The 288,358-nt window shown below is 36.8% G+C and overlaps 1 long non-coding RNA gene across 3 annotated transcripts; it reads left to right on the forward strand.

Moving 5' to 3' along the window:
* The first annotated feature begins 33,677 nt into the window (after positions 1 to 33,677).
* LOC131512663 (uncharacterized) lies at positions 33,678 to 164,267 on the forward strand. Of its 3 annotated transcripts, XR_009262226.1 has the most exons (6): positions 33,678 to 34,040; positions 34,201 to 34,355; positions 99,349 to 99,426; positions 101,036 to 101,095; positions 136,511 to 136,593; positions 164,044 to 164,267. It is a non-coding gene; the product is annotated as an uncharacterized LOC131512663 (long non-coding RNA). The 3 variants fall into 3 exon arrangements; XR_009262228.1 differs by lacking the exons at positions 99,349 to 99,426; positions 101,036 to 101,095 and adding an exon at positions 39,022 to 39,115; XR_009262227.1 differs by lacking the exons at positions 99,349 to 99,426; positions 101,036 to 101,095.
* Positions 164,268 to 288,358: the final 124,091 nt, after the last annotated feature.

Below are 288,358 nucleotides of genomic sequence, written 5' to 3' on the forward strand. Positions count from 1 at the left end.
ATATATGAATTTTGAGAGGAAACCAACATTTAGTTCATAACCAGTAAGTTCTTGTATGGAGACATGAAAAGGAAAATTAAAATACAAAGAAACAATTACATCTACATTTAAAGAAAGCAAAGTATCATTTTTAGAATAGGTAAAATGCGTTAACTCCTTGATTGAAATAGAACAATTAGATGTCACTGTATAAGATACTTATTTAGAATCTATGGAAACCTATCATCTATGTCTCAGTAGATAATGTTTCCTATATTACTTCCCATGATAGAATGTCATGCACACTAAATACTGGAATACTTTAAGGAGGACACTGTTGTATGTCACCTGGATTTAAGAGAATGATTTGTTCAGCGTTGAATTTTTCTGACTAAAAAGATGAATAAACAGATAGATAAATAACAACCAAGCTTATGAAGACAGGTTCTTGTTTTAATTTGGCACAGTTCTACCCTTAGAAAATTAGTCAACCAAGACATACAGATCAAGTCCTATTTATTTTATTGCAGTTAAGTCATGAGTGGACATTTTCCACACCATCCCTTAAGAAATAAACAATAAGGTAAGTTACTTGTTACACTATTTATTTTTCCAACATGAAACTAATTAGTGAGCTCATTCTTTTAACAGCTGTCCCTGTTGTTCAGGATTTTCTTAGGAAGATCAGGGCCACTGGATGGAAAGTAGATCTTAAAAATCTAATAGTAATAATAAAAAAACCCACAGAGCATGTCTGAGGAGTTAAGTAAAAACAATAAATAAGTCATTTTACAAGAGTTCAGTGATCTTGAACTTCCTATTCCACTTATCCACATTAAGGTTGTATTGGTTAGTGTCAGGGGGAAATCTTACCCTAAAATGGAAAAATATTAGCAATGAGTCAACCTCAAAGGGTTCACAATGAGTTTGAATAAGTATTCTGAGTTCAAAGTCTATTGGGATCTTAACTGAATGTCTACAATCTATAGAATAGACCAAAAATTTAGAGAGAACTGGCATTTTTCCAGTATTGTCTCAGCATCTTCTTGTTCCTATCAGAATGGTAATTTCTAAATTCCCATAACCTTTAAATTTAATACATTTTCCATTTATCCTTGGTGGGTGTTCCTGTCACAGACTTAGTAAAGTTGAAGGTAAATTGATATATGCAGAAGATATACAGTGGTAGGAAAAACATGCAAATCTAATACCAAAGAGGTAAAACTCAGAGTTTTAAAACCTGTGATTCAAAGTGAATATGAGAAAAAAAATGGGAAGAAAAAACATTAAGAATTGCCAAAACCATACAAAAATACATGGCAATAGGTAAAAACAGTGTTCAGTTAGCGGGTACTATATACTAAATGTCATTTGACTAGGTCTTTATAAAAATAATTCAATCATTTGTCAATTATATCTCAATAAAGCTGGAAAAAAATTCCAAGCTAATAATTCCTTGGTTTGCACTATAAGACATAATTCATCCGTTATCTGTTCCTCATTCTATTATAAAATTTTATACAATATATCCCAAGTAATTTTTAAAAAAATGTTTATTTATTTATTTTAAGAGAGAGAAAGGGAGAGAGGGAGAGAGAAAGAGACAGGGAGTGCACATGAGCAGGGGAGGACCAGAGAGAGAGGAAGATAGACAATCCCAAGCAGGCTCCATGCTGTCAGCACAGAGCCCATTGTGGGGCTCAAACTCACAAACGCAAGATCATGAATTGAGCTGAAATTAAGAGTCAGATGCTTAACTGACTGAGCTACCTAGGCGCCCCTATCCCAAGTAATTTTTTAAAGTGATATCTGGGTTGGGACTTTTAAAGATCAATATTTCTATCACTAGTCTTTTAGACTTCCCTCATCTTACACAAATCATACCTTAAGGTAGGCTCTTTTCCATCCAGAGCAATTCTCTTTTACTTAATTTTACTGATTGCAACCATAACAACCCAAAATTCTAAGCTAGTGTGTTCAGAATTGAATAAATTAGGAGGAGATGGAAGACAGAACTGGCTTTCCTGTAATCCTACGATAAATTATCTTTGGATAGTCCACTAACATTTGTTTTTTTGCATCCTTTAATAAAATTTGATTCAGGTAAGGATCATTAATGGATGACAAAATCACTAGAGGAAAGATTGCTATAGATCTTCATAGGATGCCAAAATATCATCACAAAGATTATTTACAGTCACAAAAAGAAAAAGATGGAACTTTACAAAGGAGAGATCAGGCTGTCATCCTCTTGAACCAGAGTTTAATGTGAACATCACTAATAATAATGCAGACATTGTGTGCTTCTTATTGTGATACATTGGGATTTACATAACATTACCTATAAAGTATTATGTTTCATCACATCCCAACACAATGTTTGGTTCTTAATTGGCTTCTTGTTTGAACGAGACATTTTTTGGACCATTGGGAGAATTTCAAAATGGAGTAAGTATTAACTTATATAAAGAATTATTAAGTTTCAAACTTAGGAGGAGGGGCCAAGACGGCAGAGTAGCATGGGAGTTCTTTGCCTCTCTTATCCCTGAGATGCAGCTAGATCAGCGTCAAGAATTTTTAAGTTTCTTAAGTGTGATAATAGTATTCCCTTATGTGGGAAAATATTACTTTCAGAGATTATGACGATAATGTGCTGACCTATTTAGGGATGAAATGTCAAGATGTCTGAATTTAAATAATTACAAACAAAAATAGATTAAGTAAATATGGCAACTCCAATTGTTTAAAAATTTTTTTTTTAACATTTATTTATTTTTGAGAGCTAGAGACAGAGCACAAGTGGGGGAGGGGCAGAGAGAGAGGGAGACACAGAATCTGAAAAAGGCTCCAGGCTCAGGGCTGCTAGCACAGAGCCTGACGCGAGGCTTGAACTCACGGACCATGAGATCATGACCTGGACCGAAGTCGGATGCTTAAGCGACCGAGCCACCCAGGTGCCCCATGGCAACTCCAATTGTTAATCGTGATAATGGGTATAGTTTTCAAGGTTCTCCAGAGAAATAGAATCGATAGGGTGTGTGTGTGTAGTTATTTAAAAATTTTAAATTATATATATATTCTTTATATATATATATATATATATATATATATATATATATGTTTATACACACACACACACACACACACACACACATAATTGTTAATATATATAGTTGTTTGAAGGAATTGGCTGACATGGTTATGAAAGCTGGCAAGTCCAAAATCTGTAGGATGGGTCAGCAGGCTGAAAACCAGAGAAAAGCCACTATTGCAGTTGACGAGTGAAGACTGCTGGCAGAATTTTGTCCTGCTCAGAGTGAGACAGTCTTTTGTTTTATTTAGTCCTTCAGCAAATGAGATGAGGCTCATCCACATTATAAAGGGCAATCTACTTTATTCAAAATCCACCAATTTAAATGTCAATCTCATCCAAAACACCTTCACAGAAACATCCAGAATAACACTGGCTAAATATCTGGGTACTGTAGCCCAGCCACGTAGGCACATAAAATTAATCATCTAATGGGTATATGGAAATTATTATATAACTTTTTACTTTTTTGGAAGATTAAAAATCTTTAAAATAAAAGCTTTAAAAATATTTAAAAAATGGTCTTGTGGGTATTTATTTCCTATGGAATGGTAGAAAACTGAAAACATTTGCTTCACAAGGCCTTGTAGAGCATTATATGGAGAAGAGAAAAAGAAAAAAATGAAGACTTGTATATAAGTCTTCCCACTTACATATAAAGTTGGAAAAACAGATGTGAGAGGCATAGTGGTTTAGTTTTTCTGGTGCATTTTATGCTGCATCTGTGAAGGAAATGAAAAAAATAGTTTCTAATCCCATAGAAACTCTCAAGAGATTTTTTTTTAATTGCAAGTCCAAATTAATTACTTCATTCAATAATATTTTATATGGACACATTGAAACAGGGTTTGAAATAGGATCTCGTGGTCTCATGGCTTTCAGTGTTGAGACAAATTTTATTTTAATTATTTGAATATTCTCTTTCCAGTAATCACAAAAGGAGATTACCCAACCCATCTAGAATTCTTGGGGGAGAGATGAGAGATAGTATGATTGCTCTGGAGATTTCTGGCGGAGATCAGTTTGGAGGGAAAAAAAATAAAAACAAGCAAAAATCTGTCAGTGTTGTTTGTGATAATAACCAAGGCACTAAGGAAATGATTTTAAAAGAAACAATGCCTAAATCAGTGATTTAAAGCAAGACAGTGGGAATGTTGGAAAAACCGCAAATAGGAATTAACTGTGCTTACTGAACAAGTGTCACTGGCAGGGAGAAGGTATGTGGGAGGGTCCACTGGGACAAGAACAGGAAGCAGACACAAAGCAGCAAGCCTTTTTTCATCCTCTGGCTTTCGGATCTCCCTCTAGCACCCCCTACTGGCACAGGGATCCAGCTATGTAAAGCCGAAATGAGTTCACAGACCTCTAGCTCCAGCACCGCAAAGAGCACTATAGCAGATTGGGTTTAAAATCTATTCAGCACACATGCCACTGATACGAGAGCATTTCATATAATTAAGAATTTTAATTTTATCTCAAGTCAAATCGCGTCCTTTAGAATAAAGAAACCACTATGTATTTTAAGTGTTGGGTTTGTTTCCCTCTGGGTTCCCTCCTTAGATTGCCTTTGGCCATGCTATACTTAGTACTCCTTCATCCAAAATGGAGGAGAAGGAGAAATGGGAAAGAGTAGGTAATAAGAGTATATAGAAATTACAGTATAAGGAGAGGATTACAGAGCATACCAATCACTAGCCTATATTCTGAAAGTGTAGATTTCTGTGAGCACAATTGCTTTTGTGATCTTTGACATGGTATCTCATTGCTCATCAAACCTTCCTTTCAAAGTATCAAACCTGGCAGAAAACATGATCATGTAAACGAGGGACTGGGGTATGAGGTAAAACCAACTTATGGAAGCACATTTTTTGTTTTATATTAAAAAATGGAAAGTCTACCTCATTATATATAGCTTATATGTGGTTACTTGTTTTAATATAAAATATTGCCCTTCCCCCATCTTTAAGGTGCTCCAAGTTTAATCTTTAATTTTGAATAACAATAGCACCCCAACACATACCCCATGGATGCATAGTTTATGATGCCTAATAGTGACACACATAGAGCTTAAATATATAAGTGATTTTGGCTTTGTTAGATATAGATAAAAATGTATCTAAAGACTCCTCACATTGGGGTACCTGAATGGCTCAGTTGCTTGAGCGACTGACTGTGGCTCAGGTCATGATCTCACAGCTTGTGAGATCTAGCCCCGCATGGGGCTCTGTGCTGACAGCTCAGAGCCTGGAGCCTGCTTCAGGTTCTGTGACTTCCTCTTGCTCTGCCCCTCCCTGGCTCACAATCTGTCTGTCTCTCTCAAGAATAAGTAAAACATTAAAAAAAAATTAAAAAAAAGACTCTCGCATCTATTGATAGGATATGAAAAATTATTTGTATTTGAAGCCATACAATACAGCGGGAAAATCACAAGATGATAAATCTGAAAACTACTGCTATCTCTGTCTTCATTTGCTGATGTAACTTGACTTTTTCTAGATTTGTCATCATTTAGATGGTGGCCATGCTCAGTGTGCACAGGGGACTTAGGCTTGGGTGCCGACACTGTACTAAGCACTATGTTTTTAAGGGATTTATGACAACTCTATGTGATAAGTATCATTATTTTCATTTAACAGAAAATAAAACTAAACCTCAAAAGATGTTCAAAATAGAAAAATGAAAGGCCAAAGTCCCATAGCTGGAAAGTGGTGATACTAGAACCATCTATTTATTCTCTCTCCAGTCTAAGATAAAATAGTAATGTGAGTGATTATACTTGTAAACTATGAAGTGTTACATTAGTCTAATGAATTCAAGAACATTTCTCACTCAGTTTTCATCATTTTAAATCAAGAAAGAGATTTTTAAAAATCTGTCAAGCCCGTGGGCAACAAATCTTAACACAAAAATCCAATCCTTTAAGAGAAGGAATTGTGTTTTGTCTTTTTTTTCCCTCCTTCCAACTTGGTTTGCTGTAATTTGCTTTATTTTTTGACAGAGTTGAAATTATCTTAACAATCACTCAGATTTTCACTTCTTAAAAGTTTTCCCTTAAAAGTGAAGGGAACAACAATATTCGTTAAAGTCATTTCAAAGTGTGCTTCATCCACTAGAGAAATGAGAAATCTTCATTGTTTCAACAATATAATCCATTCTCATACCATCTGATAGCATTTTCTTTTTGATTGGCAATGTCCTCCTCCAAACCTATTTTTTAAATATACTTTTTTTTTTTTTTTCAAATTCTAGTTCACAGTTTGAAAACTGTATACTTCATTTAATTTCTTCCTTATCTGAACTCCAAGTATTTGGAGTCCATGCCATATTATCTAACAGTTAATTATGTTTTAAAAATGATTCACTATTGGGGCACCTGGGTGGCTCAGTCAGTTAAGCATCCGATTTCAGCTCAGGTCATGATCTCGCTGTCCATGAGTTTGGGGCCCACGTCGGGCTCTGTGCTGACAGCTCAGAGCCTGGAGCCTGTCTCGGATTCTGTGTCTCCCTCTCTTTCTGTCCCTCCCCCACTCACGCTCTGTCTCTCTTTCTCTCTCTCAAACATGAATAAACCTTAAAAAATTTTTTTTAAAAAATGATTCACTGTAGAAGTTATTTCAGCAAAATTTTATTGTTATAATGATTCTTCAAACTTTTTTTTACTATTATTCATATAAACCCAGCTCCAGTCTCTATTAATAACCTTCTTCTAAAATATATATCATGTTTAAAAAGTTGAAGAAAAGAATGCACAAGAAATGAAATAATGTCTTCCATCCTTTTATTGAGCTTCTATAGTTATTTCAATGAATATATTCAAATACTATGAACTAGTTACTTAGGGGAAAAAAATAAGTGAAAAACAAATTGTTTCAGACAAAAGGATTCTCATTTGAAACTAGATTGTACATTAGCAACCAGAAGTCATTATTACCTGGATGGTAATAACCAGCTGAACATAGCTGTTTCTCCACTTGTTCCACAAAAGTCCCTCAGAAACAAAGAAATATCCATCCCCCCCTCACCATTATCAGTGCCAAACGAAGAGCGGGGTAAGTTTTGGTTAAAGTACAAAGGTAGACTATGTAAGGTTAAATTTTCCCCAAGACTTCCTTTCAATCTGGAAAAATCCAGGTCAATAAATCTGAACCCCATCTGAGATTGGGCCCATGGAACAGTCATTGTTGGGGTCAGGTTCACACCAGCTCTATCCTTCAATCACTGTGCTGACCTGAATAAATTCAATCAGAAGGCTTTATTCAATTCCAACTGAAAAAAAAATCTCTTAAAAAGTAAAAAGCATCTCTTTTTATACATCTATCCTCACACTTACATCTACCTTTCTATCAAGAGAAAAGGATTATCAGAATAGATCATGATCCTAATACCACGTTTTTAGAATCAGCTTATCCAGGTAAGAGTTAATGCACTTCACCCGGTAAACTGTAAAAGAAATAGCAGTCATTGCCCTCCTAAACCTTAGAAGAAATGAAGAATTTCAGTCTTCAGTGCTGTCAAACTGACACCATTCATCATCCTTGAATTGGCTTTTGGCTTTAAGATAAATAAAACAAACCAGAGAACCTCTTCAGACCCCCATAATAAAGGCTACTCCCTACTGCAGCTCACCTTGGGTTTGGAGTTGATAGCAAAAAAAAAAAAAAAAAAAAAGATTTCAAGTCCTTAATACTCCCAAGACTTCAACTCACACTGGAGTCAAGCAATCTCAAGGAGTTACTGAACTCAGTATTGATTGCAAACACTAGGGTTGTTTGTTATTTGATTTTTCAATTTTCAAGGAATGAGGTGAAATTCACATCTCTCCGAAAGCAAGCATGCTCTGGTTCCTGGAAGCTAGAGTTTATGTGACTTGAGTTCACGTAAAGAGAATAATTTATATTGGCATGAATAAACAGTTGCAGGGAGTTCTAACTATCTAAACATGATATGTAATGCTCAGAAAAAAATTGGACCACGTTGTAATGTTACCTGTGTTTTATGTTATGGACAACTACACCATCGGTTCAACATCACCCACCCACTCAGGTTTTTAAAGCTGGATTTGTGGCATCCTGGCATCAGTTAGAGGCACAGGGGCAGGTCATGTAATCAGCTGTCTCCTTGCTAAACTTGCCTGGTAAACTTTACAAGGGGTATCAGCTTGACATTGTGCCCTTTTATCAAGCCTCTCTTCATGAGAAATAATAGATATGTAGAAAGTGAGTTTTTAGAAAACCACAAACCAAATTGCTTGGTTTGAGAGAGAATATTTCTGCATCTTTAAATTAATTTGTAGTCGGAAACCTCCCCAGCTGTTACAAATTAAGTCCTGCTCACTGCTTCTTGTAGATGTTTTTGGCCTGAGTGCATTTGCAGGTTTTATCTCCTTTTGTTTACATTAAATCTTAACTAAACCAATTCCAGTGAATTAACCTAATAGCAGTCGACTAATGAGCACTGTCCTTCTAAATTCCCTCTTTCACAAATCAGACTTTCTTTTTTTTTTAAAATTTTTTTTAACGTTTATTTTTTTGAGAGACAGAGTATGAGCAGTAGTGGGGCAGAGAGAGAGGGGGGTCACAGATTTGGAAGCAAGCTCCAGGCTCTGAGCTGTCAGCACAGAGCCCTACATGGGGCTCAAACTCAAGAACGGGAGATCATGACCTGAGCCGAGGTCAGATGCTTAACCAACTGAGCCACCTAGGCGCCCCTTCAAATCAGACTTTCATTGCTAGGGGGTCAGTAGGAATATTTATGTCATTAAATCTAGAAAAAAGACTTAAATTTTAATTAATGTGCTCTAATTTTAAGGATTGAAGGTACCTGAAAAGGTAAAAACTGGCTTTTTTTATTTCAGTAAATGACCAGAGAGGAGAGTTGCATAGCTCGAAGGGAAGAGCATGGACCAGGAGTGAAGAAATGTTAGTTCTGATCTCTGCCACTTAGGAATTCTGGGAACTAAGAGCAGGCATTTGGCTGAGTCTCACTTTTCTTATCTAAAAAGTAAGGATGATAGGCTGAGATCCTGTCTAGCGCTAAAATTCTGTGGTGAGCTAAGGCTTGCGCTGAGCTATTTTAGATTTTACTATCCTAAAGGGATAGCAATAAATTTATTTTTCTTATGTAGAACTCTTAGTGGAGGCATTTGTGAGTAATGGAATTTTACAATAATTTGGCCCCACGTTTACACAGACCATTTCACCAACACGTTTTCACTTCCAGAAATCTACTTTATTTTCACTGCTGAGACCTAAAAAATTGTACTTATAGCAATGATGTGAGAATCACATTAACGAAGATGTCATTGAAATCCAATGTGGTTTCTAAATTTTGAATGCCAGGTTGTTATCTAAAGTATGGGAGCCTAGGGGCCCCTGGCTGGCTCAGTCAGTTAAGCTTCCAACTCTTGAACTCTTGATTTCAGCTCAGGTCATGATCTTGTGGTTCACATGATGGAGCCCCGTGCTGGGCTCTGCACTGAGAGTGTGGAGCCTGCTTGGGATTCTCTCTCTCTCTCTCTCTCTCTGCCCTTCCCTTGCTTGCTCTCTCTCTCTCAAAATAAATAAATAAACTAAAAAAGAAAATAAAGTATGGGAATATATACCAAATCTTATTCTGCATGTTATATAACATATATTGTTGTTTATGTGTTGTCGTAGGCTCAAAAATAATGCCCCCCAATAAGCCACTGGAACCTGTGAATATTACTTTATGTTGGGAAAAAAAAAAGTCTTTGTACATGTACATGTGACGAAATTAAAGGTATTGAGATGGGGAGATTATTTTAGATTATCAAGATAGGCCCTAAATGCAATCACATGTATCTTTATGAGAGGGAGTCCGATAGAGATTTTTACACAAATACAAGAGAATAATGCAATGTAACAATGAAGGCAGGGTGATGTAGCCACAAACCAAGGAACTATTATTTTTAGCCAGCAAGGTTGTGGTCATTTATTACAGCAGCCATAGGAAACTCATACATATGCTAATATATTTTTTCCACTCATCATCTAAGAGCACGTGCAATGCAAGTTTTGATAACAGAGTTTTGGTAAACAGCTGGACTCTAGGCACCTTTGCTTCTATTTCACGTCTTTGGACATCTCTTCCTTATTACTTATAGATCCCACAGTAAAGGAGAATTTATTTTTTTTAGGGAGTAGTCTTAGGAAAACAGTGTTCATGATGGTACGTGTGACACTTTTGATAATGAAGATTATACAATGAGTTTTTCTTGGGTGTTTGGTCTCAAGGAAGCTGAATGTGAAATATAAATGGTTTGCCTCTTAACCATCTGAATATGGTGATGGGCTCCATGGATGTATATGGAGAGAGCAGCTCATCGGCCACATAGCATCCATCTCCTGATTCCGTCTGCAGGTAGCTGTTAGACACTGTCTCCGCCCCTAGATTGTCAGGGAGTTAAACCTACCCACTCTTGGGGCGCCTGGGTGGCGCAGTCGGTTAAGCGTCCGACTTCAGCCAGGTCACGATCTCGCGGTCCGTGAGTTCGAGCCCCGTGTCGGGCTCTGGGCTGATGGCTCGGAGCCTGGAGCCTGTTTCCGATTCTGTGTCTCCCTCTCTCTCTGCGCCTCCCCCGTTCATGCTCTGTCTCTCTCTGTCCCCAAAAAATAAATAAAAAACGTTTAAAAAAAAAAAAAAAAAACCTACCCACTCTCTGTTTAACTATCTCAGGCATGATTTGTCCCCTGTCCTCTGTGTTGCTCAATTCCAGAGAACACATTTCAAAGTCGTCAGAGTGGTCCTCTTGAAACATGTCACCCCTTTGAGATGAGGAGAAAGACATCCTTCCAATAGGGTGAGTGAAAATAGCTTTCCCCAGCAATATTTTCCTCATGACATCTTTACTCTTTCTCCACACTCTGACGTTTTTCATTGGTCCCTGATTTGTTGAGAAGATTCAAGAGCCATAAAATCAGTTCACAGTGGTGTGAATATCTATATATGTGTAACCCTCTCACACTTCCCGTGTGTTTGTTCTCTCCGGCACTGACATGTCAATTTCTGAAGTAGAAAGAGTTGCATTCAAAAATTCTAATAACCTGTGATCCTTCACACAAAATCACGTGGAAGGCATCCTAGAACACATAAGCCTAGAACGCCTTCTCAGACTATGAATCACAACCTGTGTGGTTCAGCAACTAAAAAATCCAAATTTTGAAGGCCCAAGAGATAAACCTGAAAGGCTGTTAGGGATTTTTTCATTGGTAGGTACTTTCAAGGAAGCATAATGATGTGACATTCATGAATATTTGGGCCTCTTTGGTAGAAAAGTCATGAATATTGTGAATGATGTTTTTAAAAACTCTACAGTTTGTACTCTAATATTTTATATTTTTATTTACAAAACTGTGGCAAATTCTTAACAATACCTTGATAGAGAAATTATTAATGCATAACATCTTCTCCCTTTAAGCAATTTGGATTTTCCTTTTAATTTCCTTTTACTCCCTAGTCATTTAGCAGATAATCAAATATATATTACATGTATCCATAGTTTGTTGGTGTGTGTCATTGCTAAAGAGGCTAGCATTGGTGGAAAGACCATGGTTTCACTCACTTTTTAAATTCAGAACCTTTTCTGAGGCTTCTATTCCCCTAAACACAGTCATAATATTGAAATATGTTTTGATCTACTTCCAGAGAAATAAAGATCTCCAGGAAACTCTGCCTCCAAATGTATAACATGAAAAAAATATATACTATATGATATTCCAACTAAGAATCATAATTAAACACGTGAGGCAGCCAAATAAAATTTATCAGAAAGAAAAGCATTTGCTCTCCTAAGTTCATTGGTGCCATCGTGCCTTTGGATAGAATGCAGAAGCCACTTGATATTACTATGAAGATTTGGGCAGTGTCAACATTGAGTTACTAAATCAATCTTGAAAGTAAAAGATACTTCACGCAAGTATTTTACTCAAGGCCTTGTTTTGATATGATTTAAACTCTGCTCACCCTTGAGAATCTTAAACCACAATATTAAATCTGGAATCAAGTAAGAATTACATTTACATATTTCCATGGGCAGATAAAAGTTCATATTTAAAGTCAGTAACAACAGGCAGTCACCCATGTGGAGTGACTTAAGGGGCTGTGTGGGCACAGTGAAGTTCATTAACATCAGTGCTGATATTTTGACATTAGAGTATTTCTCCTTGGTTTCTCTCTCAAAGTACAAATATTTTACATGCCCAATTAACATGTTATGATGAACGTAATTCCCAAAACTTTATTGGGAATAAATTTGCCAAATTGATTTTCTTTTTAACAAGGAGAGAGATGACAGATAAAAGAACTGAGAATCTGGAGACCCAGAAATGGCAACACAGAGAGGGCAGGAGCCCAAAGGTATTCTTGACTTCCATCAAAGATTTGCCTTGGATGACTCTTTTTATTTTAAATCTTATTTACTCCCATGATTCTAACTACCATTGTGTTAGTTATCTATTGCTATGAAACATATTACCTCAGAACTTAGTGGCTTAAAATAGCATACCACATGTATTATCTCACAGATTTTGTGGGTCAGAAACCTGGCTCCAGTTTAGTTGGGTGGTTGGCTTTAATGTCTTCTATAAGAATGTAACCAAGGTGTCAGCCAGGGTTGGAGGTCTCGCCTGAGGCTTACTGGGGAAGAATCCTCTTTGAAGCTCAGACACATGGTTGCTGGCAGGATTCAGTTCTTTAAGAGTTATTGGACAAAGGGCCTCGGTTCCTCACCAGCTGTTGGCTGGAGGCTGTCCTCAGTTTGTGCCATGTGGGCTTTTCCAACATGGCAGCCTGCTTCATCAAAGTCAACAAGAGAAGGAATCTGCTAGCCAAGTAGAAGTCAAAATTTTTCTAACCTAATTATGGAAGTGTCATCTATCACCTTTGCAATATGTTAGTGGTGGGGAGCAAATCCTTGGTCCATCTCATTGTCAAGGGGAAGGATTACACAGGATATGAATTCAAGAAGATAAGAATCATTGGGGGCCATCTTAGAAGTCTGCCTTCTAAAGCCATCAACATGCTAAGGATCTTCACATCTAAATCTTCAGCTGAGACAAGCAAACATAGGGATTCACTCAAGAACTATAGCCCAAATATATCCAAATCTGCTTCTCTTCTAGTCTTTTTAACCTTCAGTTAAAGCATCACTAGCCATTCAGCTTCTCATGCTAGAAATTTGATGTCATGCTCAATAGCTCTTCATTTTCTCTCACTACCTACATCCAGTTCATGCCTAAGTCAGGTAGGTGCTTTAACCAGAAATTTCTTGAATCTCTCTGAACTACCCAACTGTCACTGTTCTCTACAGATTATCTTTAACTGGGACCATTGTATGAGTCTTCCAAGATTTCCATGAGTCTTCACTCTAATTCACCACAACCATAATTTTGTACCTTGCTTGGGTTATTTCTGCTCCAGGGACTACTCCTTCCTATCATTCCTTGCCCAGAAAGTTACTATTTATTCATTAAAACCAAGTTGAAATGCGTCAAATTAGTGAAAAAAGGATTATACCACATTTAATACAGCAAAGGTTCTATCTCTGAAATGTTAGAGACAGGTGATATATAATAATAATAATAAAGGGGCGCCTGGGTGGCTCAGTTGGTTAAGCATCCAATTTTGGCTCAGGTCATGATCTTGACGTTTGTGGGTTTGAGCCTCGCATCAGACTCTGTGCTGACAACTCGGAGCCTGGAGGCTGCTTTGGATTCTGTGTCTCCCTCTGTCTCTCTCTGTTCCTCCCCTGCTCATGCTCTGTCTCTCTCTCTCCCTTAAAAATAAATAAACCTTAGGGAGGAGCCAAGATGGCAGAATGGCATAGGAGCTTTTTGTGTGTCTTGCGTCCATGAAATACAGCCAGACCAACACTAAACCATCCTACACACCTAGAAAACTGATTGGAGGATTAACACAACAATCTGCACAACCTGAACCACAGAATTCAGCAGGTACGCGGTGCAGAGAGCTGAACTTGGGGAGCAAGAAGCCATGAAAGGTAGGGAACCACTTTTGTGGGTGGAGAGAGGACGGAGACTGGGGAGGGAGGTAGAATACTGGAAAAGCACCCCACCCCAAAAGCAGCTGGAGAGAAAGCAGAAAATTGGAAACAGCTGCAGGGACTAAACTAAAAAGGGAGAAAGGAGAAAGGAGAGGGTTTAAATTCCATTAAGACTGTAAACAAGGGGAGTGCAAAGGCTGCAACTCCGCCACTCGATACCTGGTGGTGCTCTGGTGGGAAGGCCAAATCCCCAGGAACAGAGTGGGGTCTGGGAGGTCCTCGGGCCACACGGGGAAAAGCAGTTCCACTGCTGGAAGGACCTTTGGTAGAGACTGTTGGAGCCACCTGGTCCCAGGAGAACCCAGAAGGCGGCCACATTTGTTGGTGCTGGGGCAAGGTCATTAAGGGTGAAGCCTGGTGCCAGATTTTCCATAATCCCTGAAACACTGCTGCTACACTGTCTTGCGAACATTTTCTGGGACAGGCTGGCTGCAGTCTCGGGGCACTGGCAGCACCAGGGTCCAGCGGGTGTTCCTGGGTGCAGCCGATACTCGGCCATTGCTCATTCTGCCATTGCTCAGTGAGACATTCCCACAGAGGGGCGGAGTGGGTCAAGACCGAGTCCTTTGGAAGTAGGGGGCTGGGAAAAAATGGCTGCATCTGAGACAGAACTTGGGAGAGAGGTACTGCCTGGGGCCTGGTCATGGAGAGTGAAAAAGTGGGGAGTGGATGAGAGCTGAAGATGGAGGACAGGTGCGTGATTGCTGATCCAGGAGAACAGACTGGGTAGCTCGGTGGTGCCATTTTCACCACTCCCGTGCATGCGCATTTGCACCTATGAGCCCGGCAATGATCCACCCCAGTAGGCTAGCAGCGCCATCTAGTGGAGAGCGGAGCTGTGACACTGAGCCCCACCCAACTGGGCCAACTTTGCTCTTTAAGAATATAAGTCTTACTGCCGGCTTAATTTATGGACTATAAAGAGCTACGTAGACTGACTTCTAAGGGAAAATGAAGCAATTTCAGTCCTACTTCAGTCTGTTAGCAGGTTCACCTATTCAATTTTCTTTCTTTTCTTTTCTTTTTCCTTTTTCTCTTTTACAATTCTTTTTCTTGAATACAGAAAGAGGAAAAATTCATTTTTATTTTCAATTTTTATTAAAAATATCTTTCTTTAATTTTTATTACTATATTTTTTAATTTGTGTAAATTTTTTCAAATTCTACTTTACTTCCATCATTTTATTTTAGTCTATTTCAGTGTAGTCACCTTTTCAAATTTTCAAACAATTTGCTTTTTTTCTTTCTTTTTCCTTTTTTCTTTTTTTCGTTTCTTTTCTTTTTCTTGAATGCAGAAAGAGAAAAACTTCATTTTTACTTTCAATTTCTATTAAAAATATTTTCATTTAATTTTTATTACTATATTTATTTTATGTGAATTTTTTCAAATTCTATTTTACTTCCATCGTTTTATTTTAGTCTACTACAGTGTATTCACTTTTTCAAATTTTCAAACGATTTCTTTTTTTATCTTTTTTCTCTTTTTCATTTATTTTCTTTTTTCTTAAATACAGAAAACAAAAAAAATCATATCTATTTTTAATTTTTATTAAAAATATTTTTCTTTAATTTTTTCTACTATATTCTTCACTTTTGTGTATATTTTTTCAAATTATATTTAACCCCCACCATCTCATTTTAGTCTACTTCAGTGTATTCATTTTTTCAAATTCTCAAACGATTCTCCCCCCTTTTTCTTCTCTAATCTGTCAAATCACTTTCAACACCCAGACCAAAACACACCTAGGATCTAGCATCACCTATTCGATTTGTGTGCGTGTGTGTTTTTAATTTTTAATTTTAATAATTTTTAAAGTTTAATTTGTTTTAAATTTCAATTTTTCTACATAATTAATTCCTTTTCTCTCTTCAAAATGACAAAACGAAGGAATTTACCCCAAAAGAAAGAGCACAAAGACAGAGCCAGGGATTTAACCAACACAGATACAAGCAAGATGTCTGAACCAGAATTTAGTATCTCAATAATAAGAATACTAGCTGGAGTCAAAAAGAGATTAGAATCCCTTCCTGCAGAGATAAAAGAAGTAAAAAATAGCCAGAATGAAATTAAAAATGCTATAACTGAGCTGCAATCACGGGTGGATGCAGCAGCGGCAAGGATGCATGAGGCAGAACAGAGAATCAGCCATATAAAAGACAAACTTTAGAGAAAAATGAAGCAGAAAAAAAGAGGGAGATTAACGCAAAAGAGCAAGATTTAAGAATTAGAGAAATCAGTGACTCATTAAAAAGGAACAACATCAGAATCATAGTGGTCCAGAAGAAGAAGAGAGAGAAATAGGGGTAGAAGGGTTATGTGAGCAAGTCATATTGGAAAACTTTCCTAACCTGGGAAAAGACAGACACCAAAATCCAGGAAGCACAGACGACCCCCATTAGATTCAACAAAAACCAACCATCAACAAGGCATATCATAGTCAAATTCACAAAATACTCAGGCAAGGAGAGAATCATGAAAGCAGCAAGGGAAAAAAAAGTCCCTAACCTAGAAGGGAAGACAGATCAAGTTTGCAGCAGACCTATCCACAGAAACTTGGCAGGCCAAGAAAGGAGTGCAGGATATATTCAGTGTGCTGAATCTGAAAAATATGCAGCAAAATAGAAGGAGAGATCAAAAGTTTCCCAGACAAACAAAAATTAAAGGAGTTTGTGACCACTAAACCAGCCCTGCAAGACATTTTAAGGGGGACTGAGGGGAGAAAAGATGGAAAAAAAAAACTATATGTGTGTGTGTGTGTGTGTGTGTGTGTGTGTGTGTGTGTATAGAGAGAGAGAGAGAGGGAGAGAGAGAGAAATAAATAAATAAATAAATAAATAAATACCAAAAGCAACAAAGATTAGAAAGGACCAGAGACCACCACCAAAAACTCCAACTCTACAAGCATCATAATGGCAATATATTCATATCTTTCAGTATTCACTCTAAACGTCAATGGATTCAATGCTCCAATCAAAAGACATAGGGTAACAGAATGGGTAAGAAAACAAGATCCATCTATATGCTGTTTACAAAAGACTCACTTTAGACCTAAAGACACCTTCAGATTGAAAATAAGGGGATGGAGAACCATCTATCATGCTAATGGTCAACAAAAGAAAGCTGGAGTAGCCATACTTATATCAGACAATCTAGACTTCAAAATAAAGACTGTATCAAGAGATGCAGAAGAGCATTATATCATAATCAAGGGGTCTATCCACCCAGAAGACTTAACAATTGTAAACATTTATGCGCCAAATGCGCCAAATGTGAAAGCACCCAAGTATATAAATCCATTAATCCCAAACATAAAGAAACTCATCGATAGTAATACCATAATAGTAGGAGACTTCAACACCCCACTCACAGCAATGGAAAGATCATCTAATCAAAAAATCAACAAGGAAACAATGGCTTTGGATGACACACTGGACCAGATGGACTTCATAGATATGTTCAGAACATTTCATCCTAAAGCAGCAGAATATACATTCTTCTCCAGTGCTCATGGAACGTTCTCCAGAATAGACCATATACTGGGACACAAATCAGTCCTAAGTAGAAAAAGATCGATATGATACTGTGCATATTTTTAGACCACAGTGCTATGAAACTCGAAATCAACCACAAGAAAAAATTTGGAAAAGTAACAAATACTTGGAGACTGAACAATATCCTACTAAAGAATGAATGGGCTAACCAAGCAGTTAAAGAGGAAATTAAAAAGTATATGGAAGTCAATGAAAATGATAACACCACAATCCCTAACCTCTGGGACACAGCAAAGGTGGTCATAAGAGGAAAGTATATAGCAATCCAGGCCTCCCTAAAGAAGGAAGAAAGCTCTCACATACACAACCTAACCTTACACCTTAAGAAGCTGGAAAAAGAACAGCAAATAAAACCCACTATAAAAGTCTACGTGCAATTTAAAGTAAAGAATGCTATCTCCAGTTAATAAGCATTGTCTAGAAGAGTAACATTTTTCATTATGTGGCTTTTCTGCTTCTTTTGCTCCAGATCAGTTTAACACCCTGGTTAGCAAAACATACTAGCATTTAAAAGTTATTTAGCAACAGAAAGTTGAAATACCCAGTTTCACAAAATTCACTCAATTTTGTAAACACATTAAGAAAACTATTCTCTGAAGCATTATGGTGTAGCAGGTAAAATATGGGGACCAAGAGACCCAGCTTTTAGTGCTAATTCAGCCACTAAGTGGCTTTGCTGCCTGAAGAATTATTTTTCCATGATGGTTAAGGGTCTTTATAGAATAAAGGAATGGGTCTAGATCAGTGTTATTTAACGTCTATTCTTCAGAACGTTAGGCTGGAAGTGCTTTAAGGGTTCTGAAATAGGGTCTTGATCATAGAAAGCTCATTAAATACATGTTTACGCATTTACCATTCCTCTTCTCTCCACCGCTAAGTGTAGTTTTACCTCCACTAATGATGGCTGCTGCCTCTTAGTTTTTGCTGCCACCATCATGTGAAAATGAAGAAGGCTGGAGTTTGCCGTCCTTCCTCGCCTCACTGCTCCTCTCTCATTGTCTTTGGCCTCAGGACGCTCCGTCTCCACAAATATTTCCTTATAAACAAATTACTTTTCAGAGAACTTGGGTCTAAGAGCTGTCGTGAACTGAAGTACATTCACACGTGTTGACGGCTACAGAACTGCTAGCTCTGAACAAGTTAGAATTCTTTAAAAAAAAAATTTTTTTTTAACGTTTATTGATTTTTGAGACAGAGAGAGACAGAGCATGAACAGGGGAGGGGCAGAGAGAGAGGGAGACACAGAATCTGAAACAGGCTCCAGGCTCTGAGCCGTCAGCACAGAGCCCGACGCGGGGCTCGAACTCACGGACCGTGAGATCATGACCTGAGCCGAAGTCGGACGCTTTAACCGACCAAGCCACCCAGGCGCCCCACAAGTTAGAATTCTTTTTTTTTTTAACATTTTTTTTTCAACGTTTTTTATTTATTTTTGGGACAGAGAGAGACAGAGCATGAACGGGGGAGGGGCAGAGAGAGAGGGAGACACAGAATCGGGAACAGGCTCCAGGCTCTGGGCCATCAGCACAGAGCCCGACGCGGGGCTCGAACCCACGGACCGCGAGATCGTGACCTGGCTGAAGTCGGACGCTTAACCGACTGCGCCACCCAGGCGCCCCAGAATTCTTAAAACAATTATTATAAATGCGAGCTACCTCTTTATTTTTATTCAATACATTGATTTATCCTTTTTGTGGCTTTCTGTATCACAGTTCAATTTCCTGAAAATTTAATGTCGAAAAAATGAAATCATCTTACAGTAATTGCTTACTGTAATTGCTTTAATTAAAAGTCCAAGACTCAAACTTGGCCTACGATGCTGATTATTATATGACATATAGAATTAACATACACATGAATTTACATTAGGCTAACCTTAGACTCCGATCACTAGCAGATTGGGAGTGTTCCTTATCTTTCTACTTATTCATTAGAGTCAGAAAAATACTTTGTTGTGAGGGGTGTTATGATTTAGCATTAATATTTTTAGGGGCTTTTGTTTTTCTGTCCTTACCTGCTATATTTTTGGTAGTGATGGAGGGAGATGTAGTGTTGAGGTGCAGAAAAGGAAACATAACGATATTATTATTATTATTATTACTATTAGAGAGAGAGAGAGAGCATGCTCAACTGAAGTGGGGCTCGAGCTCACCCCATGTAGGACTCGAACTTATGAATTTTGAATCAAAGTCATATGCTCAACTGACTGAGCCAGCGAGGTGCCCAATATAAGGACATTATTGAAAAAAATATTGCTGCAGACCCACTTGTTTCTTCTAGCATGTTTTACTTGTTTTGTCTTGCAGTCAATGCAATTTCTTATTTAGTTATTAGGGTGATCTATTAAGAAGTTGACTGAGAGTCGACACTAATTCCTTATTGAGAAGTTTGAGTGAGCAACTAAACGGGACTCAAGACATGGAAGCTGAATAGCTCCTGTGTCAGAAATGATTTCCTTGAGGGGCACCTGAGTGGCTCAGTCAGCCGAGCATCTGACTTCAGCTTAGGTCATGATCTCACGGTTTGTGAGTTCAAGTCCTGCCTCCGGTCTGTGCTGACAGCTCAGAGCCTGGAGCCTGCTTCGGATTCTGTGTCTCCCTCTCTCTCTGCCCCTCCCCCACTCATGCTCTGTCTCTCAAAAACGAATAAACATTAAAAAAAATTTAAAAATGGTTTCCTAGATACATGATACATGGAAGCTACATAAGAGATTTTATTCTGCATGTAACAGATGAGACAGCGAACTCCCGGGAGAGCTGCTGCTGTAGCTCTGCCGATCAGGAAACACCAATATTTCACATTTGAAGATCACTTGTCGGCCTGATTCATCACAGATTTGGATATTTAATTGCTTTGTGCAATAATTGAAAACCTACTTCTCACATGAACCCTGATCCCTTGATGATAAATATAAATTTTATAAGAAAAATCAATATTAGTTTAATAAGAAGAATCAATAGCCTGGTGAAGTCATTGTAATACTAATTTGGAATTTTCAGGATTACTTTACACTCATTCAATATACATTTATTGAATGAATAGGCACTAGCTTCAAAGGTGGTCGCTACATAATTGTTATTACACGAGGGTATCTCGCCATGCAGGGGGAGAGATGCTGAGAAATGGCCAGATATTTCATTAGAATCTCTCCTACCACTTCAGATCCTGTAGACAGACTATGACCAGTGAACTATTGGGAGGACTCTGGCAAGGCCTATTTTTCCAGCTTGGACTAGACATCTTTTTATTATTATAGTATTAAAGTGCTTCCACTCACTGCCACAGGTGGCATCTCAGGACCTACGAGAGGTCATGAGCAAAAGCAGAAAATGCGACTTCATCTGTGTTAGACATATAAGAAAATCTATCAATGTATTGCAAAGGAAATAACTTTTGAATAAGAAAGACTAAGAAGCATTGGCTGAACACCTGTATTAATGCTGTAGACCAGGTCAGGGAAAAAAAACTTAGTAAAAGTTGACTGTTCAAAAAAATGCTATGAAGTGCCTTGAGGTCTACCTCGAATTTTGCTGTCGTGATCAGCGCTGTCTGTGAGTTATCTGTAGCCCAGGAATTACCAGACACTATCATATTTGCATTTACTCAACTGACTTAAATGCATTGTTAGTCAGGAATGCCAAAGTGAAAATATTAGGACTTTGGAGTCGGATTTAACTAGTGTTCAATCCTGGCTCTGATACGAGGCAAATTATTTCCCAACTCTGTCTCCATTTTTTTGCTTGTCAAATGGAATAGTACCTATCCCATAGAGTACTTGTGATGATTAAATAGAATAGCGCAATACTTTTGGTGGCCGAGTGCTTAATGAGTCAAATGAATACATGTAAAGCCCCACATCTAGTTCAAACATGTGGACAATAAATGTTGGTCTCCGTTCCCTTCACATCTCTCTGCATGTGCTACAATTTCTACTGACTCCGTGCTTTTTCAGAAAATGATCTAAGAATGAGCCGATGCATCTAATTGGGTAGCCCCGATCTCGGCTTAGAGGTTTTGCAAAGCTCAGCTCTGATATTGGGAAACTGAGTGACTATGAGCCTCAGTCTGTAAAATACAATCTCCCTTATGGAACTGATATGAGAATGACATGAATTAATGTATTTAGAGCATCTAGCATATAGTAAGCCCTTTTAAATGGTTTATATTGATAAAATGTTTTTATTGAGATATATTTGATGTACAACATTTTTTAAAGTTTAAGGTATACAACATACTGATTTGATGGATTTATATTGCAGGATGATTGCCATTGTAGCATTAGCTAACTTCTCTATCCCATCGCATAACTATCATCTCTCCTAATGTTGGAAACAATTAAGACCTAATCTTAGCAAGTTTAAGGTTTATGGTTCAGTTTTGTTGTCTGCAATCAATGTGCTATACATTAGGTCCTTAGGGTATAATTACCTACTATTTGCAAGTAGGTATCCTTCCATATCTCTCCTATTCTCCCACCCCTGGTAAGCACCATTTTACTCTCTGCTTTCATGATTATGTTTTGTCTTGTTTTGGATTACACATATAAGAGATATCACACAGTATTTGTCTTTGATTATCTTGTTGTATAATGTCACCAGGAATATTAGCTCAACATAAACAAAAGACAACTAGGTTATTGCAAAGAGCAACATTTTTTTTTTTTTAATGTTTACTCATCCTTGAGAGAGAGAGAGAGACAGAGTGCGAGCAGGGGAGGGGTAGAGAGAGCTGGAGAGACAGAATCCGAAGCTGACTCCAGGTTCCAAGCTGTCAGTATAGAGCCAGATGTGGGGCTTGAACTCACGAACTGTGAGACCATGACCTGAGCTGAAGTTGGATGCCGAACCAACTGAGCCCCCCAGGAGCCCCCAAAGAGCAACATTTTGAAGCCAGAAGTCAAAATCTTAGTTTCACTTTTACACCTGTTACATTTCTAAATCAAGGTGATTAATTTACTAAACCTTAGTTTCCTGTTTATAAAATTAGGTTAGTATTACCCACCTGTCCAGCCTATTTTATAGGGACAAACTAAATGAGATTGTGTGAGTCAGATGACAACCATGTTTTGAGCAATGTTATCATCCAAGGAAATGTTGTCTTTACAATCTACCCATGTTGTAAGAAAATAATTTATTAAATAATTATGCACTGTTTTTAAACTCTGAAGAGCTGAATTACATGTGCACTCAATCGCATAACCACCAGATCAGGAAGACAAACATGGAGGTCTTCAACTATGATTCAACTTATGCCTGATACCTTATTTTCCTCTTCCATTTGCAACTTTTCTTTGAATAATTACTAATTTATAAAGATTTCTTTTTAATTCTGAGGAATAAACTCAAGGCAGATTATTATTATTTTTTACTTTTTTTTCTAGCAAAATGTAATTATGTGAACCCAGTAAAGAAGCCATTTCCACAAGTAAAATATTTAAATTATTCTGTAAAAGCTTAAAATTTCAAGGGCTTTAACCTACTTAAAAGGAGTGAGTGGTGTGCTGGGATTAAGCCAAACCAATTAATTTGTGGAAAACATACTGAAGATGTTTTTCTATATGCAAGAATGAAAAGTGATAAGGCTGTGGACAGAACGTGGCTGATCTTCATGGTGAATTAATCTGAACCTTCCCGCCTTTTTCCCCTCAAATGCTCACTGCATGATTTCTTTCCAACCTCATTAACTTTAAAGTGAATGTCGTACAAAGAAGATAAACAGAGTTAGAAGAAAAAGGACTAAGGGAAGAGAGGCAGGTTTGCAAGGTGAAAAGACTTGTATTGATGCCTTCTATACAAAGAATTTAACTGGGTCCATTTTGGGAAATTCTTTGAATTTATTTATTATGTTTAGATCCCTTAATTTTCTATACACAAGATCTTTTCAATTGTGCTGTTGCCTGTGATATATTTTTTTTTAAATTTTTTTTTTTTTTCAACGTTTTTTTATTTATTTTTGGGACAGAGAGAGACAGAGCATGAACGGGGGAGGGGCAGAGAGAGAGGGAGACACAGAATCGGAAACAGGCTCCAGGCTCCGAGCCATCAGCCCAGAGCCTGACGCGGGGCTCGAACTCACGGACCGCGAGATCGTGACCTGGCTGAAGTCGGACGCTTAACCGACTGCGCCACCCAGGCGCCCCATCTGTGATATATTTTTAAAATGAGGTCTATTTCTATGATTGCCTATGAAGTTGCTATTTTTTTTTTAAGCAGTGTGTCTGGACACACCCTAATTGTCCTTGTTACTATGGTTCAATTAAGTCTAGTTATGCAATCCTGAAAATTTTTTCTTTAAAAAAATTTTTTTAATGTTTGCTTTTGAGAGAGAGAGGCAGAGTGTGACCAAGGGAGAGGCAGAGAGAGGGAGGCACAGAATCTGAAGCAGGTTCCAGGCTCTGAGCTGTCAGCACAGAGCCTGACGTGGGGCTCAAACCCATGAACATGAGATCATGACCTGAGCTGAAGTCGGACACTTAACCTACTGGGCCACCCAGACGCCCCCTGGCAATTTTTTCAAATATAGCTGGAGTCATTATTCGTGAGGATTTAAATAAAACCTTCCCCTTTTGTCATTAGGCCTCTGTTTTCTGTTTCCTTTCTCTTTTATCTATCTCTCTTGCTGTCTTTTTGTTAACCCTCTCATCATCTTCCAGACTAACTTACTTAAAAAAAAATTCTTCCTCTTCTAGGATTAGAGTTCAGAATTGAGTAAACCTCAGTGATACATATGTATTTGAATAGATTATATCTCCAAGTGATAAACTTCTGAGCATAATTTTGGGCATGTTTTAGAGTCTTGCACGTATGTGTGTTTGTCTCTGAAGTGAAAGAACTGGACAGACCGTCTCCATGTTTTCATATGCTCTTTTCAAAAGTGATTTTCTGAGAATTCAAACAATTTTGAAAGATACTGAGAGGGATGATTAATTTTATGTGTCAGCTGGGCTACCCTACGATGACCAGTTGTTTGGTGAAACACTAGCCTGGATGCTGCTATAAAGGTATTTTACAGGTCTGATTAACATTTATTGTCAGCTTACTTTAGGAGAGGAGATTGTCATTGGCAATGTGGATGAGCCTCTGTAATCAGGTCTTAAGAGCCCAAACGTAGGTTTCCCAGAGAAGAATGAATTCTGCCTCAAGATTATGACACAAGACTCTTGCCTGACTTTTCAGCCTACTTGCCTGCCTTCGATTTTGGGCTTAACAGTCCTCACAATCACATAAGTAAATTCCTTAAAATAAATCTCTCTCTCTCTGTATTTATCTGTCCCCTTTTCCCTATATCTCTGTCTCTCTCTCTTTCTTTATATATACATATATATATATATATATATATATAAATATTATATATTAAATACCATATATAATTGAAATGAGGTCTATTTCTATGATTGCCCATGAAGGCAAGAATAAATCTGTAATTGGTTCTATTTCTTAGGAGAGCCCTGAACTGACTGATGCACGGAGGCATACATCATAATATTCTATAGTTTTCATTAAAATCGGCTATTTCATCGGATTGATCTTTTCCAGGGTCTCTGGCTTTTTCAAGAAGGAAGCTCTAGCTAGACATGTAATTCACAAAACTCTCTGCATGGAAGGAAACATTCCTTTACAAGAAATTGGCAAGCAGCCTGGCTGCGTCCAGTACCCCCAGCTCCACCATGTAGTTTTGGGCTGGGTCTCAGTGTGTCTGCAGTTGAAAATGAGGTGGGTGCTGTTCAAGACGCTCTACTCAGGTACCTGAACAGACAATGCCTCCGCTCCTTGCAGCCTTCACACACTTCACTGTCCCCTGAAATTATGGACTTTCTCCCCACTTACGGTTTCAGTTTCTAATAGTAAGTTAGAGATTTCTTTTGTTATCCTTCTAATCTTGAAATATCATGAAGTAAGCAAACAACTACATTGTTGTGGTGAAACTATGGACAGTAAAACACGTCAGTTCGGTTATTCAACATTTCTTTGTTTGTTCAGCCTGTTATAACAAAGCACTATAGACTTGGTGGCTTATGTAAACAACAGAAATTGATTTCCCACAGTTCTAAAGCCTGGAAGAGTGAGTTGAGGATGCCAGGATGGTCAGCTTTGGGTTAGTATTCTCTTCCAGGTTTCAGACTGCTGACTTCTCACTGTATCCTCACGGGGTGAAAAGAGCAGCGAGAGAGGAATCAAGCTCTCTTGGGCCTTTTTATTAAGGGTGCTAATATTATTCACGAGGACTTCACCCTAATTACCTCTTACAGGCCCCATCTCCTAATAGCATCACATTATTAGGGGTTAGAATCTCAACAAATAAATTTTGGGGGACACAAACATTCAGTCCATAACAATGTTTACACTCAATTCATCGGGAAAATAGTACTATGACTATCATATGACTGTATATTGGTAAATTTGGTAGAAGTAGGAGATTATTGGAATTCAACTTACTTAGGTTAGCATAGCTGGTAAGAAGCAATGCCAGGAGTTAAGGCCTGGATCTGTCGGACTCCAAAACCAATAAACCTTTCTGAAATCAGTAAAAATTGATTTCTGGAAAATGTTAGGTTAGGCCAGTGGCTCTCAAAGTGAGGTCCCAGAATGAGTACCACCTGGTTAACTTATAATTCCAAAATGTTAGCTAACCTAATGTTCTCCACTTACATCCTTTTTTAAAAAAAAATTTTTTTTTAGCGTTTTATTTATTTTTGAGACAGGGAGAGACAGAGCATGAACAGGGGAGGGTCAGAGAGAGGGAGACACAGAATCTGAAACAGGCTCCAGGCTCTGAGCTGTCAGCACAGAGCCTGACGCGGGGCTCGAACTCACGGACCGCGAGATCATGACCTGAGCTGAAGTCGGCCGCTTAACCGACTGAGCCACCCAGGCACCCCTCCACTTACATCCTTTACTCTCCTGCCTTACACAAGTAGATCCTTGACTTTGTGTTTACTATAATGGATGAAAAATAATTCAGTGCTAAAAATAGAAGAGAAAATGTCTCTCCAAATTTGAATCCATTACAGACTTATACAATAGTAACTTTTGAGGAAAACTTAACATGTAGGATAAGGATAACAGGCTGACCCTTCTCTCTCCCCTCAGAAAAAAATTATTTTCCTGGAACCAGGGCTGGGTGAAGCAGGATGCCATGAGCAGAGATGTGTGGGAAGTGACAAGAGTACACCCTGAAGAGGAAAGGATTGAGTAGGGGCTAGTCTCACAGAGGTCATTTGCCACAGCTTTAAAATAGAAAAGGGATTCTTGTCCACTGGGGCCTAGTGAAGAGAGGGCAGGGCAACCACAGGAACTGAATAGCAAGTGTAGATAGGAAGGGAGGGGGGACCTCCAGAGGCAGTAACTGTGGAAGCAGATGAGAGAGTTAGGTGGGGTGAAGAATTCCTCAGTCCAGGCAAGCCTGGTAGGATGACTCAAACCTAGGAGGTCAGACTCCTTCATGCCCTGACACCAACTCTGTCTTCCCATCCATCCATCCTCACCAGGTTAGACACATCCCTGGAGAAGGGAAAACCTAGAATTTACTGTGATTCATTTTCTGTCATTTCAGTGAAATGTGACTCAACATAGAAATGAAATTGAGTAATAGTTTATAAAGTCATGTTTTTTTTAAACTTTATTTTGAAGTTATTTTATAAAGTCATGTTTTTTTTAAACTTTATTTTGAAGTTATTTCAAACCTATAGAAAACTTGCAAGAATAGTTCAAAGAACTCCCTCATCATATTTTCTCAGATTCAGTCTGTGTTTTATCAGCCTTTCTTGCTCTATGTATACATCCACTGTCATTTGTCGAACGATTTGAGAGCAAATTGCAATTGTGATGCCCCATTACCTCTAAATATTCCAATATCTACTTCTCCAACACAGGGACACTCTCTTACAGAACCTTCACACTGACCCCCATATTAGGAAATCAACAATGAAAAATACTATCTTCCAATCTACAGACAGCATTTAAATTTCACCAATGTCTCCAACAATGTTGCTTTTTCCTTTGTGATCTAGAAACCTGTGTTTCCCTTAGTTGTCATATCCTTTCAGTTTTGTTGAGTCTGGAAAAATTCCTCAATGTTTCCTGGCCTCTTAGGACTTTGATAATCTGATCCTCAACATGAGTCCAAATGATGCTTTCTCTTAACTGTAGTCAAGCCTTGCATTCTTGGAAGAAATAGCACAGTGCTCTTCTCAATTCTTGAGAATGTAGGCATATCAATGAAGGTGTCCTACCACTGGTGATATTAATCACTTGGTCAAGACAGAATATTCCAGGAATCTCTACTTTCCCCTTTGTAATTTATTAGTTTTCTGCAAGGAGAAATTCTGCTATTACATTACTGACTTGTTACTTACCAAAATGTCGACCAGGCCTTAGCTCCATTGATGACTTTCTCCTGAATTAGCCATCAATCTATAATGGTTGTCAAATGGGTGATATTCTAATTGTCTTCATTTATTAGTTATCATTCTATTGTAGTAGAGAGATTTTCCTTTTTATTAATTATTACTTGTTTATATTATATGGATTTTATTTTTATTTTATTATTTTCCACCTTATTATATATGGAATTACAAATTCCTATTTTGTTCAGTGAGTTAGAAATCCATTACTCTTGTTATTTATTCTGATGTAAATTGTAATAGATGTGGCCCCTTCAAAAGAACTCATTTGTTTTTGTATTTTTTTACTCTTTGGCATAATGAGATGTCTGAGGCTTATCTGGTTTTTGCCTCCCTCTACCCCTGGAATCAGTCAATCAGTCACTTTCCAAAAAGTTCTGATTTTTTTTTTAATGTTTACTTATTTATTTTGAGAGAGAGAGAGAGAGAGAGAGAGAGAGCATGTGTGTGAGTAGGGGAGGGGCAGAGAGACAGAGAGAGAGGGAGAGAGAGAATCCCAAGCAGGTTCCTTGCTATCAGTGCAGAGCCCCATGCAGGGCTTGAACCCATCAAACACTGAGATCATGACCTGAGCTGAAACCAAGAGTTGGTCCCTTAACCTATTGAGCCGCCCAGGTGCCACAAACTCTGATTCTTTTTAATGAAGGATGGTATTCAGAAACAAAGATCTTAGTACTTTATGTACTAAGTACTTAGTACTTCATAGCTTTTGGGATAACATTGCTTCAAGTACCTCTCAGAAAACAGAACTAGGAAATACATGTACATATATTCATACACCTGTATGTACATATCTCTGTATTCTCTTTATGTATCTGAATATTGTAAAAAAATGAGTTCATGCTAGTATCTCTTATTTAAACTCTTCTGAAGACTTCTCTTCTTCTCTGTCCATGTTTGTAAATCCCTTCTCTGACAGTGAGAAATCTGCTCCCTGTTTTCTCTGTCTCTGCTTCTCCCTCTCCATACACCCGTGTAGTCGTGCACACACACACACACACACACACACACACACAGTTATTTGCTCAATCAATTTACTACTTTGTTTATAACAATAAATCTCCCAACCATACGGGCTGCCTGTGCACCTGCCAGCTCTGTGTACCCTGCAACTCACACGACTTCCTTGGCTTCCAGCTACCTAGCTGATGTGTCTGCATTATTCTCACCCCTTCTCTGGCCTGCAGCAACCGATCCCCTGTGCTGAAAATATATTTCTGACACACCTGATTTTTATGGGCACTTACATGTTCTTCTCAAAATTATTACCTGTCTGAAACCTTAAATCATGTCTCAGTTAAAAAAAATGCCTTCCTCTTGAAGCCCTTTCAGATTATCCAAGTGGGAATGGCTCCTTCCTACTTTTTGTCTTCCCCATTCTCACCTGTGTCCTCAGGGCATTAGGTCTTTGGGAGACCATCTACCCATGGATACCAGTTGACCGGATGCTGGGTACTTCTTGCCTACATGTTTCTGGCAATTGTTTCCTGTGAAGGGTACTGGATTCAGAGGAATTCTTTTTCTTTTCTGCATGTAATCTTTGAACATATTTTGTTGATGTCCTAGATCACAATAAACACTACTATTGTGTCTGTCCATTTTACTATTGCCTACATTTGCCATCCATTATGTTCTCTGTGTACTTATATATAGTCTCTGAAAGCCAGGTTCATTCAAGGGATGCAGATTTTGCCTGTTTCCCCTCATCTGGGCTAATTTTATCCCAAGTCCTGTAACCACGCATCTCAAGATCTTCATACTGTATAAAGGGCCAGACTTTTTTGGGACTAGTAATAATTGCCTCTGTCACAGAGTGTATAGTTCTCCTAACAGTTATGAACACCCTTCACATTAAAATGTAAGGTCCTCAAGGTCAAAACTTTTGTTTTTGACTTATTTTTATTTTTTTAATGTTCTATTTTATTTTTGAGAGAAAGACAGAGCACAAGTGGGGGAGGGGCACAGATAGAGGGAGACAAAGAATCCAAAGCAGACTCCAGGCTCCGAACTGTCAGCACAGAGCCCAGCGGGGCTCAAACCTATGAACCGCGAGATCATGACCTGAGTTGAAGTCTGATGCTTAACCAATTGAACCACCCAGGCTCCCTACTGGCTTTGATTTTTATATAGTTTGTATATATATATACTGGCTTTGATTTTTATATAGTTTGTATATGTTGTATAACATAAATCAAAGACTTGCTAGGGATTGGTATTCAATAGATATTTAAAAAATTTTAGCATGGAATAGACTATGCTTCTCCGACATCTCACACTGAGACAATTCCACATCTGGCTATGCATTGTAGCTATGATTTGGTTTGATGATTATTTCCAATATTATAACTCCGCTCAACCAAATGTGCTCCAGAGTAGTATAGTGTGAGACAGTAAAATTCAAGAAAACTTCTTGGAAAAAATTAAAAATAATGTATTTTTGTTGCATTCAATGTATTTATTTGCCCTACGTTTGGAACTTTCAAAGGCCTTGGATTAATGTTAAAGTAATTTTCCAGAGAAAGCCATATTTAAGGAAGAAAACATTATTGATTTCCTCTGGGATTCATTTAACAAATTAGATCATCATACATAGAATTTTATTGATCATTCACATGTTTTCCAGGCTATGGCTTGTCTTTCCGAGTACAAACTCATATGTCAGAAATATTCATTTTCACTGTAAACACTTTAAAACATAATATGGAAAATGGCAATTATTTGTAGAAAAATCACCATATGGTGAATAACTGACTTACCATTGGACAATATAGCAATACTTCAAATAAGTGTCAAACTAAAATAGTATGCTATGTACTTCATCTCTGGAGCCTACAGGTTAGCTGACGTTCAATTTTGAACATGATTTGATGTTTCTTGTTCAATTTTGTTTCCTGTGGGCTTTTTTGGCTACCTTAGTAGGAGGCATAGAGATAAATTTATACAGTACTTATAATTTGAGCTCTGTGTTCACACTATTTTCACTCCTGTTTTTAAGGCATTTTTTCTTAAAAAAACGAATATCCGGTTATAGCTTGCACAGAGAGGCTCTTAGTTGCTATTTGGTTAGTCAATGTATTTCAACAAAAAGACTTTCTCATGCCCAAATGACTGATAAAGCAGCCTCTTCATTAACCCAGTGTTCTATCCACTTAAATACTCATATACAATGGGAATTTGGCCACCATCAAGTTCTCATTTCCATGAATTGTTCACTTAATAAGAACTTGACATGAGATGGGTGATTAGGCTTTCTTGGGTTTCACTTTTGTTCCTTTCTTCTTGTTCACTCTCTTTTCCATTTGTGAAATGCATTCTTGTTTCAAGATCCTTGAGCACACAAGAGAAACTGCTCATTAGCTCTTTATGTCTTTTCAATGGAAACAGCAAGATTTTTGCTGATGTTTTCATTGAGTTTGTTTTCAAAATGTAGAACATGGCAAAATCTTTAAGAAGAAAGAAGAACTTCAGTATTTTTTTTTTACAAGCACTGTTGCCATGAGTGAATGCCAAACATCCGAAAGAACACATGAAACCAAAAATCTGAAATAAAATCTTTTACTTTATGCCAACTGGTATAACATAATCCTACATGTTGACAGTGAACCAAATTTGCTCTGTAGGATCCTTTAAAAGTGGAAGGGTCTTCATTGTCCCTATTTTGGTGTGAGAAGTCAGATTTAGTTACTATGATTGCTCCCTTCTCTGCCTAGATCAGGCCTCTCCACCATTGGGCTATTTCAGAATTTGTTTATTAGAGCATATGAACAGAAACTGATAACAACCCAGAGTTGGATTTGACTCACTACGGAATAAGCTGTCAATAAATATTTGTTGGATTGAAATTGCCTTGTGAGGCACTGATGAGAAATCATCAGATATTGATGATGTCTGCTGACCTTTTATCATAGCCACTTTCAAGTCAGACATCAAGCCTACTTTTCCATTCGCAGTCTGGAGAACCTATTATCCTTAAAGGCTTTGTTTGTAAAAATACATTATCAGAAAAGCAAAATATACTGTTAGAAAGATACTGTGTTTACACAGAGCTTAGAAAACTATTTTACCCAGTAGTAAGAAATAAAACCAGTTATGTCTCCTCTTCCCTTATAATGTAAGACACTGCAAATTTCTAGGTCTCAAAAACTATAATAAATGTGCCCCAGGGAAACCATAATGTCTCTAAAATTCACATATGTATTCTCAACAGAAAAATTTGCATTTGATTCATTATGTTGGAACATCCATTCCATGTTTTCTTGAAAAATAAAATTTACATACTGTACCTAGAAGGCTCAAGTACTGAATGTGATTTTAAATTCAGTATATGTTTCAAGGCAAAACACTCACAGTTGGAGTTAGAAATCCTGTTTTACTTGAAGGTTTTAATACAGGTTGAACTGAAAACAGAAATTATGGGATATGTCTTATCAGAATTGGGTTCAATATTACAAAAAACTAATTGCCTTAAAGGCTTCCCACTATCCAATACAGAAATTAATACGGCAGGGCCCTTGTTTATAACACAATGTAGGTTTTGACAGCTAATAGCCCTTATTAAAACCCACTCATCTTCCTTTCCTAAATCACAGTTCATTTCCAACTTAGTACAAATTCTGAAGAATGAAATGAGACATTATTTTTAGGACATTGTTCCAGTGTGGTAGTCATTTAAGAAACTTGTTGTGGGGGCACCTGGGTAGCTCTGTCCATTAAGCATTCCACTGTTTGATTCTGGCTCAGGTCATGGCCTGATGGTTTGTAGGCTGGTTGAGCCTGGCGGGGGCTCTGTGCTGGCAGCGTGGAGCCTGCTTGGGATTCTCTCTCTCTCTCTCTCTCTCTCTCTCTCTCTCTCTGTTCTTCCCCTGCTCGCAAATAAGTATTAAAAAAAATAAATAAATAAATTAAATTAAATTAAAAACAGAGGTTTGTTGCACAGTTGAATTGGTGGCCGGAACAGGAGCGGAGGGCCGAGAGCTCTGGGCAGCCCCACTTCCCCCGCAGGCCTAGTTAGTTATCCGCACACCCGGGAGGAGCGGGGCCACGGCAGGCGCGGGTCACCATCACGATACACCCGGTCAGCGAGGCCGAGCCCGGCAGCCCCGCCTCGCGGCCTCAGCGCTGGGACACTAGGCCCCGCACTACCCGCTGCGGCGCTGGGAGCGGTGGCGGGAGCCTAGCTATGCGGGTTCCTGTGGCGGGAACTACGGGCTTACCTCGAGGGAGAGTTGGGGAACCCGAAAATGGCTCAAGGTAACAAACGGATATGGTCTCATCAACAGGAATGCCACCGAGGAAGATGGATTTGTAGAGCAGACGGCCCCAAAGAACAGCCCCAGGGAAGCACCTTCGCAGGGCAGGACTTGAAGTTGTGGGCGCAGCGGGGGCGGGGCAGCCCATGCTGCGGGTGCAGTTCCAGGGCAAGGCAGGAAACGTGCAGCCGACCGGAAGCGTCACAGACGCCGGCCACCTTGCGGGGGATACGGGCGCCATTACCTGCACCAGTTACCGGCAGAAAGATGAGAGGAGCGAGAGTGGGAAAGTGAGGGACTGGAGGCCTGACCCGACAGCGCCGCCCTACCCCCCGAGCGCCAGCCCAGCTCTCGGGCCCTCCAGTGCCGGGAGAAGTGATGCGCGGTGCGGACAGCAGGGCGCAGCCGAGCCAGGTGGAATCGGCCCCCGAGGCCCTAGACCACGGTTCTGCAGGGGCCCTGCTGACCGAAGAGCCTAGGGACAAAGGCAGTGAACGCGACAAGCAATGTCAAGGCGACGAGATCAAGGAGAGGAGATAGCACGGACTTGAACAGCCACCTCCTCATCAGTACCAACACCTCTTCACTTACCGCACCCGAGGCCCAGAACACCCCAAACCGCAAGAAGGCAAAAAGACAAAAGCAGCCTCCACAGGAGAAAATTTCTCGGCTCCAGATGCTAAGCAAGGTGGGGCTGAAGTTTTTACGTTGTTTCGAGTCTGGGCAAGTTGCGATTTTTTTCTTTTTCTTTTTTTCTTTCTCTCTCTCTTTTTTTCTTAAAGAACCACACTTTTAATTTGTAATAAAAATTTACAACTTGATTTTTTTTCCCCAAAATGTCAACCAAGTACAAGCACCTGTTAACAAAGATCTTCAATTAAAAAAGAAAGAGAGAGAGAGAAGAACCTCCTACTTTGGAAAGGGGAAACATTTGGACAAAGTCTCAAGTTTCTTACGTGACACAAAGGAGTTACAAGACATAAAATTAGGATAACCTCGAAAGGTTTGTTCCAAATAACACATTTCATGTCTGTGGAATGTTTTACTTGTCTAAATGTGAGAATCAGGAAGAATGATGTCTTATAATAAAGGGTAATAGATATTAACTGGTAATATTCCCTAGATACTGGAATGAATTTCTCCATTGTACCCAGAAAGTCAGAATTTGTTTATTGATATTTTCCTCTTTCTAAGTGTTTCACTTTTAATTATTTCTTGATCCTTCACTGCCTGATATCACAGTGGAGGAAATAATAAACTCAAAAAGGCGGGCTTTGTTTATGAGTGACCACATGGAATAGGAAAAAGGACATAAAACCAGTAGATCTAAGGTCTAGTCTTAATTCCTTTTCTTATTCTTAATATAGTGTGGAACAAGTCGTGTCAACCATTTGGGTCTCAGTTTTCTTTTTACGGATGGGAGGATTGGGAAAAGTAAGCTCCAGTAACCATTCTTGCTTTAAAATTGGATAAATTGTGTTTATCACCATTATTTTTGCACCCAAGGGTCACCAATACATTCCAAACGAAATTAAAACGTAGATTTATCCTATGCTTTAAGAAAGACATCATGCTGAGTATTAGTGAAGAGGAAATAAAGGTTGGAATTAAATTTATTGTTTGTCTTCACGACCCAAAGCTTCAAATACTACTGAGGTTATCTGCGTGACCCATCTGAGCGATGGGAACACAGCCTTCCTGTTAGCCAGTGGAAAAGGACTTCTGTCAACCCATGCTGCTTGCTCAAGTGTGCTGGCTCTTGCCTAGCTCACTTGTCTCCCCTACTTAATACATCACATTCACTTTCTCATTCCGTTCGTGTTATTGGATTCACTCTCGCCTCACTCTTCTTGGTTGCTACTTGATTTCTAAGTGCTGTTGCCTAAGCATCAACAGTATGAACTCTGCCTGTATCCTACCTAAGTCTTGAGTGTCAGAGGGTAGATAGAACATTGAGATCCTTGGAGACAAGGGTTTAAGTAACTCTAAGGTATTATTATTGATAGGTCATTCAGCTTGGGAAAAAAAAAAAAGATGACTACTTTAGATTTTTGTATGTGTTAGTGACATATTTAGAGTGATTGAAATGACATTTACGTTTGACTAATCCCGAGGATCTGGCCTTAGGGAGTGTTTGGAAAAGAGCATAGTTTGTTTAATTGAAATTTCTCTGCCTGTTATGCTTTCCCGTGTCGCAGCAACTAAGTTTACATTCAGTGGTGGTTGTTGAGCTTAGAAGAAACAAAATGTTTGAGGCTTCGCGGTATGCACGTGAACATCAGGCTGCCAAAGCAGCTACAGCATCGTATGCAGACCCTGACTTGTGTAGAAAGAACTGCCAGACAAAAAGAGAATTATTTAAAGTCTCAGGGTTTCTCTCTTTAGTTCTTCTTTGCCTCAAGGGAAAGAAGCGGATGTAAAGACATCTGGAAAGCTTTCATAAAGTGAGATTTTACTTATCTACCTCTGGGTAGATAGGTTTAATTTCCAAACTCTTTAACTGTAAGGGGAATACATTTGCTCATCACTCTATGGAGTATTGCAGGAGAGAGAGAGGGCAAGACCTATTACAAATAACAGCCCAGTGCGGCTGAATCTTCCACATGTTGAAATTGAAGATTTTTTCAACTGGAGAATGCAAGGGCACCTAAGAGACTTATTTATGTAGTAGTGGTGATTAAACCTAAGCCCTCTGGTCCATTCTGTAGTGTGAATTGGAGACCAATTTTGGTTTTTCCATCTGGATCTCTTTGTTGTGATAGATCGTTGACACGACTTTAATACAAGGAAAGAATATGTTTTTTTTAATGTTTATTTTTTATTTTTGAGAGATAGAGACAGATAGAGCATGAGTGGGGGAGGAGCAGAGAAAGAGGGAGGCACAGAATCAGAAGCGGGCTCTAGGCTCTGAGCTGTCAGCACAGAGCCTGACTCTGGGCTCGAAAGCACAAACCGTGAGATCGTGACCTGAGCCAAAGTTGGCCGCTTAACCAACAAAGCCACCCAGACGCCCCAAGAATATGTTTTTAAAAAAACGCAACAACAACAAAAAAGACTGAAATGGGATCAGCAATTGGGACATTGGAATAAGGGTCCCTCTTCTTTTTTAGCTTTTCACTCCTTTGTTGCATCTGAAGATTTTACTTTTGTGCTGACATGGGAATTTGTGCTTGGTTTTGTGTGTCTTTTCTTTGATTGATGGTCTCAAGCTTTAGTGTGTTTGCAACTGAATTACAGATTTATTTATAGAGATTTGTGTGCTGAGAATATTGGACTACATTAGATTCTCAAAACACTGATGTAAGAGAGAAAGAGCAGAAAGTGTGAGAAGAAATTTCTTTGATAAACAGACATGACTGTCACTAAGCAGTTTCAAAGAGAAGGAAGAGGCTTTAGTTGTTGAGTCCCACACCTTGCATGTTGGCTCCTACTGTTCAGAGGAGGAGTGGCTGACAATAACTGGAGAAAGCTTAGAAATGTATGCATGGGAGGGGTTGCCTGGGTGGCTCAGTCGGTTAAGTGTCCGACTTCGGCTCAGGTCGTGATCTCACAGTTTGTGAGTTCGAGGCCCACGTCAGACTCTGTGCTGACAGCTCAGAGCCTGGAGCCTGCTTCACTTTCTGTATCTCCCTCTCTCTCTGCCCCTCCCCCGCCCTCTCTCACTCTCAAAAATAAATAAACATAAAAAAGAGAAATGTGTGCATGGGATTTTAGATAGTTTTTAAAGCATGTTAAAAAGATAAGTTATTTAAGAAGAACACAGGTTGCAAAACAATCTGAATATGAATTTTAATGTAGTGCAAATGATCTGGAAATTGTAGTCTGTTATAAACTTTTCTGAAAATATATATTTATCTGAAACTAATTCCCCAACTTCCATTCTGATATAGGTTTTGGTCATTCTACTCAGAATTACTGTTATTGGTTCTCTAATTACATGTAAATAATAAAAGGAAGGTGCAAAACTGCAAAACCTTACAACTTGAGTGTCTAAAATGTTCTGGGTTGTTCTAATGGGAAGGATATGGAGTGCCATAAACAAGCATTTATTGGCTTGGTCTCTGTGCTTTTGATCGAATTCCTTATTTTCTTTAGGAAGACTTTGTGTCTTTCTGCTTGTTTGTTAGTTTTCTTTTGTTACTAGGGTTTTGGTTGTGGAGAAGGAGGAAAAATTTAAAAAGCTTAAATTAAATTTAAATTTAAAAGTTTACTCTGTAGGACATCAAGTTTTGAAGAAGCCATATCATTTAGGAGTTTCTTGATGGGTTGTCCTCAAGAATTCCTGAATTTAGAGATCCATTTCAGGTTAACTCCACTATTCTAAAAGTGGTTTGCATTCATTTGTTTCATTTCTTTTGATTTTAATTTTCTGTGGTATGTATACACTTCACATAGTTAACAATTCATGGTTCCTTTACTATTTACATGGACTGCAGTACATAGGAGTCTATGTTCTCATGGTGGAACTATTTCCAGATGGCCTATAAATTGTCATTTGCCATAATGGTATTTTTTTTTTCTAATATGAGGCTAGCAAGAGCCTAAAAGTAGATGGAAATACACAACACGTAAGTCTTTAGGCACTCGTACTTTGGGTAGCTATCTCATCCTGCTTCCTCAAAGATGATTCACAGACTTATCTAGGAGGGATGGTAGAAAAGCAAAAAATAGAAATAGTAATCTTTGAGAAGAAAAAAGATAAAGGTTGTGTAACATATAGAGGTTCTTGCAATTTCTCCATGGCATGCCAGTAGAAAAAAATGGAAGAGGGGCCATTGGGTGGTTCAGTTGGTTAAGTGTCTGACCTCAGATCAGGTCATGATCTCACGGTTCATGAGCTGTGCTGACAGCTCAGAGCCTGGAACCTGCTTCAGATTCTTTGTCTCCTTCTCTCTCTCTGCCTCTCCCTGATCACATTCTGTCTCTCTCTCAAAAATAAATCAACATTAAAAAATTTTTTAAAAATGGAAAAAAGAACATCTAGAAGAAAAAGAAAATACATGCAAGACCTCTTATTTGGCCTCTACAGGTGGCTTTTGTCTCCAAACTCCTTAATTATAACAAGAATTATCTAAGTTAATCTACGTTCAACATTGATGGTGGAGAAAAGGCCATTCACTTCTAGTTTTAGATGCATAAAACCATTTACTTACTTTTTTCTCGTCTTTCCTTAAACCTAAATATAATTTTGACTTTCATATGTAATTTTTTGTTTCATTATAAAAAAGAGCACATAATGTATATGAAATGAGTTGCTCTTTATTTTAACTGGTGCTGTCACATTATTTTACATTTTTTAGTTAACACATCGATGATATATGTTTTGGTTTTTTATTACGTAGAAATTACAAATTACTTTTTAAATGATGTGCTCATAATGTAGCCTAGGCTGTTCTGTGGCATGTCAAAATTCATCTAAGTAAAGTTTAAAAGTTGAAAAGAATACTTGTTTATAAGGCATTTGCAACCAGTTATGAAGACTTTGAGAATGTTGTCTCATAGAGACACGTGTGTGGTGACAATACTAGAGGTGACAGAGAATAACATATATCTAGTCATTTAAAGGAGGTAGTCCCATTGATTCTAGATAGGTCTTTTCTCTGTTAAATTGTTTTCCCCTTCATAATAAATTTTGTAGATTATATTGCTATTTTTATTTATTTTCATAGATGACAGTATGGCCACACATCTCACTTAGAATGTCCATGCTTATGAAAGTATATATCACTACATTTTGAAGAGGAGTGAGCTCTGTTTTTCAAGGTAATCTTTTGGACTGTTCTCCCTGCAACAATCAATTTATACCGCCAGGGGTCAGCCTTCATGAACAGATGTCCATATATATCACTCAGGTGTCCAGTTTCAGGACCTTGTTACGATTTGATTTCATGCAATGCTTTTTCACTTGGGGATAGAAGAATCTCCTTGGATACTTACATGGTAACATACAGCTTCTTGCAGTTTGAGTTTTCTAGCTGCACTCTTGACAGGACATTTCTCAAAGGATTTCAGTATATAGCTTAACTGTTCTTTTCCCTTAGCTGTCTCTTTTCTCTTCTGTCTGATGTGGATTCAGAGCCTTCATCTAAAATTTAATATGCAGGGGCAGGAGGATGGCGGACCACAGCAGAATCGTAGGTCAGGGTCTTCCCAAAACCTTTATGAATGGGACTGAAGATGACAGTTGCTCACAGAATGCCTGCGTTTGGGGTGTGACATGTGGGAGCCATACATGTGGGAGCCATATATAAGAGTGACATAACTATAATACCTTATCTAACTGCCAGTTTCTCTTTTTCTTCTTGTTTCCTCTGCTTCTGGGAGATAGCGAGGTCCTTTTTGCCCACTACACTGTAAGATCTTAGCCAGGGGCTGTATGTGTGTGTGTGTGTGTGTGTGTTTTTTTCCTAGTACTTATCATAATGTTTCACATGTAGTTGACACTGATGGTGCTTTTTGAGCTGTTCTGAACGGAACTCAGTAAATACTGATATACCAGAATGACCTACTGTATGGCTATTTTTATTGGTAAAGAAATATTAAACATCATTGGAAATACCCACATAGTGATACCCCAGAATATAATGATCTATTGTTCTTTTTCTTTATGCAAAAGGAGAAGGCACATGGTTTATAAGTAATTGGGACAAGTTGGAGCTTTTATCAAACTAATAATTGTTCTGAGTGGAGAAAAATTTTTAGACAGAACTCAAAGAAATATTGCATGTTCTTCCCTGAGGAGGGCATTTCCATTAGCTGGGAGACAACATTGTTTATTTCTCATAATAAATGTCTTTTCTATTTGTTCTGTATCATGTTAAGTTTAACACCATACCGGACCATATTAGAAAGTTAATTTAAAACAACTGAATCTGGCTTTCAGAATTGGGAAGGAATTTATTGTTCATCTAGCACGCATCATTGTGCTTCACAGAACACTTTTCACTTTTAAGCAGAATGAATACCAAAGTTTGTAAACAAGGGTGATGGCTTTAGTTACTATACTCAACTATGTAATGTGTGTGTGTGTGTGTGTGTGTGTATGTATGTATGTGTGATACTATACTAAATTACATGCTTGTTAGACTATGATCAAAGATTAGGTTCAACTTGTGACCACTGGGAGTCACTGTATAGCTATCACAGCTGAGGAGGACCCCCAGAAGCCACACCAGTTTGCTGGGCAACTGGGGAGATAACACACTCTTCTCTTTGCCCCAACCACTGGCATTTATCCATTTGCCAACTGATAGTCATTAAGTGCCCACAGAGAGGCGGGTGCTGTATTAAATTAGGCAATGCAGTGAGAACAAGTTGCCTGGGTGGCTAGCCATGTCTCTCCCCTGCTACTACCACCCCCAAGCAAAGCTCTTTAAATCTCCTTCATGATTTATCCATTTTATTTATTATTATTTATACTTATTTATGAGATGTTGTCTTTCCTACCAGAGATCCTTGAGAGAGAAGTCAACATTTTTATTCTGTAATTGTTTATCACATTAACTGGCAGGCAGTAGATCCTTACTACATGTTTGTTGGGTAACTGGATGCTATGCCAGTTATTTTTCTTGTCCTTTTGATATTGCTGTTATTCCCTCTTGACTGCACTACTACCTGCGTATTGCCATCTATTCTGCATCACACCTTGTTCATTATCTTCTAACGCTATTGAAGTAATGAAATGGCTATAGACGAACAATTGTTTTTCACGGTCAATTATTCTTCCTCCTTCATTCTGCTGTAACAGATTATAGATTTTTATTTTTTAAATGTTTATTTATTTTTGAGAGAGCGCAAGTGGGGGAGGGGCCAAGAGAGGGGGACAGAGGATCCGAGAGGATTCCCACCGACAGCCGCAAGCCCCATGTAGGGGGAACTCATGAAAGGCAAGATTATGATCTGTGCCTAAGTCCAATGCTCAACCGACTGAGCCACATAGGTGCCCCTGCTCTGACAGTTTAGAAGTCTTGTTTATATCACATCAAAAATAAATGACATCACTTATCAATGGCAGCGTTAATTATCTCATTTTGGAACTGGGAATTAGAATTGAAGCATGCATAGGAAAAGTTGTGTAGTGTTGGAAAACAACATTAGTTGCTAGAAAGAGCTCTAAATTCACAAGAGGGAAATCTGCATTTTAGTTTCAGAATTTTCACCAAGGAATAACTTCAATATTGAGGACCATACTAATTCTCACCACCTCCCTTTCTTCATTTATAAAATCCATTCAACCTCTATTAAATGCCACATGGGGACCTGGCAATGTACTAGGTGTTGGGGGAGGGGGTACAAAGATGAATTAAGCAGATGCTAGTGCTGTGAAAGGATGACACTACAGTTGTGAGTGGCAACTACAAGTGACACATAAAACAAATTGAACTTTAAAGGAAGCACTTAAGTGCCAAATAAGTGGAAGAGACCATGGGAGTTTAGATATGTGAGTAATTTCATGTAGATTACATCTGTCGTAATTGGCTTCAGAAAATTGGATTTTGCCTTTCGTTTTGAAATATCAAGACATTCCATCCCCTGAAATGAAAAGCAGAGGATGTGTTGGGAAGAGATGTTCAGCTATGTCTTGGCAACAACGAGGAAGATTTATGTCTGAAAAGGCAAAGATGTGTAGGGGAAAGTGGGAAGAACTATTTAAGATGTAGTGAGTCCATTTTGTGAATACTTTGAATGTATATGTAATCGTGGGTTTGTGGACCATAGTGGATCACGCTTAAAGTTGGGTCTTGAAAGGCACACCTCATTTTATATTCGACTCGTCTTGTTACAACAACCGGATGTTCTCTGTAGGTATGACACCTGGAGTTACCATCGCCAGTCGTTTTTTCCTGACACGGGTTCTTATTAATCACACAAGTCGAAATATTACCAGAGAGTCTTGACTCTTGCAGAAACGTTGGCATTTCATCCAACGTTGGCAGGTGGCTGCGGCCAGGACATATGAGGCCTGAAGTTGTTCCAGTGTTGGGGCAGCTGATTTGTTACACAGAGAGCACAGAGCTCCATGTTACATCAAGGATTTTCAGTCTTCCCCATGGCTTCGGTTTGTGAAAAATATTCTGTAGGAAAACTTTCTGCCAGACCAGAAGCCACAAATGCTGAGCTTGTGTGATAAAACACTGAGACCCTTGAGGATAAATTAGTGGGAGGAAAAGTCGCTTCCTGAATTAATTAAATTACATTTGCATCTTTAAATATTTTAATCATCGGGTAACTAGAAATGTGTGCTTAGAGTATTGCTAATAATGCAATTCTTTTCTTATTCAGTTCACTCTTTTCTTACCTTTTCTCCTTCTGCTGTGTTTCAGAACTGCCAGTTTAGGGGAACAATCCTTTATTCCCATAATTGAGAACCAACCTTTATTCCCATAACTGCATAAAGACTTCTGTTCCTGTTAATGCCAATAGATTTTTTTTAGTCCCATTAAGGAAAATGGATCTTTATTTTCATGAATGTTGTAGAATGAGATGACTGGAACCTCACAGGTAATAAAGACCAGACAAGCTGATTAAATGAAGAAAACCATAAAGAAACAATTGATTTATGGTAATGATTTTTTTGTTTGTCCAAAAAAATCTCCCTAATTAATTTTTCTCTCATGGGAGTAATAGTGAAGGCACTTATAGAAAATATATATATGTGTCTTACTTCAAGCTATGAATTTTTTTTATAGGATTCCCTCATATACACTGAACTCTCACCTATAACCCACATTAGCTACCAAAAAAAAAAAAAAAAAAGACCAACCACATTTTTAAACTCATAACTGAAGGAGGTAAATAGAGTATCTGGTACAAAAACATCTTACTTCACATTCTAAGGACCGGATGTAATTCTATGTCTATCCCAGGCTTGCACCATAACTGGGGAGAAAAGTCTCAACAGAAATGTACCATTTAACTCAGTAGATATTTCTATAGACTTTAGAAATGTAAAATTGATCCCTAAATAATTGCAAGAAAATTGGTTTTCAAAACTTAAAATGATCACGTAAGTGTACCCCAAAAGTTTCTTATCAAAAAAACTGCAGGGATCTTTTTTGGTAGTTAACCTCTTAAATATTGCAAGCAATCTTCTAGATCTCTTAAAATTGGTCAAATATGCAATTTCCTTCTAGTTGAGATTCATAAAGGAAAGAGACACCTAAAGCCTTTCTTCAAAATGATACCAGGGGCATTGTTATTGGTGAGCTTGACCTAAATATTGAGCTAGGATAAGAGAGTGGGTCGGCAAGCCATCAAAACAATTCAATTAAAATTAAATCATTTGTTTTGTCATAAAGATGGATATTTTTAACTACACACATTTGATTTTTATAGGAATTTCTACTTTAACTTTTACTTTATTTTGAATGGTAAGAGGCTGAGTCTCTGTAAATACAACTATAAAACTCAGTACCAAAAGAAAGCCAAATGTACAAATGAAATAAACCCATGAAATTACTGGACTAAATTTTTACAAATGATGTGAGAAATACCTGAGGTATTTTGATTTCTGTTCCTTCAAAGTCACTTTTTGAACATAGATTAGGATTTATATTTGTGTTATGAATTTGGCTGTTCCCAATCCCCATCTCTCACCCTGATTGAGTGGTAAATCTTATTACCTGAAAAGAAAAAAAAAACTGAACGAACAAAACAGTAGTGAATACAAACGGAGCTCCTATACTACCGCTTGGTCGTGCAGCAGAAGAAAACCTATTTTACAAATAAATGACCATTTATCCACAAATATTCCTTAGATACACAAACAATGGTAATTTCCAGGTCATATCTCTGTGAGGATAAAGGAATTTTTTAAACGACATTTTTCCATAGAGTAGTGAAAAACCAGAGTGAGAATACTTAGGAGAAGGAAAAAGAAACAGGGAAATTAGAAGGGACCTTAGAAATGATGTAATAACTGGTATATTTCTCTCAACAAATAGGTGGAAAAATCGAGCCACAGAAAGAGATCAACACAGGTTTTTTGACTTTTTTTAACTTCTTAATTATAGACAACATTTTTAACATACATGAAAGTAAACTGAATAGCCTAGGACTCTGTTGACCGATCAGGTCATCACATTATAGCACTCTAGGCTAGAGACACACCTTGAAATAATCATACTTGCATATAATGAGTTAAATCAAATATATTTAAATTTTTTTAATGTATATTTTATTTTTGAGAGAGACAGAGCACGAGTGGGGGAGGGGCAGAGAGAGAGGGAGACACAGGATTCGAAGCAGGCTCCAGGCTCTGAGCTGTCAGCATAGAGCCTGACGCGGGGCTCGAACTCATGAACCGCAAGATCATGACCTGGGCCTAAGTCAGAGCTTAACCGACTGAGCCACGCAGGCGCCCCAATCAAATATATTTTAAAATGAGTTCCACTTGTGTTGCCTGGGTGGCTCAGTCGGTTGAGCGTCTGACTTTGGCTGGGGACATGATCTCACCACAGTTCGTAAGTTCGCGTCTGGCATCTGGTTCTCTGCTGTCAGCACAGAGCCTGCTTCAGATCCTTTGTCTCCCTCTCTCTGCACCTCCCCCACTCGTGCTCTCTCTCAAAAATAAATAAATGTTAGAAAAATGAATCCCACTTACTTCTTTTTACTTTTTAAAATGTGGCTGTTAGAAAATTTGAAGTTGTGTATATGGCTCACATTATGCTTTTATTGGACAGTGTTGGCCTAGAACTCCCATTTAACTACACCACCTCAGCAGTCATCAACTCAAGACTCATCCTGTTTCATTTATATCCCAGGCACTTTGGAACTGTCTATGGTCATACAGGTAATTGGTCCCAGATTTGGCATGGAACACCTGCTTGTTGGCTATTGCTCTTTCCACCACTACACTTTTAAACTGAAGTCTTCCCTTATGTGCCAGTTTTACTATCTCCTAATTATTTAGGATTACTTTTGTGACATTTAGTGCTTGTGACAGGTTAATAATGCATTCATTTATTTCCTTTACAGACTATTATTTTAATTTAACTGATAAAGATTCTTGGATCAAATTCCACATTTACTCTACTAAGGAGAGTGAACACATTTGTAAATCAGTGCTCAGTCTTGCAAAATCCTGATCACCTAAAGAGTAGCAAAGGAGTTAGTACCTTCTTGGCTATGCTTCTTATTTATATTTTTCATGCAAAATTCCATTGTTCTATTAAAGTAGATGTTAAAAAAGCATAATTATCCAATAATTAATAAACAATTTCCGTTAAACATTTACCGTGTAAAAACCTCAGCGTGTGTATACACACACAGACATACACATACCTCATCATTTGGGGGAGTTAGTAGTCTTGTGGGGGAGAGAGGAGTTTGTTTCTACAGAAGCTCGACTTGAAGGGTCAAAGAGAAATGTCTAGAGATGAGCAGGAGCTGAGCTACTGGGAAAAATGTTTCTGTCTACACTTTCTCTTGAGTGATGACTTCTTGAATCAAGAAAGAAAATATTTTGTTAAAACCATTCTGACAATATGCTATTTCAGGAAATATTTATAATTTAATCTCTGCATATATTTTTCTGTATCTTTGTCATAGTGATTTCAATGAAGTATACTATAATTTTAACATAGTTGTGTATTTGAGGGGATATACGTCGTTACAAGAATCTACTTGATTTTTTTTTAACTAAATTACAAATTTGACTTAACTTTCACATTTGCATCTTAGAAAATGAAATGGCTTGATCACAAAGCATCTGGGAGTTTTAACCTGAGGTCAAAACTTCGAGAGGGTGGCTGATGTTTTTCTGGTACTCCTGCCAAGAGCCATCGGCCTTTAGGGGTGACTTAGGCGGGAAGTGATGTCGCGTACTTGTTGGCTATGTTCTGTGTGCCCTACAGATCCACATATACCTTTTTCTGTTCCTGGGAAGCTGACCCGTGGAGAGTCAGCCACCTGGATCCCTTTCCTTCTGTTCACTGGTTAAGGTAAAGCCAGTGGGGAAAATGAATAGGAGATAGGGAACAGGGGGGAGGGTGCGCCTGGGAATTTATTCCTCTTGTTCTCTTGTTGGGTTGCTGAGGGTGACTGCAGCCCACCCAGCCCATCTGTGTCTGGGTTTTGGTGACCACTCACTCTCCTACAGCCCTAGGGTTGCTAACTGTCTACCTCTTAAAAGGCCAGGGGTACTGTGTCATCCCTTCTGGGTTTTCCATCCCTTCTCATACATTTGTAACATCTTTTTATTCAACTGCCCTCAAACTCTCCGAATTTAAATGTGCCATCTGTTTCTGTGGGATCCTGAAGGTATATGAGGATTTCCAACCCCAGCTCTTTATGTTGACATTCTAGTTTGACTCTGGATACCTCAGCATTCTGTCCTCAGGGCTTGAGTTTCTACTTGAAAAAGAAATCGGCATATTACCGGAGGCCCTGGGACATTAAGCAAAGGCTATACAACAAGGATTTTCTCACATTCCTTTCTAGCTAAATAATGAAATGTACGCTTCACTGGAATGAAATACAGAACTGACATTCCGGAATGGACTTGAAAACTAAACAATTCTTCAAGGTATACTTGTAATTAGACTAAGGAATGAGGTGGCAGCTGCAGCCCCGAAGTCAATACCTTTGGACTTGACTTTACATTGACGCCACAGACACATTTGGCCTCCTGTTGCTGGCAACAGTATTAAGTCCTGGTGCACTTAAGAGCTTCAGGTTTCTAATAAGCATTTTCTTCAAAGCAGGGGCTTGATTTGCTCTGTGATTTTTGTCAAGTGCATATCATATCAAAGGATAAGTGTTTGCCAAAGCCTTTCTTCAGCCACAGAAAGGGGAGTTTTGTTTGAAGAAAGTCAAGTTACACTGACTGGCTCCCACTGGGAAGATGAAAGGAATGACTGGATTTCCTGTTACTCTGTTGTTGTTGTTTGTATCCCTCAAATATTTTAATCAACATGAAAGGACTCCTTGCACTGTGAGAGCAGTGCAATCTGAGAAAGCCATTTAGAAACCGCCAAATAGATTTGCAGCTAATAAAGTTGTATTTGTCTGTGGTGTCAAAGACCAGATTTATGGGAGGTGATTAATAAGGTCCAGAAATGCCAGGCTTGGCGAGATGGTCAGGAGATTATTTTTCAAATGGATTTCCCCACTGCAGATTCTTAATATGCACTATGTACATTTAAGGAAACAAGACAGATTGCAAAGCTGATTTTGGTCTAGTTACAATGCAGCATTGAGACAGGATTATGATATAAACTGTGCAAATTCTATATATGTACATGGTCTAACGAATCAAGAATAACAATTTCAAATCAAAAATTAAAAATATTTTAAATGTTTCTTTTAATGTTTCATTTATTTTTGAAAGAGAGAGAGAGAGAGAGCATGAGCAAGGGAGGGACAGAAAGGGAGGGAAACACAGAATCTGAAGCAGGCTCCAGGCTCTGAGCTGTCAGCATAGAGCCTGACGTGGGGCTCGAACCCACGAACTGTAAGATCATGACCTGAGCCAAAGTCAGACGCTTCACTGACTGAGCCACCTAGGCACCCCCAAAATTAAAAATATTTTATTAATGATCTGTATTTTATAATATGAAAGGGTTCATCTTTATTCATTGCTGAGTATTGTTTTCTTATTACATTTCTGTGCCATATGTATTACAGCATAGGCCCTCAATACAAGTGTGTTTAAGGAATGAATGACTAGATAGTTCAAGCACATCTATTCTCTCAGTTTTAAAGTCTTAAAAGTTCTATTATAGTCGTGTAATGATTCTTGTGCTCTGAAAAAAAAAAATAAGAAAAAGTATACCATCATCATTGAGTTTATTATAATTTATAATTGCCAGCAAGGAAATTAGTGACATAGGATATTTTTATTCAAATGAAACAAGTCTCAATTTCCTTATTGTCAGTGCTTGAGGCAGGAAGGAAGTGTGGCATTGTACTTGCTTTATCAAAAGCCTGAAATCTGCATCCCTTCATGAGGAACACATGGGAAAACATTACTCCTATCCCAGATTTCTTTGTGTTTGAGTCTCATCTTTTCATGTTCTTGTTTCTTATCTCTTTTTTGTCCTATTATTTCTTTTCTTCCTATTTAAAAAAGTTATACAAGAAGTTAAATTAACCATATTCCTGTTTATGGGACATGCTCAACAGGGCTCTGAACAAGGGCCTTCTATTTTATTCCTTGATGCATTTCCTTTATTCTCATTGTTCAACACCCTTCTCCACAAAAGACAATCATAATGTATATCTTTTTGCCCCTACACTCTTATAAAATATGTATTACTGTTTCACATGCATCTGTTTTTAATTTATGTCAATGGTACTAGAATAGATCTATTTTCTTGTTCTTATCATTTTCACTCAGAAGGATGGTTTAAGACTTCATTGTGGCTATATATATAGCCATATAGTCACTGTATAATTATATAATTATAATATATTGTATAGTCACTGTATAATAATACAATATATAGTATATATAATATATATATTCTTTATGATTATATAGTCACTGTATAATAATATGTTATAGTATATATAATATGTATAATATATATCACATATATTATATAGTCACTGTATAATAATGATATATTATATTATAATATATTATAATATTATATATAATAATATACCATATTATAGTGCATATAATATAGTATAATACGTGTTACATATATTATATAGTCACTGTATAATAATATAAGATATTATAGTATATATAATATTTATAACATATGTTATATATATTATATAGTCGCTGTATAATACTATATTATATATATAATACAGTATAATATATATTATATATAATATAGTCACTTTATAATATAGTCACATGGGTATCTGCCATGTGTTCCCTCTTGATTTCCTCAGTGGTGTCATCCATGTCCGCAGCCTCCGTCCTCCACACAAAGCTACATGTTTCTATGGACCTATGTGAGGAGCTCTTTGACATTTACATATGAACAAAGTTGCTGGGTTACAGGTGATACACATCATTAATGAAAATAAGTATTACCACATTGCTGTCTGCACCAGTCTCCGTTCCTACCTGCAGTTCCTGAGGATTCTCACATTCCCACAAGCCTGCAGACACTTGAAATTATCTAGTTTGCTACGTTTTGTCAGTCTGGAGGTATAATAACATCTCATTGTTTTAATGGGCACTCTAAAAAGTTACTAATGGGTTTGAAGATCTCCTCATACGTTAGCTGGCTTTTTAGACTACCTCCTCTATAAATTCCCAGAACATATATTTTGGCCAGTTTTCAGTTGGGATTTATGTTTTCCTTTTTGATTCTCTCAGCACAGTCTGTATGTTGGAACCTTGATAGTTTTAGACAATGAAAACTTCCAATCCTCCATTTTTCTCTGATCTTCATTTATGACATTCTTCCTTGAGCAAAATCTTCACATTCAATATAATTATTTATGTCTAATTTCATGTGTAGTTTGAGTTTGTTTAAGAAGTCATTTCTGACCAACATGTCCTCAAGTTATTCTTCCATGTTAATTATCATCAACTATGATTTTCACATTATATATTTGAGTCCTTAATATATTTGTAGTCTACATTTATATGTGATGTGGATGGGGATTGCTATAGACTTAATGTTTGTGTCCCTCATCACCCTCCCCAATTCATATGTTGAAATCCTACCCCTCAGTGTGATGGTATTAGGAGGTGTGGTCTTTGGGAGGTGATTAGGTCAGGAGGAGGGGCCCTCAGGAATGGGATTAGTGACTTTTAAAGGAGACACCAAAGAGCTCTCTTACCCCTTCCACAGTGAGAACATGACCATCTATGAACTGGAACATGGAACCTCACCAGTCCCTTGTTTAGGCTTCCTGGGTTCCAGAACTGTGAGAAATAAATTTCTGTTGTTTATAACTCCCCCTAGTCCATGGCTTGTTAGAGCAGCCTGAAAACACAAAGACAGAGCTGCAATTATATTTTTCTCCATATGCAGTAGTCCTCCTTTATCCGTGGCTTCGGTTTCCCTGGTTTCTGTTTCCCATGGTCAAGTGTGGTCTGGAAGCAGATGATTCTCCTAATATATTGCCAGAATGTCAATAGTAGTCTAATACTACATTATAGTGCCTACATCATTCACCTCACTTCATCTACTGTAGTGCCATTTTTTCCAACTCCATCTATTAATTCATCTGCCATTTGCCCATTGGTTGTGTTGCCACTTTTGTAATACATATCTGTTCACAGGTAAGTGTCTGAACTCTCTATTTTCTTTCTTTGGATCAGTGCTGTTCTTGTGGCAATAACACAGCGCCATTATAGTATGTAAGTGTGTGTACTTATATTTATATTTATATATAGATATTTTAATAAGGCTGTATACTATGAACAAATATCAGATATGCCACATTTTCCTTTTTTTCCTCTTCTTCTTTATAGCCTCTTCTTCTTTTTTTTTTTTCTTTTTTTTTTTTTAACGTTTATTTATTTTTTTGAGACAGAGAGAGACAGAGCATGAACGGGGGAGGGTCAGAGAGAGAGGGACACACAGAATCCAAAACAGGCTCCAGGCTCTGAGCTGTCAGCACAGAGCCCAACGCGGGGCTCGAACTCACGGACTGTGAGATCATGACCTGAGCCGAAGTCGGACGCTTAACCGACCAAGCCACCCAGGCGCCCCTAGCCTCTTCTTCTTAAATAGACTTTGCTATTTGTGGACCTTTTTTCTCCATATAAATTTTAGAGTAAATATTTCAAATTGCTCAAAAACCCCTACTGGATTAGGGTTGCACTGAATTTATAGTGGAGAACTCGTGCCTTTATACTTTTAAGTTGTCTTCCGTGTTTAACTTTAGGAATTTTATCTTCATTCTTTCTTCCTTTTCTAAAAATTTAGAAATTTTTATTTCCTTTATTTCAGGGATTCCCACTATCTGGATGTTGGCAACTGGACTCTGTACCCACCCTTTTTAAATTTTATGTCTTACGCCATTTTAGATTGTATTTTTTCTTGTTCTCTTCTGGAAGATTGCTTGAGTCTGATCTCCTGCTCAGTAATCTGTATTTAAACTGTGTTCATCATGCTGTTTATTCAATATCTCTGTTCTTCTTTCTTTCCACTCTTATTGTTCTTAGACCTAATGTGTTTCTTCTTCCTATTTGGCATTGATGGCATCTTCCTTCATATATTTAAGTGTTATAAAATATATTTTATATTTTACTTATACTTTAATATTTCTACCTTTCTGTTCAACTTTAATTCATGCATATTCAATTCACTGTTTTTCTTTTATAGTGGTTGTATTTGTTCTTTTGTCTTGTAAGCACATTATCCTATGGAATTATCAGCTACTCTGCCCGGTAATGTGTATTGGAAAACACTGAGGAATAACTTTTAATTGCTTCTCTCCTAGTAAATTTTGGGATGTGGAAAGACATGAAGCTCACAGTAAAGATTTTCAGGCACTATAGAACCACTGTTGTTTAGTCTTGCTTATCATCATCAGATGAGGACCACTGGTGATAGATCACCTGCTTACATCATCAGACCACTCCTATGGTCAAGGACTCATTTTTTAAATTCTTGATACGACAGAAGACTGCTTCCTTAGTTTGTAAATCATTCCTATCTGGGGATAGGAAGACATTAAAGAATGAATGTTGGAGAGCAGACAGTTACCCTAGATCTGTTTGAACCCACTTCTCACCCAAGAGGGCTTTTGCAGCACTCTGAGATGTGGATGTTGGTGGCTTCTGTGCCCAAGTGGCAACTGGTGATTTTCCTAAGTCAACCCAGGAGAAAGGAAAAGGGCAAAATATGAACATCTTCCTGACCACAATGACCAGGTTGGGACAATCTGTAGTTGTCTCCATGGTTTCTTGCAGGTTTCAATTGTGCTTGCTGGGTTTTGTTTTTGCCTCTGATGCATTCTCTCCTGTAATTTCTGTAGATTTTCAGGAGAAATCCAGTAGGAACTTTCTGACAGTTTTTCTGTCCACTACTTTTTCATTGTCTCTCGCTCTCTCTTTACCTCTCCCTTCCCCTACCATCCCCCCTCTATTTACTTATTCATTGACTCTTTCTTTAAAAATCCTTGTGAGCTTTTTCTATACTATAGTTATTCTGTTGTCATTTTCCTTACCATTTCCTGAGTTTAATTACTTCCATATTCTATGTAGCTTATATAATCCTAGAGTTTTCAGTTCCTAGAGTTCTCAGTTGCAATTGGTTAAAGTACAGTTGCTCTAAGAGACACCCAAGAATTGATCAGATATTCTCGGGAGAAGTTTAGTCCTGTCTGTTTTCTTTATAAAATCCAGAATCTCCAAGAACTTGTTGGCTTTTGAAGCAGAGGAGAATTTGCCACCCCTAAATGCACCTCTTGGTCTAAGGATTATTTTAAGGGGGTTATTTTTAAGAAAAAGCAGACATAGGAGAAGATCCTAAAATAGTAGAAGTTAGTTTTTTTGTAAGAGATATTTACATGTATAAGGAAAATCTCTATTTATAAGGATATCTCCCTTGCTGTACCAGGAAAAGGGGGTTGACCAAATTTCTAGAAACTCTTATCAGTGCAGAAGGCAACAACTTAAATCTACACAACAACATTAAACTTATTTAGTGTGTTTTTCCTGGTAACCTCCCACAGCTGAATCCCCATTCACAGTATCTTTGTCTTTAGCTGAAAATGATATTTAAGGTGATAACTTTAGCCATTTTGGGAAGTTACTCACTTTTCCTGGATATCTTCCATGTATAGAGGTGGTATACATTTTTTAAAATGTTTTGTTTATTTTCGAGAGAGACAGAAACAGAGAGAGAGAGAGGTGGGAGAGGGAGACACAGAATCTGAAGCAGGTTCCAGGCTCTGAGCTGTCAGCACAGAGCCCAATGTGGGGCTCAAACCCACAAACTGCGAGATCAGGACCTGAGCCAAAGTCAGGCGCTTGCCCAGCTGAGCCACCCAGGTGCCCAGGCGGTGTACATAGTTTTAAAAATTTTTTTTCTCCAATTAATCTGTCTTTTTATTGCAGGCATGTCTCAGTCACAAACATGGGAGATAGAAAATTATTTTTCCTCCCCCTACACCTTTATCATAATTTTGGTGACAACTTCCATCCTTCTTAGGAAAAAACCAAAAAACCGTTACATGAAATATGGCTGTACTTACTTACAGAGAATGTACCATTCTCTGAATGGGCTTAGAAATTAACTTTTTCCCAGTTATTATAGATTTTCTATATTTAAAATTTTTCCCCAGTGAACTAGCTTGGTAAAAAAAATATATAAGAGAAGGTGTTTAAAAGGGGTAAGGATTAAAAAGTAATAAATATTAAAAGAAATGCCTAAAGCTTTAGGACCTGTTAGTAAACTCAGTCATCATTCTGTGTTTTTTCAAATTCAGTAAGATGATCATTTAGATATCTGGAAGGGAATTTTCTTTTTAAGTCACTCCATAAATAAAATCTATATGAAATTTTTTCTAATATTTCACGCTTCACAGGAACTATATTAGGTAAAAGATGAAAAACAGATAAGTTATAATATCTGATTCCTGGAAAAGATTTAATCACAGTTAATGGTGGCAGAAGTTTTCACCTTCTACACTTGAATCAACATACGGCATCTGTATGACATTGTTCAACGTCAGCTAGTGTAAGCACGTGGCTCAGACATCAGGTTGTTTTTTTATTTTTTCTTGTAGCAACAATTGAAACCAATAAAAGAAAAATAAGACATCTATAAACCTTACGGAGAGAGGGAGAGATAAGATTTTCCTTTGGAACTTCACAGTGAAAATTGCCATGCAAAGTATAAGAGATCTAATGCATCAAGAATTGTTCTTTTTGGCTTTTAAAAGATTCTGTCTATTGAGCTTCCACACTAAACACAGTTGTAACTCTCCATAAAACTGAAATGGTTCTGTGATGAGGAGAAGAGGCAACTATTTAAAGCACATGTCTACTTTGGTATAGTTACACATAACATTTTCACTTGCATATACATTGCTAATGTTTTACTCTGAAACCTTGTATATCTTCGCACATTTGGTTAACCATATGCCTTTGATGACAGTCCAGTCTTAAAGCATGCTTGTTATAGGGTATGAAGAGTACAATTAAGCTAAAATTTTACACTAAGTCTGTAATGCATTTTGATTTCTCATGAGGTTCTAATCCAGTTTACAAAATGTTTCCAGATGTACAGTCTAGTTCCAGATCAATTTATATGTATATACAGAAATCCTAATGCTTAAATTATAAAAAAATATATAATATTTTTAGTCTTTGTTGTGGAAGTTCCATTTGGAACATCATCTTGAAATTATTAAGCTCATGCTAAGTTGTACAGAGTAGTTTTTAAAATTTTGCATTTGTGTTCAAAATTAGTAACCATAATCTTTCAAAATTTAGGCCCTATACATTAATCTTAGAGATTTAAGATATTTAAATTTATTCCATTTGATTTTCTATTGTATCTTCAGAGATGAATCACACTTTAAGGAACAGAACTAGGGGCAGAAGCTGGCACAAAAAACTTGTCATTTTGGGCCAAATATCTTTTCTTCCAGTTCTTTGATTCTCGATGTTTCCTAAATTCATTTGTTCATGTATATAAGTACATTTCAAATATAATGCTAGGGATTGGAGACATGAAGATGAATGAAAGAATGTTCTGAAGGAACTCACGGTCTGGTGGAGTCATCAGAAATATAAATACATCTTTTGGGATGAATAGGATGAAACAAAATTAACATTGAGGGGAAGAACTCCATAGGCAGAAGTTTCAGCATTAGCAAAGATGTGAGTGCGGTAACAGCACAATAGGTAATTTCAAGCAGTTCTATAACTCTAGCGAGTCAGGTTTAATGTCAGTACTGACAATAGATCAGGCTGGAAAAGAAGTGAGCAAAAAGTGCAGCAAGGGCCTTTCTTATATGCCTTTAAGGACTGTGAAGTTTTCCTGCAATGGGAAACATGTCAAATGCCTTTAAGAAGTTGTGGTTATTTGGGCCACGCAGAGAATTGTTTAGGTTATAATGGTATTCACCTCATGTATAGGTAAGCATATCCCTGTGATATGAGATGTGAGATCATCCCCAACAAAAACAAGTGCTTATGGTCATCAAAATACGTGCAAAACAATGTTTCTTACAGCTTTACTCCTAATAACCTCAAACTAAAACAACTTGATCTCTATCAACAGAAAAATGGATAAATTCATTGTGGATATTCACACAGTAGAGTAAATACATCAAAAGAAAAGAACACATTAGAGTAACTGCAAGGATACAATCACGCAGATGCAAGTATACAGATGCATCTCAGAGACACAGTGCAGAGCAAAATGAACCAGACTCAAAATGGAACACGCTGTATAATCCCATTTGTATAAAATTTATGAATAGTGAGAACGTACTTTTTTGATACAAGTTAGGTTAGTTTTGGGGAGGATATTGACTGCGAGGGGCGGGTGGGAGCCCCCTGGGATGCTGAAGATACTCAATATTGTAGGGATGTAGACCTGTGCAAAATTTCATCGATTCATTGAGCTAGGAGGACAGGTGAACTTCTCCCCATGTATTTTATACCTTAATACAAATTAAAAGCAAATAATAGTCTTTTCTCTTGTGTTTTGTTTGTGCTTGTGTGCACATGTGTCATAACAGAATGCACATTGGACTTTGACTCAAAAGAATTGAATTTGAACCATAGTTCAGTTTATTAGCTGTGAGATCTTGTGTGAATAATTTAGAGTCTTGAAGCTTCATTTTTGTCTCTGTAACATGGAGATAATAATAATTATTTTACAGGATTGGTATGAGAACCAAATAAGACACAGTGTTAGTCCATGTCCTCTAGAAAGTAGAGGAAGGAAAGTGAAACTTCTTCAAAAAGGACAATTATACTCATTTTCTTAAAAAAATTGTTCCTTTGTTTCTGGTCTTCCAGAGGTGAACAATTTTTAAAATGTTCTTTTCTTTTTCTTTCCTTTTCTTTTCTTCCTTCTCCTTTCTTTTTCTTTCATTTTATTCAATTTTATCAATCTTAAGGACTCAGAGGATGATAGAATTTGAATTATTCAGTTGTTTTTACCAAACACTTGTATAATTCATGTAGAATTGCAGTACTAATATTAACACCTACGAAAAACTGACTGAAAACAGGGTGCCTGGGTAGCTCAGTCAGTTAAACTTCCTACTTCAGCTCAGATCATGATCTCACACTCGGTGAGCCCGAGCCCTGTGTCGGGCTCTGTGCTGACAGCTCAGAGCCTGGAGCCTGCTTCCGATTCTGTGTCTCCCTCTCTCTCTGCCCCTCCCCATTCATGCTTTGTCTCTCTGTCTCAAAAATAAATAATAAAAACATTAAAAAAATAAAAAAAAAACGGGCTGAAAACAGTTAAAAATATCTTTTGCATGTTTCCCTCATTTTCCTATTGTTTGCAGTCATTGTATATCCACCCTGTTGGAACAGACAGACATTACATATTGTACTTTGTCTCTTAACTGGTCTTAGTTGTCCCTGTAACTGTACCCTTAATGTTCACCTCAGTCCTTAAGGCAGGGTCTCTCTAGTCATTTTGGTTGTTTGAAATTGTTCTGTAGTAGATTCTTCAGGAAGGGATCAAAGGAACATCTTAAAGTTTTGCACATTGGTATCAGATAAATTTATACAGGGAATTCAGTTTTGTTGCTTATACAGTCCTTGGTTCACATTTTCTTTCCTTCACTAACCAGCATGTTACTCCATTTCTTGTACTATAAAGCAGTGAATCAAACCATTTGATAATAACCCAGTTGTCCTTCTTTTGTTAGCTGGCTGTTCGTCACTTGACTTTTTTACCTAAATACTCAAAGATTTTTCCTTCTGTAAAAGCTCAGTAACTTTAGTAGAATATATCTTAGCGTTTGATAGTCTCAGGTATGAAGTATACTATTTGAATATGTAGTTACAAATATATTTTTATTTAAGTCTCTGGAGAGTTTTCTTAGGATATAGGGTTTTTTTTGGTGTGTTTGTCCTGTATCCTTGCTTTGTTTTCTTCAGGATCCTCTGGTATCTGTTAGACCTTATCTGTTTTCCACAATCATCACATTCTGTTAATCCTATTTATCTCTTCCTTTCCCTTGATCTTCTATTTATACTAAGACACCAGCTACTGTTTTCATTGTTGTTGTATTCTTCCTAGTTTAGTCTGCATTTCTGCATGATTGTTTTATTTTTAATTCTTTCCAAAGTACTACTTCATTTCTTGTTTTTTTTTCTAATTCAGATTTACGTGATTTATTTTGTGTCTTGTATCATTGTTTTCATATTTTTAGCTGTTTCCAAAACAGTGAGTTAAAGTTTACATTTGTTATTTTTAGTATTGTAGTTTACCTTATTTTCACGGTAGGGTTTTATTCTGCTCCTTACTTTGTCTTTTTTTTTTCTTACAATAACTTTGTATAGAAGTTACTATGACCCTTTTGTGCTGTCTCTTATTTTTTCTTACTAGATTATTGGTGTATTATACAAATATAAAAATTATTTTTTCTTACTAGATTATTGGTGTATTACAAAACAGGGTGCTGAGCCTCCATACCCTCTCTGGTCATGCCACACCCCCAGCCCTTGAACGTGTTCATCAACCCTGAGACTCCTGAACCTCTTTGGTTAGCTTTTCTTTAAAAAATGTTTTTTTATAGGAGCGCCTGGGTGACTTAGTCGGTTAAGAATCTGACTCTTGATCTCGATTCAGGTCATGATCTCAAGGTTTGTGACTTCGAGCCCCATGTTGGGCTCTGTGCTGACCGCGTGGAGCCTGCTTGGGATTCTGTTTCTCCCTCTTTCTGCCCCTCTTCTTCTTGCATTTTCTTTCTCTAAATAAATAAATACACTTTAAAAAATTTAAAAAAATTTGTATCTTTTTTTATTTGAGTATAGTTGACACACACTGTTACATTAGTTTCAGGTGTGTACGATAGGGATTCACAAGTTTATACGTTATGCTGTGTTCAGCACAAGTGTAGCTACCATCTGTTCCCATGTATCACTATGGCAGTATCATTGGCTATATTCCTTCGGCTGTGCTTTTATTCCTGTGACATACTCATTTCATAACTGGAAGCCTGAATCTCCTTTCCCTGTCACCCATTTTGCCCAACAGCCTCTAACCCCTCTTGTTGCTCTCTTTTTTTTTTTTTTTTTAAATTAGGCTTCTTAATCTTTCAGAAAGATTTACTTTACTGATTTACTGATTTACTTGGATGAACTTTAAAAATAAATTTCCCTGAACTTAAGCCTATGTTTTAAATCTAAGTGGTTTGAGTGAAGTCTTTTTAATTACTCCCAGTCCCTATATCTAAACTTCAAGGGCCATTCTCAGTCCAGTTGTCTTATACAGGATCCCATCTTTGTGCTCGTTTTTTGTTTTGAGCTGGTTCAAGGTTGGTCCTGGGATAAGCATTGGTGCATGCCATGCTTCATGTTAACTTGACCCTGTTACTTACCACTGAATCACAATATTAGCAGAAGCCCATCTTTACTAGAGTACTCAATACAATGAATGTATTTTTTCCATACTGTAGTAACTCATATCAAGATATGTTTTCTTTACCCTTCATTTTTGTTAAATAAGAATAAAACAATCATTTCATCATTTGAAAAAGGAGAAAAAGATGTGGTTTAACATAGTTCTAATTTCCAGAGCTCCGTCTCCTTTTTTTTAAATTTCAAAATGATTTTTATAGCGCTGAAACATGGTGAGTTGCTTTCTGAGATTTACTGACTTCACTCCCCTCCCCAATTTGAATTTCAGTGCTCCTGGTCTTTGTTTCCATTGCCTTCTCAAGCCATTGTTCTGCTTTTATTAGGAGATTGGAGATATGTCTGCCCCTGCCATTTTCCCCAAATCCTCTTACTGTCGGAATTCTAATTACAGAAACAAAATGAATAAAGAATGCAATGCTAAGCTGTCAAAGTAAAGTTACCCGGAGAGATTGGCATGAGACAGCAAAGTGAAAATAAGAGAGCGTGGTAGAACAGTAGCTGTATAACATCAGAGGTATTCTTTGAAGGGATAGAATGCAAGAGTAGGTAGCAGCATTTGATCAAGTAAAAGTGTCTAGAAAAGTAGAATTTGTTAATGAGTTGGCCTGTAGGGGAAAATATGTATCCCTTTTCCTAAAACCCATAAACCATGTGGTTTTACTTGTTTCAGATTATAACATAGGACGAAGTGTTAGCAAGAAGCTGTACTTCTACCGAAGACTATGTATTTCTTTAAAATGCTTTTCCTTAAAATGTGGAGATGCAAGTAGGCATGACTAAATAGAAATCATTATACAGATTGCCGTATCTGTTGGGACTCTTTATTGGCATGGACAGGAAAGAAATTTATTCTTAACATTTAAAAAAAAAAAGATTTTCGCTTTCAGTCAAGTGTTCAAATCTGCGACATTTGAAGGATTGTTGTGTATGCATACAGGAAATATAATGATATTATATTGATGGTGACATAGCCATTCCATCAAAACTACTCTTAGCTTCCCAAGCAATGAAAATTCTGCGTTCGTCAGTTGCAGTTAATGCTCAAAATGGCATTATCTGGAGAATGATTCATAGCAAAAAAACCAACAAGATTTTAGTAACAGATATAAGTAATTAAAGGAAAAATTAAAATTGCTTTTCTCTAGGGGTGCCTGGGTGGCTCAGTCAGTTGAACGTCTGACTCTTGATTCTGGCTCGTGTCATGATCTCATGGTTTGTGAGTTCAACACCCCCCCATTGGGCTCCAGTATGGAGCCCTTGGGATTCTCTCTCTCTGCCCCTCCCCTCCTCTCAAAATAAATAAGTAAACAACGACAACAAAAATGCTTTTCTCTATAATTGCCTATTAGAACTAAACTACCTTCAAATCTTATGTAAAGAGTCCCATTTTAGGGTAAGTTTTCAGGATTTATTGTTTTTGAACTTTGAGTAAATCACTCTTTACGTATACTTTCATTTATTTATTTTGAGAGAGACAGGGTGGGGGTAGAGGCAGAGAGGAGAGAGACAGAGAATCCCAAGCAGGCTCTGTGCTGTCAGTGCAGAGCCAGACTAGGGGCTCCATCCCATAAACTGTGAGATCATGACCTGAGCTGAAATCAAGAGTCCATGCTTAACTGACTAAACCTCCAGGTGCCTTTGTATACTTTCATTTTTAAAGGCACTACTAACTTTTTTTTTCAATGTTTATTTCTGAGACAGAGAGAGAGAGAGAGAGAGAGAGAGAGCGCGCGCGAGTGGGAGAGGGGCAGAGACAGAAACAGGGAGACACAGAATCTGAAGCAGGCTCTAGGCTCTGAGCTATCAGCACAGAGCCCTACGCGGGGCTCGAACTCACAAACCACAAGATCATGACCTGAGCTGAAGTCGGATACTTAACCGACTGAGCCACCCAGCCGCTCCTAACATGTTTGTTTGTTTGTTTGTTTGTTTTACTGTGAGAAATTTTAAATAATGAGAGAAATACACAGAGAGAAATACACATTTTCATGCATCAAATAGTTGCAAGCATCACATATGACAAAAATCCCTAATCTCCAGGAAATTCCATTACAGAATTATAACCAAGCTGTTTTCTGTCTGCTGCTGGGCCAGCAATTGTCTGCCCTGTCTAGAACAACGGGCTGCCCCCATTCCTAGTATACACAAATAAGGAAATAAATTAGCAATAAGAAATATCTTATTACCAGCTTATTAAATACCACAGCACTTTAAATGAACCTGGCATACATAGTGTTTACACATGAATAAAAATTACATATGTAGTAAACTATTTTCTAACTATCCAGCTTTTTCTCTTTTAATATATATTGTAAGCAAAATAAAATAAAACTTGAACTTCCATCCTAGCAAATTCTGGGCATTCCAGTACATTCACAGGATTTCCAAGGATTTCCACTGCAGAAAGAAGAAACACTCTGTTCTTGCTCCTGTCTTTTGCTTGATTAGGCTGAACTGTCTCTTCATTCTTTCTGTATGTCCCCATTCTTCAGTGCACAAATAACACAAGTTTTTCCTTTTTCTATGTGGGAGATTTTAAGTCAATACTTAGGAACGATGGTGGTTAATTACAAATGTAAAAAGGAACAACTTGAAATTTGGACATTAGCCATTGCTTAAATAACCACTCATTGACCATGCTCTGTGACTGGAAATTTCTTTCTTGAAGGTTCACATCTGAAGCTCTCTCCCATTGCGAGTTGATGTGGCTGTTTTATTTTCCCTCGAGAGAATCTTTACCCATCTGTTGTGTTATCAGGGGGATAAATGAGAAATTCCTGTTATTCTATATTTAGAGGGATTTAGATATCATCCTTCCTCTCCACTCCTATCATGGATAACCAGAGATTTCTATGCCATAATGTGAAGCTTAGTTACTGAGATAACTTTAGTCTTTACCAGTGTTTCCCTTTCTTATCAACTGTCATTTTAAGTGGAAAAGGGAGGATTTTGTAGTGCTGGAAGTACTATTCTGTCCCTTATCAGAGCAAACCCTACAAATGGTGGCACTTGTCCCTCCTGCTTTAGCTAGCAAGTCTGATTCAAGAAGAGTGAACATTCCATTTCTTAATGTCAGCTTTAAAAAGGTGGACACAACTGTATTAGCTTTATTTTAAGAAGCTTGAAGTATTTTCATATTCATTACTATTAACCAAAAGGTTACATAAAATGCATGTAATCAGTATCGTTTCTTTAACGGACACATTTTGATAATATAATGTGTTTTAAATAACAGTGTAAAGTAAGTGATGCTATACCAGGAAAATGAAATTTGTGATTTGTTAAAACAATATTTTTAGGCATGCTACATTTCTAAATTCAAATTTTTATTATTTTTGATTAATTTATTATCTTACTGTTTACTTCATTAAGTGTACCTAAAATATAAATGTGTTATTTTTCATTTGAAAAATGGCCAACGTTTTAGAAAATCAACAAAGAGGTTTTGGGTCCCCACTGATCCAGTCAGACATTGCCTGAGCTAGCAAACTAAAGATTAAAAAAAAAAAAAAAAAAAAGCACACACTGCATTATTCTTCCAGCTTTCTCCTCCCCTGGCCCTCAAACTTTATAATGCAGCACACATTTTCTAGGGTCTTATCTATGCAAATTGACCACCTGGTCTCTCATGCAAATTAGTTACATTTTTTTTGAAAGGATAAGAAATAAGGTAATGTAATGTTCTTTAGCTCCACTGACTCTCCTAGAACATTTAAAAATGACTAATTCAATTCCAATGGTTTATGCTTGAATATCGCCTTGATAAATTCCCAACTCATAAGATAATATTGTCAAACAGCAATAGAAATCCATAGGGTGTCAGACCTAAACTCCAGATAAATTTCTTTACCAAAAATTTTTGTGAAGATTGAATGAGACAGGATATTTGAAAGGGCTTTGTTAATATCAAAGAATTATACAAATTATGAGATATATATTATATATATATGTTATATATTATATAATATAAGATATATATAATATATCTTATAAATGTAACTCATTACATTTATGAGTTTTAATTTCCATTTAAAATCTATTACTTGTTCTACTTGGCATTTGCTTGGATGCATATGTGGTGGTTACTTTTGCTTCATAGAATCCCTTTCGTTAAAATGAGACTCATAATGGATTCTTATTAAAACAGTATAAATGTCAATGTAAGATTCAGATGGGCCAAATTAGTTCTAATAACTGCAGCACAGTTCAGCACTCAATCAATTTACATATCTTGAGTTAATTTCTCTGAAATATACTGTCATTACAAAGTTCCATGTAAGACTGGGTGAAGTATATTAGAATTCTATTAATGTAGTAGAGCTATTTATTTCTTGAGTACATCATAGATCAGTCTCTCACTTTCTTAAGACTGAAATTTTTTCTGGTTTTTCTGACAATGTGTGTCAAGAATGATAATCTGGTCAAGTTGCCAAGGGTGATATGCCTATCCTGGCCATCAGACAATGGATTTATTTTATTATTATTATTGGTGATATATTAATTATCAAAACACAAGATTAAAAATAAGTATCCATTATATTGCCATTGCCAAGAATGTATTTGTCAAGAGGATTTAGTTAATCAAATGCAGTGAATCACTGTCTTCTCAAGCTTGCTTCTGGGAGAAAAGTATATGGTCCAGTTCATGCTGGGAGAACAATGTTGAAAGCTGTGTTTAGACCTGAAACCAGCTCTGATTGACTTCACAGAGTGAGACATGTTACAGAATGTTGTATGACATCTTTTCTCATTAATCAAAAATAGTGGTTACTAATCAAGAAGTTATCTGGAGACCTAGAAGGAAAGGTTGTCAAGGGATATTTTGCAGCTGATATCTGACTGGTCAATTTTAGAAAGGTTGGGCAAAGAAGTTTTCTTGAGAGAAGTAACATCAAACCTTCCCTTTCCTGGGTCCTTTTAAGGCACATGAAATTGAGTCTTGAGGATCTAAAGTAAAACATGGTGGTTGTAGGTGACAATGCTGTATTGTATAATTGGATTTTGGGGAGAAAGGAGAATCCTTTCACAATGTCTATCAGATTTCCACAATGTACACTTTAAATATCTTACAATTTTGTCAATCACATCTCAATAAAGTTCAACTTAAAAAAAAAAAAAAAAGAAGTTGAGTCTTTCCTATATTCCGGGAAAGTTGATCTCCTTTTGTGAATAGAGAGAAATCCAATGGGTACTTCTCAAGTTTGTGCACATGAATGATCTGTGCTCAGTATTCCGATTCTATAATAATACTGATGATGATGATGATGGCTAAGGCCTGGCAATGCGTTCCATGTTTCAGGCAATGTTTTCAATGCCCTGTGTGGATTAACTCATTTAAATCTCATAACAATCCCATACCGAAGACTGGCTGAGACATGGAGAACTTTGGTAACTTGCAAAACATTACAGATAGGAATGAGGCAGGCAGCGTTCAGATCCAGGGCAGTCTGGCTTCGGTGCCCGTTCTCTTAGCTATTACCCTGAAGCTCCAAGTCAACTGTGGTGACTGATGGTGACATTCAGAATTATGCCCAGATGTAAGGGAAGCAAAATAAATTCTGGACTAGGCTCCCAGCGTCAACAATCCCAGCCCCATTCACAAAGGGTCACATGTATAAAGGAGCCATTCTTTTTTCTATTCATTCATGTCCCAAACTTTTCTGTGCAAAGCCAATGCTAGGCGGTATAATGATACAAACGTGAATCAGATACCTGAGGAATGTACAGAGAGGAGACATGGTGAAATAGCTATAAAGAAGGCAGGACATGATAAGAGTCACAAAAGGGGTACAGAATTCCTCTGACATAAAGGATGAGAGGAAGAGATGTTTTCTTTCAAGGAGTGGGCAGATTATTTTCTTTTTTGCATGTCTGAGTGTCCCAAACAGGATCACAGACACTACAACTTAGTTTTGAATATTAGCAGGGAATTTGAATCAAGCACTGGCGTTCCACGGACAATAGTTGACTGGAACGTATTCCAACCTCCTCCACTTTCTTGTTTGGGAAATCCTTTTCCCTTCATTATCTACACACCTGAACTTCCATGCCATTCAGGATTGTGGACGTGGGTAATCTAACATAAACAGTTCTGCTGAAGTAAAGTGTTTTCCGATAGAAGGCAGGTGATTTTCACCGTTAATCCTAGTTATCATTTAGTGAACTGAAAGAGTAAGAATTAAAAAATGTGCCCTATTTGGTGGATAACTGCTTATAGCATTTTTGCATTTCTCTAAACTTTCTTTCTTTGTCTTTCCTCTCTCTCCCTCTTTCCTCCCTCCCTTCCTTTCTTTCTTTTCTTTCTTCTTTTCCTTCTCCCTCCCACTCCCCTCCCTCCCAGCCTTCATCCTCTTTTTCTTCTTTTCTTTCAAAACCCAATAGACTTATACTTACCCATCATCTGGTTAAAAATGACGGAGCTGTTGAACTACTAACTTCACAAACATATATCCATTAATCAAGTGAAGCGGAGTTTTTACCTCAGAGAGTCTGCTGCAAAAAATAAGACTAGTGACAAAAAATTTATACTTTAAAATTCATAAATCATATTGAAAAAAGTTGATACTTAATAAGAACCCTCAATTATAACATTATGGCAAAATAATCTCTCAGAAATTTATGATTAAGATCAGACTTAAAAATTCTGATTTTAAATATTATAATTTTTGTGTATATAAATTTATCAGGTGTATAAGAAGTGAAATAATTTTTTAAATTTTTTTAATGTTTATTTTTGAAAGAGAAAGAGAGAGTGGGGGAGGGGGAGAGAGAAGGAGACACAGAATCCAAAGCAGGCTCCAGGCTCTGAGATGTCAGTACAGAGCCCAATGTGGGGCTTGAACTCACATAAGATCATGACCTGAGCCGAAGTCGGACACTTAACTGACTAAGCCACCCAGGCACCCCCGAAGTGAAATAATATTATAACACTGAAATATAATGAAAATAACATGAAGCATTTTCCTAAGAATGTATATAAAGATATCTTATTTCTGTGTTCTAAAATATCCTTTAAACATCATTTGTGGAATATTTCTGACTCTAGTGTGTAACAATAAGAATCGGTTATAAAACTCATTTGAGACAAAAATGGCAACCAACTGAATTATCTTACTTGGATCTTTGCCAACTACGAGACACTGGAAGTTTGAATCCAGTTTAGGTTATTCTGACTATAAACTTTAAATGAACCCAAATATATTAACTATATTGATATTTTTGAATGAGATGCCCCTACTAGTATTACATCCATATGTGCCGGCTGTAATTGGGAAAAATTAGATTTAATATTTACAAGAAGTCAGGCCCCAAAAACCAGCTGTTCCCAAGGCCTGTGTCCCTTTGGGCCTTTATACTCAAATGTCCCAGAGTATATATTCCTGCTATCCATTCCAGAAAGGATGAAGTACATTTTCCACAATTGTAGAAAAGATCCAGATTACAAAAGTTTTATAAATAATTTCACAACTGATCTTAAAGCACAACATCCTTTAATTACTCTTATTATATACTGGCATTTTCATACCCTGAAAGAAGGCATATACCTAGGTAGACCAGTTGAAACTATCACACATTTGTACATAATGCAAAAATATACAGCACTCAGGGGGTTCAGTATAACTGCCATGGGACTGGATGCTGCTTGCAGTATTTCCTTTTCCAGTAATTCTGGAATTGCATGAGTTGTTCATTATAGATACATCTTTTGTACGGCTCAGCTGGCAAAGCAATAGTCTAAGAGTTATAATCCCACTTTAATAACTCCTGAAAAGTATTTTCATAAACAATTGTTACTCTGTTATTTAGGATCTTTATATTTCAGTGGAAAAATATGAATTTCCCAAATTGTACCTATGAAATGAAGGCAAGCCTGTTTATGTGTATGTATGTGTATGTATATATATATATATATATATATATATACTCAAATGGATGACAAAAACATATATATATATATATGTATATATATATACATATATATATATATATGTTTTTTCAGTTTAAGGCTAGATAGTGAGAACTATGTTCTTGTATATGTCTCTGCTTAACTGAAAGAGAGAAATTTGTCCATTAGGAAAAAAATGCGCAAATTAACAACTATGGAAATTATATGCAGGTTTTTTTTTTGCTTATTCTGGACACCCTCCTGCCCCCATCTCCCATGCTAGATACATATTTGCTTTGAAAGTTCTGACCACTCTCAAGAATGGTAAAAGGTCTGAGATTTTACTCTACTAGAAAGCTGGTGCGATGGCCTGCTACCGTGTTTTGAATTCTGGTAGAAAACATGGGGCTCCTGTGTCAGAATCAAAGGGTGTGTTACTCCCAGCACAGCAAGTACTACGAGCTTCATGTGTATGTCAGTTGTCCTTGCCCCTCAAGACCCATAAGAGGGAGATGCAAAAGGGCTCAGGTGAATGCTGTGAATTTAGTAGATTTCCATCATAGCTGAGGAACCCCAAGTTTAAGAAACCCCAATATTTTATAACAAACTGCAAGCAGATGTGTTTGATCTTTGCCCTATAGGAGACATTATAATACTAGAGGGTTTGTTTACTCTCTTGGAGGGAAACACACTGTTTCTATCTTCCAAGGTATTTGCTATACAGACATCTTTAGAAAGAGTCCAGAAAAAAGCATAGTTAGTGGTAGTATCCTTGCTCACAAAATGTGCAGAAATATGAGATATCAGTGGGGAATTTTCTCCAAATAATTTTATCTTTTGTTTCTGCATCATCTTTGCTATGGCAGACATGTCCAAGATGACAACATTCTAGCTAATCTAACTGATAGGAGCTGGGACCAAATCTATTTAGTTTGTCTCAAACAGCATTTAATTGGGACTATTCCAGGCAAGGTTCCAAGCAGAAGGATAGGGCTAACATGCACTATTTACCTCAATCATGCCATGACTCCATGAACAATTAGGGTGTCCTGTAGAAAACCAGATGGTTTCTCCTTAAATTTCCAAATTGATCTTTCCACCTGGCTTGAGGAATTAAGCTGGATGCACAAAAATGTATTCAAGATTGCCCAACATCTACATTGTCTTGCAAGTAAGAAATATAGAGCAATTCTCTCTCAACCCTGGTCAGTGAGTTCTGACCGAGCTGGATGCCTTCCAGGGCAGTGGGGGTATTCCTTAAACATGGAAGGTCTGTTATGACCCCTGCTAAGGTGCAAGCCACTATGTTTTGGGGAGGAAGACATGTTAGTGCCTGGCTTCTACATGAAAAGGCAATTCTGAGGATGCTCTTGGAAAGAAAGTGTTGTTTATAATTGATGGGGACCAAATAGAACCTACATCAGTCATGGAAGCACAAGTTGAAAGTCATTCCAATGTAATCCACCTGGCTGGATTGTTGCCTTGAGGTTCAAAATTCAGTTTAAATAATTAAATCTACTTTTCTTTTTTCTTTCTTTCTTTCTTTCTTTCTTTCTTTCTTTCTTTCTTTCTTTCTTTCTTCCTTCCTTCCTTCCTTCCTTCCTTCCTTCCTTCCTTCCTTCCTTTCAGGACTACCAGTTTTCCACACTACCAGCTAGTTGACATTCTTCTGCCATATGAATGATTAAAAATTAGAGTGGAGAAGACATCTAGATGTATTTTGGGAGTAAGGGCCATACAGTTCTCAGGTAGACATAGTGAGAAAATTAAGAGGAATGGTCAGATTCATCTGGAAGGGAATAGATGGCTGACCTAGGATTCAATTGACTTTAAGTAACTAAAGTTAAGTTTTGAAGAGCCTTACTGAGACATTTTCTTTCATGTGAAATTTTCCATAGGAGGCTCTGAAAGGAAATTATCATTAATTTTCCTCCTTTCCTTATTTTTCTTGGTATGTAAGATGTTCCCTCTTCAGGTGCCAGGATCATTCTTCTTCTTCATCTTCATAAAATCAGTGTTTCCATTCCAGTAGCTATAACCTCACCCTTTTTCCAGTCATCCTGCACTCACACCAACCCTTTTATACAAAGGATCATTTGCAAGAGCAGCCAGGGCATTCCTATAAAACTTAAACATACGTACTATGTCCCATACTTCGTCCTGTATGGGCTACTGTAGGAGGACTCACTAAGTAGTGGAGAGCCAAATGGTCATTATCCTGATGATGTAAGACCATATCAAGTGAGAAGAGATCCAGGTGGCTGGACTTTAATTAAGTTTGAATCTCCTATGCCCCTTTTTGGGTTGGCAGTCAAGAAGGTGTGACAACCAACCTAGCCAAGAATTGTCCTTGGGAGAAAGAAAGTAGCAATATGCCCAAGAATGGTCAGAATAAAATCTCACATTTTCAAAAGATGTCTGTATGTCACCCCCACACTTTGCTCATCATTGTCACCCAGGCAGTGGCTGAGAGAGGATTATTTCTTTCTGAGATGACCATACTCAGTGACCAAACTACCTTACTAAGCTGTGGACAAGGAGAGGGTAAGGAAGCAAAAGACAGAAATGTTCTGTGTTGTTTTTGAGAAGATAATTCCAAAACTAAGTAATACCAGATGCTTGGGAGGTCAGGGAGTCTGGAAGGTCTGTCCATATGGACCATTGAATATTTTAACACTCAACCAATTTTTCAGTTGTTTTTGAAATAAAAAGCATACCATTGTCTGATTGAAGATGATCTGAAAAGAGAGGTATATAGTCTTTGTATTTGGTCCCTGAGAGGTAATCTCCAAGCTCTTGGCATATTGTGCCTGCTAAAAATATATTTGTTTACCTGCAGGTTTTGAGACACAGTATGATTTAAGGTGGAGGCTTTGAGTCAAGAAATCTCAGCTGTCTCTCTCTGTCTCAGAAATAAACATTTTTAAAAAATTGAAAAAAATAGGGGGTGCCTGGGTGGCTCAGTTGGTTGAATGACCAACTTCAGCTCAGGTCATGATCTCTTGGTTCATGGGTTCGTGTCCTGTGTTGGGCTCTGTGCTGACAACTCAGAGTCTGAAGCCTGCTTCGGATTCTGTGTCTCCCTCTCTCTCTGCCCCTCCCCCACTCATGCTCTGTTTCTCTCTGTCTCAGAAATAAATAAACGTTAAAAAAATTTTTTTAAATAAAAAAGAAGAAATCTCAGTCAGTCACTCAAGGCACTGGAGACTGTGGCCAGCCATGTAGGTGGCCAATAAGGTTTATGTGATTAAGTCTCAGTAAAGACTCTGGACACCAAGCATCAAGTAAGCTTCCCTGGTTTATAATATACCATGCATATTATCACAAAGCAATTCTGAGAAGGTAACATTAAGACTCTTTGGGAAGGGCATCTGGAAGCTCCACAATGGACATTTCCTGGGCTCTGCCCTATGTACTTCTTCCTGTGGCTGAGTTTACTTTGTATCCGTTCCCCAGAAGAATCCATAACTGTGAGCATAATAGCTTTCAGTGAGTGTGGTGAGTTCTTCTAGTGAACTGTTGAACCTAAGGAGAGTCTTGAAGGCTGCCGAACCTACAGTTGCTGTCGGAAGTGAGGGTGGCTTATGAACTGTGCTTCTTAACTTTGCAACAGGTGGCAGAACTGAAGGGAGCCTGTGGACATCACAGTGACTCATATTAATTCAAAGACCAGAATCTTGTTGCCAGAGTGGACCGAAAAAGGAAGTCTGTAACCTAAAAATGGGTCAACAGTTGGAAGGCACCAATAATAGTCCTGAGATGAAGTCAAATATAGAATGCTGTTGATCTGCCTTGAGTTTTGCCCACTGAGCAGCGTGAACACTTATGTTTTTTTTAATTGAGACATAATTGACAAATATAACATCATGTTAGTTTTAAGTGTGCAACATAATGATTGGATATTTGTATATACTGCAAAATGATCACCATAATAAGTCTAGTTAACATCATCACGCATAGTTACAACATTTTTTTCCTTGTGATGAGAACTTTGAAGATCTACTCTCAAATAAGTAATATAGTATTGTTAACTATAGTCACCATGCTGCACATTACATCCCCATAACTTATTTATCTTATAGCTAGAAGTCTGTACCTCTTAACCCCCTTCACCCATTTCACCCACCCCTCTCCCCTTACCTTTGGCAACTACCAATCTGTTCTCTGTATTTATGAGTTCAGTCTTTTTCTTTCTTTGTTTTTTCCTTTTAGATTCCACATATAAGTGAGATCACACAGTAATTTCCATTTTTGATGCTATATAGCTGGTACTGAGGTTGGATAGCTTTAACAGCCCAGTGGTCATCACTGGATTCAGTCTACTTGAATCAAGACCAGGCTTTTCCAGGAATCTCTGTGAGCTGGGGGCCTAATGAGCCAGTAGCTTTGACTCAGGAAGTAGAGTGGAGAGTTGCCACTTTTTCATATAAAGTTGAAATACCACTAGAGTCAGGCCTAGTATGTTTTTGAAAATGCCAAGAGTGGCTTGCTGGCCCCTTCCCATCTTTATAACTATTGAGTGCAAGTTGACCCACCCCAAAATGGGAAGTTTAGGCTACAGAGTCATAAGACCTGCCTGAGTTAGTCATTTGTTTCTGGCAAGAGCTCACTGGTGAGCTGATAGCTTCTGAAAGGAACACACCCAATAGCTATATCACGGAGGCCCAAGTACAGAATCACAAGGGGATCTTCCTGGTGGAGGCTACTTTCCATTGCGCAGTCTCTCTCACACAGATCAGATATTCATAGCTCAAAGGCGTCATTAAAGCTATGGGACGGCAAAGATCTAGGGTGTTCCATAGCTGGCTGGACAGGTTCCAGGGCAACTTTCTGGTCTGAGCTCTGCTCAGAGGATGCTGACTTGTGCATTGTTTGATATAAAGAATCAAGTAAAATTCCCAGGTGAGAGTATTATCTCCAAAGCCTAAAGTGTATTAACATGATGATTCTCCTTTTTTGTCATGGAGATCCAGAGAGATAGTAGTTTTTCTTTGATTTCTGGAAGCACTGAACATTGTTAGTCCACCTAAATAGTCCGAATAAATCACCTGGTGTGAAGGCCCTTACATATTTTTGCCAGGATTAATCATCCACTCTTGCTGAAGAGATGTGATGATGCTACCTTAAGCGCCATTGACACTAGAACTTCTGACTCACCAACCAACAGGACATTTCCTATCTAGTGACAGCTTTGGGCATTAGAAGGTAGAGGCATGCATGCTAAATTCTGACCTGCCCCTAGGTAGAAACTTTGTCCTACTAACAGTTCTTTCGCTGTGGTTCTTCCCTAACCGATAGCAGCCCTGTTGGCACTTACAAAATAGTGAAGTATAAACCTGTTACACATCAATCCTACTGTACATTCAGATGTAAAAGCATCAACAGCACATTGAATTGACCCCAAAGGATCCACCTACAAAGTCACGTTGAATTTTTAAAATGTTTATTTATTTTTGAGAGAGACAGAAACAGACCATAAGTGGGGGAGGGCAGAGAGAGAGGGGGACACAGAATCGGAAGCAGCATCCAGTCTCTGAGCTGTCAGCACAGAGCCGAGTGGGGGACTCAAGCTCACAGACCTTGAGATCATGACTCGAGCTGAAGTTGGACACTTAACCAACTGAGCCACCCAGGTACCCCATACACAGTCACATTAGATGCCCACCGTGACACCCCTGTGAACACTGTCCAAAGAGCAACAGTTGAATTTGGTCATCTTCTTGTGTATAGGACACGGTAGGATGGTGAGTTGGGGCCTATATTTAACAGAGTCATAAAAGTTAGTTCCTCTTGTCCCTAAAGTTTCCCAGTATACATTAATGGGTGCATATGGTTCTTAGTACCTCTTGATGACAGGGGAACTTCAGCCCACCACTAATTTTCTTTCTCCATAAAGCAATTGAGATTAGGAGAGTGTGGGGTGGGGAGGGAAGGGTAGAGGATACAGTGGGAGAGAACAGTCCACAGTAGTAAGCACATCACATTCATTTTTGGTTTCAGGTGGTACAGGAGCTGCACATAATTCAACTGAGAAAACAAAACAATGTTTTTGACCTGCTTAGTGACTATACTAGGTGGCAAGTTCATCATTACTGACACCATCTATTTTAGCCTGAGGGACTCCTGGACTCATAGCTGCAGCCACATTTTCTTTCAGCCAGGGTAGTGATGTTTGCTGCTCCATTGCCTTGATGATATCCCCACCTCCTCCTGCCTGGAGGACAGTGACCAATAATTATATCCCATTTGGGGCAACTTAATTCAATCCTAGTTTTCATCAGTCACTCAGCCCATAAACATTCATTAACAGGTAGGAGAGAAGGGGACACTTACTTCCTCCCTGAAACTCCCCTCCCTGCTGCCTCTGCTTACTCTAAACTAAAGCATTCCTTCCTGAATCCTAGGGAGTCCTTTCATCTCCTGAACACAGGCCTATGAGGCACTTGTTATTATTATTGTTATTATTATTATTTTTTTTAATTTTTGAGAGACAGAACACTCATATAATTGGGGAGAGACAGAGGGAGAGAGAGAGTCTTAAGCAGACTTCATGCCCACAGCAAAGACTGACCTAGGGCTCGATTTCACCACCATGACATCATGAACTGAGCCAAAATCCAGAGTCAGATGCTTAGCCGACTGAGCCACCCAGGCACCCCTTTATTTTTTTTTCTTCCAGAAAGCCATGGCTCTGTTAACATTCGATCTCCAGTGAGAGATGTTGCTACTTGCAAACTACTAAGTTAGCCTGGCATATGTTCATGGAAGCTGGAGGAAGACATGAGACTCCAAGTCAGAAACAAAGGATTCTTATCACTCATAACACATCAGAAAATATGAGCCTTATGGTTGCAATGGTATACCTTTCCCCCTACCCCACCAAGTCCCACGGTGGTGGGGGGGGGGGTGGCTTGGCACAGTTGAGGAACACCGAGCTTAAGGAACCTGAATCTTTTATAATCAGTTATAAGCAATTCTAAACAATTTTTACCCTAGAAGAAGGCATTATTTTTTTTATACTGGACAATTAAAAAAACCCTGCATTCTTCTTAGAAGGGAGACACTATTTTCCAAGGCTGCTTTCCATGTAAACATACTTGAAAGGTTGTTTGGAACCAAAGGGAAGTAAATGCGTTTGTTTGCAAGAAGTGTGGAATTGCTTAAGATATATGGAGAATTATCTTCCAACAACCAGTTCTTAAAAGTAGTGACTTTTTCTTTTTATATTCCTACCAAAATATTACTGTATTTGCTTTTATTCAATAAAAGTATGGGTTAAAATAGAATCTCTCATGGGGAGAAGAATGGCAAACCAAGCTTGCTAGAGGTGCGCATATTAGGACAAAAGTGAAGGGTCTCCAGTAATTCAGCTTACATGTGTTTGGGGCATGCTGATCTACTAATAGGGTAGAGTTCAAGAATTAATGCAGCATGTATTTATTGAGCACTTACAGTGTCCTAAATACAGTTTATTACTTTTGGACATACAAAAGCTACAGTGGAGACATGTAAAGTAACTATAATGTAATTATATCACGGATATGGTGGTACTTTAGATTCATTCATTCGGAGGGACTACCCCTCCGAAGAGTGGTAGGAATAAGGTAAAGAACAAGTGTCTTTACACGGGTCTTAGGAGGATACTGTGAGTTTTCCAAGGGTAATAATGTAATTCGTTGGGGAAAGGAATTCTATGAAGAAAGCAGTGTGAGATCTGGCAAGCATCTGCAGGGTATCTCAAGAAACATTTGGTAGTTTGACTGAAATGAAGATAACAGAATGGCATAGGATCTATAACTGGCTAGGTAAATGGGGCCAGCTAATGGCAAGCTGTAACTGCTATACTAAGAAGTCTGGGCTATATCTCTAGGGTAAGAAAACCTTTAAAGATTTAAAGATGGAGGTAAGGCGTGATCAATCTGCATATGCAGAGAACTTTTTGACTGTTGTGAAATAATTAGAAGAAAGGACAGGAGCTAGAGACAGCTAAAAGGCAGATGTGATCATACTTGTAAAAAGTACTAGGGGGGAGAGTCAGGGAAATAGAAGACAGTCGAAGACAGTCTTTTCAAACTAGAGGGGAAGGTGTATGTGTTAGAAGGGCAGAAAAAAATGACACCCCTGTTTTAAAACCTGTTTATGGGAAAAGTAGCCAACCAGTATCATTTTGATGATTTATATCACTTTGATAATGATAGAGGTTCATTCACAAAACTTTTAAGAATCAACTTGTTAAATATTGTAAGGTAAAGAATGTTCTGTGACTTTCAACTCTCCCATTTTATTTTATGCATTTGTAAAGTGGAATAGATTGTACAAAGCCTCCTCATTACCAAAGTTACATATATCCGAAGTAGTCTCCTGCAAAAACAGAATTAATATTTGGACACTTTTTCCTGTCTTTAACTATCATGAATTTAGTTTTTTTTTTATTTGAATCAATGGAAAGTAGAATAGAGCTATTTGTTAGAATTTCTAAGATTTAAAAAATAAAGGCCAAATGCTCAAAGAATCACCAAACACTCTAGCTTTATTAAATTTGAAATCAAATTTCTAACCTATCAAATAATCACAAAAAACCATAGCTTTGTTAAATTTTGAAATAAAAAAATCTTTATGTCTATACTCAGAGGCTATTAATATCGCTATTAAAGGGAAAACTTTTTATGTACAGTAATCAGTGGCTTTATGCAGAGATAAAAAATACAAAGAATCCTTGCAAATGATGAAACATCCTTATTCTGGATAGTCTTTGATTAATACAGTGGAAGGCAAAGCACCTCCAGTGTCTTGGAATGTGGCACTGTGATAATACTGCAGCTGATCTTCATTGTTCTAGCTGAAGATTAATTATCTCCCTTCCTCTTATAATATCCGTTTAGTGCCTTATAAATTGGATCCAGCTATTAGCACTATTCATTTATTTCCTGTGAAGATGGTCGAAGCTTTATCTACTCGAGTGTTAGATTTAGTATCACTTTTCATTTCCTTCTTAGCTAAATACATGTTCTTCTAAATAGCTTTATTCTAATGCCTTTCCCTCCCCTCAAAACTCCCGCATCCAGAGACACAAACACAATACACACACTCACACACTAATACAAAAGATCTTCTCCTCTTTTCCCTGGTAGCTTTGCAATCCTTTGTCGAGGTTGAAAAAAAGCATCACAAAAAGAGGGAAAGATCATGACTCTCAGTGAGGCTGTGCCTCTGGACTGTGATGTTCACAAGGTTTTTCTTTTTTTCTTCCCCCCTCTTGGTGGGACAGGATGGCCAGAGTGGGCTGGAGTTGGGTATTTCTCTGACTGCAGGTCAGTTAGGCTCTGATAAAACCCTAGCCTGTTAGGCTTTTAGCCTGTTAGCCTGTTCACCTGTTAGGTTAACTAGTTTCCCCTGAGGTTAACTAGTTTCCCCTGAGGGCAGGCCTTGTTAGGAAACAAGTGCTCCGGTGTATTTCAAAACAGTTCCATTTCACCCAACCATTGCCAGAAGCAAGAGGGAATTTTTCTCTGATACTTACTGTGAGAACCTGGTTGCTCTTCTAGAGGTAAAACTCACAGAAGCATGGGGACCCCCTATAACTGGGTCTCCTTGGAATTTTTAACTCTCTGGCTTGTTCACACTGAGCCTCCAGCAATTTGTCAGTTACAGTTCAAGTTTTCCTACCCCAGCGCTGGTTCCTGAGGCAGTTTCACATAGCTCCAGTAAGCCGCGACTCCCTGTGTATACTTCTTTGTGTCTCCTGTCTTGGGATGAGGGTTTTCTCTGTGTCCTCCTCTCCTTTGTGGATCCTAGGAGAGTTGTCGATTCTTCACTGTGTGCAGCTTCTTACTTGTTGGGACAGAGTGATTTCTTAGCAACACATGTTGACAGAAAGAGAGAAGCTGGGTTCCAGTAGCTGCCCGTCTTCTCAATTTAGGCAGTTATGGGGCATCCAGGTAGGTATACTGTTTCACAGAGTGCAGGTTTCTTATCCTGCTTCTATGTTGAGAGGTCAGAGAATTAGGCTGCTATGACAGGGCAATAGGCAATCAGCCGAGTGGCTAATACTTTTTAGACATCTTATCTAACTGATGTGCACCCTACAAAGATACCGGGAATGTGAAGGTGGGTACAGCTCTTAACCTCACAAAAAAGGAGCTAGGAGCCCAAGCCTATGGCCAAATGATTGCAGTCGTTTTCAGGGTAATTCTGCACTCGGAGTACACACGGGGAAAATGATCAGAACAAAGGGAAATGTTGGCTTATTTGCAAGTGTTATTTATGGCCTTGATTAAAATGAGTATTTGTCCAATCTTTGCAAGGTATAGCTGTTCTCTGAGCTTAAAGTATAGTGGAATAAAAAGTAATATGCGGGGCGCCTGGGTGGCGCAGTCGGTTAAGCGTCCGACTTCAGCCAGGTCACGATCTCGCGGTCCGTGAGTTCGAGCCCCGCGTCAGGCTCTGGGCTGATGGCTCGGAGCCTGGAGCCTGTTTCCGATTCTGTGTCTCCCTCTCTCTCTCTGCCCCTCCCCCGTTCATGCTCTGTCTCTCTCTGTCCCAAAAAGAAATAAAAAACGTTGAAAAAAAAAAAATTAAAAAAAAAAAAAAAAAAAAGTAATATGCAAGATCACTCACCAAAAAATGGACCTGACTATAAAAAGTTAAGCTTCTGTTGCTAATGTCCAAGTTCCTTTGACTTCATCAAGCCTTTTTTTAAAAATTTATTTTGAGAGAGAGAGCATACACACACACACACACACACACACACACACAGGGAAGGGGCATGGAAAGAGGGAGAGAGAGAATCCTAAGCAGGCCTGGAGCTGCCAGCACAGAGTCGGACGCTGGGCTCGAACTCACAGACCATGAGATCATGACCTGAGCAGAAAGCAAGAATCGGCCACTTAACTAACTGAGCCACCCAGGCACTCCTCATCAAGCTTTCCAAGACATAAGGAACTGTGTGTAAGTAGGTGGGCCTGGGAGTCAGACTAGGGGTTTAGATATTAGTTCTGATATTACTAGCTATGTGATTTGGGGTAAATCATTTAAATTCTGTGTGTTTTTAAAATTTCTTTCTTTCTCTTTCTTTCTTTCTTTCTTTCTTTCTTTCTTTCTTTCTTTCTTTCAAATATTTTACTTATTTTTGAGAGAGAGAGAGAGAGAGAGAGAGAGAGAGAGAGAGAGAGAAAGAGAACACAAGCAGGGGAGGGGCAGGGAGAGAGGGGGACAGAGAATCCAAAGCAGGTTCTGTGCTGAGAGCAGACAACCCACTGCGGGGCTCACACTTCAACCATGAGACTGTGACCTGAACCGAAGATTATGACCTTATCCGACTCACTTAACCAACTGAGTCACCCAGGTGCTCTTCTGTGCCTTTATTTATTATCCCATCTATAAAACTAGGTAAGATAATTTATTTTGTGAGGATTTACATAAGCTAAAAAAAAAAAGTACTTAGAACAGTACTCACTTAGTCTGTCATCAACTTTTAATAAATGTTAGCTATTGCTATTATTCTCTAAAGTTAACAGTGATACTGTAAGATGAGATTAAAAAACTTTTTAACGTTTATTTATTTTTGAGAGACAGAGCACAAGCGTAGGAGGGGCAGAGAGAGGGAGATGCAGAATCTGAAGCAGATTCCAGGCTCCAAGCTGCCAGCTCAGAGCCTGATGCGGAGCTTGACCTCGTGAACTGCAAGATCATGACCTGAGCTGAACTCGGAGGCTTAACCCTGTGAGTCACCTAGGCGTCCCTGTAAGATGAGATTTTATAATCATGAAGTTCAAGCATACAGACTTACTTTACCATATTGAAGTACCATTAAACCCAATGAAATGGAAAATATAACTTGGTGATTGTTATTTTCTGTTTTGCAGGCTATAAAACTTTTTTAAAAAATCGGGGCGCCTGGATGTTCAGTAGGTTAAGTGTCTGACTTCGGCCCAGGTCACTATCTTGCGGTCTGTGAGTTTGAGCCCTACATGGGACTCTGTGCTGACAGCTCAGAGCCTGGAGCTTGCTTCGGAATCTCTCTCTGCCTCTCCCCTGCTCATGTTCAGTCTCTCTCTCTCTCAAAAATAAATAAAAATTAAAAATAAAAAAATAATTAATTAACATTAAAATATCAGTGTCTACATCCTTAAATATTTGCTCATCTCCTTATGGTCCTAAATATCCCGAGTACTAGGTCTCCTTCTGTTTGAAAATGGTGGGCTTATTGTTCTAAAAATTGTTGCTTCTCAGATAGTTTGATAGTTCCTCATTGAAACAACTTGTTGAGTTGATTTACTTTCTCCCTCTTGTTCTTGCTACTTGTTTGTAGAGAAATACATACCCTGAAAGACTGTTTCCCACTCTGGTTATGGATTTTGAGTACCTTCTCTTATTGGGCAGCAAGACATATTGAGGTCGTATAGGGCAGGGGTGTTGTCTGTTTTTATAGTGTTATTCTTTTGTGAAACTGTTACTCAATTTAAAGAATAAATTGCCTTGTGTGTGAAATGCTTGGAGGCAAGTTTGGCCAGATGACCCAGGTAGACTTCTACTTTTTTAAGATACACTTTTGTTTCCTGTCCTTTTGGAATGGGGATATGTTCTGTGTTTCTAGTACAATGGACCATCTTACCATTTTCAAATCCAAAAGAAGTATGGAGATATAGAAAACACAGAACCTACAATATTTTTTCAAGTTACTAAAACCTCTTTTAAATTTTAGAGGCTAAACTGAAAGCTGATTTGGTTATGCTGACATGTTAACAATCTATTATATATACAGTTAATGCTACGTTTACTTTTTAGAATAATTTACTAAATGGAAAAAAGAGGGATTCCCTCCCCCCTTTTTAAGAAGTTAAATAATTTAGAAACCTGGTATTCAAATTTAGGAGGATTTTTACATTAAACATAGATCTTTGCATTGCTGAATCCAGGAGAAAATATGGTGGAGGAGGCGACCCTCAAGCTTTCAAAGTTGTAACAAAATTCTAGCAGTTATATTTATAATTCAGGAATGATCCAAATATGTTAGGCATATTTTTCTTTCTTGAGACATCACTGCAAAATAATACATTACTTTTACTTATATTGTGTGAAATATATTTAAACTAAAATATTTCCAGGAAGACCATGAACTTAATGAAAATCTCCAGTTAATGAGTTGCTTATCAAATCTTTTTCTTTACATTGTTTAAGTCTCCAATTGAGAATTGTATGTAGAAGGAAAGTATTTCAGGATACCATTTGCATTTAAATAAGGTTTGAAGTATCTGCAATAGAAGTTGAGTTTCTCAAATAAAAAATGCATACTACTGGGGGGGGGGGAGATAAATTTGCTAGTTTTTAAAATTTAGAAAGTAATTGTTATAAACTATTTCTTTATTCCCAAAGAGACAACTTAACATTCTTGTACAATAATAGGGATAAAGAATCCTACCATTTCAGTTGTTAACAAAATTATATTGAATGCATAGGCAGTGTTTTGTTTGGAAATGAGAACAATCTGATACCAGAGTTTGAAAGAGTCTTCATGTCTTCTTGCTATAACACAACATTTCAAGCTTTAACAAATCAGTTTAATGATAATGTAATTAACTTTCAATGTGAGAGAATTTGCAGATGGTGCTGAAATTCTAATTTTATTTTACAGAATAGAATTGTAGTGGTTGCTGAGTAGAAGAATATTTTTCTTAATTGGTGCAAAGCAAAGAATTGAACTGGTTGTCTAGATTCTATTTTTCTTTAACTATATAAACATCGACCTTTAAACGATTAGTTTATGGACTTTTTGTTGCCAATTTGTATAGGAAACCTAATAACTAATTTATTGCCAGTGAAGTGGGAATTAAATGGAGGGACATTAGTAGCTATAAATGTATAATATTTTCACCAGGGAAGATTCATTCAGCCTTCATCAGCTAGAAAAGCATCTCAATTAGCTATCGTATTGAAGTGGGGGAGGAATCGCAAGACCAAAAGAACAAAATGTCTGTCTGGGAAAGAAAATGATAAACTTTGCTACAAAATTATTAACTTCCTGGTTTTCCATTGCAGCAAGGAGGGAGTATCACATTACTTTGTGGTTAGAAGTCAGTGATATAAAACACTGACCCAGATTCTCATTCTATAAAACTCTGTGGGAGAATTATACTCCACTGGTAGATTTCAGTGTGTAGAAGCATAACCACAATTATTAGATGCTTTTCTCCTAGGAAAATTAACTCCCTGGTTGTTTAAATAGAAAAAAAAGAAGTTCTTTGAAACTATTCAGCAGCAAATAGACTAAAAAGATATTCACTTACAGTGATAACTTCTACTTCCTTCGCATTACTAGTTGAAACAATCTTTCCCTTTCTCAGTAGTAGCTTTTATTATGTTCATTTCAGTACTGAAGATGAAATTCCCACCGACTGGCAGAAGCCAATAGTTTAGTTCAATGAGATTGTAAATTTAGATTCAGGAAGACATCTCTCTTTTCTATTACCGTTTTATATTCAGACAAACTAAACCACAGTCATCTGTGCTCTTTTTGAGAAATGAATTTATCAGACTATTGGATTTCAATTTGGTGAAATTAGGAATTGTAAACTTAATTTCAAAGCCCTATATTTTTAAATACTCAATAATGCTGGAAATTTCTTCCTTTGCACTTTTGATTGTTATAAATTTCGTCTGAGCTGTGATTTTGTTAATATGAGCAAGTGGAAAGAATATGGTATTAGTAATTAGAAGATTTGGTTCTAATCCTAGTTTTGCACCACGTGACTTTTTAACATTCTTCAATACACTTAACATCTTTGGGCTTAATTGTCCTCGTTAATTAAATAAGGAGGTTGGATAAAATGATTTTTTTTTTGGCTTTCGCCTCCTGGGCTTGCACCTGCTGTGACTTGCTCCAAAACAGAGGCTACCTGTTTTGAAGTTTCTGAACAGAACATTCATATTTATTATGTATTTATTACTTATTATATATTTATTATTTATCATGTTGTATTCATTTTCCGATTGTTGTGCACTTTGTGATGTCCACAAAGCTCACATTTTTCACATTTAAGTTACAGAAGCAGAAATCTATCTAATTCATGTAACAAGTATTTTAAATTAAATTTAACAATTATCTTAAGTTACATCATTCAACAAAATAGGCAAAGATCAGAGCTTACATTTAACTGAAAAGAGAAATAGACAAGAAACAACACAAACCCGTAATTTATAAGAAACAAAAAAACCCCCATATGCAACATTATGTAAGAAATTCTTCCAGGTTATAGAAAAGGAAAAAGAACAAGTAAGGGGGTTGTGGTGGATTGTCTTATTAAATAGAGTGGGCAGGTAGGGCTCATGAAGGAAAGGTTAGAACAGAAACTTGAAATAAGTGAGTCAGCCAAGCCAATATCTAATGAAAAGCAGTTCTGGCAGAAGGAACAGCCAAGTTAAGATCCCAATGCAGGAAGCGGTCTGTTGTGTTCACAGAAGAGCAAGAAAGTCAGTACGGTTGGGCCTGTGTGATCGAAAGGAAGGGTAGCAAAAAGTGTAAAAAAGAAAAGTGTGAATGATTTTCACAATGGCCCCAATATTTTCTGCCTTCCTTCCTCCATACTCTTTGATCATGATTCTCAGTACTGACTCCTTCTCAATACTGGCTATGGACTTGGTCAGCTGTCTTGTTTTCAGCACTGGGATGGCAGCATACTTGATTTGAGGGAGCTGGTAAAAGCCTCTCCCTTTCCCTTGGAACCCTACCGCTGCTACGGAGGAAGCCCAGGGCAGCCCAGGGAGGATGAAAGACCGCACGGAGTGGAGCAGAGGCATCTGGCATCTGCCTGGGGTCCTCCTGGACCAGTCAGCTCTGGGGAACCCACCAGCTGACAGTGGACACTACACAGTTGACCATTAGGTTCATAAGAACTAATTGAGTTGTTTAAAGTCAATTTTAAGGTGGTTTGTTTCACAGCACTGATCCCAGAAGTGTTGTCAGGGAGATAATAGAGGTTGGGAGTGAATACTGAGGGGCCCTGTTTAGAATTGTATACATTTTGGGGGTGCGTGGGTGGCTCAGTTGGTTAAGCATCCGACTCTTGGTTTTGGCTCAGGTCACGATCTCATGGTTCATGAGTTCGAGCCCTGTGTGGGCTCCATGCTGACAGTGCAGAGCCTGCTTGGGATTCTGTCTCTCCCTCTCTCTGCCCCTCACACCCCTCTATCTCTCAAAATAAATAAATAAACTTCAAAAAAAAAAGAAGTTATTTCACTCTGAGTATAAGAAATCATGATAAGGGTTTGAGCAGACATATGGCATGATCTTTTATTTTAGAATGCTCACTCTAGCTGCTATACCTCAAGGGGTGTCTATACATCTTCATTCAAATTCTTGCTTCTCTGGCCCATCCTTATTCATAACTCCAGAGTGCAGAAGAGGGATTTCTACCTTATTTGGCACATTTGCTCAACTTATGAAGAGAAATGTTATTGTCAATTTAACTTGGATGTGGTATTACCTTCTTGTGGATACCAAAGTTTGTTCTGACTTTTCACCTTTCCTCCAAGGAATTATTTCAATTCCCTTTTGCTCAAAGATAAGTACTGTATGTCAAGTTCGACCTTCTTACCCAATTTCCATGTTTAAGAGAGCTAGTGGCATTACCTGGTAGTTAGAGTCTCATGGATATTTTGAGAAAAAGCCAGGGGAGGTAGAACCTATTACATTTTTCTAATATTGTAGAATCTCAGATTCCGGGATATAAAGCAACAAGGTGAAATGGCTTCTAACAGTCTAGAATTCTATGTTCTTCTTTTATTCTAAGATCCAATCTCTTCGTGACAATTTATTTACTACTCACACAAAGTGATACTTCTTGGACACCATTGGCAACAAATGTCACCCAGAGCATCTCAGATCTGTATTCCAAGTTATAAGAGTCATATTCTTTTGCTAAAACAGAAACTGCTATGGTTTCAAAGATGATTGTACTTCTTGCTTTGACAATAATTATTTAAGAAAAATGTGTAGCTTCGAGAGAATCTTTTCTATCTCTGAGAATAAATAAAATTTTGTTTGAGTAAATTATATATTAATTCTTCAATATCTTTGTCTTGCTCTCTCTCTCTCTCTCTGCTCCTCTCCTCTCCTCTCCTTCTCTCTCTTTTTCATATCCAGCTATCTGGTTATCATTTACCTAAGAAATATAAGATCCTGATGGACTATAATTCTTAGAAAATTAATGAGTATTAGAGTATCTGAGCCGTAGTCCTGGTTCAATTACATAGTGGGGAACATAGAACAAATATCGATTAATCTGTTTTCCTTACAGATATTTAAAATTGTTAGTAACTTTTTATTTTTTTGAAGTTTATTTATTATGAGAAAGAGATAGAGATGAGAGAGAGAGAGTGAGAGAAAGAGAGAGAGAGAGACAATGGGGGAGGGGCAGAGACCAAGGGAGAGAGAGAGTCCCAAGCAAGCTCTGCATCGTCAGCACTGAGCCCGATGCGTGGCTTGAACTCATGAACTGTGAGATCATGACCTGAGCCGAAATCAAGAGGTGGAGCATAACCGACTGAGCCACCTAGGCACCCCCCAAAATTGTTAGTAACTTTTTAAAAGATATTTCTTTTACAAAAGCAAATTTGCGTTATTATAACTAATCCTCATAACAGCCATTTGAGGAAAATATTAACATCATCTACATCTAAGCTACAATATATTTCTAGATATTAAAAGAAAACTCTGACTATTAGGGTAATTACACATTTTTTTCATAGAAAAGAGAAAAAAGTTATCTACCTAGTATTAAAAATTAAACTATTAAGGCTGTAAATGAAATAATTAAGTGTCTAGCATAGGTTGAGTACACATTAGGATATATTATTTCATTAGGAGACTGTGCACTGGTGAAAAAGAAATAAGCAGACTTCTCAGGAATTAGTAAACACTGGCTCTGAACTGACACTGTTTCCAGGAGACCCAAAACACCTCTGCGATCTACCAAAGCGAGAGCATTTGAAGGCCAGTTCTTGTTGTTGTTTGGGTGTTTGTTTGTTTTTATCTCAGTCAGATCCATTTCACAGTGGGGCCAGTGGGTCCCTTCACCCATCCTGTGGTTATTTGTCCAGTTCTGGAATGTGTGATTGGAATAGACACACTTAACAACTAGCAAAATCCCCACACTGGTCTCTTGATCCGTGGATTGAGGGCTCTTCAGGTGGGAAAGGCAAAGTGGAAGGCTCTATGTAGGACAACTGCCTCTACGAAAATAGGAAATCAAAAGCAGTATCTTATTTCTGCAGGGATGGCCGAGAGTAGAGCTACCACCCGCGACTTGAAAGATGCAGGGGTGGTAATCCCTCTACATTCCCATTCAGCTTGCCTATTTGGCTGCGCAGGAAACATGAATTTTAGAGAATGGCGATGGATCATCCTAAGCACAACCAGGTGGTGACTGCGGTTGCAGCTGCTGTGCCAGGTGTAGTTTCATTGCTTGAGTAAATTAACACATTCCCTGGTACCTGGTATGTTTTGGTCTGGCAAATAATTTTTCTTCATCCATGTTAGTGGAGACCAGCAGAGTAGTTCAATCCTCTGGCAGAGCCAACAACACACGTTCACTATCTTATGTTCGGGTTATGTCAAGTCTCCCGCTCTGTGTTATAACTTAGTTTGCAGGAATCTTGATCACTTTTCCCTTCCACAAGATAACCCACTGGTCGTTATATTGATGACATTCATCCATTGAGCAAAAAGTAGCAGCTACTCTAGACTTACTGGTAAGACATTGCAGATCAGAGGGTGAGAAATAAATCTGACAACAATTCAGGGGCCTCCTACGTCAGTGACATTTCTAGGACTCAAGTGCTGTGGGGCACGTCAAGATATCCACTTTAATATGAAGGATAGGTTGTTGCATCTGGTCCCTCCCACAACCAAAAACGGGATGTAAAATTGAGCGGGTCTCTTTAGACGTTGGAGGCAATATATTTTTCTCATTTTGGTGTGTTCTGCCAGCCCACTTACCAAGTGACCAAAAAACTGCTCTTTTTATTGGGATCCAGAACAACAGAAGGCTCTGTGACAGGTCCAGTCTGCCATGTTAGCTGCTCTTCCACTTGGGCCATCTGATTTAGTAGATCCAATGGGGCTTGATGTGTCAGTGGCAAATAAAGATTTTGCTTGGAGCGGATGAATATCAGCTTAAAACCTTCAGATTTTGGAAGAAAACCTTGTCATCTTCTGTGGATAATTATTCTCCTTTTCAGAAACAGCCTTTGGTTTGCTCTTGGGCCTTAGTAGAGACTGAATTTTAACCATGATCCACCATGATAACTTCAGGTTATCAGGCAACCTGAAGTACCATGAACTGGGTGTTTTCTGACTCCCAAGCCATGAAGTTGGGTATTCACAGTAGCACACCACCATCAAAAGCAAGTAGTTCGTGTGGAATTGGGTTCCAACAGGCTCTGGAGGCTCAAGTAGGTTCCATTAAGAAATTCCCAAATACCCGTGGTCCCCACTTCTGTTACCCTACCTTATTTCTCACAGCCTGCAGCTATGGCCTCATAAGGAAGTTCTTTATGATAAGTTGATAAGGAAAGAGGAAATTTGGGCCTAGTTTACAGATGAGTCTGTATGATAGGCAGACACCATCTGGAAGTGGGTAGCTACAACACTATAGCCCTTCTCTGGGACATTCCTGAAGAACAGTGGTAAAGGGAGATACTCTCAGTGGACAGAACTTCAACAGTGTATCTGGTTCCTTTTTTGTTCAAGGAGAAATGGCTAGATATGGGATTGTATACCAATTCATGGGTTGTGGCCAATGGTTTGAGTAGATGGTTAGGGACTTGGAAGATGATTGGAAAGTTAGTAAGAAGGAGATCTGGGAAGAGGTATGTGGATAGGGCTCTCAGAATGGATAAAAAATTTAAGTATTTGTGTCCCATGTGAATGTTCACCAAAGAGTGACATCAGTATAGGAGTATTTTAATAATCAAGTGGATGGGATGACCCATTCTGTGGATGGCAGTTAGCCTCTTTTTCTAGCCATCCTTGTCAGTGCCCAATAGGCTCATGAATAAAGTGTCCATGGTGGCAGGTTTTGTATGAGCTCAGTAACAGGGACTTCTACTCATGAGGGCCAACAGCCACTGCTACAGTCACTGCTGAGTGTCCAGTGTGCCAGAAGCAGAGAGTTTCTGATGTAGAGACATTCTCTGGAGTAGTCATCCAGCTACCCGGGGGCAGATTGATTACATAGGATCACTTCCATCATGGAAGGGTCAGCAATTTTGTTCTTACTGGAATAGACACTTACTCTGGATACAGATTTGCCTTCCCTGCATGTAATGCTTCTGCCAAAACTACTGTTTGTGGACTCACATAATGCCTTATCTCCTCTCATGGTATTCCACACGGCATTGATTCTGATCAAGGAACCCACTTCACAGCAAATGGGCCGATACTCATGGAATTCACTGGTCTTATTAAGATCTGGCTGTGTGAAGCAGCTGGCTTGATAGAGTGGGGGAATGGTCTTTTGAAAATTCAGTTGCAGTTCCAGCGAGGAGGCAAGGGCTGTACCTCACAGGGCTGAGGCAAAGTTCTCAGGAGTTGGTACATACTCAAAATCAGTGTTTAACATAAGGTGCTGTTTTTTCCACACTCACGATTCATGGATCCAGAAATTAAGGGGTAGAAATGAGAGTATCACCACTCATTATTACCTCTAAGGATCTGATGATTACACTTTTGCTCCCTGTCCACATAATCTTCAGACCTTGCTCGTCAAGAACTCTTGACCAAAGACAGAAATGCTTCCACTGAGAGATACAGAAATGTTTCTAGTTATATGAGCCAATTCCTTAAAATAAATCTGTCTATATACATCATATTGGTTCTCTTACTTTGGAGAATCCTAACTAATACAACTAGCAATGCCTGCCAGAGGAGACTTCAGAAGTGTTTGTTTACATTATAATTCTACATTTTACAGTATATGTTCTTTTCAACTATAGTGCACTTAAAAATAAAGACAATTTACATGGGAAATGTTATTATTTAATGGATGAAGGAATTAAAACTCTTTATTTTTTTAAACAAATTTTATTTATTTTTGAGAGAGAGAGAGAGAGCACGAGCAGGGGTGGTTCAGAGAGAGAGGGAGACACAGAATTTGAAACAGGCTCCAGACTGAACTGTCAGCACAGAGCTCGATGTGGGGCTCGAACTCATGAGCTGTGAGATCATGATTGAGCCAGGGTCGGATGCTTAACTGACTGAGTCACCCAGGCACCCCAGGAATTAAGACTTTTGAGTGGCTAAGTGAATTTCTAAAGATGATATAAACAATAAATATCAGGTGCAGGATTGACGCTCATATTCCAGAGCTACAAATAGCACAGTGGCTTTCCAAGGGGCAGTATTCACTTACACCTATTAGCTTGGACTTGGGCAACATGATTGCTTATTAATAAAATGAACATAATTGTATCTAAAATCAGAAGATTTTTTGAAAATTGATTGAGTTGTGTATTTCAGGCATCCTGGATAGTGCCTGATTATACCATATATTTAATATTTTATGTTGTTATTTCTTATTAAAATGAAAATGCTACTTTTTGTATTAAATCCATTACTTTTATGAAGAAACCGTCTATATTTTGCTAAAAGTTAAAGTGATATAAAAAAAAGTTATGGTTTGAAAAACTTTTGGGTTTTAAGTGATTAGCTTTAATTGAGAAATCTTTTAAAATAAAGCTTAGATGAACTATTGTCAAATCTAGTTATGTGATATTTACTGATAAGGCAAGAGATGGTCTGGGCACCCTGGATTTTGGATGCTTCAAGTTGAGAGAATTAGTGAAGCATGACACCAAGTATGAATTCATACTATAAAAAAAATCTAAGGATGCCTTTAGCTTCTTCTTTTAAAACTCCAGTATTAATGTTTAGAAAGCACTTAGGAAGGGTTTTATCTCTAATTTCCCCAAAAGACCCCTTTGGAAAATGATTGATTGGCATTTGGCAGACATCCTTTATTGTGTTATAGTTTTGTGTTATGGTCTTTTAAGCTTCAATATTAGGGAAAAAAATTTCAAAGTATGCACTTCTGTATTATTCCCAAAGGTAATAATATGAGGATTAAATGCAATCAGTTTTCTGAGTCAGGCACAGCCATAAATATGGTATTGAACATATGTTGAAACAGTCTATAAGGTTTCAGAAAATGAAGAATGAGCTAAAGATTTTTTTTTTTTGTAACCCAAATTCCTTCTATTCAAGAGCAAAAAGCAATTGGAGGATGCCAAAAATTGTGGATTTGGGTTCAGTAGCCACCACTATCATGGAAATTTTGGCTGCTGAAATCCAATTCAGATACATCCCATGTGAGGAATGATAGTATCTTTACTAAGATCAAGAGTTTTAACAGACAGCAGACAGATGCTAACAGAAACTCTGTAACTTTTGATAGACCTTTTTATTGAAGACTTATGCTGTTGGTTATTTGATTACTAGTTTCCAGAACAAAATGTAATTCTGTCTATATATCTGAATTCTAACACTATGATGGCTGTTTTTACTGGAAGTATTGAACCTGTCGGTAGCATTTGGTATAGTTGATCTCTCTCTCTTTCCTTCTACATTGCCTTTTAAAATTTTATTTCCAGATCACTGCACTTGATTGGTTTTCTTCTTAGCTTACTGGTTGTTCAGTTACCTCTGTCAATTCCTTATCTTTTAACCGACCCATTACTGTTGGCATGGCCTAGAGCTTGGTTTGTGGACTTCTCTTTTTTAGCTAAAGATTTATGGTGATCTCATCTAGTCTTATAACTTTAGAAACTATATGCTGATGACTTCCCAAATTTTTATGCCTCTTAATCAGACTGTACTCCAAACTACAGACTTATATATCCAACTGCCTACTCAACATCTCTGTGTCTGTGTCTGTCTAATAGACATCACAAATGTACCATGTATAAAACTTCTGACATTCCAAATAATCCTTCCTTTGGACATCTGCTCTACTTCCATTGTTCCTCCGGTATAAGCTGAGACCCTTGGAGCAATGCTTACCTCCATTCTTTCTCTTGCATTCTATATCAAATCTGTTAGGAAATGATGGTAATTCTGTCTTCAAAAAGTTACTTCCACTGTTACCTCCTTGGTCTGAATTGCCATAATCTCTTGCCTGGATACTGAGTTATCCTTGTAAAATATAAGTCAAACGATGCCATATCTCCATTTCACTCAGATTAGAAGCCTGAATCCAGAAAGTGGCCAATGTGGTCTGTCATGTTCTGCTACCCACCTCTGCTCTCTGACTCCTCCTACCATTTTCACACATGCTCAGTCAGCTTCAGCATACTGGCTTCCTTGATGTTATGTGAGCATACCAGATATATTCTTATTTTAAGGTTTTTGCTCTATCTGTTCTGGAAAATTCTTCTACCAGATAATGAATTTGGCTAACCTTACCACCTTGTCTAAATTTCACCATTTCAAGGAGGCTCACCCTGATCACCGTACTTAATACTAAATCCTGACCTCCCCCCACACCTTCTGTACTGTTCCTCACATCCCCAAACTGGACTCCCTTTACCATGCTTGATTATTTTAACTTTTTTTCCCCCATAGAATTACTTTTGATACCTTTTCCCAACTAGAATATAAACTCTTTAGGAAACTTTGGTGTTGGCCACTGGTGTGTCTAAGCATCTAGAACAGTGTTAGGTACTTAGTAAACATTTTAAACAAGTTTTGAATGAATAAATAAGTTACATATGAGAAGAGCTCTACATTCTGGCCCAAATTTCATCTGCAGGCAAGAAAAACTAAGTAGTGTGAGTTTGAAGAGGACAGTAGTTTGAAAGAAAAAAAACAAAAGTTTTCTCTTTGCAATCTACCAAGTTCAGTTTACTCTATTATCTTTTATACATTTAACATTTTTATGCAAAAAATATTTACCATTTTCATATAATCTATTACAGATAACAGAACTATGTATTTTTATATTAAAGGGAAGAAGACACAATGACTGCCCTAGGGAAATAATAGGACAGCATAGAACCAACGCAGGCATTGCTGTGATCTGAAGAGTGACCAAAACTCCAATACCAACAAGACATCAAAGATAACTTCAAAGCACCTGAGTTTTAAAGCGGGTATAATGTCTGGCGTGATCTGGCAGGTTTTGAAAGGATAACGTTCTGTCTGAGTTATGATAAAACTTCATAAAGATTTATGTGTTTCTTGAAGCTTATGATTTGTATATTTCCTTCATCTTTCCCCTCATTTGTTATTATAAATCCCAGCTGTTATTGTATGCATTTTTAAAGTACCGTGTGCTATATATTTTCCTGCTAGAGACTGTTTGGATGTTTTCAATCCATGAAATGTATTCAGATTTTGAAAACTTCACAACAGAAAGAGACTCCTTAGAAAATAGAAAAAAAAAATCAAGTAAAAGTGTATATTGTTAGTATCATGAAGCATTAGGAAAGCATAGCTCAATGTTAAAAATTCCTAGAACTAGAAATTAAAAAGAGATGAGGGAATTGAATGGAAAAATAGCAGAAATCTCCTGGGACCAGAGTGGGGAAAAACTCAAACAGAGGAACATTGACAGAAGTATTATTTTAAATTTTAAACTGTTTATTATTTCTTTGAGAATTGGATATAATGTGTAGGTCAACAGTAAAGTTTTCATAGACATCTTTTGGGCTAACCTAAGCGAATTGGTTAATTACATTTCTTTAATAATTAAACATTTTTGGCTCATGTTAAAATATCCATTTTTGACGGAAAAATAGGTTCCATTTATTCCTGTTTCTCAACATACTGAAAGACAATATAGCAGGCTGTTTTTGAGCAACGATGAAGCAATCTTAAGAATTCAGCATGGCTGTTAACTTTTGAAACTTTGCAGTTGGAGTGAGAACATTACTCCAAGAGTGATGCATGGAGTGAGAGAGGAAGCCAGCATCCCGTGTGCCATTTTTCTGACCTGGATTGTTTTATACTCACAGTGTTACTATGAAATGATAGGGATAAATAAAATTGTTTTGAGATTGTTTCTATGAAAAATAATTGGGGTCACTGAAAAGTGCCATTGTAAAACATGAAATTATTAGCATTTGCATGAAACTGTCCTTAATTATGAAAACAAAATTAATATGAATTTTTTTGTTTTAACTGTTCTAATTTCTTTGTTATTTTAATTATGCATCAATTAAATCAACTATAAAATGTGGATATGTATGACATCCACTTGAAATTATCATTCATAAGTGTTCATTCTTTAATTAAATATCTAAAATATGCCAAAGCAGAAAAAATCTTTAATTGCTTTACGAACAATATGGGATTATATACAATGTGTTGAATATTTGGGAAGAAAGTGAAATTTTCATCTTACTCTTTAAACTTGGTAATATTTTGTTTCCTAATGCATTATAATATCACAATTCTTTTGTATACTCTCGTGTATTGTGTGTCAGCAAGTACAATATTATTATATATTGGGAAGCAAAATAATACCAAGTTTTTTCATATTAACAAAACTAATAAAACGTTTTCCCATATTAAAAATACAAAGTATTACAAAATACTTATAGTGGGCAAAAACTAAGACTGTGGTGTGCTGTCTAAAGTGATTTATGATCTTCCAATGCTTATAGTACTGTCAAGTTTCAGTTTTGGATCACACTATTATAACGTGTCAAACAATTTTAAAAATACTCCAACAGTTGACTACACCTGTTTCCACTTTGCAAATCCTTTCAAGTTCATAGCACTTTGATCGAAAAGGAAATATTTAACTTCTGTCTTTCTTTTTCAATCTAAAAGTTGGAAATTTTTTCTTATTGTAATTTTTGTGTGATGTATTAACATTAGCAGGATCATAAATTGCTAAGATTAGTAAGTCATCTATTTGATCATTTGTAAAGAGATTTTTCACAGACTTTCATTTGGGTTATTTTCAAAGATGTGAACAGAACAAAATGTGGTAAAATTTTACTAAACTATATTATCATATCCTAATGAATAACTTTTAACACTTAATCCAAGTATTGGGGGTATGCTTCCTTAAATTTGACATATATATCTGCATATATACATGTTCTCCATTTAAATATTTAACAGCATCTTCTGGTTATGCCAAAAGTAGGACACATTCTTCATGTGGTTATTATTTAGCATTTTGTCCAACTTACTTATTTTGGGCAGCTTTAAGCGGAATGAAGTTCTTGTTATCTTAACTCTTTCATGTGACCTGATTGTCATTGGAAGCCACCATTTCTCTGTTCAGTCACCCCTCATAGGCAGAAATCATGGAGATGACATAAAGCCATTGTACTATTATTTCTCTCATTCTTAGCACAAGCATTTGATTATTTCTATATTGCGTTAGTGAGGATTCAGGGAGTCACATTTAAACTGTGAAAATAACAATAAGATAAATTTTTACAAGAAGACACTGAGAAGCAATTTGCAGATAAAGAAAAATCCATGGAGTGCTGCAGGTGAATTTGACAATCTTTACTAAGTAGAACATCATTTTTTTTTCATTATGCTTTGGATTTTATGGATATTAATTCTCTCAGTTTTCAGACATTCTCTAGTTTCATGAGGCACTTTGAGAAATTCTTTTTTTCAGTCCGTTGTGGAATTTTAATAGAAGGCTTAGCAGTGTCTTAATCCAAATAAGTTATCAAATAAATATAAAAGAATCAAGTGCAGCCAAGAAATCCCCCTTGGCAGAAATATTATAAAGGTAATAGTTGGATGAGAAATTTCAAAATATGTTATTAAAATGCTCAAGGAAGATTTCTAGGGATGTAATTTAGTGTGCTATTTAGGTAACTTCTTAAAGATACAAAGTACTTTTTTTAAAAAATGAAGACATTTATGCCTTCAATAAGCTCAGTTTTAAAAAAATCAAGCTTGAGAGTAAGAATCGTAATTCTTACTGAAAAGAGCCTAATTTTAAGAGAAACCTCAGTATACGCATGCTGGATCACTCAGATACTCAACAAGAATGACTTTTGTGCTAGACCTTGTTGAGCTGTGTTTATTGTTACTTAGAAGTTAGGCTCCGGGGTGCCTTGGTGGCTCAGTCAGTTAAGCGTCTGACTCTTGGTTTTGGCTCAGGTCCTGATCTCACGGTTCCTGGGTTCAAACCCTACTCTGAACCCCGTGTTGGGCTGTGCACTGACAGCTCAGAGCCTGTTTGGGATTCTGTCTCTCCTCTCTCTCTTCCCCTCTCCCACTCGCTCTCTAGTGTGTGTGCATGTACGTGCTCTCTTTCTCTTTCTCAAAATAAATAAGTAAACATCAAAAAAAAAAAAAAAAGAAGTTAGGCTCTGAATGAAATTTGCAGGCACAAGCTGTAGAGCTTATGCCTTATACAGTCCCATAGTGAACAAAACAGAGGGATATAAAATTATATCTTCTTATTTATAAAAAAAAAAAAATAGACAACGTTTCAAACTCTGAAGTTTTTTCCAAACAGACCTACAGCTCTCAGGTGGAGCTGGTAAATCAACAATGGTTTGCAGGAAGAAGAAAAGATGTACAATGCTTTCAGTATTAACAGTCGTTTTTCTATCAACTCATTGGTAGCAAAGAGAATACTGAAATCTACATTATGGTGTTGGTCTGAGGGTTGAAGATCATCTTCGGGAGACATCTAATATACTGCCAGGCGTATAATAAACTTCTGGACAATAATACCCTAATAAAAAGAGAACATATCAGCAATCTCAAGATGTTCATTCAAATTCATGACCATATTACAGCTAAATTATTTGCATCTCTATTTTCCTGGGGGACATCAGCATCATAATCACTTTCTGTTTGAGTTCTTGGCTCCATGATAGTACCTTCCTAAGACATGTTGATGATCTGGAATAATGCTTATTGGAAACATTCAGCACTAGTCCTGTCTCTTGTTTTTCTTTCTAATTGTCTCGGATTGGAGTGAGCTTATTGACTTTCACAAATGACATATTCCACAAAATATTCCATCTTAATCAACCTCTTAGTGATATAGAAAATATCCAGATTTACACTCTAAATGATTATATTTACAAAGGGAGTGTGTTAAGGATTAAAAGTAGAAAACAAAAAAAAAATTCAGTATTAAAACCATAGTCCAACTAGTGAGGATAAACACTTAAATACCTACTAGAAGGTGGTAATTGCCATCATAGATAAATGGGTTCTGAAATAGAGAGATGAGACCAATTTTTTTCTCTCTCAGGATTGTCTGACTACTTTTATATCTTTTGTGCTCAGTAATACTTAAGCAAGGTATTTATTAGAAAAGCTACTTTAGGGGCGCCTGGGTGGCTCAGTCGGTTGAGCGTCCGACTTCGGCTCAGGTCATGATCTCGCGGTCCGTGAGTTCGAGCCCCGTGTCGGGCTCTGTGCTGACGGCTCAGAGCCTGGAGCCTGTTTCAGATTCTGTGTCTCCCTCTCTCTCTGCCCCTCCCCTGTTCATGCTCTGTCTCTCTCTGTCTCAAAAATAAATAAACGTTAAAAAAAAATTAAAAAAAAAAAAGAAAAGCTACTTTAGCCATATTTCGTTACCTTTCAAACCCTGTTGCATTTTATTTTTTATTTTTTTTTATTTTTTTTTATTTTTTTTATTTTTTAATATATGAAATTTACTGTCAAATTGGTTTCCATACAACACCCAGTGCTCATCCCAAAAGGTGCCCTCCTCAATACCCATCACCCACCCTGCCCTCCCTCCCACCCCCCACCCTGTTGCATTTTAAATTAACCCCCAAACACTGTATTTACCCCCAGTAACCCCCATCCTCTTTATTTTTATCATGGCTTCCACACTGATTTTCACGTCTATTGTCACGTCTTACGGAATGGTTACTTAAATACTCATATAAGCTTAACTACCGTAACTTTTCAGTTCTTTCTTTAGTTATGATGAACACAAATAGTGCAGGTAATAGAAAAATGAGGAAAATAAATTTAGAATACAGTGTAATAAAGGATGCTATAGACTATGTTCCCTTTTATATTCAAATTCTCTTTTTTCAATAGCTCTTTTGTCAGCCTAGTTTTGTAAATTGTTAGAGGTAAGTACATAATGCAGTTGTATGTTTTAAAAACATGTTATAATTTGGGGCACCTGGGTGGCTCAGTTGGTTGAGCATCTGACTTTGGCTCAGGTCATGATCTCATGGTTCATGGGTTCAAGTCCCACACCATTCTTTGTACTCACAGTACAGAGCCTGCTTGGGATCCTCTGTCTCCTTCTCCCTCTGCCCCTCCCCTGCTCATGAGCTCTCTCTCTCTCAAAAATAAATAGACATTAGGGGCGCCTGGGTGGCGCAGTCGGTTAAGCGTCCGACTTCAGCCAGGTCACGATCTCGCGGTCCATGAGTTCGAGCCCCGCGTCAGGCTCTGGGCTGATGGCTCGGAGCCTGGAGCCTGTTTCTGATTCTGTGTCTCCCTCTCTCTCTGCCCCTCCCCCGTTCATGCTCTGTCTCTCTCTGTCCCAAAAATAAATAAAAAACGTTGAAAAAAAAATTAAAAAAAAAAAAAATAAATAGACATTAAAAATATATAAAAACATGTTATGACTCAATTCATGAATTGACTCCAAAGAGCTTTTCTACTAAAAACTCCAGTGTTTTTTTTTTAAGTTTACTTATAACAATATTTTTAAAAGTAAAATGTAATATTCTTTGTTATAATTTGGATACTTTGTCCAAGGGTCCATTATTCAGGGTATCAAAAGATCATACCTTATTTCATTTCATATTCTCCATGCCATTTGGCAACACCAGGTTAATATCACCACTATAGACTACATACTACTTGTTTCTTCACATGTTTTTCCCTTGTCTCGTTTTTCCTGGCTTAAGCCATCTCATTCATAATTTTTCTGACTTGGTCTTTTAGAGCCTTTCTTCCTATTTCGTCATTTATTTCTTTTTCTTGACCTCAAAGTCTACTGTGTCTTTTGAGCGTTACTTCTTTGACTTTGTTGAACTCCATTAAATTATGTTTGAAGTTTTTAAATTGTGTAACATGCTATTAGGCCTAAGGCTGGCTTCATTCTGGCCCACATGCTGAAAAAAAAAAAGGATATATTAGTTTGCCAGGGCTTCCAAAACGAAGGGGGGGGGGGTGTTGAATAGCAGACATATATTTTCTCATAGTTCTGGAGGCTAGAAACTGGAGATCAAGGTGTCTGCAGGGCTGTCTCGTCTGAAGCCTTTGTCCTGGGCTTGTAGATGGCTGTCTTCCTCTGGTGTCTTCACATGGTCTTCCCTTTTGTTGGTGTCCTAACCTTCTGTTTTCCTAAGGTCATCAGTCATTTAAATTGAGGCCCAGCTATAAGATCTCATTTTATCTTAATTACATCTTTAAAGCCCCTATCTGATTTTTTAAAGTTTATTTATTTATTATTTCTGAGAGAGAGAGAGAGAGAGAGAGAGAGAGAGAGAGAACGCAAAGAAGTGCGGAAAGGGCAGAGTGAGAGGGAGACACAGAATCCGAAGCAGGCTCCAGGCTCAGAGCTGTCAGTGCAGAGCCAGATGTGGGGCTTGAACTCATAACCGTGAGATCATGACCTGAGCCGAAGCCGGATACTTGGCTGACTGAGCCACCCAGGCATCCCTAAAGGTCCTATCTTTAAATCCACTCAACATATGAATTTGAGGGGATGTAATTGAGCTGAAAAATATGATGCAGAGTTTGTTGTGTAGTTGTTCCTTGTAGTTGTTCCTGAATAACCTCTAATAGAAATCCAGCGTCCTCAGGAGCTCATCCTCCTGGCTGTCCAAAGGACGTCCCTCTGCTGCCCCAGTTGTGTGTGTCACTTTACAATGTGCCCTGGGTTTAGGTCGTCACCAAGCTGCACACACTCTTTTCAAAAACTACTTAGTTTGTTATAGTTCCTAATCTCTGGTGGAAAGCTAAAAAAAAAATCTAATTTTACTACATGAGATCATGAGGGCCAAGATGATAAGCTGCTACACATGACGGATAATGTATTTCCTTTGCACGAGGACCTCTTGAAAATGCATACATTTAGTCCTAGAAACAAAAAATAATGGCAGGTATTTCTAGTGCAGGATGCACACTTTGTGGGATTACATGAGTTTTAGGAAACTTGAAGTTATGTGGCAAAGGTGGTCTCTTACTGAATATTTCTTTGTGAGTGTACATAGGATCATGTAAGAGGACCTTCATTATTTTGGGAAAAATGTCCTGTTTGCTGACTGGTTTGCAATTTTCTCCTGTGGAAAACATGGATCTTGCCGTAGTCCACTTGAGTGCGTCTGTATTCTTGAGGGATATAGAACAACAATGATTAGGTATCATTATCCATCTGACATTTATTATTGAGTTAAATAAAATAAAATTACTAATACTAAGCACCAGCTGTGTCCAAAATAATACGTTTATGTCTAAGTGATTGTGCTAATTTGATAAGAAGAGACTTTTCACAATATGCCCCAGAGTCACTGGCTTTCTACCAACCCTCTCAGGCCTGTATTTTCCAAACTAATGGAGACACAGAATAGAACATGCATGGCTTTCCAGGTGTCAGCAGCAGAATGGAATAGGCATTTTTGAGGCAAAAATGTTGAAATATCTGGAATATTTTAATGCTTGATGAAAGATACTTGAAATCTGGTACATATGGTAAACATCATACCTACCCAAGTATTTTTCCTTTCTACCCTTGCCCTTGGTAATTTTCAAAACGTGTGGGGTTAAGGTAGGAATTATATAAGCATCTGGGCCCTGTTCTCCCTTAAGACAGAGCAAAAGATACGTAATAGGGAACACTTCTGTATGCTGGTGTGTTTACAAATCACTTTGGGTATTCCCCATGATTCAGGCACACAGTGATTGAAGGGTGATGATGTTTACAAATTAGCATTTCCTTTTCTGTGAAGTTTCAGGCTTAAGGCATAAGCATCTTCAGGAAGACAGTCCAACAGCTGCTGCCTTCCTGATGAGCTAAAGGAATCGGAGACAGGCAGGTACCCAAGGAAATAAGGACAAGAGCATATGGCGCCAGTGGAAGAATGAATGCTGACTCACCCACTCTCAGGGCACAAACCCCCAGGCCCAGGCATTGGCAAGCTCTTTGAACTCTCCTTTGCACCAAAGACATTCATTCAGATTTTTTTTTTTTCAAGAGAAGTTTCCCTAAATAGGATGCTCTGACTTCATGTTCTTAGGACTGAAGGAGCATTTGCTGGAAGTTCTGATTAGAGTTTCAAAGCTGGAAAGTGATGTATTAAAACAAATAGCTTGATTTTCTTCAAAATGAGATTGCTAGGCAATCTGTTCAAATCCCACGGAGACAAATCAGTTATGTCACACCAAAACAACAAATAAGTAAGATTTAGAAAAATTTCATCTCCAGATATCACATACATTTCTATCAGTAGTTGATTTTTTACAAATTCCTAACTTACACTTTTCCTAATTTTGAAATGTCAAGCAATGTTATGCTATAGTATCTTATTTAGTGCCATCTTTCAAGAGCTATTGATCTCTTGGTTTTCTGTTTAAATACCTGATTTTGCTGGCTTTAATAATTTGATACAAACAATGATTACCTAAAATAAAATAATGCTGGTATTTTTATATTGTAGGACTACTTTAAAAATTTCATACAAAATTTGCCCACGCCAATGTCTACACTGCACAAAGGATTACAATAACTGACTATGGTAATGCAAATATCTTATTCATCATGCTCTCTTTAGGATATAATATTAATAGCTAGCACATCACATAGCCAGATTTATATTTTCCATTTAGACAGGCACACTGATTATAAATTCAGTGTTTTAATTTGTCCTTGGTGTGAAATGTACTTATATATTATTTCTAAAACCAAAAATAATGATCTTGTTGAGAAGCACTGGCATTATCTCTTCTCAAAACAGTCGACAAGAACCTGTCTTCTTCTTCTTCTTTTTTTTAATCCCGTCTCCTTTGGGAATGTAAAGCTATTACACAGTTGTCTCAGCTGCTACTTGGCATTCCAACCGGATCCTTGAGCTGCCAGACATTTCTAAATCCCACTCTCTCCGCTCTCCCCAAGTAGTTAACGGTTGGAGTACGGCACCCATAAGCTGCATCTCTCAAGGGGCCATCCGGCTGACGGCAGCAGGAACAGGCCAGCCCGCCGCTCAGGTCTCTCCATGAAGACCTGAGCACACTTGCAAGTTGACATGCATCCAGCCATCTAACTCACTGGACTTCTCAAAGGCCAATTTATATTCCAGAGTTGTTCCTCTAAGGCATTGCTCCAGGACAGAAATACTCCAAATCCTCAATCCAGAAATTTTAAAACCTCCTGAAGCTTGTAGCGGCACTATGTGTGGCAATAAATAATTTTTTTTTTCCAACAGAAATGATGAAATGTCCCTCTCAGTACTTTAAATGCTTTGCAAAGGTTTCAAATGGCCAGTGTTAGCTTTTTGGAGGCGATGGCTTCCAATGTATAAAAAGGGATAGGGTGCTCTTTTCTTCATTTAATCAAATGTGTGTGTGTGTGTGTGTGTGTGTGTGTGTGTGTGTAAGCTTGCGCAAACACAAAAGTCTGAGGCAGGAAACCAAATTAAAAAACCTGTTATGTTGTGTTGAATGTTAAAGTGACCAGGAACTTGTCTTTGAGATCTATATTAACAGACATTTTATAAGAAGGAAAAGTTAATATGCCCCTGGAGCTACTATTTAAATGACTTTAGCTTTATGGTCTTTTAATGTGGGACCTTTCAGCCTGGAAATGAGGTGGATTTTCCATCCTCTGACTTAAATCTCACAGCAGGGTAGCTTCCCCACTATCCTCGGAGCAGCTGTTAGTAGCAGGAGGAAAAGTGTCCTGCAATAAAATTGATTGCTTCAACCCACACTGCTCTCCAGCCCTCCACAGCTCTACTTTTTGTTGGGTCTCTTCACACCTGCTCCCCGAAGCACCAGATCTTATCTCCAATTGGTCTAAATGCAAATTCCAAAAAGAGAATGGATGCCCAGAAAAACCATAAGGTGGTTTCGTGAGAATTGTGAGGAATTGAGTGCCTGTTATTGCTGAGGTCTTTATGAAGATAACAGGAAAGGTCTGCCAAGGCAGGGGTTTTATTGTGATTAAGATCTTAGTTCTAAATCAAGACATGGCAGCCGGTATTCCTAAATCATTCCTGTGTAGACACTAGGGAGAAGGACAGAATGCATTAAGTGAATTTCCAGCAATATTGAGCCTAACAAATTTCCCTGGTCTTCCTGGAAGCCTCACATGCGGATAAGTAACACCTACTTGATATTTCCTTTCAGATTCCTGAGGATCAGTTGTCAACCTTTTGAAATGTCCCTTTCAGTAGAAGACAGGAGCTGGTATTGTCATAATTTGGTAACATAAGAGACGCAGTTCAGCCTTAAGTGTCAGGAGTGATTGGTGTGATGGCAAATTGTTAATCTTAATTTTAAAATGCCACAAGTCTTCATTTTAGCAATTAATAACTGTCACTGAGTCTTTATACATGGGACTCTGGTTGTACTTTACACCAATTTGATGTTAAAATAATATTCAAATCAACTTGCAGACAACTTTTCCTGATGAAATACCCTGAATTATTAATTCTTATCATAATGCAGTCTATGTATTGCTGTATCGTTCTTAAAGATATATAATGCGATTTGTACATACATTTATTTCGTTGTTTTTTGTTGTTGTTGTTTGGATCACTCTTAGGATATTATGAAATTGGGAAAGCTAATTAAATGTAGCCATCATATGTAACTTTTAAAATTTTCTACCAAGAACTTGGATATTTGGAACAACTTATCCCTTCCCATGCCATGTTAGTGAAATGTAGTTTTCAATTTTTTTTTTTTTAAGAAAAATATCTTCCAAGTTTGGAGTTAAAACCATTTATTCTAGAAAAAGCCATCATGAACTACACAGTAGTTGGCCAAGCCAAATACAGTGATGAAATAATTAGTGGGAGAAATATGTATCCAGTTTAGAAGAGAGACAGAGTTTATTTCCACTTCAAGGAGAACTATCTGTCTAAAACAGTACAATTTTGCCACTTTGTAAGAACCAAAGGACACACGAAATGTTAGATGGAAAAATATAGATACTGACTTGACCAGGGTTGTTAATATTACTCCTAAGGCACTCTGTTTGGGAGTTCCTTGCACAAAACAGTGGGATTTCAGCAAAGATAATTTGACCATTGACAGAATTATGTCACTCCTAAGACTGTCCAATTTAGGAAGTCATTATTTGCCACAGTTCTTGCTTAACAGACAACTCAGCAGGTTGCTTTGCTCCAGATAATTTCACATTCATTTTCACTGAAGTGTTTGTATTAAAGGATGAATGTGCTGATATATTCAAACATAGAATGCGAAAATACAGATCATTCTGTATTTTAATATGATATTAAACTAGTTTATGTAAGACAACCACAGATTATGCAATTTCATGTTAAGTTCAGAACAAGAATATTCAGAGGTATCGGAACACAAAAATATCTATTTGTTAATAAAAATGTGATTATCTGATTTCTGAGGAACAGACAATGCTACTATAGAATCTCCTCATTGAAAACCATAAAATAGAATATGAGAAATTGACTGACTTAAGCCTACTTAAACAAAAATTTACTAGATCTATTATTCCAATGCCAATTTCAATGAAAAAGAAAATCGGTAGTGTAGTAGATTGGAGTAAGAATATTGGTAAGGTGAAATGGATAGGAAGAGTTGGGTTTGTTAGAAGGAAATAGCTGTGTGTTTCACCAGAATGTTTTCAAAATTTAGCCCACTTCAGGCCATATTTACTTCTGGACATTAAAGGATATGACCCTTCTGTCAAGGTCTATAAGGGGAAGCTATTTCTAATAATTATCTATTGCTACATTACAAATTTTATCTTAAAATGTTGGGACTGAAAACAGCAAACATTTATTCTCTTATACTTTCTATGGGTCAAAAATTTGAAGATGGTTTAGCTGGATGGTTCTAGGTCAGAGTCAAGTAAAGTTTTTGGCTGTGGCTACTATCATCTGAAAATTTGACCAGGGCTATAGGATTCACTTCCAATAGGTCTTAGTTATATAACTTTTGGCAGAAGGTCTCAATTCCTTGATGTTGTTACTGCTTTTTGTTTTTTATTTTTATTTAAAAAATTTTTATTTATTAATTTTTTTTGGCAGAAGGTTTCAGTTCCTGGCCACATGGACATTCACATAGGGTTACTTGAGTGGCCTCTTGACATGGTGTCACCAGAACCACTAATTCAAAGGAGAGTAGAGAGAAATTGCAAAGTCCTTAATTATCTAACCTTGTAAGTCACACATGGTCACTTTTCCATAGCCTATTTGATAAAAGCAAGTTGCCAATCCAGCCCACACTCAAGGGGAAGACAATTAAGCTCTACCTCTTAAAGAGAAGTATATCAAAGAATTTGTGGATATATTTTAAAACTCCCACCTTATACTTTCATTTTACCTAAAATTTTCTAAGTGATACTTTGTCTTATCTCAATGTATTTTCACCGTTGCTGTCTTTAGTCATTGTTCCCAAAGCTCAGATAAAATGCTACCTTCAAATGAACTGAAAAAGCACAATTTCACAATGAGGGCTTTCATATGTAAAGAAACAAAATTCCCACTTGAAATATTAAAATGTCAAAGGAAATTTGAAAACATATCAGGTAACATATCTGACTCACTGGAAACATAGATGTATAAGCCATAAAATATTGAATGTGAGCCCTCAGAAAAAAAAAAAAATCTTTCATAAAAAATCAGTGTGAAACATGTATTTTATATAGATAACAGACACAAAATAACATGTTAAACTCTTTAAGTATTATTATTTGATAAACCATATTTTAAGGTTAGAGTTGTTTGAATACAACTGCCTCACAAAAGCATACATCCAATTTTGTTTAGGACTCAGTCTTGCATAAAATCACTCAATGTGAGAGTGTTCAAAGGCATTAAAACCCAATAATTCTAAAAATATTTTCCCCACCAAATTAAAGGTTAGCAATTAATCCTGTTCTTAAATGCTCTGTTTAAAGATAGAATCATCTTGAAAGATATTAGGTTTTCACCTCTTTTACTATTATTCAATCATGAATATAGTATCTGTGTCCTTCCAAATTTTAAAACCATGCAATGTTACTTAAATGATTTATAATGCATTTAGAGGTATGATTAATAAACATTTTTGTAAGATTGTAATTTGATATATTACGCTTTTTTTTGAGAGAGAGATAGAGAGTGCTCATGAGCAAGAGACAGAGAGAGAATGGGAGTGGGAAAGAAAGAAAGAGAAGCGCGGCTCTCTGGAAGCAAGGCTTGTACTCATCTGAATGGGAACTTGAACTCATGAAATGAAATCATGAACTGAGCCCAAGTCAGATGCTTAACTGACTGAGCCACCCAGGTGCCCCTGATATATTAAGCTTTTAAATATAGTGTTTTCAGGGGCACCTGGGTGGCTCAGTCGGTTAAGCAGCAGACCCTTGGTTTCAGCTCAGGTCATGATCTCACAGTTCCTGGGTCCAGGCCCCACGTTAGGCCCTGTGTCATGTTCTGCACTGACAATGTGAGGCCTGCTTAGGATTCTCTCTTTCTTTCCCTCTCTCTCTCTACCACCCCACCTCCCGTGCCCCTTGTGTGCATGTTCTCTCTAAAAGATAAAAACACCTGTGTTTTCAGGGGCACCTGGGTAGCTCAGTTGGTTAAAACATTTGATTCTTGATTTTGTCTCAGGTCATGATCTCACAGTTCATGACATTAAGCCCCGCACTGGGCTCTGTGCTGAGAGTGCAGAGCCCGCTTGGGGTTCTCTCTCTCTCTTTCTCTCTCTCTCCCTCTTTCTCTCCCCAACCCTGCATCCACTCTCTTTCTCTCAAAATAAATAAATAAACTTCAAAAAAAATAGTGTTTCTACAAACAATTTCTATATGTATAAGAATAATTTCACCAATTTTATATAGGCCAGAATTTTATATTTCTAAGTGGAATTTCTATTATTTTTCATATCTACACAAGAATCGAAGTTATATTAAAAATTAATGAAGAAGATTTCAACTGTCATTAAGATCACAAGTTATGTTTGTTAATTCATTTTGTGTGTGTGGGGGGGGGGATTGGGAAGTGAGAAAAAAGCAAAATATTACAGATAATGTGGAAGTTTGTTTTTTAAATGTACCGTTGGCTTACAGTCCAAACAAGATGGCATTGGACCTGTTTCTCCCTGCTAAGTCCAACTCATAAACTTGGACACAGTTAAAGTGACAACTCAGGGAGAATTCTAAAATGTGGCAAGAAAAAGACAAACAGGTATGAAACTCCAAGGCTAGAGGAAACACACAGTGGCAGGATGTCTGCCTCCCCAACAGAGAAGGTCACCCCAGCCTAGTGCTTTCTGACCCCATCTTAGCAACAGAAGCAGCCCAGGTAACCTCATCCTTCTTCCATATCCAAAGGGAGTCCCTCTGACAGTATCAGGTGAGTTGGACACCATCCACAAAGGGGATTGATAGACAGCTCCCCCTACCAGTAAGCGGTCCTGAGACTCCTTTCTTCACCAAAGGATACTGAGGCAGTGGAAAGGATTGGCAATAGGAACACAGATATAGCAAATGATCTAGTCTGAAAAGCCACTTTATTCCTCTGGGCCTGTCTCATGGAGATACTGCAGCATGTGGGCAGAATGGGCAGGAAAGACCCAGTCAAAATAAATAGGTGTGTTATAGATCCTCTTTGTCTCCAAAGGCGTGAGACTCCTCACCCACAGACATGGGGCAGGTGGGCAGAACCAGCAAGAAGGAAGTGTTCTCGGCATGTAGCTGGGCCCCAGAAGCCTCTTCGACCCCATGGGTGTGAGACTCCTTTCCCTGTCCAGAGATACCAGGGCAGCCAGGGACATAAGTAAGAGGGAACCCCCCAATATCTTTCATCCATTAGTCACCTTGGGTGGTAGGGGTACTCCTTGCACCCCCACAAGGAATACTAGAAAGAGACAAGTGGGAGCCCCAGTGGCATCAGAAAAATCAAGCAGACCAAAATAATACCTCAGAAGCTCTGAAAATTAAACTGACATTGGAATCAAAACACGCAAAAGGAGACCAAGAGCTGGGTGAACCCAAACAAGGTGATTGCCTGCTAAAATAAAATGTTTAAATAAGACCTAGAATCTCCTAACAAAACAGATGAAGTGTCCATGATCTAATTGAAAATCACCTGTCTTACTAAGAAACAAGAAAGTCACAACTTGAATGAGGAAAGATGTTAACTGATGCCAAAACTGATATGAATCAGATGCTTGAATTATCTGGCAAGGATTGTAAAGAGCATTTATAAAAATCCTTTATTGGTCAATTACACATTCTTTGGAAACAAATGAAAAACAAATAGATTTCAACAAAAAGTAGAAATAGTAAAAGATTGCCAAATGGAAGATGTAAGATGGAAAAATATAATAATCATAATAACAATTTAAAAAAACCCTTGCTGGATAGGTTCAACAGTAGATTGAAGGGACAAAGGATAATAATCAGTGACCTTGAAGAAAAATGAATGAAATATACCCAATTTGAAAAATAGACATAAAACAGACTGGAAAAAGTTGAATAGAGACTTGTATCTGTGAGACAGTAACAAAAAATCCAATATTTATATCATTGGATTCCCAGAGAGAAGAAAGAAAATGAAGCTGAAAGAATATTTGAAGAAATAATGTTTGAAAAATCCCGCATTTTGGTGATAGATACAAACCTACAGATTCAAGAAGCTGAGCAAACCTCAAATAAGACACACCTCCTCCCCCCAGATCCACACCGGACACACCGTAATTTATTTTTGAAAACTGAAAACAAAAGAAAAAGTCTTGAGAGCAAAGGGAAACACTTACTTAACGGAAAAGACCAATTTATACTACGATGAATTTCTCATTTGAAACCATGGGGGCCAAAAGGAGGTAGGTGGCACATTTTCAAGTGCTGAGAGAAAAGAATGGTCAGTCATGAACTTTATATCCAGTGAAACATTTCTTAGGGAATGAGAAGAAAAGATATTGAATGGTGAAGGGAGAACACGGGAATTTGTCACTATAAGACTTACTCTTAACATTTCAAACAGAAAGAAATGAGAAAAGAATCCTGGAGCATCAATAAAAAAAAAAAAACAAAGGAAAGTGAAAAATTATGGGTACATACAATGGACATCCTTTATTTCATAAATTTTATAAGTCATATTTGATGAGTAAAATTACTCTAAACAATGATGTTTAAAGATGGGGAGAGTGAAGATCTACTTAACTGGAAATAAGGTTTCCACATTTTAAAGTGGTAAAGTGTTGTTACCAGCAGACTGCTTGCTTTGAGTTACATTTGTATCAAATTAGGTCACAGTTAATAATTGCCTAAAATGTAAATTGTCTAAATATACCAATAAAAAACCAGAGACTGATCAGTGGATTAAAAGAAAGAATGACAGAATTGTACACTGTTTACATAAAATTCACTTCACATTTAGTCAGTTGAAAATAAAATGATGGAAAAACACTATGCAAACAATAAATTTAAAAAATAGGATTAGTTATACTAATATTACAGTAGACTTCAGAGCAAGGAAATTACCATAGACAAAGAGGGGCAATGTATAATGGTAAAAAAAAATAATCCGTCAGGAAAACATAATGATACCAAATGTGCATGCACAAAATATCAGGTCCTCAAAATACATGAAACAAAAACTGATAGAATTGAAATGAGAAATAGACAAATTTACAGTTATCAATGGGGGCTTCAAAGTCCCCTTCTCAGCTACTGATAGAAATACTATGGGAATGCCAGCTGGTGCAGCCACTGTGGAAAACAGTATGGAGATTTCTCAAAAAACTAAAAATAGAGCTACCCTACGACCCAGCAATTGCACTACTAGGTATTTATCCAAGGGATACAGGTGTGCTGTTTTGAAGGGACACATGCACCCCAATGTTTATAGCAGCACCATCAACAATAGCCAAAGTATGGAAAGAGCCTAAATTGTCCATCGATGGATGAACGGATAAAGAAGATGTGATATACATACATATATATATATATATATATATATATATATTTATTTATTTATTTATATATAATATGGAGTATTACTCAGCAATCAAAAAGAATGAAATCTTGCCATTTGCAACTACGTGGATGGAACTGGAGAGTTCCATATATCAAATATATCATATAACTTCACTCATATGAGGACTTTGAGAGACAAAACAGATGAACATAGGGAAGGGAAACAAAAATAACATAAAAACAGGGTGGGGGACAAAACAGAAGAGACTTATAAATATGGAGAACAAACAGAGGGTTACAGGAGGGGGTGTGGGAGGGGGGATGGACTAAATGGGTAAGGGGCACTAAGGAATCTACTCCTGAAATCATTGTTGCACTATATGCTAACTAATTCGGATGTAAATTAAAATAAATAAATAAATTAATTAATTAATTAAAAAAATTAAAAAAAAAGAAGCAAAGTCTAGATACAAATTCTTGATGATTTATTGCCATAGGTGGCTCCACAAAAGGTAAATTACTTAAAATTCTTGAAGTTTATTTCCAGAATAATAAAGTTAATGAGTTTGGAGGAAAAAAAAAAGAAATACTAGACAAAAAATCAAGACAAGATAAAGAAGATGTGAGCAGTCAACCAACAACAAATGTATATATATACATATATATGTATATATATATGTATATATATATATTCTGATCACTTATGGAACATTCACTAAAATAACGTGGGCCATAAAAATCCTCAACAAATTTTAAAAATTGAAATAATGTAGAAGTGTTCTCTGATCAGAATGTAATCAAACTAGAAATCAGTAATAGGAAAAAACAGGAAATGCTCTAAACACATAAAAATTAAATAGCATTTCCAAATAACCTATAAGAAATGTAAAAAAATACATAGAACTTAATGAAAACAAAAACATGATTTATCAAAGTACATAAGATGCCACTAAAGCAGTGTTAAAAGAAAAACTTATGCAGTAATAAGCACTTGAATTAGAAATAGGGAAAGCTTTCAAATCAATAACCTAAGTTCTTACCTCAAGAAACTAGAAAAAGAAAAGTAAAACAAATCCAAAGCAAGCAGAAGAAAGGAAATAATAAAGATAAGAGCATAAATCAATGAAATTGAAAATAGTAAAATAATAAAGTTAATGAAGCAAACTGTTCTTTTTAAAAAAATCACTAACAGTAATAAAAATAAAAAGTGAGAAAGGAAAAATTGTCAATACAAGGAATGAAATATTGGATATCATTACAGATCCTGCAGCCTTTAACAAATGAACAAGGGGATATTATTACCAACTGCATGCTAAAAAATTAGGTAATTTAGAAGAAATAGAATACTCAGCAATAAAAAGGAAAAGTACTTATATATGGAACAACTTGGGTGACTCTCTAGAGATTTATGCTGAGTTAAAAAAACCAATCCTTAAAGGTTACATACTTTGTAATTCCATTTATGTAACATTTTTGAAATGCAAAATTCAAAAATGCAGGACTCATTGGTTGCCAGGGAATAAGAATGGTGGAGAGTAGGTGGGTGTGATTCTAACAGTAAACTAGGAAGAACACTTTTGGTGGTGGAATTGTTCAGTTTCTTGACTGTTGGTGGTAGATACACGAGTTTGTATGTGTGAAATAATATAGAGAAGAAAATACACACATACATAAATGAGTAAAGTAGAACTGGGAAAATCTGAGTAAGACTAGTGGATTATGTCAATGTCAATGACATGATTCAAAATGTTACCAAGGAGGGGCGCCTGCGTGGCTTGGTCGGTTAAGCGTCCGACTTCGGCTCAGGTCATGGTCTCACGGTCTGTGAGTTCGAGCCCCGCGTCGGGCTCTGTGCTGACAGGTCAGAGCCTGGAGCCTGTTTCAGATTCTGTGTCTCCCTCTCTCTGACCCTCCCCCGTTCATGCTCTGTCTCTCTCTGTCTCAAAAATAAATAAACGTTAAAAAAAAAATTTAAAAAAAAACAAAAACAAAATGTTACCAAGGAAGAACCTGAGTAAAGGGTACACAGGATCTCCCCATATTATTTTTTACAATAGCAAGTCGATCTATAATTTTCTTAAAATCTCAATTAAATATGTACTGTTTTAAAATAGCCATTATCTTTAGACATGCCATTTTAACCATTTTTTTTTCATCCTGATGCCATGATTTTCTGCTTCTTATTCTACCTATTTTATCTCTCTCTTCCGTCTTCTAGTTCACTCCTATTTTTGGTTCTATATTATATTTTTTCTTCTATTTTCAAGATTATAAAGACTACATATGAAACATTTTAAATAGAAAAAAGTATTAGATGAAACTCTTGAATATAGCTGTTGCAAAAAATGTAACATTAATATCTGGTTAATATTTCAAAATACAGAATTCTTATTACTTTTCAACTTGAGATCCATTTATATTGCCAAGAAAATTTTGTAAAATAGTCCTGGCCAAGTTTTATAAAGTGAGTATCAGTACATACTACCTATATGTTTACTCTCTTTGGGGGAAATTATCATTACTGTCGTTTCACTGCCAAGATACCATTATTTATTGTTTATCTTAATGGAAAAGAAAAAAGAACATTTATGAAAGTTAAAACAGCCAGCATGGAAACTCTGGTTTGGCAAAATTCCAATTGTGACCATTTTCTTGTCATGTGATCCATAATAAAATGCTGTGCTTCTATTTAACATTTTAGTCAGTGAAGGGCCACTGATGGCTTTGGAACAGTGATGTATCATAATTCATATTTGTGGGCTCAACATGAATGAAGAGAGGGAGAGAGTCCATTTAGGAGGCTGTTGTTTAAGTGCATAAAAAGAGGATACTCCATAGGCAATACAAACTATGATTATTATTTTTTTTTTGGTAAGATCAAATTTATTTCCAGATTCTCATTTAACACATGTTATTGTTACTTGTTTAGGCTGTACAGTAATTTGAGTAGTTGAAAATTAATACATTCATATTGTTATGTAGGATAAACAATAATGTAAATGCTGAAATGCATGTATCTTGGAGATGATTAATGTGGTTTAATCCTGCCTGAACATCAGATACTGATTTATATTAAAAGATTTATGGGTATTCCTTAAAAGATCAAGAATTTTATAGCTTATAACTCTCCTCTTGTTAATGTTTAGGGAGTGCAAAAAATGCTGTGGAAATTTCCACCCTTTGTTTATAATGCTTGTTTGCAAGAGAACCATGGAAACTTCATTCACAAGGTTAAAAAACCTGCAGTCTTCCCTGGAAGATTTAGCGTGAAGGGAGGAAAGAGAGCCTAACTTGTTTCCCATTGTAACCCAGTCCTTCTCTTCTTCTTTGAAATCCAGGCAAATTAGACTTAAACTCTACCTACGTATGTTTACTGGCTCAAAACCATCCCCAAATTCTCAGGCCTACTTCCTTGTAAAGTTCCATCTTCTAATTTAATCATCATGGTCATGGTCATGGCAAAGCCTTCTTTGATGCAAGATTCTCCCTGCTGCTGGTCACCCCTGCAAGTACAGCACAGTCACATAATTTGACTTTTTTTTTTTCTCATGGGTTATAGCCTACTTAGAAAGCCCACCCTTTTGCACCTTTATCATTTAGGGGTAAAAATAGGGCTTCTTGGTTAAGTTCTTGATCACCTGATATGTAGAAGTTATTAAATCTGATAGCCCTGTACACATCATGCACCATTTCCCTAAGCCTGCTTAGTGGAGACAGAAGATTTAATATTAGATATTTAACTATGTTTTTGTATATTTTGATGGAAACATAGTTATTCACATACTTTATCAAGTTTCCAAATGATGTACTAAATGGTATGGACACCAAGTCATTGACTCTGAATTGATCTAAAACACATATGTTCTCAGACATAGACACATATTTGTGGTCTGGAGTGTTGAAAGTTTGAGAAAGCTTTTGGTGCAGCCAGAAACCCAATGCAGTGGAAGCTGGATTATGTTACTGTGGGGCAGTGAGCAATTATTTGCTTAAACTCAGGGCTGCATGGGCTGAACCGACCAACCGCCCTGATTCCTCAGCCTAAGAGGGGTTAATATTAGCAAAGTTCTGGTTTCCTCTAACATGGAGGATGGTGGAGATCAGCAGATGTCAGACTTGCCCTTGATGATACATCAGATCTCCTGGCACTGTTTGCCAATGGTGCCAGTTAATTGGAGGGAAAAGTACAGAGATCAGGTCTTGGAATGTGGACCTATGTAGGTAGTCTAATCAAGAATATGAGATAAAACGTGGAGGAGCTTGTATGATAGTCTAGAGTGGACCACGGACTTTGCAGCTGACCATCAGTTCCAATCCTAGTTCTGGCAATATCTGTGTCACTTTGCACAAAATATTTACCTTCTTTATGTTTCTTCTTCTTCTTCTTCTTCTTCTTCTTCTTCTTCTTCTTCTTCTTCTTCTTCTTCTTCTTCTCCTTCTCCTTCTCCTTCTCCTTCTCCTTCTCCTTCTCCTTCTCCTTCTCCTTCTCCTTCTCCTTCTTCTTCTTCTTCTTCTTCTTCTTCTTCTTCTTCTTCTTCTTCTTCTTCTTCTTCTTCTTACAATGGCATTTCACATGATTATTATGAAGATTAAAGGAGTTCACATATGTAAACCACTGAGGACATTTGCCTGGTATGTTTTAAGCCCTATGTCAGCATTTTAGACTATTATTTAAAAAATGCACAAGATATATCTTCATTCTTACACTTTTCTATGTGTAGGACAGAACTCATCATTTAAACTTACTATTTCACAATAATTCAAACATCTATTTACTTTTTTTGTAACAGATTTTTTTTAAGAGAAGGAACCTGTCACATTAATACGATCCCCTGACCTTTCAAAGAATTTTTTTATTAGGAAATCGTAAACTGTTATAAAGTTTGTTAAGCAAGATGGCAGCTCCCATTAGGCACAAATAACTTTTGCAGGTGATGGTAAAGCTGAGAGGTAAGGAAATGCAGATTGTCTCAATATTGTAAATTTTAAATTTAGTCGGCTACCAAATGTCTCTTTTCCCATCCTTTTTCCTAGCCCTTGGAATCTGTGCTGACTGAGCCCATCTGGGAAAGCAAACCAACCAGATGGTCATTGTGAACTGTTGGGGGGACCCCGAGGCAGTGAGAGCTAGTTTCAGAAAAGAAAGCTCTTTGGGACACAATGAATATAGGCCTAATTTATATTTTAAGGCTTTAAAAAGGAGATTAAGGCCAACGGTGGCATGATTTTAAGCCACAGTTGGGAGGTTTTTTTGTCTTCATGCCAGGGAAGCTGAATTATAAGTTTGGGGAGCTTTGCAAGTGTGAAAGAGATGCCATAAAAACAAAAGGAGGCTGAATAATTGTATGGCTGTGCAGATTACAAACAGTATGTAAAAGGATTGAGGTGAAAGAGCCTCATCAAAGCAATGCCCTCTTCAATCGATTTTTGTCACAAGGATTATGACTTTAGGAGAGGTATAACCAGCAGGGGATAAAGGAGTGGCATTCCCCATCCTCTTAATGCCAAACTACTTGAACAATTGATAACAAGGGATTAGAAACTGAATATATTGTGGCCTTATCCTATTCAGACTGGTGTCAAGGTTGAAGGGACATGGTTCATGAACTTGAGAAGCATTAGTGCACTAGTTGTAGGGCATCCGCAGATCTCATGTGTCTTAGCAAATACCATGATGATAAAAATTAGTTCTGGCTTAAGTTAATCGGTAAATCAGATACAGATACCCATCTGGCATTTCAGACATGATCTTAATCCTCCCTTCATTTTTTCTTTATTAGATGGCATGTTTTAGATTTAGTTATTTCATTGAAGAATCTTTTCCTATGGGAGATGTTTCATAAACACTGATGAAGGATTCTGGGACGATAAACTGAAGCTCAATCAACACCAGTCTAAGTGAAAAATACAACTAATGTTTGTTATATTTTTCCATGCTTGATGACTCTAATAACTATTAAACCACATTTTGCAATTCACAGTTGCCTTAGACAGTTTGTGACTGGCTCTATCATGACGATTAATTAATTATCCATTCATTAACTAACAGCACTGTGTTGAGGTGCTAGGTGCAAGGGGATGCAAAGATGAACACTCCTCCTACCTTCAGGCATCTCACTGCCTAGTAGTTTGAAAAGAAATATTAGAAATTATCATACAAAGTGACAAACACAATGATAGAGATACATTCAGGACATTAAGATACCACCAACCCCTCTAACATAAATAGGGCTACAGAGAGGCAGAAAATGCAGAAAATGGAAGTGGGTAGATAGGACAAATGGAAAACATCATAATGTGTGAAAGTTTGAGATTTCTGGACTCGTGATATAAATTTGAGAATCATCCAAGTGGGTGTGTGAAATGCTCTAATGAATGGCTGTGAGTTAGGATGTACAAGGCTTTGAAAGGTCTTTAGTCCTGTTGCATTAGTTATCTTTTGCTGTATGACAAGTTACTCCCAATCTTAGCAGCGTAAAACATTATTGTCTCACACACTTTGTATGGATCAGGAATCCGAGAGTGGTTTAGTTCAGTAGTTCTGACTCAGGGTATTTCATGGGCTTGCAGACAAGTCCCTTGGGCCTGCAGTCATCTAAGGCCTCAGTCGTAGAAAGTCCACTTCCAAGAAAGCTCATTAGCACAGGTATTGACTGGAGTACGCAGTTCCTGAACATGAGGGCCTCTACACAGACTGCCTGAACATTCTTAGCACATGGAAGCGGATTCCCCCACAGCAAGTGATCTGATCAAGAGAATGAGACAGAGTATCTTCCCTAGCCTGGAGGCTGCAGTCTTTGGAAACATGCCAACACTTTAGCCATATTTTATTCAGAAGTGTGTCCCTAAATCCAGCCGACACTCTAATGGAGAGGAATAAAATTTCATCTCTTTAAGGAAGAAGAATTTCAAAGTGATTGTAAAAATGTGTTTTAAACTACCAAATTGCTATAATAACACGAAATCCTGGCTAAATGAAAAAAAAAAATCCTGCTTTTCTTTAAAGTCATTGGAGAGCTGTGGATGCATTGAAATCTGAAGAAGCTAAGTGTCAGAAGAATAGTGTCTTCTAAAAAGATTAAGGGCCAAAGGATGTTTCTATGCCTGGAGTCAGTTGATAAAGTTGAGTAGGGATGATGCTGACATTTTTTTTTTTAAGTACTGTCTCATTTTTTTTCTTGAATTGATGATTAATGATGATTAATCATAGAGAGCTTTCATTATCTCTCTATAACAAATCAACACAATTCAGGAGTATCCACATAATTCTAAGGCCTTATTTTTATAGTTTCCCTAGTTTCTTTCTAGTATTAGATATAACAACCAGTGGGACCCCTCTACCAGTATGCATCCAAATTTACCACCAGTGAAATTTGTAACCATTGTACTATCACAGGATGCCAGGGGCTTTCCACATTCTGTAGATTACCAGTGTAGGATTCTCACTGCTAGAGTGGCCATCATCTGAGATGGGCATGTTAACTAGGGGCTCAGACTCCTCAGGGAGGAGGGTCACCCCACCAAAAATTCTACCCAGACCAGGGGAGGTGTTAGCTGAAGGAAGAAGCCTTTAGCACAGATAGAGAAGGGGGATGATTAAGTATCAGTTATGGGCTCAAGATCAACTACAACAACAAATCTTAAAGTAGTACCCCAAATGGGGCAAAATTCCTCACAGAAGCAAGTGCTGTTAGTGACCCGAGGAATGGACTAGAGTGGATACTCTTCCAAGTCAAAGCAATCATTCCTCTGTTGCTAGAAATATCTACTGCTGATGGTTCATGGATGTATCTTTTAGGGGAATTTCACTGGGCTGCTGAGAACAGCTCTCTCTAGTGTCGCACTCCCACCCAGAGAATGATTCTCAGCTAAAAATTGGCTGAAGAAAGCATACAAAGCCCCGGCCATGTAGCTTTTATTGGAGACAACTCTCACTCTAGTCCCATGTGAGATCAGCTGATATCCTGGTTGCAACCACATTGTCGGTCAGCTTCTCCCTCTTCCTAATGTGCTTTCTTCACTTCCTTATAGGCAGATTCCCCAAGAGTGTTTCTATATAAATCTTATGTATACAACTGTACCTCCAAATCTGTTTCTAGAGGTCTCTGTCTAAGATGGGATATTGGAGGAAAAGAGAAGGAAAAAATATTATTAACTTAAAAAAACATATACATTTTCAAAGACACTGGTAATTCAGACCTTTACCATTCATTATGTTGTCACTTGGAGAAATATGAATGACTCAAGTGACGTTCATTATCTGCATACTGTCTTTAGTCATTACTTCATTTTAAATGGGAGTTTTACACTTGTAAAATTGTAATTTGGGATAACTTTTTATTGAAAGATAATAAATCCATCTTAGGTTATGTTCTATATCCAACTCGCTTTTCCAAACGCTGCCCAGCTGCCCTACAGTGATCGCAGGCCCATCACGAGAACTTTGGCAGTGAATTCACAGAAGGGTAGGCATAAAGAATCAACAACCTTTCATAGACTCATACACCATCTCAACTTGCAGTCACTCTCCAGCAGCTGGACCTGCATAAATTCCAGATTTTTCTTCCAGCTTTGAGTCATTCATTCATGTCTGGGCTTACTAGTGACCGTTCTCTGATTCTTCACCTCCTTTCTTTGGACCTTATTTTCCAGGATCCTTCCACAATGGTTTATTGTCTAATTTTATAATAAATTACTTTCTTCAAAATACTTACAATGGTTTTGCTTCCCTGACTGATTCCCTTGACTAGTTCAAATGTCCTTAAATTGCACCGTAATATATGTAGTTTTCTTCTTCCTCCTCTTCTTCTTCTCTTCTTCTTCTTCTTCTTCTTCTTCTTCTTCTTCTTCTTCTTGTCCTTCTTGTTCTTCTTGTGCTTTTCAAGGTTTCTATATAGTTTGGCTTTTGATAAGGCCTTTCAATATCTTTTTTAACTTCAAGAATTTTGTTAAATGTTTTACTTGGGATATATTTTCCTAATCAATTTATTCATTAATTTATTTTTAAAATTTTTCCTATTCTATGTGGACTCTATCAAAAAAGATGTTGTCATTTGTACTCTTATCCTTTTTATCTCTTACTTCTCCATTTACATTTTTCCATTTTTTATCTTATATTGATAGCTTCTAAAGGCATTCCTAATAAAGTGTTAGCGTATTGATTTATTCTTCAGGCATACCCATTTTCATATTTTTTTTTTTTTTTAATTTTTTTTTTTTCAACGTTTTTTTTTATTTATTTTTGGGACAGAGAGAGACAGAGCATGAACGGGGGAGGGGCAGAGAGAGGGAGACACAGAATCTGAAACAGGCTCCAGGCTCCGAGCCATCAGCCCAGAGCCTGACGCGGGGCTCGAACTCCCGGACCGCGAGATCGTGACCTGGCTGAAGTCGGACGCTTAACCGACTGCGCCACCCAGGCGCCCCCCCATTTTCATATTTAACTTGCTTTTCAAATTATTTATTTCTCCTATATTATATTTTATAGTGAATACTTCCAGTGGGTTCTTCTTTAAGACTTTTTGTTCTTGATTTATATTTTCCAGATTCTCCCTTATTTCCCTGATTATAATTCATATGTTTATTTTAAATACTTGCTCTCTCTGGCCCTTTATTCTGTTTTATCAAGTATATAATAATTAGTTTGTTGCTTTTCCCGTAGGGTGACAAAAGCTGTAATAGTGTTTCCTTTGTGTTATAAGTCTACATAAATTATACCTAAGAAACAATCAACGCATTATCATTAAGATGGGCGGGGAGAGGGGCGCCTGGGTGGCGCAGTCGGTTAAGCGTCCGACTTCAGCCAGGTCACGATCTCGCAGTCCGTGAGTTCGAGCCCCGCGTCGGGCTCTGGGCTGATGGCTCGGAGCCTGGAGCCTGTTTCCGATTCTGTGTCTCCCTCTCTCTCTGCCCCTCCCCCGTTCATGCTCTGTCTCTCTCTGTCCCAAAAATAAAAATAAAAAAAAAAAAAAAAAAAAAAAAAGATGGGCGGGGAGAATAAAAGAAAGATACCTATTATCACTGCTACTATCAAAGTAGTACTGGATTGCAAAGTCTGCGGTTAATGCAATAGGACACAAAGCACATGAAAAAGTACAGTCCATATCTCTGGTAGGTAGATAAGCAAACTGTTATTAGAGATGTTACGATCATTTACTTACAAAACAAAAATTTTCCTAATGTAGTCGTTTTACTGATATAAAATGCAACAAAAATGAATACAATATCAACCCATATAAGCTAAGAAGTCCTCTACGCTGGCAAAACTAACAAAAAATATAATAAAGTTATAATAGCAATAAAAGTATATAAAAGACCTAAGACTTTACTTAATGAAAAGAACAAGAACTTTATAAAAAAAAAATCCACTCTTTTAAAAGACACTCAGGAATATTTGAAATAAAAAAATAAAATGCAACTTGCCCATGGAGAGAATGACTTCACAGTTTATGCACAGGGGTTGTGGACATACACTACTAAAGCCATGTGGTACAAGTGCAATATAAAGTTTATGGAAGGAATACTTGCAGCAGAGTAGTGCAGAACTTGCACAAACCCCTCAGGATTCTACAGCCGAGGTAGAGTTTATAGATGGTTTGTGAACAGAGTGGCCAATGATCCCATAGAGGCCTGCCTTGGCCGATAGGTTGGATGTACAACTGGGTGTACTCCAAGAACAAGAACAAACTCTGCCCCTAAACCTCATTACATATCCATAATCTATCCAACAAGGGTAGAGAACACCTAGCTTTTCTAAATAACAAGAACTATAGCAAAGGATTTTCTAGCCAAGGAGCAACCCTGAGGACTATGCGTATGAAAGACGGAGATCTGCAGATAAGAGTTGTGGGAACAGCCTTGTGCGCCAAGGATACTGACATCAGCCAAAGGCTGAGCCAGTTCTCTGATAAGCTAGTGACAGAGGGCACCCAGGGAGTCTCCAGGGCCATCCAGAGTTGTCTCTCATCATTAACACTGTAAAGATGTTTATTCTTCTAATTTCAGTCTAAAAAAATCAATATGTAATTCCAACCAAAATTCTAGCAGGTTATTTTGAGGGACCAAACAACTTATTATAATATTTATCTGTTAAAACCTATTTGTTTTCTTAAACAGAGGAAGCCTACATCCTAATTGATATGAAGATATACTATATGAATACACAGTAATAAAAATACTTTGGTACTGAGGCAACCACAAGCATACAGACGATTGGAACAGAATAAAGCAGAGGTCCTCAACTTCAGGCTTATTTATATTTTGAGCCAAATTGTTGGTGGGGTGGGGGTGGGGCTGTTCTGTGTGTTGTAAGATGTTTAGGCCTCTACTCACCAGATTCCAGTAGGACTCCCTGGCTCCCCACCCAGCCTGCCCTGGTGTTGACAAGCAAAATGTTCTTCGGATATTTCCAAATGTCCTCCAGGAAGTGAAATTGCTTCTAGTTGAGAGCCATTAGACTAGATTACTCAAAAATAAAGCTATTTGGTTTATTTTGGTTATTATGTTTATTTTGGTTATTATTTTGGTTATTATTTTGGTTATTATATTATATTGGTTATTATAAAGCTCTCATAATAATGAGAGACATTGTTTTTGATGAAATTGGCAGTATAAACCAATAAGGGGAAAGATTAATAGAGGGCATTAAGAGAACTGGCTCACATATAGAGTAAAATAAGGCAGGATACATTGGTGTGCTGAATAATGGCCCACTCAGAGTCCTAATCTACAGAACCTGTGAATATTACCTTATAAAAGGGTTCAAAGGAAACTTTGCTTATCTTCAGGAGTTTAAGATGAGGAGATTAATTTGGATTATCCAATGGGCCTGATGTAATCGGCAGAGTCCTTATGAAAGAAAAGACAGTGTGAAGACGGAAGCAGAGAAATTTGAAGATGCTGTGTTACTGGCTTTGACAATGGCGGAAGGGACTATGAACTAAACAATGTAAGAGCTGCAGCTCTAGAAACTGAAAAGGCAAGGCACTGAATTCTCTAAAGCTTCCAAGAGGAGCACAGCTTCACTGGAACCTTGATCTTGGACCAGTGAAATCCATTTCAGATTTCTGTTCTTCAAACCAGTAGGAGCATAAGTTTGTATTATTTTAAGTCTTTAAGTTAGTGATAGTTGCTTATAACAGCAATAGGAAAGTAACACAGACATCTATCTCTAATTATGAATGTTAAAAGGATTAAGACATTACATAAAACAATAAATGGAATAAAGCCAGTTAACAGAAATATTTGGAAACTAATTTTGCATTTGGGTGGGGTTGGGAGTTTTTAACCAAGATCTGTAAAGCAGAAATAAATTGTCAGTCAAAAATCAAACACATTTAAGCACATGTAAAATTTAATTCAATGGACCTTGGATAGAGAAACTATTTATAAAATCTGGGCAGAGTTGAGGGACAAAGGTTTAATTAACTTAGAAGCTGCCTGAAGTGGCAATTAACAGTTGGGATCAGCACGAAGCTGACCAAAAAGCTTAAAAAGGAAATGCTGGGTACTGAGAGGGCCAGAAAGGGCTTCGGTAAGCTTTGAGATAACCTTGGGAGTCTATAAGGCTCCACACATGAGTCCAGGAGAGACCCGAGAGGCCTTTGATCTCTCATCTTCAGTGGACCGTGGAGCTCTGTGCAAGCAGAAAGTAAAGGCTGAAGGAGAATGTTGACAGCCAGGTGGATCACTGAAGGTGTGCCACATTGTACAAACAGAGTCCCTTGGTAAAATGCTTTAAGGCATTTAAGGAAATCTCTGTTTAATCGCTAGCTGACCATTAAAATAATCCGGCAGAGACAAGTGGCTACTTGTGACACAAAGTGCATAATTTACAAAATTTGGTCAAGTAGGTCAATAAATGAACAAATAACCCCAGCAATAACAACAACTACACCACACTGGCGGTGGGTAGGATCTGAATTACCACATTGCATTATTTAAGTTTTTTGAAATGAATGAATGAATGAATGAATGAATTAATTAATTTAGAGAGAGATAGCACAAGCAGGGGAGGGGCAAGGAGAGAGGGAGAGAGAGAGAATCCCAAATAGGCTCTACACTGTCAGCGCAGAGCCCAGTGTGGGATTTGAACTCACAAACTGTGAGATCATGACCTGAGCCAAAACCAAGAGTCAGACGTTTAACTGACTGAGCCACCCAGGTGCCCCACAATGTTACATTATTTAAAATGTCTAGATTTCAATAAAAAATATTACAAGATTTGCAGAAACAAGAAAGTAAGGCCCATATGCTGGATGAAAAAGCAGGCAGTAGAATAAAAACTGTCCTTGAAGGAATCCAGACATTGGCGTTACCAGAAGAAACTCTGTATCAGCTATCTTTAATATGTTCGTAGAACTAAAGAAAACCTTGTCTAAAGAGCTAAAGGAACACATGAAAACAATGTCTCACCAAATAGAGAATATCAATAAAGAGAGAGAAATTGTTTAACAAAAGTAGAAATTCTCAAGTTGAAATCTGTAATAACTGAAATGAAAAATCTCACTAGAGGGCTCAATGGCAGATTTGAGCTGGCAGAGGAAAGAAGTAGCAACCTTCAAGGTAGGTCAATGGAGATGATCTAGTCTGAGGAACAGAAAGAAAAAAGAATAAAGAAAAATGAATAGAGCCTCAGAGACGTGAGACAGCAGTTTGAGCTGTGTTCCTCCACTCAAGGTCACTGCTCCTCTCAGGAGGTAGACTTTAAAATAATTGTCTTTTCTCAGGTTTTAGCAACCATCCACTACACATCCAAGGTTTTAAGCTTAGGGATTGTAGAACTCTAGGCTTTTAGCCCTGCTCTACTAAACTAACCCCTGTGGTTCCCCTAATCCTATCCATACCTTAAAAAAAATAGTCCATTTGTAAATATTATTTCTCAAATTGTCTTATATGAGTAATAACTATACACATGTTTATTAAACTAGACAGATGGAGAACACCTACTGGTCTGTCATCAGGGGAATAAATACGTAAAACACAATGATATATGTGCTATTCCACTGCTAAAAGCAATGAATGAGGTACATTTATAGTAACATTTCTATAATGTACAGTGTGGAATAAAAAAATAAAAAAAAGAACATAAACCTGTAGCTTTATGTCTATTTAAATTCTACAGAATTTTATTGTGTTTTCAAATATAAACAGATATTTAATGATGTGTACTATAGTGAGAACCCAGGGAAAAAAGAGGGGATGGGAGTGATATCAGGAATGAAGGGAAGAATAAAATTATATATGTGAAGAGCTTTCATGGACAAATAGACTATGTCATGAGCTGAGGAGTTTGGCTAATTGAACTCATACATGGGTGTCCAGAAAAAGGCATGTACATAAAAATAAAAATAAAATTAGGAGTCTGAGTTAAGTGATTGACAAAGTCGTAATTATGAATTTAAGATTTCTTAAGATGAAACAAAGTAACTGCATTTAAAAATGGCATATTAATTGGGGCACCTGGGTGGCTCAGTTGGTTAGGCAACTGACTTTGGCTCAGGTCATGATCTCACAGATCGTGAATTCGAGCCCCGTGTCGGGCTCTGTGTTGACAGCTCAGAGCCTGGAGCCAACTTCAGATTCTGTGTCTCCCCCTCTCTCTACCCACCCCTGCTCATGCTCTGTCTCTCAATAATAAGTAAAAATTAAAAAATTTTAAAAAATGGCATATTAATGATTATTCTGCCTATGATGTGCACATTCAACACAAAAGTGGAGAGTTTAGCCCAATGGAAGTAACCATTTTGACCAGATAGAAGAGAATGAGGAATAGGGTCATGAGTAGAATAGGGAGATGGGTGGGTTGAGGGTTAGAACTGTTGATAGGTAGAGTAGAACTTTGGGATGTGGTAATTAGGAGACTTGGAGGGGCAGAATGAGTATATAGATAGAGCCAGGGATGAGGTGACACTCAAGAAGAGGGCATAAAACTTCTTTGTTAATTGGCTGTATGTTTTCAGACAGTTACATCCTATTGTTCTTAATGTTGCCTGTCAATGTATTGTTATATTAGGTCACATGGAATTGTCCCTGAATTAAAATAATATTAAAATGACATACATTTTTGTCTTTGAATAATCCAAATTAACAGAAATGATGAAAGCCACTGATCATTGATGGGAAGGATTAAAAAAAAAAGAGTAGGTTTGATTGGTGAAGGAGAGGTCTTTTGAGGAGGTGGTGAGGAAAGAAAAATACCAGCTGTCACTCTATTCAGAAAGAAGAGATGACTATTTATTTTGATTAACATTTCATGTGCCTGTCAGGCAAACCCAAATAATTTAGATGTAGGAGAGTGTGGGCTGTGTAAGATTTATTTGGGGCGATAAGTGTGGGAAGGAGATTTGGCAGGAAGATTCCAAAGATAGAGAACAGATAATTTTTAAAAGAAAACTCTTTTGCTTATGACATTGATTTAACTAATAAGAGTAGAAATTGTTTAATGCCAGTTGTTTCCTCATTTTGGGGATATTGAATTTTCACGTGAATGATGACTCACACACACTAACTTAAAAGCAGTTGTGTGTTCTTAGTGGATTGGTTTCAGTAGGCATGTTCCAAGAAAATGGCAGCCCACAAGTAGCATTACTGAATGTCTTTGGAAAGGGAATCTATGTATATAATTGCTTACGTTATATGATCTGAGATTAAATGAAATAAGCTCTGTTTATTCTGTGGAACAAAAGGGGCCAGCTGGATTCCTGTGGTGCTAGCCCCTAACCAGAGAGAATCTCCACCAGGTCCAGTTAATCTCCCTTCTCATTGATGGAATGAATATTCTCAGAGGCAACTCCACACATTGAATCGCAGTAGTCTCATTCTGGACAAGGGAAATCTTCATTCACAGTAAAGGTAAAGGGTAGAGAGAAATGCGTTCTCTTATATTGAGAAAATAGTTTGGCGTTAAGTCGTGCCAGTCACATTATTGACAGTCAAAAGCACTGTTAAGGTTTTTAAGACCCAGAAGTCATAGTCGTTGGGATCACATCTGTTTCACATGCATGCTCAAGCCCCCAAATCACAATGGCGGAGATTACTGTTGTTTTATTTTCCCAGCCAGTTGTTATTTGTGTTCAACTGTGCAAGAAACATGCCTCTCGATTGACGTAAGTTTCTAGGCGAAACAGAAAAGCAGGTGGGGGCAATGCTGTAATTCTGCAAGCTTTCAGAATCATGCAGCTTTCCCCTTATCTGTGAGCAGGGAAATGCTTTCTGAAGTGATGTGAACATTCACCAGACTTCTGTGTTACTTTGAAGTGCTTGTCTTTCCTAGCGGTTCTGACTGGTCTTTAGGGGGAAGTGGAATTCTTTAAGCTGGTGCCTTATGGAGCATGGAGAGTAGCTCGTGTACAGCTGGCTTCAAGACAGTGGAAGCTGCAGCCGGAGACAATTCTCTCTCCTTGGAAAGTTGCAGTGCTCTCCAGGCTTGTAATGAAAGCAACACAAGCCCTTGGCTGATTGACCTCTTTGCTTCCCTGATGATTTAGCTCGTGTGAGAAACAGGAGGGACACTAACTTGTGCTGTAGGAATCTCATACTGGCTGCTGCCCTCGTTGTTCTCTTGACTGGGAATATGCTGAATATTCTCTTGAATATTCATGGCCTGTCAACTGGAGGAACAGTTATCACAGATCAGTGATAACTCAGTATCCCCGTTCCTCCCTGTTTCCATGTCACTGACAGCATCAGCTATGGAATAGTCCCCTCAATGCCCGTGTGATCTGCACCCCACGTCACCTGCTGTTCCCCACCTGCAGCTCACCTGTCTGACCTCTTGTATTATACACCACCTTGCTCACTCTCTTCTAGGCACACTGATCTCTTTCTTGTTTCTCTAACAGATCAAATGCACTTCTCCCATAGGGCCTTCACACTTGTTTCCCGAGCCTAGAAAACTTTTCACCCTGAAAAGTCTTCATGGCTTGCTTTTTCATCACCCTCAAGTCTTTTCTCACCTATACCACCTTTCCAGTGATATTTCCCTAGCCATCCTGCCTAAAATTGCTTCCTCGGCTCTGAGATGTCTTGTCTCTCCCCAGATAGTACTTTTCACAAACAGAGTATACATTTAATGTATGTTGTCAATCTTCCCATTGGGATGTGATCTTCACGAAGGAAGCAATTCTAATCTAATCGTTTGTGTTCACTACTATCTCTCAGGCAACCAGAACAATGTACAGAGCACAGTAATCACTCCATAAATATTTGTTCAAAAATAAATAGCTGACATTTATTCATGTTCCTGCTCTGCTATGCACGCTTTTAACTGCTTTTTACATGTATCATTTATTACTCACAAGAATACAATAAAAGCAGTGGGCCTGCTTCCCTTCATTTTACTTAAGGGAAAACTAATGCAGATTTTGAAATACTTCAGGATTATCTCACTTGAATGTAGTGGAGTGGGATGTAAACTCTGATAGCCTGAATCTTACAGATCAAACTCTTAGCACTATTTCACTCTATTAACCACAACAGAAATCTATCTACCTAAGTCCTGTATTTTGTTAAGATTTGGGGGGAGAATTTAAATTTGTCTTTCCTAAGGTTAATTTTCAAAAGAGCCTCATAGCCATGTCTCACGCAAATTTATTTTGGGCGTGAAAACTTGCAAATGGCATTTACTATCTGCTCCAACAGCAGAGTATACAAACCCTTTAAAACCGTCAGCTGCAGGGGCGCCTGGGTGGCGCAGTCGGTTAGGCGTCCGACTTCAGCCAGGTCACGATCTCGCGGTCCGTGAGTTCGAGCCCCGCGTCAGGCTCTGGGCTGATGGCTCGGAGCCTGGAGCCTGTTTCTGATTCTGTGTCTCCCTCTCTCTCTGCCCCTCCCCCGTTCATGCTCTGTCTCTCTCTGTCCCAAAAATAAATAAAAAATGTTGAAAAAAAAAAATTAAAAAAAAAAAAAAAAAAAAAAAAAAAAACCGTCAGCTGCAGAGCCCATAAAACCAATGAAATCAATATTTTTAGAGGGATATGAAACAATGTATCTGAATGACAACACTGTTTATATCTCTTAGTTTTGTTTGTAGACATCAATTACAGAGGCTTTATAAATTTATTATTTTTTATTTTTAAAGAAAAGCAATGGCTTTTTAAGATGTTGTTATAAATGTGTTACTCATGCAGTCCTTTCAGAATACAGATGAGACAAGTAAAGCTCACAGACAGTGACCCCTAAGCCCAAATAAGTTGTTAGCAACTCCTAGTTACCCTAGGACAGTTACATGATATTTACACATACTGTTGGCTGACTGCAGAAGTATCTGTTGCCTCCTGTAAACTGAAGTTAGTTGTTTATACTCATTTATCTTGCAAATAAGAAATGCATAAAATGTTTTAGAGAAAAAAAGAAATATGTACATATATTGTTTAAAGTATACTTAGCCGTCACTGAGATTATTCTTCCATGCGCATAAGTTATTTTCATTTGTCTTTGCACAGGCAAATGGAATGTTCACCTTTGCAGAATAAAGCCATAAGTATTTCTGATTTGTTGATAGTGGATGTAAATGGAGTAAACTAAATTCTAAATACCTTTTCCCCTAAAGCTTTCAGAAAATATACCATGGGAGCATCAATAGATGCTTTAGACTTTTTTTCTTTAAGTTAATTTATTTATTTTGAGAAAGGGAGAGAGAGAAAGCACTAGCAGGGGAGGGGCAGAGAGAAAGGGAGAGAGAATTCCAATCAGGCTCCGTGCTGTCACTGCAGAGCCCAACTCAGGGCTCCAACTCATGAATCATGAGATCATGACCTGAGCCAAAATCAAGAGTGGGATGTCCATCCAACTGAGGCACCTCGGCACCTCAGGTGCTTTAAACTTTTTGTATTCAAGATTAAAATTGCTCAATTGGTTAACCCCCCTTTGGCACACCCCTCCCCCCCCAATGATACAACATAGGATAATGTACACTTGTTCTCATCGTGTTTCATGTTCAAAATGAAATACTTTAGAGGACACTGCGATGGACACACTTTTCAAATGCGAGCATGCCTCCTCTCTGTATTGCCATCTAAGACAGCATGGCCATTTTCCCAACCTGCTCTGTGTGTCCAGGGTGAGCCCGACAAGGTTTACGGGGAAGGAGATAGAAATTAGAGGAATAGGGAGAAAAGTAAGGGAAGAGAAAAGTAAAGAGAAAAAGAGAGGAAAAAGTGGCTTTCTTATTTTTCACTTTCCCAAGAAAATTCACCAGTTCAAGGGCTTTCACTTCACATCAAAGGCAGGTGACTTTGGAATATGCTGGCCTCATGACAGCAGCCACTAGCTACAGGAAAGCATTTCTTCCCCAGCAGCCAGAGGGATGTGGGTTCAGGGATACAATTCTCAAAACAGAATAAATGAGACTCCCTTTATTATGTGATCACAAGGGCCTTTCTTAGGGAGACATGAAGAATTGCCATCTTAATATTTGAATCAATGCATATTGTTGACATAATTCATTTCACCTATAACTTTCAAGCATCTGTCTAATGGGATGCAGTACATTGAGTTTGTTACTTGGCATATGGACAGTACTAATAATGCTCTGCTATTTTACTCTTTATTTTCTCACTTCGGTTTCTGAAATGGGGGAGGCAAAGTACTGCATCATAGTCTTACTACCCTACTTACACTTCTCAAACACCTGTCCTCTTCCCTGCTTCTGCAAATTGACCTCGCACTAATTTCTCAGCAGACTGGGCCGCAGGCCCATCAGAGGGACAGCTTCTTGCTGTCTGCTCCTTAATAATACTTCCTTGTTACTCTCTCACTCTTCCCAGATCCCATCTTGACTTAGTTCCTGCCTTATGTAAACTCCATGGGTATGCGTTGGTGAGATGTTAATTTGGGAAGCATGGCTTGCAATCTGTGGAGTACCAAGAACAGCTGGTGCTGCTGCTGTTTAGTTTTTCTTGGCAGATGGACACAGAGAGAATTACGAATGGGGGAATTTGCTTCAGTCTTGGCTGCCACTTCCTACAGAAATGTTACATTTGCCAGCTCTCTTTCTCCTATGCCGCTCTAGCACCAGGGCATAGTATTTTCATGTGTTCCCCTCAATGCATGGTCCAGAGCTTCCTGCATAGCCTTTGTTCTAAGCTTCACACTCAGTAGCCCTTTGGCTACTTGACCACAGGGAGAGGCAGATTTGATTATACTTCAGCAGCTTGAAGTATGCACTAACTATATGCCGTTCCATATCCCTAAGAATTTTAGCTCAATACTTAACTGTGTTATCGTCCATTTGTTTATTAAAATAATCGTCAGTGAGCATCTTGGTCTTCTAGTCTGTTATAACAAAATACCACGTACTGGGTGGCTTCAATGACAGAAATTGATTTCTTACAGTTCTGGAGTCTGAGATGTCCTCTATCAAGGGGCTAGTCAATTCAATTCCTGGTGAAGGTCTTCTTTCTGACTTGCAGATGGACATCTTCTTGGTCTATCCTCACATGACAGAGAGAGAGAGAGCTCTGGCCCCTCTTCCTCTTCTTATAAAGGTACCGGTCTCAACACAGGGGCTCCACCCTCATGACCTCCTTTAAACCTACCCCAAGACCCCACATCCTCATACCAAAGTCTCCACCTCCTAATACCATCACATTGGAGGTCAGGATTTCAACATGTGAATTTTAGGGAGACAAAACCATTCTGTCCATAGCAGCAAGTTCTAATCTATGTACCATAAGTTAAATGTAGAAATTAATATGGTTTGAACCATCAGCACAATCTTGATATCAAAACATTTTCATCACCCCCAAAACTTGTGTCCCTTTGCTGTTAATTCCTGTTTCCTACTCCCAGCCAGCCTCTGGAAACTCTATGTTTTTTGTCACTATAGTTTGCCTTTTTTAGAATATCATTTAAATAGAATCATGTAGTGTGTAGGTTATCTTTACTATCTTGCTTCTTTCATTTAGTTTCATGATTTAAAATCTATTCATGTTCTTGTGTATATCATTAGTTTCTTCTTTCTTCCCCCCCCCCCCCCGGGTTTATTTATTCTCCAACTGATGGACATGTGGGTTGTTTCCAGTTTTTACCTATATGAATAAATCTTCTATAAATGTTGGAGGACAAGTCTTCCTGGATACATAAATTCTCATTTTGGGGAGTAATGTCTAGGGGCAGAATCAGTGGGTTGTATGAGCATAAGTTTAGTTTGATAAGAAAGTGTCACCCTAAACTTCAAATTGCATACCATTTTGAATTTCTTTCAGCAATATATGAGTTCCAGTTGCTCTATATACTTGCGAGAACTTGTCAGTTTTTAAAAAATTTTAGAGGCACCTAGGTGGCTGAGTCAGTTGTGTTCCAATCTTGACCTCAGCTCAGGTCATGATCTCACAGTTCATGAGTTTGAGACCCATGTCAGTCTCTGAGCTGGCTGTGTGGAGCCTGCTTGAGATTCTCTCTCTCTCTCTCTCTCTCTCTCTCTCTCTCTCTCTTTCCCACCCCCTCCCTGCCCCTTACCCACTCATGCTCTCTCTCTCTCAAAATAAAAAATAAACTTAGAAAAACTTTAACCATCTTAGTGTGTTTTCAGTGGTATGATGCTTTATTATGAATTTCCATATTGACTAATGATATTCAAGATCATTTCGTGTGCTTATTTGCTATTTGTATATCCTTATTTGGTGAATTTTCTATTCAAATATTTTATCCATATCTTATTGAGTAATATTTCTCATTATTGTAAGAGTTATTTGTATTTTCTGTATACCAGTCCTTTATTAGACATATGTTATGCAAATATTTTTTCCCAGTCTATGGCTGTCTTTTCACTTTCTTAACAGTATCTTTGAAAGTGGGAAAAAAACCTTTTACTTTTTGATATTTTATCAATATTTTATTTCATGGTTAGTGCTTTTTGTATTCTACCTAATGCATCTCTGCTACCCCAAGGTCACAAATTTTGGTGTGTTTTCTTCTAGAAATTTTAGAGCTTTAGGTCTTCTTTTAGGTGTATGATTCATCTTCTTCTAGTTAATATTTTATATGATATGTGGTAGAGTTTGATGTCCATTATTTGCATTTGGATATTCAAATGTTCTAGCACCATTTGGTGAATACAGTTCCTGTTATCCTTAAAATGCCCAGAAGCATAAATCTCCCAAGTATGGCTTTGATAGATTCTAGATATAGTTTATATGTTATAATTTTAATTTAATATAATTATATATTTCCAAACAAAAGATGTATTGATATGTTTTACTTTTATGAGTTTTCATTTAGAATAATCACAAATACAGGGCTCCTGGGTGGCTGAATTTGTTAAGCATCCAACTCTTGGTTTTGACTCAGGTCCTGATCTCAAGGTTGTGAGATTGAGCCCAGTGTTGGGCTCCATGCCGGGCGTGGAGCCTACTTGAGATTCTCTCTCTCCCTCTCCTCGCTCATGCTCTCTCTCTCTCTCTGAAAAAAAAAATTCAATTAATTACAAAGTCAAAAGATACTCCTATCACTATTTCCTATATCAAGCTAATGGAACACCCAAAACGATTTAGTAATAGCATCGCTTCCATTTGGACAAAGACTGTATGTATTTCTATTCTGAAAGAACTGACAGTTATATCATTTAAGCAAGGAGGACCTTGTGTTCTAGTAAGTATTTGTGGAAAATTATTAGGTGAAGCCCTACAGTGAAAAGGCAGTTACTATTTACAGGAGCTATATTTGAATTCACAATATGCTTATCTCTAAAATTTGGAGAGAAATCAATACAAAAACCTAGTGGTTAACATATTTTCTCTGTGGGTTTTTGTATTGATTTCTCTCCAAATTTTAGAGATAAGCATATTGTGAATTCAAATATAGCTCCTGTAAATAGTAACTGCCTTTTCACTGTAGGGCTTCACCTAATAATTTTCCACAAATACTTACTAGAACACAAGGTCCTCCTTGCTTAAATGATATAACTGTCAGTTCTTTCAGAATAGAAATACATACAGTCTTTGTCCAAATGGAAGCGATGCTATTACTAAATCGTTTTGGGTGTTCCATTAGCTTGATATAGGAAATAGTGATAGGAGGGTCTATGTTTTCCATAACCATGAAATGGATCCATCGTTTATTTTCATGGTTCATATTTGTAGCTTGTCCTTATAACAAAAGTGTTTTCACTTTGTTTCAGTCATAGATGATTTATATATTAACTTGATACATTAAGCCTTCTGCCTTTCTGTTGCAGAAAGGCAAGTTAGAAATCTCTAACTTGATTTGTCACCATTTTAACGTGTATAAACTCCATGCACATGCCACAATAATCAGATGACCTATTCTCGAACACGGTAAGACGACCTGACAAGAGATATCACAGCTGAACACACAAATTTAGTCTTGTTCTTTAAATAACCAAAGGGTGTGACAGACCTGGGGAATTCATTTAGGGCTTTCTTATGTGATAGAGATGTAATGTACTCTAAATCTATTCTTAATTCTCCCTTATGCAGCCTCACAGCAAGATTTCGCACATGCAAATGAGAGTTTGTTAAAAAGACGCCTGAAAAAAGAATCTGTTAATTTAAGTGGCATTGAGATCCGAGAGCCAATTTTGCATCTTAATGTCAAGTTAACCAACAAATTACTGTAAACTTATGCCAAATTTTCTTTTGCATTAAGATATGTGATCTAAATGGTTAAAACATATCCAATTAAACTTTTGGGACTTCACCAAAATAAAAAGCTTTTGCACAGTAAAAGGAAGCATCAAAACAAAAAGGCAACCTGGGGCAAATGGGTGACTTAGTCTTTTAAGCACGGGCTCTTGATTGTGGCTCAGGTCATGCTCTCTTGGTTTGTGGGGTGAAACCCCACTTTGGGTTCTGTGCTGATAGCACACAGAGACTGCTTGGGATTCTCTCCCTCTCTCTCTCTGCCCTTTCTCCACTCACATGTGCTCTCTCTCTCTCTCTCTCTCTTTCAAAATAAATAAATAAACAAATATTTAAGACGATGCTCTCAAAAAAAGGCAACCTACTAAATGGGAGAAGATATTTGCAAATGTTTTACCTGACAAGGGGTTAATATCCAAAATGTATAAAGAATTTATACAATTCAATACCAAAGACACAAATAATTAGATTAAAAAATGGGCAGAGGACATGAATAGACATTTTTCCAAAGAAAACATGCAAATGATCAATAGAAACATGAAAAAAATGTCAACATCACTGATCATCAGAGAATGCAAATCAAAACCACAATGAGACATCACCTTATATATGTCAGAATAGCTAAAATAGACTTAAAGAAAAAAAAAGAAATAACAAGTGTTGACAAGATGTGAAGAAAAATGAACCTCCTTGCACTGTTGGTGGGAATGTAAATTGGTGCCCTACAGTGGAAAATAGTAGGGCGTTTCCTTGAAAAATTTAAAATAGAATTACCCTATGATTCTGTAATTCCACTACTGGATATTTACCCGCCCAAAATGGAAACACTAATTTAAAAAGATACATACACTCCTATATTTATTGGAGTATTATTTACAATAGCTAAATATGGAAGCAATGCAACTATCCATCCATAGATGAATGGATAAGAGGAAGTGGTATATATGTATATATATATATATACATATATATATATATACATATATACCACACATATATATACCACATATATATATACCACTTCCTCTTATCCACTATATATATATATATATATATATATATATATATATATACCAACACACACACATACACACATACACACAATGGAATATTACTCAACCATAAAAAGGAGTGGAATCCTGCCATTTGCAATAACATGGATGGATCTAGAGGGTATAATACTAAGTCAAATGAGTCAGTCATAGAAAAGCAAATACTATGTGATTCACTCATGTGGAATTGAAGAAACAAAGCAAATGAGCAAACAAAGGAGAAAAAAAGACAAACAAAAAACACCCAGACTCTTAACTTTAGAGAACAAACTGATGGTTGCCATAGAAGAGGTAGGAGAGGGGCACTTAGGTGGCTCAGTCAGTTAAGCGTCCAGCTTCAGCTCAGGTTATCATCTCACGGTCCGTGAGTTCAAGCCCTGCATTGGGCTCTGTGCTGACATCTCAGAGCCCGGAGCCTGCTTCGGATTTTGTTGTCTCCCTCTCTCTCTGCCCCTGCCCCACTCATGCTGTCTCTGTCAAAAATAAATAAATGCTAAAAAAAATTTAAAAAAGAAGAGATAGAAGAGGGGATGGGTAAAAGAAATAAAGAGGATTAAGAGTACATTTATCATGAAAAACACTGAGTAATGTGTAGAATTGTTGAATCACTACATTGTACACTTAAAACTAATAAAACACTGTAATTGACACTGCAATTAAAAAACACATACAGTACTGAAAACAGTGCCTAGTACATAGTAAATGTTCAATAAATGTTATTATCATTGTCATCATAAGTGGAGAGAGGAAAAAGACCACAAATTTATATTTTAGGTTTGCCCAGTAAAGAAAAGCTACATGGCATCTGGAATGGTTTGAAGAGTATCAACATTAACTATTAAATGGGGGTATCAATCAGTTGCAACTAGGAAAATAAAAGATAGCCAAGTGTACAAACCCCAAATTATTTAGATGAAGACACAGAATCTGATCATTGCATATTTTATACTTAATAAAATGTTTATGCTTAATTCATTTTAAAATTAACCATTTGGCTGCAATAACAAATTTATAGATGAGGAACTTTTACCAAATCTCATTAAAAAATTTTCCTTTATGCTTTGTGACAGACTAGTTGATACAGTGTCCAGAACTATTTCATTTCTTTTTTCTCTTCTTATTGCATACAAATACCTCTTTATTTTAGGGAACCCATTTCCTGCTGCTTCAATGAATTGCCTCTTAATACTCTCTCTGAATTAGATACATTAATAGGGAATTAATAAGGAATGGCAAATGGCCGGTCAGGATATCCTATTTTCCCTGGCAAAGTCATTGATTCATCATTGGGCATATCAATTCCACTTTCTCTAAAATGCATGCATCGTGAGATTTCCTCCTCCTTTAGTAGGTTGCAATGATCACTTGCTATTTCTACTGAGGAGAGGCTGGTTGGGGTATGTCTTTTTGACATGATTAGTAGACAGTGTCTTAAACAATAGAAAGATACATTATTCTACTCAAACAGTGAAAATGACTGATGACTGTGTTTTTTAAGTGCAGTAGGGTGAGGATTTTAGATACACTGTGAAACATGGATCTAAGGAGCATGTGTTCCTTGATATGTTAGATCTAAGCTGTAGTGCTAGGCTTACCCTTCTATTCTAGTCACTGCTTTGTGGAACTTAATGCCCCTCACAATATCCTTTTCCTGGTCCAAGTACATCCCAAATTAGAATTCTAGTCTTTTTTTTTTTAACGTTTATTTATTATTGATAGAGAGACACAGAACATGAACAGGGGAGGGGCCAAGAGATGGAGAGACACAGAATCTGAAGCAGGCTCTAGGCTCTGAGCTATCAACACAGAGCCCAACGCAGGGCTCGAACTCACAAACCATGAGATCATGACCTGAGCTGAAGTCAGACGCTTAACCGACTGAGCCACCCAGGCGCCCCTAGAATTCTAGTCTTAAGCTAAGGAATTTTTCATTTTGTTTTGTTTTCCTTTTTAAGTTCCTACTCTATCTCTGATAAAAAAAAAAAAAAAAGTTGCTGATTCCAAATTTTATCCCATGGAAATTCTTACATGACATGTTGGAATATTTTAGAGTGTGTGTGGACATGTGTGTAGGTGTAGATATTTGGAAGGTGAATACCTTTGGAAATCTTTGAAAAATGAAGTAACAGGACCTAATCTGTCTGAGGTCAGTAAGTCTGGATGGAGCAAGAAAATGGGATAGAAATTGTACACATTGAAGGGCTAGTGACAAGAAGACTACTTAAGAAAGGACAAAAGTAAAAGACATTTTGAAGCATAGAGATGAAATGTTTAAATTGCTCAGTAGGAATGAACCCAGATTTGTGGATGTTGTAATGGTGAGTTTTTATTTTTTACATTGATGAATAAATTATGATTATTATAGCAGAAAAACTGGTGACTTTGGTCTCATAATTCACATAGCTAGTTGTATGTATTTTTCTAGTTTCTCATATTTTGACAATTAAAACATATAAATATATCTTAAAGTTGAAACACTTGGGTTTTGAGATGAGGAACTAATAAAGTTTGGTTGCTGACTCTAACTAGGTCAAGAGTGAGAGAGAGAGACAAGTATTAAAGCTCTCCTTGAAATTTCTAGTGGAACTCGTCTAGAAGTCAGTGGAATGGTACAGAAATTAATAGACTGAAAGAACAGATTTATAGAGCTTCTAATTTTAATAACCTCTAGTGTATGTTAGCTTTCTAAATCTTAGTTTCTTGTTTAAAATGAATGTGATGAGGGACACTTGGGTGGCTCAGTTGGGCATCTGACTTTGGCTCAGGTCATGATCTCACAGCTTGTGAGTTCAAAGCCTCCATTGGGCTCTGTGCTGATAGCTCAGAGCTTGGAACCTGCTTCGAATTCTGTGTCTCCCTCTCTCTCTGCCCCCTCACCACTCGTGCTCTGTTTCTCTCCCTCTCTCTCTCAAAAATAAATAAACATTAAAAAGCATTTTAAAAATAAATGTGATGAGCCAGAACTCTATAAATCATTTCAAGTCCTACTGTTCTGTGTTTCTGTGTGATTGCTAAATAAACAGCTCAATCTGCTATTTTCCTGGACTGTATATTTTTGCTGCATTGCTTACATTTCTTACAGTTTTTTTTTTCCTTATCGGGGTATAATGGACAGAGAAATTGCATTTAAAGTGTACAATGTAATGATTCGATACACATATACTTTGTGAAATAATTGCCACAACCAGGTTAATTAACATACACATCACCTCACATAGTTATCTACTTTGTGTGTGTGCGGTGAGAATGCTTAAGGTCAACTTTTTTAGCAAATTTCAAGTACACAATTCAGTGTTATTAACTACCGTCATCATGCTGTTCATCAGATCCCCAGAACTTATTCATCTTATAACCGAAGGCTTGCACCATTTGAAGAGAGTCTCTTACTCCACCCACCAGCTCCTAGTGATCACCGTTCTACTGTGAACCACAATGAGATATTGTCTCAACCTGTTAGGATGGCACTTACCAAAAACAGAAGAAGTAACAAGTGTTGGTGGTGATGTGGAGAAAAGGGACCCCTTGTGTACTGTTGGTGGAAATGTAATTTGGTGCAACCGCTATGGGAAACAGTATGGAGGCTCCTCAAAAAAATAAAAATAGAACTACCATATGATTCTGCATTCCCACTTTGGGGTATATATCTGTAGGACACATAATCAGTATCGTAAAAAGATGTCGACACCTGTAGGTTCATTGCAGCTTTCTTTACAAATAGCCAAGATACAGATGAAATATAAATGTCTGTCAATGGGTGAATGGAACAAGAATATGGGATGGTATTCTGCCATGAGAAAGAAAGAAATCCTGCCGTTTGTGGCAACATGGATGAAACACAGGACATTATGTTAAGTGAAGTAAGCCAAAGAGAGAAAGACAAATACCACATGATACAACTCACAAGTGGAATATTTAAAAAAATTATATTTATAAGTACTTTGGAGAATGACAAATAACACAGGACGCTGGGCTTATTTGCATACTTGGGGGGAGATCCTTGGGATTCTACAAAGCCTTCGTGATTAAAAAAAGGAATATTTTTCTCTTATTTTTCCAGGACTTTCACAACTGGATCTTCCAACTTTCACATCAGACAAGCCAGTCAAACACCAGACCATGAATAATCTCTTTATGATTTTTGTAAGTTTTGCTTCATCATACCCCTTATCCTGGCTGATCTGCAATCAGTACATTTTCCCTTTAAATAATTTGTTGCTACACTGGTTGGAGGGATGTATTAGTATTACTATTACATTTTTTAATTTTGAAAAATTTATGAGAAACATGGAAAATTACAAATGCTAAAATGGTATTATTGACTTTCTAGAAATAGTCATTGTGAACATTATGTCATAGTTGTCTCATCTTCCTCCTTCCTATTTTTTCAAGGAAATACACATGAGGTCTTTCATATTTCTTATGTGAATGCTATTCTTACTTTCACTTTCTAGCAGTAACCACTCTAATATATTTACACATGGAGAAACTATATGTTTAAATGTAATCGCACAAGCCACGCAGGTAATGATGAGTGACAATGCGAGTTTCTAGGCACAGGTCTCTAGATTCTTGATATACTGTTCCATCTACAAGACCAGTGATCTAATTATTGGCTGAATTAAAATCATTCATATTTTGAGTCATGAATTCATATTGTTGAAATCATGTCAATGGAGATCACGATTATATGATTTTAAAATTAAAACCTTATGGCAATTTTGGTTTTAGTTCAGCTTTAGAAAGTGGCAAGGGACTTATCTTAACAACCAAAACAATCCAGATAACTTACAGAATCTAGTTTTATAAACCCTCAGAGATCTGAGTACACACAGAAACACATAAAGAACTAAACTCCAAAAATATACTTAACGGGAGAAAATTACACAATTACTTTTACCTCTGGTAGAATGGCAAGAGGAAGAGGCATCTGCTGTAGAAAAAAAAAATGGAAATATTAGAGTGAAGACATTATCAGAAATGAAAAATTCACTAAAGAGTCTTAGCAGGAGCATGGAAATAGCAGAAAAGGAGAAGTGAACTTAAAGACAAGTTGATAGACTACATCCACACTAAAACAAAAAGAAAAATATTTGAAACAAAAGATATTTGTAACAATTCCCAATTTGTTTATAAATGGAATATCAGAAAAGGGGCAGAGGGAGAATGGGGAAGAAAGAATATTTAAAGAGATAAAGACCAAAAATTTTCCAAAATTGATGAATTATATCAACTTATACTACCAGAAATCTTAGTGATCTCTGAACAGGATAATAGGATTTTAGAAAAGACATGAGAATCACGGTTCCTTTTCTAATCTCTGCAATCATAATGGACTAAATTAGAAAAAACACAGTAGCCCAAAGTGAATTGACTAAAAAGAAAATTGAAGTGATATCTTTGAATAAAGACAGCAGGAATTTCAAAGGCAACTAGCAATGAATGTTTTTTGCCTGAAGTGATAAAGTATTATCTAAAGAGAAAGGAAAATAAATACTGTTAAAATTTGTAGTATTTTCAGTGAACTAGTAGTCAGCATTCCAATATGAGTGAAAATGGAGCTCACCAACAAATTTTGAATAAAGACAGAAGCTACCTCAGGAGGTATGAGTTTCCTGTCACTGGAAGTGATAGAGGGTTGACTAATGACCAACTGGAACGGAACTCAAGCTTCAGATGTATTGTTCAATTAAAGGATCATTGTCATCCTATTCTCATCTTAGCATTCTTTGATTACAGAAAAAGAAGACAAAGAACTTAATTAGCCAAGTATGTGACTTAACAAACAGCATCCTTTGCTTTTAACCTTTTAAGCAAATTAATAGAAAATTATTTTCTCTTTAATTGTTTACCAAATAATTTAAGATAATGTAACTAAACTGTAAAAATCATGAGGCACAATACTTCTAGCTACAGAAATATTTGTTAGACTTAAGATATCAGAAGAGATGCAGTTATGACCATTTAACTTGTTATGTAAAATCTATTTTGAAATGATTTAAATTATAAAGGGATTTATTCAGATCACTTCAAATTTTCAGAGAAATAACATACCTAGATACGATTTATCAAGTCTTTGGCCTAAATGTGTTTTATCTGTATCTTTAAATTGGCATCCTTCAGGGTGGCAGACTGATGGCACATTGATAAAACACATCATTAGGAGAAGATGGGCATCCAGCTCCAGAATTTAATTTATTATTACCAACTTTAGTGATGATTGGGCTAATCTTCAACTAATTTCAGTGGCCGAGAAAATGCTATACATTAACTGAATCTGTCTTAGATTGCCAGACATTTGCTGTGTGAGTTGCTGTGACAATGGTTATAGTAAGGAATGTGGGATTAACCCAAAGGATGTGGACCTCTCAGGGTCCACCCAATCCCACCCAACCCACACAGTTGCTTCACGATAAAGAATGTTTAGAGATTGTTGGAGGAGATTATCACAATGACCATTACTGAAGAAGTACTCCAAAAAGTTTGAAATAAAGAGAAAAAAAACCACATGACTTCGTGGCCTCAACTTCAGAGGTTTTAAAAGATACTACTGGATCAGAAATTGAAATTGCCAGTTTTACAAATGGAGTTGCCAACCACCTTATAATTACTACCTTCACAAAACTTTTATTTTCAATGATAGAGGCAACTAGCAGATTTATTGAGTGTTGAAGAACAGAGATTCCAAAGTCCATTGTGCCTTCAAAATGAATTGTAAAGTCACCAAAGACTCAATCCAACATTCACATACCTCGGAAAAAATAGATTCAAATATCTACTGCTGTCTATGGCCACAATGGCTGTCAAATGAGCTACTAAAGAAAAAGGAAAAACAACAACAACAACAACACAACTTGTAGCCATGTTTTTTTTACCAAGAATAATCCTCAGATAAAACTCTATTAATCCTTAAAGATAGATATCTTCTTTGGGATTTCTGTCACTGCAGACTGTGAGTTTAATCTAAAATGAATGATTTTAACTGACACATGCTTTCAGTACCATTGGCTTTTTCTACCTATCTTGAAGAAATAACTACCATCAGTTTTCACTCTATCTTCTTGAGTCTCACACAGATTGCTGCCAAGTGACAAAAGAGAAATACAGGAACTCAATCATCTCTGTATTGAATATGTTTTCTGTATAAATTGGTTTTGGAGAATGAGTTATTGTACCCAATTCCAGTAATAGCACAGAAAACTTAACTTTCATTATCAAATGGCAGAAAGCCATAAATTGTGTCCTGTGATGAAAAAGTTATTAGAGGAGATTTCAATCTTTCTTTTCAATATAAATCTGTGTTAGTCTAATGGTTTGAAATCTAGAAACATGCAGTTGTTTCATTTCAGAGTATTGTTTACTCTTTTCCCAATATTTTGAAAGTTACTTAAATGATTATACATATATATTTCAGGTATTATATGAAAAAAGATATGGTATAGGAAAGGCAAGGAAGCTCTAGGCTAGATTTTAGCTCTATCAGTTAGTGTCAGATAAAACTGAATCATCACTTAAATTATGTGTGTATAAAAGGGGGCAATTCCGTGTTATTCAACATGTTAATTCTACTCAGTATAACTTACAGGGTTATTATAAGACCATAAGACAGAAAGTATATAAATGAGAGGATTATGAAGATAATTATGTTATTAATAGTCTTACCTTACCATTATTCTATAAATTGGTGGTATTCACTACAGTGGAGAGTATCTGTCTTTAAACTGCAATTACATGAATTCTATATGGCTTTTGATTTAACTAGCCTGCACCTGGGGACAACAAAGTTTCCATATTGAGTTTTCAAACTTAAAAATTTTTTCAAGTTGGTTTTAAGTATCAAAAGCAAAATTTGGAAGCCTCTATCCCCTACTTATAGCATAAACAAAAGAATGAAGAGTATTGAATGAAGAATGTAGGCACCATACACATCATATACTTACTTCCACATTAGAAAAAAAGGCAAGGGGGCGCCTGGGTGGCTCAGTCGGTTAGGCGTCCGACTTCAGCTCAGGTCACGATCTCGCGGTCCATGAGTTCGAGCCCCGCGTCGGGCTCTGTGCTGACAGCTCAGAGCCTGGAGCCTGCTTCCGATTCTGTGTCTCCCTCTCTCTGACCCACCCCTGTTCATGCTCTGTCTCTCTCTGTTTCAAAAATAAATAAAATTAAAAAAAAAAATTAAAAAAAAAAGGCAAGAATGATTTCTGGGCTCAGGGGAGAGGTTTAGGGAAGATTGAGAAAGGGAAACAAAATTTAACCACTACTGTGGTGTTCTCTTCCTCGTCAATCTCTATTTCAGCTACCCTCCCAGTGGGGAGGATAGAAACTTCTAGATGTGAGAATCTGTGGATAGATGTGATATTTGTGTTTGGGACTATGAGAAGTTTTTATCATTGTGGAATTCCTGTGCTAACATGGAATCGTTGCAATAGAAAAAAAAATGTTGGCAGTGTGTGTCTACCTAGAAAATGTTCAGAGAGATATCCCCTGTCCCCATTCACCATTTAAATTTTAAATATAGAAAAAATATGGAAATATATTCATGGTAGAGCCAAATAAGTGATGGAAGAAAAAGACCTGAAGATGGTTCGCTTGTCAAAGAATTGTCACTGTAAGGGATGAAGGACTTCCTAGCAGAGTCAATGGGACAAAGGCCTAGCTGGCTTCTGAAGGGACAATGTGGGAGCTGAGGAGAGAGATGAAACAATCAGAAAAGACTGCTAAGTATTTTCCACCTGTTATTTTCCCTTTCCCCAGCTGGGAAAAGAATGGAGGAATTACTCACTAATGGATACCTGAAGATAATGATGGGATTCAGGACACTACCCAAGACCATGGCTTGGCTTATTAAATATCGTTAGAGGAATTTTAAAAAACGGTAGAAGCAGATCACTCTGACCTTTCACCCCCTCACCCTTCTAATCTGAAACAAATTCTAAAATTCCCATGTGAAAGGTACTCTCTCTGAATAAGAAGGAGCAAAGATTCTTATCACAAGAGCTTTTGAGGAATTTGGTGCCAACAAATAAAACTTGTCAAACTAACCCTTCTCTTCCTAGTTATTTCTTCACCACTTACTACCCCTTGCCCAAACCCGTTTGTTCATTCAAACTTATTGTTTCTTTGTCTCAAAGGTATAAAAACTGCCTGCAGTAGCCAATTCTTTGGGTCTTCATTCTCTTGCAAAGGCTCTTGTGTCCATGTAAAAATGCAATGAAAGTTGTGCACTTTTCTCCTGTTAATCTTAGTTTAATTTTCAGACCCAGCCGGGGACTCTAAGAGGATCAAGGGAAACTTTTATGTCCCCTACAATAAGAATCTCCAAAGTGAACTCTCCTTCCTCAAAGTCATGTTAATAGGACCCTTAAACTTAGATTACTCCCCAGAAAAGGAGAACAGAGAGGGAGAGAACTCTGGATTTGGTTGGCTATCAAAAAAGAGACTTTTATATGAACAGGAAGTGAACATGTTTATTATCTAGAGTGTTTCCTCCTGTTGAAAGAAATAAGCATTTGATAGCCAAATTATGGAAAGAGCCTAAATGTCCATCAACTGATGAATGATTAAAGAAATTGTGGTTTATATACACAATGGAATACTATGTGGCAATGAGAAAGAATGAAATATGACCTTTTGTAGCAACGTGGATGGAACTGGAGAGTGTTATGCTAAGTGAAATAAGTCATACAGAGAAAGACAGATACCATATGTTTTCACTCCTATGTGGATCCTGAGAAACTTGACAGAAGACAATGGGGGAGGGGAGGGGGGAAAAAAAAGGGTTAGAGAGGGAGGGGGCCAAAGCATAAGAGACTCTTAAAAACTGAGAACAAACTGAGGGTTGATGGGGAGTGGGAGGGAGGGGAGGTTAGGTGAGGGGTATTGAGGAGGGCACCTGTTGGGATGAGCACTGGGTGTTGTATGGAAACTAATATGACAATAAATTTCATATTAAAAATAAAAAAAGAAATAAGCATTTGAGAATTATAATGAATTTAGTAAGAGGAAAATAAAGTTCTATTTTTGAATGTCAGAGTTGTTTCAACTAGCATTATAGCAAATTTTAGAACTGTTATGTAAAGTTTTTATATTTATCAAACTGTATTTATTAAATAATTATTTTTCAGTTTTATTAAGTAGAAGTGTATTTAGTTAAAACTTACAGATTCTGGTCACCCTGAAATAACCAGAATTTTTGTCAGCTTGTAATGTGCTAATCTTTAAAATTCAAAAATAGTAAAAATAACTTTGTTTTATTGCATTTATTAACCACTCTCATTTACTCTGGGTTGAATGATATGAAATTGCTGATGTTTGGCCATTTTTTAGTTCAAAAATGGCTAGTTGATGTGGTGGACCTTCAGGTGGTTCGTGTGGTAGATCTAGATATTCCAGAATATCTAGACCTTTGGGCACTCTAGTTTCGAATCATCTAGAATAGATGATAAACAATGGTTGATAAGATTTACAGAAAGATGTATTTAGCAAGAAACTTGTTTATGGTGAACATAAAATGGAACATAATTTTTGAAAATCATTAAATATGCTGAACATTTATTCATGTTTCCCAAAATTTAATCCAATTTTCCAGTGTGGTCTGCTCAACAAACAACAAACACAAAAATAATTTTTCCTGGTATTGATACTTTGATTAAAGCAGACTATTAAGTTATTTTGAAAAGTCTTACTTATGTAATACTTTTGATTGATTAAACCATTCTGGTTGTTTTTCTGCTAATTCTTATCTGTATACATGTTGAAAGCAATGTTCAAGTAAGCCTTAAACTGAGGCTTTATAATAGTTTTTAATAGTTACTAAGTAGTAACTATTAAATACTCATCAAGTGGAGATAAGTGTTCCTTATGCAAATATGGTAGAATTTTAGGAAGCACCCTAATGAAAGTGGCAATTCAGATAAAAGGAGGGTGTTTGGGGCAGGGGGCACAGCCTTGTGTTCTCATACCATACTGTGCAGTTCTGCTTTTTTGCGTTTAATTCCAGATTCAAATGATTACATTTTATATAGAAAAAAAAAGTTGCTTTTCTGAAATGTATAGGAAAGTAAATTGTTGGGATCATTCATTTCTTATCCTGTGTTCACTCACAAAACTTCAGTAGAGCCAACGGTAAGAAAGGTTATCATCACAAATATAAACCTGCACTTATGGACAGCAGTTTGGAAAAACATTTTCTTTAATGGGGATTTTTGAAGTGTGTGGGAATGTAGCAGCTGAAAAAATTTGTTTTCTTTCTCTTTTTCTTGAGCACACTCTGTAAAGGGCTCTCTTACCTCCATGGAGGTCCAGGCCAAAACCCCTTTTGGAGCAGTCACAGCACTGAGCTGTACGGTGATTCTCTGTGTGAGGAAGCTTCAGAAACCCTAAGGACCAGTTGCCTCTGAAATCTGGAAAAGGGAATTGCATTCCATATATTCTTTCCATCTGTGATGTGCTAAGGACAGAAATGCATACGATCAATCTTGAAAACATTCCAGGAAAGTCATTGGTGATGCGGTGTTCATGATCTGTTGACATCTAAGATGAATTCGAGATGCCACAGTGATTCTCAATGCCAAATGTATTAATACTGATAATTTAATATTTAAATTATATCATTCTCATCTGTTTCTATACAAGAAGTCTTTCATTTCTCTCGCTTACAAAACATTCCCAAATACAGCATCAAGATCCTGTTAACAATCCAAAGAAACCACCGTTTCATGTTCACTCAAAGCCACAATACCTCAGCATTTAATTATTTAGAAATAATAAACAATGGTATCAATGTTTTTCGTTAATCTACAGGTGCATGTTGGTGAGATTTGAAAGTCTGGTTCATTTGACTCATGACAAAAAAAAATCCAGTTGTTTAAAACATTGTATTAGTTCAACCTTGCTGTGAGTTTTTATGGGAACTATGTTTGCCATGGGAAACAAAATTATTGAAGTATTCTCAGAGCAAAACATCTTCCTTAAATTATTGTGGATTCTATTTACTATGGTTTTTTTTCACAGAGAAGATTGTCACATGTAAAAAAAAAAAGGAATGTTTTAAATGCTAATGTCAGAAGTAGTGAACTGGAGAGAAACAAAACAGCCAAAGTAATTTCCTTCCAACGCATGATAAAGGCCAGAATCTAAGAAGAACCTAAGGAAAATAATGTCCAACATTTTTTTAGACTCTTTTCCCTATTTTGAGTATACAGAACTCTCTCACATTTAATCTCTTTCAAAATGTTTATTTATTTATTTTGAGAGAGAGAGAGAGAATGGATGCATGAATGGGGGAGGGGCAGACAGAGAGGGAGAGAGAGAGAACCCCAAGCAGGCTCTGCACAGTCAGCACAGAGCCTGATGTGGGGCTCCATCTCAGGAACAATGAGATCATGACCTGACCTGAAACGCTTAACCGACTGAGCCACTCGGGTACCCCTCTCCCATTTAACTATACGTGTACATGCCATGGCCTTGTATTATTGCTTCCTTTGAGAATGAAGGAGAGAGCCTTGTGTGGGCTATAGTGACCAAAAACAGGACGGCAGTTGTGAGCTGTTGTAATTCATAGTAAGAGGTGACGGAGACAAGGGCTGCAATTCCCCAGGGGAATCATGAAAAATTATGAAATGTCTTGGAATTCTGAAATGTCCCCTTAGCATGTGGGATACAGACTTGAATTACTCAATTTAGATATTTATGAAAACGAACCCAGAAGAACAGGGGATTTTTAGGGAGAAACAAATTAAATGTATTTCTCCCTCCTAATTCTACTTCAAACTGGTTTTCTTCCTTTTGGAAGATTAGAAAGAGAGGTTTATAAATAGTGTTACTGGGAGGGTAAAATGGTATATTTATGAGAGGTCTTGAAACTAGTTAGCTATTTTTCTGTCATGTATAATTAAAGTGATAATTAGAGTAGATCGTCTCTGTTTGCTAGAAAAGTTCAGCTAACATGTGTACATAGTTTACGATAACGGTGAACAGCTTTGCCCTCTGAAACAGTACCCCACAGGCTAGATATAAACTGTAAACATATTACATTTGCTCTGTACACTTAAAATGTTAACTTCCAATATTTAAAAACTGGGAGATTTCACAAATCTGAAATTTTGGCCTTTTCCTGAAAAATGGTAAACACCTGCAAAGGGGGTTCAAATTCCGAGGGCAGCAAGTAGCTGGGGCTGATGATCCAGACCACTGACTCCTCGAGGTGGGGTGTATAAGCTCCAGTTCTCTGTGGGCCACTCATCTGTGCCCTTGTTTGCCTCCTGTTCGGCCCCTGTAGACATTTGAATTACTTAGAAGAGACTTCCCTGTGTTTAGCTGAACATCCGGAAACAGACTATTTTGATTAGGGAAGTACTGTTTTCTCTCCCCCCATTTCTCTAGCCTGTTAGGCTCCAGGAAATGGCTGGGTAGCCAAGAATGACACACAGAGACAGTAAAAAGCTGCCTTCTATAAGAAATCAGGAGAAATTTTCAAGTTGGAGGAGCAGATGAGGAGCAGGGGAAAGGAAAATGAAATTCTAGAAATCAAGTAGAAGCAGTGAGTATATAAACACACTCTTCAGAGGTGAGAACAGTTGGGAATTTAAATAAAGGATGTCTAATATTAAATTTTAAGGTAGTTCCAGTCCTTCACCGGGGACATAACTCTATTTTGTCCTAAACCTTGTATAAGATCCCTATTCACCTGGCCTTAGGTTGATGGACTTTGGAAAACAAAGGGACTGTGATGTGCCACTTGCATGCCATTGGTAGGCAAAAAACTATGCACCCAGGAGGGCAAATGGAGAATTCAGCAGAGGAACAACAGAAAAAGATGAGAAACTGCTCTCACCGCACCCATCCTGTGTAGTGGGAGAGAAACTGGGATCCCTGCATCTCCTGAAACAGAGAATCTGGATGATTTTCCTTTAAATATGATGTGATTCCTGAAAACCACAGGGAATGTTGATATCCAAGAAACTGACAAAGGAGTTACAACCATTAAAACATTCTGTTACAACCCAAAACATGGGCTTCTTTAACTTAAAACTTTTGTTTAAAGACTCGTTATTTTCCAAAACTTAACATTAAGCACTTTGTCAGAAATAATTTCTGTCGGTAGGGATAGTCAATGTAAGCCACAAGAATTTTATCAGAATCCTTTAAGATAGATGCAGAGTAGTGTGGACTCACATCTAATGAGAAAGTGAGATTCTAAAGTAAGGACATAAGACAAACACCACACACATTTAAAATTATCCTTGAAAAATCGCTTCACTGCCATTAAATCACCAGGGTGGGATTCTTTGCATCAAAATCTGTGGCCTCATAACCCAGGGAAATGGGTAACAAGATAAATCAAAGTGTATTTTCCCACACCCTCCATCCACATCTGCCCCGAAAAGTGCAGACACACAGGATGAAAAACTGAACGTGTATAAATGCCACCCCACTATGGACCAAGTAAGTGGATTTTGAGAATTCTATGATGGTGTGGTTTTTGGTACTCTTTGTAAAGTGTTCTCAAGTTTTGATTTGTTTTTCATGATACTGTTTCTAAAATTTAGATGAAACAACAATTACATGAGGCAATTAATAAATATTGTTTATTTTACAGTCTCATTGCTTTGGGTAGCTGTGAACTTCTTTTGAAAGGAAAGCAAATGTTGTGTTTCCTAACATGATGGTCATTCTTTGTACATGGATGGGTTAATGTGTATACAACAGCCTGATGAAACATACTATTTGCCTCAAGTTTCTTCTCCAGCTTGCTTTTAAAGGGGACTAAATCCACCTAAGAGGGAATTAATCAACCCAAATGCTGACTACACATTACTACATGTCTCTTCAGAGTTTGTGAGATACCAGTAATTCTCTCGCCTTTAAAACCACACAGGGCAGCTGTTTTCCCACACTTTTTAACACTGTTGAGCAAAAGATGGGGGACAAGCATGTAGCTGGAAAAGTTTTATGACTTGAAAAAAATTAAGAGTGACCTGATTTTAAGACTTGTAACTTCCTTTTACATTCTATTCTCATATATACTCACATTTCTCTTCTTATAATTCATATGTACTTCCTATCTATAGCCTTGTTAACATTAGGTAAATAATAAAAATATCTAGGATTTAACTAAAACATTACTGTTTTCTTTAGGATCCTGAAACAAAACTTTATAAAGAATTTATAAATGTTTTGAATAGAGCTAAAATCAACACATCTGTTTTTTGTTTAGTGACAACTTTTAAGGTGTGGTTGGGGACAGGATTCATCCATTTTTGAGTTCACTCAACTTTGCCAAACTGGAGCTTACATACCAATGTGTCTGTGTTTCTATAAAACTGATGGAATGTCAGCATGATTCTGGGAAAAAGTTGTGTTTTCTTTCCTTCTTCCCAGATTGTATTTTACTACTGCTAATCCAACAAACATCAAGCAAAATTGTAAAGTGTATGTCTGGAGTGCATTTCTGTTGTAAGGAACGACTGGGATGGAATTAACCCAAAATAAACTTAATTTGTTAAAATATTTTTTCTCAGGGGTACAATCAATCCAAATTTAGAGAAGGCTTATATTGTAGCTGAATACTGTACAGAAAAGTAACCTGAATAAAGAGATGGTTTGGATTTATCAAACTAATATTTGCCAATATATTTTTTATAACCTCTGAAATCTGCACTATTTTTCTTTTAATTTACTTATTTGAACTCAAGTAAGTTAACAGTGTAGTATGGGTTTCAGGAGTAGAATGCAGGGATTCATCACTTACATGTAACACTCGGTGCTCATCCCAACAAGTGCCCTCTTTATACCTACCACCCATTTAGCCCATCCCCCCAACCAATTCCCTTCCAGCAACCCACAGTTTGTTCACTGTATTTAAGAGTCTCTTGGGGCGCCTGGGTGGCGCAGTCGGTTAAGCGTCTGACTTCAGCCAGGTCACGATCTCGCGGTCCGTGAGTTCGAGCCCCGCGTCAGGCTCTGGGCTGATGGCTCGGAGCCTGGAGCCTGTTTCCGATTCTGTGTCTCCCTCTCTCTCTGCCCCTCCCCCGTTCATGCTCTGTCTCTCTCTGTCCCAAAAATAAATAAAAAATGTTGAAAAAAAAATTTTTTTAAAAAAGAGTCTCTTATGGGTCTATCTATTTTTATCTTATTTTTCCTTCTTTTCCCCTATGATTATCTCTTTGGTTTCTTAAATTCCACATATGAGTGAAATCATATGATGTTTGTCTTTCTCTGACTGCTTATTTCACTTAGCATAAGTGCTAGTTCAATCCACATTGTTTCAAATGGCAAGATTTCCTTCTTTTTGATCACCAAGTAATATTCCATTGCATCCATTTACCCCTTCTTCTTTGTCCATTTGTTAGTCTAGGGACATTTGGGATCTTTCCATAATTTGGCTGTTGTTTATAGCACTGCTATAAACATTGGGGTGCATGCACCCCCTTCAAATCAGCATTTTTGTATCCTTTGGACAAATACTTAGTAGTGCAATTGCTAGGTCATAGGGTAGCTCTATTTTAAATGTTTTGAGGAACCTCCATACCGTTTCCAGAGTGGCTGCAACAGTTTGCATTCCCATAAGCAGTGCAAAAGGGTTCCTCTTCCTCTATATCCTTGACAACATTTGTTGTTTCCTGCATTGTTGATTTTAACCATTCTGACAGGTGTGAGCTCATATCTCATTGTGGTTTTGATTTGTGTTTCTCTGATGATGAGTCATGTTGAGCATCTTTTCATATGTCTGTCAGCTATCTGGATATCTTCCTTAGAAAAGTGTCTGTACATGTCTTCTGCCCATTTCTTCACTGGATTATTTGTTTTTTGGGTGTTGAGTTTGAAAAGTTCTTTATAGATTTTGGATACTAATGCTGTATATGATATGTCATTTGCGAATATCTTCTCCCATTCCATTGGTTGCCTTTGGTTTTGTTGATTGTTTCCTTTGCTGTGCAGAAGCTTTATATCTTGATGAGGTCTCAATGGTTCATTTTTGCTTTTGTTTCCCTTGCCCCCAGAGATATGTCTACTAAGAAGTTGTTGCAGCTGAGGTCAAAGATGTTGTTGCCTATTTTCTCCCTAGGATTTCGTTGGTTTCCTGTTTTACGTTTAGGTCTTTCATCCATTTTGAGTTTATTTTTGTGTATGGAGTAAGAAAGTATTCCAGGTTCATTCCTCTGCAGGTCACTGTCCAGTTCTCTCAGCACCATTTTCTGAAAGGACTGTCTTTTCCATTGGATATTATTTCCTGTTTTGTTGAAGATTAGTTGGCCATATCTTTGTGGGTCCATTTGTGGGTTCTCTGTTCTTTTCCATTGACCTATAGGTCTGTTTTTGTGCCAGTACCCATACTGTCTTGATGGTTACAGCTTTGTAATGCAGCTTGACGTCTGGAATTGTGACGCCTCCAGCTTTGGTTTTCTTTTTCAACATTAAAGTGGGTATTTGGGGGCTTTCCCAGTTCCATACAAATTTTAAGATTGTTTGTTCTAGTTCTGTGAAGAATGCTGGTGTTATTTTGACAGGGATTGCATTGAATGTGTAGATTGCTTTGGGTAGTATAGGCATTTTAACAATATTTGTTCTTCTGATCCATAAGCATGGAATGTTTTTCTATTTCTTTGGGTCTTCTTCATTTTCTTTAATAAGCTTTCTATAGTTTTCAGCATACAGATCTTTTACCTCTGTAAAAGTTAGATTTATTCCCAGGTATCTTATGGTTTTTGGTGCAATTGTAAATGGGATTGATGCCTTCCTTGATTTCTCTTTCTGCTGCTTCATTATTGGTTTATAGAGATTCAACTGATTTCTGTGCATTGATTTTATATCCTGTGACTTTGCTGAATTTATATGTTGGGTCTAACAGTTTTTTGGTGGAGACTGTCAGGTGTTTCATGTAGAGTATCATGTCATCTGCGAAGAATGAAAGTTTCACTTATTCTTTGCTAATTTGGATAACTTTCCTTTCTTTTTGTTTCCTGATTGCTGAGGATTTCAAGTACTATGTTGAACAACAGTGGTGAGAATGGACATCCTTGTCGTGTTTCTGACCCTAGGGGGAAAGGTCTCAGTTTTTCCCCATTGAGGATGATGTTAGTTGTAGGCCTTTCATATATGGCTTTTATGATGCTGAGGTTTATTCCTTCTATCCCTTCTTTCTTGAGGGATTTTTTTTATCAAGAAAGGATGCTGTATTTTGCCAAATCTTTTTTCTGCATTTATTAAAAGGATTATATGGTTCTTATCTTTTCTTTTTTTAATATGGTGTATCACATTGATTGATTTGTGAATATTGAACCAGCCCTGCAGCCCAAGAATAAATCCCACTTGATCATGGTGAATAATTCTTTTAATGTATTGCTGAATTAGATTTACTAGTATCTGGTTGCGAATTTTTACCTCCAGTTTCATCAGTGATATTGGTCTGTAATTCTTCTTTTTACTGGGGTCTTTGGTTTTGGAATCAAAATAATGTTAGCTTCATAGAATGAGTTTGGAAGCTTTCCTTCCATTTCTATTTTTTGGAACTGTTTGAGAAGACTAGGTATTAACTCTTCTTTAAATGTCTGGTAGAATTCCCCTGGGAAACCATCTGGCCCAGGACTCATTTCTTGGGGAGATTTTTGATAACTGATTCAATGCATTTGGTGGTTATGGGTCTATTCAAAATTTCTATTTCTTCCTGTTTGAGTTTTTGTAGTGTGTGAGTTTCTAGCAATTTGTCCATTTCTTCCAGATTGCACAGTCTGTTGGCATATAATTTTTATAGTATTATCTTGTAATTGTTTGTATTTCTGTGGTGGTTTTGATCTCTTTCTTTCATTTGTGATTTTATTTATTTAGATCCTCTCTCCTTTCTTTTTGAGAAGTCTGGCTAGCAATGTTTTTTTTTTTATTCTTTCAACAAAACAGCTTTTAGTTTCATCAATCTGTTCTACTGTTTTTGTTTGTTTGTTTCTATTTCATTTATTTCTGATCTAATCTTAATTATTTCCCTTCTTCTACTGACTTTGGGCTTTTTTTGCTGCTCCTTTTCTAGCCCCTTTCAGTGTAAAGTTAGGTGTATTGGGGACCTTTCTTGTTCTTTGAGACAGGTGTGAATTCCAATGTAATTTCCTCTTAGGACTGCCTTTGCTGTATCCCAAAGGGTTTGGACTGTCATGTTTTCATTTTCATTTGCTTCCATGTAATTTGTAATTTCTCCTTTAACTTCCTGGTTAACCCATTCATTCTTTACTAAGGTGTTCTTTAACCTCCATGCATTGTAGGCTTTCCAAATTTTTTCTTGTGGTTGATTTCAAATTTAATAGTGTTGTGATCTGAAAATACGCATGGTATGATCTTCATCTTTTTATACCTGTTGAGGACTGATTTGTTACCCAGTATATGATCTATTCTGGAGAATGTTCCTTGTGCATTGGAGAAGAATGTGTATTCTGCTGTTTTAAGATGAAATTTTCTGAATATATCTGTTAAGTCCATCTGGTCCAGTGTGTCATTCAAAGCCATTGTTTCCTTGTTAATTTTCTGCTTAGATGATCTGTCTATTGTTGTAAGTGGGGTATTAAAGTCTCCTACTATCATGGTATTATTATCAATGAGTTTCTATATGTTTGCGATTAATTGAAGTATATATTTGTGTGCTTAAGTCAGGGGGCATAAATATTTACAAGTGTTAGATCTTCCTGATGGAAAGACCCCTTAATTATGATACAATGCTCTTCATCTCTTGTTACAGTCTTTCTTTTAGAATCAAGTTTATCTGATGGCTATTCAGGCATTCTTTTGTTTTTTTAATTTTATCTTTTATTTTTTAAAATTTACAACCAAATTAGTTAGCATATAGTGCAGCAATGATTTCAGGAGTAAACTCCTTAGTGCCCCTTACCCATTTAGCCCATCCCCCCTCCCACAACCCCTCCAGCAACCCTCAGTTTGTTCTCCATATTTATGAGTCTCTTATGCTTTGTCCCCCTCCCTGTTTTTATATTATTTTTGTTTCCCTTCCTTTATGTTCATCTGTTTTCTCTCTTAAAGTCCTCATATGAATGAAGTCATATGATATTTGTCTTTCTCTGACTAATTTCTGAGGGTATTTACATAATACCCTCCAGTTCCATCCACATCGTTGCAAATGGCAAGATTTCATTCTTTTTGATTGCCGTGTAATACTCCATTGTATATATATACCACATCTTCTTTATCCATTCATCCATCAATGGACATTTTTCCCCTTTCCATACTTTGCCTATTGATGAGAGTGCTGCTATAAACATGGGGGTGCATGTGTCCCTTCGAATCATCACACCTGTATCCCATGGATAAATGCCTAGTAGTGCAATTGTTGCGTCGTAGGGTAGTTCTATTTTCAGTTTTTTGAGGCACCTCCATACTGTTTTCCAGAGTGGCTGCACCAGCTTGCATTCCCACCAACAATTCAGGCATTCTTTTGACCTCCATTAGCATGATAGATTGTTCTCCATCCCCTCACTTTCAATCTACTGGTGGCTAAATGAGTCTCTTGTAGGCAGCATATAGATGGATCTTGATTTTTAAAAATCCATTCTGATGCCCTATGTCTTTTGATTAGAGCATGTAGTCCAATTACATTCAGAATGATTAGTGAAAGATATGAATTTAGGGCCACTATGTTATCTGTAGAGTTGGTGTTTCTGGTGATATTCTCTGGTCCTTTATAGTCTTTGTTGCTTTGGTCTTCCTTTTTTATTTTTCTCCACTCAGAGAGTTCCCCTTAGAGTTTCTAACAGGAGTTTAGTGGTCATGAATTCCTTTAGTTTTTGTTTGAGAAAGTCTTTATCTCTCCTTCTATTCTGAATGAAAGCCTTGCTGGATAAAAGGATCTTGGCTGTGTATTTTGCCCATTCAGCTCATTGAATATTTCCTGCCACTCCCTTTTGGCCTGCCAAGTTTCAGTGGACAGGTCTGCTACTAACCTTATGTGTCTACCCTTCTAGGTTAAGGACTTTTTGTCCCTAGCTGCTTTCAGAATTCTCTTTCTTTGTATTTTGCCAGTTTCACTATGATATGTTGTGGTGTTGACCTGTTTTTGTTGATTTTGAAGCTAGTTCTCTGTGCCTCTTGGCCATGGATGTCTATTTCCTTCCCCAAATTAGGTAAGTTCTCAGTTATAATTTCTTCAAATAAACTTTCTGCCACTTTTTCTTGCTCTTCTTCTGGGACTCCTATGATACTAATATTGTTTTATTTATGAAATCACTTAGTTCTCTAAGTCTCCCCACATGATCCAGTTAATTTCATTTCTTTCATTTTTTTCAGCTTCATTATTTTCCATAATTTTATCTTCCATTTCACCTATTCTCTCCTTTGCTTCTTCAATCCTTGCTGTCACTGTATCTAGTTTATTTTGCATCTCAGTTATATCATTTTTTAATTCATCCTGACTGGTTCTCATGTCTTTGATCTCTGCAGCAAGGGTTTCTTTTGAAATTTGCACTATTGAAAATTGAATGTGTAGTCCTGAAGTACTTCAGTGAACGGAGCAGGTTGTTTCTGTTCATTTGGAAGATTCTTGTAATATGTGCAAACTGCCATGATAACTCAGTGAACAGCTTTGCCACCTGCTCACTGAGTTCTTGCATTTCTATGTCCCTCCAAAGCTATCTTTTAAATGATTATATTTGCATTTTAGACCAGAAAGCATCAAATATAGATGTGAACTGCTTATTATTTTGGCCGTCTCAGAATAAGGAATTTAGACAAAGTGCAGCTTCTACACCATGGTACAGATGGAGTTACTTGAACTAGAAAGAAGCTACACTACAATATATTTCATCTATTTATATAATTTACTTCATGATAAACAGAAGCAAGGGCTACAATCTATTCTCTTTACATTTAATCCCAAGTGGGAAATTTACTAGGCTTCATAGAAAGTATAAAATGACAATAATCAATGTTCCCAGACCATTAGCTGTTTATACTGTCATGTATAATTATAGTAGTAGGGTTCCTGCTTTAAACCTTATATGCACAAGTACTTTTTAGACTCTAATCATAATTGTGGGCATTTCAATACATAACTTTTATTGCATCTCAGAACTACATATTTTATGCAACTATTGTGCCATTGATTTTGGTAATATTTTTCTTAGTCACAAGGAAGAGATGGTAAAATCATAGTCACTAGCCGATCATCAAGTAAGACAAGCCAAAATGCATAGTCTTCTTAGGCAATAGGTTATATAAGCCAGCACATGAACTGACTGGGAAAAGATTTCTTAGCCAAGATGTTTGCTCCCATTCTATTCTGAAAATCTTTGCTGTTGAAATGAATAATAGAGTAACAGAAGAAGGATGGTGTGGGGCTAACATGTCAGCCTTGGAGGGCTCAGAGTTGCCTACTGAGGTATTCATTTGAAATTTATGTATGCATGATTTCACTTGGATATCTGGGAAATCTTTGGACTCTGCCAAACTCTTTGATTTCCTAGGAAGTTTCACTTGTTTTCTTTTCCTTTCCATTCCCTTCTCTCTCTCTCTCTCTCTCTCACATACACACATGGAAACACACAGATACACACACACACACACACACTCTACTCCCATATGACTTTGACACACAGAGCTTCCTCCTACAGTATAAAAATATCCTTTCAAATTATTTCACCATTGTTACAGAGTTTATCTTTCCAATCTGAATGGGTGAATTTATGATGGTGAGGTGAATGTTTATGTTAAAGCCATTAAAATGATATGCTGCAAACAGACATTTCTTTGGGCAACAGGAAATTAACTAGATTGTGATTGGGTTTGAAGTTTATATCATTTCCAGGGATAAGGAGACTCTTGGATGAGTAGAAAATGATTTGACTGTAGGTTTTCTTGTCAATTCCTCATATCTGTGAGTTATAAAGCTTTATTCTGTTGGCAGAAAATTAATTCACTCTGATGTCTTGATTGCTTTCCTACAGTGCTCCTTCCATGTCTCTATACCAGCAATTGTTGTAGCAGGAGAGCAAGAATGGGTTTGCTTCATGGTGGGTTGGCCCCATTCCCCATGAGGGTAAGGAATCTGAGATGGGGAAGGCTAGCCAAGAAGGAATTTTTTCTCATTACTTCAGTAGTCAATGGCAAAATTTTAGATGGTATGTTTTATCTGTATAGAGATGTGGTGAGTTTGTTTGATTTATCCAACATAAGAGGGAAAGCAAGCAGTTTTGCAACAATTTTCTTACTAATTAAAGTGTAAGATAAAATCATATCCCCTTTATAGAGGCCAGCAGTGACATTTAATGCAGGAGATTTTTGGCCCAAAGCCCAATACAAAATGTAGTGCAAAAATACTTTCCAGCATTGGGGGCATTTGATTGTCAGTAATGCTAGCATGCTATCTTGTTTTCAAATAGAAATGCCTAAGAAAATAGAATTTTCTAACCCTGAATAATGTGACATTATTTATACACTCAGGAAGATTACAAGGGGCTCAAACTCACCAGGAGCTGTCTAAGAAGAAATGTCTATGAAGAAAAAAAAAAGATTCTGGATCATGATTTTCACACTATTTATGATTTCTTGAAAGCTTGACTGCTTTGATAAATTTGACATCAATTTATAGGGGCCATACACAGTATAAGTAAATAAACAAGGATTTTAGTTTCCTTTGTAAGATTTATAATGTAAAGTTTCACTCCTTGGACTCCTTCCATTCACCTATTGGACAATATGAAAGACTATTGATTAGGGGTCTAGCAAAAAGGGACTGATGACTGATACAAGAAACTTCATTGAGTACAGATCATTACTTCTAATATATATACATTTTTTTATCCAAGCCCCTCTGGTGGGAGGCAGGTGAGTGTATTAAGAAATGGCCCTTTCAAGAAGTCTGGGCACATAATCTGAAGAAATTAGTTCCAAACACATAATCTCTCAGAAATATCATTTATCCTAATATTTTATAGAAACTTTTTATTCTTCTTTTTTAAATCTCTCAGCTGGCTTTAAATTAAAAAATATTAACTTATTGCAAAAAATAAAAACTGATTTCTTTACTTGTTGTATTGAGTTACTTATTTCAATTATTCAATCACTTGGCACTGTGTGTATATGTATGCTTATCCATATAAACATACAATTATACATATTTCTAATCTGTGGTCTTTAGAAAAAATACTATTTTTCCATGTGAAAAGCTTTGATTTTGTTTATTTTGCACAGGCTTTATTTAAAAAAAATTAATGTTTATTATTTATTTTTGAGAGAGAGAGAGAGAGAACAGGGGAGGGGCAGAAAGAGAGGGAGACACAGAATCAGAAGCAGGCTCCAGACTCTGAGTTGTCAGCACAGAGCCTGATGCAGGGCTGGATCCCATGAACTGTGAGATCATGACCTGAGCTGAAGTTGGTCACTTAACTGATTGAGTCACCCAGGCACCCCCAGGTTTTATTTTACAAGCAATGTCAGGATTTAGAGGGTCTTAAGAAGAGTTATGCCATCATACATATACTAAATGGAAAATAACTGTGGATAAGGGTAGAAACAGGGATGTCAGTTAGGAAGTTATTGCTACAATGTAAGTAGGAGAAGGAGAAGCCTGAACGAAAGTGGCATAATCCAGATGAAGAGAAATGAGCAAATTATATTCTCAGAATGAAGACGACTTGCTGGTGAACAAGATGTAGAATATGAGGGAAGAAGAGTCATGGATGATTCCTTGGATTTTGTTCTAAGTAACTGCATAGGTAGGGGTGCCATTTACTGAGATGGGGAGACTAGGAAGAAATGGTTGTGGGTTGAAAAAATAACTCTTGTTTTTGCTGTTAAATTCGTGGTGCCTGTTTTATGTTTTTAATTATAAGCATTAAGTAGCAGTTAGATTTATAACTCTGGACCTCAGGGTAGAGACAGGAAACTAAGATGAATTTATATCTCCATTTGCATTTTATTTAAAGTCAAGGTAGTGGGTGAGACATGTGAAAATAGAGAAGAAAAAGAAAATAGGATAAAGCTCTTGGCCAGTATAATATTTATGTTGGGGGAAAAGAGTCAGCAAACAAAACTAAAAAAGAATAGCCAATGTGCCAGGAGAGGATGATTTCCCAGAAGCCAAGAGACAAGACCTTTGGAGAAGCAACTTAACAATCAACTGTGAAAACACTATTTGTCTAAGAATGAATCATTTGGGAAATGTGAGCATGTAAAAAGCATTTATCTGATCTTGCAATATGGCACCCATTGTTAACCAGGACAGACTTATGGCATGGTAGGGATTTCAGCCTATCTAAGGTGGGTTCAGGACAGTGTGGGAGAGGAGAAAATATACTAGATATAGGCAACAGGTTTAGAATAAAAGAGGAATAGACAAAAGAGGCAGTATGGAAAAAGAAAATATGGGCAAATGAGGCATTTCTCAGATGGGAGCTAATTCAGCCTATTTTTCTGCTAATGGACATGATCCAATAGAGAACAGGAGAGATGATGCAGGCAGAAGGGATGATTTCAGGAGAGAAGTCACAAGGTCAGTGAGTAATTGGTGTTGAGAGCATGGAGGAATTCCTGTCTATTCATTTCCATTTTCTCAGTTAATTAAAAAGTGAGATTATCACTAAAGGGAGAAAGCAAGGGTGTTGGAGTTTGGAAGACAGAGGTGTGAAATAGTCTGGTCAGGAAAAGGGAAATTGAATTAATAGAAAAATGCATTAGTAGTAAGGTTGTTGGTTATGGTAATAGATCATGGCCTTTGAGAATTCAATGATCAGAGTTTCAAAGATTTTAAGATGTATTAGATGGTATTTTTCATTTTGCAGAGGTATGAATTTAAGTCACATGCCAAAGAATGAAAGTGTCCCACCTAATTAAGCTTCCCTAATAATTCTTTTAGAGAGATTCTCAAAGAAAAACTAACAAGAAAAGAATTGTTTTCCCTTTCATATTACCCCTAAAAAGAAAGCATTAGTGTTGAGGTTGAAAGTGAAACAAATGTCAAGGAGTCATCATCAAGGGTGATGATTCTCATCCAGATAGGTCCATTAGTTAGAGTGAAATGTCTATTTTAGTGAAGACTTAGACCAGTGACATGAACAAGCATACCCTATTGTCGTGGAAACAATATAAAGTATGACTGGAATGTTCTAGCAAATGCTCCAACCACTCACAAGAGGATACTCTCCGGAAACATGTGGCTTGACTAAAGTGTGATTTGAGAGAAAACCAAGAGCCTGGACAAACATTTCTCATTAGCAGATTCACAAAGGTCTTGGAATGTATCCTTCACCACATGCAAGATTTACTTCACCCTCTGGTCCACAGTTTTCATGCCTCTCCTGCTTCCAGGTGTATTATGGGCTTGCAGATCCTGGTGAAAATCACTAGGTTTCTCTCTCATCTACATTCTGAATAAGAAGAAAAGTAAATGTTTTATTTCTACATTATTGAATGTATTTAAACATAACATTTTTTTCCTATTTCTCTTTAAAAATGACTTTCAAATTTAAGTGAAATGATGTTCTGTTCAGCCCTATTAAGTAAACCTTCTTCTTCTTCTTATTATTATTTTAATTTTTTATGTTTATTTATTTTTGAGAGAGAGCACACGTGTGAGTGAGGGAGGGAGACACAGAATCCAAAGCAGGCTCCAGGCTCTGAGCTGTCAGCACAGAGCCTGACGTGGGGCTCGAACTCATGAACCACGAGATCATGACCTGAGCCGAAGCCAGATACTTAACTGACTGAGCCACCCAGGCACCGCTTATGATTATTATTATTATTAATGAAGTTTGAAAATATCTGGTGATATATTTGTGCTCACACACCTGGAGAAGAAGCAAAGAACACTAGCAGCCTTCTAAAATAATAAATAATATCGACCTTAAATCCTGCATTTTTAAATTATGCTTTTACTAACCAGAAGGTTTCTCAGCTAACTTTTATGTTAACTGCAATATTTTTCCTATTTAAAATCTTATATTGTGGATGTGGCAAAATTAGGATTTGTGATTGGGAAAATCTCCAGAAACAATAAGATAAGCTCTGAGAGATTCACTTACATGTCATCCAGTTTAAAGTCCACCTTTACGTATTAGAAAACCAAGTCCCAAAAAATTAAGAGACTTGCTTAAGGTTGTTCATTTGTTAATAGGATTACAGCTGGGGTTGTATTTCTTGACAACTGTTTCAATGTGTTTTCCATTGTGTTACAGTCTACAGAAACTTAACTACAAAACCACCAAATTTGAGAGCTGAAAAGGACCCTAGAGATTGAGCTTCAACCATCTCATTTTATGAAAGAGGAAATACAGATCCAGGAAAATTAAATTGTTGCAAAGTTATATAGTGAGTGTAATAGGAAGTTAGTAGGGACTATGCTTGCCTCGGGTTTCAACTGAGGTACCATAAGGAAAAGTATCAGATAGCAGGGAGTGTAGGCAGTCATCCCTGTCCCCATATGCTTATTTTTAAGGAAATGGTACAGGAAAAGTGACTCTTGCACTCCTCTGGCAGACAAGGATATATAAAGATATCAGAGGCAGTGAAAAAGGGAAAACATTGGTAAGGAAAAAGAATTTCTTTGGAGAAAGCTCTCCTTTGCTGCGAACCCCCAAACTTTGAAGAAAACTTTGGGGGATGCTAATTTCTAAGGCCAAGACTAGAGAAGAGACCTTTGAGAGAACAATTTGGTATGCCACCTCCATATCTAATGGCAGAGTCAGAAGAACGCTGCGTTGGGATTGCTTAACTCTCTGAGTTTGCACAGAATTTACTACCATATATTATGGACCAGTGTGGACCACTGAAAGTGAAAGACCCAACATGGGACTTTAGGGTCCTGTCCAACAGTGACACCTCAAGGGGCAAGGAGACTTCAGCAGAAAGAGATCACTATGAAATGCCCAGTAGCTGAGCTGCCATCACCCAGAAGAGAGGTTCATTCTTCAGGGGAAAGCAGTCCTCAGGAAACTGGAGCCCAGAAGGGACACTGCAGAGTTTTTTCTTCCCTCAAGCCCAGAGAGGTGAGTCAACCTGTCATGGCACCAGTCCAAGTAAGAACCATCTATATCTCTTCATTCACTGCAACTAGTGAGTGAGAGAAGATCTTGACCAGGACAAGCGGAGGGCAGAGTGACAACTGTGGGCTTCCAGCCTGAACCAATTTTGGGAGGAGAAGAGGAGAAGATTTGGTGATAGGTCAAATTCAGAATTTTTCAATGGACATTCTATATACTGACATGAGACTGTGTTTGACTTGTAGAGATTGTCAAGTGTTGTGCTATCTAGGGGTGAGTGGGAACAAAAGCCATGTGAACTGTCTGAGTTTTCATCAGGGGTAGAGAAGCTTACAATCTGAGGGAGTTAGAGTTGATGTTGCGTTTTGTCCACAGTTCGTGGGTCAATGTGTTCGTCGTGCTGGTTGTAGGAATCTCACCTAGGGCTATTTTCACTGAACTCTGCTGTCTCAAATGAAAAGTGTGAGAATTGCAAGAGGAACAAATTTACTTAGTTTTTATATCTATTTGCCATAAAAAATTAAGAAAATATTCATATCTTGAAAGTTTTGAAAAATCGGTGTGTAGTAGATTTCCAGTACTGTTTCATGAATGAATGAATGAAACAAAGAACTGCCATCACTGAGCGGCACAAGATGGAGAGTCACTAATGTCCGACAAGCAGGAACAGCTGCAGACACTCATGCCAATCAGAAGGAAAGCTAACGTCTGGAACACCAAGGAAAGAAAAACACAAACATTGCTCTGTGTGCCAAGACTGGCCACCAGGCCCATCCTGATTGTATTTAGGACACCAGCGGTCAAATGTAAATATGGGTCAGCTGAGTTATTTTACTTAGGCCAAGTTATATACACAATACATGTCCATGCTTTCAATCAGGAAAAGAACACATGGAGCTTGCTGGCTTGTTTTTAAGGCTTTGGGACTTGCAATAAATCTTGTTCTTTCCACCTCAGAAGGATCAACAGGGGCAAGAGAGCCTTGCCTTTTTCCCACCACAACTGACTCTTAGCATATGTTCAAAATCATCATCCCTGACTTGCGCTCCCATAACTGAACTGCCGCCACCCGCAGGGCTCCTTCCAGACTCAGTGTCCAATTACAACATTTCCGCCAACCTGAAGGATGGAGGGATTGAAATGAGTGGCTCTTAGCAAAAGTCCAAGTGTTACCAGCCTGTTCATTCAATCTCACGCGTTGGAGAAAGAATCTGGTTGTGAACGCAGGCTTTTATTTTCAGACCAAAGTCAGTATCCTGACGACACAGGCGACATTCATGCTACCTCCTCAGATCCGTGCCATGGTGTCTCTTAATGGCAAAATTGGACAGAAACGTGTAGAAAAGACATGGCAAGTAATCATTAAGAAGGCAGTTGACAATATTGTCGGAATTTCAGTGAGGGACATTAGAAGGGAAAACTTTTCTTTAAAAATTTATAGATCAGCCATAGGATGTTTGATGTTACAAGATCATAAGTCTGAAGAACAAAGGGGAGTCTAAAGAATAGTTTGGTTTCAAATGATTACTTCTGGATTTTGGTGAAGATTCTCCAGTCATATGAATTGTCTTGTGAAAGTAATACTTTTATTTTTTTCCTTGATCAGTTTTGCCACACTATACCTATATTTCAAGCGTGCCGTTAGCTAATCTACCCTTAGGTGGCCAATGCCCCTACCTGTTACACTTTAAACTATTTGAGGTACCACAAAACATACCTGATAAAAAATATGGAAATCCACATTGCTATTTAAAAATTTTCGACTATAGATGTTGGAGAGGGTGTGGAGAAACGGGAACCCTCTTGCACTGTTGGTGGGAATGCAAACTGGTGCAGCCGCTCTAGAAAACAGTGTGGAGGTTCCTCAAAAAAATTAAAAATAGACCTACCCTATGACCCAGCAATAGCACTGCTAGGAACTTAGCCAAGGGATACAGGAGTACTGATGCATAGGGGCACTTGTACCCCAATGTTTATAGCAGCACTCTCAACAATAGCCAAATTATGGAAAGAGCCTAAATGTCCATCAACTGATGAATGGATAAAGAAATTGTGGTTTATATACACAATGGAGTACTACGTGGCAATGAGAAAGAATGAAATATGGCCCTTTGTAGCAACGTGGATGGAACTGGAGAGTGCGATGCTAAGTGAAATAAGCCATACAGAGAAAGACAGATACCATATGGTTTCACTCTTATGTGGATCCTGAAAAACTTAACAGAAACCCATGGGGGAGGGGAAGGAAAAAAAAAAAAAGAGGTTAGAGTGGGAGAAAACCAAAGCATAAGAGACTCTTAAAAACTGAGAACAAACTGAGGGTTGATGGGGGGTGGGAGGGAGGGGAGGGTGGGTGATGGGTATTGAGGAGGGCACCTTTTGGGATGAGCACTGGGTGTTGTATGGAAACCAATTTGACAATAAATTTCATATATTGAAAAAAAAATTTTTCTCAGTCCTCTGATGTGGCGTCTTGCAAAAACGGACAAAATTCTCCACCTTTTCTGAAGGGCCTTGGCATTGGCAACGAGACTTTATCTATCTACCCACTTTTTAAACCTGAGCTGGCCACGTGACTTTAGCCAATAGAATGCAAAGTAGGTAATATTGGGCCTCAGAGATCTCCTCTCCATCTTTGAACACTATGATTAGGGTAGCCCATTGAAGGATGAGAGACATATAATACAGTCATTTCTCTCACCTTGGACAAAAATATACCAACTGGCATACAGCTGAGTAAGGCCACCCTAAATTAGTTAGGGGCCAACCCCCCCCCCACAGCTAACTGAAGAACACAAATGGGTCCAATGGAGATCAGCTAACCAGCTACCTGACTCAGAACTGTAAGCCAAAAAAGGGGGGGAGGCTATTGTTTTAAACGACTAAGTGCTGGTTAGTTTATTATATAGTGATGATTAACTGATGTGTCTGGTTATATCATGTACAGAATTCTCTTCTTTTTCTCATTCTTACAAGGCCACGTGCCATGGCTAGAAAACCAAAGGCTTGTAATTGCAAGAGAATACAACTAACGGTAGAGAATGTCTCCATATGCCATTGCCCCTGATTCACTACAACTTGGGGAAAACCCTGCCTCATAAACATTGTTCCTTTCATAAACACAACAGAGAAAAGAAAAAGTAGAAAAGATCCCTTGCTCCACTACTTTCCAGCTGTAATATCACTGGCCGTGGGGGTCAAGCGTATGAGTACACCATCCAAACTAACCTGGGGTTAGGAGCCTTGAGGGTAGTACTTGTATCTTTTCCACGTTGTGTTCTACATAGCCCTTAGCTGTATTAACACACAGTAGTGACTCAAATACAATTACATGAAATCAAATTGAATGCATCTGAACCCCTAGCTGCTACAGGGAGGATACATGGCCTTCTCCCTCCAGCAATTGCATTCAGGGTTCGTACACACTGCACAGCTTTCTGAATAGGCTTGAAATACTTAGTACTGCCTTAGACATTTGGTCAGGACTGTGGGCTGAGAACTAATTGCTCACCAGGCCTTATTATATACGCTCACTATTCCAGAGAATAGACAGGTTTTACAGACTAGTGCATAAGAACTACTCCAAATGTAAAGCTATAGTATAATAATCAATATCTCTTTTCAGGAAGTTGCCCCCAAGACACCCTCTGCTGAGACCCCTGCTGTTCTCATCGTTCATCACTGCCCATTCCATGTACTTCGGCTATCCTGAGCACCCCCTTCTGTTCCCTGCTTCTGTGCCCCACACATTCTTCCTGCCTGAACTACGCTTCTCCTATACATTCTCCAGGTGATCACCTTTTCAACTCTTAAAGTGCATCCTCTTCTATAAAGTCTTTCCCAGATGCATCCCTCCATGTTCTTCTCTAAGTAGACTTACATATTTCATCACAATTTCCTTTGCAAGTGTGTATGAGTGTGTGCGTGTGCACATAGTATTTTATTGTTGTCTTTATGGGGCAGTTTCGCCAGATTTTATTAGCAGATTTTCACCTCTTTAAAGGCAGGAACCATTATTCATCTAATTTTTTTATGTGGACTTGCCAGCTTAGTGACTGACATATACTGATATTCCATGAATGTTTACTAAAAAATGTGTAAGTGAATATTATTATATTGTCTAACATCCTCCTTTTTAAAAGAAATGCATAGGAAATAATTTTAAACATACGATATTTCCAGTTTGGTAGGTTTAAATGAGTATTATTTCATTATGGTTTGTTACTTAATATCTCCATAGTGGGGGCACAGACTCATGAGCAGCAGTATGTTATAGTATCTAAGGGAAATATATTTTCTTTTTGAGTCCCAGGTTTGTTCTTTAAGCCAATAATAAAACAGAAGATCATTTACATTGCTGATTCATGCTTTATTCACTTAGAATTTTTATTAATGGAGTGAAATTCTATATATAAGTAATTGTGAGCAATATGCAAGAAATGCACATAATTATAATACATATAAAACTAATAAGCAGTCATAAATCATACTTTTTCTATATAACCTATGTAGAAAAATAATTTATTTTAAAAGGTGCACTGAATCAGGAAAAAAATACCATATGGATTATATCAGCAAGTGACTAAATCACCATGACCAGATTTAAATTCCCTTCATTTTAGTTTTTTCCTTAATGTAAAAAATAAGGACAATAATATACAATTCCATTCTCCCAGAGATTGTAGGTTGGAATGAGAAAAAAACAGAGTAAGGATTTTGATCACTTTAGGGAAGTAGCAAGCAACACATACAGGGGAGATATATGTAATTATCATAATAGAAATGATATATTTTAACTTGAAAATCAGTGTGTGATGAGTTGAGCTGACATGATGTTAACATGTTAGGATATCTCAAAGCCTCTCATGAATATGATCCATGTAATACAAGCTAATTCATCCTCACTTATTGACAAATTTGAAGAATGTGCTTGTATCTTAAATTGAGAGTAATGGAAATTACCCAAATATATTACGATAAAAGGCTGCTCATGAGGAAAAAGAAACATTCTTGTGTCTAAATTCCTTAGGTTGGCTTTCAGCATTGGTCATTGGTCAGGTTTCCTGAGTACTTTTCAACTCCTAAACATTTATATTAATATATAAATCAACATACAGGATTGGCCCAAGAGAAGTACTGGGAGTAGAATAAAAAGTAGGAAGACAGGGAGAAGCCATGTTATTCTTTCCCTCTTTCCCAGCTTCCAGAGACTTTTCTGCAATATCTGTGTCATAGGTTTGCCCCACTATCCAAAAATATGGAGCTTTCCTATGAAAACTCTTATAAACCGAAATGGCATAAAATGAAGAAACAATTACCATTAACGCATGTGGAATTTTTTTTAGGATTTCCAGACCCAGACCCCAAAAATAACCTCTCCTAGGCTTTTCTGAAACCTTAGGACATATCTTGCTAATGGATGTACAAAGTAAGTCGAGACAAAGCACACGTGCTCACAGACATAATTCAAAACTAGTGGCTTGATACTGAGATGCTGAGGGCATCTGGTGAAGAAGCTCGGAGGAGACCCTCGCTGCTCCCAGTGTGAGCTGCCTCTATAAGGCTAGCTACAAAACAAACAGCCTATCTTAGCTTTTCAACCATTTTTCTTTTTTTTTTTTTCTTTTTTTTTTTTAACGTTTATTTATTTTTGAGACAGAGAGAGACAGAGCATGAACAGGGGAGGGGCAGAGAGAGAGGGAGACACAGAATCTGAAACAGGCTCCAGGCTCTGAGCTGTCAGCACAGAGCCCGACGCGGGGCTCAAACTCACGGACCGGACCGTGAGATCATGACCTGAGCCGAAGTCGGACGCTTAACCGACTGAGCCACCCAGGCGCCCCACAACCATTTTTCATAAAAGCAAAAATCCTTTTCGGACTTCTTTGGTTTTCAAAGATAGGTACTACTGTAGATCTTTTGTAAAAGCCAAGTGTCATGAAGTAAACTTTCAAAAAACAAGGGATGTCTGGACCTTTGTAGCTCCCTTTGGACCAACTCAGTAGCGCCTTTTAGGCTTCCTCTACCCACTGCATGGATCAGTGGATTTGCAATCACCAAGGAGAGTTGTTTGCTGGTTTGTTTGTCTGTCGCTGGGATCAAATGAAGAACAAACCGGTCTCGCCTCTTGCAAAGCAAGTGCGTTCACAATTCCATGAACTGGCAAAAATTCCACCTGCATTTGACTTCCTGCCACAAAATTTTAAAATATAAAACCAGTTTGTTGCTGAATACTTACATGATAAGAGATATTCCCTTACATTTTCAATAACTAAGGAATACATCTTCTTATCTCGTTCTGAATGAGGTCAAGGAAACAAACACCCTAGTGATACCATCATAGCAGTACGCCCCTGAATTTTGAATGCAGCAGTACGAAAAAGAGTAATTTTTGCCACTCAAAGAGCATAACATATTTTGAGGTTAAAAAATAATGAAGTAATGTTAGACATTATTGCAATTAAAAGAATAGTGTAGAGTTATATTTAAACTGACAACTCTGTTGGCCTTTTTAATTATATTGGCCCTACAAAGGAAGAAGAAAGATACCATCGCAGATTCTCCAAGAGCCTCCATTAACCATGACTGTATGAAACAAGAAGATCCAATAAGTATTTTTTTTTTTATGTTTTTATTTATTTCTGAGACAGAGAGAGACAGAGCATGAGCAGGGTAGGGACAGAGAGAGAGGGAGACACAGAATCTGAAGCAGGTTCCAGGCTCTGAGCTGTCACTGACTGAGCCACCCAGGTGCCCCAAAGATCGAATAAGTATTGAAGAAGGCTAACTTTCAAGAAAGTTGATTATAACAATATAAGACACATAGGAGAAATAATTAACAATTTCTGGCTTTTGTCACATATACAATAAACTGCATATACATTGGTACAATTGCATTTAAACAAAGTTTAATTTAATTGTCTGCTATGGCATTTGAAAGAAGAACGTGTCTTATTTAATTGCCATGATTCCACAAACTCTTGAATGCTATCTTCTCAATATAACCAGAGGATAATCAATCACACTAAGACATTTTTCCCTGTGATAACTTTCCTGTGAAAATAAGTACCGGGTCAAGAATGCAAATTTTCTTAATCCCTTTAGGCATTTCCTCTTTAGTGCTTGTGAGAGATCTGGTGGTGCATTCAGGCACCTTTATTTCTTTATTAATTATTATAACTATTATTTAATTTTTTTTAAATTTAAGTTAGTTAACATATAGTGTAATAATGGTTTCAGGAGTAGAACCCAGTGATTTATCACTTACACATGACACCCAGTGCTTATCTCAACAAGTACCCTCCTTAACGCCCATCACATATTTAGCCCATCCTCCCACCTAACACCCCCCCAGCAAACCTCAGTTTGTTCTGAGAATGCTGGTGTTATTTTGATAGGGATTGCATAAGTCTCTTATAGTTTGACTCCCTCTCTGTTTTTATCTTATTTTTCCTTCCCTTCACCTCTGTTCATCTGTTGTGTTTCTTAAATTCCACGTATGAGTCACAGCATATATTTATTTTTCTCTGACTTATTTTGCTTAGCGTAATACATTCTAGTTCCATCCACATGTTGCAGGTGGCAAGATTTCAATCTTTTTGATCGCTTTTTGAGTAATATTCCGTTGTGTATATATACCACTTCTTCTTTATCCATATTTCAGTTGATGGACATTTGGGGTCTTTCCACACCTGGCTATTGATAGTGCTGCTATAAACATTCAGGTGCATGTGCTCCTTCAAATCAGCATTTTTGTATTCTTTGGACAAATACTTAGTAGTGCAATTGCTGGGTCGTAGGGTAGTTCTATTTCAATTGTTTTGAGGAAGTTCCATACTGTTTTCCAGAGTGGCTGCACCAGTTTGCATTCCCACCAGCACTGCAAAAGGGTTACCCTTTCTCTGCATCCTTGACATCTGTTGTTTCCTGCATTGTTGATTTAGCCATTCTGACATGTGTGAAGTGCTATCTCATTGTGGTTTTGATTTGTATTTCTCTGATGGTGAGTCATATTGAGTGTCTTTTCATGTGACTGTTAGCTACCTGGAGGTCTTCTTTGGGAAAGTGTCTGTTCATGTCTTCTGCCCATTTCTTCACTGGATGATTTGTTTTTTGGGTGTTGAGTTTGAAAAGTTCTTTATAGATTTTGGTTACTAATGCTGTATATGATATGTCATTTGCAAATATCTTCTCCCATTCCATTGGTTGCCTTTGGTTTTGTTGATTGTTTCCTTTGCCGTGCAGAAGCTTTATATCTTGATGAGGTCTCAATGGTTCATTTTTGCTTTTGTTTCCCTTGCCTCCAGAGACATGTCTACTAAGAAGTTGTTGCAGCTGAGGTCAAAGATGTTGTTGCCTATTTTCTCCCTAGGATTTTGCTGGTTTCGTGTCTTACATTTAGGTCTTTCATCCATTTTGAATTTGTTTTTGTGTATGGCATAAGAAAGTAGTCCAGGTCATTCCCCTGCAGGTCGCTGTCCAGTTCTCTCAGCATCATTTGCTGAAGAGCCTGTCTTTTTTCTGTTGGATATTCTTTCCTGTTTTATTGAAGATTAGTTGGCCATATCTTTGTGGGTCCATTTCTGGGTTCTCTATTCTGTTCCATTGACCTATAGTTCTGTTTTTGTGCCAGTACCCATACTGTCTTGATGGTTACAGCTTTGTAATGCAGCTTGACGTATGGAATTGTGATGCCTCCAGCTTTGGTTTTCCTTTTCAACATTACAGTGGGTGTTTGGGGGCTTTTCCAGTTCTGTACAAATTTTAAGATTGTTCTAGTTCTGTGAAGAATGCTGGTGTTATTTTGACAGGGATTGCATTGAATGTGTAGATTGCTTTGGGTAGTATAGGCATTTTAACAATATTTGTTCTTCTGATCCATAAGCATGGAATGTGTTTCCATTTCTTTGGGTCTTCTTCAATTTCTTTAATAAGCTTTATATAGTTTTTAGTATAGTTTTACCTTCATAGAAGTGAGATTTATTCCTAGTATCTTATGGGTTTTTGGTGCAATTGTAAAAGGGATTAATTCCTTGACTTCTCATTCTGCTGCTTCATTATTGGTGTATAGAGATGCAACTGATTTCTTTTTTTTTAATTAATTAATTAATTTATTAATTTATTTTTTTAATATATGAAATTTACTGTCAAATTGGTTTCCCTACAACACCCAGTGCTCATCCCAAAAGGTGCCCTCCTCAATACCCATCACCCACCCTACCCTCCCTCCCACCACCCATCAACCCTCAGTTTGTTCTCAGTTTTTAACAGTCTCTTATGCTTTGGCTCTCTCCCACTCTAACCTCTTTTCTTTTTTTCCTTCCCCTCCCCCATGGGTTTCTGTTAAGTTTCTCAGGATCCACATAAGAGTGAAACCATATGGTATCTGTCTTTCTCTGTATGGCTTATTTCACTTAGCATCACACTCTCCAGTTCCATCCATGTTGCTACAAAGGGCCATATTTCATTCTTTCTCATTGCCACATAGTATTCCATTGTGTATATAAACCACAATTTCTTTATCCATTCATCAGTTGATGGACATTTAGGCTCTTTCCATAATTTGGCTGTTGTTGAGAGTGCTGCTATAAACATTGGGGTACAAGTGCCCCTATGCATCAGTACTCCTGTATCCCTTGGCTAAGTTCCTAGCAGTGCTATTGCTGGGTCATAGGGTAGGTCTATTTTTAATTTTCTGAGGAACCTCCACACTGCTTTCCAGAGTGGCTGCACCAATTTGCATTCCCACCAACAGTGCAAGAGGGTTCCCGTTTCTCCACATCCTCTCCAGCATCTATAGTCTCCTGATTTGTTCATTTTGGCCACTCTGACTGGCGTGAGGTGATATCTGAGTGTGGTTTTGATTTGTATTTCCCTGATAAGGAGCGACGTTGAACATCTTTTCATGTGCCTGTTGGCCATCTGGATGTCTTCTTTAGAGAAGTGTCTATTCATGTTTTCTGCCCATTTCTCCACTGGGTTATTTGTTTTTCGAGTGTGGAGTTTGGTGAGCTCTTTATAGATTTTGGATACTAGCCCTTTGTCCGATATGTCATTTGCAAATATCTTTTCCCATTCCGTTGGTTGCCTTTTCGTTTTGTTGGTTGTTTCTTTTGCTGTGCAGAAGCTTTTTATCTTCATAAGGTCCCAGTAATCCACTTTTGCTTTTAATTCCCTTGCCTTTGGGGATGTGTCGAGTAAGAGATTGCTACGGCTGAGGTCAGAGAGGTCTTTTCCTGCTTTCTCCTCTAAGGTTTTGATGGTTTCCTGTCTCACATTCAGGTCCTTTACCCATTTTGAGTTTATTTTTGTGAATGGTGTGAGAAAGTGGTCTAGTTTCAACCTTCTGCATGTTGCTGTCCAGTTCTCCCAGCACCATTTGTTAAAGAGACTGTCTTTTTCCATTGGATGTTCTTTCCTGCTTTGTCAAAGATGAGTTGGCCATACGTTTGTGGGTCTAGTTCTGGGGTTTCTATTCTATTCCATTGGTCTATGTGTCTGTTTTTGTGCCAATACCATGCTGTCTTGATGATGACAGCTTTGTAGTAGAGGCTAAAGTCTGGGATTGTGATGCCTCCTGCTTTGGTCTTCTTCTTCAAAATTACTTTGGCTATTTGGGGCCTTTTGTGGTTCCATATGAATTTTAGGATTGCTTGTTCTAGTTTCGAGAAGAATGCTGGTGCAATTTTGATTGGGATTGCATTGAATGTGTAGATAGCTTTGGGTAGTATTGACATTTTGACAATATTTATTCTTCCAATCCATGAGCAGGGAATGTCTTTCCATTTCTTTATATCTTCTTCAATTCCCTTCATAAGCTTTCTATGCTTTGGTCTTCTTCTTCAAAATTACTTTGGCTATTTGGGGCCTTTTGTGGTTCCATATGAATTTTAGGATTGCTTGTTCTAGTTTCGAGAAGAATGCTGGTGCAATTTTGATTGGGATTGCATTGAATGTGTAGATAGCTTTGGGTAGTATTGACATTTTGACAATATTTATTCTTCCAATCCATGAGCAGGGAATGTCTTTCCATTTCTTTATATCTTCTTCAATTACCTGCATAAGCTTTCTATAGTTTTCAGCATACAGATCTTTTACATCTTTGGTTAGATTTATTCCTAGGTATTTTATGCTTCTTGGTGCAATTGTGAATGGGATCAGTTTCTTTATTTGTCTTTCTGTTGCTTCATTGTTTGTGTATAAGAATGCAACTGATTTCTGTACATTGATTTTGTATCCTGCAACTTTGCTGAATTCATGTATCAGTTCTAGCAGACTTTTGGTGGAGTCTATCGGATTTTCCATGTATAATATCATGTCATCTGCAAAAAGCGAAAGCTTGACTTCATCTTTGCCAATTTTGATGCCTTTGATTTCCTTTTGTTGTCTGATTGCTGAAGCTAGAACTTCCAGCACTATGTTAAACAACAGCGGTGAGAGTGGGCATCCCTGTCGTGTTCCTGATCTCAGGGAAAAAGCTCTCAGTTTTTTCCCATTGAGGATGATGTTAGCTGTGGGCTTTTCATAAATGGCTTTTATGATCTTTTCGTATGTTCCTTCTATCCCGACTTTCTCAAGGGTTTTTATTAAGAAAGGGTGCTGGATTTTGTCAAAGGCCTTTTCTGCATCGATTGACAGGATCATATGGTTCTTCTCTTTTTTTGTTAATGTGATGTATCAGGTTGATTGATGAGATGCAACTGATTTCTGTACCTGAATTTCATATCCTGCGACTTTGCTGAATTTACGTATCAGTTCTAGCAGTTTTTGGGGGAGACTGTTGGGTTTTCCACATAGAGTTTCATGTTGTCTGTGAAGAATGAAAGTTTGACTTCTTCCTTGCTGATTTGGGCATGCTCTTTTCTTAGGATGGTATTTTCAGACGATGGAAAATGTGCTCCAGATCTACTGAAAATTAAATCTGCATTATCACTGTATTTGCAACACAGAAATACTAGTAATTATCAAAGAGGATCATCTCAGAGCCACTAAATACTTGTCAATAGATCAATAGAAAGAAACATCATTCATGATGTGCTGCTTGATGCTTATTTTGCATCTTCTCTCTAGACCTCCATTGTCCTGCATGGTAGCCACTAGCCACATGTGGCCTTTGAGCACTTGAAGTATGGCAAGTCCAGATTGAAATGCACTGTAGTTACTAAATACATACGAGATTTTGAAAGACTTGGTACCAATACCAAAATGTGAAACAGCTCAGCAATAAGTTTTATACCTATTAAATGTCAAAAAGAGAATAATTTAGATATAGTAGGCTGAATAAAATATATTAAAATTATTTTTATCTTTTTAAAAAATGTGGCTGCTACAAAATTTAAAATGACCTATGTAGCTCATATCTGTGGCTTACATTATATTTCTTTGGGATACCACTATTCTAGAACAGGTTCTTTAGAGTCTCAGACACTTTCTAAAATAAAATAACACTATGTATACATATTGTTCATGTTCCTGTTAATTCTGTCCAGGAACTACAGGTTAAAATTCCATGTCCCAGATAATTTACACTCTACTTGTTGATTAAATAAATACCAAATGCCATACTTGCTTTATTTTTGTCTACTAACTCATCAACTAAAATTTGTTTTTGTGAACTGCATTTGGAGGTAATAACCATAGGCATTGATTTCAGAATGATATAAGAAAATGGCCCAAGCTCTTTATTATATTTAGCAAGAGTGTTGTTAAGATGTTGGTCATTGTATAATGAGGCTCTAGAGACATACTACATTTCATATTACAGATGCATTCCTGAAAAGTTATGGGCAAATAATCTTGTAAATCTAAGTATGTTTTCACTTGACAAGCTCATATTTAAAAGTAACCTCTAATAAATCTTTTAATAAATTAAATGATAAAATTAATTACTTTGTTGCTCACTATTTGACCAAGACCTTCATTTAACCTCTAGAAAAAAAAAAATAAGACTAATCCCTCAATACCTAAAATGAAACATGCCATTTGAAACAAGACTAAACCTTGATTAATTTATCATCTAAATTCCTTTCTGATGACTCACGGATTCTACAACTCTGTTGAAACCAGAAGGCTGAAACAAATAAACAAACAGAGTCCTCAGATTTCAGTGGTTTCCATTTCTTTATCCATAGAAGTAGCAGATTATATTCAATGATCTTTGCAGTGCCTCCTATCTGCAATTTTCTGTGACATTTTCTTCTTAATCCAGATGTTTACCATATTGAATACCCTTAAAACAGAATATATGATATTTAATACAGTTTGTGTTCAAGACTAAATTATAACCATGAGTATTGTTTACAATTATTATGTAATCCTCTTCATATTTAAGGAGCGTTTGACTTTAAGTTTTATTTATTTTCTACAATGACACTTGCAAAATATCTGTAGAGATGGCAAGAGGTACTCAAGATTTAAAAGCAGGGAGTCTGGAACAATTGATTAAAAACTTTCTATTTGTTCACTTCTATGTTTTTGTTATGTCTTGTTTTCTTTTTCCTTTCTCTTTCCATGTTTATCAATTTATCCTTTGAATTTATCAAAGGAACTATCTAAAATGTTAGCGATGCAGAAGCGTTCTCTATTCTATTTATTGCTTTCAAAAGAAGGCTGAGCAAAATCTTTTTTTAAAAATTTTTTAACGTTTATTTATTTTTGAGACAGAGAGAGACAGAGCATGAATAGGGGAGGGTCAGAGTGAGAGGGAGACACAGAATCTGAAGCAGGCTCCAGGCTCTGAGCTGTCAGGACAGAGCCTGACGTGGGGCTCAAACTCACAAACTGTTGAGATCATGACCTGAGCCGAAGTCGGACGCTTAACTGACTGAGCCACCCAGGCGCCCCAGTAAAATCCTTTTTAATGGCAGAGTGATCACTATAAAAATTGTACTTTAAAGCCTTTTAAACATCCTCCATCTGGCAAAAATACAGCTAGCCTTGAGTTCTCTGCAATAGGATAAAGGGAATACACTGATAATTTTTTTCTTTTTTAATTTTTTATTTGAATTCCAGTTAGTTAACATATAGTATAATATTGGCTTCAGGAGTAGAATTTAGTGACTCATCACTTACATGAGCACCCAGTGTTCATCACAACAAGCGTCCTCCTTAATGCCTATCACTCATTTAACCCATGCCCCTCCCACCTCCCCTCCAGCAACCTTCAGTTTGTTCTCTAGAGTTAAGAGTCTCTTTTATGGTTTGCCTCTCTCTCTCTTCTTTCTCCATGTTCATGTGTTTCATTTCTTTTATTCTATATATGAATGAAATCGTATGGTGCACGCTGATAATTAACAATATCTTTTGTCTTAAGTCATGAAGTCTTTGCTTACAGTCTCATTTGCTTTAGTTGATGTATGAAGTGAGTGACTCTGGGAATTGCTGGAAGGATGGTGGTGGTGGTGGTGATAGCAATCCTTCTTGTTTCACAAATACATCAAGGTTTGCCTGGCCATGGTGACGCTTTGTGGACTATGGACTTCACCATAGCTTTGCGTACATGGTGCAGGGATAATGATTGCCTTTTATTTTGGAAACTTGCCTGTGAAGACTTCCCAGAGCCAGTAAGGAAACATGAGTATACTCCTTTCTGCTATGACTTTTTAAAAGATAAATAGTTCTTTTGTTGTTGTTTGTTTGTTTTCTGCTGGAATACATGCTTTGCGCTTTTAAAAGATAAATAGTTCTTAAAGTCTTGGAGGTGTTAAAATTTTTTCAGTTTGTTTGTTAATTGGGGAACGTGAGTTTGCCACCAGGAGCTCTTCCAGCACACTCTTGAGAGGTTACAATTGTGGTTGAAATAATCTGATTATGAATGCCGAGAGAAGACATTACAAGTCCAGAATCAAAGAAGCATTGGCCAAGTAGGAGCACCAGGTGTGGTGTGCCACAAGGAGCCATACAAAACTCGTAAAATATAGCTGCCTTCCTGCCTTTATCAAGAAGTCTTCTTTTAAATGTCATTCCTGTTAGCGATGGAGCTCAACCTGTCCTCTGACCTGAAAGGATCTTCTGATTCTTGGCAAGAGTCAGGTAAAATGTATGATACTTCTGCACAGTCCACAGATCGGTAAAATGTCATTGCTGTTGTGAGGAAAAAGAAACAGCATCAGTTTCAGACGTGAACAGGCAATGCAGAAATACCAGTCTGCGGTTTCACTTGGCATGCCGGCACAGTGAAAGTGACCTCACTTGCATGTTTGAGAAACCAAGTCACGCTGCTTTTACTGATATTAATTGGCAAACGATATGGTGAATAACCTGGGAATTCAATGTAGTTTCGCATCGATTATTGCATAAATCATACAGCTGTTACATATTGCTTTTCTTTCAGAGACGAAAGTAAAAATTAGCTGGGGAAAGAAAAAAAAGGAAGAAGAAACAATGTTGTGTAGCAATCTTTTTCCCTGATGACTTCTGCAATGTATTTGTTTCAAAGAGCTCTTGAAACCACAGCAAGATGATTTTCTTCTTAGAAATACCAAAGATAGTGATCTAAAAACAGTTTCAGAATGTGGTTGGTTCCCTGATCCATCCTTCTTCCCAACATCATACTATCTTTCTTATATATAGCTTTCTGATTTGAGGAAGAACACTGGGATATGTCAACAATAAAGAACAATTCTTGTCATAACTAATAGGTTGTACTGAGGCAGGATGGAATTATTTCTTCCTGAGTCTGCCCATCTTGAAACTAATCTCTGTGATTGAAGTGGATTGAAGTTGTAAGGAGTGCGGTATATGAAAATGGCAAACAGCCTACATATTATGCCTTTAGGGAATGCTCAGGTATGCTTTCTTCCAGTGAATTCTATTCCCAATACTAACTCTTCAAATTTTATGAGGAGATAATTCTTTTTCCCATTCGGGAGAGTTAGCAATATAATGAGGTATATAGATTTTATTGGCATTGATTCATGGCTGTTAATACCCAAAAAATCATGCTTTAAAAAACATATCTGAATTACAATCAAACTTATGGCTGTCAGCAACAACAGTTCAATATTCAAATATTTACCAGTAATGTGAAGAATCTGTGATGTCACCACGCAGGTGGCTTCATCCTCATTGAGGCCAGAGGATTTGTGTAGTGCTTTACTCACAAGAAAGACTTTGCGAGTAAAGGTAGCATCAGTTTGGATTTTAAGTGTCTATTTCACAATATAAGGTTTTCAAAATAAATATGCATTGTAAATATGCATTTACTAGCATGAATAGTCACGAAAATCATGGTAATGTAATTAAAACTTAATTTTGAAAACTAAAAAGAATGAGTGGAGTCATATTTATCAGTTAATAATCAAACTCTTAACATTACACTTTGAAGCAAAATATTATATTAAACTTCTGTAACATAGTAAGTTTCTCAATACAAACCTTATAAGCTTTAATAAAGCAGTTACTAAAATTAGCAGGAAAGTTTGGCAAAAACCATATTTTATTTTTGTGAGAGAATCATTTTGATCCATATGTATTGAGACATATGTATTGAGACAATGTATTTGATTATGAAATAGTGATTCTTTTTCCATATCATCCAACCATTATACCCACCACTGTCCACCTCTGCCAGTTTACTTTTGTGATCCCAACTGGTTGCTACGTTCCCATTTTCTTACTATGCTCATTTCATTTTGGAGTCTGTAGTCATTCCAGAGGCTAAACTTACACTGATTGGCTGATTGGAAGAAATGTTTCACACTCTGCCTTATGATAATATTGTATTATACCATTGTTAAAGTATAGTAGATTTGCCTTATTTTGATCGTCTAAAGTTTCTATGTCCAACTTGGTAGCATTTAGCCACATGTAGCTATTTAAATTTAAGTTAATTAAAATAAAATCAGTAATTCATTTCCTCAGTCATACTAGCCATATTTAAAGTGCTCAAGAGGCATATGTAATTAGTAGCTACCATATTGGACAATGTGAAGCATTTCCAGCTTGCAAAACTTTCTACTGGAGAGCACTGATAAATAAATGTGTATGTCTTTTGCAACCTGTTTTGAACACCTCTAATAAAACTTTATATTATTTCCATAAACAGAAAAGAGTAATGACTCTTCCTTTCCAGAGAAACTCTTTAATAACAAACCCAGAAGGCCCAAATATGAAAGGTACAGCAATAAACTAAAATTACATTCTCCTAGGAGACTAATAAATTTCTCTATTGCCTTTATCTTCTTGACTTTTTGGTATCTTCCCTCCCTCCTCTACTCCTGTTTAATAACCCAAGTTTATGTTATTTGGCCACTTATTTTTGTAAATTCTTTTAAGCAAATAGAACAATTAAAAGAACACCTCTATTAGGGATTCTCTAAATTCCTTTCTTGACCCACTCTGTGGACAATATTGTCTCCCAACAGAAAACAAAGTTTGCATACTATCAGACGGTGGGAATTTTAATGGCACATATAGAGTCTAAGCTTATTTTTCATTCTTTAATTATTTAATTTATTACCATATCAATTTACTATATATCACTGGGTTTCAGGAACTGTTGTGGGAAACTAGATTAACAACAAAAAACATCCTGTCTTCATAGAAGTTATGTTGTAGTACATATGTATTTGTGTATTGGGGGAGATGAAGCTTACACTGGAGTAGAGTGAATATGGACTCACAGATTCCCTTCTGAACAGCACCCTTAAATGGTTTATAATAAAAAATTCTTAATGATGCAAGTTTGCATTTCTTCTGTATTTTACATAAAAAAGCAATAAAATAAATCTTATTAAAATAGCAAAAAGAAGGATATAGTTCATAATAAGCATATGTACTTATACCAAAATGTACATTTATTTTCTACAAAATGTACATACAAATTATAAATTTAAATTCGAAGCAAATAAGGTATTAAAAATAAAGTACATGTAATTGTAACAACTTTGAATGGTGACAGATGGTAACTAGATTTATTGTGGTGACCATTTCCTAATGTAAATAAATATTGAATTCCTAAGTTATACATTGGCAACTAATACAGCATTGTATTTCAAATATTCTTCAGAAACAGAAAAAGCTTGTATACGTTTATATGTTTATGTGTGTGTATATATGTTATAAATTTTAAAATTTGTAAAATTAAATTATATATACATATAAAACACTTACATATACTATATATATTTTATATGTCAATATATGTACATTTATACATATACACATGTAAACATATATTTTTCCAGGGATAAAAAGCTGTTCAATGTATGCATTAATTATGCTTTAAAATTCTAAAATTACACTATAAAGCTTACCATAAAAAGAAAAATCCTAAATCTCATTAATCCATTCATTCATTTACACACATATTGGGCATCTCCTATATGCCATGTGCTATTGGAGACAAATATTAAAGATTAGTTTCTCATTTTATATTCAACAATAATACAAACAATAATAATAAATTAGGTTTTCATAGACCTAATACTGTTTTAAATTAAGTGTTTTAAACAGGACATTAGAGTAAAAAATATCCTTGTTATGATCTGCTTTTTTACATTTTTGCTTTTGAAATAATAAAATGTCAAAGTTACCTTTCTTTTCATAAACTAAGCCATGATTTTAATTTTCTGTTATTATATACATTTACCCTTTAACAATTTTAAGATTTTTTGAACACTTAACAGCCACTGAGACTTCTTTGTAGGAATTGCCTCCTATATAATTATTAAATTTTCTTGTTACATCCCATTTGGACTACAAAGCCCTTCTCCCCTCACCCTTAACACTCCCTCTCAACCTTCATAATCTACCATCATCTTTTTAGGCTCCAATCAATTGTTGCATTATGGCGGAAGTATCTTCCTCATATAACCTTTGAATGCATCAGTTCCTAACTTAAAAACTATTTCTTTCCACTGGGTGTTTAATGCTGAGATTATCTCATAATATTTCTCCTTTAATTTTTAATGTGGTTGATTGCTTTTTAAAATTTGAGCCAGTTTTGTTCTCTTGTAATGAACCTCACTTGATTTGGGTCTATTATCTTTTTTATGAATTGTTGGATTTGCTTTGCTGGTGTTTTCCTACAGATTTTTGCCTCTGTGTTTCTAATTGATATCGTCATGAGTTGATTCTCTTGTAATGTGTTGTCAGGTTTTGTTTGCCTCATAAAACAAGTTGGGAAGTATTACTGCCTGTTAGATTTTCAAAAAGAATTGAGATAAGAAATTTGTGTAAGATTAGCATTATTTCCTTTTTAGGTGTTTGGTAGAATACACACGTAAAACCATTTGGTACTAAAGGTTTCTTTCGGTGAAGATTTCCAATTAGTTATGACCAGTTTCTTTCTTAAGGAATTTGGCCATTTTATCTACATTTTTGAATTTATTGGCATAAAATCTTTCATAATATTTCCTTTTTAATGTCTTTTAGATGTGTAATGATGTCACTTCTATTACACTGTTATCACTATCTTGATAGTGATAATTGGTGCATTGTCTTTTGTTTTGAGACTAATTTTTCTAGCAGTTTATCAATTAAATTGATATTTTCAAAGAACCAATTTTTGATTTGTTGATTTTTCTCTCTACCTTGTTTTCAATTTTGATTTTTGTTTTACCTTTCTTCTACTTACTTTGAGTTTAAATTGCTCTTTTTTTTCTAGCCTCTTAAGATAGAAGCTTAGACCATTTACTTAAAAACTTTCTTTCCTAATATAAAATTTCAAGTTATAATTTTCCTTCTAAGTCCTGCTTTAGTGGCCTCCCAACACTTTTATTATGTTGTGTTTATATTATCATTCAGTTCAAAGTATTTTCTAATATCCCTTATGATTTCCTCTTTGACCCATGGGTTATTTAGAAGTAAGTTACTTGTTTCCAAATATTTGAAGATGTTATTATTATTGGTGTTGAATTCCAATTTAATTTTGTTATGTTTCTTTGCGTGTTCAGTAATTTTTTAATATATCTTAGACATTGTAAATGATAGACTGAAGAGTTTTGTCTCTATTTTACCCTTGATATGAAATCCCTCCAGGCAATTACTGGCTAATCTTGGTGGAAACAGCCAACCAGGTGCATATCCTCCCATTAATTACACACTCACCACTTTCTAATTCTTTCTCTCAGGTTTACATGACACATTTATGCCCCCAATTTTGTCCCCCTAGGCTTATTTTAAATGCTGGCACATCCCAGTGAGCACTTCACATGTAGACATTTGAAAGTCCTTCTTTCATAATTTTAGAGTTGATATATTGAGTTCTTGACTTTGACATAAAATTCCAGATAAGCCAGGAGTGAAGAGTCTCCCTCTTCCTTTCTCTCTCTTATATATATACCAGTCTCACAGCTTATTTTGTATTCCCTTTATTCAGAGTCCATTATTTATTCTCCATAGATAGATCAGACACAAATGCCTCCTAAGTTGGCAATAAGGTTTTTCTGCTTGATATTATTGTTCTAGACAGAATTTATGTCTATTCTAGACAGAATTTTCATTGCCCTAAAGCCAAATATTCTTTCCTATCGACCTATAACCATAGACTTTTCAAGAATGCTGTCAAAACCTTGCTTAAAAGGCAGCTTGGTTGATGTGAATGGTTACATAGTAACCAGTCCTACCAAACTTCCTTTACTTTCCTACCAAATCCAAGATCACTGCAAGAATTGCATGAACAAAGGATTGGAAGAGTTAAAACAACTGATGAAACAGTCCAGAGATTCTAAAAAAATAATTTTCTTGAGAGTATTAGAAACATAAAAAGAGGAAGTATTACATTTCTTTATTAAGTATCACAGAAATGTGTCCAACTAAGCCATTTAAATTTAATGAGGAATGTAGTGTTATATGCTCATTGCTCTTACCCCACCTTTCTTTTTTAGCATTTGTTTCATCCACTCTAAAATTATTATTATTATTATTATTATTATTGTCCTATTATAGGTATCTTTAATCATTCTTGGGCTTGGAAGTCTTTTCTGGAAGCTATATAAATAAATACATTTCCCTAACCTCTCTCAGCATCAGACACCTTCCCTTTATAATAGGGAGAGTGATTCTTATTTCATAAGACTTTTATGAAGATTAAAGGAGAAAACATATGTAAAACATCTAGCAAAGTGTTCAAGCTAGAGTAGCTATTTAATACATATCAACTTTCACCCCGCCCCATTTAATTTATTCTTTTCGTCATATGGGCTCCATATTGATAGCCTCAATGATGCCAGGGAAACATCTAATTACCCAAAGCCTATGACTTTAAACTAGTTTCACTTATTTAATTATTTTCTTCATAAGCCCTTAAAAATACAATGACATTTTTCTTTCTAACAAGTTCTTTCACTTTACTCAGAAATCCCAGAGGAGAAACCCTCAGGGAAGCTGATTTTTTATAAATTTACAAATTCAACGTTTCATTCTTTTGCTGCCATTTTCCAACCTGTCAAACACATCTGTTTTGCTTTTGCCTCAGTGGGTTCTCTGCAGGAGCCTACTTCTTGACATGATTATCCCAGCAATCTCATTTTTAGCTCCTACACTGGCAGCTACCTCCTGAAATGCTTTAAGATATTTTACAGATTGTTCTGTTAGTGACTCTTGAGAGACTACTTTTATGGGGGATAAGATTCCTGAATTAAATCATCTGCTCAAGCGTCTTTCTAATTTCTGTGTTCAGCCTTGTTCTTGAATGAATAATTTATGTTCTGTGGTTCCTGTGTAAAGGGTGGTGCAAACTTGCATCTCTCTTCGGGGGAGAACTCTGAGCAGTCCCAACTCTTGGAAATTTAGCTGATGGTACCCTGAGCTCCAATGCATTAGGAAATGTGGTGTGGTCATAGGGTGCCTGTGAGACAGTGACGAGATGCCAGATTCCCTCTGGGTCTCAGAATTCCACACAAGACCGCATTATCTCTCTATTGAGGCCATTTTTCTCCAGAAACCAAGAATTTCTGACTCACCAGTGTTTTACCACCTGCAAACTTCACCTTCATCAATCCATTATCCTAGATGACACGTGACACCTCCCGCTTCAGAACAGCTTTATCACATTTTCTTCTCTAACACTGTATTGCCATGCATTGGCGACCATTCACTTTGACAATCCCATTAAGTTATAAATTCCCCATAGGTTGTGACTTCCACTTTGAACCCATCTTTTTTACACATAGAATCAGCAATCTTATCTTCTGTGTCCTTTATGTGTATTGCACACACTTCTATTTTTGTTGTTGTTGTTGTTGCTTGGATCTACCAGTCATGTTTAGATTCTGTCACAGTTAAGATTCTCATTGTGACATAATTGGATGTGTATACCTACTTCCTAACTCTTTCCGCCTGCTTCTTCTCTTTTCCTTTCCCCAATTCATCTTCTACATTATCACCAGCATGCCTTTTAAACATATAGAGCTGATTATATTATTCCCTTTTAAACATCATTGAGTAGGTTCCCTGCTACCTGTAAGTAACGGATCTGCTTCTTCATGTGCTTGCTGTAAAGTGTTCTTTGCAATCTGGCTCTTACCTGCCTTCTGAACTTTATCTTTTACCACTTCCAAAAATGCATCTATAGTCCAGCCTTCCTTCAAAAATCATCATGTTTTTTCATATTCTGTGATTTTCATATTGTGCATCCTCTCTCTGGAATGCCATGGTGTTTTTAATCTCCTCGTTCTACCTTGAAAATCAGTTCAAATATTAACCTTCCTAACACCCCATTCACATCCATCCGCTTGCCATGTTCTTACTATTACTATGTTCCTGAAGTTCTTTTTGAATTGTTTATTAAGAAATTGCACTACTTGTATTCATGTTTCTCTTTAAATTAAAAGAAAGTTGTCTTGGAAAAAAAAATCTTTAAAAAGATGGCATATTTTTGGGGTGCCTGGGTGGCTCAGTCGGTAAAGCGTCCGACTTCGGCTCAGGTCATGGTCTCACGGTTCGTGGGTTTGAGCCCCGAGTCTGGCTCTGGGCTGACAGCTCAGAGCCTGAAGCCTGCTTCGGATTCTGTGTCTCCCTTGCTCTCTGCCCCTCCCCCGCTCACACTCTGTGTCTCTCTCTGTCAAAAATTAAGAAACATTAAAAAAAATTTAAAGAAGGCATATTTTTTTTGCCCCCGTGCATAGCCCATATTCTGCTACATAGCAAATATTTGCTGAATTGATGATTGGAGGAAAGAGTGTAACAGGAAGCAAATAAGTAACATACTATATTAGAATGTGAAGTTATAATATATTTTGGAAACAGATTAAAAGCAGAGCAGGGCGCCTGGGTGGCTCAGTCAGTTAATCCTTTGACTCTTGATTTTGGCTCAGGTTATGAGCTCACAGTTGTGAAATTGAGACCCCACTCCCCACCCCCTAACAAGGGGCTGATTGAGATTCTATCTCTCCCTCTGCCCCTCCTCTGCTTGTGTACGCACATGCTCTCTCTCTCTCTCTCTCTCTCACTCTCAAAAAATAAAGAAATTTTAAAAAGAACAAAACTGGTCTCTGGGGAAAAACAGTATCAAAAGTATAAGGAAGGTGGAAAAATATGATCTGGGGGGGCTGAGTGGGAAACTAGGAAGAATAAAAAGAACAAACAATACGGGATGAGGTTTGTAGTTCTGTATAGGTGTGACTAGCATCTGTGGCCTTTAGAATTTCAGGCTTTCTTCCTCGCATGAGTGCCTGTCTCCTTAGGGAAAATGTAATTTGTGTACCCAGGCAGCTACTGGGCCAAGCCTCTTCTGGAATTCGTAGGTAATTAACATTAAAGATGTTACGGACACAAGAAAGGCATAAGGTTACTCTAATAGTATCATGTTTGAGTTGGCCAAGGGTCAGTCTGTAACAGATTCAAACAATCTGTTACTTCGATAGCTTTGCCCAGCACAACAAGGGAAAGCCTGCAAAGACTGAGGGTAAAAACAGCTAAGCGAAGTCCTGCTTACTTACAAAGGGTTGGAGAAAAGAAATAAGGAAAGAAGAGAGCAACACAATAACACACATCCGGTAGAAAAAGAGTACTGAATATAGTATCAGGAGCCCTGATTTGCAAATTGACTTTGCCAGTCTCTATGGTTCTTCGAAAACACCATTTAATCTCTTCAATTCTCCGTAAAACATTGATACCCACTTACCAGGTCCTTATGTAAGGATTAAACCACATTATACGTGTAAAAGAAATCTGCATATTTTAACATACTATTGCAATGTAAGTATTTTTGCACAATTTTGCCCACAGAAGTCTATTCTTTATTTTTTAAAAGTTGGAAAAAATACATAAAATGGTAAAAAAAAACAAACCTGATTTTTCTTGCTTTAGATAACTTTATATTTATCAACAAAGCGACACAATTTTACTCATAATACTAAAATAAAATGAGTGAAGCCTTAGTCTTTCCCTCTAGCTAAGGAATTACTTTAATTTCTCTTTGGTTTCATGCTTTCCCACAGGCAGTTTAGAATGTCACATACACTTAGAGTGGACACGTTGTACAGTGAAATTGTGCAAAACGGTCATGACAGTCCTCATCTGAGACATAAACACTTCTTGTTTCCTGCTCGTGCTTTCAATAAAGCCGCATTATTTCAAGCAAAATTACTCAGAATATGACTAAACACATGCTCTGCAAAACAACATATAATAGAGTTATTTCCTTTCATTGCATGAAAGAGAAAAACATGTATCTTAAGAGTTTCTTTATTTAACTGACAGTCTTTGGACTAGAGCTAATTAAGCTGCCATTGAACTCATATCTACCAGTTCTTATGATCTGTCTCAAGCTTTCTTTGCTAACAGATCTTCCTGCCTTTTTTTTTTTTTCCATTTAAGATGTCCAAGGTGCCTACTCTTTTTCCAGTAAAGATTTTTTCTCAGTCTTCTCTCAACTTCTCATTTTTCTTGCCTTCCCCATTGAGGGAAAGAAGGCACAAAGCAGGAAGTTGCTTTGGCAAGTCTACTCAGGCCAGGAAAAACAATTGTCTTCAAATTAATTGAGCAATATCCTAAGCTTGACTGTTTTTTCCTCTCTTGGTCCCCAGTGGACAAAGAGGTCTGAAAAGATTCATCACCTCTTTGGACAGGTTTATACCTATTCACAGAGGAATCAATTTCCTAATGTATCAACAAGAAAGATATATTCCCTCATATCTATGTTAATATATATGACTCAGAGGTTTAATTTTTTAAGTTTTTTTTTTTTTAATCAATCTCTACACCCAACGTGGGGCTCGAACTTACAACCCCAAGATCAAGATTTGCGTGATCTACCTACTGAGACAGCCAGGTTCCCTCAGAAATGTAGTTTTTAAGATGTTTATTTATTATTGTGAAATTCATGAGTAATATAAGCATTCTTTATAAAATTTTTTTTTACATTTATTTATTTTTGAGAGACAGAGTGAGACTAAGTGAGAGTAGGGGAGGAGCAGAGAGAGAGGGAAACACAGAATCGGAAGCAGGCTCCAGGCTCTGAGCTGTCAGCACAGAGCCCAACGCGGGGCTGGAACTCACAGCCCATGAGATCATGACCTGAGCTGAAGTCGGACGCCCAACCGATGGAGCCATCCAGGCGCCCCTACGCATTCTTTAAAGGTCAGTAGTTCCAGGTGCCTAGATTGGTAAATCACAGTTATTAACTAATAACACTTTAAATTCTTTTTGGACTGGGAACATTTTGGATACCCCATAGCATTCATAATAGAAGTTTGACAAATATACATTGAATTGATCTTATCCCCTAACTCAAGAGAAAGATGTAAATCACAGAAATAGTACCTACTTTGGTAACAGAATGCAATGATCAAGGTGAAGAAAGATCAAGAATGTTAGCCTATTACTGTCCTGTTTAAAGCATAATTGATAGGAGGTTCTCTAGATCATAGGTTAATAAGATAATATTAGTGTAACAAACAGGTCAGTGTGCATTCCCACTCCTCTTCGCCCTCTTCTTTTCATCTTGGGGTTTTGATAGAATCAAAGGTAGAAACATCACAAAAGCTGTAGTTTTGACTTAAGGAATTTTATCAGATATTGCTATATAACACAGATGTACCAAGACAGCAAAATCTCTGTCATCTCTAGCACGTTTGAACTATAACTGAAAGTAATATTTAGTTGTATAATAACGTCCTAATTTTTTAATTTTTGTTTTTGCCCTAGTCTTTATTAAGATTTTATTTTTATTGACCAAATTATCATGTACTGTTATCCAGGAAGTGGCAATCTTTTGGGAAGACAGTGATGCGGATTCTTGTTTGGTGTCATTTGGTATTATGCCATTGCTTTACGTTTCAGCCAGTAATGCATTATTCGGTTAATATCATGTCATATTAATACACAGCCCATACAAATGAACTGGAGTTATGGAATCTTACTTGAAAGTTTTAAACAGATGGCAAGGTATCGTGACAAAACACTTTGTAATTGAATACAAAAAAATCCTCTTTGGGAAAATGATGCATGTTGTGCAGCTAGGTTTTGGTGTGATTTTGCCACAGTCCAGCCTGAAGAAGGACGTGCAAATACGTGAATTATACTCACTGAACATTCCGGTCCTTTGTGCATATTTGCAAATCCCCACCCCCTTCACACCACAGCTGGTGCTTGTTTCCAACACTGAGTTTTAAATAATTCAGTGAAATTCTTGAGAAATAGGGAATGTTTTGCATAATTTTGAAGGTTGATTACTATTTGCACCAAATGTTGCTGATCAGCAAGATTGCTTCAATGGGAATAGTGAAGATTCCCTTTGAATTGAAATTCAAAACAAATTCATTACCCTAAAAGCTTGCAAAGAGAAGAATTATCCCAGTATCGTTTTGCATTTAATGTAGGAAAATTATGAAGGTTGATCACAATGCCATATGACTATGAGGCCTGTTTGGTAGGCTTTGCTTCTGAAACATTAAAAACAAACAACACTCCCTTGAGGCAGTTATACTAAAATTTACCATTTATTTTTCTTATGGTCTTGGTCATTCATTTGTGGGACTTTCTGTCTTTCACTCTCCATTCCGCCCATTATTATTAATGGTAAAGATTCAGTAATTATTCAAGAAATATGAAGCACCCCATTTGAATGCTCTTCACACAAAATTCATTAAACAACACGAAAGGCCAGTAAAGCACATAAGAGACATAGAAGAGTACTTGATTTACAAATAGATGATTTCTAATATGGAAAATGATTATACTTTGGAGTATACAGGCTGAAATGGCAGTTCAGGTCCAGAAATAAAAGGGAAATAGAGGGAAGAAGTAAAACAGTCAAGGGAAGAAATATCTCTAAACATCTTCCTGACAACATTACAGTTGGAGGATTGACTAACTCAATGGCTTATTAGGCAAAGGGTCCAAGAAGACTGGGGCTGGGTTTGAGGATGGTGGCAAAGAAATTCCTAGACTTAATTAGTTCTACGTATAGACATTATTAAGGGTCAGAAAGGAAGTGGCATTCATGAGTGAGAGCAGATTTCTTGATTCTACTCGTCTGTTTCTTAAGTGAATGTGCCAGTGGTCATCAAGCCACACAGGGTGAGTAAACTTCCAGTCTGAGGAACTCTGAACAAATGGCTGCCCTCACCCTGCCCGGAAAGGTCAGGTCATCACATATGAAGAAATATCTATACTACCTATATATCTTTAATATATACTGCTACTCAGGAAGCCTGGGCAAGAAGGTTCAGATATCCGGGGATTTTCAAATCCTGAAATTCTTGACACACCATATTCATGCACACTTTCTTTTGAGGCATCTGAAGTACACTTTATGCCAACTTCCGTTATCTATACCTACTCTCCAATACTTAGAATTTCCCTATTTATGTCTAATAGGGGCTTTCTAGCAAAGACAAAGTGATGGTCTGCACTCCACCTTTTTGTTGGCATATAATTTATTAGATTTATCACATATGGATTTGCTAGTCCACGTAAATATCACATGAAAGGAGGAGAGATCTTTGCTTGGTTCAGTTAATCTCAAGCAATACCTGAACAGAGCAGTCACTCAGTAAATATTTGTTGAATAAGAAAATAAAGGACTGGAGATGTTGTATAATCTCTAAGATATTCAAGTTGATGTAATAAACTATGTTATAACATGATAAGTTGACTTCGGCTTTTACACCTTCTATGAAGGTAGCAATCCACCTGTGTACTCCATCTTCTGAAGCATTTATACGAAGAATTAAAGAAGTGGTAACTGGCAAAATTTTAACATGAATTATATAAAGATGATATACTAAGCAGAAGGAATCAGAAAATGGTTCAGATTTTCTCTGAATGAGAGAACCTATGGTTTTTTTTTTTCCCCTCCTATTTAGATTGTCAAACAAGGAGAATGCTACTGTCCACATTTGCATCTTTAAAATGTGGAGTTTGAAGAATGAGAATAAACTTTTTCCTCTCCCTTCCTATCCCTGCAAATCACATATTTATTGGCAGACACTATAGAAAATACCTTGTCTGAGTAAACTCTGAACTTGAGGCTGAATTATACTAATATTTTATTTGGGGCTACTTTTCATCCCACTTGGGATACCTGACTGACTACAAAGAATTTGAATACTGAAGCTTGATTCAGAGACTGCTACTTCTGTGTTTTAGGAACATTTATTAACTCACCTGGTTGCTGCCGGAAAGAACTCAGTGTGGTCAGTAGATAAGTGGTCCCCCATCATGAGCCCCATGAAATAATTTCTGTGATTTAAATCAATGTATGTTTAATAAGAAGGATTATGACCTAGTAAACAGGAGAGATTAGAAGGCAGTTAGAGCAATGAAGGAATCCCCTGGATCCTTCAGCTTTCTAGGAAGCACATATAAAATAAGTAACAAACTAATTTACTGTTTGCTCTATGCTGTGGGAACATGTGCTGGACCCTAGGGTATGAGAATTTATGCCAAATCCTCATTTCACCTTCTCTGCCAGATATTGCAGCTATGGTTGTACTAAAAACAAAAACAACAACAAAAAAGAAAAATAAATGAGAGGATTATCACTTGGAGAAGGACTTTCATTTAGGACTCCATAATGGCGGCTCTTCTTAAAAGAATTGATATGAAAACCTTATTTCTGTCTACTCGTTTCAAATAACATCTGAAAATAAATGCTGGGTATGAGAAGCCCAAATGAATATACATTAAAATGGGTTGGAAAAAACAAACTAGGAATAGTAGTAACAATATTTATTTCTAAATGTATCCTATAAATGTATTACACGTGTTATGCGTATACAGGCTAGCACATTAAAAATTTTCTAATCAATTTGTAGTCTGATGAAAAGAACTTGGATTGAACCACAAAGCAATCTAGAAAGGAAAAGATAGGTTTTAATTCCAGGTCTGCCATGAACCAAGCCTTTAACTTAAAGCAAATATTAAATTACCTGGAATTCAATGCTTTTATTTATAAGATTTGGGAAATAACACCTGTCTCAAATTGGAATACAAGTGAAATGAGACAGGTGGGTGCTTTTGAAAATACATATATAATCAAGAATGCTATAGATTATAAAAATGATGGAAAAAAGGGAAAGTAGAAGGAGAAATTCTAGGGCAGGTATTGTCCTCAATACCATGGTTTCTAATTTCCTCAGAAAACATTTCCTTTTTTCCCTAGTCATCAAGACCTTGAAATCTTAGGAATTGCCTTTTTAGAGAAGGCCTAAAACTTTAAATTCAGTGTCTTCTATAGTTTAAGTTTAAATGTTTTGACTTTATGAAAAAAGCTGAGGTCAGTCAGATTATCCTAGGTAGAAAATAAAGTTTTCAGTAATTAGAAAGAATATAGTTTCTTAAAATAATCAAGAACCAAACCCCCAAGTCATTAAAATGAGTTTTCATAATCCAAATGCACTTTATTATCAAGGAAAGTCAATATTGTACAATCATAATATTTCAATCAGTAGAAGAAGCAAAATTACCCTAAATGATAACCTCATTAGTTCCTATGAGGAAGTCAATAAAAGAAAAGCTCTTCTTGAACATATATCCAGCTTCCTGATCCTGATTGTCCAATTAAGAAACTTGCATCGTTAATTCAAGCCAAGTGATCGATACACTTTTCAAATGTAAAGCAGATAATCAACTGTAACAGATTCTTGCATTTATTAAAACTACAACGTCAAAATATGCCAATATTTGCAGGAGTGATTAGAAGAGCTTGTTAGAACAGATTTCTTGGTAAACATTGCCCTTAATGTATTTCGTTGCTGTTTGTCTCCTCGATTTATATAGGAACAAACAGAGCTGGTTGAAGGGCATTTGTTGGAAGAGAAAAATGCCATACTGAAGGAGTTTTGTTGGGCTTTCACTGAATAGATTGCTTTGAGTGCTCAGCTACCTTATATAGGTGAAAGCAGGTACCTATATCAGCAAAGCATGAAAAATTCATTTCTGTAGGCTGTTTCCTGATGCAGAGGACCAAAAGATACCCAGGCTCTGACTACACATAATTTAAAGTCTGGAGGCAGGCAGGCTCCTAGTGTCACAGTTTGGTGGCCATCCTAGCACCGCAAAACATGGGCTTCATTCTGATGCTCGTACCATTCATGGTTCATAATTGTCTGTCAACAGTGGCAATTGTGAATACATGTGTTTTTTGTCGATGGCTGGAAGGAAAGAAGGAAAAATTCCACCACAGACATGGACTACCATTCTTTGCTTTCAGTCTGATGGCTAATTGAAATCATGAGTCTACTCCTGCACCATGAACAGTCACAGAGGAATTCTATGCACAGATTAATTTAAAATCTATCCTGGGAGTAGGGTTTGGAGTATCCTTGTGAGACGTGCAACTTAGATTCTCTTGCTGCAGGGAAGGCCTGGTTGCCACCTTTCTGTATTCACTACTTTGTTTATCCCAAGGTCATGCTCCTCTAGGCCACACCAAGACAATGACCTTGGTGCAGGCTCATTTCTGCTGCAGTCAGATGCCAGAACTCCTTTATTGGGCAGTATCTGAGACTCCTTTTATTTTATAAGATACAAAGTTTCTTTTGATGGCGGGACACAACAATGACACCAGGCAGAGCTCTTTGTTTCTTACAGTTCTTAAATAGAAGTGACTGGCAAGCAGAGCCATACAGAGGGTTGCCCCCGCTCCCCCCCACCCCCCTACCCCCAGGGATAGAACAACTAGTTGGAGCTGTAAGGGGAAGCTTAAACATGGCAAGTGGGAATGGATAGCTAAATTTCCAGGATCCCCATGGACTGGCTAATTTGAATATTTCTCTGGGCTCTGGAGCTCTACCCAGTTGCGTGGTGACTGGCCCTGGGTGTATCAGGGAAGATGCATAGTGTGTATAACCCAGTATGTGAAAGTCCAATGACAGAGTGGTTGGGGTATATAGACTTAGCTGCTCAAGATGGGGCACTGACCACCTTCGGGCAAGGACCTCAAAACTGGATCAAGACAGCCTTTAAAAAAATCTGTTTCATACCCCTCCTGCCCAGTCTTCTCCTCTCCTCTGTCTTTTCACATGCCCTCATGGAGGTCTGGAGGATCTCTCTGCTTTTTACTGATGCTTCTGCTTTATCTAGCTTAAATTTTTCTGTCCCAGTGGTAAAAATGCAGTATATGTTCTCTGTATGCAAAAAACATACAAACAAACAAACAAACAACCGTATTGACCACTTGGTTAACTGAAAATTTTCCTAAGAAAACTCTATGAGGTTTCTTGGGTTCCAACGAATGATAAACATTTATGTTTTAGTTTAGTAATCTTTAGAGTTTTGCCAAAAGTAAACATTACTTAAACTTTCTTTTGCTGTGCAATACACTGAATGTCTGAAAATTTTATTTACTAAGAAAAAGAATAAACCTGTTTACATGTTGTTAATTAAGGACATCTTTGTTGTTCATTTGCACTCATAAGGCATGCCATGTTTTCAAAATGTTTTAGTTATCCTGCATTAATCTATTCAGGAAACTCATTAGATAGTTTCAGTATTTTCCTTCTTTCAGTCACATGGGATAATCCCAAGTGGAACTTTAGGTATACTGGCAAAATAAAATATTTGATTTGCAAAGACTAGAACTTCAAGTTCTGTTATCTTAAAAAGAAATTTCTGTCTTTTGTTGTTGTTTCATTTTTACTAAAGTACTTGGGTATGGACTATGACAGAGGTACCCAATGTGTACTTTTTCTGGAAGTAGATGAAGGAAAGGCTATGTGTGTGCATGCACGTGTGTGTGTGTGTCTGTGTGTGTGTCTGTGTGTTTATGTGTATGTTATATGTACTAGCAGCATTCATCGATGTTTAGTTATTGTTTTTACTTCCAATTTCTCTGGTCATCAGAAGCTATGTAAAGAACTTGAAATAGATTAGAATAAATTAAAAAAAACACAATGGAATCTGCTAAATGAACTCTAATAAAGACCCATTTACAGAAGAAATTAATCAATTAAAATTTCTTTTAGATGATCTATGTTAAAGAAGATAGTATTGAGACATTGAAAAACTTCTCCTCATAGGTGGATACGTCCTCTCAGACAATGGAAAACAGACGAGCCGTCCTTCTCAGAGCATTTCAAGGTCATAGTTGGGGAGAAATCATTGGGTCTGGTCCAGGCTGGATTCACCCAGGCATCTCACCAGGTGTGGAGTAACAGGAGTAGTATGGTAATGCAATGCACTCTTCCAGTGTCATAATTCTCCTAGATTCTCACCCTGAAATTCTACACTACTTTTAAGGTTATTAGAATTTTATAAACCAACTAGGAAGAGGTTATGTAACTTTTCTTGCTTTCATTTTCCAGTTCTTTCAACTCAGATTTTGTATGACTTTGGATACATTAGTTCCACCCCTCCACAAAATTCTCAGATTTATCACCAAAATTTCTAGCTAACTGTCTACAAAATTCTGAAGTTCAGGTACATGTGTGAACACAGATACAACATACACAACCCTCAATACTTACAAACAATAAACATGCATATGTAATGCTCTGAAACACAGCTACTAAATTTCTACATCATCTTCTATATAAAGCTATTTATAATGTTTGTTTTGTTTGTGTGGATAATGTCAACATTTGTCTTAGATATTAAATGCCTAGTGGAAAATATATTTGACATGAGTGGGGATTAATTTAAACAATATGATTTGAGGACAGTTTAAAGGAAGCATAATACATTCTACTAATATAGCTAATTTCCCTTATTACGCATATAGTATGAATCATATTATTTCTTTAAAATACACATTAACTTTATCTTTGAGAAATATATAGAAATTGAAGACTTACCCAAAGGTAATTACCTGAAAGTAACATGTGTTACTCCTTTATGGGGCACCTGATAGCATTAGGGTCTTTAAAATTAAATATTTCTGACCAAAATTTACCAGAGAAAAATGGCCATTGAAATGCAATTTAGAGAGAAAAAACTTATAATTTGGTTTGATTAATTAGTTAAAACTGTAGTTTGAATAAAATAAGAATTGACTAAATAAAATTTCTACTGGAAATTACTCCAGGCAAGCAGAGAGAGCATCACACATTAAACATTCGTGTAATAAACCATTATTAGAGTGGCATTACATAGTCATTGCAAATGGTGGCCCTTCAAAGGTGATGAGGCATCTTGGTGGATATATACAGATTCTTAATCTTACATAGGAGGATGGGCCTATGTAGGATGCACAGAGGAGGCAACTGAAATAGATATTGCCAAATAGAAATAGAGAAGATTATGTCTCAAATTAATTCAGTCATGCCCCTACACTCAAATGAACAAGCAAACGAAATGAAACTAAAAGTAACCAAAAACAAACAAACAAACAAACAAACAAAAACAAAAAACCAAACCTAGTTGCACTGGTTATTCCATTGTTATTTTCCAAACCCAAAATTCACACACTTTTCCTTACAAAACAATGGAAATCATTTCCACTAGTGTTACTAAAAATAGTGTTACTAATGTTGCTAAAAATTTTTAACGTTATTGAAAAATTACCAAATTACAGAAAATGCTAAACTGTATCTTTTATAGACTTTGTTCCCATTTATATAGGAAAAGTTTAATGGGGAGATTTCCATGGCTGACTTTGGATATCCCTTAAGTCCTTTATCAAAAGTGAAACATTTAAAAAAAATGTTTAGTTTTGAGAGAGAGAGAGAGAGGCAGAGGATCCGAAGTGGGCTCGGGATCTGATACGGGACTTGAACTCACCAACCATGAGATCATGACGTGAGCGGTAGTCCAATGCTTAACCGACTGAGCCATCCAGGAGCCCCAAAAGTGAAACATTTTAAATATATTTGCCAACAATTGCCTGATCTTTGCCCTTAAAGTCTTATATACTCTCCAATTTACTTAAATTTGTTTTTTCCCAAATGAAGTCGTTTACACCAAGAGGTTAAAAAATGCTCACAAATCAAGTTAGATCCCTGTTTAATATGCCGCTGTAAAATGTTGGACTATGCAAGGACTAACAGACCATAAGTGCTCCCCTTACAAACATTAGTTCAAGGCACTGCTAATGAGTTCACCTCTATTATCTTTCAGACAGCAGCTCGATTAGCAGTGTTGTAATACCGAAGATAATTAGTGCAGGCTTGTCAGCTTGATTTTTGCTAACATTATGGCCTTTATTTTGTACTATATTTTTAAAAGATCCCTCTGGGAGACTGCGGATCACTTTGTTGGCCAGGCAGAAGCTATTCATCCTGACCTAACAAAAGCACGGTTTAATTAAGAAGCATTCTGCCACTTATTGTGTCTGCCGGACTACAATTTTGATGTTGGTCTATAAATGTTCAGATTTGTCAGATTCGATTTCTCTGCTCTAATTTCCTATCACAGAAAATGTGATACCAGGCATGGATCCAATTTTCCTTTTCTATTAGCATTTATATTGACAGAACTAATGATTTTATTATCATCTTTGGCTTGTTGCTAAATAGCAGACACCGTATCCCTCCTCGTGGACGGTTTTGCATTGCCCCGGGAGGGATTATTCCTCACTGTACTTGGATTCTTTTAAGATGACCACGTGAAGTGGTAGGGAAAGAAGTCAGAGGACTATTGGGAAAAAGACAGTAGTCCCCAATAAGAAGGAAAATTCATATTTTTTCGATAGGAATAATGTGACCAAATGGATAGCTTCATGAAGACTCAGGAGTCTCCCTGTAGGTTGAATTGTAATGTTTGTGATCTCTGATACTGCACTGGAAATGAAATATTTGAGAAAGTGTAGATCCTATACATTTTTACTCCCCAAGAAATATTCTAATGGGACTGTGAACTCCCGTTGGATCTGAAGCAGAATTAATAATATCAAGAGCTGGTATAGTTTGCATACATTTCTCACCTTTTGAAGCTAAAACGGCTCCATAACTAATCTAATCATGTCCCTGATTTAGCTATAGTTTACATATTAATTTATTTCCCAAATATTCAGGTTGGAGTGAACTTTAAGTCCCTATTCATGAATAACTTACTCACTACTTAAGTGCAGATGAATTCGTTTTACAGCTGTATGAGAAAAAAAAAGCCATGCTGTGGCTCTCTTGTTTAATGTATTCCTTTTCTTTGCAGGTTACTCCCATGAACCTTTTCCCTGTACTCTCCTTAACATTTAGTAGGCACATGAGTGTTCTCAAAGTGTGCAGTAGTCATATATTAGAAACTTCTCCATCCAGGTAAAGTCAGGAAATTTTATCATAAAATTTTATTCCACTTTTTATCTAACTCATTGATAAGCATATTTAAATACATTTCTCTACCATTTGCCGTACTGCAAAATAAAAAAAAGGAATTAGCTGCTTTCTTTGTGTTCAATCAGTGCAAGAATAATCATATTCTTGCCACAAGTAAAGTGAAATGGGGATATATTCATGGAATGTAATTAAATATATTTAGTATCCAAATACTGTCTATATGCAAATTTCGTGTCAACATTTTCTAAATAATATTCACCCTCGGAGACATGTATGACTAACATTATGATTTCAGTGTGGTGAACCAAATCAGTACTCCAGAGATTTTAAAATTAATTTCTAGAGGCATTGAAAAACAGAGTCCCTCTGTCTATTATTGTTCACATCCATAGATTACAATTTAAAATCAAAATAAAAGAAAGTAGGCCTACAGTAGGCAGAAAGAAAAGGAAAAAAGATTAGCTGGGGAGGAAGAGAGCGAGAGAGAGAGAGAGAGAGAGGGAGAAAGAGACAGAATATTACACATCTGGCCCACTTAGGCCAAAAAAAATAATTTAAATATTAGGTATTGGATGAACTATGCCTGATCCAAGGAACCCAAATGTTCCAAATTGTCCTTTGCATACAGAGATGTGTGTTAAGAACTCACGACTAGGTTTCAGGAGATACAGATTCTAGTTCAGGTTCTTCTTTTAGTGTATTGAGCATTCTGAAAAGGAAAGGATAATGTAATGTAAGAGGAAAGGTTGAGTTTCAGCACGGCACATCTGTGCACCCTTGACCTCTTTGGAACCCATTTTTCTTGGCTACAAAGCAGTAAAAATAACATATGCACAATATTATGGGAGAATCAAACATGAAATTATAGTATAAAGTGCAATGTGCTTCACAAATGTTTCGGTGCTAATATTGTCATTGAACTAGATAAATCTGTATAGACACCCATTCTCATGTTTAAGGCATTATAACTTTAAAACTCACTTGCCATTCATTGATACCCACACGAGGACATTCCATTCAGCAGAGATGAAGGGTATGGTGGGTCAGAACATGGTACATTGATTTGGGCTTTGATTCTACCCGAGAGCATTGTGTTTTGGAAAGATGTCAGCCAGCTTAGAATTTTTTGCTGGATCGTCACTGAATTTAGACGGTCATCTTTTCAGTAATGTAGAAGTAAAAGATGATAGGATTATTGTGTCTGTATGAAGAAAATTACAGAATGAAAAAATAATAAAAATTCTAAGAAAACTTTTAATTGTGTCATAATTGCTGAGTGGAGCTAACAGAAATTCTGGCTTTATCACCTGGTCCCTGGGGATGAGAAAGAACCATTTAGATAGTCTGTCATGTGTTCAGGCAGTAGCACTAAAGTCACTTAGGAGGGAAATTAATCCTGTCTATAGAAGTCAAGAGCAGGTATTGCGGACTAAAAGTAAGAACGCCTCTATCCAGACTTCTAAGCCTCCATCCATAGGAGTCAAGGAAAGCCTCCAGACATGATTGCCCCTGTTAACCTTACAAATAAAACTGTCAGTTACTTTACTAGAAAACAGAGTTTTTTCAGGAATAGCAGAGGATTGCAATTTGGGACAAATAAGCCACAACAAAACCACGGGCAAGTCCAGGGAACAGAAAAGGAACATGCTCTTTTACAGATCAACATGGGGAGTGTGGAGAGCTGTTGGAACAAATGGGGAACAAATGGGGAGTTTGACATATAGTGGCTTTTCATTGGCTGAGCTGTGACAGTTTCTCCTCTGCTGGAGTATTGCTGGGGGAGGAGAAAACCTTTCTTCCTCTTGCTAGCATAGTAAGATAGTAGCTAGAACAGGTAGTATCAATTTGCAAGATACTCCTCTTTCTCTTTGGTCTGCCATTGATTGACCAGGAGTGTAGGGCATGAGAGTGCCTCCTACTGGCCTCCTGACTCCATTTTAAATAATGTTTCCTTTACTAATGTTCACATCTTTTCTTTAGTTACTAAATTTCCTACTACAAGAAGAGAGAGAGGAGGCTGCCTGGCCTATACTAATCCCATTTTTTTTTTCTTCAAGTATCATGGCTTCACCTCTACTTGTTGTCTTTAGGCTAGTAGAAATAATACCAACACGTCTCTATCCTGATTATACAAGTGGCCATGACAAGCCTAGACTCCAGGCCATCCTTGTCTTCTATCACTTCTATCTCTTGGTGACTCAAAGTCACCGAAGAGACTCTGCACATTTCCATTTCTCTATCTCTCAGCCACCCCCCAACTTCTGAAAGCCTTCCACTGAGTCTTCTGGAATATACAGAACATTACTAGAAAATAAAATCCTGTATCTCTTCAACCTTCTTCTGAACTGTTCCTTGAATTACTGCTCTAACAGATAATTCAAATCTCCTTTGAGAATACTGCGACCTCCATAGTCCTATTTCATACCACTGAACCTGAAAGTGGGGTGAGTGTCCCCATTGATATAAATTGCTGTGTTTAGACCTTCTCCCTTCCTCTTCTCTAAGACCCGTTAGCTTTGAATTTCTCGTACCAAACAATAGTATCCATTACCTTCATTGTTGTAACAATGTAGCTACTGTTAGGTCATAACCCTCCACTTCCACTGCAAGCATTTCTGTATTTTGAAAACTTTTGCTTCTGATTTACTGTCACTCTAAAACCACACCTTGGAGATTTCAATCCATGGGCCAACATTTCCAAAACAATGGCCTCTCAGTTCCTTGAACTCCTGGCAATCGTTATATCTAGTCCATCCACTTTCCCACTCCCTACTTCCTCTTCTTGTCTCAAAGTCTAACACCCCTCTTCTTTCTCTTCACATTCCTTGCTCTTACCTGACAACCATCTTTCCTATTTTGGTGAGAAAATTCAAAATCAGAAGAGACATTTCAAAATTCCCGACCACTTTTTCTACCTATCTACTAGCTACATGTACCCATATACTCTATCTAACCTCCCTTTTTAGTTGAATCCTTTGTCTTTTCTTATGGCCAATAGCTTTACTTGCTCTGCAAGTGGCTGAGAAATACCACCCTCTTTCTTCTGCATCAATCATGTTTTCCACCAGGGATGCTTGGGGGGGCTCAGTGGGTTGAGTGCCCGACTCTTGATTTCAGCTCAGGTCAAGGTTCCAGAGTCATGAGATTGAGACTAGCATTGAGGCCCCCTAGCTCCACGTGGGGCTCCGCACAGAGCATGGAGACTGCTTAAGAGTCTCCCTCCCCACCGGGCGCCTGGGTGGCTCATTCGGTTAAGCGTCTGACTTGGCTCAGGTCATGATCTCACGGTTCGTGAATTTGAGCCCCGCATCCAGCTTGTGCTGACAGCTCAGAGCCTGGATGGAGACTGCTTTGGATTCTGTGTCTCCCTCTCTCTCTGCTCCTCCCCCACTCATGTCTGTCTCTCAAAAATAAATAAACATTAAAAAAAAATCTTAAAAAAAAAGATTCTCTCTCCCCCTTCTTCTCCCTCTGCCCCTCTCCCATGCTTACACATTTTCTGTCTCTCAAAAAACAAACACACAACAACAGGTTTCACCTCCCCCCGCCCCCCAGTGCAGATTCTTTCATGGTGTCATGCATCTATGTAAGATTTTACACCTACTTTAAAAATAAACTCTGTTAGCCTTCACATTCCTGTATACCAACTTCTCCACTTATCCAATTATTTTTATAGCAAAATTCTTGAAACGTTCCCTGTATTAATTGGCTTCACTTCTTCCCTTCCAAAGTTTTGCTTTCTCTGTTTATTTTTAGATTCATCCATGTTGTTGAGTATACCAATAATTCTTTCCCTTTTATTGCTGAGTAGTATGCCAATGATGAGATATACTACAATTTATTTATTGATTTTCCTGATGACTTAACATTTGAGTTGTTTCTAGATTCAGCTATTATGAACAGTTACATAAACATAAACATAAACCTATGTATATGTTTACATATACATAAACATTTCTGTATAAGTTTTTATGGAGATATGTTTTCATGAATCTTGGGTAAATGAGTGAAATTGATGACTCATTTGTTTGTAAATGTTTAGCCTTTAAGGAAAACACCAAATAGTTTTTTAAAGTGGTTGTACCATTTTATATTCCCATCAGCAGTTTTTGAAATTTCCAATTGCTTCTCATTCTCACAAAGACTTGAGTTGTTCAGTGTTTATAATTTTAGATATTCGAAGCACGTGTAGAATGGCATCTCATCATGATTTTTATATACATTTCCTTAATGATTAATGAAGTTGAATATTTTTATGTGTTTATTTGCCACCCATATATCTTCTTTGGTGAAATATGTTCTTCTATTTTGTTCATCTTTAAATTGGGTTGTTTATTTTCCTATTTTTAATTTTGAGAGTTCTTTATATATTCTGGATACAAGTCCAATTATGTTGTTTGCAAATATATTCTCCCAGTCTGTAGCCTTTATTTTTATTTTCTTGATAGTGTCTTTTGAAAAGCAGAAGTTCTTGATTTTCATAAACATTAATTTATCCCTTTTTTTCTTTAATGGATTAGCCTTTTGATGTTATGTTTAAGAAAGCCTTGCTTAACCCAGTCATAAAGATTTTCTCCTAGAAGTTTTGTAGTTTTACATTTTATATTTAAGTTCATGATATGTTTTGAGTTAAGTCTGGTGAAGTGAGGTATAGATCTAAGGATTTGTTTTTGTTACTTGGTGCACAAAACTTTTATTTTTTCCTTAATTGTTCGGTAGAATTCAACATTGAAACCATCTGTTCGTGAATATATCTTCGTGGGGAGGTTTTTCAACTATAAACTCAATTGCATTATATCCATATAGGGCTATTAAGCTCATATATTTCTTCTTAAATGAGCTTTTGTGGTGTGTGTTCTTCAAGGAGTTTGTTCATTTCATTAAAGTTGTAGAATTTATTGGTATCAAGTTATTCATGATAACTTCCTATGTTTCAAAATATCTGTAGAATAAGTTGTTATGTCTCCTCTCATTCCTGATATTGAAAATTGATGTCTTATTTCTTTCTTTCTGGTTAGTTTGGCTATGGATTCATCAGTTTCATAGATCATTACAAAGAATCACCTTTGATTCATTCGTTTTGTCTATTTTTCTTCTGATTTCTATTTCATTGATTTCTACTTTAATATTACATATTTCCCTTCTTTCATATTTACCCTTCCCTTCATATTTGAAGCTTATTTTGAACTTCATTTACTTTTTTATTCTAAGTTTAAAATTTTTTTAATGTCTATTTATTTTTGAGAGAGAGAGAGAGAAAGAGAGTGTGAACAGTTGTGTGGGGGGGGGGGGGAGGGGGTGGGGAGGGCCAGAGAGAGGAGAGACCCGGAATCTGAAGCAGTCTCCAGGAGCTGTCAGCACAGAACTGGAGGGGGCTAGAACTCCCAAACCTGAAATTGCGACCTGGTGACCTGAGCCGGAAGTCGGATACTCAACCAACTGAGCCACCTAGCCCCATTCTTATTCTAATTTTTAAGGTGGAAGCTGAGTTCATTGATTTGAGACCTTTCTTTCTTTTCTTTTTTTTAAAATTAATTAATTAATTAATTAATTAATTTAGAGACAGAGAGAGACAGAGCACAAGTGGGGAATGGGCAGAGAGACAAGGAGACACAGAATCCAATGCAGGCTCCAGGCTCCAGGCTCCAAGCTGTCAGCACAGAGCCCAATGCGGGGCTCAAACTCACAAACTGCAAGATTATGACCTGAGCTGAAGTCGGATGCTCAGCTGAGCCACCCAGGCGCCTCTGAGACCTTTCTTTCTTTTCTAATATAGCCATTTAAGGTTATTAATTTACCTGTTTCTGTTGTACACACAAATTTTGATGTGCTGTGTTTTCATTTTCATTCAGCTCAAAGTGGTTTCTAATTTTATTTTGGTTTCTTTTCATCCCATGATTTATTAAGAGTGTGTTATTTAATTTCTAAATATTTAAAACTTTTCCAGAAAGCTTCCTGTTACTGATTTCTAATTTAATTCTACAGTAAAAATACTTTATATGAAGAAATACTTTGTATGATTGAACGCTTTAAATCTACTGACCCTTGTTTTCTGACACATAATATAACCTCTCCTGGTATATGTTCCATGCACACTTAAAGTAACATACGCTCTGCTGTTGTATAGAGTGAGTTGCAAATGTCACTTAGATCAAGGTGGTTGATAATGGTGTTCAAGGCTTCTGTATCCTTAAAGAATTTGTCTCTGGTGGTTCTATAAGTTATTGGAAGAGGGTGTTGAAATCCCCTATGTTATTTGCAATTTTGTCCATTTCTCCTTGTTGTTCTATTAGCATTTTGATGCCTTGTTTAACATGTATAAACATCTAGGATTGTTATGCCTTCCACACCGTTACAAATTGAATCTCTTCATCCTTGGTGATAGTGTTTGTTTTGAACACTGATTTAGAGTTAATACTGTCAATCCCACTGTCTTCTGATTAGTGTTCATATGATACATATTTGGCTTTTCATTCATTTGTAGCTTTATATTTAAGATGAGTTTCTTAAAAGAAGAATTTAGGTAAGTCTTGCTTTTTAAATCCAATCTGACAGGGGTGCCTGGGTGGCGCCGTCGGTTGAACGTCCGACTCCAGCCAGGTCACGATCTCGCGGTCCGTGAGTTCGAGCCCCGCGTCGGGCTCTGGGCCGGCGGCTGGGAGCCTGGAGCCTGCTTCCGACTCTGCGTCTCCCTCTCTCTCTGCCCCTCCCCCGTTCATGCTCTGTCTCTCTCTGTCCCAAAAATAAATAAAAAACGTTGGAAAAATAAAAAAATAAATAAAAAAAAAATAAATAAAAATAAAAAAAAAATAAATCCAATCTGACAATCTCTGACTGTTGGTAGAGGTGGTTCAACCATCTCCATCTTATGTGATTATAGGGATGGATTTAATCTACCATTTTGCTATTTGTGTCCTATTTGTCCCATTTGTTCTCTGTTCTCTATTTCCTCTTTTTCTGTTTTCCTTTCTACAAATTAATAAGTTTTGTGATACCGCTTTATCTCTTTTGTTTTATCACTTTTATCGCTTATTTTCATTAACTTTTTGCTGTGTTACTTTAGTGGTTGCTTTAGGGTTTATGGGCCATGTCTTCCGTTTATCACAGTCTACCTTTAAGTAATATACCATTACTTTACTTATAGTGTAAGCTTGGTTTTTGACTGGTGAGAAAGCTGCCATCATCTTTACCTTTATTCTTCTTAATGAAATGTACTTTTTCCTCTCATGGCTTTCAACATGTTTTTTCTTTTTTTTTGGTCACTAGTTCAAGCAATTTGACTATTTTGTGTCGTAGTGAAGTTTTCTTTATATTTGGTGTACTTGAGTTCATTAAACTTCTTGGATTGTCGCAGACTTTGAGTCCGGAGTTCTCTCTTGTCCAGCGAGAGAGTGGATGCAGAATTAATTGAAAGAGAGGCTAATGTACAGGAGGAGACAAGAGCTGGGAGTAAGGGTCTGTGCTCCTTTTTTATTAGGATCAGAAGGCTTACAAATGTGATGGATGTGCAGAAAGAGACACTGAAACAGTGAACACTAACTCATGTGTTTGAGAGAAAGGGGGTTTCAGAGACATACGGTGTTAGGAGTTTGGGTCAATACAAAACAAAAGCAGAGCAGATGGTTGTTGTTTACAGCAGGCTTGAGGGGCAGCATCTCTTAACTTGCCTAGGGGATAAGACAGAGCATGCTACCTCAGGATCAACAAGGCATCTTTCTTTTGCTAATTAGCTCTGGTCTGGGCAATTTCACCCTGCTGTGGTAATCTATAGCCCTGTTTACCTGCTTACCTCTTCTGGACCTTCCATTCTGTGAAAGCATCTTTCTGCTTTTATACTATGTTGGGGGCTCTTTCACACTGTTTACCTAATCTTGGATGCTTTCATCCTAAACCTTGTTAACCCACTGGCGCAAGCTCAGGGAATTCCTAAACTTATTCCCCACATTGGATGTGTGATTTCTAGTGTATATCAAATTTGGAAATTTTTCTTCAAATAAGTTTTCTTGTCCTCTTCTCTCTTCCTGGGACTCCAATTACATGTGTACTAGGCCAGAGTTCACTTTATTTATTCTTTTTGTTTGTTTCTCCCATCCTATGCTTCGTTTTGTAAGTTTCTATTGTTATTTCTCCAGTTTACTAATCTTTTGTCTTCTTTGTCTTATCTGCCATTAATCCCATCCAGTGTATTTTTCATCTCAGACATTATCATTTTTGCCTTTAGAAGTTCTACTGGGTATTTTTTAAAATTTATTTTCCATGTCTCTTATTGACATATTCAATCCTTTATTTCTAGCTTCTGGAACATGTGGAATATTATTATAATAAATTTTTAAATATCCTTACCTATGAACTCTAATCTTTATTTCTTTTCTGGATACTTTTGCCTTATTGCTTACCCTTTCATTATGATTTGGGTTTTCCTGTTTTTTTTGTTTTTTGTTTCTGTTTTTGTTTTTTCTGTTTGTTTGTTTGTTGTTTTGTTTTTTTTGCCTGTCTTGTAGCTTTTGATTGGATGTGAGACAGTATAAAATTTTCCTTGCTGGGTGCTGGGTATTTTTGTAGTTATAAAAATGTTTTTGAACTTTATCCTGAGACTTGAAAGAGTGTGATCTTGGGTGATTCTTTCAAGTGCTGTTTTTAGCATCTAAAATCACCAAGAAAGATAATGTAATTATAAGAAAAGTGAAGTTAAATTAATTGAATTATTAAATACAAAAAAAATTAAAATATAAAAGCAACAAGAGATAAAATGCATCAATGAAAGCATTTAGTTCATCACAGTAATAATGGCAAAATAGAATTCTAGTATTCCTTTCCAGCATAGAAAGGAATAAAGAACAAAATAAAAATTAGTACAATCAAAAATGAAAATCTAATCCTCGAAACACTAAAAAACCTGCTAAAATATTCAAATAATGTTAAGTAGCAATGAACAACTTTTAAATAAGCATAAAAATGCAATTCTAGAATGGTGGGCTTGAGATGGAAGTTTTAAGTGGGTATGGCAGTATAGTAAAACGATTAAAAGCCTGGATTTGATGACAGAAAGATCTGAGGTTGTATCTGGTATTTCTGCTTTAGAACAATATACCCTTAATTAAATTATTTATATGCTTTTTTGAATCAGTTATGCCTGTTTCCTTCTACATAAAGTGCAAATAGTATTACCTATTTCAAAGTTACCTTACACAAATGAAATTTATTTAGAGATCTTAGCATGGTATCTGATATGATCATGCAGAATCATTTAATGGTAGTATCATTGTTGTTATTTCCTGTTCAGATGCTAAACCAATGTAGTATGTCTTATGTGATTCTAACAGTGGTTAATATAATTTCTTAGTATCAGACGTTACTAAAACAGCTGAAAATACTAAAATTGTTGTGTGTGAAAATTTCTAGAAGTTGAACTAAACAAGTTTCATGAAAGGCAAAACCGTAGTCTGAAGCATATAGACTACACAGGTCTTTGGCTTATTCGATTCACTAGCATTTACTCCCAGGAGTAAATGAGGGCAGGCAAATCATTACAAGTATACCATGCCTTACAGCCATAGGTCAACCCCCAGTCAATCATATTCAGGAAATACTCATTCCCCTCAGTTGAATGGTAAGTAGAAGACAATGGACATGCTGGGTGGTAATAAGAGATGAACTTGGTAAAATTCAGGAGCCAGTTGATAGAAGGCCTTGGGCTTGATAAATGTGCATAGAAAGATTCTATTTCCTAACCAGATGTATGTTGCATATGGAAATAGTTATGTCTCTCCAAGAGAGGTTCATGTTCAACACTCTGTTGTGTAACATTAGGAAAGAAATATTTTTTTCAATATGAATGTAGAGATGCAAATAGATTACAGTGTTTCTGCAGTTAATACAAGACATGTCACCATTTTAGACATTCTTAGTGAAGACCCTAAAGTCTTTGACCTACCTTTGGTTCTACATTTATTTGGATAATCACACCGGAAAAATGAAAGGACTGGATAGCACTATCAGCAAAACTTTCAGCATTTGTTTACCTGGAAATTCCAAACAGTATCATCTTTCATTACCATCATGCCACATTACTACTCTATTGGAATTCTTAATTCTATACCAAAAAAATGGACTTGCACATGGAAAACTAAGAATGTAACAACAAATTAAAAATTTAAGATCTAATCAGTGATATTTAAATAGCAGGAATATTCAAAAATTAAATCTTTCCAAGATCATGTCTGTAATTGCAAAAATCAAACTTTCTCACCTTACATCTACAGAACTCTATTTTGGTAATAATACATAGTTATATTTGAACAGTTGTCAGATACTCATTAATTTCTCAATATTTAGAAGACTTGGATAAGTAATCTTCGTATGATTACAATTTTAATTTCCAGGAAGATGCTTGGTGAGCAATTATTTTCAAGGGATGATGATTTCAGCACTCAGAAAGTAGGTTTGTGGGATAGAAAGGTTGGCAAACGGCACATCTGGTGATTCATATTTCCTGGAGACTTTACACTTGTCCTTAGTGTTCATCTGTCATATTCAGATTTATTGCAAGAAGGATTTTAGCAGAAAGCAGGTGCTGCTTTTTGTTTTTTTATGTAATATTTTATGTCTTTAGGGAGTACAATAATATAATATGGCATCTTGTTGAAATGCACGTGGAACAAGTTTCTGAGAGCCTTAGAGTTCCTTGTACCCTGTGCCTGTTTATATAACAACCTTAGAGAGGGTCAATGAACACCCTCAATACTTACTTTTTTTTTTAAGTTTTTATTCAAATTCCAATTAGTTAACATACAGTGGTATCTTGAGTTTCAGGTATACAATATAGTGATTCAGCAGTTCCATACATCACCCAGCGGTCATCAGAACAAGTGCCCTCCTTAATCCCCATCACCTATTTTTCCCATCCCCTGACCCAGCTCCCCTCTGGTAACCATCAGTTTGTTCTCTGTAGTTAAGAATCTGTTTCTTGATTTGCCGGTTTTTTTTTCTGCTTTACTCGTTTGTTTTTTTTTCTTAAATTCCACATATGAGTGAAATCATATGGTATTTGTCTTTCTCTGATTGACATATTTCGCTTAGCACAATACTATCTAGCTCCATCCACGTTGTTGCAAATGGCAAGATTTCATTCTTTTTCATGGCTGAGTAATATTCCATTGTACATATATACCACCCTCTCTTTGTCATAAGTTGATGGATATTTGGGGGCTGTTTCCGTAATTTGGCTCTTGTAGATAATGCTGCTATAAACACCAGGGTGCATGGATCCCTTTGATTGGCATTTTTGTATTCTTTGGGCAAATACTTAGTAGTATACTTGCTGGATCATAGGGTAGTTCTATTTTTAACTTTTTGAGGAATCTTCATACTGTTTTCCAGAGTGGCTGCACCAGTCTGCATTCCCACCAACAGTGCCTTTTTTCCACATCCTCGCCAACACCTGTTGTTTCTTGTGTTGTTAATTTTAGCCATTCTAACAGGTATGAGGTGATGTCTCATTGTAGTTTTGATTTGTATTTCCCTGTTGATGATGTTAATGTTAATGTTGGTGATGATGATGATGATGATGATGAAAAGATGCTGGGCATCTTTTCATGTGTCCATTGGCCATCTGGATATCTTCTTTGGAAAAATGTCTATTCATGTCTTCTGGAATTTTTTACTTTATTTATTTTTTGGTTTAACCCAAAAGAACAAGATAAGACCACAGCCAGAGATCTAAGTGAAACGGATCAATGTAACATGCCTGATGGAGAACTTAAAGCAGCAATCATACCTATACTCACTGGGCTTGAAAAAAGAATAGAAAACATCAGTGAGACACTTACCACAGTAATGCTTGCTCTTATTTTATTTTTTCCCCAGCTTTATTGATTTATAATTGACAAAAAATTGTATATATTTAAAGTGTAAAATGTGATGATTTGGTATACTTGCTTTCATTAAAAAAAAATGCCTTGGTAGCCAATTTGATTTTGTCCAATTTTTAAGTTGCTCAAAATTATTTTCTTACTGTTGTAACTCTGAGATTTTGAAGACTACATTTTAGGTAGATCTGTAACTTAAATGATTAACTGATCAATACACTTATTATATTGCACTGTTATTATTTTGTAAACTCAATGAGGACATAGATCTAAATCTAGCCCTTAGTACCATTTATGACAAATATTATGCATTTAAAAATTAAGTAACTTTCTTGACCTGATCAATGAGATTTGCAAAATTGTATTATTACATTATAGTCAGAACATGTTAAAATACATAATATATAACATAGATATATGCTTGGAGATATAATATTGACATATTTTCTTGCACTTTAACTGTGTTCCATTGAAAGCCATATTATAGAATTTAAAACTCCGTAAATTCATCAGCAAATTTCTTTTTATATTTATGATTGGCAATTATGACTTAGATAAAGGCTTACAGTTCAGTTACAGTATTTCTCTTTTATTTTATAGAAATAGGGAAAATAACTTCCTTATATTTTCTTTTATTGGAAATGTGGCAAATCAACTTATGATATATGATTATGTCCTATTGTTAACTGTTCCTTCCTTCATTTTCCAATGAGTGGAACTCTTTCCAGAATTTTGTCCTCTTTTCATCCACAATGATAAGTGATGACATATTTTGATATTTTGTTTAGATTCTGAACTAACTGAAGGTGATGTCTGAACTGAAATGTCTACAACTGAAATTTTTTTTCACAGCCATTAGTAAATACGGAAGTATTCTCAAAAGAAATTAGGTAGGTGTATTCTTTTCAATGTTACTTTATATTAATTTTACTTTATTCCCTTTTCATTTAGTCTTACTGCAACCATCACACATTCTATGCTGTCTATATTTATAGCAAATATTAAAGGAAATCTTAAATTCAGTATAGCTGGCTAATCAGTTAAGTTCATTAGTTTTCTGTAGGCTCATATTAAAAGAGTCCTGGCAAACAACCCGGAAAGTTGGATGTTTTCTATGCTGTTTACATAATAATAAGTGTTTTAGAGTGAGATTAAATTTAATTATGTCTTAAGTCTCTCTCTCTCTGTCAGGTCTAAAATTTCCATGGTTCTCTGATTTTTGTTATCATTCTTCAATATACTAAATATATAAAATTTGGAAAAAATAATCTTTTAATATATTTGGTTATGGGAAAAAATTAGCCATTAAAAGATGGTTATGCTATGTGTTCATGTAAAAGACAGGAGACAAACAACATTGCATTGTCTACTCATAAATCACTGTAGCAAAAACCAAGAACTGCAGATTATCACAATGAAATACTAAGTCACTATTTCCCTGTTATATATACCTAACAAATAGTATTCAAAAGACTATTATAATAAACAAAAGGAAAAGAGTAATAGCTTCATATTTTGTTGTGCTTTTCTCTTTTAACCTTTTAATACTAGTAACTTGAGGTAACTATTTGTAAGAGCAGGAACAAAGACTTGTTGAAATAGAGAAAAAATGATTTTCATATTCAGATTTGGATTATAGACTGCATAGAGACCTTCAAGCTAGGATGCCAACTAAAAAAATTTCTCCCCCAACTTTTGTATCTGTCTCTGAACTTAAAGAGACCCCTGTCCACTATTACGGTATCTGATTGAAGGAGGATTTGTTGCAAGGGTAATGAGCTGAACTGCAGGATAGTCAGAGGGAAAAGGGGATGGGGCGAAAAATACTGGAAAGCAAAATGATCAGAGATAGAAGTCGCAATTTTGCCCCAAACAAGACAGAATTGTTAGACAAGTGATGGTGAAAAAATGTTGGAGTTGAAGGCTTGTGTCCCCACTCGATTCTAAGAGCTCTGAAAGGATTTGGTCACAAAACAACACCTGCGTCAACTTGGGATGTGGGGTTACCAACTTCATGATGTATTTATTATTGATGGCAGAGGGAAAACCTGAGGTTTAGCAATCCCCTGTCTCCTTTCATTTCTTGGGTTTTAGACAAGAAGTAACAGGCATTTTGGCTCAGGATTCTAATAGAGGGTGTGAGGATGAGGTGAGGTGAATATGCCTGCATCCGCAGAGCTGACCATGAGAGCTGGGGCAGAGGAGAGTCACAGCAGGATTCCAGGGGTCTTTATTTAGCATTAGCTATAGATGGATTTTGAGGAAGGCCATCTGGCTTTGATTGGCAAAGATCATAACCAGATCTGAGTTACAGCAGCTACAGATTCAGTTGCACAGAGCAACTCAGGTGGACAAGGGACAGCAGGAGGAGACTCTCTTCTCTTCTGTTGTAATGAAGATGGATAAACCTTCTCTATTCCTACTTCTACTCCTCAGTTAGGGGAGATAAACACAAGCGAGGTTGGCTATGTAAGAGACTGAGCAGCTGAACATGTGTTTTCGTAATACACTGAACAATGCTTATCTGAGATATTTAGATGGCAAGATTGCGACAAATTTTAAAAACCTAAGATTAAAAAATTTTCCTCACCTCCAGTAAATTATTGGCAGGTACTTTTGAAAATGATCCAATTAGCCACTTACAATAAAATATATTTCCTTTCCTTTCCTTTCCTTTCCTTTCCTTTCCTTTCCTTTCCTTTCCTTTCCCTCTTTCCTCCCTCCTTCTTTTCTTCCTTCTTTCCTCCCTCCATCTCTTTCTCTTTCTTTCTTTCTTTCTTTCTTTCTTTCTTTCTTTCTTTCTAATTTCTTTCTTATTTTCTTTCCATCTCTGAATTGTTTGAGGTTTGTACCAATTCCTTAGTTTATGAGATTAAAATGCAAATTTTTATTCAAAGACATGATTTTGTACTTTACACACATTTGTCACAAATATTATATGCATGCAGTCTCAGATACTGCTTTACTATTTTCAGGGAAAAAATATTTTCTTGATACAACTGCATACTATGATTAATAGTTCTCATCCTTAGCAAAGCCTAACTATATGTTCGAATCTACAAGGTTTTCATAGAAGGCTTACTACTTGCCTACTTACGTGCATGGTTGCTGTCTTGTAAAGATGCACCTACCTACTTACACTTACTGTGATCTCAGAGGTTGGGAGCAGATCTTTCTCTAGATGGATATTGCAACCAGCCTCCCAACTATATTCCTTTTCTGACCACTATTCAGGGACACATCTTACCCTGGTGCACACACGTGTGTACACACACACACAGCCTATTTCTAAGCTTGTATAAATTATTTTATTTTATTTATTATTTATTTATTTTTAATATTTTTAATGTTTTATTCATTTTTGAGACCGAGAGAGACAGAGTGTGAGCAGGGGAGGGACAGAGAGAGAAAGCGAGACACAGAATCTGAAGCAGGCTCCAGGCTCCGAGCTGTCAGCACAGAGCCTGACGCGGGGCTCGAACTCACGGACTGTGAGATCATGACCTGAGCCGAAGTCGGACGCTCAGCCGACTGAGCCACCCAGGTACCCCGGTATAAATCATTTTAAATCGTAATTATATTTTAGAGATAAACTAGTCAAATATTAGAGTAGAAATATATGTATTTAAAAAAAATAATGACGGAGATTAGTCCAGTGAACATATTGGATTTATACTAAAAAGTTATGAAAGTAATTTTATTAGTTGAAAATCCACTTTTCTATATAAAAGATATTTTTTTCAAAAATTTATAAGAGAAAAAATTCAAGATTTGGCTCTTGAATCCGTTTGAAATAGTTTTGATAGTTTCCTTGCTTTCTGCTATGACAATAAGTTGCAAGATCATCTTGGACCTTTCCTGACTTAGATCACACAATTTTCCAAGAGTCCCAATTCTTATTAGTGGGAAATAGCAGGAGGATGGGTTTTCAGCAGTCTGAGCTACAAAATATGCATATTTTAAGACAAAATACATCATGAGCTCTTACTACTACTTCCAATTCAAATTAGGACCAGAGATATGTTATTAAACTCATCCATCTTACATTTATAACTCCTTTTTGTGTGTTGTCATGACACCAACGCAATTACTCATTTGTTCATCCCACAGCGTATACACACCTACACGCCAGACTCGGAATAAAACTCTCGTTGCTACCATAAAAAACATGCTGTGTTTTTGAAGTTCTTTTTCTTTTTAGGATATATCCAGTCAAATCTCTGTGTTTTAAAGTCATTGTATGATTATCCCATTAACTTGATATGCAATCTGGTTCATTTTGTTTCATTTTGCTTTTAACTTTTATGGATAGCTTATAAAAAAGGTAATTTTGTTTTATATATGCGTAGGGTTCGACATACATAGTATATGGAGAGAAATTCCAGCTTCTGTTCAATCCTTTTTCCATATACATGTACACAGTACCCCACCCCAAAGATGAAGATAACTCTTAATACTTTTTTCATCTGTTTCTTAAATAAATACAGTTTGGAACAATTTTAGTTTACAAAATGCTTGCAGGAATAACACAAAGAACTGCACACTACTGACCCGGAGAGCCCCGTTCATGTTTTGTCTATTGTCTTCTGCTGTAATGGAACTAATCCTGGAGGGTTCAATGCACCCACTTCTTAGGTGTCTCTAGTCTTCTAGTTGCTCATCTTTTCTTGACTTTCATGACCTTGACATTTTTGAAGATGTGAGTCATTTTGTAGAATATCCTGCAATTTATATTTGTCTCCTGTTTTCTCATGTGTAGCCTCAGGTTATTCATTTGGGGCAGGGATAGCATAGAATTTGATGTTGTGTTCTCACTGTGTCCTATCGGGTGGTGTAGAATGTAGATTTGATTAAAAAATGATTTCCAAGTTTTTGCACAATAAAGTAACTTTGTTTATGTATTATTTTTCTTCCTTCTTATTAATGAATAATTTCTTGGTACATAGCTTGAGATAAGGTAAATATTGCATTTACTTTTTGAATTTTATTGAATAAATTTTATCGAATTTTTTACTTATTATTTTATTGAAGATTCTCAAATAATTATTAGTATAACTGTTAGTAATAATTGGTGCCAAATAGTGATTACCTAATTCCACCACTTCTTTTTTGTTACTCTACTATACAGGTGAGGTTTTTCTTCTCTTTCTTATTTGCTAGTTGTTTTATCTGTGTGAACACACGGAACTCTTGCATTTATTAACTTATAATGTCTATCTATCACCTACCTCCCTAGTAAATATCCATCTATGTACCTATCTATCTATCCATCTGTCTATTATCTATCTATCCATTTTATGGATAAATGTAAATTCGTTGTGTATTTCAGTGGCCAGCTCATAGACTTGCCTGGGGAGCTCCTTCAAACTTGCTTCTGGATTGTTTTGATAGGTTTCATTACTATTTGAGCATTTCTTTAGCTTTGAGATTGATTATAAGAAGTTAACTCACTGATTATGGAGACTGAGAAGTCCCACCATCTGCTGGTGACTCAAGAAACCCAGTGTTATAGTTTGAAAGCCAGAGATCCAGAATTGATGGTGTAGATTCCAGTCTGAGTTGGAAGATTTGAGAACCAGGAGCAGCAAGGATGGGAAACTGATGTCCCAGATCAACAGTCAGAGAACGAATTCAACCTTTCTCCTCCTTTTTGTTCGATTCAGGCCTTCAATGGACTAAATGATGCCTATTCATATCAGGGAAGACTATCTTTTTCACTCAGTCCACCCATTCAAATATTAATCTCTTCTGGAAACACCCTCTCAAGCACACTTAGAAATAATGCTTAACCAGATATCTGGGCAGAAGGCCCAGTCAAGTTGGCACACATAATTAACCCTTATGGGGCATCTGTTCAAAATTGCCTTACAGGATGCCATAAAGTTACATTATTTATTTTTAAAAGTAAGCATAATATAAAGAGGTCAACCACTGTTTCCTGATGAGTCTCCTGACATGTTATCGGAAGGTCAGTTGTAGTCTAAACCTATGTCATAATGTCTACATTTCATCATGTAGGCATTTTATCATCTCACATCATCAAAAGGAGAAGAATGGAGACTACATTACAATAAGATATTTTGAGAAAGAGAGAGAGACCACATTCATGTAGCTTTTTTTTTTTTAGAGACAGAGAATGCGTGAGTGTGGGAGAGGGGCAAAGAGAGATAGAGACAGAAAATTCCAAGCAGGATCCAAGCTCAGCACAGAGCCTGACTTGGGGTTTGATCCCACGACCCTTGGATCATGACCTGAACTTAAATCAAGAGTCGGACGCCCAGCCAATTGAGCCACCCAGGTGCCCCCCACATAAATTTTATTACAGTATATTTTTATAATTGTTCTGTATTATTAGTTATTGTTGTTAACCTCTTACTGTGTCTCATTTATAAATTAAACTTTATCATAAGTGTGAATGTATAGAAAGGCACATAGCGTATATAGGGTTCAGTACTACCCATGGTTTCAGACATCCTCTGGGGGTCTTAGAATGTGTCCCCTATGGATAAGGGCGTCTAATGTTTTATAACATTGTCATCTTAGGTAATCATAACTATTATATTTGTATGTTTACTCTTATATAGCATTTCCACTAATATTTTATTTTAGACAGGTGGAAAAATGAAGTAATTGATAGAAATTCCTTAATTATCGGAGGAGCCCAGATGGCGGAATAGCATGGAAGTTTTTCGTGTGTTTCATCCATGAACTACAGCCAGACCAACACTAAACCATCCTGCACACCTAGAAAACTGATTTGAGGATTAACACAACAATCTGCACAACCTGAACCACAGAACTCAGCAGGTAGGTGGTATGGGGAGAGAAGCCGCGGAGGGCAAGGAGCCACTTTTGTGAGTGGAGAGAGGATGGAGATGGTAAGGAGAATACGGGAAAAGCAGCGGGAGAGAAAGTGGAAAATTGGAAACAGCCACAGGGATGAACTAAAAAGAGAGAAAGGAGAAAGGAGAGGGTTTAAATTGCATTAAGACTGTAAATAGGGGGAGTACAGAGTCTGAAACTCCGCAGCTCGATACCTGGCAGTGCTCTGGGGGTGAAGGGCAAATCCCCAGGAGCAGAGTGGGGTCTGGGAGGTTATCAGGCGACATGGGGAGAAGCGGTTCCACTGCTGAAAGGACATATGGTAGAGGCCGTGAGGCCACCTGGGCCCAGCAGACACCAGAGAATGGCCACATTCGTTGGTGCTGGAACCAGGTCACTGGGGGTAAAGCCTAGTGCCAGATGTGTGTTGTGATTTTCCATAATCCCCGAGGCACTGCTGCTACACTGTCTTGTGAACTTTTTCTGGGGAGGGCTGGCACCTGGCCGCAGTTTCTGGGCATCGGCAGCAGCACGGTCACACAAGCGTTCATGGGTGTGGCCGGCATTCAGCCATTGTTTGGTGAGACCCTCCACAGAGAGGCGGAGTGGGTCAAAGCTGCAGTCCCTCAGAAGTGGGGGCCAGGGAACGCAGCTGCATCTGAGACAAAACTCGGGAGGGAGGTGCTGCTTGGGGCTTGGTCATGACAGTGTGGAAACGGGGAGTGGACGGAAGCCGAAGATGAAGGATGGGAGTGCGATTGCTGATCGGGGAGAACCGAGTTCCAATACTAGAGACTGGGTAGCTGGGTGATGCCATTTTCACTGCTCCCGCGCATGAACATTCGCACCGACAAGCGACACAACAATCCACCCCAGTAGGCTAGCAGCGCCATCTAGTGGAGAACTGAGCCGTTACATTAAGCCCTGCCCAACTGGGCCAACCTCTCTTCAAGAACACAAATTTCACTGCCTGCTTAGTTTATGGACTATAAAGCGTTTCATAGTTTGGCTTCTAGGGGAAAACGAAGTAACTTCAGTTGTAATTCAGTCTGTTAGCTGGTCCAACTATTCAATTTTCTTTCTTTTCTTTTTTTCCCTCTTTTTCATTTCTTTTCTTTTTCTTGAATACAGAAAGAAAAAAATTCATTTTTATTTTCAATTTTTATTAAAAATATTTTTCTTTAATTTTTTTCTACTATATTCTTTACTTTTGTGTAAATATTTTCAAATTCTATTTTACTTCCATCATTTCATTTTAGTCTACTCAATGTATTCATTTTTTCAAATTCTCAAACGACTTCCTTTTTTTTCCTTTTTTTCCCCTTTTTTCTCTAATCTATCAAACAACTTTCAACACCCAGACCAAAACACACCTAGGATCTAGCATCATTTATTCAATTTTTGTGTGTGTTTGTTTTTTATTTTTTAATTTTAATTTTTTTAATTTTAATTTTTTTAATTTTAATTTTTTACCTCATTAACTCCTTTTCTCCCTTCAAAATGACAAAATGAAGGAATTTGCCCCAAAAGAAAGAGCACAAAGAAACGACAGCCAGGGACTTAGCCAGCACAGATACAAGCAAGATGTTTGAACCAGAATTTACAATCACGATAATAAGAATACTAGCTGGAGTTGAAAATAGATTAGAATCCCTTTCTGCGGAGATAAAAGAAGTAAAAACTAGTCAGTATGAAATTTAAAAAATGCTATAATTGAGCTGCAATCACAGATGGATGCCGTGGTGGCAAGGATGGATGAGGCAGAACAGAGAATCAGTGATATAGAGGACAAACTTACAGAGAATAATGAAGCAGAAAAAAAGGGAGATTAAGGCAAAAGAGCATGATTTAAGAATCAGAGAAATCAATTTTACTCATTAAAAAGGAACAACATCAGAATCATAGGGGTCCCAGAAGAGAAAGAGACAGAAATAGAGGTAGAAGGGTTATGTGAGCAAATCATAGCAGAAAACTTTCCTAACCTGGGGAAAGACACAGATGGCAAAATCCAGGAAACACAGAGGACTCCCATTAGATTCAACAAAAACTGACCATCAACAAGGCATATCACAGTCAAATTCACAAAATACTCAGGCAAGGAGAGAATCATGAAAGCAACAAGGGAAAAAAAAAGTCCTTAACCTACAAGAGAAGACAGATCAGGTTTGCAGCAGACCTATCCACAGAAACTTGGTAGGCCAGAAAGGAGTGGCAAGATATATTCAGTGTACTGAATCAGAAAAATATGCAGCCAAGAAATCTTTATCCAGCAAGGCTGTCATTCAAAACAGAAGGAGAGATAAAAATTTTCACAGACAAACAAAAATTAAAGGCGTTTATTACCCCTAAACCAGCCCTACATGAAGTGGGGGGGAACTCTCTGAGGGGAGAAAAGATGAAAATATAAAAATAAATAAATAAATAAATAAATAAATAGGGACCAAAACAACAAAGATTAGAAAGGACCAGAGAATACTACCAGAAACTCCAACTCTACAAGCTATATAATGGCAATAAATTCATGTCTTTCAGTACTCACTCTAAATGTCAATGGACTTGATGCTCCAATCAAAAGACATAGGGTAACAGAATGGATAAGAAAACAAGATCTATCTATATACTGTTTACAAGAGCCCCACTTCAGACCTAAAGGCACCTTCAGATTGAAAGTAAGGGGATGGAGAACCATCTATCATGATAATGGTCAACAAAAGAAAGCTGGAGTAGTCATACTTATATCAATCTAGACTTTAAAATAAAGACTGTATCAAGAGATGAAGAAGGGAATTATATCATAATCAAGGGGTCTATCCACCACGAAGTCCTGACAATTGTAAACATTTGTTTACAATTGCTGCCAAATGTGGAGGCACACAAAAATATAAATCAATTAATCACAAACATAAAGAAACTCATTGACAGTAATACTATAATAGTCGGAGACTTCAACAATAGATGTTGGTGAGGATGTGGAGAAAGAGGATCTCTTTTGCACTGCTGGTAGGAATGTAAGCTGATGCAGCCACTCTGGAAAACAGCATGGAGGTTCCTCAAAAATTTAAAAAGAACTACCCTATGACCCAGCAATTGCACTACTAGGCATTTATCCACGGGATAGAGGTGTGCTGATTCAAAGGGACACATGCACCCCCATGTTTACAGCAGCACTATCAACAATAGCGAAAGTATGGAAAGAGCCCAAATGTCCATCGATGGAGGAATGGATAAAGAAAATGTGGTGTATATATACAATGGAGTATTACTCGGCAATCAAAAAGAATGAAATCTTGCCATTTGCAACTACGTGGATGGAACTGGAGGGGATTATGCTAAGTGAAATTAGTTAGTCAGAGAAAGACAAATATCATATGACTTCACTCATATGAGGACTTTAAGAGACAAAACAGATGAACATAAGGGAAGGAAAACAATAATAATATAAAAACAGGGAGGGGGACAAAACATAAGAGACTCTTAAATATGGAGAACAAACAGAGGGTTACTGGAGGGTTTATGGGAGGGGGTATGGGCTAATTGGGTAAGGGGCACTAAGGAATCTACTCCTGAAATCATTGTTGCACTATATGCTAACTAATTTAGATGTAAATTAAAAAAAAAGAAATTTCTTAATTATCCTTATTATTTCATGTTTTGAATGAAAGGAAATATCACCTTAAAACAGGCAAATATAATTGAGTTTATAACTTTTCTCCTTTTCACTTTACAAGTTATAGGCCTCAAATTTTCTCTAACAAAGTAAGATAGAAGTAAAAATATATACAGCACTGAGAAATGGATATTTCAGATTGCAATTAAATATCAATGAGCAAGATCTCATTTCTGACAAGAAAATCCCATAGTATGTAGTAAAAGACTTGATTTTGCAAATTTAAAGTATTTTTATGTTTCTATGAAGATAGTAATGATTATGTAATGTTTACTATGGGCAAAGTATTGTTCTAGCTTTTTAAATGTATTTAATCTCTTATTTTTGAAATGGTTGTATGAGGTTATTATTATTATTTTATTTAAGCATAAGGAAACTGAAGCTGAACAAAGAGAAATAACTTGCCCAAGGTCACACTTCTGTTAAGTGGGAGAGCCAGGATATAAGCTGGCAGTCTGGCCTAAGGAACTGTCCTCTTACACTTTCTACTGCATTCTGCACTGTCAGTGCAAAGCCCAATGTGAGGCTTGAACTCATGAACTGTGAGATCATGACCTGAGCTGAAGTTGGATGCTCAACTGACTGAGCCACTCAGGCACCCCAAGATTTTTATCTTCTGTGTGATAAATTTAATATGCTGGCAGGAAGTTTTGATTCACTTTTATATTATGTGTGTAAATGGTTCATTATTTTTGATATCTTAATGAGAATATATATCTGCTCCAACTCAAAAAGGAGAAGGGGAGTATGTATTAGCAAAAAAAAGATAGAGTGATGACTCTAGCCATCTCAGATTTGTTTCTTATATTACTATACTAGGCATTCATATTGTCTATTAAAGATTTGGATGGTTAAACACTGAACTAATTGTATTCTTTATAAAAAGTGTTCATTGAATGGCCAAATCTGCTGGTATTAACAAAGCCTTTGAATAGCTGCTTAGCTATGTGGTTGGTCTAATGAGAAACAACTGAGAATGAGGTTATGATCCTCCAAAATTAGTTTTAAAGTTACCACCTATGCTAGAGGCTGTGGCATATTTAAAGATGAATTTTAGGGGGTGGGAGGATGGAAAAAATAGGTGAAGGGGATTGAACTACAAACCTCCAGTTATAAAATCAATAAGTCACAGGGATGAAAAGTACAGCGTAGGGAATGTGGTCAATAATATTGCAATAACTTCGTATATGGTGACATACGTTAACTAGACTTATTGTGGCGATAATTTCATAATGTATACAAATGTCAAATCACTACGTTGTACACCTGAAACTAATATAAGGTTGCATATCAACTATACTTCAATAAAAAAATAAAATTTGAAAAACAGAGATGAATGCTTCGAAACAAAAAATAAAATGTGTGGCTCAGTGTGTTACACATTTCCATTTGGAATGAATGTACATTTCGGGGCCATCAAGTTATTTTTATGAGTAATAGCAAAACATCTTGTAGCTATTTAACTTTCTATTGGGTCTTGACATGTTCAAAGCTGAGGAAGAAAGGATGGAGGACATTTATAAATATATGCCCTAAAGGTAGAGTAGATGTTAATTAAGCATTTCAGTTAAAATAACATTGTAACTCTTAAAGTTCTAAAGCTCACTCCCACTGCAATTTTTTATATTAAAAAAGAAGCCTTAGCCATGTTTTAAAACCATCTAAATATTTCTGTGGACAAACAAAAAAAGCAAACCTGTGGCAAGAATTGAAAAGTGCCTGGCTCTGGGCGCAAATGGACTGTGGTTGTCAGGATTCTCTTCCCCTGTGGTAGCAGGGACGGAAACTCTTCTAACACGGTAAGTCAGAAGCCATACACAGTACCTGAAGCCAGGGTATGGGCGCTCCCCTACCCAGGCTGGGAGGCTAAGACAAATGACAACCACTCCTCAGAGTCAGAGGCTCACCATTCTACTTGTAGAAATGGCAAGAGAGGACAGAGAGATACGTGACCGCACATAGGCTCTAGGCTGGACCATACCCCAGCTCCTGAGTGGACCTGCTTTGTTTTTGTCAATGAGCACCCTTGAGGTACTAATATTACACCCGATATGAACTGGGAACTGTGTTAGGCCAGTTGAATTACTGTCAAACTACCAAACCGGAAAGAAGAAGCACAGGGAGAGAAAACACACGTATACACACCCACGTGTGTGCATGCCTGTACACATTTAAATAAAAACCCACGACTGGAGGAGATAACATTTCCAACTAAAGTTCCAGAAGAGATGGGAGAATTTTGACATCATAAAGGATAGGTAATAAATTCAATAAATGGAAGAACATGCTTCCAAAAATAATTCCAATGTTAAATAATATTCTGATGCAAACGTCCACCAACTGATGAATGGATAAAGAAGTGGAATTTATATGTACAGTGGAATATTACTCAGTCATCAAAAATAACGAAATCTTGTCATTTGCAATGACGTGGATGCAATGACATAGCTAGAGAGTATTAGGCTAAGCAAAATAAGTCAATCAGAGAAAGACAAATACCATATGATTTCACTCATGTGAAATATAAGAAACAAAACAAATGAATATAGGAGGGAAATAGAGAGGCAAACCAAGAAACAGACCCTTTTTAAAAAAAATATTTATTCATTTTTGTGTGTGTGTGAGAGAGAGAGAGAGAGAGAGAGAGCACAAATAGGGGAGGGGTAGAGAGAGAGGGAGACACAGAATCTGAAGCAGGCTCCAGGCTCTGAGTTGTCAGCACAGAGCCCAATGCGGGGCTCGAACCCATGAACTATGAGATCATGACTTGAGCTGAAGTCAGACACTTAACAGACTGAGCTATCCAGGCGCCCCAAGGAACAGACTGTTAACTGTAGAGAACAAACAGGGTTACCAGAAGGGAAGTGGGTACCGTGGATGGGTTAAACAGGTCATGGGTGTTAAGGAGGGCACTTGTGATGAGCACGGGATGTTGTATGTAAGTGATGAATCACTAAATTCTGTACCTGAAACTAATATCACACTGTATGTTAACTAGCTGGGATTTAAATAAAAATTTGGGAAAACAAGGAATATACAGGGATGCTTGGGGCCCATGTTGGATTAATTCTCTCAACAAATATATCAGAGATTTCAACAAACTCATTAAGAACCTTAACTGTCCCTTTAGGAGAAGATAAAAACATACCCCAAGATACTGCATCTTACAATAAATTATGTATACATGGAGATAATTGAAAAATTTCAATAAATCTAAAAGACTAAAAAATGTGGGAGGAAAGAATTCTAAAACAAGACCAGACACTTGGATGCCAGAAAAACACAGATAAAATTACTAAATGATAGGAACTTTGTTATAAATGTCAACAGATAAAGAAGCTATATAGATACATTTTTGCACCACAGAGGATTACTATCTTTAATGTCGATAAAAGAACAAAATCCAGGAACAAAGGAAATGGAGAAGTGATATTAGTAGGTAAATCACAGAAGAGCAAATCTAAATTTTAAATACCAGCAGTCAGAATAATAACAAAATCAAAGTAAACACGAGGTAAAAATTTTTCTGTGATAATGTCAAAGATTGTAAAAAGCTGTAACGTTTATATGGCAGGTTCGGATCAAAAGGGTGTGCTTGTAAATGGTGACATAAATGTGATAGTCCCACTCCTGCGAAACTATCCTGTAAAATTTAAAGAATGAAAATGTGTACCCATATTTCCTATTATGTCACGTTAAATATAATGTTTCCTATAGTTATTATTGTTGCAAAAGTCTGGAAACAATGTGAATAATCTATTCATGGGTAGACATGGACCCAGTACTGAGGCATTTTCTAAGACAGGATGCCCTCTAAATGCCAGAAGGTAAGGTAAAGAAAGCATATAATCATGCAAAGTTAAAAGATATAGAAAAGTCCAGTGATAAGTAGAACTCCCACTCCCTGGCCTACACCAGTGACCAGTAGGTGTTTTGACCTCGATGGACAAGAGGATGAAGCACAAAAATCCATTCAGGAGGAAAGGGTAAAGGGGCCAGTAGGCCGCAGAAAATGCAGCTACGGCCTAAATTGAGAGCATGTCTTAGGTTAAGTTCTTTATTTACCTGAGATAAGCCAGTGATGTATTATTAAGAAAAATGGAAAAGTAAAGTCTACAATATTAATGCATCTTCTTTAAAAGACATATGCATAATAAAATTGTATACGTATATAGATGTTTGTGTATGTTTTGGAGTATGACAGGGACAATTTGACATACTGATGATCTATAGGAGACAGGGACGTAATTGGAAAAGTTTTGGGGATAGTATATATTAACTTTTTCATACACCACTGTACTATTTTACTAGTTCTTGTGTGCAAGTATTGCATTAATTTTGGGAAAGTAATTTAATAAAGAAAATTAATAAAAGAGTGGCGTATTTTGTGCCTTTTCACACATAGAAAGCAAATCATTTTGACCAATAGTTGAAACTATGCTTTCAACCTCCCTTTCCTTTACAAATTTGATGTAGTGGAAAGAGCATGTAATGAAAATAATAAAAACAAAACAGAAGCAAACCTATGCATTAGTACAACTCACTTTGTATATAATTAAACAATCTGAATCTTGTATCATTTATCTATCACAGGTAAAACTTACCTCAATGATCCCATTGTGAGGAACCAAAGAGATACTATCTTTTCCTGCAAGTATTTTGTAAACAGGATATTACTATTCCATTGTTTTCAAGATGGCAAGATGACTTCATTATTCTGTTTCCAATGTGTGTATGAAAAAGGGTGGGAGGGAGGAGATAGAAGGGACTGATTTGAAGACTGGAACCGAATTACTTTTATAATTTTAAATAAATGGTTAAGTCCCTTCTTAATAATCATGTATTATTTAGTGCACCTAGTTACCTAACAATGTAGACCTGTTAATATAAACTTAAATCAAAACATTGTTCTTTCTGTAAATAAAAGCTTGTAAAGAAAAAAAAATGATGTCTAAGAGTAAGATATGTTAAAAATATGAGTTTCTTAAGAATGTTGTGTAGGTTGGTATCATATTTGTTTCCATGGTACATGTGCATCTCTGGAGAAAGTTCTGCCTTAAAAGACCATAGGAAATTAGAGGAAGCTAATAAAACAAAACAAAAGAGAAAGCTCTTAAAAGGCACAATGTGGTGGTTCATTTTACTATGTCAGGCCTTGCTTCACAATCTGTCGAGAATGCAACTTGAACTAAACAACAAGCAGGCGCATTTTACTCGCTTTCCAAGAGTGACAGGTGCAAAGAAGCTTGAGGAGAAAGCATTCATTATGGCAAAGGTTAAAATTAGGTACTTAAAAATCGTCATCTAATTTAGGTCATTTATCATTCTCCTCAAAGCCCCTTTTGTACAATTGAATACTAAAGTGCTTAGCTTACTATTAGTTCATCACAGCTGCTACAGTATCACTCAAAGCAGATGTTTCACAGACAGAGAGAGCCCAGCTCATTTGAACAGAAACATGGTAACTGCAAGTCACTTTTTGGCAGGTCCAGCCGCGAATGTGAATATACCATGCAGGTGCAACTGTACGTGGTGAATTGCAGGATAAATGCTTTGAGAAAGAGAAAAGTGATATCGGTGAGAGATCCCTGAAAGGGTTTCATTCCTGGTGGAGTAGAAATCCAGAGCCCGCGTGCTGTGGTTTGCTGTGATGCGATTCAAACGACTCCTTCCCTGTTGAAAGAGGGGAACAAACAATAAAATGGTTGGGCTAATTATAGTATACTCTTGTAATCATTTTCCATACTCTTGTAATCATTTTCCACATTACTTTGCACTTGGAAGTAAAATACTGAGAACATGTCTTACACTTAACTTATGAACTCATATAGTAATATCTTCCCTACGATTGCCCCTAGTGATGGCAGTGTAAGTGTTTATATATCTATATGTTTCGGTATGTTTACATGTATGTGTAAAAATCAGAATAAACCTATGAGACTCAGAAATAGTGGACACATGCCATAAGTTCCTTGTCGAATTCCTTATTATTGTAATTCAAAGCACATTTTTGTGGAAAAGAAAATGCCCCTTCCATTTACAAAACTAAGGTAGAGATATTTGTGACAAGTGGCTAATTTGATTCTCATGCTCAGTAGATAATTAAAGGTACCGGAATTAAATGGAAATCTCTAGCTTGATTAATTATTAGAAATTTAAAAAGTATGAGTTGCAACCATTAGATTTTAATTTCTTATTGAATCACTGTCCCTGACATATATGTACTTATAATGCATATGTGAATTTACATATATGTATCTATGTATATATATAATGCATGTTATATTTATAAAACTGTATTCTTTGAGAAGGTATGGGGTGGTATTTTTAAAAGTTAACATAACAATAAAAGCTATGGCATTGTATTTGTTTTCTAGGGATACTGTGAAAAAATTACCACAAACTGGGTGGCTTAAAATGGCAGAAATGCATTGTCTCACAGTATAGTTCTAGAGGCCGCATGCCCAAGGTCACTAGAAGAGAATCCTTTCTTGATTCTTCTGGCTTCTGGTAGCTCCAGGTATCCTTTGGCTTGGGTCTGCATCGATCCAGTCTACACCCCCATCTTCACACGGTCTTCTCCAATTTCTCCCAGTGTCTTCTACTCCTGTGTATCTTGTAAGGACGCTTTGCATTGAATTAGGACCCACCTAGATAAACCAATGTGACCTCATCTCAGGACAAATTGCTTCTGCAAAAGTCCTCTTCCCAAATAAGGTCATATTTTTATAGGTCTGGGGGTTAGGATATGGACATAACTTTCGGGAGCCCACCATTCAGCTCACAACAGCCATCATAGATATAAATAGATATTTTAAGCAGTGCTACACAATATCTAGTCCTCACATGGCTACCACATTTGTTAAGTATTTGCTGTTGGTCTGCAACAAGATAAGGAGCTTGCCCCAGGATATCAGTCAACTTCATTACAAAGCACATTGTTGAATTCAGCTAACATTTTCTGGCAAAGATTTTCTTGGTGATAGAAATGGCACATTGATTTATTTTCTAGAGCAAGCTCCTTATCTCACCACAGGCCTGCACTTTTTGAGTTGTGTAGTTTTAAAATACGATGGCCAAATTGATTCTACATTGCTGGGTCAAACGTAGTCTTAGTGGACTGTGAGTCCAATAGGGCCACTGTAGAAAGCTTCTGTTGCTTGGGAACGGGGTAGTTACATAAGCTACCTGGTGAACAGAGCAAACACTGGTTTATTAGTGCTAAGTAGGCACAGACCAGGTACATGGTGGCATGAAACAATATGATGTAATCAAAATGAAAAAAAATGAACATCAGAGGGGTTGGAAACATATCATTGCCTAGGTATACATGGATTTGGTTTGCCTTTGCTTATTATATTGTATTATTTCTTGCAGAAGAGTAAGTACAATGTTCAATACAGTCTATAAATTTATTGTTATTGTCATTAAATGGAACATATGCTGTCAAAATCCCAGCCACTGGATTTTTACCTCGCCTGTAAAGCTAACGTCATCATCTCCAAGGTGTCATTTGTGAACACCAGCTGCAGGCCTTTTCAAACCATGGGTGTCTCTGTTGGCTAAGAAAATCTGATTTGTCCTCAATGGTGTGCAAGGCGGTACAACAGCTCTGGGTTATCTTGAAGTGTGACACGTTCTTCAAAGCTTTTGAACTAAGATAACTATCAGAAACTGCAGTAATATTTCTCTATGCAATGCCATAGCCACCTTTCTCTATGGATCATCAGTTTTTCTCTCTAGAGATCTATTGCTTTTGCTAACTAGAGTGACTCAGGGTCATGTCTCTAGTCAATTGGTTCTCAAGCCCCATTCATTTTTGTTGTGCATTTCTATGTTCATCTTATTACATATTGTTTTCATTTTCAAAGTTAGGAGCATAAAATCCTATTTCCAAGGACAAAAAGGGCCTAAATCAATTTTCATAAAGTACATTCTGAAAGCAGCATTAAGTGTGGCATCCACCTTCATTATGCCATTGAACTTGTATTTGTTGAACTGGGAAGTTAAGATGTTAATGTCAGACTAAATCACAAAATTAAAGTCTTGGGTCATCATGGTCCATTCAGAATTGTCACTTGAGTATACAGTATATAGCATGACCCTGTAAAAATCCCAACATATTTTTAAAATAATTTCTTTTTTTCTCTGTCCCGAGGGAACAGTTTTAAGCAAAGCATTTCCATATGGAAAGAGTGAAGAGATTTAACGGGCTGTATAGCATCAGTCATGAATAGTATTTAACTCTCAAGAGCATAACTGGGCTTGAAGATTAGGGTATATAAAAGCATTTCATTCCCTAGTATGTTCATATACTGTCAGGGCAGGAAACTCCACAAACACAATTATAAACAACCCCAAAAGCCATGTAATCAAGCCTACCATTACATGATCTAGTTGGACCATGGATACTCCCATTGTAATTGTAAAAAGGAAATCAATACAGTAGATTCCGGGTCCCTTATTCTTGTGAAAGTAAGGTTGAAACATGCATTTCAACATTAACATTTGCACAAATTGGAAAGAATGGCCTGGCAAATACGATAATTTTTAGAGAGTTAATGATTTAATAACCATTTCTAGATTATTGAAATCGGAAAGGGTGTATTCCCCTTTTCATGGTTTTCTGTGAACCTGAAGGCAGGCAGTGGTTCTCAGTCCTGAGTGCATACGTGGCATGAAGTAGCTGGCAACCTTTAACGATGTCAGATGCTCAGGTCCCATGCCTGCCTTAGGTTCTGATTCATTTGGTTTAATTTTTTCAAAGCTCCCAGGTGAATTAAATGTGCCAGCAGGCTGGAGAACCAACGATTATTCAAGAGTAATGATTATCAAATTCTAGTATATAAGAATCACATGGGAGTTTAATAAAATGTGTATTCTGGTGCTAATCTTCCAGAAATTTTGATAGAGTATGTCTCGGTAAAGGGGCCATAATCACATTTTTGCAAGCACCTGAGGGGATCCTATACCCATGGTCCATGTACTATATTAGTTGAGAAAAAATTAAGCAGAATCCTTAGGGAGATGTCCTACCAGTTCAAGTACTACTGCATACAACATTGATCTTTCAGGAAGTTTCACTATCTTAGCTTATATAATCACATCCGTGCTCAGCTTCTATTTATGGGTAAGAAATATGTTATATGAAAATTCCAACTTGATAAATAAAAAAAAAAACAGGCCACAGAATGTTAAAATGACTTCACTAGTTTTATAAAAGAGACGTATCATGGGGTGCCTGTGTGGCTCAGTTGGTTGAGCATCTGACTCTTGGTTTCAGCTCAGGTAGTGATCCGAGGGTCATGGGATTGAGTCCAAGTTCGGCTCCATGCTGAGCCTGGAGGCTACTCGGGATTCTCTCTTTCTCTCTGCCCCCCTCCCATGCTCATGTACCCCCCCTTTAAAATGAAAAATAAATAAATAAAAGACGTATCACACCCCGATTAACTCTGGTTTATCATTTTGTCAGCCTTCCTAAATAATCTCAGATTATCTAAATGCTATTCAAATAAAGTTACAATCAATGGTCTGGCTCTGGGATCAAATAAATTGTAAGACAAAAACCTAATACTGGAAGATACGTCAGCATAGAAACATCATACCTGAGAAGAAGAATGATCTAGTAGATGAGATCATGAGCTTGGGAGCTAGAGTGCAGGGTATGTGTGAATGTTGACTCTGCCAATAACCAGTTGTTGATTCTAGGCCACTTACTTAATTTCTTCATTTGTCACATAAGAATAATTCCTATCTCAGGGTTTTTGCAAGGGTAGATGGATTATTATGCATAAACTCCTCAAACAATGACTGGCATAATGTAAGTGCTATGTGGTTGTATATGCTGTATAATTGGTTCTTACTATTTGACAAATAGTAATACATATTTGTAGGGACTCTATTTAGATGAGGTGCTATAATTCATCATATGGAGAAGACTGCATTTTTGTTTTCAGTAAATTTTGTCAAATCTTCCATTGTATTTAATCACAGGCTACATTTAAAATACCTTCCCAGGGGCGCCTGGGTGGCTCAGTCGGTTAAGCGTCCGACTTCGACTCAGGTCACGATCTCGTGGTCCGTGAGTTCGAGCCCCACATTGGGCTCTGGGCTGATGGCTCGGAGCCTGGAGCCTGCTTCTGATTCTGTGTCTCCCTCTCTCTCTGCCCCTCCCCCGTTCATGCTCTGTCTCTCTGTCTCAAAAATAAATAAACGTTAAAAAAAATACAAAAAAAAATACCTTTCCATTTCATCAAATGAGTTGAAAATCGCATACTGGGGATTTATATTTCAAAATTTCTTTTCATTCTACTAGTTTAAGCATCTGTTCTATTCCTCCTTCACCAAACCAAACCAAATAAAAAACAAACTTGCTTTATAGTTGTGCAGTAATATTCCAGAATGCATCCCAACTGAGATATAAAAACAAAGATCTCACTCCCACCAAAAGAAAAAGGAATGCTTCCAGGCCAGTTGTAAAAGCAGGGGTGCTGAGGTGGCTTTTCAGAGAGAAGCCTGTGATAGGAGATATGTTCTTTACAGAGTTTCAAAGGGAAACACGAGTCAGTCATTTGAGGGCACTTTCCCATACGTGGCCCTAAAAGCTATACTGACTTTCTTCATCGGCAGGGGTACCCAAGAACAACATTTAATAATTTCGACAAACTGCAGTAAAAGACTCTAATGACATCGGATGGTAGCCATGGAAAGTGGAGACATTGTCAATGTAATGAGCAGTTTTGAAATGACAATAATTATGGTCCAATAAGTCTGAGAAGAAAGGTTTTAGAGGCTATTTTTAGGTTCATGTAATGACCACCTCTTGCTTTTAGCAACTTTACTGGACCACCTGGAAGGGTTTCTTGGCCTGGTTTTATGATTTCCCCTCTCTTACTTTCTCTTCACTCAACTACTCACTAAATCCTTTTGGGGTGTGTGTGTGTGTGTGTGTGTGTGTGTGTGTGTGTGTCTGGAACAAAATAGAGTATAAAAATCTATAAATGAATAGAAATAATGTTGCAGTGTGTGAAGGAATAAAATTTTGGCAACAGAATCTGGACATGATACATCTTGTTGCCACATTTTATGTTACTTATGGTTTGATGGTTTTCCTTATACTAATGAAACTACTTTAGAAAACAGGAACATACAGTTACAAACTCTAGAGGGGATATTTATTTCTCTCTCTCTCTCTCTCTCTCTCTCTTTTTAAAAATTTTAATTCCAGTATAATTAACATGCAGTGTTATATTAGTTTCAGGTGTGCGATATGGTGATTCAACATTACTCAGTTAGAGGGAATACTATTTTTTATCCATAAATAATTCTGTCTTTATTAAGATAAGGAATGAAGACTGTTACCCGCTGCTCTCATGGGGTAAGTGATTTATGTCCTTTCTCTGCCACAGAAAGTTGTGTTTTGGTTCAGAAATGGATCAAGTATTTTATTTAGTTTTGTTTTTGCTGTCGTAGCTGTTTTATGAATCCAGTAAGGATTCGGAGCATCAGCTTAATACAATTACCTCCTGAACATTGAGTTGGCCTGAGAAGCCAGCACTCTGTGTATATTTAGAAGCAAGTAGCACACACCTCATTATTTGTGATCATTCCTTTCAACTCATTTCAAATTCTGCCTATGTCTCGCCAAGTGTTTTAAACATTGAAGTGTTTATTGCTTGGGTTGATAAAAACACTAGCTGATCTAACATTACTTGTGACACTAATAAATCTTTTATAACAAAGTGTGCTCATCCCTTAAATAGAAATGAAATAAAATGCAATGGCAAATAGAAGAGGCACGCTATGCCATTTTCAGTGGGTCGTCAGTTCCTTCCCTTCTTTCCTGCTTTCCTTTTGTGGTACTTCTACTCACGTTCCTTAATGCCTGGCTTCTTTTTCTTCCCCTGTCTTCTGTCCCAAGCACGCCGTATGGAAAGAAATATATAAAGATGAATATTTGTAATGGAAAGCAGCTGTTTTAAATCTTCTCTACTTGGAAAAGAGATGAGTCTTCTTTAAGAACTGAGGACATCAAATATAAGTACTGTACATGTTTGAACCTAAGCACACTGCGTTTTATTGATTATATTTAAGTTTAGCTCACCTAGTTTTATTTGTAAAGTAAAACCCAGGCCAGCTCCTCCCACAGGGGTTCTTCGACCACTTGGTGGCGATGTTGTAGAGAGAATTCAACAGTGAATGGGGGTAGAAAAACCCAAGGCCCTTTCCAACCCAAGAGCTGGCACTGTGATTTACTGAATCTCAGCCCTATGTCTTAATTACTCAGAGGGCCTTATAGCATGGAGATTGGCTCAAATTTCCCACGGCAAACATGTTACAATCATTTTTACGTAAAGAGCCACCATACAAAACTCCCAAAGCTAGCAAAATTAAAGCAAAGTATTTTATCTTTCGTTTTCTTCAAAACAACTGTAAAATATATACATATAAATAAAGGAAATGTAAAATATATACATAGAAATTTAAAAAACCCAAAACAAAGGAATTTGAGTTCATTTTGTTCTATATAAAAAAATATGATGACATACCAAGTCTTAGTAAGTCTGAATCTAATTTTCCACTATAGGTTCATGTTGTTCAATTTTCTCCATGAATGAAATGCTGAGGCCACAGTAAACATACTTTTCCTTACAGATTCTATGCCTTTTAACATGTCTACATCTATGTTTATGCTATTTCCTTGGCACAGAGCACCCTCCCACCCACAACCTCCCAAAGCTCTGTAAATCTCTCCTTCTTCAGATAGCCATCTCTAGTCCTCACCCCTTACTTACTTCTCAACAAAATGTTGCAACTATGTTTTAATTAAATGCATGCATGTCTGTCTTCCTGATGATGTGAGTTTTTCAAGGAAAGAGACCGTTTTCATTCACTGTTTTTGCAATTCTCGTGTTTTCCTGCCTTCCTTCTTCTGTCTCTTTCCCTCGGGCTCCCCTTCCAACCCAGTAACTATAATATGGCTATAATAGATCTTGTGTTATGTGGATATTGCAGATACGATAAACCCAAAATGGTACCAAATCTCATGGTATTTACCATCTCATAAGAAATAGAGTCAAGTAAGTAAACAATTATATAGATGTGTGGCTTCATAAGGAGACAAGCACTTGGTACCTAGAAATAACAGTGAAAGTTAAAATATACTGAGTAGTTACTGTGTTACAGACACTTACAGGAATTTTACTTATATTAACTTTTTAAGCTTTTTTTTTTTTAAGTCTTTATTGATATATAATTTACATACCACAGAATTCATTCACTTAAAATGTACATGCGGTTAAATGGTTTTTACTGTATTTACAAAATTGTGAAACCACTGCTAAAACCTAATTTTAGAACTTTTCATCCTCCCAAGAAGAACCCTGTACCGGTTAATAGTCATGCTTCACTCCTATCTCACATCTTCCCTCAGTCCCCGGCAACCACGAATCTACTTTCTATTCCTACAGATTTTCCTATTCTGGATGTTTGATATAAATGGAATCGTATAGTATGTGGCCATTTTTTGTCTCTCTTTATTTAGCACAACATTTTCAAGGTTCATTCCTATCGTATGTGTCAGTACTTCATTCAGTTTTGTTGCCAAATGGTATTCCATTGTATAGCTAGACCATTTCTTGTTTGTTCTTTCATCAGTTGATAAATATTGGGGTGTTTCCACTATTCGTGTGCAAGTTGTGTGTGTGTGGGGGGGGGGGCGTGTGTATAAATTTTCATAAGGTTAAAAAATTTTTTTTGTAATGTTTATTTATTTTTGAGAGAGACAGACCGTGAGTGGGGGAGGGGCAGAAGGCAAGGAAGCCACAGAATCTGAAGGAGGCTCCAGGCTCTGAGCTGTCGGCACAGAGCCTGCGGGTCTCAAACCCACGAACTGGGAGATCACGACCTGGGTTGAAGTCAGATGCTCCATCAACTGAGCTACCCAGATGCCCCAAATTTTCATAAGTTTTATAGGTACATAGCTACGAGTGAAAATGCTGAGTCATATATGCAAGTTTATGCATAATATCTTGAAGTACGGTTGACTGTTTTTCAGAGTGGTGGTATTGTTTTACATTCCCACTAGTAAAATGTGAAAGTTCCCATTTCTCCATATCCTCACCAACACTTGTTATTGTATGTTTGTTTGTTTGTTTGTTTGTTTGTTTTTTTGGATAACTTTCATCTTAATGGTGTGGAATGGTATCGCATTATGGGTTTGATTTGCATTTCCCTAATAACTAATAATGTCTTTTTAAAGTTTATTTCTTTATTTTGAGACAGAGAGAGAGAGCTGAGAAGGGGCAGAGAGAGAGGGAGAGAGATAAGGAATCCCAAGCAAGCTGTGTGATGTCAGCACAGAACCTGACTCAGTGCTTGAACCCATGAACCGTGAGATCATGACCTGAGTCCAAATCAAGAGAGGGATACTTAACCGACTAAGCCATACAGGTGTCCCTTGACTCACAATGTTGAGCATCTTCTCAGGTGCTTATTGGCCATTCATATATTTCTTTGCAGAAAGAAGATATATTAAAACACATTAAAAAATTTTGTTAATGTCTATTTATTTTTGAGAGACAGAGAGAGACAGAGCACAAGGGGGGAAGGAGCAGAAAGAGAGAGAGACACAGAGAATCCAAAGCAGGATCCAGGCTCTGAGCTGTCAACACAGAGTCCGATGTGGGGTTAGAACTCACAAACCGTGAGATCATGACTTGAGCCAAAGTCCATGCTTAACCAACTGAGCCACCCAGGCACCCCATAAAAATCCTTACCATTTTAATCTTTATATCAATCCATGAATTTGATGCAGTTAGTATGCTCATTTTATGGACGAGGACTTAGAGGTTTAGGGACAAACAGCTAGATTACAACTAAGGAGCTCTGATTCCAGGGTGCACACTGTTAATGACTATTGCCTCTCATTACATGTAGGGTAGAAACACATAAATGTTGAATGCGTAAATAAGTTCTTTTTCACATATGATAGCCAATTCTTAACTAATAAACCATAATCTGATATATCATTTTGAAACTTTTCTCTTTACCTGCCTACTATACTTTTAATCTATATTACAATTATTTAATTTATTTCTGACTTATAAAGATTCCCCGGTAAAGTTTAAATTCTTAGAAAACACAGACTTCATTTAGGACTCCTTTTTCCTTCTACTTCTGGCATGGTGCTGGCCACATACAGAGTTTACTTACAGTAAAGACGTGACTATTAATTGGTTTCTTTCCAATGCTATTTAAGCTTATAAACATTTTTCAAATTTACCCTTTATGGAATTGTTTTTAATAAAGAATGTAAATCAGAATTACCTGTGGAATTTTTTTTCATAATACACATAATTGGACTTCGTGCCAAGATCTGCTTTGGTAGGTACCAACTTGGATCCAAGCTCTCAATTACTAAAAATTTGCGCTTCCTGCAGGAATTAGGACTTGAGGAATCAACTCAAGAAAATACTGACGCCCTTGATATTGCTATTGCTGAGGATCGTGGTTCTTTCAGTGGGGAGGAATAAGGGGATTTTATAGCAATTGTTTATACTACTTTACAGAACAATTACTATTATGCTTTCTCCCTTTCTGTATTGTAAACTCCTTAAGAATAGTAATGCAGTTTTATTCATTTTGATGCCCTCTATCCCCCGTAGCCTGGCATCATTACCTGAATTTAATGGTTAGTAAAACCTTTTATGAATGAATAAATTTTAAGTGTGTAATTAACATAATTATTGCACATTCACCAAGTGTGTAATATGATTTCAATATAGGCACTTTATTACTTTTTATAAGCCAAAAATACATTAGATAAACGTGGTTTGTACTTACAGGGGGAAATTGGTACATAAGTAGATGGTTGTCCAAGGGTTTTATTTGCCAAGTTAGGACAGTTAGACTAAAACATCAATAGGTCTTTAATATTAGGCTAAGTGTATATATTCAGTTTCTCAGTTGGAAAGTTACATGAATAATAAAATGAGTATTAGGAATATAAACACACCACAAATAATCAAACTAAATTATGCCCGATTAAAGTCATTGCTTTAGGCTAAGGTTTTAAATCGAAGACACACAAATATTTGTGTTTTATGGATCACCAGAGTTATATGACATCAGTGATAGTTCTACTTAGTAGGAAACCACTTGTTCAAGACTTCATTGAAAAGGGGCACCTGTCTGACTCTGTGCAACGTGAGACTCTTGATCTCAGGGCTGTGAGTTTGAGCCCTACGTTGGGTGTAGAGATTACTTAAAATAATAAACTATTAAAAAAAAGACTTCAGTGGCAAGTTATGAAATATATAAAGGAGTATGTATTAAGTTTGTAGGAAAGTGTTTTCTTGGTGAGTTCCATGCATCTTATTATATACCTCCACCTTTACATAATATCTCAGTTTTGCTGAACGTCACTTAAGGTCTTAGATCTAGAACCCAAAGCATCCGAATTTATGGGTCCACTCCAAGTATTCCATACTATGGATTTAGGCAGTTCTGTAGACCAGTGGCTAATGAAACTCAAATCAAAACATATAACTTTATTAAACCACATAAAAGCTTATTTTTGTTGTTGCATGGCAGTGTTTCTTCTTATATAATATGTAATCATGTAATTTTGTACAGTATGAAAGTTCTTTTTTGAACACATGTAAATTGTAGCAAAGGAAGGTGCTTTAGAAATGCATTGGGTAGTAAGGCATCTTAGACTTAGGGAGGCAAATATTTGGAAAAGGGATTTAATTTTTAGTCTGGAAATCTGAATTGAAATCTTGGCTCTGGAGGCAATGTGGAATCAATGAAAAATATCATAGTATATATTTAAATTACAAAATGGCTTTAGGTTCTGTTGATAATGTTTTGGAGGGAGAACCGATTGTTGGTAGGGTAATAGTTTGAAGACTGTTAGGTGTGAAAAACACACTATTGCGTAAATTGTAGACAGAAAATATTTTTTTTTAAATCTAAGAGAGGAAACAAAACAAAAAAAGACAAAATGATTTTTTGGTTTCAGGTTTTCACAAAGGGATAGGTAGAGTTAACTGCAATACTATATATATTTTCACAAGTTTCCAAATAGCAACATTTAAATATAAAAAGAAACAACCAATCATTATCTTCGGGAAGGGAGAGCATGCAAGAGAAGAGAGAATAATACTTCTCTGTTACTTGTTATTCAATATTGACTTTGAAATAAAACATTTCAAATATTCAAAAAATAAAATGGAACTGAAAAGGAAAATTCAATGGAAGAAACTCCCTAAAAGTAGGAGGCCAACTGGAAAAATGCATGCTTTTCAAGTTGCTAACACATTGCATGGAGGAAACAACTACTTCACAAATACTTCTTAGAATATAAATTTGGACTTGCACACTTAATGGACTGTATTCTCATTTCTTTTTATTAAAAAAAAATTTGTTTTAAGTAGGCTTCATGTCCAGTGTGGAGCCCAGTGTGGGACTTGAACTCACAACCCTGAGATCAAGACCTGAGCTGCGATGAAGAGTCAGACGTTTAACCAACTGAGCCACCCAGGCACCACAATGGAGTGCATTCTAAAAATAAAATCAACATAAGACTTACTGTTAGTTGCAACATTGATGGTTTTATTTAAAAGTTTTGTGTGTGTGTTGCGAAAAAAGCATACACACAGTTCTGCTAATATTGTTAGGAACTAAGATTGTCAGCGTAAAAAATAGGAGATAAAATTTTAAAATCAAAATGATTATATGCTATTTGATATGAAATGGAAGTGTCCGCATGATCTCATAATTTTTTTTTAAATCAAATAGTTTCTAATTGTGTCTAATGTCAAAGCCTAGATTATGTTTTGTAAAAGCTATTTTCCAAAGTACTGCATCGGAAATATAGTCAATAATATTGCAATAACACTGCATAGTGACAGATGGTTACTACACTTATCCTGGCAAGCACTGAGTAATGCATAGAATTGTTGAATCAATATGATGTACACCTGAAACTAATATAACATTGTGTATCAATTATAAACACACACACACACACACACACACACACACACACAACTCTTCCCAACTAAAGAGAACAAGGGTTTCCAAGAGTAACTGAAGATTCTGGGTCTGGGGATAGAAATGTGCAAAATAGTACATCAGGACAGTTTGGGAGAGGAGGGAAGGAAAGAGTCTTAGACCTGGTGTTTCTGAGTTCCTCTAAGATATGAAATTATGAGGAGGTGTTGGAAGTTATGATTTGGGGCATTGGCTCTGCAGCTTAATATATATCCATTTAATTTCTGTAAAAAAATTAAAGAATAAAAGATAGTGATCTTTATGATGCTGTCAGTTCTCAAAAATATATGATTCCATGGCTTTAAGTAAAGTGATTCTATTTAAGAAAATGCAGAGATAGAACACTGGTGCCTGATGAGAAGCACTGTCTTAACCACTCAGAATAAAAAAGACGGTGTCAATTCCAGAATCTCTTTGTTGAGTTAGGTAGTAGGTCAAAAGGTTTATTTAGTAAAACTGGTACAACCTTTCTTTCCTTTGCTTTTTAATAATTTATAATTAGTTTGATTTGAATGATTGAATTCAGATTTGTTTGATTGAAATTAAAAATAAACATGTCAAACTCTAAAAATAATTATGTATTCTCTTCTTTTATATTCCTCATTTAAAATGCGTATTAAAGTTTCTTCAACACCTACAGCCAATGATTTCACTATACCTTTGGTTTTTAGTTTAGACTTCTTTCCCAAGTACTTGTGATCCATTTTATGAAAAAGTACTTCCTGACATCTGCCTTGAATTTCCTTTTTCCCCTAGTCCCATTCCTGAACCCTCATCTTGTTATCTTCTTTAAGTGGAAAATAGTCTGCTTGACATTATTTCTATCATGTTCAGTTCTGTGTATTTCAGTGAAATCTTTCTTAATTATGTTCTTCCCAAGAGAGCACTTAATCTTTTTTAGCCTGTCTTTATAGATTTTTACCTGTTGGCCCCAGGATAAACCCTATTGCTTTTTAAAGCAACTTCAATAGTTTGAAAGTCTTGGATACTTTGTTAAAAAAGTCCCCATTAAAACAATATCACGAAACATCAAAACTCAATTTTCATGCTTTGAAAGAATTTGCTTTCTCTGACAATAAGCAGACTTTCCAAAGAACAAAGTGACATCAAATATACCTCAGTCACTTGTACACTTTGATTCCATTTCTTTTCCCTTTGTTTTATTACCATTAGTACCTCTAGGCTTCAAACAGAATGATGAAACAGTATTTTTGAGTGTTCATTTTCCTTTAATGTTTACTTCCTATCCAACAGGGCAGAAAGATCTAATACCTAGAAGACATTACTATTAAATTAATCTTTCCGTTTAGATTGTTTCTTGTATTTATTCACCGAAGGTCAAAATGAACCCCCCTGAAAAAAAAAAGCATCACAATAAAGTGAGAAAATAATTGTTACTTCCACTTAAATGGATGATTGATATAATAGCTCAGGATTCACAATGAAGTGAAACACAAGAAGAACTATACATTTTGTCAACGTGTATGATTGTAAAAACCAGTCTTGTGAACTAATGACGCTATAAATAAATAGTAAAGAAGAAAACCTCCTTTTCACTTTGCATAGTGCTATGCATTGTCTTGTTACGACATTTCCAGTTAGATGGATATTTTAAGTGAACATATTGAAGTAATTTACAGAATACACTCTAGTTGGCAAGATGTCAAAGATGATCAGAGACTGTGGAGGTACCGTGTGAATGACAGAACAGTTAGACTCAAAATATTAATACTCTTCAAAGTTTGGGCCTCTTAAATATTTTAATGAATGCTCGGTCTGAACTATACAATAGGTATGTAAATTGGCAAACTTTTCAAGAGTATCTTTCTACCAACAATACCACCAGACATTTGATAGAATTTGTGATACTGAACCCATAACAGAACAAAACATTTCTAGAAATAACTCTGGAGTTTGTTTGTTTGTTTGTTTGATCTTTTCCCCAGAGAATTTAATTCAGCACAGAACTCTGACCAACTTCAAAAGAGATTTTTGAAGTTATTTCAGATCTGTAAGTTTTGCAGGGAAGAAGTAAAACTGGCTTTCAGGCAACAACAAAAACAAATTATTCAGTAAATGCTTTTCTGTACAACGCAGTTGTATTGTATCTCCTGAAGCAGTTTCTGAAAATGTTATGCATACATGAACTTCCTTGTTGTCTCTTGTATAGGAGAAAAAATTAAATGGATAAACACATCATTTCATGAAGGCAAATGTTAAACAGTTTTTACCTGTTTCCTAAATAGTGGTCCGAATGTCTCATTAAATATTTTAGAGACTACGATACAAAGTAAAGTTGGTAGGTTATGAAAGAAAACAACAAACAAACAAACAATAACCCACTGTCTCAACTTTGAATGTGTCTTAGCTTAATTGGTTTAAAAATATTATCAATCAACTACTTGTTTGCATTAAGTAATATATTTGATTAATTCATTATAGGTAATTGTTTAGAAGGCAAAACAAATATTTCTGAACTATTTGCACCTTTTCAATATAGCATATTATACTTTACTAATTTCTCGTGTATAGGTTGTGGTAGCAGAACCACAAATCACTCAAATAGACACTTGTTCAAGAGTTTACCTGGGCAGTGAGGCTTAGGGGATGTCAAACTATTCCATTTCTATTATAAATCTTAAGTAGTAAAATAGAAGTTGCTATGTAAAATAGACCTTTGGGAAATGTCATTTCTAGATCAAGAAAATAAACCAGAAAAATTATTATACTCTCAAATATTAAGAATGAAAAATAAATGGAAGTGAGCCATGGCCTTTTTTTACCCCCAATAATCAACTACACTTATGTGTATTTGTTTGTTTATTTATTTATTTATTTTTAAATTTTTATTTAAATTCCAGTTAGTTGCCTTTCAGTGTAACATTAGTTTCAGATGTACAATTTAGTGATTCAATACTTACATACAACACCCAGTGCTAATCACAAGTGCATTCTTTAATCCCCATCACCTATTTGACTCATTGCTCTGATAACAGTTTGTTCTCTAGAGTCTGTTTCTTGGTTTGCCTCTCTCTCTCTCTCTCTCTTTTTTTTCCCCTATGCTCGTTTGCTTGTTTCTTAAGCTGAACTGTGGTCTTTCTGAATGGTTGATTACAGTAGTCATAACATTTACCTGAACAACACCTTATACTTTACAAAGGGTCCTCTCTATTTTTTGTAGCATTCTTACCAATAATTTGAACATTACTTCTTCCAGAATTCAGGTTGCTACAGAATTTATTGTCAATGAATTAATCCAAAGTCTGATACCTTTCAGATGTATATGTCTTTTAAAATATAAATTTCTTTTAATATCAAGCTAGGTACCTAATATTGCTTATAAGTTTTCTATACATTAAGTATTTTTAGTTTCAACTGAACTAAATCTAGGGAAGATCGTTATGTATTTTAATTTTTTTTTGTAACCAGCAATATAAATTATTTGTTTGTCCTACTTGCATTACTTTAAAAAAATCTGAAAGGTAACCTCTCAACCCTAAAACTCATTTTGAAAGACAATTTTAAAAAAGAAAAACGGTTTTACTCTTAAGATTCATAGTTGCCAGGCCCTGTCGTCGGAATACATTATTTCTCTTCCAGGGAAATAACTTGTCATTTGGAAATTACTTGGCTCTGTTCCAGCTAAATCCATTAAAAACATGAAATGACCAGTCAAAAATGGAAAAGTCCAGTTATTAGTTTTCGAATTGTTCATCTAGAGTTGAATGCCGAAAGTCAGAAGGTCCCTTCTGAACATACCAGATACAGGTCAGCCCTCACGCAAGGGGGTCAGCATAGCATATTCTTAATTTCACACAGTCAAAAATAAAATCTGACAAAATAAAAAAGGTTTTCGTTTCCTCTTGCTATTCTTTATGTTTCTTTTCCAGATTATTCCACTAAACAATTTCTTTATCTCACTGAATCATTTTAAACCCAGTTTCTCTTTGCATATCTTTCAAACTGAACCAATTTGTTCTCTCAGGCACGCATTCTTCAAGCTTCTCTCATTGTTTACAAACCCTTTTGTGTAATGTGGGATTTTTTTTTTTACCTTTTCTTTGTAATCTCTCTTTTCCTTGTCTATAACATTTAACCTCTTATTGTCAAATACCATATTAGTATTTTAAATAAATGGCTTTAGAAACACTCTAGGGTGAGACATATAAACATTAAGTTCTCGTGATATGAAAAGGCATAGCATCAGAAAAGCTTTTCATTGGCTAATAAGATTTTGAACAAATAACTTAATTTCATTAACCCTCTTTATCCTCAAGTGTAATATAGAGGAGATAATAATGCCTCCTTTAGAGAATATACTAATACATTTTTCTAACTATTATTACTGTGCAATTATTAACTATTCTTATTCTTATCTTTTTAAAATGCTTATTCTGTAGATAAACCAAAAGTTGGAATTGGCTATAGGAAATGTAACTAAAAATAAACAGAAAATGAACAGACTTTGTTTTTTTTCTTTTTCCAATAAAACTAAGTTAAGAATCCTTTTTTTGTTGTTTAGTGACATTATTTTGTTAGCTTTCTTCAACTATAAAATTATCAAAAGGCAGCTTGACCAAGTGAACTTTATACTTAAAGTCATTTGACAGAAACACACTATTGCAGGAAGAGGGGCATAAGGTTATCAGAGTGCAACGACACAATTTATTCTAGTTCTTTATTCATCGTGCACTTTCTGACATTAACCAATTTAACAGATGACTTTACTGATGTAAAAAGAACATAAATTGAGAATTACATATTTCCTTGTATAGGTACTCTTGATTCCTAGTTCTTAGTACCAATTATAAAACAGATCTTTGGTAGATGAAATGCTAAGTAGATTCTTTTTTGAATATGACAATGAAAAATTTGTTTCTGATTCAATTTTATCATTAAGCGACTAGTAATAAATAATTCAAGACAAGAGCAAGTCTGTAAAACTTTTATTATATTTTTGATCATGATATTTTGGATTTGCTATTAAGATTGGATAAAAATTTAATTATCTCATTTTGAACCTATAAAGAATAAAGTCAATTGAACACATAGTGCAGCTCTATTTTCCCTATAAGTGTGTTATCATACAAATGAAGAAGTTCTGATTCACTCTCTTGGCTGGGATTCAAACATAAATATATTTAATCAGGTAAAATTATTAAATGGTTTCTGAGTGCACTAAATAGACTAGACTATATTCCTGGGGCTGATGAATGTAAATGATGAATAATTTTAATAACCACTTAAAGTAGCTCATTTTAATAGACACCCCAAGGATTTCATGGCCCAGAGCACCTTAAAGTCTGTGGAGGACCACTAACCCTGTCTTTGTCAACCTACTTTTGAAAACCCCCTCTATTTCTTGTTCATCTGGAAATTCAACAGTTCACTGAGGACACACTTCCCCTATAGTTTTGTCAACTGGAGAAGTTTCTTTCTCTCTCTTTCTCACTTGTGACTTCAGGTCCTGTGGGTGGATGGTATCCTTTGTGCTTCCATTTTCTGTTTCTCTCCCACATTATCTCAATTTCTTTGAAGTGCATGCTATCAGACTAAACCTCCAGACAAACTCTTCGTGATGATGTCATCTGTTTATTTCTGTGCCAATTCCTACCCTCACACCACATTTATGCAAGGCTTTAATGCCTAGATCACTGTCTTCCTTTCCATCATGACTCTTGCCTTACCCATCAATACTCTGATCTCCTCAGTTGCTTTTTTCCCATTTCACTTTTTCATCACTCCCAGGGATAAACTCAAGATATTCCCATTAATAATAATTATCCCAGCTCATATCTCAATTTTAGTCCTACTTTCTGGCTACCAACTTCCAGCCCATATACCTTTTCAAAAAATTTTTATTTATTTATTTTGAAAGAGAGAGAGAGAGAGAGAGCACGCCAGACAGGGGAGAGAGAGAATGTTAAGCAAGTTCCATGCTGTCAGCACAGAGCCTGATGCAGGGCTCCATCTCAGGAACTGTGAGATCATGACCTGAGTCGAAATCAAGAGTCAGAGGCTTAACTGACTGAGCCACCCAGGTGCCCCCAGCTCATCGATATCTATATCTATACCTATATCTATCTATATCATCTATTTTCTTTTTAATTTTTAAAAATGTTTTTATTTATTTTTTAGGGAGACAAGGAGAGAGAGTGCAAGCAGGGGAGGGACACAGAGAGAGGGAGACACAGAATCTGAAGCAGGTTCCAGGCTCTGAACTGTCAGCACAGAGCTGGATGCAGAACTCGAACTCACAAACTGTGAGATCATAACCTGAGCTGAAGTCAGATGCTTAACTGAGCCACCCAGGTGCCCCTCATCTACATTGTTAAAGTAGCCAATAATTCTTCAACTTTCAAGATTAGAGATACATGGATTTCATCACCTTTTCACTGCACAAGCTCCTCCTTGATGTTTCCTTTCTTACCCAGCTTATATTCTGTGATATACTACTAAAATCTCTTTATTGAAAATATCCTTTACAAATGTGCTCTTCCCTTCTTCCACCTTATCCTAAGTATATCTCTACTAAAAACATCCCCAATTGTACTTTAAAGCATGTCTATATAGTTATAAACATTGCCTAATAAATACGGAAAACCACGATGCAGGAGAGAAAGTCAACATTTCAAGAACAAATCCTTAGATGAGGTGAGAGGTGACGGATAACAGGATCATACACAAGTGGAACAGTGGGCTTGAGAGGGCTTATAAACAGTCCATCCTTGAAAGAGACATCTTTAGCTTTAGCCTCCTTGGGGGTGAGGCTTTGGTCAAGTCAATATACATTATGAGAAAAATGAGCAAAGGAGTTAAGGGTACATGCACAGAAACAGTTATAATAATGGGCATGGAATTTGGCTAAGAAGGAGTAATCGAACATGAGGTGAGAGATGGAGAGTGAATATGTGCATTGGAGATACATAAGAATTAAAGAATTTTTAGACTGACAGAGGTGTAGTTGGTGTGCTTCGAGGATGAGTGAAATAACTGAGTGCTTGAAATCAGGATTTTGGAGATGGTCCAGTTATTATTAATAAAGTCTATTGTATAATCATACGCCAGAGGAGGAGATGATTGGTAAATAAACATATTCTTATTGATTAAATAAATTTGACTTATAAGACCGTTTTCCTAAATAACAAACGATGTAATAAATTACACGCTGTTTTAAAACAAGAATGAAAATTATTCACTAAAGTTTCAAAATGCCCTTAAATTTAGTCACCTACTAATCTGGATTCTAGAATAGCCAGTGTATGCTTCTAATCTCCTCAACTCCTTTCCCTTAGGCCATGAGAAGCTGATCAAACCTGTATAAACTTGCCCTAGAAAAAATATGCTCATCATACAAGATAAGCACAGACACAAAATTTCAGGGGATTCAAATGCCTCCTGATGTTTATCATTGGATACTTTTAGGATGGAAGTATTGGGGTGTTAGGGTAGAGGTGTCCAGGTTGTCATTTTTCTAGTAGCTTCCAGTTGCTGCTGGAACTGTCATTTTGAGTTGTAAGTATCAGGTGTAAGATGACAAAGGCACTTATTGGAGGAAACTTCCAAATTAGATAAATTGCTCTACTTAGGCTGTCTCTTACCTGATGAGAATTCTCTTTAGAGACAGGTGCATACTGAAACAAATTTTCCTTCTCAGCTTCATCTCGGGGAATTCCAAATTAAACTGAACTCTTCAAATGAAGATAGAAAGTACCAAGACCATTACCAAATCCAAGAGGGTTTATTTTGCCTAACTAAAGAGATTTGGAGGCTTTGTATTTTAAGCCCAAAGTATATATTTCTCTAACTTTGCAGTTAAGATTTCTGTGGGTTCTTTTTTTTCCTTTTTCCTCCTGTGGCTTCTAAAATTGAAAACGTACCTAAAGATTCTCTGGGCTATAACCTAAGAGAACTACTTTTTAGTAGTAATCTTTTTTTTTTTTTTTTAAGTTTATTTATGTTGAGAGAGACAGAGACAGCATGAGTAGGAAAGGGGCAGAGAGAGAAGGAGAGAGAGAGAATCCCAAGCAGGCTCTGTGCTGCTAGAGCAGAGCCTAATGTGGAGCTTGAACTCACAAAACCAGAAGATCATGACCTGAGCCAAAACCAAGATGCTTAACCAACGGAGCCACCCAGGCACCCCATTTCAGTAGTAGTTTTTCATTGATGTGTGTGTTTGTGTATGATGTAGGCAACTCATATGTTTTTGTTTCCTCATTCATAGCTCATTACCTATCCTACCTAGTGAGTTAGATAATTAATGTGAATGTCATTCAACACCTATAAAATGCTATACAAAGGAGAAAAATAATTTTATATAATTTATCCTAACATAATAACATTGTCAAATTAGCCTTCTTGAGAACATAGCACCCTAGGTCTGTATGTCATAGGTAAAGTGTGAGAATATTATTAATGACTGTCATATTGGTAATCCAAGTATTTCCAAAGAAATCACTTACTACCAAAAGTTTTTATACTAAAATGATTAAATATTGTCCAAATAGTTAGTGAATAGTTAGTTCAAATTCATTATATTAAAGTTGCAGGTTAGTTGGCAGGTTATTTGCAAACGATGTGGAAAAATCTGCTTCTGAAATTGTGGGGGACTACATTAAAAATTAAATTTAATAGATCAATAGATACATTTATTAGATACTTATAATCTATTAAATGCTATATTCTGTAACCACTATTAGAGATATAAAGAATAGGAAAAAAATCCATATTCACAACAAGCGTATGATCTATTGGGTAATAAAAAATTAAATATAAAATTTACTTATTTAAAATTTATTAATGACATTATAGAAGATTGAATTTTAAGTTAATTACACAGATTGTAAAGGACACAATATTTTATGAGGAAAAGTTCCTTTATAGTAGTTGTATTGGATTCATTAGTTAATTTATTACTTAAAAAATTTTATGCTGATCTCCTGCTATATGTTAGGCATCATACTAGGCCTTATATTAGATTTTGGAAATACAAAGATGAGTTAGAAAGAGCTTGCCAAGAACTCTGAAGTTTCTGAGATTTTACCATATGTATAAACTAGTAAGTCAGCCTGCCAGTTTCACGAATAATGGCAGAGGGTATGAGACTCCTGTTCTTAGTCAAAGTCTTTGTACTTACAACACAGCAAGAAGGATCTTCATATAAGGGTTAGTTCCCTTCGTACTCCAGTTCCCATGGGTGTGACATGAAGAGACCAGGTAAATGAAACCAGGTAGTGGCTTTGCATTACAGCCGAGGACCCTAGGTTTAGGGACCCTGAATCTTTTGGTCATTAAGCAAATCTGCCTGCCTTTTTCTCTAGGAGGAGACATTCATTATGCTGGTTAGTAAGCAACCCTGCCTTCAAGTTTGTGAGGCGATTCTAATATTCTAGGGCAAGTTGCCAAGTAATCATTCTGGGAAAGATAGACCAGAACAAAATCTATCAGGATCTATACTAGTTTTCTACTGCTCTGCAATAAATTACCACATGCTTAGTGGAATAAAACATATTTATAATCTCATAGTTCCTATGGGTCAAGAGTCTAGGCATGGTAAGAAAATCTTCTGCTCAAAGTCTCATAAACTGACTTCAAGGCATCAGTAAGTTTGATTTCTTTTCTGGATCTCAGGGTCTTCTTCCAGGCCCACTTGTTCATTGGAAAAATTCAGGTTCTTGTTTCTTGTCTAGAAACAAGTCTAAGTTTTCCCTTGCTTTCATGTAGAGGGGACAATACAGAAGTGTGACACGCAAGGGTGTCAATTTAGGGCACCTCTGATCAAAAGACATTCATAATAATGAGAAGCCAATGGGAAACTAACTTCTAACGAATACATACCATGGTAAAGTAAAGCTTACATTATACTGGTCTTTCTGGTCTTCCAATACTTAGATTATATATATAAATTCATATATATGAATACATACATTCATAAATAAGCACAAATAAATTTAGTAATTAAGGATTGTTATAAATGATAGTAAAGAAGTCAACTGAGTTTGATAGAATAGGAGAGGCACTGATTTGGAGATTTCAGAGGTTGTTTGAGAATGAGCAAGCTTTAGAAGATAGGTCATGAACTGGGAGAAAAGTATGAATCATTGGAATGGTATACAAAAATGATAAAGAAAATCATAAAGAATCTTGGGGGCATTCAGTGGGTGCCCACGTTAAATTGAAGCATAACTATTGAAAAGATAAGAATAAGAATGGAATAAGGATAAAAGTTGCAATAAGGATGGAGGTTTACTTGCAAATGATAAGCTAAAGAAGTTAGATTTTATTGTACAGGCAGTGAGAGAGTGAAGGAGGTTCGGATGGAGAAAGGAGGTATGAATAAGACAATGATATTTAAACATTTAAACATAAGCTCTGTTTTCTTGGGTAATAAGATATCCAAGCAGAAATATTCAGCAAGCAAGTGATTAGAAATGAGTGACGGGAACTCTGAATGAAAGTAGAATGTACATTTGAACACTTGGTGTAGATTGAGGGATCTACAAAAAGAAATGTTTAAAGAGAGAAAAATAGAAGGAAAAAGGCTAAACCGTTGAGCACAGGAAGAAGTTAAGTAAGCAAATTTGATGGTAAAGGGACAAGGAGCCCCAGGCTAAGATAGCATTATATAAAACAAGGAAACAAACAAAAAAAGAAAGAAAGAAAGAAAGAAAGAAATGATGTGAAGTGATTTGAAGAATTTGGAAAATGGCTCTGATTATTCTTCAAAGCTTTTTGTGAGTTAAGTAGAGTAGACTTTTGACTGGATACAACTTAAAAAAAAAGTAGCCTGAGGAAATTGAAACAACAGAAATGGGCCACTTTTTCCAGACATCAGTCAGGGAAGTGAAGAAATTGGTAAGTAAGTAGGACTACTGAGGTCACTGTATCTTCGTAGAGTTTGGGAAGTGCTTGGTAGAGACACACGTCCGGGCATACCTTGTTTTATTGCACTTTGCAGGAACTTCATTCCTTATGAATTGAAGTTTTGTGGCAATGCTGAATTGAACAAGTCTATTGGCACCAGTTTTCCAACAGTGTTTGCTCACTTTGTGTCTCTGTGTCACATTTTGGTAATTCTTTTTTTTTTTACGTTTATTTTTGAGACAGAGAGACAGAGCATGAACGGGGGAGGGTCAGAGAGAGAGAGGGAGACACAGAATCGGAAACAGGCTCCAGGCTCTGAGCTGTCAGCACAGAGCCTGATGTGGGGCTTGAACTCACGAACCGCGAGATCATGACCTGAGCTGAAGTCGGACGCTTAACCGACTGAGCCACCCAGGCGCCCCACATTTTGGTAATTCTAGCAATATTTCAGACTTTTGCTTGATTACTATATTTGTTATGGTGATTTGATGTAACTATTCTAATTGGTTTGGGGCACCACAAATCATGCCCATGTGAAACGGCAAACTTCATCAATAAATGTGGGTGTTTAAATTACTTCACCACCTGGCTGTTACCTCATTTCTCTCTTTCTCCTCAGGCCTCCTTATTCCCTAAGACTCGATATTAAAATTAAGCCAATTAATAACTCTACTATGAGCTCCAAGTGTTCAAGTGAAAGAAAGATTTCCTTAGTGAGGAAAGTACGTTGAAAGCTGAGACTGGCCAAAAGCTCAGCCTCTTGGACCAGTTAGCCAAGCTATGAATGCAAAGGAAAAGTTCTTGAAGGAAATTAAAAGTGAACACATGAATGATAAGAAAGCCAACAACCCTATGGCTGATATGGAGAAAGTTTTAGTCATTGGCGTGGATCCAAACAGCCATAACATTTTCTCAAACCAAAGCCTCATCCAGAGCAAGGCCCTAACTCTTCAAGCTGCGAGTGCAGAGACAGATGAGGAAGCCACAGAAGTCTGAAGCCAGCAGAGGTTGGTTCCTGAGGCTTGAGGAAAGAAGCCGTTTCCATAACATAAAAGGGCAAAGGAAAGCAGCAAGGGCTGATGCAGAAGCTGTGGCAAGTTACTGAGAAAATCTAGCTAAGATAATTCATGAAGAGGGCAGCACTAAGCAACAGATTTTCAATGTAGAGAAAACTGCCTTCTATGAGAAGATGCCATCTAGGACTTTCATAGCTCGAGAAGGGAAGTCAATGGCTGACTTCAAAGCCTCAAAGGACAGACTGATTCTCTTGTGAGAGGTTAAAGCAGCTGGTGACTTACAGTTGAAGCCAATGCTCATTTACCATTCCAAAAATCCTAGGACCCTTAAGAATTATGTTAAATCTACTCTGCTTGTGTTCTGTAAATGGAAATAAAGTCTGGATCACAGCACATCTGTTTACAACAAGGTTTACGGAGTATTTTAAATTCACTGTTGAGACCTACTGCTCAGAAGAAAAGATTTTTTTTTTCAAAATATGACTGCTTATTGACAATGCACCTGGTCACCGAAGAGCTCTGATAGAGACGGACAATAAGATGAATGTTGTTTTCATGCCTGCCAACACAACACATCTATTCTGCAACCCAGGGATACAGGGGTAATTTTGACTTTCAAGTCTCATTATTTAAGAAGTGCATTTGGTAAAGCTATAGCTGCCATATAAATTCCTCTTATGGATCTGGGACAAGTAAATTGAAAACCTCCTGGAAAGGATTCGCCATTCTAAATTCCATTGAAAACATTTGTGATTCATGAAAGGGGTCAAAATAGCAACACTCACAGGAGTTTGGAAGAAGTTGATTCCAACCCTCATGGATATCTTTCAGGGGTTCAAGACATCAGTGGAAAAAGTAGCTTCAGATGTGTTAGAAATAGCAAGAGAACTAAAATTATGAGTGGAGCCTGAATATGTGACTGAAACGCTGCAATCTCAAGATACAACTTCAACAGATGAGAATTGGCTTCTTATGGATGAGCAAAGAAAGTAGTTTCTTGAGATAGAATCTATTCCTGGTGAAGGTGTCGTAAAGATTATAGAAATGACAGCAAAGGATTTAGAATATTACATACGCTTAGTTGATGAAGGAGTGGTAAGATTGAAGAGGATTGACTCCAACTTTGAAAGCTTTACCCTGGGTGAAATGCTATCAAACAGCAGGACATGCTACAGAGAAATTGTTTGTGAAAGGGAGAGTCAATTCAAGTGTCAAACTTCATTGTTGTCTTATACTAAGAAATTGCCACAGCCACCCCAACTTTCGGCAACCACCTCCCTGATCAGTCAGCAGACATCAATAGCAAGGACTCTCCACCACCAAAAAGATTATAAGTCACGGAAAGCTCAGATGATGTTAGCATTTTTTAGCAATGAAGTATTTCTTAATTAAGATATATACATTAAGGCTATTGGAGTTAAGATGGTGCAGCAGCATGGAGACCCTGACCTTGTCTCATCCCTGATATGCAGCCAGATCAGCAGCAAACCATTTTGAGCACCTAGAAAATTGACCTGAGGATTAACACAACAATCTGCATAACTTGAGCCACAGAAATTGGCAGGTATGCAGTGCGGAGAGGTGAACTGGGGGAGAGAAAAGCCTCAGAGAGTAGGGAGCTGTTTTTTCAGAGACAGAGCAATGAAAGGGGGGGGAGTGCAGCACACCAGGAACATGCAAGAAAAGCACTCCCATGAAAGTAGCTGGAGAGAGAGAGAGAGAGAGAGAGAGAGAGAGAGAGAGAGAGAAAACACAGGGGACTGAACAAGAAATCTGTTCCCCAAAACCATCGATGGGGAGAAGGGAGAGGGTTTCCAAACCACCAGGATTCTGTAACAGTGGAGTGCAGAGTCTGAAGTTCTGGGACCCAGTACCTGGCAGTGTTCTGGTGAAGAAATAGAGAAAATCCCCAGGAACAGGCTGCAGGGTCTGAGGGGTCTGTGTGCCGTATGGGGAGAAGTGGTTCTCCTGCTTGGAGAACATTTGGTAGAAGCCATTCGGCCTCCCACAGGCAAAGGTCCCAACAGACCCCAGAAAGCAGCGTGTTTGCTGGTATTGGGACAAAGACTCCAGAGTGCGGTGAACCTGGTGCCGGCTGTGTATTGTGGTTTGTCACAATCTCTGAACCTCTGCCACTTCATGATTGCACAAATGTTCTCTGGGGCGAACTGACATCTGGTGATTGCTCAGTGAAACCTTCCCCCCGAGAGTCAGCATGGGTCCATGCCACCGGGGTCTCTGAAACACAACCCCATCTGAGATAAAACTCCGGAGGGAGGTGCTGTCTGCCAGACAGACAGCTTGGACGTGGACAGGGTAGAGGTGGGAATGGATGGAGACCTAAGACAAAGTAGGGGCTCTTGACTGGGGGTCAGTGAGAGTGTGAAGTTCCTGTGCCAGAGACTAGGGAGCTGGGTGAAGCCATTTCCACCTCTCGTGTGCACGTGCATACGTGCATGCGCATGTGCACCACACTGATCTACCCCAGTAGGCCAAGCAGCACCACCCAGTGGAGAATGGAGCCATTACACCAAGCCCAACCCAACTGCACCCTCCAAGCACATCCCCTATAAGACCATCACAAGTCACTCCACCTGCTTAGTGTACAGACTATACAGGGATTCATAGTTTCAGTTCTAGGGTAAACTTGATGTAACTTCACTTGGGTTTAATGCGGTTTGTTAGTTCATTTATTTGTTCATTTTCTTTGCTTCTGTTTTTGCTTAAATCATTTTCTTTTTTCTTTTCTTCCTTTTTCTTGGATGCAGAGAGAGAAGAATTGTGTTTTTTTCACTTTTTAAAAAATTATTCTATTTCCTTTTCTTTATTTTATTTTATTATCCTTTTTTAATTTTTTCTAAGTTTTTCTTACCTTTTGTTCTTTTTCTTTTTTTCTCTAGTCTATCAAACTTCTTTCAACAAGCAACCTAAAACACACCTAAGATACAGCTTCCTTTATTTGATGTTTTTGGTTTGCTTTTAAGTTTTTAATTTTTATCTTTTGCTTCATTAATTATTTTCTTCATCTAAAGTGACAAAATGAAGGAGTTCACCCCAAAAGAAAGAAGAGGAAGAAATGACAGTCAGGGGATTAATCAACACAGATATAAGCAAGGTGACTATACTAGAATTTAGAACCATGATAATAAGAATACTAGCTGGGGCTGAAAAAAAACATAGAATCACTTTCTGTGAAGATAAAAGAAATAAAATCTAGTCAGGATGAAATTAAAAATGCTATAACCAAGATAGCATGTAGATGTGATTTAGAAGATAAAATTATGGCAATATAGAAACAGAAAAAAAGAGGGAAGCAAAGGTAAAAGATCACGAGGCCAGACTTAGAGAACTCAGTGACTTTTTAAAAGGAATAACATCCGAATCATAGGAGTCCCAGAATATTAAGAGAGAGAAAAAGGGATAAATGTTTATGTGAGCAAATTACAGCTGAAAACTTTCCTAATCTGGAGAAAGACACAGACATCAAAATCCAAGAAGCACAAAAAACTCTCATCAACAAAAACTGACCATCACTAAGGCATATCATAGTCAAATTCACAAAGTACACAGACAAGGACAGAATTATGAAAGCAGCAAAGGAAAAAAAGTACTTAACCTGTAAGGGAAGACAGATCACGTTTGCAGCAGACCTGTCCACAGAAATTTGGCAGGCCAGAAAGGAGTAGCAGGATATATTCAACATGTTGAATTGGAAAAGATGTAGCCAAGAATTCTTTATCTAACAAGGCTGTCATTCAAAATAGAAGGAGAGATAAAGAGTTTCCCAGACAAACAAAAACTAAAGAAGTTCATGACCAATAAACCAGCCCTGCAAAAAATTTAAGGGGGGCCCTTTGAATGGAGTAAAGATGAAACAAAACAAAAAGACCCAAAACAACCAAGACAAGAAAGGACCAGAGAACATTACCAGAAACACCAACTCAATAGGCTACATAATGGCGCTAAATTCATATCTTTCGGTACTCACTCTAAATGTCAATGGACTAAACTCTCCACCAAAAGACATAGAGTATTAGAAAGGATAAGGAAATGAGACCCATCTATATGCTGCTTACAAGAGACTCATTTTAGAGCTAATGACACCTACAGATTGATAGTAATGGGATGGAGAACCATCTATCATGCCAATGATCATCAAAAGAAAGCTGGTGTAGCTATACTTATATCAGACAAACTAGATTTTAAAATAAATACCGTAACAAGAGATGAAGAAGGGCATTATATCGTAATTAAGGGGTCTATCCACAAAGAAGATCTAACAATTGTAAATATTTATGCCCCAATATAGAACACCCAAATATATAAATCAGTTAACCACAAACATAAAGAAACTCATTGACAATAATACCATAGTATTAGTGGACTTCAATACCCCACTTACAACAATGGACAGACCATATAAGCAGAAAATCAACAAGGAAACAATGGCTCTAAATGACACACTGGACCAGATGGACTTAACAGATGCATTCAGAACATTTCATCCTAAAGCACCAGAACACACATTCCTCTTGAGTGCACATGGAACATTCTCCAGAAATAGATCATATACTAGGTCAGAAATCAGCCCCCAAGTACAAAAAAATCCAGATCATACTTTGCATATTTTCAGACCACAATGCTATCAGACTTGAAATCAACTATAAGAAAAACATTTAGAAAGACCATGAATACTTGGAGATTAAAGGACATCCAACTAAAGAATGAATTGCTGGTGGGAATGCAAATTGGTGCATCCACTCTGGAAAACAGTATAGAGGTTCCTCAAAAAATTAAAAATGGAACTACTCTACAACAATTGCTCTACTAGGTATTTATCCAAAGGATACAGGAGTGCTAATTTGAAGGCACATGCACTCCAATGTTTATAACAGCACTATTGACAATAGCCAAAATACGGAAAGAGCCCAAATGTCCACCAAGTAACGAACAAGATGTGGTATATATATATGTGTATACACACATATATATATATGTGTATACACATATATATATACACATATATATATGTGTATGTGTGTGTATGTACACGAAAGTAACGAATAAGATGTGGTATATATATATATACACACATATATATATATATATGTGTGTGTATACACATATATATATATATACACATATATATGTGTATGTGTGTGTATGTACACACACACACACACACACAATGGAGTATTACTCAGCAGTCAAAAAGAATGAAATCTTGCCTTTTACAACAACGTGGGTAGAAATAAAGTGTATTATGATAAGCAAAATAAGTCAGAGAAAGACAAATACATGATTTCACTCATATGTGAAATTTAAGATGCAAAGCAGATGAACTTAAGGGAAGGGAAACAAAAATAATATAAAAACAGGGAGGGGGACAAAACAGAAAAGACTCTTAAATATGGAGAACAAACAGAGGGTTGCTGGAGGTGTGTTGAGTGGGGGAAAGGACTAAAAGGATGAGGGGATTTAAGGAGGATCACTGGGTGTTATATGTAAGTGATGAATCACTAAATTATTTTCTTGAAATTATTATTACACTATATGTTAACTAACTTGGCTTTAAGATAAAAAAAATATATGTACATTAATTTTTAGACATAATGTTATTTCACACTTACTAAACTATAGTACCATATAAATATAACTTTTTTATGTACTGGGAAACAAAAATTTTTGACTTGCTTCATTGCAATATTCACTTCATTATGGTGATCTGAAACCAAATCTGCAATATCTACAAAGTTTGCTTATATTTATAATATTTAAGAATTTTAACATTGTACATAATACGTACATAACATTGTATATCATTGGGTGGGTGAAATAGAAAGCTTTTTATGCTATCAGATCTTATATATTTAATTTTCTGGGAACTGCCTTTTCTGAAGCATATCATGGACACTTAAGAAAATATTACTGCCCCTGCCCCTGGTTTCTACCCAGGTCCAACCAGGAAGACCAGTTATGGTCTCCCTCTGGTTTTCAACAAAACCATGTTCCATGTTAAAGGATGTAGTTGGTGAATATCCTTCTCCCTCAAAAGTATTTAAAGATATATTTTCTGTCATGATATCACAGTACCACAGAATACAAATTTGGGGTGCAGAAGTAGCTTATTTTAAGTAGTTATGCAAATTTTTAGATATTTGCTTTAAAATTTGCCCCAAATCCAATTTGCTCAATTATCTGTTTTATGTGGATATAACTTGCAGAAACAAGCCAATAATTTTAAAGTTATTCAGGAATATCTAAATATAAAAACGGAATTACAATATATATGTTATACCAAGTAAAATGTTGTCTTTTATCAGTTAATTCTTAGACATTCACATAGTAAAGTTAAACAAAAGACCCATCAGAAATTGTCCACTCAAGGGGCACCTGGGTGGCTCAGGGAGTCTAGCCTCCTCCAACTCCTGATTTCGGCTCAAGTCATGATCTCACCATTTGCAAGTTCGCCCCACATCCGGCTCTGTACGGCAGAATCTGCTTGGGATTCTCTCTCTCTCCCTCTCTCTGCCCCTCCCCTGCTTGTTCTCTCCTCTCTCTCTGAAGAGAATAATAAACTGAAGAGAAAAAAAAGTTAATAAAAAAGTTGTCCACTCAAAATTTTTGTATGAAGTTTTAGACGTTTTTATTATTATTGACATTGCTTTGTTTTTAAATTAATTTTGTAACACTGAGGTACTGAATACAAGGATTTATCCAAAGACCCTAATAAAATTACAATATCATATTAACAAGCCACACATGCACATGTGCACCCATTCATGCATACGTATAATAGAATAGAAAACAATGAATAAGGTATGGATTTATTTTTGTGAAACTTGAATGCATATACATATATATTTGTGCTTCTATTGAACATGTCTATGAGGTTTATGAAACTGGTTACATCTTTGGGAGAATTAGATGAAGAGGTTTTCATCTTTTTGTTTTAGACATTATATTTAACAATAAGCATAATGAGCCCAAATAAATATATTGGTAAACATAACTTTTAAAATAAGATTATTGTAAGTAAAAAATGCTGAGGGCCTGAGTTAGAGGAGTGAGTTATATAGATTGGTAGGTAGATGGGAGGAAGGAACAAATGTTTTTCATGTTGCTATTTTGGGAAGTGAACTTGGCAGGACATAGTCACAATCCAGGCAAGGTGGACAAAGAGGTTTTACAGTTATGACAAGTCTCAGCTTCCTGGTCAGTGTATCTTTCACCTTGAACCATCACGCTTTCAATAAAGATTAATTATTAGTTAAACACTGCATAATGCCCTCTTGTTTAACCCAAGAAAACATATAATGATCTAAATATTTCTATACTACTAGTATAGAAGTAGACAAGTTTTTCTTTGGTAAGAAAAACTGATATTAGCTCAAATTATGCAGAAATAATTTTTGGTAAGTGTATTATTTTTAATCTAGAAGCCCCACTGGGATGCTCAGGTGAAAAAAAAAAATTCTAATTGCCTAACCGTGGATTTTGTTTTTTTCTTTTTTTAATCTGTCCTATATTCCAGGATCAGGGTCAGAAGTTCCTTAGAGATAAGACCAACAGCATGTAGTCAATAATAAATCCAGTAAAGGTAAGGTGATAGCTACTGTCTTGCACAGGTATGCGTTTAACCTTTGACAGTCTCTTTAATCTGCTCAAGAATAAGCAGGACTTAGTTATTCTAGGCAGTAATAAAGTGGTTTCATTAAGCAGCATCCACATTTCTACCAAATACGCTGACCTGTTAAATTCACAAATGCCAGAAGTTCATTTAAATTTCTAACTGAATCTAATCTTTGGTAATTTTTTTTCTTTCTTTTTTTTTGCTAATGCTTATGGACAAATTCCTGCTAATCTAAGAAATAAAGATCTTTACCTATTCTTAAAAGTTAATTAATTTATTTTGAAAGAGACAGAGCACAAGTTGGGGAGGGGCATAGAGAGAGGGAGAGAGAGAGAAGTTCAAGCAGGCTCCACTCCCGATGCAGGGCTTGAACTCTAAAACTGTGACATCATGACCTAAGCCAAAATTAAAAGTCTGAGGCTTAACCACCCAGGGGAAGCACCCAGGTGCCCCTAGAGATCTTTATTTTTAAAGTGTATTCACTATGTATTCAATTGTACTTTGCTAGAGATTCCTTAGGAAATAAAGCGTATGATTTGCTCATAGAAACCCAGTTGGAATTTAGTACTAGGTACAATATAATATGTCTTGCCTTTTTTTTTTTTTTTGAGAATTTGCTAATATATGGTTTTGAGAATTGTTAATATATTTGAAATGAGTCTTACGTTTCCATAGTGGAATAAATAAAGAAATGTTGATAGTTTAACTTTGCCTATAAAAGAAAAAAAAATCATGAACAATTGATACCATATTTTATTGTGTGTGTGTGTGTAATGCACTTGTGTTTTAATATTAGTTTGTATGTGACCCTGAATGTTTTAAAGTAAAATTTATTTTGGATTAAATGTGGGGTAGCGTTGTTCCAAATTAGAGCAAAGAAGGTGTATTAATATTACTTTACATTTGTTTCTGAAGCATATCTTTTATTCATTTTCTATAACACATAATTATAGTACATGCCCCATAGGTACTTTCAGAATTGTAGGAGTGTGTTGAAAAGTTTATCCTGAGAAAATTCATTGTTCCAGTTTCAAGTATCCACTGTTACTATACAACTTTATCTTCAGTTGTGTTGTCTTGTAGTAAGAGCCACTGTTTATGCAAGGCAAATTCTTGTATTCACGATTTCCAGGTGATGTATGGTTAAAAAAGCTAATTTGATATCAGTAACTGGAGAATTTGCATAAAGCTCAGTACAAAGTTAAAACAATTGTTTTACTCTTTTAAAACACGTAAAGAGGTCACTAAAATTTATAAAAATTGAATCTACATAAACATAGATAATAGTCACACACTTGCTGCTTAAGATATGCCTTCTTTAATGAATATACAGTGAGTAAATGAAGTGTTTCTCCTTTCTTGGAAGAAGAAAGTCAATTTTATCATTACATTATTTGCGAATTCTCTTACACATTTTATCTCATGGTGTTTCCAGATAGCTTTGAAATAAATTATTTAATCCTTTAATTTTAGCAGAATCAACTACGTTTTTATTCTATGAATATTTAGAGCCTATTTATTCTTAGCATCTGCAGTAACTATTGTACGATGGTACTGTTCAGACTCGATTCAGGGAACCACATTTAATCCTACTCTGTAGCTATATGAACTTGGTTAAATCACTTAACTTCTCTGTGTCTCACAGTGGTCTCATGTTTACAATACAGTTAATAACAGTAAGATCTAGACTGAAGTTTTGTTGCAAAGATTAAATGACCAATAAAGAGAATAAACATTTCCTGGAATACTTCAAGTTTTTATTTCATACCTGATATTATTTTTGAAATGGTTGAAATACATAAAATGATCAAATAGCTATAAAAATTATAGCAGGTTATGGGGCGCCTGGGTGGCTCAGTCGGTTAAGCGTCCGACTTCGGCTCAGGTCACGATCTCGCGGTCCGTGAGTTCGAGTCCTGCATCAGGCTCTGGGCTGACAGCCCAGAGCCTGGAGCCTGCTTCGGATTCTGTGTCTCCCTCTCTCTCTGGCCCTCCCCTGCTCACACTCTGTCTCACTCTCTCTCTTAAAAATAAATAAACATTGGGGCGCCTGGGTGGCGCAGTCGGTTAAGCGTCCGACTTCAGCCAGGTCACGATCTCGCGGTCCGTGAGTTCGAGCCCCGCGTCGGGCTCTGGGCTGATGGCTCGGAGCCTGGAGCCTGTTTCCGATTCTGTGTCTCCCTCTCTCTCTGCCCCTCCCCCGTTCATGCTCTGTCTCTCTCTGTCCCAAAAATAAATAAAAAACGTTGAAAAAAAAAATTAAAAAAAAAAATAAATAAATAAACATTAAAAAATTAAAAAAAAAAATTATAGCAAGTTATTATCAGTTGTCACATATTTATATTTCCAATAACATAATTCAAGTCCATTTACTCAGGTCCAGCTCCTTCACCAGTTGCCCAATGAACATATCTTTTTGGATGGACTCCATCACCATAAGTTTAACAGACATCAAAACAAACATATACTTCCCATGATATATTAGTGCTTCTTATCAGATCTCCTCTCCCTATTAAGTTTCTAGTCACTTAAGGATTAAATCGTGGAGTCATCTCTGACTTACTCATTTCTTTTCATTTAATTTTGGAGCATAAAAATCAGGCGCTAAGTCTATTTAATTTTTATTTTGAAATGTTTCCATTTCTGGAGCTCACTTCCCCACCCCCCCTTTTTTTTTTTTTCTGCTACCACCCTTGTCAAATTCATTACCACTAATTCCTGGTTTGTAAGAGTGTTCCCTAGTTTACTTTTTTAATTCAGTTAGATCTACCCATTACTTCCGGAAAATCCATGATTAGATGCCAGTTTTACACATTGTTTCCCTACACAAAAGCCGCCATTAACTTCTCTTCTCTCAAAGGTCACTAATGATAAACTTTCTCTCCTAGTCACAGGATTTCTTCCAAGCTAGCCCATACCTATCCAATACTTTCACACAGGGAAAACCTATAGCATTGCCTATATTACAAGAACCATGCTTCTTCCCACTTCTGTTCTTTGTCATGTACTGTTTATGTCATCCAATATGTCCTCTTCTTTATTGTTTTGTACCTGGCTATTATCTATGCAAATTTTAAAGTTCAAGACATGTTTTAGGTTTTTTATGAAGTCATTTTTGACTATATTAGCCTGCTATGATTTCTTCCTCTTGTGAATCCTGACTTTATTTATTGGCTAATCATACTATTTCATGCTTAAATTTTGGTCAATGTCTTCCGATTGGATCACTTGCTGCACCAGTGATATTTACCTCTTGCCTTAATAACATAATGTTTTTCTTTTTTTTTTTATAATTTATTTTTTAATGTGTATTTATTTTTGAGAGAGAGACAGAGCGTGAGCAGGGAAGGGGCAGAGAGAGAGAGGGAGACACAGAATCTGAAGCAGGCTCTAGGCTCTGAGCTGTTAGCACAAAGCCTGATGTGGGGCTTGAACCCACAAACCTCAAGATCATAACCTGGGCCAAAGTTGGCATAACGTTTTTCCTTAACCTATACTTTTAATATTTTTTAATGTTTATTCATTTTTGAAAGACAGAGACAGAGCACAAGCAGGCGAGTGGCAGAGAGAGGGAGACACTGAAGCAGGCTCCAGGCTCTTAGCTGTCAGCACTGGGCCCGATGTGGGTCTGGAACTCACCAACTGTGAAATCATGACCTGAGCTGAAGTCAGAGGCTGAACCGACTGAGCCACCCAGGCGCCCCTCTAACCTATATTTTTATATATTATTTTCTTTGGCCTGCCTCTCAAATGTTGACGGGGTTTTTTTGTTTGTTTGTTTTGTTTTTTGTTTTTTTTTTGTTTTTTAATGACTCTGTCTTTGACACACTCTTTTATTATCTCCCATCAACGGTTTGTCTACTCAGACAAGCAAATTTAACCCTGAGGCTTCGGATCCCATTAAAATTTGTATTTCTCGCTCCAATTTCTATTCTGCATTTTGGTGCCCTGTATCTAATTACCTACTAGACATGTTGACTTAAAGAATACCCTGCTATCTTAAGTTCAAGTGGATTCAAAAATAAATTCCTAACTTTTCTACCCCCCTCCCCCCAGTACGTATTCTCCCTTTGGTATGTTATAGGTTTTCTTTTTCACCCAGCTTCTATAGTAGAAACCTTTGGGTCATCGTTGACAACTTTCTCTTCTTTCATACTTGTCACATATTTTTCAGATCTTGTTGGTTCTACTTCGTACATGTCCCTAGTCTTCACACTCACTGCTCTTACAAAGGCTGGTCCCATCAACCAAGACTCCTCCAATTGTATCATATTTGCTTTTCTCATGTCCCTCTCTAATTCCTGATTAACCCTTTGCCCAGACATATTAAAAATTCACGTCATGTGATGTCACTTTCTTTCTGAAGCTCTAATTTTGATGACGATTCTCCTATATCAGTACAGTTAACTACCGAATTGGTGATGAGCGTCATTATATAGTTGCTATATTTTTTTAATAATTTTTTAAATGTTTATTCATTTTTGAGATACAGAGAGAGAGCATGAGCGGGGAAGGGGCAGAGAGAGAGGGAGATGCAGAATCCGAAGCAGGCTCCGTGCTCTGAGCTGTCGGCACAGAGCCCAACGTGGGGCTCGAACTCAGGAACTGTAAGATCATGACCTGGGCCGAAGTAGGGCGCTCAACCAACTGATCCACCCAGGCACCCCTAGTTACTTTTATCTTTTATCTAATTGAGTTGTTAATTCATTGCTAATTAACGTTTCATACTTTACATATTGATATTTCCATACAAATATATGGAAGATAATTGTGGACAAGAATAAGTATAATTAAATAGTAGTCTGATGAGGAGGAACAATATGCTGAGTATCACAAATGTAATAGATATGAGTTCTACGGCCAAAGGGAATGAATTAACAGATAAGAGGCTAAAGTTATGGTTATCATCAACTGAACATATATAAACTATTGATAGATATTTCTTAACAATTCTGAAATGTTTACATTTTGATACAATGCTGAAATCTCTTGGGGTGCCTGGGTGACTCAGTTGGTTAAGTGGCTGACTTCGGCTCAGGTCATGATTTCGCGGTTGGTGAGTTGGAGCCCTGCGTCTGGCTCTGTGCTGACAGCTCAGAGCCTGGAGCCTGCTTCAGATTCTGTATCTCCCTGTCTCTCTGCCCCTTCCCTGCTTGTGCTCTGTCTCTCTCTGTCTCTCAAAAATAAATAACATTAAAACTGAAAAATTTTTTTGAAAAATGCATATAAAATTACCAATTTTGAAAAATGCATATAAAATTACTAATTTTTAAGTTTTAAGGTTTTTCAATATATTACACCTTAAGCAATTTTATTAGAGAAAAACTTGCTATGTCCCTTTAAGACAAATTTGGATTTTACAATGTATATTCACAATTGTATGGAGACATAGATCTGCATAGTCAAATTCATCACTGTAAAAATTAACATTTGAATGGAAAAATCACATTTCTTCCTCATTAATTAATACTTACAGACTTAGTTACAGGCTTGGCTTTTACCCAAAACACCTAGAACATAGTCATCTTTTGAGGATGATTTAAGAGCTTACAGGTTTTCTTAGTTCTTTTTTTTAAATTTTATTTTATTTTATTTTGAGAGAGAGGGAGTGCACAAGTAGGGGAGAGGGGCAGAGGGAGAGTGAGAATCTCAAGCAGCCTCCATGTTCAGCACAGAGACTGATGCAGGGCTGGATCCCACATTGTAAGATCATGACCTGAGCTGAAATCAAGAGCTGGATGCTTAACTGACTGAGCCACCCAGGCGCCCAGGTTTTCTGAACTGAACTATTGATATCATTGCGTCTTTCATTCTACTAATGAAATTTGGTTTTCAATGTTCACAGTAGCTGTAATTGTCTGAGGGTATGAAATATTTTTACTGTTTCTATTTACCCATCCTTTTACAATAGGTTGACATTTTTGTTATTAGTGTATGTTATTTTTATTTTATTTCAGTTCTAGAGTTAGCAATTCTATGTTAGCAATTCTATGATTTTTCAAATATAGCTTAGAGTAGCTAAATTTTTATAGTTGATTACATCTTAGTGTAGAATTTTTTCATCAGTGGTCCAGTATTTTAAAAACTTTTTTTTTTTAGTTTATTACTTACATATCTAGTTATACCAAGGTTCTCTCACTACAAACAGTGACTAAATTCTATTTCTCCCTTGCAAATATTTCATATTGACTTCAATTTTTGCTCGTCTGGTAGAAGTAAAATTGTATCTCGGTCATTTTGCTTTCCCCTTGTTTCTATTGAATTTGAGATTTTTTGGCATGTTTATTGGATATTATTTTCTTCTTTTTTTTTATGAAGGGCCTATTAAATTCATTTGCTCATTCCTTTGACTTTTTCTGCCTCTTTCTATAGATATTTAGAAGTTTTAACATATACAAATATACGATTCTGATTCCATTGTTTTATGTATTACAAATATTTTCTCATTTTTCAGATTTTTTTCATGTTTTATGGCATTCTTCGATTAACAGAAATTCATAGTTTTAATATATTCAAATTCGTAAGTCTTTCCCCTATAGTTTGTATTTTTTGTGTAGAAAATCTTCCTATACCCCAGAGTTTACAGCTGTATTGGTTAAAAAGATTAATGCTTCTGCATTTTTGTTTGTTTGTTTGTTTCATTTATTTACTTGGAGAGAGATAGAGAGACAGAGAGAGAGAGAGAGAGAGAGAGAGAGAGAGAGGGAGAGAGAGAGGCAGAGAGAGAATGACAAGTAGGCTCCAGGCTATCAGTGTGGAGCCCAATGCAAAGTTTGATCTCACTAACCATCAGATTGTGACCTGAGCCAAAATCAGGAGTCAGATGCTTAACCAGCTGAGCCACCCAGCCACCCCAATGCTTTTGCTTTTTTATACTTGGAACCTTAATCTGTGAAGAACGTTACGGTGTGAGGTAGGAATACATTTTATTTTCTCTTCACTTTCTAGTAAGTAATTACAGTGACCTTACTTCTAACAAAGACAATTTGGTATGGTATTTGTTTGGGGTAACACGTTTATATCATCCTTTTTTGGTTATGACTTATTATATATATTGTCTCACATCTTAAGTCTTTTTGTATCTATACATTGCAAACATGTTTCAGGTAATGAACATATTTCTGATTTACCATCTACAGTCTTAAATCCTGTATTTTAATTGAAGTTGTAACTTATTTATATTTTCCATAATTACTGAACTATTCATGCCTACTATTTTATGCTATGCTTTTATTTTGCACTACATTTTGTATACCGTTTCCTTCTTTGCCTTCTTTTGGATTGTGTTATTTTTTTATTTCAAGATCTTTCCTCTGCTACTTTGGATATTGTATACCATATTTGTAATAATTTAGAAAGTACAGATTTTAATATGCATGATGCCTTTAGCAAAGTTTAAATGAATCTTATAATTTATCAGTTTCCTTTCTTTTCTTTAGAACAATACAGCCAAGATGACTTTCCTCCCAATGTGGAGACCCTTCTATAATTGAGATATTGTCAAATATACCTAATATTTGCCTGCATTTGCCCAGAGCTTTACCAGTTTCTTTATCATTTTTTCTAACAACTTAGACCTTCTTTCTGGTCATTTTCCTTCTGTTTTAAGGACATTCTTTAGAATTTTGCTTATTGAGGGGTTATTGCTGCTAACTTTCTTGTTTTGTTTGTTTGTTTGTTTGTTTTTTGTCTGAAAATATGTCTATTTTATCCTCAATTTTGAAAGGAAGTTTCCATGAGAATGTATTTTAGGTGGATAGTAATTTGTTCTCAGAACACTCAAGATATAGTTTTCCCATCTTCTGTCTTCATTGCTTTTGACAAATCAGACTCATGTTGCTTCTTTGCAAATCATGTGTTCCCCCCCCCCCCCCCCGCCCCTCTGCCCCCAGCTACTTTCAAGATCTTCCTTTTGTGTTTGGTAATAAGTTATTTCATTCTCATGAATAGAGATGGAGATTTCTTTTTATTTATTCTAATCGAGATTCTTTGAACTCCCTGAATCTGAAGATTCGTGATTCATTTTGCATCAGTTCTGAAATTTTCCAGCCATTATATTTTCATTGACCTGTTGGTACCCTATTAACGTATTGTATGTAATTTAAAAATCAACCAGAAAGAAGAACATTTTATAAAATGTGGATGGCAGAAACCATGTAGAATACAAAAGACTGGATAAAGCACAATAATTTTTAAAACAGCCAGAGTTATATTTATAAAATAGCTAAATCAAGTAGAAAGACACTAGTCTCTAATTTCAATAGATGTTCATGCAAGATGTGATGGCAGATGTTTTTTCTGTATCTGAGCTTCGTGGCACTAATTAGTTCAATATTTTATTGGATGAAACTGTATCCAAGATTTAGACTCCTTAAAAGATTGTTTCCTGAAAGCACCACTCAAACCGCACATATTCTTGTCTGTGTTTTATAGTTTTGAACATTTCTTTGCATATTTCATAAATTATAATATAAACTTTCCCAATATCACTGCACAGCCATTCCATGATATCTCAGTCTGGTCCAAAATTGGATTTAAAATGGTATGCAGACATTTGGAAACAAAAAAAAAAAGAGTGGAGCGTATTTTCATTTTGTATGCATTATTATTGCATAGAAAACACTCACCGCCCCTCCCCCACAAACCTGGTGGTTTTTTTTTCCTAAATAGGTTCTTAGTACAGTTACATCTGCAAAATCTGTGAATGTACATGCATTTTGTTATTCTCTTTGAGGACTCAAGATTTATATATATTTTAACTTTAAAAAAAATCATTTACTTAATTCGTTCAGGTATTTTTTTTTTTCTTTTCTTTCAAGTTTTTATTGAAATTCCACTTAGTTAACATGTAGTGTGATATTAGTTTCAGGAGTAGACTTTAGTGATTCATCACTTATATGTAACACCCAGTGCTCATCACAACAAGTGCCGTCCTTCATGCCCATTACCCATTTAGCCCATCCCCTGCCCAGCTCTTCTCCAGCAACCTTCCGTTTGTTCTCTATCATTAACAGTCTGTTTTATGATTTACCTCTCTCTGTTTTTCCCCCGTGTACTCTCAACCATAGAGACTCTTAGCCAGAGACAACAAGCTGATGTTTACCAGGGAGGAGGTGGGTGGGGAAATGGGTGAAATAGATTAAGGGGATTAAGAGGTGCACTTGTTGATGAATCACACAGGTGATGTATGGAAGTGTTGAATCACAATATTGTGTACCTGAAATTAATATTGCACTGTATGTTAACTGGAATTTAAGTAAAAACTTAAAAAAAAGCAGCCTAGTTATTCTGGAGAAGACCCCAAATATTTAAGAATTGGTAATATTTCCAACAATGGGTGTGGATGTAAAGATAAAAACAGAAAGAACAATTGTATATCATTTGAAAGACTATTCAGACCTCCCTATGCCCTTCTTGCCTCAGCTTGGTAAATGGTTGCCATGTCTATTCTCACCCTGGCAGAAATATGGGCTTTCATTCTCTGGATAGGTCTCTAGACCAAATAACTCTTATTGCTAATTAAGAAGCGTTACCAGCGTTTCATTTGTTTAACAACTATGCATTGTGCCAAAGACAAGTTGCACCAGGAGGAGTTTATTCAAGACTTCTGCAATAGGGGTCAATATTATTAAACAATAGGGAATATAGATTGAACTCAACTCCCTGGAAATGGCAGGAAGGATAGATTTAATCACTGGAGAGTTTTAAGCACTGAGGCGAGCTAGTGGAAATATGATGGAGGACAGTCCGTGTGATTAGGCTATCGGTGTTTACTAATTGGTGGTTTGAAGAAGCTAGGATCCTACCGTCCCACAGAGGTTTGGACACAGGGGCCCTGTATTTCCTGACGCTTTCCTTTTCACTTCATTTGATCATTATATTTAAAAGGGATATTTCACAGGTCCTTGTGAAAGATATTCTGGATGGTAAAACTGGCAGGAATCTGGAGGAAAAGAGGCAGAGAAGAAATTTACAATTGCAAGTTTTTTAAAGTGAACGCTCTACCGAAAGGGAGGTCAGAAGCCTATAGTCAGAGGAAATCTGTGTAAACTTGTTCAAGCTGAGGGGAAGGGGTCATATTGTCAGTTGCACTGAATTAAGCCATGAACACAGTAACAGTAATGATGGAGCTGAAAATGAAGACCTGAATTCAAGTTGGCCAAGATCAGAGTTCAATAATCAATGAAGTAACTTTAATATTGAGAACTAAGTTGCCACAGGAATAGGACACTTGGTTAATATATACATATTAATTGAAAAACAAAGCAAAAAGGTTTTAGAGAACCTTTCAAAGGTTCAAATTTCCTTAGAAAAGGTGAAACTAACCCCCAATTCTCATCAAATCCCTCTATTTCTAGTTCTGCTGAGGTGTACCCTTGGGGTCTGTGCTCTTTCCAGTGTTTTTCACTCTCCGTGTGCAACAAAGGACATTTCCCATCACCTTCTATTCAGCAACTTTATTTCCTAGAACCCAGTTTTTATGTGCATGCAGTTAATTTTAATTAATCCCTGGAGGAATTCTGTATTTTATTGTGCATTGGCTACCAGGTAGCCACATTATTTGGTTAAAGTAACACCGAGATGTATGACTTGTATCAGTGTGATTGATCAATGTTTGCATTTTTCTGTTTTGGCATTGTCAGCATTCTCCCTGTCGGTGTGTATTAGCTGTATTTTGTTTGACTTAAATCGCTAATTTCAATCACTGGAAATAAATATTTCTGCCTTTGTTGGAAAAACATAAAATATTTAAAATAAGCCTTTCCTAAGTCATTTGCAAGGGAAAAATTGATCAAATACAAAACCATCAAGATCTTATTAAATTGCATTTACTTCAGTTATCTCTGTGTGTGTGTTTCTGGCAAAATAGAAAATTACTTGAGGAAAGTAAGTACAGACATCTAAAATGAGCTGTGCTCTGATATCCAGATGGAATAGATTTTACATTTTCTTAAGATGTACTACAAAATCTCTTGATGTTTGCTCCTCTCCAGTTATAGTTCTGACAGTATTCTATAATACTTAAAATTCTTACAAGGTTTTATTTAATATAGCAGTTGGAATTGCAGAAATTTTTTTTCTTCTACCATGTTTATGATACATTTCTTTTTTTTAAATGTTTATTTATTTTTGACAGAGACAGACACAGAATGCGAGTGAGTTAGGGGCAGAGAGAGAGGGAGACACAGAATCCAAAGCAGGCTCCAGGCTCTGAGCTGTCAGCACAGAGCCTGACGCGGGGCTCGAACTCACGAGATGTGAGATCATGACCTGAGCCACAGTCGGACGCTCAACAGACTGAGCCACCCAAGCACCCCACATTTAATTTCTAAAAATCCCTTTTTCTTGTTTTGAAAATGGGAATTCATTTAGAATCATTCCTACTATTTTCGAAACCAGTTCAAATAAGTATGGCATTACTTTTATTATGCTGGGAAAAAAGAAAATCTATACTTCCTTTTAAATTTTATTGCCTTTGTAGAAATGGACTGGGTAGGTGTGTTGTATTTTTATTCAATTTTTTAAGTCCTTGATATACACTAGTGCTGTAGGCAAAGGTATATGAAACTTCAAATGGCCAAAGAAATGGATAAAGCAATTATTTTTATTGATAAAGCAATTATTTTTATTTTTCTGAAATAATATTTCTTCCAAGTAAATAGCATGTTTTGTTTAAAATAACATAATTGGAATGAAAGATTCTTAATAGATTTAGTCTCCCTTGCTGTCGTTAAACTTGTCTTCCAAGGAAATATATTTTATTATTTTAGTCTTATATTAAATACTTGAGATTTTTTTAATAACCTCACTAAGCTCTCAAGGCAATTGATATAAATGCAGAGCTAATGTTTTAAAGAACAAAATGTGAAAAGACTACAAGGACTTGGTGTTCTTCAGGAGCCTCGGAAATTCATCACTCCTTGTGTGTCATGCATTTTATTGCCTCCAGGAAAGCAGGGACCTTGATTTGAAGGACATTCTCTGGCTCTTTAATAGGTGTTGACCATTCAAGGCATTAGATGAATTGAACAAATTTTCAATACTACTTTTCTCTTTACTTGACTCAATTATGATGAAACATTTCCTATCTTAGGAAGTCAAACTTCCTTAATGACATAATTTCAAAGATTTTTCTGGGTTATTATAATGTGATTGTTTTTCTCTAATACTATTGGTCCGCTGAAGTATGGGTGCTTGAGTTTCTGATACAAAAAATAAAATTGTAGAGCAGGTGCTCAAGGAGTAAACCAGCCTTGTTAGCATTCGGAAAGTTCATCTGCATAATGTAATAACAGAGATGATGCAGAGTCACATCTTAATTGCAGATGTTATTCTGAGGTTGAAAACTAGGTCAGTGTCATCTACCTTTACATCTTGTAGAAGTGGAGGGACTTTGCCTGAAATTTTAAGAAAGCAACTTTGTTGAGTGATTAAGAAATCAAGAAAATTGGCTCATAAAGTCTTCTTCAATCCAAATGGGATTTCTCACCATACTAATGTTGAATTACTATCACATGTTTTTTTTCTACCAATGTTGATGTGGCTTATTGCTTCAGTCACATGCAGGGTACGCAGTTTATAAAACATGTTGATTTCATATTTTACCTAAGCTTCTGCTTATGGACTAAGATTCAGATTAGTTTTTGAACAAATATATAAGTAGTAAAACTGACATAACTGAATGAACCACGTTAACATTTTTTGAAGCTATGAAATTGTTAGTTTTGATTATAATTATTAAATAGCATTCAAATAACTAAAAATAAAACCACCCACGTTTTAATTTATGTCAGTTTCAATACATGTTCCTGTCGATGTTATATTTTACGCAATTCTTTAAAAGGTCTTAATTTTAAAAAGTGTTTTAATTTTTTTATAATTTAAAGTATATGATACATTCCAGACTTCATTTGCATACCAGTTCTTCACATTATTGAACATATTTGAATTTGCAGCCTTCAAAATTAGCATCTGTTTCTCATTAATCAACTTTCATTCCCTCAGGTGTTAGTGATGTAATTACAGTCAGGTGTACAAGACTTCTTTCATGTATTCTTATATGAATACAACCTCATATTATTATCACTTTTACTATTTGGCTCTAATTGCATTTTCTCACATTTTCTATGTAAAATTTCTATAGGAATTCTTATTGCATTAGCATTGTTACCTACACTGCAATTTGCAAAAATAAGTTGGTGTTTCATTTTTTTTTAATTTCTTTAAGTTAGCGTTGTATTATTTTGTTTTTATTTTTTAAAGATTTTTTTAAATGTTTATTTATTCTTGAGAGAGAGGGAGAGACAGACCACGAATGGGGGAGGGGCAGAGAGAGAGGCAGACACAGAATCTGTAGTAGGCTCCAGGCTTCAAGCTGTCAGCACAGAGCCCGATGCAGGCTCGAACCCACAAACCTGAGATCGTGACCTGAGCCAAAGTTGGACACCTAACTGACTGAGCCACCCAGGAGCCCCTAAATTGGTGTTTTAAAAGAAAAAGTTATAACACACTCTTTAAGAAAAAAAATGTAATTTCCTTTATATTTTTGAGTTTGCAACACTCACCTCTGCTATATTTAACTCAGAGAAAAAATGTTTATAGCCTTTTACTTGATTTGATTTTTTTTGTGGCTTTTAAGAGAACTGTTATACATCATTTTCTCAAAAGAAATTCATGTTGATTGATGTATTTTCTTTTTATCCATAGTATCTGTATTTTCTTCCATCCATCCATCCATCCATCCATCCATGTGCATGATCTTTCACAAGTGAAACTTGTTCAGAATGCCTCATTTGTGTACACGTTAATTCCTCAGCTTGTGTATTTAACAAGTTATAAATTATTCTTAGAAAGCAGATTTCCTTGGGGCGCCTGGGTGGCTCAGTCGGTTAAATGTCTGACTTCGGCTCAGGTCATGATCTCACGGTTAGTGGGTTCGAGCCCCGTGTCCGGCTCTGTGCTGACAGCTCAGAGTGTGGAGCCTGCTTCGGATTCTGTGACTCCCTCTCTCTCTGTTCCTCCTCTCTTCTCACTCTGTCTCTCTCTCACTCTCTCAAAAATAAATAAAGATTAAAAAATTTAAAAAAATAAGCCAAATATTATCAGAATGTATTATACCTGTGAATATTGTTAACTTTTTCTCCATTCTTCCAATATTCATATTCCTTATGTACATTTGGAGCCTTAATTCATTCATCAAAATTAATAGAATGATGTTAAATAATGTTAAATGCATGCATCTTGGTATATTATGGAGATAAATAATAAGAATGATGTAAGCTATTGATTTCAGAGAGATTAAAGAATATTACTTTACCCTAATGCTTAAAAAAATTCCTCTACTTCAAGTAAATCTTGTGGATTATATTTGTGACTAATTATTAGCATCCAATGAGATAATCATGTGATTTTTATTTTTTATTTAGAATGATCAGATAATTTTTCTTTTTAACTCAAAATTTAATGTTACCTATTAAATTCCTAATGAAAATCATCTTGGCATTTGGAATATAAGATAATTTATTATTACATGGATTTTTTTTGGATTTTGTCATAAATTTTATAATAGATATTGATATATAGTAGTGTATTTGTATGTACAAACAGCAGGTTCCAGTAGATTCCATGAGATAATTTCAGAAACCTTCCCTGATTTTTATTATAGGAATTAATTTTTTTCTTGAATACTTATAAAAATTAGACAAGTATAAAATTTATACTTTATACAAGTACAAAGTAACTTACATCAGGAATGTCTTTTCTTAATACTTTGATATAATCAAAGTATTAAGTATCTCTGCCTACTGCTCATATTTTCTACTTTATTGACAAGAAAGTGAACGTTGCTAATTTTTATTTTTTCCATATAATTGCACTTTTTATTCAGGGTTTTTTAGAGCATAAAGTTTTATAGATTATGTTCTCACAATTTAAAAATGTTGAAAAAAATGTTGAGTGTATGTTTTATAAATTATTTTTAAGTTTGGTATAGTGATATCTATTTTAATTATGTTAAACAAAAGAACGTGGGGCACCTGGGTGGCTCAGTCAGTTAAGTGTCCGACTCTTGACTTTGGCTTGCGGTTGTGAAAGTGAGTATTTAAAATATATTATTTGCTTTTGTTCTTATGGTTTTTAATTCACTTTACTGGGTTATTTCATTTTACTTATTTTTTCAAATTCTGAAACTAAAATTAATTAATTTTAATTATTTAAGTTTATTTATTTATTTTGAGAAAGAGAGGCCATGTGCTAGCACAAGCTGGGGTGGGGCCGAGAGAGAGAGAGAGAGAGAGAGAGAATCCCAAGCAGGCTCTTCATTGTCAGTGCAGAGCCTGACATAGGGCTCGATGCACAGAATGGGATATCATAACTTGAGCCTAAATCAGGAGTCAGATGCTTAACTGACTGAGCCACCCAGGTGTCAAATTAATTTTAATTTTCAGTAATTATGGCATGTTAATGCTATCATTTAACCTCTAAATATAACTTTGGCCAAAATTGATGGTGTGAGTCTTTACAGCTTATTATTTTCAGAGTACACTGATTTGAGCTTATAAATTTCATCATGATTCAATAATTTTAAGAAAAGTTATTTTGAAATTTTGAAATAATTATAAGTTTCTTGTTTGTACTTTTGTTTTTAATTTTTACTGTGAGCGTTGAATGTAGGGTTTCCAATATTTTATGATTTTTGTGTTTTTAGGACTGAAACATGACCTAATTTTATAAATATTTTTTCTAGATACTTTTCTATTTTTGCAAATAACATTTTACTAATTGCTTTTCTATCTAAGTCTTCTGTGTTCTTATTATCTTTCTGAATGTCATCTCATACCTTTATACTTAATTTTAACATGTTTCATTATTATTTTGCTCACCAATATACCCTTAGATTTTTAATAATTTTTGCTGAATGGATCTTATTGTTTTTCTGTATTGAAAAACAAGTTTTCTTTTATTGCTTCACAGTTAATATAAGATTTACTTTACTTTCAATGTCTTCCTTCTTTTTTACCTTTTTTAATCACTCTCTTTATAAATGTTACTATGGATTTGAGAATTTTTATTTATTCAATGTTTTTAAACTATTATTTTTTTCAAGCCATTAATGTTCTTTTAACATTTTTTTTTTTTGCAAATGCATCTAGTAAAAGTCACTTTGCCCTAGCTTCTGGGTCATTTAGAAATAGCCCTTGTTTTATAATGAATGCCCCCAATACAATTCTTTATGAATTTATTGACCTCAATTAGTACAGTTTTGAATTATAACATTCACAAAGGCATGGACTGTAACAATTGAAATGTCTCCATACTTTTAGTCACATAGATAATTAGATATTTTTAGATCTTCTTAATTTTGCATTGATCATATGATTTTTATTTATTCATAGTTTTGTCTATCTTTAGGAACATACATTGATTCCCTCCCCTGTTCAAGCACTTCGATCAGTGTTGGAGTGTTTTTTTGTTTTGTTTTGTTTTGTTTTGTTTTGTTTTGTTTGTTTGTTTGTAACGTTTATTCATTTTTGAGAGACAGTAACCAGGGGAGGGAGACACAGAATCTGAAGCAGGCTCCAGGCTCTGAGCTGTCAGCACAGAGCCTGACGCCAGGCTTGAAGTCATGAAACGTGAGAATATGACCTGAGCTGAAGTTGGACGCTCAACCAACTCAGTCACCCAGGTGGCTCTGGAGTTTCAGTTTTTTAATAAACTTAAAATTTTATAATATTTTTAAATTTACAGAAAAATTGTGAAAATAGTACAGAGTTCTCATAGTCTATATCAGGCTTCCCCTACTATCAACATCTTACATTAGTATGGTATATTTGTTACAATTAACAAACGAGTATTGATGCATTGTCATTAGCTAAAGTCCATATTTTATTCAGATTTCCTTAGTTTTTACCTAATTTTCCTTTCTGTTTCACGATGTCACCCGGGATACTAGCGGTTTACATGTTGTCATTACGTCTTAGATGTCTCTTGGCTGTAAGAATTTCTTAGACGTTCTTTGATTTTCATGACATTGATAGTTTTGAGGAGTATTGATTAGAAATTTTATAAAATGCCCCTCTGTTGAGATTTATGTGACCTTTTCCTCAAGTTTTGATTGAAGTATAGGTTTTGGGGAGCAGGGCATTGAAGACAAAATGTCATTTTTATCATATTTTATGAAGGGTACATATTAACAGCATCACCTATAACTTATCCTTGTGAATTTGAACCTTTACCACTTAGCTAAGGTAGTGTTTGTTCGGTTGCTCTACGATAAAATTATCCATCACCCTGCACTCCAAATTTCCATACTGTATTCTTTTGAAAGGTGTCCCTTTGGCAGAGTCCACATTTAAAACATGGGGAGTTATGCTCCTTGAGCATGGAATGTCTACATAAGTTATTTGGAATGCTTCTGCATGTGTGATTTGTCTCTTCTCCCTTTATGTACTTGTTCGTCATTTACTTAAACATGTTCATATTTTTGTATTTTGTTGCTCTCACATCATTCCAACTTTGGCCATTGAGAGCATTTTCAGTTGGCTTCTGTGTCCATTCGACATATCCTCACCAATATGTGTGTGTTTTGAGAACTTCCTTATTTTATAGCACTGTATATGTCTTGCCCTAGTCCTCAAATCAGCTGTTTCTCCAAGAAGCTCTGGTTCCTTTTATTGATCTAGACTTATTGTTGAGGGGTTCAGTCCTCAGTTTTATGCATTTTCTGTGTAATGTTAATAATGTATGACCTGATTTGCTTTCCCTGATATTCTTTTGAGTTGGGACTTCTCCTGTCAATTCCAGGATACACAAATGTCTCCCAGGAACACAGAAGAAACACTCATAACTACAAGGTTATGAAAAACAGAGTGCCTGAAAATTCAAGGGGAGGCAAAAATTTGCAGCCCAAGTGATTTTTTTTCACAGATTCAATATAAAATATGTTGAGAAATGGGTAATAAAAATATTCCTTTTACAATCAGTATAAAGAAAATAAGATTTTAGTTTAAGGGCATTGTAAAAGAGAGAAAGCCCTTGGATAAAGAAAAGAGAGTAACTAAGGGAGATTGATTTTCTAGAAGTTTGAACCCTTCCTAGTGTTCATAAAATTAGGGCTCCAAATCAGTTGATAACTTAATATTTTAATAAAGACTCCATAATGACAAATGTGAAAGAAGATACGTAAGATAAAATATATCCTAGAAAAATGAAATTAATTATGCAGAAGTATATTCTAAAGAAACAATTTAAGTATTCTTACAAGCTATCTAGAAGGAAACATGTTTCAGAAATATCCCATGGTAACATGGTTTAAAAAAAAAAGTTTACAAAATTTATTAGGCTGATAAATGCAAATACTATCAAAGTACAGTGAAGAGATACTATACTTAGCTTATATAGTTATACTGAAAAATGTATTTTCAGAATATTGATGTGTTTAGAGAATAATATATATACATATATATAATTTTGTAGATAATGACAGTATTATTTGTATCATAATATTTCATGACAAATAAATGACATAACGGATTTAAATGCTGGGCCTACAGTAAACAATACATTTTAGCCATTATTATTATTATCATTTGTAGTATCAGAGGGAGCAAAATTAGTATTCACCAAAAAGCAGGTATTTCTGAACATTCCATCTAATAGAAAATGAAAAGTTTGGTTTTAAACCAAATATTTGTTGTTAGATTATAAGTGGTTCACTAGGGACCAACTTTGTGTGTGTGTGTGTGTGTGTGTGTTATAAGTGAAGGGATATATTGCTTCAATTTTTTACAGTGAGTTTTAATGTATTGCCTAAAATAATGGTGGCATCAATTACGCAGGGTAGATAATTGAAAGAATGCACAAGACTCCACTGAGTATACTAATGTGAAGCTTTAATAAAAATGAATAATATGGTAAAGAAGGAGAAGGAAAACCCAGGCACGCATCCGGGGCCCCAGAAACTTCCAGGTGCAGCTCCCCAGGTTCCTTCCTTGGTCACACAGGATGTACTTTGTCTCTGGATTGTGAACCATGGAGATATGTGTGAGAAATGTTGGTTTCAGGATAGCTTGGGCAAAAAATTCCAGCAGAGTCTTTTGTCCGTCTCTGGTTATGTAACCACACCAGCTGTAATAGGTTTAACTGGGTGTAAACTATCTCTCTGTAGAATCCTAAACAGTATAGATAAGTTAGACCCACCTGCTGCCAGAAGAGTTTCACAATTGAAGCAGCACACTATAAATCGGTAGCTAGCACAACTTGTCCTTTTCTTGTCCAAGGTCAGGAGTCCCTGGAGTGAAGCAAAGACAGTCCGAAATTCAACAGCATGATAACTCGATCACATGCAATGATTGTTCACAGTTCCTTCTCTTCCTCTATGTGCATGCCTCTTTCTCCATCAGGAGGACTCCTTTCCCTTCAATCTGTTCTGGCTGGGCTCTTGACTTCTTTAGGCCAATAAAATTTGGTGCCAGTCTCAATTAAGAGACCCAGTGGTTCCTACTTTTGCTTACTTGCTACTTTGAGCTTCCATGTTGAGATGTCCGGACTAACCTCTTGGAGAAAGAGGTCCTGGAGAATGAGAACATAGAGAGAGGCCCACATGGAGAAAAATGGAAGAACCCAGGCTGACAATTAACATTAAGGCTCTAAGCATGTGAATGAGGCCTGGAGCCCTCAATCTCCAATTGAGCCACAAGAGCCGATGACAGATGGGACAGAAAAAGTTGCCCCTGCTTGGCCCTGCCCTAATTCTTCACACACAAACCCGTGAGCAAGAAAATGATGATTGTTAAAGCTAATAAGTGTTGTGATGTTGAGGGAGGTTATTGAGAAGATGTAACTATTGGTTGACACTAGAGCTGGACCAGGGCTGTTGAAGGCTTCCCCTATCCTTGGAATCTGCTTACCTTCCCTACTCCCGGAAGCTGCTCCAAGGGTACAGCCTTGAGATGATGACAAGGTGATGAGACCAGCTGGGTGTGTGTGTGAATGAACCCAGGTAAGGCCCCTGTATAAACTTTTAAGATTTGGCAGGTGGACAAACCTATAAGCAAGTTCTTTGCCACCTATGAATCTGGAGTGGTCTGTCTCTTTCTTCTGTTTTTCTCTGCCCTCCAGGTATGATGGAGTCAGGGAGTCGGTTTCAGATGATACTCGAGAAGCTCCTGAGAGCTTGAAAATTAACAATTAGAGAGAGAGAATGAGCAGGGGTAGGGGGCAGAGGGAGAGAGAGAGAGAGAGAGAGAGAGAGAGAGAGAATCTTAAGGAGGCTCCATGCTGAATGTGGAGCTCAATTCCATGATCCTAAGACCATGACCTGAACCAAAATCAAGAATTGGATGCTTAACAGACTGGGCCACTGAGATGCCCTTGTCTGTCATATTTAAATATTAAATTAGTATTTCTACATGAAATTTGTTATTTAAATGAGCATTTTTGGTTTTCAGATGAAATGTTCATATTAAACATAAGGAGAATCTTGCCTTTAACGCTAGAAACATCTATAAATTCTTCAGAAAACAATCATGTGTATCATTACTCTTTTAAAAAGATTTTTTTACCTATCAATTTAGAAATTAGTTTCACTGATTTTTTTCTCTAATTTTTATTATTTCTTTTCTTCTGCTTACTCTGTATTTACTTTGCTCCTTTTTTCTATTTTTCTAAGATGAAAACTTAGATTATTGATTTTACATCTTTCTTCTCTTCTAATATATTCATTCAATGCTATCAATTTCTCTCTAAGTACTGTTTTCACTACACCCCACAAATTTTGATTAAGTTGTATTTACATTTACACTTAGTTCAAAATATTTTTGAACTTCTCTTAAAATCTTTGACTCATGTGCCATTTAATAGTGTGTTGTTCAATCTTTATATATTTTGAGATTTTCCATCTCTTTTTCTATAGTTGATTTCTGGTTTAATTTCATTGTAGTCCGAGAGCAGACATTGTATGATTTTTATTTTTCTAAATTGGTTAAGGTATGTTTTATGGCCCAGAGTGTGGTCTAGGTCAGTGAATATTCCATGAGAGTTTGGGAAAAATGTGTATTCTGCCGTTGTTGGATGAGATAGTCTATAGATGTCAATTATATCAAGTTGACTGATGGTGGTGTTGAGTTGAACTTTGCCCTTACTGATTTTCTGTCTCCTGAATATGTCCATTTCTGATAGAAGGGTGTGGAAGTCTCCAACAATGCAGTCTCCAACTGCACCTCTTTGCAGTTCTAGGAGTTTTTGCCTCACATAGTTTGACACTGTCATTAAGTGCTTACTTGTTAAGGATTGTTATGTCTTCTTGGGAATCAATCCTTTAATCATTATACCATGCTCTACACTATCCCTGATGACGTCTGCTCTCTCTTAATTTAATACAGCCACTCCTTCTTTCTTTTAATTAGTGTCAACATGGCATCTTTTTCTCCACCCATTTACATTTAATCTATATGTCTTTATATTTAAAGTGGGTTTCTTGTAGATAACTGATAGTTGGATCTTGTTTTTTTTTAATGTTTACTTATTTATTTTTAGAGAGAAAGAGAGAGAGAGAGAGAGAGAGAGAGCGAGCATGAGTGGGGAGGGGCAGAGAGAGAATCTTAAGCAGGCAAGGGGCTCTCAGATCATGACCCGAGCTGAAATCAAGAGTTGGACGCTTAAAAGACTGAGCCACCCAGGACCCCCTGGATCTTGTTTCTTTGACTCACTCTGACAATCTGTATCTCTCAATTGATGCATTTGGCCCATTGGTGTTTAAAGTGATTATTTTCTATAGTTGGGTTAATATCTACCATATTTGTATCTGTTTTCTATTTGTTGCCTTGTTCTTCAGTCCTATTTTTGTCTTTTCCTCTTTTTTCTGCCTTTATTTGTATTAAACATTATATGTGATTCCATTTTCTTTCTTTTCCCTTCTTTCTAGTTTTATTTTTAACTTCCAGAGGTTGTCTCATTGTTTGCAATGCATATTAACTATTAATCCAAGTCTATATTCAAATAACACTATAGCACATTACAGGTAGGATGATTACCTTATTTTAAAAAAATCTTAGTTCCCCCATCCCTTCCTTTGTGGTTCATTTCACTTACATTTAAGCATACTTAAACCTATATATATGCATACAATATGCATAAACGTATGTAATAAAATATGTTGTTGGTATTATTATTTTAAACAAACTGTTCTTCGTTAGTTTAATTAAGAATATGAAATATTAGGGGCACCTGGATGGTTCAGTCGGTTGAGCGTCCAACTCAGTTTCAAGTTGGTCATGATCTCAGGGTCATGTGATCGAGCCCTGCATCAAGCTTCATGCCAAGTGTGGAGCCTGCTTAAGATTCTCTCCTTCTGTCCCCTCCCCTGCTTACACTCCCTCCTCTCTAAAAAAAAAAAAAAAAAAAATATATATATATATATATATATATATATATATGAAATACTAAAAAAAAAAAATTACCTTCATTTATTTCTTTTTCAATTCTCTTCCTTCCTGTTTGTAGATCTGAGTTTCTGACCTGTATCATTCTTTTCTCTAAAGAACTTTTTTTAACATTCTTGTGAGGCAGGTCTACTGGCAGAAAATTCTTTCAATTTCTGTGTAGTTGAGAAAGTCTTTAATCCTCCTTCACTTTTCAAAGATAATTTCCCAGGACACAGAATTCTAGGTTGGTGGGGGTTTTTTCTCTAAAAACGTTAAATATTTCAGTCAACCTTCTTCTTTCTTGCATGGTTTCTGAGAAGCCAGATGCATTTATCTTTGACCCTCTATCAGTAAGTTTTCTTTTTCTTTTTGCTTCTTTCAAGATTTTTAATAAATATTTGATCTTCTGCAGTTTGCACAAGGCATGCCTACATGTAGTTTTCTTGGCATTTATCTTGCTGGAAGCTCTCTGAGCTACCTGGAACTGTGGCTGACATTAATTATGGGAGAAGAGAATTCCTCATTATTATTGTCCCGAATATTACTTCTGATTTTTTTTTTTCCTCCCTTACATCTCTTTCTGGAGATGTTTGACACTGTTGTTAAGTGCTTACTTGTTAAGGATTGTTATGTCTTCTTGGGAATCAATCCTTTAATCATTATACAAATTTGTCAGAGAACAAATATACAAATCATTATATATTCCATTTCATGTGTGTTCCGCCTTTTGCAGTCGTTCCACATCTTTGGACATTTTCTTCTGTTTCTTTCAGTCTGCGTTCTATTTGCATTTTCAGTTTGGGGGTTTCTATCAACATACATTAAAGCTCAGAGAGACTTTTTTTTTTTTTATTTTTTTTCATTTCTCTTACAGGGCTTTTGAGCTCCAGACTTCTTTTTTCTTTTTAATTTTTTTTAACGTTTATTTATTTTTGAGACAGAGAGAGACAGAGCATGAATGGGGGAGGGTCAGAGAGAGGGAGACACAGAATCTGAAACAGGCTCCAGGCTCTGAGCTGTCAGCACAGAGCCTGACGCGGGGCTCGAACTCACGGACCAAGAGATCATGACCTGAGCCGAAGTTGGCTGCTTAACTGACTGAGCCACCCAGGCTCCCCTCCAGACTTCTTTTTGAGTTTTCTTAGAATTTCTATTTCTCTGCCTTCATTGCATTCTGTCTCCTTTATCTATAAAGCCCTTACCATATTCATAATTATTTTAAATTGCCAGTTTTATAGTTCTCATATCCCTACCATGTCTGATTCTGATGCGTGCTCTCTTTACACTGTCTTTTTGCCTTTTAGTGTGCCTTGAAGTTTTTTCTTGGTGGCCAGACATGATATCCTGGGTAAAATGTCCTGTGGTAAACAGTCCTTAAGTAATGTGGTGGTAAGACGTGGAAGGAGGGAAAGGGGTCTCTAGTCCTACGATCAGTTTTTTAGTGATCCCATGCCTCTGAATGGTGAACTCATTATTTCCCCCTTTAAGTGGGACAGCATGGAATTTGGAGTTTTCCTTCCTCAGATCAGTAAGGTTCTGATAAAACTCCAATAGTTTTGTCTCCTTGAAGGTAGGCCTTATTAAAAACAGAATGCTCGAGGATACTTCACAATGGTTCTTTTTCCCCCTCCCCCTAGCAGAAGCATGAGGGGATTTTTTTTTTTTTCCTCTGAAATTCACTGTGATTACCTGTTCCAAATTCTGGAGGTAAAACATACAAAGATGTGAGGGCCCTCCTGTGATTGGATCTCCTTGGAGTTTTTAACCTCTCAAAATTCTCCTCACGAAACCTCCAGCAATTCATCAGTTATAGTTCATCTTTTGCTACCTCAGTATTGGTTCCTATGGCGGTTTCTGTTTGGGAATTTCTGCTTTGACTGTGTTTCTCGACATCGGCCTTTCTGTCTCTCTGATTTTGGGGGAAGCGCCTTGCCCAGTCACTTCTCTCACAATTTAAGAAGAATTGATTTTTTCAGTTGTTCAGCTTTTATTTGTTATTAGGATCGAGTGGCAACTTCCAACCTCCTTATAGACTAGAGAGTGATGATTGCTGCATTAAAAAAAAAAAAACTGTTTAGATATAAAATCAATTGCATTTTGGAATTTTAAAACCATTAGTTTTATTAATTTTTTAATTATTTTCTAATCTTTACTTTTGAGAGAGAGAGAGAGAAAGTGGGGGAGGAGCAGAGAGAGAGGAAGACAGAGAATCTGAAGCAGGCTCCAGGCTCCAAGCTGTCAGCGCAGAGCCCGATGTGGGGCTGGAACTCAGGGACCGCAAGGTCATGATCTGAGCTGAAGTCAGAGGCTTAACTGACTGAGCCACCCAGGCTCCCCCAAAATATTAGTTTTAAATTGGAATTTACATTTCATATTGCTATATAATTTAAATCCTTCATTTCACACATTTATTCTCACTGACATATAATACTTATAAACTTTTCTTCCTTTTCAAAACTTCCAATGCATACATATCTACCTTTCACATACATTGTTTCTATACGGTACAAGGAAATCAGCACTATATTCTTAGTACATTTTCTATAGATAACTTAGGTGAGTTTTTAATGATCAACTAGCAGGCTTCTCAAATCAGAATAATTTATACTCTTCCATATATTTACTTACAAATACATAACATTTGTTCCTTATGAAATTGTAGCAAAGTAGAGTTCATTTAATAATGGCATCGTCATTCACAGACCCTTCCTGAGGGAAAGTTACACTTCCCACCCTGATAGTTTGGTCTCTGACAAAAACATTGCTCAGTATAGGGCTCCAGCTGACCTATGATGGACATGTAGAAATAAATCTTTAGGTAACTTTAGCCACCTTAATGTAGTTTCCCTGCGAAGAATTGTGACTATGTACCAAAGATTAGTCTCACAAACTCGTTTAGACTTTGTATGTCTATTTCATGTGTGAAGTTTATCAGACTCAAACCAGACTAAATTGCTTAAAATCATTGTGTTTAGGTGTTGTTTTTTTTTTCATGAAACTACCAAAATTTCCATGGAAGAATATGAATACCAAGTTACGAAGAACTTGCCACTTAAATGACTTCACAGTTAAAAGGGAAATGGCCAGATAAATCATTGTAGAGTAGATTAAAGAATTATTCCTTTGTTTTCATATGGGAAACATTTAAAAAGTTCTAGAAGGAAAAAAAAAATGTGGAAGTATTAAAAATTTCCAAGTGATATTGGCAATAAATCTGGATGAAGTGTCTTTCAAACACACACACACACACACACACACACACATACACACCACAAATAAACTCACCTGATAGTTTTAGAATTTTAATTCTATGTTTACCAATGAAAAGGTATTTCCAAAAGAGAATACAATCATATGTTATTTTAGATGCTTTGAAAAAGGCATCACTTGGTTTATATCTGGTTTTTTTTGTTACCGAGACATTAAGATATGTTAAATTTTCACAAAATGTTAGCAGGCATACATGGCTTTGAAGTCTAGTTTTGGTTTGAAATGACTTAGTTTCCTGCTGCTCCTGATGTTTCCTTATGTATTGTTCCTGGATTCTTCCACTCATTCTATGATAAAAAAATGTTAAAGATACAACCATAAAAAATGTCCTTGCTTCTACAGTGTTAGTTTATGATGAGGTTATTTTAAGGCAAAGAAAGCCTGATTTTAATCCAAAAAATGAAACTGCCAAGTCAATTCAAAGGCTCCATGACAACTGAAATTTTTGTCAGGCAATGATTTTTTTCCACTTTGTTCTATGCAAAAAAAAAAAAAAAACCCTAATAGCTGTTCTCCTGCAGCTGAAGAAGCAGTTATGGGGTTATTCTCATGTCCTAAAATATCTTTAAAGGTTCCACCTGTGGATGAAGTTTAAGTAGTGTGTAAAATAACACTAACGAAGAGAAAATACATAATGTGGTTTATTTTCCTGGGCCATGAAGTGGGGAAACACACACTGTGCAAAAATAATACATACTAACATCTATTTTGTAAACAATCCAATAATCCATAGAGCCAGGGTTTTTGAATAGGAAGAGGCATATATGCCCACTGGGATGCTTAATTTGCATATCACTGGCCAAGGGCAGCACAGGTGCTAAGGGTGATTTCTGGAGGAAAGTATCACCTATGAAATGACAAAAATTCATTATGTGTGTCTACCTCCCTGCTCCCAGTAACTAAGCAATACTGTTACTTGGCTGATTTCCTAATAAACTACAGGTGGGCGGGTGTTGAGGTTGTGCCATTACAAATCATCATCTGTTAGATCAAAGTGCAGAGGGGAGAACGGCAGGTGTGCAGTATTAATAGCTACATTTATCTCCCCAGTCACTTAATAATTGCTTCTGGTGGCTTCCTTAGAGCAGAGCATTTCATGGACTCCAAAAGCATTTTGATGAAGCTTAATGTGTTCCATGCTGGCAGAGTTCTCATGTGCTAAGTGTAGGGTGTGTGTGTATTTCCTAATGAGGCACTGGTGCAGCAAACAGATATGGGGGAACCACTTGTAAATGAGTTATTATTCATGTTGCTCTTCCATGAGCAAATATTAGAATTTGCCTTTGCATGTTTAATGTGATTTTGAAAAAAAGAAAAAAGTGAATTCATTCATCCTATTTCAGAAATATCTTCCCAGATTTAACATTTGTTGGTATTTGTCAAGTGTTTTCTGTATGCTAGCCAGATACCGATCTAGGCTTCTATAGACATGTATTTCTGACAATAGTCCTTTTGTGTAGATTATTTTATAGTTATGATCAATATTACCACTGCTTACAATTGTAATCGAATATTGAAGAACGACATTGAAAATGTTTGCCTTTTCCTCCTTGAGAGACTTAAAAGTTCAACTTCAATTGTCTTACTAGATGAGGCAAGCCTTTCAGAGTTACAAGCAAATAGAAGATAGAGCACAGAGTTCAGTTTTGGAAGTTTGTAGTTTTCTAGTTCTATGTGCGATGATACAATCATGGTTGAATTTTCCAGTGCACACTCGGATTCTGATGTAAAACGTGGGCAATATTTGCCAGTGTGTGTTTCCATGTGTTTTTGTATTTTATACAACTAAGGAAAGGTCTGGGAGAAGAAAACAGGATGGGCGACGTTGTGAGATGTTACTCACGTGGTGTATAAAGCTGTGCACACACTTGTACCCACGACTGCAGAAATCTCAATGAACCTGCAAAAATAATACGCTGCTCCTATATTGCTTTCCAGCCCTTTTCTTCCCACGTAGGCCAGGTGATCGATGTATTTATATTTCTGGACTTCTATGTGGTCGTTTCTCAGGTAATGGCTTTCTTGGCATAGGAAGCAGCACGGCGTCTTCTTCATTCTAGAGTCATTCTGCCTCCCAAGATGCAACTATTAAAACATGTGTGATTCAAAGTGGCAAATAACCAACATTTTACCTTTGGAGTTTCTAACATGTATTCACACAAATATGGAGACACTGTTCTTTTAGATTTGCTCCTATTGTTGCAGTAGTGAAATGTTTTATAAAAATTTATTAACATGCATACAAATACAAAATCTTTTAGGAGTTAGAGAAACATCCCTTTTTCTAGTTTTTACAAGTTTCTAAACATTTCAATGCAAATTTAGCAGTTTAATTTCAGTATAATTTTTAGAAAATAAATCATCATTGCTCTCATGTATTCAAGTGTGAAATTTTTACCCTGTAGTGCAGTGACCATTGATATATTTACTTGCATTAAAGAGTTTAATTCAACCTAAGACCTAAATGTAAGACAGGAAGCCATCAAAATCCTCGAGGAGAAAGCCAGCAAAAACCTGTTTGACCTCAGCTGCAGCAACTTCTTGTCTCTGGAGGCAAGGGAAACAAAAGCAAAGGTGAACTATTGGAGCCTCTTCAAAATAAAAAGCTTCTGCACAGTGAAGGAAACAATCAGCAAAACTAAAAGGCAACTGACGGAATGGGAGAAGATATTTCCAAATGACATATCAGATAAAGGGTTAGTATCCAAAATCTATAAAGAACTTATCAAACTCAAAACCCAAAAAACAAATAATCCAGTGAAGAAGTGGACAAAAGACATGAATAGACACTTCTCCAAAGAAGACATCCAGATGGCCAACCGACACATGAAAAAATGCTCGACATCACTCATCATCAGGGAAATACAAATCAAAGCCACAATGAGATACCACCTCACCCCTGTCAGAATGGCTAACATTAACAACTCAGGCAACAACAGATGTTGGCGAGGATGTGAAGAAAGAGGATCTCTTTTGCACTGTTGGTGGGAATACAAACTGGTGCAGCCACTCTGGAAAACATTATGGAGGTTTCTCAGAAAATTAAAAATAGAACTACCTTATGACCCAGCAATTGCACTACGAGGTATTTATCCAAAGGATACAGGTATGCTGCTTCAAAGGGGCACATGCACCCCAATGTTTACAGCAGCACTATCAACGATAGCCAAAGTGTAGAAAGAGCCCAAATGTCCATTGATGGATGAATGGATAAAGAACACATGGTATATATATAAATATATACGATGGAGTATTACTCGGCAATCAAAAAGAACGAAATCTTACCATTTGCAGCTACATGGATAGAACTATAGGGTATTATGATAAGTGAAATTAGTCAGAGGAAGGCAAATATCATATGACTTCACTCATATGAGGACTTTAAGATACAAAATAGATAAACATAAAGGAAGGGAAGCAAAAATATTATAAAAACAGAGATGGGGACAAAACATAAGAGACTCTTAAATATAGAGAACAAACAGAGGGTTGCTGGAGGGGTTGTGGGAGGGGGGATGGGGTAAATGGATAAGGGACGTTAAGGAATCTACTCCTGAAATCATTGTTGCACTATATGCTAACTTGGGTGTAAATTAAAAAAATAAATAATTTTTTTTAAAGTTTAATTCATCTTTATCTGTTTGCATATCTTCAAGCATGTGCTTGTGCTTGCTTCCCAACTGTCCAAACCATTAAACCACATCTACATTCTAACGATATGTGCAAGATGATGGAGGCGGACTGCTGTCTGGTGAAATCAATGCTTGTAATTCCAGCAACTGCCATCAGAGGACGCTGATACCTGTTGCAGAGATTACTGGTCCTCACCCAACCCACACTTTCCATCCACAGTACTAGGATTGTAGCTGGAATCACTGCTAAAATACATTTTCCAAGCTCTCTTAAAGTTAAATGAGTTCCCATCACTAGACCTCATTCACTAGAGGAAGTGTTGTGAGTCATGTTTGAGACAAAGCTTTTAAGATGGACATTTGCTTCCTCTATGTTCTTTCTTTTCTTTTGCTGGCTTAAGACATGGCGATAGCAGTTAGAAGGGAGCCATGAGGTTTGCAACCAGAAATAAACAACTTTAACTGCTACCTAGAAAGGAAAGAAACACCCACTACATTCCAGCAATATTTATTTCTAAAGTTACCTATTATTTGTATTACATTATTTAATATATGTTATATATTGTATTTATTATAGCATTTCCATTTAACCTGAGTGATACAAAGCCAACATATGAAACATATACTAACATGATAAAGCCTTCCCCAAGGCAAACAAAGATTTAACAGGTCCATTTATTAAGCCTAGTCTACAAATGGTGGGTGTTTGGAGCATTATTCTAAAAAGATTTTGAGATTCCTTAGGATTTGGGACTAAAGACCGCTGTGATCACTCAGCAGAGTTGTCATGGCCAATGAATATGAAATGGTCACAAGTGTTTCATATATCTGCCATTCTGATTTAAATAAACTAGAGACTACCTTATCTATAAAATTAAAACATCATTAAATATTAATATGCAGAAATAAGCAATATGGAACAGCTTTGTCTTTAGAGATTGGGAAGCATCAGATTTTTTAAAAATATTTGATGATCTCTGCAATAATGACACCCCTAGTAACTTCCTGCTCTGTACTACCATGCTTCCTTTCCTTCCCTCTCTTCCCCCAAACCAAAAGTTTGAAAATTTAATAACAGTTCTCCTTTCTTTCTGTATAGTTTTGGTAATTTTAAACTTAGAACTTTGTTTTTAAAGCAATCTCTCTGCCCAATGAGGGGTTCAAGCTCATAACCAAGAGTCACATGCTCTACCAACTGCCTAGAACTTTATTTTTAAACAAAACAAAACAAAACAAAAAAAGGTGCCTTGGAACTTTTTTTTTAATTTTATTTATTTAAAAAATTTTTTTAACGTTTATTCATTTCTGATAGAGAGAGACAGAGTATGAGCAGGGAAGGGGCAGAGAGAGAGGGAGACACAGAATCTGAAGCAGGCTTCGAGCTCTGAGCTGTCAGCACAGAGCCCGACGCGGGGCTCGAACTCACAAACTGTGAGATCATGACCTGAGCCGAAGTCGGACGCTCAACCGACTGAGCCACCCAGGTGCCCTAGAACTTTTTTTTTTAAACAAAGTATTTACTTATGGACTCTGTGAAGGACTAATGCAACTCAATATACTTAATGTTCCTAATATTATAGTGTAGGCTTTGACGATGTGTACTAACGAGTATGTTATGAGAGAGAAAATGTATTGAGTCTGGCACATCATTCTCCAACCACACCCTGGAAGTCAGAGAATAACTTCATGTTTTAGTTTATAGAAGTGGACAGCTCTCAGTGGATCTTTAAGATGGCAGAGGTTTTGTGAAAAGAAGATCAAAGGGATAAGGGGGGAAGGGGAAGAGAGAGTGGCTGGACCTGATGGAAGGGGAGATCTCTTCATGTGGTAAGGACACAGGAGTTTAGTAGCTTGTGTCGTGATTAGTACTGCACCTCCTCATGGCACCCAGATGAGAGGTGATGGGAGTTTGCAGAGCAGTAGCTACAGGTGCCGTAGGATGTTTGGACGTGCAGTGCTGATTGATGGCTCCAGCCTCCAACACCCGCCCACCGGTAGTTTACTAGGAAATCAGCCAAGTAACAGTATTGCTTAGTTACTGGGAGCAGGGAGGCAGACACACATCTACATCTCTGTGCCCAAGCTATGCAGTTGCAAAGCTTGAGCTTCGTCCTCAATGGATCTTTCAGGCACGGGCAATGGGAATTGCAGGGCCACTCATGCTGCACTGACTGATAAAGTTCCCTCCCTCGTTTCTTTTAATACCACAAATGTTTATTTAAATTTCTGGGCTGCTCTAATAATAGAAAGGAGGAGGGGGAATAGGCTTCAAACGTGCCTGATACAATAATTCTCACACCTTAAAGATTATTATTATTATTATCTTTATAATAATTGAGAAAAATCAGTGTGGAGTGAATTTTTTTCCTGGAATATGTAAAAATGAAGGGCCTTTGAATGATCATTCAGTTTTATCCAGTCACTTTTGATGTATCGAAAGAGATCAGTGTGCAATACAAGAGCTATGTATTGACCTCGCTTTGTTTTTAAATTATAGATAATTACTATATTCAATGATTTGGTTGTATAAGATATTACCATTAGGGGAAGTGGTGTGAAGGACATGAGAATTTTTATCATTGTGCAACTTTCTGGTAGGTCTAAAATTAGTTCAAAGTAAAATGTTGAAAATTAAAAGACGCGAGTACTCAGAAATCAGTCTTAGCCTGGAACCATTTGGTTTACAGCATCTTAAAAATCTCAAGGTCCTTATAGTCTTTACAGTAAGACATAGGAATATAATAAACTACTAAAATATAGGTTTGTTAAGATGAAACTGAGCTATCAAAAGCTCTTTTAGTTAAACTTCCTTATTAGCACAAGCATTGTCATGAAAATTGCTTTAAAAGATAGTCTTTAGTAAAAAATTAACAAAGCGCTGTCAACAAAGATTCCAGGCAAATCCGGTGTTTTTGTACATGTCTGTTGGCAGAGTTGTTGGTAGAGGTTTATTAAAGAGGTAGAAACACAAGGAGTTAGCAAGGAAAGGTTTCAGAGGCAGGTGAGTGTTGGTCTAGAACAGGACAGAGGGCATGTCTCTAGGGTGTGAATCTCTGGTTGAAACACAAGAGGGAGGTTGACATTGCCTCCAGGCA

The sequence above is a fragment of the Neofelis nebulosa genome, chromosome 5, assembly GCF_028018385.1.
Source record: "Neofelis nebulosa isolate mNeoNeb1 chromosome 5, mNeoNeb1.pri, whole genome shotgun sequence".
Taxonomy (NCBI): Eukaryota; Metazoa; Chordata; class Mammalia; order Carnivora; family Felidae; genus Neofelis; species Neofelis nebulosa.